Genomic DNA, 288,358 nt, shown 5'->3' with positions numbered 1-288,358 from the left:
AATTTAAAGGTGTCATGAAATTTAAAACTAAAAGTGCATTTCGATTGATATTGACAGTGTTTGCACAAAAGTATGAAAGCATCGCGAGAAATGTATGCTTGATCATAAATGCAGTTGCTAGCCAAGCATTCAGGTAGCGCTGTTGTGTTTGACGACGAATGGCACCTGTGCAATATGCTCAGTACGTTGCAAGTGCCAGTAGTGGACAGATCAGTGTTTTGTGTAGTTTTCAGTTTATTATATATTGGACCAAGTGACTTTGAACGTGGACGAACTGTTAGTGGTTGCATGGTGGGTGCTTCGCTAACTAAGGTAGCCCAAGTGTTTTTGGTGTTTGCAGAGGCAGCGTACCGAAGATTTATATCACATACAGCAAAAGCTGAAGAAACATCATCTGCTAAGTCAGAACGAGAACGCAGCTCTACTTAGTGATCGTGACAAACTGTCGTTGAGGAGGATCGTGAGGAAAAATAAGACGACTATAGCTGGAAAAGTCACTGGAGAACTGACCGTCGCACTAGCGAACCATGCCAGCCCCAAAACTACAAAAACGGACCTCCATAAGCTGGGGCTTGCAGGTCGAGGTGGGATTCCAAAATCACTCTCAGTGTTGCAAATGCTCATAACAGGAAACCGTTGTGCCGAAGCCGCAAGACGTGGATTGTGATGCAATGCAAGAAAGTCATCTGGTCTGATAAGTCTTGTTTCACGTTGTTTCCAACCTCTGGCAGTTTTCGTCTCATGAGTGAAACATGGCGGGGGTTCGGTGATGATCTGGGCAGCTGTATTGTGGTATTCCATGGGCTCCAGGGTTACTCTGCAAGATCACATTGCTGCCTAGGATGAAGTGGCTATTTTGGCCGATCCAACGGGGCAATGTTTGTTACCCAATGGTGAAGCTGTGATCGAAGACGACAAGGCTCCTCTTCGCATAGCTCACATTGTCTAGGACTGGTTTTGTGAGCATGATGTGAATTGTCGCATCACCCATGGCCACTACCATCACCAGATCTTGATATTTTTGAGCCTTTGTGGTCTACTTTGAAGAGATGGAGGCACTATTTTGCAGGAAGAATAGTATAAGATTCCTTCCGAAACCACAGAGGACCTTGACTTATCCTTGCGGAGACGACAGCTGGAGCCGTTTTGACTGGCAGCAGTTTTCCAAAATCTGTTAGGCATGACAATGTGCTGTGTTTCTGGTCATTCCATTTTTTTGTTCACCCTGTATATAACTGTCGCAGCCAGATAAAAAACTAAAAACTGATATTGATATTTAAGTTTATTTTCTTATGAAAGGATTTAAATAATTAACTTACCAATTAATAAGTAGTTAAAGAATGATTTGCTACTAATGTTATTTCTAGTGCTAAAAACTGAAATTTTTATTGAGCACTGTTGAAGATGGATACAAATACCCATTTCACCATACACAAAAAGTTTATGCTCTGCATATAATAAGGAACAGGTGAGATGGCCTCAGAACTTATTTGATAAGTGCGCCACGTACCTGGAAAGACCTAATGTTGAAACTGCAGCAGTTGAAAAAAATAGTAAGGAAGTCCTGTTATAAATACGTAATTTCATAAGATTATTTTTCAAATCGCCTGTCACACACTTGTTTTTCTCTCTTCTGAGTCACCAGTGGGCTTGTAAAAGTTGTGGAATCTTTTGAACCCTTGGTGACACACACACTTTATTTCATAATCCTAGAAGCATAGTTTGATATCTCTCTCAGACAGCGATATGGAGCTGTGAGTGTAAGTCTTTAGATGCCGGCTTCATTGGATGGCGTCGGCAAGCACTGTGTATGCGGTCAGCAAACAAAGGGGCCAGCTCTGCAGGTTACAGCCAGTGCTGAGTTTACCACGATTAGCATACATATTACGTGGACACTTTCATGTGGCAGCATTTATGGGGCGTTCGTTGGACTACGGTTGCGCAAGATAATGGTAAAGGTCAGGCCTGAACTAAATGGTTTAAGACACTGCCAAAATCAACATGCAATTGCGTGGTAGCCGTTACAAAATGTTTTATGTACTGTGCTCTGTTTTGTTTTGTGCATTGTAAGTTGTTTCCTTTCCCCATTTTGAAATGGGTAAAAAGACTAATCCTGAACTGTCAGGTGAACCTCGAGTATCAACTCTCACAGAACCAGAAGGGATCGAAGATCCCGATGACCATGCATCTCAGTTCTGCTTTTTAAAAAGTGCAGAACATGGTTGTAAGTTGGCGACCCTGAGAGCTGGAGGCGGGGCTTGTTCCCAAGTTCTCATTTGTTTACGCTCACGGCCGACTACCACGTTATACCAAGACCACCTACAATAAATCAGACCTTAAGGCATACATCGATAGTTGACAATATGGCGGCAATCGTGGGGGAAACAAACCAGCGTGCTTGTGTTTCCATAACGCGTGTGTGTAACACTGTATACGTGACGTTCAAGAGATGCGAAAGCATTTATTACTAGCTGTTATTTATGCTATATGCTGTGAATGTCGTCAAAAGTGCTACGCTAGTATTTATTTTCTATATTATGTACTAAGTTCGGCATAATTTAAAGTGTAAACTGTTCTTGCGATGGGTCGTAGTTGTTGTGTACCAGGATGTAAATCCAATTACGGCAAAACATACGATACCTCAACATTTAAGTTTCCCAAGGAAACAGCATTCAGGAACTAATGGATTAAACTAATTCATAGAGATAATTTTGAAGTGAACGATAAATCTGTGGTGTGCATTAAGCATTTTGAGCCTAAGTTTGTGGTTAGGGAAGACATTTTTCCTGTGGAAAATAGTGAACCAATACGTGTGCCACGAAAAATACCAAAACTAACAAATGATGCAATTCCAACCATCTTTCCTAATCAACCTTCTTATCACACAGTACCAGTTCCTAAGCAAAGGAAGAATCCTGAAGATCGTGTTCAACAGCTACTGGAACGTGATGAATGTAGTTTCAGTAAGTGGTGCGAAAATGACAATATACCTGACTTTCAGCATTTTAAAAGCGAAGTGCAGAAAAGGAATGTTTGTCCATTTACAATTTTAGTAAAGGATGACTACATATCTTTCATTAAATTAAAGGATGATTCAGTCAGTGATGTGCCATTAGTTTCAGTGTGCTTCAAGATATCAAGTTCCTTGGAAGTAAAAGTGTTTCACAAAAATGTGTGTTTGCCTACGGAAACCTTGAAATGGATACTACAGTCTGGGGAGGAAGAGAACTTGAAATGTGACAAGTGGACGAAATTTGATAATCTGGTGAGTCACCTAAATGGTTTCACAGATAACTCTACTGGCACCATTGACAAGATTATAATTTTAGTCAATGTTCTCAAACAAGCACTAAAAGCTGGTAGTGATTTTGACACTGAAATAGCACCTAAAATAGAATTTGTTTTGGAGTAATTGCAACTCGCAATGACAAAGCAAAGCAGATATTCTCCTGAGCTTTTGATATGGGCAGCAACCATTTGCTTTTCATTTCCTGGTGCCTACCATCACTTGAGAAAAACAAATGTATTAACATTACCCCATCCTGTCTATTTAAGGCAGTTTCTATGCAAAATGGGTCCAAATAAACCTTGTATTGGTCCATCACAGGTTGCTTTTTTGAGGGAAAAAAATAAATTTCTTCAGGGAAGTGACAAGGTAATTTCAGTGATGCTAGATGAAGTTTATGTTAATTCAAAATTCTCTTATAAGGCAGGAAAGATACTTGGTGTTGCTGAGAATACTTCAGATACTACAACAGCAGGTACAATGCAGGTTTTCATGGCATCATCTTTACATTCTGATTATAAAGAAGTGATAGCTCTCTTTCCTGTAAAAAATGTTAATTCTGATACTCTACTGAAAATGACAATTGATGTATTAAAGTTAATGCATGAGCTGCAGTATGATGTTATATGCCTGGTAACAGATAACCATAGCACTAATAGAAAAATGTATCAGCTTATGTGTGGTGGCACTTTCCAGCCGTGTATTACAAATCCAGTCGCTCCATCCAAATTTCTCTTTCTTCTGTTTGACAATGTGCACTTGCTTAAGTGTATCAGAAATAACTGGTTGAATGCAAAAAATGAATCCTTCATAATGCCAAATATTGAGGATACATTTGCTTTCATCAATACCTTTCTACACAGTGATGAAGGGAATGCTGCATGTGAATATACTGTCAGTGAAGCAAAGTTTTCAGATTTGAGGAACCTGTTTCATTCTGAGGAAAATAAACTGTTGAAACTTGCCCCAAAGCTAGTGAGAAAGGCAGTGTATCCAACTTCTATTGAGAGACAGAATGTTACACTTGCTCTCAGTGTTTTTGATTCTAAAAATGTGGCAGCACTAGAAATTTTGAAAAGTCAGGGGATTGAGATTTCTGATGGCACTATTCAGTTTTTGAAATTAATCATTAAATGGTGGACAGTTTCTAATGTACAGCATCCCATGAAAGGCAAATACACATCAGATGATAATTCTAGCCCAATCACTGGACCTACTGACTCCAAACTTGTGTTTCTTGAAAATTTGAAAACATTTCTTGATATCTGGCATGCATTGCCTACTCATGGAAAATTAACCAATGAAACACATACTGCTTTCTCTCACACACTTGCAGCAACAGTTCAGTTATGCAGATACATTTTTAACACTTAGAACTGGTCCTATATTCTTACAGCAAAATTACAAACTGATGCTTTGGAAGCAAGATTTGGAGCTTACAGAAGACTAAGTGGCTGCACATATAATGTTTCAGTTGAGCAAATCTTGGAATCTGAGAGGAAACTGAAAGTAATAAGTCTACTAAAGCTCAGATCTACTAAACATGGTGAATTTACATTAAATGATTTTGCAGCAAAAGTAAATTACAGCATAAAAAACCAAAAGTATGAAAATTTGGATAAATTAGAACCTGCTCTAGAGGAAATAGCAAACATTCCCATGATGGATGAAGACTTAAAAGTCTTGGTCTGTATTGCTAGCTACACCAGCAAAACAGTGCTTGAGAAGCTGCAAAAAAGGTGGAAAATGTTCAGGCTGTGAAGAAATGTTGCAGACACAGGATGAAATTTTGTTGCGGTGTGAAACCAAAGAACTCCTTTCCTATTTCAACCAACTGAATCGTGGGGGATTGAAGTGTCCTTCTTCTATAATGATTTCCTTGTGTTGTAATATATATAAACTTTTTCAAGTTCTGATTAGCAGCACATATGAACCAGAATTCCTAAAACTTGAAAATCAGAGAGATGCAGTACTTGCCTTAGGAACTGAATTGTGTGAAAATGCCATTAGTAACCTCAGTGATGTGTGCAAATGTGGCATCCCTTTAAAGACAATAATCAAGAAAAGTATTAAAGTGCTTTCAAATATTTTTATTAATAATTACACAAAACTGTTGAATGAAAAGTGTGTTTCAAAGGAAATTGCTCGAACACTAGTCAAACAAAAAAGAGGAACTCATGAAGACATTGCAGCAAAAATAACAAAACGCAAAGTGGCCAAGCTGAGCAGCAAATAAATCCAACAGGTACTCAAAATCAAACACTTCTAACATATTATGTAATGGCAGTGACTAGAAATAACTGCACATTGTTTAATACAATTTTGTGCTTTAGTTACACGATTCATTTATTATTGCTATGTAGCTTCTATTGTGCAAATTATTATTAGTGTCCAAATATGCCATTTACATGTGTTTTGTAGTAGTTTTTTGGATTTGATTTCGAGTTGCATCTCATAATTTTACTTCGTCATAGTTCTTATTACGTAATTTGTGGCTTTAGTGACAACTTTTTATTTAAGTTTGAAGATAGAAAAATACATAACAATACATTTCTTACGCAATTTAGAATCTACTTTCCATTTATGAAGTCTGTAAATCATTCGCATTAGGGTAGCGCTGAAATACTTGGCCTAAGACGGCCGCCATCTTGGTTTCTGTGTTGTGGTCTGATGTATTGTAGGTGGTCTTGGTTATACTGTCTTTAATGTAACCTCTCGCTAGCTGGTTTCTCGGACCTTCGTTATGAACTTGTTTTCTCTTCTTCTGCTCCTCAGCTGTTAACTTGTGATGCTGCAAATGGAACTTGTATTTGGAATAGTCTCGCTTGGAACATTCATATACCAGACTTCTTGTAGCCTACAAAGACGATGCTACTCTAGGGTGATTATACGAGTGTGGTTCAAAAAGTAAGGTAAAAAGGCCCCTGTGAGAAAATGTACAGTATTATCTCGGAATTCAGAGAGGTAAACAATGTTTTAAGGCACAGGGCCATGCTGAGGTCATACTGCGCCCCTGGCAGAACAGCTAAAACTGTGCCCCTCCCCACCCCCCACCACCACCACCACCTACCCCCATAAAGCTACCCATCTTAATTATTTTCTATAAGGATTTACCAATTTTATAATTTTGTACCACGCACTATGTGATCAAGAGTAACCGGACACCTGGCTGAAAATGACGACCCCATCGGTAATGCTGGAATTCAATATGGTGTTGGCCCACACTTAGCCTTGATGAAAGCTTCCAGTGTCACAGGCATACATTCAATCAGGTGCTGGAAGGTTTCTTGGGGCATGGCGTCCCATTCTTCACGGAATACTGAGGAGAGGTATCGTTGGTGGTCGGTGGGGCCTGGCACAAAGTCGGCGTTCCAAAACATCCCAAAGATTTCCTATAGGATTCAGGCCAGGACTCTGTGCAGGCCAGTCCATTACAGGGATGTTATTGTCGTGTAACCACTCCGCCACAGGCAGTGTATTATAAACAGGTGGTCGATCGTGTTGAAAGACGCAATCGTCATCCCCAAATTGCTCTTAAACAGTGGGAAGCGAGAAGGTGCTTAAAATATCAATGTAGGACTGTGTTGTGATAGTGCCACGCAAAACAACAAGCGGTGCAAGCCCCCTCCATGAAAAACACGACCACACCGTAACGCCACCGCCTCCGAATTTTACTGTTGGCACTACACCACTGGCAGATGACGTTCACCGGGCATTCGCCATACCCCCACCCTGCCATCGGAGGGCCATATTGTGTACTGTGATTCGTCACTTCACACAACGTTTTTCCACCGTTCAATCGTCCAATGTTTATGCTCCTTACACCAAGCGAGGCATCGTTTGGCATTTACCGGCGTGATATGTGGCTTATGAGCAGCCTCTCGACCGTAAAATCCACGTTTTCTCACCTTCCGCCTAACTGTCATAGTACTTGCAATGGATCCTGATGCAGTTTGGACTTCTTGTGTGATGGTCTGGATAGATGTCTGTCTATTACACATTACGACCCTCTTCAACTGTCGCCGGTCTCTGTCAGTCAACAGACGACGTTGGACTGTACGCTTTTGTGCTGTACGCGTCCCTTCACTTTTCCACTTCACTATCACATCGGAAACAGTGGGCCTAGGGATGTTTAGTAGTGTGGGAATCTCGCGTACAGACGTATGACACAAGTGACAGCCAATCACCTGACCATGTTCGAAGTCCGTGAGTTCCACTGAGTGCCCCAGTCTGTTCTCTCACGATGTCTAATGACTAGTGAGGTCGCTGAAATGGAGTACCTGACAGTAGGTGGCGGCACAGTGCACCTAATATGAAAAACGTATGTTTTTGGGGCTGTCTGGATACTTTTGATCACATAGTGTATGTAAGTTTAATAACATTGAAGTATTACTGAACAACTAGTAGTTATGTGGTGTCTTACCGAAGGACAAGATCAGGGAGACAGATAAAACGTCCCAATATGAGATAGTGCTCTCTTTATTACACAAATAACTCCGATAAAAGACAATGTCTGTAGAAGAGACAGTTATAGAACCAATTACAGCACACTCATGGTTCCATATATCGTCTGTGTAAGACCACAGTCGATAGTCAGCGAGGTTAAAATGTCCTGACATCCCAACAACCGCCCCCCCCCCCCCCCGATAATGTGGAGCACTGTGGAGGTGACCACCATGATCTGAGGATGCTGAAATAGTATGACACACTTGTAGGAGAAGAGGCTTGGTGAAGCCCGAGTCACTGCAGACGGCTGTCGAAGCAGTATTCATGCCAGATGGAATGTCCATTAGTGGGAGCAGTTCTCGTGTCATCATGTAGAGGTGATAGTCGTCAAAAGGCACTGGAGGTCGCCAAGGCCTGCCATAGTGGGACTGGTCATAGGTGTCACTTGTCATGGAGGAAACTAAAGGGTCAGCCTGTGTGATGGTAGCATCAGAATCCTCGGAAGAGGTGATGTGTGGATGTGAAGTTCTGGGTGCAGTGAAGATGCGGTGCCAGTAAGGTGATAGCCATGATGTAGTAACAGCTGAGTCCACATCATTCACAAGATTATAGGTATGCGTGAGGCGATGGGCAATGAAGCCATCCTCAGTGTGCCGTTCCGAGTGTTGTCGATTGGCGACCAGAAAATTGTCAACTAGTTTGATGCTAAGGTCATCTGGTCATCTGCCAGGGAGTTTTGGACATTGAGGTCTACCTCAAAATTGTTGGGAGTATCGGCGCATGCTGTCTGGCCATCCAGCTGAATGGCAGCAGATGGAGCTGATTGGTACAAGGGAAGCGGAGTGTGGTTGGCGGACAAGTCGTCATGCAGGGTCCAAATGGGCTTCAGGTGGTTTAATGTCACTGTTGTGGGCTTTCTGTTCAGATATATCTCGAAAGTTTGTACCCCTCATTTGAGCACTTTGTGCAGGGACCATGTGCAGCAACTGCAATGACAACTGAGTCACGTCATCTCAGAGGATAAAGAAATCACCATCAGCCAGTGCCGTGTGAACAAAGTTTTTTGGCACATTTTGAGACTGTGGAGGAGGGATGCTGAGGTGTGCTGTATGGCATTTGACATGTGCGATGAGGAAAAGAAGGTCCATGGCTGCGACCAGTGGTTGTTTAAACACGAAATAAGTTGGTAAGAAGAGTATTTTGCATTCAGGATCTCTGCCAGAGGGGCCCCTAAGCCATGTTTGTGTGCCAAGGGCACAGCTAACAGCATCTAGGGCAGGGCTTTGGTGAACCGGCCTCTATGATGGATGAGTGATGTTTGCAAGGTGCGGTGGCAATGTTTGATGAGTTCATTGTTCCGACGTCCAATGTCGATTATTGCTACAAAGATTGCATAGTTCACTGAGTAGGGTCGATTTGAATTACCGACCTTGATCAGTTGTTATAGGCGCGAGTCATCCAAACCTAGAAATCCACATATCAGCGAAATCCCTGGCTGCTGAATCTGCCATGATGCCTCTGAGAGATACGGCCTCTATCCACAGTGCTATGCGGTCCATGACTGAAAGAATATATCGATACCCGTCGAACTCGGGGCAGGCTCTACCAGATCAGGATGGACATGCTGGAAACATCCGTTTGAACATCGGATTGACCACTACGTAATTACATTGAAGAAACTGAGCTAATAGGACAACGTCCTTTCGAATTTATCGTTATTTCTTAGTCAGACACCGTAATGCGAAAGTGTCTACCATAATTCTGGATCATAAATTAAGATAATATTTACCGTCATTATTATGTAGAATAACTCTCCAACTGATCTCTCTCAGACGATCCTTCCACTATAGCATACAGACCTCGAATGACAATCTTCAGACCCTTGGAGTAGAGAGAATCGAAGAAGCAAGAGGGGAATACGATTTCCCACAATTTTTAAGTCATCCTGCAAGCCTCGATCATTAGGGACGGGGCGATGGGCAGGGATAATGACATCTACATCTACATCTACATCCATACTCCGCAAGCCACCTGACGGTGTGTGGCGGAGGGTACCTTGAGTACCTCTATCGGTTCACCCTTCTATTCCAGTCTCGTATTGTTCGTGGAAAGAAGGATTGTCGGTATGCTTCTGTGTGGGGTCTAATCTCTCTAATTTTATCCTCATGGTCTCTTCGCGAGATATACGTAGGAGGGAGCAATATACTGCTTGACTCTTCGGTGAAGCTATGTTCTCGAAACTTCAACAAAAGTCCGTACCGAGCTACTGAACGTCTCTCCTGCAGAGTCTTCCACTGGAGTTTATCTATCATCTCCGTAACGCTTTCGCGATTACTAAATGATCCTGTAACGAAGCGCGCTGCTCTCCGTTGGATCTTCTCTATCTCTTTTCTATCAACCCTATCTGGCACGGATCCCACACTGGTGAGCAGTATTCAAGCAGTGGGCGAACAAGCGTACTGTAACCTACTTCCTTTGTTTTCGGATTGCATTGCCTTAGGATTCTTCCAATGAATCTCAGTCTGGCATCTGCTTTACCAACGATTAACTTTATATGATCATTCCATTTTAAATCACTCCTAATGCGTACTCCCAGATAATTTATGGAATTAACTGCTTCCAGTTTCTGACCTGCTATATTGTAGCTAAATGATAAGGGATCTTTCTTTCTGTATTCGCAGCACTTTACACTTGTCTACATTGAGATTCAATTGCCATTCCCTGCACCATGCGTCAATTCGCTGCAGATCCTCCTGCATTTCAGTGCAATTTTCCATTGTTACAACCTCTCGATCTACCACAGCGTCATCCGCAAAAAGCCACAGTGAACTTCCGATGTTATCCACAAGGTCATTTATGTATATTGTGAATAGCAACTGCCCTACGACACTCCCCTGCGGCACACCTGAAATCACTCTTACTTCGGAAGACTTCTCTCCATTGAGAATGGCATGCTGCGTTCTGTTATCTAGGAACTCTTCAGTCCACTCACACAATTGGTCTGATAGTCCATATGCCCTTACTTTGTTCATTAAACGACTGTGGGGAACTGTATCGAACGCCTTGCGGAAGTCAAGAAACACAGCATCTACCTGGGAACCCGTGTCTATGGCCCTCTGAGTCTCGTGGACGAATAGCGCGAGCTGGGTTTCACACGACCGTCTTTTTCGAAACCCATGCTGATTCCTACAGAGTAGATTACTAGTCTCCAGAAAATTCATTATACTCGAACATAATACGTGTTCCAAAAGTCTACAACTGATCGACGCTAGAGATATAGGTCTATAGTTCTGCACATCTGTTCGACGTCCCTTCTTGAAAACGGGGATAACCTGTGCCCTTTTCCAATCCTTTGGAACGCTACGCTCTTCTAGAGACCTACGGTACACCGCCGCAAGAAGGGGCGCAAGTTCCTTCGCGTACTCTGTGTAAAATCGAACTGGTATCCCATCAGGTCCAGCGGCCTTTCCTCTTTTGAGCGATTTTAATTGTGTCTCTATCCCTCTGTCGTCTATTTCGACATCTACCATTTTGTCATCTGTGCGACAATCTAGAGAAGGAACTACAGTGCAGTCTTCCTCTGTGAAACAGATTTGGAAGAAGACATTTAGTATTTCGGCCTTTAGTCTGTCATCCTCTGTTTCAGTACCACGTTCATTTTCCCACCATTTTTAGTCACACCGTTGACCTACAGGTGTGGGTGACAGAAGAGGGTCTTATGTTAACTTGTGACGTGTATTGGGTTACATACTGACCTAGAATATAACACACCAAATTGCCCGAGCGGTGTTGGCAGTATATCTGATTATACTGTGATCCCGAAATCAGATCATTAGCTGTGCTAGAACTGGAACACCCACATTACTGTCCTACATTCCTAGCAGAATTTCCAAAGCTGCTCAGTCTCCTGATGAACCCAATAAAACTACTATTTTTTATGTAGGTTGAGAAAATTTTATAACATTGTGAGAAGGTTTAATAACAATGAAGGATTATTGACAAAACAGATGAATTATCGTAATGAAAAATATTGCACACAACAAGTTAAACATATCTATATAGAAAATGAATTACAAATAGTATTCTTATTGTTGGTGACAGCTTCTATAGATTGGATTTAGTATGATTTATAACATATAACAAAATTGTTTTGCACCTATAAATTATTAAAAGTGACTAAAATATTAATTAGAAATAAAAGAGTTAAGAAAATATCCCTCTACAAGAAATTAAGTTTTTATAATGAGTCTACTTCGTGTTTATTTGTTTTGAATTAAGAAAACTCAGTGATTATGACACTGAAGTGAAGTTATGCAGCTGTGCTACGTTCTGTCACCCTTCCTTGATCTTAATAGCTTTTTATCATAGCGAATTTGCTGAAACTGCGTTCATAAGATTCTGTAGTCACTGATCTTCTCATAAATATCTTCACAGCTATTTCGATGTGTGGATAAGCCTCTCTTAAAACACAATTTGAAAACATTAAACATTCACTATACCCACATGGGAAGCCACGTCAATGCCCTTCATCACCTCTTTCGCCTTGAACTTGAAAGCAGCTGCTTTGTTAATGAGCTGTGCTGTGTCAATATCTGTGCTGCACTCGAATTTGATCCCAAAATCAAGTTATTATTAGTCTAATAGGTGCTTTGGAGAACTATAACCACAACAATTTCTCAACATAAATCGAATGTGACTAGCATTTAACCATCTCAACAGCCACTCTCCTCACCTTCCTCAACATCTAGCAACAAGATTGCTTTGGATGAGTAAAGAATCATAAACATCTTTGGTTTTGGTTGTCTATTTCTTCACTCTTTCTGATATGTTTTAAATATTTTTTGCCAAACCACTGTATATACTGTAGCAAACATAATGTTACATCAAAGCTAGCACTCTTTCCTGCAATTACAGGCGAAAAGTAAAATCACCTTTTGGCTACTACAGAAATATAGATTATACGTAAAAAATTCTTTTTAATGGTGCTGCACAAGCAGAATTTCTAAGTACCGGAGAAATTTACAGGGAAGGTTAGTTTCACTTTCTATATTTTTCTAAATGAAAGAACTATGCGCCTCTGCTGTAATACGTTTACTACCTGCAAGTACGAGGACAACATATCCAGGGATTATCCATGTTAGATGAAGATGGTATTCCTCTTCTGGAGATAGAGTAGTTTCTCGACCATGCACTGCCGTCGACTCATTGTCCAGAGCTTGTCTCTTGCGTACTCCAGCATATGTTACAAGCTCTATGCTCTCTGATATAACAGTCCCACGACTCTCATCAAGGTCAGTAACTGTGCTCTCTGGTGGAGAACCATCAAGGCGAATAACTGATGATTCTTTTATGGTGTCAATTGCTACTGCATGCTGATTCAAGGCCAGTGCATTATTCTTTGGCAGTGTGTCTTGTAAAGCATGTGTTACAGGTGTTGTCTGATGTGGATATTCGTGTCTACACCAGGCGAGACGTAATAACCAAATCACTGCAAAAGAAGATGCGACATAATAGTTGCGCTTAGAGATATCTCGTAGATAAAATTGAAATGAGTGTAAATAAAGACAGAATATAGCTATTATTTACTTATTTGTTGCTAATTTACTAAATCCACAGTTTTTTTTTATCTAGGAAGGGCTACAATCTAAGCTATGTCTGAAAAAGGTATAAATAGATGTTGTACGGTACAAGCAACGTGCCGTGATTGAATTTCTCACTGCAGAGAAAGAAACAGTGGGGAGTATTCACAAACGCTTGTGCAAAGTCTATGGAATATCAGCTGTCGACAGAAGTACAGTTAGTCACCGGGCACGGAGGGTGAGGTCATCAGAAAGCGGTTCGGTGGAGCTCCACGATTTGCAGAGACCATCCACGGCTGTCACACTTGACACATCTGACCTAGCACTCTCGGACTTCCACTTGTTTGGGTCATTAAAGGATGCCATCCGTGGAAGACATTCTGAAGAGGATGAGGAGGTGATTCACACAGTGAAGCACTAGCTCCGCCACCAGGACAAGGATTGGCACCGACAGGGCAATAACGTCTTTGTTTCGCGCTGGAGGAAGGCCATTGAACGGGTTGGAGGTTGCATGGAAAAATAGGATGTGTAGATAAAACACATTCTATCGTGCGTGTGATACTCGTTATGTTCAAAAAAGTATTGTTGAAGAAAAAAAATGCGGTGCATTACTTTCTGGGCACTCCTCGTATACTGTTGGTACAAAGTTGTCTGCTGTCACTGATATATTCCACAAAATCAGTGGTATCCTCGAATCGTCTCTAAAGCAAATCTCGCTTATTATACACTAGTATTTTCAAAGCAAACGAATCGTCAGGGGTAGTCAAATGTAAACCGAACACCCGCCACAATAGGATCGTGGAATGGTTCCATTCAAAAGTAATCAGCACATGTGTTAAGGCATTTATTCCCTGGGAGACGACACGCTCAGTTCCTGTTTCGCATAACGCTCTCGGCTGCTGACGAATCTACAAACTCATCGATTCTTGCACTTCCTCGTCTGACTGAAACACACGTCCATGCATGTCTTATGGCAACTTGTGTGAAAAACTTCGGATTTCTTTGGTGGGGGAGACGTGGGATGTTTTCACTGTTTGCTTTGCTGTTGGTCCTCAGGTTCGAATAGTGGCACCATTCATGTTCATGATGATCCGTTTCTTCCCCTGTCCAGGTCCTCTGCTCAATGATTTCCTCAAGTGTGGAACCACAATCAGTGCACAGCGCTATGAGGACACTGGCAGAAACTGCCACGTGGCAAAAAGTCAAAATGCCCAGGAACGCTGTCGGATGGAATCATCCTGTTGCACGATAACGCCAACGCTGTTTGGCAGGAAAACATTGCGACATCCTCCGTACAGTCCGGAGCTTCACCGTGCGATTTTTTACATCTTTGGCGAAATGAAGTAAAACATGCGTGGTGATTATTTTTTTATTGGAATCATTCCGAGGCCCCCTTGCGGCGGGTGTTCAGTTTTTATTTGGCTTCCTCTTATACTACATTATACACTCCTGGAAATTGAAATAAGAACACCGTGAATTCATTGTCCCAGGAAGGGGAAACTTTATTGACAATTTCCTGGGGTCCGATACAACACATGATCACACTGACAGAACCACAGGCACATAGACACAGGCAACAGAGCATGCACAATGTCGGCACTAGGACAGTGTATATCCACCTTTCGCAGCAATGCAGGCTGCTATTCTCCCATGGAAACGATCGTAGAGATGCTGGATGTAGTCCTGTGGAACGGCTTGCCATGCCATTTCCACCTGGCACCTCAGTTGGACCAGCGTTCGTGCTGGACGTGCAGACCGCGTGAGACGACGCTTCATCCAGTCCAAAACATGCTCAATGGGGGACAGATCCGGAGATCTTGCTGGTCATGGTAGTTGACTTACACCTTCTAGAGCACGTTGGGTGGCACGGGATACATGCGGACGTGCATTGTCCTGTTGGAACAGCAAGTTCCCTTGCCGGTCTAGGAATGGTAGAACGATGGGTTCGATGACGGTTTGGATGTACCGTGCACTATTCAGTGTCCCCTCGACGATCACCAGTGGTGTACGGCCAGTGTAGGAGATCGCTCCCCACACCATGATGCCGGGTGTTGGCCCTGTGTGCCTCGGTCGTATGCAGTCCTGATTGTGGCGCTCACCTGCACGGCGCCAAACACGCATACGACCATCATTGGCACCAAGGCAGAAGCGACTCTCATCGCTGAAGACGACACGTCTCCATTCGTCCCTCCATTCACGCCTGTCGCGACACCACTGGAGGCGGGCTGCACGATGTTGGGGCGTGAGCGGAAGACGGCCTAACGGTGTGCGGGACCGTAGCCCAGCTTCATGGAGACGGTTGCGAATGGTCCTCGCCGATACCCCAGGAGCAACAGTGTCCCTAATTTGCTGGGAAGTGGCGGTGCGGTCCCCTACGGCACTGTGTAGGATCCTACGGTCTTGGCGTGCATCCGTGCGTCGCTGCGGTCCGGTCCCAGGTCGACGGGCACGTGCACCTTCCGCCGACCACTGGCGACAACATCGATGTACTGTGGAGACCTCACGCCCCACGTGTTGAGCAATTCGGCGGTACGTCCACCCGGCCTCCCGCATGCCCACTATACGCCCTCGCTCAAAGTCCGTCAACTGCACATACGGTTCACGTCCACGCTGTCGCGGCATGCTACCAGTGTTAAAGACTGCGATGGAGCTCCGTATGCCATGGCAAACTGGCTGACACTGACGGCGGCGGTGCACAAATGCTGCGCAGCTAGCGCCATTCGACGGCCAACACCGCGGTTCCTGGTGTGTCCGCTGTGCCGTGCGTGTGATCATTGCTTGTACAGCCCTCTCGCAGTGTCCGGAGCAAGTATGGTGGGTCTGACACACCGGTGTCAATGTGTTCTTTTTTCCATTTCCAGGAGTGTATATACTACTGCTTAACAGTTAGGTAAAATTTCTACAGCCGTTCGCTATATTGCATATGGCTGTTCACATGGACAGTGGCGCTGGAGATGGACACGATTATGTAACTGCACAGGACTGAGTACAAAGGAAGCAAAGGTATGGTATGGTATAAATGCATGTTGTTGTTGTTGTTGTTGTGGTCTTCAGTCTAGAAACTGGTTTGATGCAACTCTCCATGCTACTCTATCCTGTGCAAGCTACTTAATCTCCCAGTACCTACTGCAACCTACATCCTTCTGAATCTGCTTAGTGTATTCATCTCTTGGTCTCCCTCTACTATTTTTACTCTCCACGCTGCCCTCCAGTACTAAATTGGTGATCCCTTGATGCCTCAGAACATGTCCTACCAACCGATCCCTTTTTCTAGTCAAGTTGTGCCACAAACTCCTCTTCTCCCCAGTTCTGTTCAATACTTACTCATTAGTTATGTGATCTACTCATCTAATCTTCACCATTCGTCTGTAGCACCACATTTCGAAAGCTTCTATTCTCTTCTTGTCCAAACTATTTATCGTCCATGTTTCACTTCCATACATGGCTACGCTCTATACAAATACACTCCTGGAAATGGAAAAAAGAACACATTGACACCGGTGTGTCAGACCCACCATACTTGCTCCGGACACTGCGAGAGGGCTGTACAAGCAATGATCACACGCACGGCACAGCGGACACACCAGGAACCGCGGTGTTGGCCGTCGAATGGCGCTAGCTGCGCAGCATTTGTGCACCGCCGCCGTCAGTGTCAGCCAGTTTGCCGTGGCATACGGAGCTCCATCGCAGTCTTTAACACTGGTAGCATGCCGCGACAGCGTGGACGTGAACCGTATGTGCAGTTGACGGACTTTGAGCGAGGGCGTATAGTGGGCATGCGGGAGGCCGGGTGGACGTACCGCCGAATTGCTCAACACGTGGGGCGTGAGGTCTCCACAGTACATCGATGTTGTCGCCAGTGGTCGGCGGAAGGTGCACGTGCCCGTCGACCTGGGACCGGACCGCAGCGACGCACGGATGCACGCCAAGACCGTAGGATCCTACACAGTGCCGTAGGGGACCGCACCGCCACTTCCCAGCAAATTAGGGACACTGTTGCTCCTGGGGTATCGGCGAGGACCATTCGCAACCGTCTCCATGAAGCTGGGCTACGGTCCCGCACACCGTTAGGCCGTCTTCCGCTCACGCCCCAACATCGTGCAGCCCGCCTCCAGTGGTGTCGCGACAGGCGTGAATGGAGGGACGAATGGAGACGTGTCGTCTTCAGCGATGAGAGTCGCTTCTGCCTTGGTGCCAATGATGGTCGTATGCGTGTTTGGCGCCGTGCAGGTGAGCGCCACAATCAGGACTGCATACGACCGAGGCACACAGGGCCAACACCCGGCATCATGGTGTGGGGAGCGATCTCCTACACTGGCCGTACACCACTGGTGATCGTCGAGGGGACACTGAATAGTGCACGGTACATCCAAACCGTCATCGAACCCATCGTTCTACCATTCCTAGACCGGCAAGGGAACTTGCTGTTCCAACAGGACAATGCACGTCCGCATGTATCCCGTGCCACCCAACGTGCTCTAGAAGGTGTAAGTCAACTACCCTGGCCAGCAAGATCTCCGGATCTGTCCCCCATTGAGCATGTTTTGGACTGGATGAAGCTTCGTCTCACGCGGTCTGCACGTCCAGCACGAACGCTGGTCCAACTGAGGCGCCAGGTGGAAATGGCATGGCAAGCCGTTCCACAGGACTACATCCAGCATCTCTACGATCGTCTCCATGGGAGAATAGCAGCCTGCATTGCTGCGAAAGGTGGTTATACACTGTACTAGTGCCGACATTGTGCATGCTCTGTTGCCTGTGTCTATGTGCCTGTGGTTCTGTCAGTGTGATCATGTGATGTATCTGACCCCAGGAATGTGTCAATAAAGTTTCCCCTTCCTGGGACAATGAATTCACGGTGTTCTTATTTCAATTTCCAGGAGTGTACTTTCAGAAATGAGTTCCTGACACTTAAGTCTATACTCGATGTTAAGAAATTTCTCTTCTTCCTTGCCATTGCCATTCTACATTTTATATACTCTCTACTTCGACCATCATCATTTATCTTGTCACCAAATAGCAAAACACCTTTACTACTTTAAGTGTCTGATTTCCTAATCTAATTCCCTCAGCATCACCCGACTTAATTCGACTACATTCCATTATCCTTGTTTTGCTTATTTTGATGTTCATCTTATATCCTCCTTTCAAGACACTATCCATTCCGTTCAACTGCTCTTCCAAGTCCTCTGCTGTCTCTGACGGAATTACAATGTCATCGGCGAACCTCAAACTTTTTATTTCTTCTCCATGGGTTTTAATATCTACTAAGAATTTTTCTTTTGTTTCCTTCACTGCTTGCTCAATATACTGATTGAATAACATTGGGATAGGCTACAACCCTGTCTCACTCCCTTCCCAATCACTGTTTCCCTTTCATGCCCCACGACTATTATAACTGCCATCTGGTTTCTATACAAATTGTAAATAGCCTTTCGCTCCCTGTATTTACCCCTGCCACCTACAGAATTTGAAAGAGAGTATTCCAGTCAACATTGTCAAAAGCTTTCTCTATGTCTACAAATGCTACAAACGTAGGTTTGCCTTTCCTTAATTTATCTTTTAAGATAAGTTGTAGGGTCAGTATTGCCTCAAGTGTTCCATTATTTCTACGGAATCCAACCTGATCTTCCCCGAGATCGGCTTCTACCAGTTTTTCCATTCGTCTGTAAACAATTCGAGTTAGTATTTTGCAGCTGTGACTTATTAAACTGATAGTTCGGTAATTTTCACATCTGTCTACACCTGCTTTCTTTGGGATTGGAATTATTATATTCTTCTTGAACTCTGAGGGTATTTCGCCTGTCTCATACATCTTGCTCACCAGATGGTCGAGTTTTATCAGGACTGGTTCTACCAAGGCTGTAAGTAGTTCTAATGGAATGTTGTCTAACCCCGGGGCCTTGTTTCGACTTAAGTCTTTCAGTGCTTTGTCAAACTCTTCATGCAGTATCATATCTCCCATTTCATCTTCATCTACATCCTCTTGCATTTCCATATTATTGTCCTCAAGTACATCGCCCTTGTACAGACCCTCTATACACTCCTTCCATCTTTCTGCTTTCCCTAGTTTGCTTAGAACTGGGTTTCCATCTGAGCTCTTGATATTCATACAAGTGGTTCTCTTTTCTCCAATGATCTCTTTAATTTTCCTCTAGGCAGTATCTATCTTACCCCTACTGATATGCGCCTCTACATCCTTACATTTGTCCTATGGCCATCCTGCTTAGCCATTTTGCACTTCCTGTCGATCTCATAGTTGAGACGTTTATATTCCTTTTGCCTGCTTCATTTACTGCATTTTTATATGTTCTCCTTTCATCAATTAAATTCAATATTTCTTCTGTTACCCAAGGATTTCTACTAGCCCTCGTCTTTTTACCTACTTGATCCTCTGCTGCCTTCACTACTTCATCCCTCAAAGCTACCAATTTTACTTCTACTGTATTTCTTTCCCCCAATTCCTGTCAATTGTGCCCTTATAATCTCCCTGAAATGCTGTATAACCTCTGGTTTCGTCAGTTTATCCATGTCCCATCTCCTTAAATTCTTACCTTTTTGCAGTTTCTTCAATTTTAATCTATAGTTCATAACTAACAGATTTTGGCCAGAGTCCACATCTGTCCCTGGAAATGTCTTACTATTTAAAACCTGGTTCCTAAATCTCTGTCTTACCATTATATAATCTATCTGATACCTTGTAGTATCTCCAGGCTTCTTCCATGTATACAACCTTCTTTCATGATTCTTGAACCAAGTGTTACCTATGATTAAGTTATACTCTGTGCAATATTCTACCAGGTGGCTTCCTCTTTCATTTCTTACCCCCCCCCCCTCCATATTCACCTACTACATTTCCGTTTCTTCCTTTTCCTAGTATATAGTTCCAGTCACCCATGACTGTTTAATTTTCCCTCCCTTCACTATCTGAATAATTTATTTTATGTCATAATACATTTTTATCAATTTCTTCGTCAACTGCGGAGCTAGTTGGCAGATAACTTGTACTACTGTAGTAGGCGTGGGCTTTGTGCCTATCTTGGCCACAATAATGCGTTCACTATGCTGTTTGTAGTAGGTTACCCACATTCCTATTTTTTTATTCATTATTAAACCTACTACTGCATTAGCACTATTTGATTTTGTATTTATAACCCTGTATTTACCTGACCAAAAGTCTTGTTCCTCCTGCCACCGAACTTCACTAATTCCCACTATATCTAACCTTAACCTATCGATTTCCCTTTTTAAATTTTCTAACCTACCTGCCCGATTAAGGGATCTGACATTCCACGCTCCGATCCGTAGAACGCCAGTTTTCTTTCTCCTGATAATGACATCCTCTTGTAGTCCCCGCCCGGAGATCCGAATGGGGGACTATTTTACCTCTGGAATATTTTACCCAAGAGGACGCCATCATCATTTAATCATGCAGTAAAGCCGCATGCCCTCGGGAAAAATTACAGCTAGTTTCCTCTTGCTTTCAGCCGTTCGCAGCACCAGTGCAGCAAGGTCGTTTTGGTTAGTGTTACCAGGCCAGATTAGTTAATCATCCAGACTGTTGCCCCTGCAACTACTGAAAAGGCTGCTGCCCCTCTTCAGGAACCACACGTTTGTCAGGCCTCTCAACAGATTGCCCTCCATTGTTGTTGCACCTACGGTACAGCTATCTGTATCGCTGAGGCAGGCAAGCCTCCTCACCAACAGCAAGGTCCATGGTTCATGGGGGGGGGGGGTATAAATGCATTTAGATTGTAATTAAACGTCATTCATGTCATTATTTATGAGAGCTGTACTAGGCATTATTTTTACCATGACACTCACTGAACATATCTCGGGTTTTCATCTCAGTTAGTTCATCAAAAAGTGCTACCTTTCGTTACTAACAGCCTTTGGCTATAATTCACTCTCGTCATATTCTGGAAATAATGTAATGTTGTCGAAATGGCGTACCTTCTCGTCAAACTCGATCGACAGTAAATAGGACGGATACGTAAAACTGTATTTTTCCGCTAAAGTCAAGGTGATTGTATGAATTATTTAAAGGTATCGAAAAAGATGGACTTGATTTAATGAATTGATATTTCGTGAAACATAAATTGGAAATGAATAATGTAAAAACCGTTGGAAAGTAGAGGATTTAAAATTTTCATAACCGCCTGAGGGCTGATAGTTACTCGAATGATCACTAGAGCATGTCAACAGATGACATCCAGCAAGTGACTCCTGTGGCACTCGGTAAGAGAGGCAGTTTATATTCTGCTTTACCAACAATTACCGTCAATCTTCCAAACTGTTTCACATCTGCAGTGAACTCAGTAATATAAGCGATGATTCTTTGTGTGTGGGACTGGGTAAGCCACTGATTAGATGTTTGTCTTACACCAGGATGAGGCATAAGATAATAAACATTTATTACCTTTGTTTGTAAAACTTTCTATTTTCGTCTACATATGAATTACTGATATTGATTTTATATTACATCAAATGAAGACTAATTAAAGTGTGTCCTAATTTTGAATAACCTTAAAGTTGCCTTCACCATGAAAATGGTCGTCATCAGCTATTTGACATCCACTGACCGATAAATCTTTTCATGCATTACTGTCTTCAGCTTTACAAGCCCCTTACATCTTCTAATACAGTTACCTATCTCCCACTACATAATCTTCTTGTAGTTTTTCTCTCCATCTCCATTTTATTTTCATTATATTCATAGTTACATCTTCCACTTCAGTCCACTCACTGACCAATTTATTTGTAATCTTGTCTCCCCTAGTAATTGTCCTTAATGTTGTCAGACTATGAGATAGCGTCAGCAGCACCGTTACATTATCTGCTGCCGATGCTGTTCTCTACATGAAAGTATCGTTGTTGACGATCTTAAACAAACTTCTGAAAAATTATTAACTACTTTAGTTAATAAAAATATATATGTTGTTCATTATAGAAATATCAGATTATATTTATCATATAAATGAAGACAACAAGAGCATATGAAGTGTTAAAATTTAAACAATCTGATCAATTAAAAATGTATATAAAGTGAAGTACAAAAACGAGGTCTAATGCAAAAAATGATTATGAAAAAATTTCTCCAAATTCAGTATTTGGAAAACAAAGGAAGAGTCAATATCAAATTAGTGTCAGATCCAGGTAAATGTGATAAATTTATGGCTAAGCAAAGGTATAAAAACAGATCACTATTAAATGAAAGTTTAGTTGCTTTCCATATCAATAAATGGTAAATTTCCTTTAATAAAGCTAATTATTTTGAGATAACTATACATCATTTTCGGCGGCTGGCTGATTTGGTGAAGACAACCAGCATCGCACGCGGAGTGCAAGCTGAGCTTAATATCTGCAGCATAGTGCCCAGAGTCGATCGCGGTCCTCTTGTTTGGAGCCGTGTGGAGGGTCTAAACCAGAGGCTCAGACGACTCTGCGACTATAATGGTTGCAAATTCATCGACCTCCGTTATTGGGTGGAGAACTGTATGGCCCCCCTAGACAGGTCAGGCGTGCACTACACACCGGAAGCAGCTACTAGGGTAGCAGAGTACGTGTGGCGTGCACACGGGGGTTTTTTAGGTTAGGGGGACCCCCCCTTGGGCGAAACGATAAAATACCTGACGGCTTACCAGAGAGAACATTATCATCGTTGATAAAGAACGACCGTCCTCAGAGACCAAAAACAGGAAAAGTTAACGTAATATTGGTAAACTGCAGGAGTATCCAGGGCAAGGTTCCTGAATTAGTATCTCTTATTGAAGGAAATAGTGCGCATATAGTATTAGGAACGGAAAGTTGGTTAAAACCGGAAGTGAACAGTAACGAAATCCTAGACACAGAATGGAATATATACCGCAAGGATAGGATAAACGCCAATGGTGGAGGAGTATTTATAGCAGTAAAGAATTCAATAATATCCAGTGAAGTTATTAGCGAATGCGAATGTGAAATAATTTGGGTTAAGTTAAGTATCAAAGGTGGGTCAGATATGATAGTCGGATGCTTCTACAGACCACCGGCATCAGCAACCGTAGTAGTTGAGCGCCTCAGAGAGAACCTGCAGAACGTCGTGAAGAAGTTTCGTGATCATACTATTGTAATAGGGGGAGACTTCAATCTACCAGGTATAGAATGGGATAGTCACACAATCAGAACTGGAGCCAGGGACAGAGACTCTTGTGACATTATCCTGACTGCCTTGTCCGAGAATTACTTCGAGCAGATAGTTAGAGAGCCAACTCGTGAAGCTAACGTTTTAGACCTCATAGCAACAAATAGACCGGAACTTTTCGACTCCGTGAATGTAGAAGAGGGTATCAGTGATCATAAGTCAGTGGTTGCATCAATGACTACAAGTGTAATAAGAAATGCCAAGAAAGGAAGGAAAATATATTTGCTTAACAAGAGTGATAGGGCACAAATCGCAGAATATCTGAGTGACCACCATCAAACGTTCATTTCTGAGGAAGAGGATGTGGAACAAAAATGGAAAAATTTCAGAAACATCGTCCAGTACGCCTTAGATAAGTTCGTACCGACTAGGGTCCAAAGCGAGGGGAAAGATCCACCGTGGTATAACAATCATGTACGAAAGGTACTACGGAAACAAAGAAAGCTTCATCATAGGTTTAAGAGTAGTCGAATCATAGCTGATAAGGAAAAGCTGAACGAAGCGCAAAAGAGCGTAAAGAGAGCAATGAGAGAAGCATTCAACGAATTCGAACATAAAACATTGGCAAACAATCTAAACAAGAACCCTAAAAAGTTTTGGTCATATGTAAAATCGGTAAGCGGATCTAAATCCCCTATTCAGTCACTCGTTGACCACGATGGCACCGAAACAGAGGACGACCGAAGAAAGGCAGAAATACTGAATTCAGTGTTCCGAAACTGTTTCACTGCGGAAAATCGTAACACGGTCCCTGACTTCAGCCGTCGCACGGACGCCAAAATGGAAAATATTGAAATAAACGATATCGGAATTGAAAAACAACTGCTATCACTTAGTAGCGGAAAAGCATCCGGACCAGACGAGATACCCTTAAGATTCTACAGTGATTATGCTAAAGAACTTGCCCCCTTTCTATCAGCAATTTATCGTAGATCTCTGGAAGAACGTAAAGTACCTAGCGACTGGAAGAAAGCGCAGGTCGTTCCCATTTTCAAGAAGGGTCATAAATCAGATGCGAATAATTATAGGCCTATTTCGCTTACGTCAATCTGTTGTAGAATAATGGAACATGTTTTGTGTTCTCGTATTATGACGTTCTTAGATAATACAAATCTCCTTCATCATAACCAACATGGATTCCGCAAACAGAGATCATGTGAAACTCAGCTCGCCCTATTTGCCCAAGAAATTCACAGTGCCGTAGATACTGGCGAGCAGATTGATGCCGTATTCCTGGACTTCAGGAAGGCATTTGATACGGTTCCGCACTTACGTTTAGTGAAAAAAATACGAGCTTACGGAATATCGGACCAGGTTTGTGATTGGATTCAGGATTTCCTAGAAGAAAGAACACAACATGTCATTCTTAACGGTTCAAAATCTGCAGATGTAGAGGTAATTTCGGGAGTACCGCAAGGAAGCGTGATAGGACCTTTATTGTTTACAATATACATAAATGACTTAGTTGACAACATCGGTAGCTCCGTGAGGCTATTTGCAGATGACACGGTTGTCTACAAGAAAGTAGCAACATCAGAAGACTCGTATGTACTCCAGGAAGACCTGCAGAGGATTAATGAATGGTGCGACAGCTGGCAGCTTTCCCTAAACGTAGATAAATGTAATATAATGCGCATACATAGGGGCAGAAATCCATTCCAGTACGATTATGCCATAGGTGGTAAATCATTGGAAGCGGTAACGACCGTAAAATACTTAGGAGTTACTATCCGGAGCGATCTGAAGTGGAATGATCACATAAAACAAATAGTGGGAAAAGCAGGCGCCAGGTTGAGATTCATAGGAAGAATTCTAAGAAAATGTGACTCATCGACGAAAGAAGTAGCTTACAAAACGCTTGTTCGTCCGATTCTTGAGTATTGCTCATCAGTATGGGACCCTTACCAGGTTGGATTACTAGAAGAGATAGACATGATCCAGCGAAAAGCAGCGCGATTCGTCATGGGGACATTTAGTCAGCGCGAGAGCGTTACGGAGATGCTGAACAAGCTCCAGTGGCGGACACTTCAAGAAAGGCGTTACGCAATACGGAGAGGTTTATTATCGAAATTACGAGAGAGCACATTCCGGGAAGAGATGGGCAACATATTACTACCGCCCACATATATCTCGCGTAATGATCACAACGAAAAGATCCGAGAAATTAGAGCAAATACGGAGACTTACAAGCAGTCGTTCTTCCCACGCACAATTCGTGAATGGAACAGGGAAGGGGGGATCAGATAGTGGTACAATAAGTACCCTCCGCCACACACCGTAAGGTGGCTCGCGGAGTATAGATGTAGATGTAGATGTAGAAGTCATTAATGTATGATTCTCCACTATGATGTTATGAAACAAAAATGTGGAGGAAATATTATCTTCATTATAAAGAAATCGATAGTTATATCTATAATACAAAAACGAAGATTTTTATGAAGATATGAGGAATATGATACATAAAAGTAAAGCTAGTGATTATCCAGAATATAATATTTATAATGTACATATATTACGAAAATGAAAGATGAATGTATTGGGAAAATAAATGGGTTAACACTGAATATATGTTTATATAATTGGTAATAAGGAAGGAGAAAAATCAAAAGTACAGGAATGTGGTACTAAAAATAGTACAATTTTACAAGGTAATAAAGATTTCTTATTTACAATAAAGAACAGTACAGAATTATGAATTATATACCAAGTGAGAAACCAAAATGAAGTCAAAAAAGGTATTGAATGCATATAATAATGAGAGGCACATTTTAGAAAATGGAATAGATACATAACAGTATGACCATTATTTATAAAATCATTTTATATAAAAATGTAAACATTATTTTATTTAGAAATTTTAAATAATTTTTTTATACAGATGAATAATATTAATTATCATTCAGACAATCATATTTGGCTTCTAAAATGTAAAACATTTTGCTCATACACATTATCCAAACAGAATAACAACCAAAAATGGTAAACAAAGAATTTAACGTTTTTATTCAGTATGTGAAACTAAAAAAAGGACATTTGTTAAAAAAATTGTAGGTGCTGCAACACGGTCTAATAATAATAATCGAGAGAAAATAAGTAATGAATTACATAAACTGATTAGAAAAAATTTGACATTAGGAAATTTTATTCTTTTTGGTATAGATGTTTTGTGGCAAACCAATCTTGCAGAAATGCATCTAGGAATTTAAGGGCACTTGTATGTGAATAACTGCCAAAAAATCGAGTTTTTAATTTTTGCCTTTAAAATTCTCTGTAGTTTTCTGAGGAAGAAAAAGTTTAGTAGACCACAGGAAGTATTAATATTAGAGGAATTTAAAAGTGGCTGCACATATCATAATGTCACTATGGCATACAATCAACTCTGTTGAAATAAGGTTTTGCTCTAATTTGTTTCTTTTTTATGACTTTTTAGTCCATTAAGTTGGCTAATCTGCGAAAGCTTAACAGATGTTTATCTTTTGTTTATACAGAGAGTTTAGTCATTGTTATCTGATGTTTTTGTGCGAATATTTTGTTTACAATGAAGTATTTGCGTGTGTGAGTTATTTATTGTGTGTTAGTTTCTTATTCTACTTGAAAGCAATGAGAAGAATTAAAAAGTTCAGTGTTAAAAAAGTGGATTTTATGGAAATCCGTTCACCAAACGGATTAACTCTGCTAATACTAAAACGCAATGTGATACAACACTTGAATCAGCTTCAACTACTCCAAGTGCTCGAAGTTAAAATTGAAATATTTGGACAATTGACTTGACAGTATTAATGCTGATAACATTGAGATGCCAACTATTGATTCAGGTTGTGTTATTATTGAACCCTCTGCTCTGTCTAAACTAATAAATGTAAGGAATGTTTCAATAGTGGTGTGAAGGTAATTGAGGAGATAAGTGCTAGAAGAGGTATTGCTTCAAAATTAAGAATTGTATGTAATTTTTGTGACTTCAACAAATGTGGTTATACTTGTGGCATAGCTAAACAAAGAGTGCATAACGCAAATACTAACCTTGCTTGCAGTATGAGGTATATAGGCAAAGTGTACTGAAGTGCACAGATTTTCTGTGCTCTTATGGACTTACCTCCCTACAAGGTTTGACAGGTACAATAAAATTACTCTACAGACTTCAGATGAAGTAACAAATGATAGTATGAAAAATGCTGTTCAGAAAAGTCTAGTTATATGTCTGCAGCCCTGGATGCACCCTGGCAATGAAGATGGCATAGTTCCCTAAATGGTGTAGTAACAGCTACCTCCTTGGAAAATGGTAAAATCATTGATATGGGACCTATCATGGCTGTACTAGTGGAACTGAAAATCATAAATGTTTGATTAATTGTAGTGGTTATAGTGGAGGGATAAAATCTGAAAGTGTTGTGAAGATATTTGACAGGTCAGTGGTGAAATATGGTGTGATGTTTAATTCTTATCTTGAAGATAAAGACTCAAAAGGGTACCAAGACGTTTGTGAATCCATACCTTATGCTGACACAAAAATTGAGAAAATGGAATATGTTGGACATGTCCAAAAAAAGGTTAGGCACACGATTGAGGAATGTGACGAGGAATTTGAAGGGAAGGAAATTAGTTGATGGTAAGTGCATTAGTGGATGTAGTTAGCATACAATGAAGAAATAGACAGGTTGCAGTATTATTATGGACAAGCCATAAACAAAATAAAAATTAACTTGAGGGAGTGAAAAAGGTAGTATGGGCTACCTTCTATCATAAATCCTCTACAAATGACAACCCATCTCATGCACTCTGCACACCCAGCAGTGATTCATGGTGTAGCTATCAGGGGGCTGTTACCCAAGGTGAGACCTACAACCATAAACACCCTTTACCATTTGCTATAATGTAAGTTGTGGAACCTCTGTGTAGGGATCTCAGTGACACAATATTATTAGAGAAATGTTTATATGGTAGGACTCAAAATCCAAATGAAAGTTTTAGCAGTTGTATATGGGAATGGATACCAAAAACTGGTCTAGTAGGACTAAATACTTTGAAAGTAGGTGTGCTAGATGCTGTTCCATGTTTCAGTGATTGTGCAGTGTCGAGGCTTAATGCTATAAAATTGATGGGAGTGCCTGGTGGATTAAATATGCATAAAGCTCTAATTGCCATTGACCGAAGGGGATTCTTCAAAGCAGAAAAATCAGTGTTGGAAGCCACCAAAGAGGGATGAATAAGAAGAAGAAGTATGAAAAAGAGAAAGGAGGAAGAACAACATAGGAAACAAGATGAATATGGACCTGGTATGCATTAGTGCCACGCAAATTAAATACAAAAAGCAGGTTTTAACTTTCATTTGAATTTTTCAAAAGTAAAATTATTTAATGTTCTGTTACACTTTGGCTATAAACTATTAAAGATAGAAAGCTGAAATTTTTTATATTGTCTAAACATGATTAACTGAAGAGTAGACCACTGTTGTGACTTAATTTTGAAAATAAAATGATTTTTCGAAGGAAACCCCTGAATTCATTTCAAACATTTTTGATTATCATACTTAAAAATTATTTGTACCACAACGTATGACAGCACCATCTTTTCAAAATTCTGCATTACAGATAATAGTATAAGGAACTTACATGACTAAAATAAACCTTGTATGTTGTTTGTATTTTGAGTAATGTGTAATATGGTGTACATTAATAATTAGCATGGTTTATTTCACTTGCAACAAAAAAATTCAATTAAAAGAAGTGTGAGACCTGAAACTTTGGTTGATGCACAAAAATGTTCCCAAAAGATGCTAAATATTACATGGGCTTATAAATATTATTCTTTGAGTTACACTATTTAGGAAACTGAGAATTTTTTCTAGTTTTCCTCTGGTTTTCATGGGCCAGTTCCCTTAGAAGGACTTTCAAAATTACATAAAGGACATAAATATTTACTAAATATAATTGATGTTTTTTCAAAGTTTTCTTTGGATATTCCAGTTAAAGATAAAACTAGTAAAAATATTTTAGAAACTGTTACAAAAATTTTATGGTATAAAATATCAACGAAACTTACACATAGATAATGAAAGTAATTTTATAATAAATATTTTCAAGAACTTATTAAAAATTATAAAATTAATCCTTTTTCAACTTATATAGAAATAAAAACAATTCTTGCTGAACAATGTAACAGTACATTAAAAGACAATGTGTTTAAAAATTTGATCTATGATGTAATTATAAAAGGACCATATTTCTTTCCAAATTTATTGATGAATATAAAAACATAAAAAATTCAACAACAAAAATGAAACCAAAAGATGTAAATAAAGAAAATGACAACATTTTATTGCAAACCGTTTATGCAACAAATTGTGAAGATTCTAAACCCAAGTATAAAATAGGTGATAATGTATGCATACGAGATCTGACAAAAAATTCTGGAACTTTGTCCACAAAATTTTTCTTCACTTATCTTTTAGTTATTGTGCATGGCCTCCTTTGAAATACTCTACTCCAAAATTGATACACCTCTTCCAACGTCATTTCTACTTCCAGAAGCAGTCTTGATACTCCTCTCACTGGATGAGCCAAAGTGCTGTCTGCGAATTTTTTTATCTCGCCTATCATTGCAAATCTTCGTCCTTTCGACAGGATTTTCAACTATGGAAACAAAAAAGTATCCAAGGGGCAGATCTGGAGAGTATGGAGGATGAGGCAACACAAGCATTTCGTGTTTTGTGCAATAGTCATGTACCAGTGTGGATGAATGTGTGGATGCGTTATCATGACGTAAGAGCCATGAATTGTCTCGTCGCATCTCAGGCAACTTCGCTCTCACATTTTCTCGCAGATGATGCAACACGTCCAGTTAGTACAATTGATTAACAGTTTTCCCTGTGCCATGAATACATAATGAACTAACGCTTCAACATCAAAGAAAGCTATCAGCATAGCTTTGACATTTGATCTGAGCTGATGAGCTTTTTTCGGTCTTGGAGAACCTTTCCTGTCCCACTGTGAAGACTGAACGTTGGTCTCAAAATGATAACTGTAGACATACGTCTGATCACCAGTTATCATTCTCAGAAGGAACATCTCCTTCTCATTTTCGCCATCCAAAACTCTTTACTTATTGTGAAGCATTCTGGTCTTAAATAATGAGCTGTGGGATGAAGTTGGGCCCAACACGATACATTCCAAGATGCTGTGTCAGGATTTCATGATATGAGCCAACTGAAATGTTACATTCTTTTGCAATCTCCCAGTCAGTCTTTGACTGGCACACACAATTTCGTTGACATTCCTGATATGAGTGACGTGTAAAGACGTCTAAGGGCTTCTTTAAAAAAGGACATCTATGACTTCCGCCTGGCCATTTTTAAACTGTGTGAACCATTTGTAACACCTAGAATGACTTAAGCATTCATTGTTATAGGCTTCTTTCATTATTTGGTGTGTCTTTGTAAAGGTTTTCTTTACTTTCACGCAAAACTTAATGCAGACACATTGCTCCTCTAACTCTGCCATCTCGCAATCCGTAAACTGTGCAGCATTCTAATCAGTACAGCACTGAACAATACTAACAGACAGACAACAATGAAACTTCTGGCAGTTACACATTAAACACAGGTTTTTGCAGTAACGCCAACTGCATTTCACTCCAACACAGCATTGGTGCAAAATTAGGAATGTTTCGAAATTTTTTGAACAGACATCATAAGGAAATTAAAAGGAACTTTTGAAAAAGTTTATACAGCTAATTGGTCAACAGAAATTTTTCAAACTGAAGAGGTTATTCATTCCAATTGAATCACATATAAAGTAAAGGCATTGGCTGGAGAAAAAATAGAAGGAAATATTTATGAATATGAACTACAGAAGACAAAATATCTTGATGTATATATTATTGAAAAAGTTTTGACAAAGACAGGAAATCAAGTACATATTAAATGATTGTGATGTTAATTCACATTAATGCTGGGTACCAAAAACGATGTTATAATGTAAAATTTTTTCATAAATACTTACTAGAAATTTTTATGTTTTCTGTTTATTTTCTTTCTGTGTAAATGGAAGTCATTAAGCAACACATGAAGCAGTTAACGGACTCTGTCCAGTAAAAGTTAAAACTGTGAGGTCAAAAATCAATCGATAATTTTACTCCCAAAAATAGACAAAAGATCATTATAGAACAATGCATAGACTACGTGTAAATGAATTTCACAAAAATTTGTAATAAGAATAAAATTCTTTGTGTGAGTGGAAAGTATGTTTATAAGTATTATTACGAAAACATTTATAACGAATTCTGAATGATAAATATACGTATGTCTTGTCATCACTTAAAATAGATGAAAATATAGAAAACGATGAAGGATACATAAACTCGAAAAAAAGTATAAACTGTCAAGAAACTGAAGATTTAAATTATTTTTATAAAAATCCAAAAACTAAAGAAAACTATTCACATAAATGTAAATAATGTATTCTACAATGTATCAAAAATAACAACTTAATATTATATAAATTTGTGTTTTTAAAGTTTTGGAAGAATTAGAAAATTGTAATATAAAATATATTTTAAAAGGAATTTCAAAAGTGTTATCTGATAAATGCACAAAAATGCTAATTATCATTTACACATTATATATTGAGAATAATCATGAAAATATTTTTCAAATTGTATTGAATTTATGAGTTTAAAACAAGATTATGATGGCTGGCAATATAGCTTGGTAATCAAAGAACATATAACTGATTTTCTTTTAATGGAAAACATAAATATATTAAGTGTGTACTTTTTTAAAGTGCAAAACATAAAGAAAATATATTATATTTTTTAAAATGATAAAATGTATTAGATTTTTAAAACTGAAAAAATTTACAATTTTTTAAGAAATGAAAAATAAAAAATTTTTAGATTTTAGAAAATGAAAAAATAAAAAAATAATTATTTTGTGTAAGAGATTTTTAAATTTGTCACTCACTTTCACACTTGGTTAAAATTTATAAGTTTCCTGATTTTTTATTTCATGGCATTTAGTTGGATTTTAATTAATTATTTGAGCTGAATAGCCCAATTTTTTGTATCCATAAGGTATTCATAGTAATAGATGGAAACTGCTGACTGCCCCAAAATCTGGGGTTGTGTTGGCAATTTCTGTCTACTGTAGGAATTAAAGTTCTGGGAGAAGATGTAAAAATGATGAAATTTTGTGATGATATTGTAATTCTGTCAGAGACAGCAATGGACTTGGAAGAGAAGTTGAACAGAATGGACAGTACCTTGAGAGGAGGATATAACATGAATATCAACAATAGCAGAACGAAGATAATGGAATGTGGTCGATTTAAATCTGATGACACAGAGGGAATTAGATTAGGAAACAAGAGACTAAAAGTAGTAGAATAGTTCAGCTATTTGGGGAACAAGACAACTGATGGTGGCCAAAGTAGAGCAGATACAAAATGTAGACTGACAATTGCAAGAAAAGTGTTTCTGGAGAAGAGAAATTTGTTAACATCGAATATAAACGTAAGTGTTAGGAAGTCTTGTCTGATGGTATTTGTTTGTAGTTTTGCCATGTTTAGAAGTGAAATATGGATGATACACACTTTTGACAAGAAGAGAATAGATGCTCTTGAAATGTGATGTTGCAGAAGAATGCCAAAGGTTAGGTGAGTAAATCGTGTAACTAATGAAGAGGTGCTAACCAGAACTGGGGTAACAAGAACTATGTGGCACAATTTGTCCAAAAGAAAGGATTGGTTAATAGAACACGTTCTGAGACATCAAGTTATCTACAGTTTAGAACTGGACACAAACGTGAAACAATACTCATTTCCTTATGCATGTGTATTAGCACAGTTACGAGACACTCATCATCACATACGTGTAGTAATCAGAAATGATAACACATAATATGAAGTTCTTTGGTAACGAGCAGTGACAGTGCAGTGTTACAGTTACAATCATTCCATTCTGGAAACATCCCCCAGGCTGTGGCTAAGCCATGTCTCCGCAATATCCTTTCTTTCAGGAGTGCTAGTTCTGCAAGGTTCGCAGGAGAGCTTCTGTAAAGTTTGGAAGGTAGGAGACGAGATACTGGCAGAAGTAAAGCTGTGAGACCGGGCGTGAGTCGTGCTTCGGTAGCTCAGTTGGTAGAGCGCTTGCCCGCGAAAGGCAAAGGTCCCGAGTTCGAGTCTCGGTCGGGCACACAGTTTTAATCTGCCAGGAAGTTTCATATCAGCGCACACTCCGCTGCAGAGTGAAAATCTCATTCACGTCTCTTATACTATTTGCTGTCATCAGAAGATCAAAACAAATTCCAAAATAACTTGGACAAGATACATGTTTGGTGTGAAAAGTGGCAATTATCTTCAAACAATAAGAAGTATGAGGTCAGCAAATGAGTACTACAAGATATCTGTTATATTTTGGTTACACGATAAATCATTATGATATAAATCCTATAAATTCAACTAAATAACTAGGGACTATGTTACAAAAAACTTACAACTGGGACGATCACTTAGAAAATGTTGTGTGGAAAGTGAATGAAAGACAGCTCTTTATTGATAAAACAGTTAGCAAATGCAACAAATCTACTAAAGAGGCTGCCTACATTACACTTGTCCGTTCTCTTCTGGATTACTACTCCGCGCTATGGGATCGTTACCAAATAGGATTGACGGATGAGATCGAAAAGTTTCAAAGGAGACCGGTTCACCCTGTATTATCGCAAGAAAGGGAAGAGAGTGTCACAAACATGATACAAGAATTGCAGTGGCAATAATTGAAACAAGGACATTTCTAGTTACAGTGAGATCTTTTCATGAAATTTAGTCATCAACTTTCTCCTCCGAATGCGAATATATTTTGCTGACTCCCAGCGCATGTGAAGAAATTACCATCGTAAAAAGATAAAAGATATCAGACAACGCACTGAAACATTTATTGTTCGTTTTCCGGAAGTGGTATTCGAGAATGGAATGCTAGAGAAATGTCTGAAGGAGGTTGAATGAACTCTCCACCAAGCATTTAAGTGTGAATTGCAGAGTTATCACGTAGATGTGTGCTAATTATTGAACCTCAAATGATATAGGATGAAACTGATTCTGCGTGTTGGGAACATTTTTAAAAATATTCGTGTGTTAACAACTATCTCGAAACGAAAAGATGTGACTTTGCTGCTCTCGATTGGCGAGCACATAGTATTTATGGGCATTTAGGTGAATCTATATTATAGTTTGATCACTGTCTTGAAAGTACCAGTAATCACAGTAGTAGTACTTTCCTCACTTCACGTGCCACGAGCCTGAAGAAACGTATTATGCAGTTGGGATATCAATGTTACTTTTGTTTCTCCATGCGCTAAAACAATATTACGTTCTTTATGACGGCAATATATATATATATATATATATATATATATATATATATATATATATATATATATATATATAGTCCGAGTATTGTACAAGTCTTGAAGGTGTATGTGTCACGTCTTGTAACGAAAATATGTACCTTTTCTGCGGAAGACGTGATTTTGGCTAACATTTTAGAATCAAGAGGTGAAAGATCGAATTTTAATCCACCGAGAGAGTTAAAATAGTACAAAAATGTATGCAGCGAAAATATAGACGTGTTTGTATCATTGCCCACACCTCCTTTTTTATTTATATTCCAATGAATACTCTCGGCAACTCCTAGTAGTATATTATTAAAAGCTATCAACAAAAATCTCAAATGTTAAACAGACTCTACAGTGTGACAACATAAAACTAAACCCCAGGGAAATACAGAAGCGTCCGATCTTACCCGTCGGCTTTGACCCATGACGTCACAAATACCGCGGAAACGACCATAAACAACAATTCCAATATGGCGGATATAAAAACATCGAATACGTATTGTAAACACTGAAATACACAAGTTTCACAAAAAGCCTAATGACTGTAACGGGACAAGCGTGGGAAATTGGGGGTTTTTGGGTGGGGAGAAACTAAATATGTCGTTATGCGGTGGGGGGAGTCTGCAGTGCCCCCCCATCCCGCCACAGGGTTCATTAGTGTCAAATCAATATTTTCGAATCATAGGCGGCCGCTGCCGCTGCCGCATTCCAAAAAAAAAAACTCCCAACCTAACCTCAAGTGGGCTACGCTACAGATCAATATGTTCATCAAATTGCTTCATATTACGTATACATGTTCTTTAAACAAGAGTACATCAAACCATGTATTAGGTTTTCCGCGCCGTAATGACGTCACACACCACAACACGCTTACGTCACGGGTCAAAGCCGACGAGTAAGATCGGACCTTTCTGTTGACCCAACCCGAGTTATGAAAAGATAAGACTAACAGCATGCGTTTGGAAATTATGCGCTTTTGTACTTACAGTGACGGTTTGACGAGGAGGAACAACAGAGTTAGACAAGTGAAAAACATAATACAAATATTTCTGCTCGGGAAATAAAGCAGTAAAGAGTTGGACTTACGTATGAAATAAATCCGCGACAGAGGAGCCGAACTCATTTCACTGACTTTTATCAGGTGTTCATTATGCGTTGTCGTGAAATTACGCGCTGAAGTTCATTGACCCTCACAATCGAATTGATCATATGTAATAATGAACCATGCAATCGTAACACTAATTCAAAAATTGACACTCGATTATTTTAAGGAAAGATTCTATTCTGAGCAGGTGGTAACAGAGATGATACCACATTGAGGAGAGATTTCGTCTGTAGATTTTACGATTGCTTACTCTTTGCCGTTGGTAATAAGTAAAACTACTCGTCTTGGACTTGAAGCTTCACTCTTGCATTACAAAGGAATATATCGGAGCTAAATCACTTATACGATGTGGTGGAACCATTAGCTGAATAGTTTCAATATTATCCGATGATAGCATTGTCTAAAAATAAATACATTCACGACACTGTTTGATACGAAAGCTGTTATAGTTAGTCAGTTGGAACGACATTAGCGCTCCAAGCGATGAGAAAGCAGATAGTCGTATGCTTCGTGAGAATAATGTTTGTTTTTAATTATTTTCTACTTCACTAACGGGATAGTTGTTATATTTTTGCATTCCATGCGTTAGTAAGCTACCGAGAGACGTGAATTATCGTGAAATGGACGTAAAAACAGCCGAATCACACTGCTTCAATGACATAAGCTACAATTCATTCATGAAGAAATGCTTTCGAATATATCTATATTTACAGTTTATTCTGTTGAAAGCAAGAGAATATAAACACATTTCACGCATGTGAAGCATATTTTTCTGTTGTCTGTTGTCATACGCCCTTTCCTTGACGGTTAAAAAATTTTTACGGAACCAATGATTCGCCCTTTCTTAAATTTCACTCGACTTTTTAACACACGATTATGTTTGTAAATGTAATTACTTTTGCTTCAAAAGCGAATATATAGAAGATTCTTGCAGTTTGTGGCACAGATTTAACAACAGTTGTGGGAGTGGTTTCTCAAGTGTTAAAAAAAAAGTCTTATTGCTTTTGACGAGTTACGATCATGTCTGTGGTTTTCCCTTAAGCTACAGTCGCGGTGGCTTATTTAATATGTTGAATTGTGTAGGTATTACGTTCCATATAGGTTTCGTACGTTCCGCATTCACTGATTTGGCTGAAAGTGTAACGAATAAAACTCTGCTTTGCTGGATAGTTGCAAGACATCTTTCCGTAAAAGGTCAGATCTTCTGTTGCTTACTAGAAATTTTGTCTTATTAAAGGAAAACGATATTACTCTGTAAATGTCTGTACGTTACAAGAGAGTGGTAAATAAATTGTCCTGTAACGCACCGTTTCGCATCTCTGTGTTGTGAGGACACTACATAATCAATAATGTTGTGTAATTTTTTATTAATTGTCGATCTTTATGCACTACACACACTACCTAATACAATAATTATGTTACAAATTAATACAAACGTTACTATTCGCATTCATCCAATATCGTTTCCAGAAGTGTCGCTTGCTGGCCGCTTGGGGCGCTGCTATCACTGGGGCTAACAAAATCCAGACGGAGTATCGCAATTGTTGCGTTAGGCTATGATGATAGTTAAGGACTGTCCGTATTGCTTTGAGGAGCCGATCTGAAACACATCAACTCTGGCACTCCCGGGCTCATCTTACCGCGCTGCATGCTGTCGTCGTTGCAATGATGGACCTCGCCATGGACGTCGGGAGCAAAGTTGCGCATCATGCAGCCTATTGCGCACAGTTTGAGTCGTTACACGACGTCCTGTGGCTGCACGAAAAGCATTATTCAACGTGTTGGCGTTGCTTTCAGGGTTCCTCCGAGCCATAATCCATAGGTAGCGGTCATCCACTGTAGTAGTAGCCTTTGGGCGGCCTGAGCGAGACATGTCATCGACAGTTCCTTTCTCTCTGTATCTCCTCCATGTCCGAACAACATCGCTTTGGTTCACTCCGAGACGCCTGGACACTTCCCTTGCTGAGAGCCCTTCCTGGCACAAAGTAACAATGCGGACGCGATCGAACCGTGGTATTCACCGCCTGGGCACGGTTGAACTACAGACAACACGAGCCGTGTACACGAGCCGTGTATCCACAGTCAACGTCTATCTTCAGGAGGTCTGGGAACCAGGGTGATGCAAAACTTTTTTTGATATGTGTAGTTAAATATAAATTATCTATGATCTAGGTGTGCATTAGGCCTAACAGGCAGTAACTGTAACAAATTATGTGGCCTGTTGCTGATGGAATATTCTAGCAGACCACTGATGTGTCCCTGATACGCCTCCTCTATGACAACACAATTCAAAGTAGTTGTATGTACACTGAAGAGCAAAATAAACTGGTACACCTGCCTAATATCGTGTAGGACCCCCGTGTGCACGCAGAAGTGCCTCAACGCAATGTGCCATGGACTCGACTAGTGTCTGGAATAGTGCTGGAAGGAACTGACACCATGAAGCCTGCAGAACTGTCCCTGAATCTGTAAGAATACGACGGGATGGAGATCTCTTCTGAACAGCACGTTGCAAGGCATTCCAGATATCTTCAATAATGTTCATGTCTGGCGAGTTTGGTGGACTGCGAAGTGTTTAAACTCGGAAGACTGTTCCTGGAGTCACTCTGTAGCAATTCTGGACGTATGGGGTGTCGCATTGTCCTGCTGGAATTTCCCAAGTCCGTCGAATGCACAATGGACATGAATGTCTGCAGGTGATCAGACAGGATGCTTACGTACGTGTCACCTGTCAGAATCGTATCTAGACGTATCAAGGGTCCCATATCACTCCAGCTGTACACGCCCCACACCTTTACAGAGCCTCCACCAGCTTGAACAGTCCCCTGATGACATGCAGGGCCCATGGATCCATGAGGCTGTCTGCCTACCCGTACACATCCATCCGCTCGATACAATTTGAAACGAGACTCATCTGACCAAGCAACATGTTTCTAGTCATCAACAGTCCAATGTCGGTGTTGGCGGGCCCAGGTGAGGCGTAAAGCTTTGTGTCATACAGTCATCAAGGGTACACGAGTGGGCCTTCGGCTCCGAAAGCCCATATCGATGATGTTTCGTTGAATGTATCGCATGCTGACACTTGTTGATGGCCCAGCATTGAAATCTACAGCAATTTGCGGAAGGGTTGCACTTCTGTCACGTTGGACGAGTCTCTTCAGTCGTCGCTGGTCCCATTCTTGCAGGATCTTTTTCCGGCCGCAGTAATGTCGGATATTTGATGTTTTACAGGATTCCTGATATTCATGGTACATTAGTGAAATGTCGTACCGGAAAATCCCCATTTCACCGCTACCTCGGAGAGGCTGTGTCCCATCGCTCGTGCGCCGACTGTAACACCACGTTCAAACTCACTTAAATCTTGATAACCTGCCATTATAGCAGCAGTAACCGATTTAACAACTGCACCAGACACTCGTTGTTTTATATAGGCGTTGCCGACCTCAGCGCCGAATTCTACCTGTTTCCTTATCTCTGTATTTGAATACGCATGCCTATACCAGTTTCTTTGACACTTCAGTGTATAATGCAAATAGGCGCTAAATATTCGTCGTAACGGTGAAACTAATTGCCTGCTGTCTAACATAAGCGTGCAAAATTATAATTTTATCTGAGCAGTCATATACTGTACAACCTCTGATTACACAACGGATAAAAAGAAGGGAAATCAGAAACATGTGTCAGGCACGTCATGAAACGTCACTGCTGCTGTTATTTATACTGATCAGTTATTTCAGATATTGCACACAACAGAAAACAGAAGAGACGACGAGAGGTGTAGGTGCAAGAATTTTCTGACAGAGGCGCTAGCATTGTTCTGAAAGAGGGGTGTCGGCATTCCCACAGTACGCTTCTAAGTCTGCATAATGTGCTCAGCACGCCGCCGTACAGCACCTGGCGGGGGGCGGGGGGAATGGGGGTACATTCTACAAATATTAACCACTGCCTATTCCATTGTAGAAGTGTATGGCACAAAGAAAACGTGACTGTTATACGAATTCTGATCTGTCTCAAGCGGGCCATCCATTAGCAAGAAATATTGATAAGAAAATGTGAGAGAGATTGCGCGAGCTGCTGAAAACTTGAAAGGTCTTCAAAAGGCGGCTTAAGGCTTGTCACGACTCGTCATTACTGAGACCCTCTCTGGTCAGTTTTCCTCGAATCGCCCATTCAATTGCAGTGTGCAGTTACGGCGCGCGACAACCATTGTTTCCACATCAGCTGGCCACTCATTTGTTTCGACAGATACATTTATGCACGGGTTGTCTACCTCTTTTTGGGTTGGGTTAGGTTGTTTGGGGGAGGAGACCAAACAGTGAGGTCATCGGTCTCAACGGATTAGGGAAGGATGGGAAGCGAAGTCGGCCGTGCCCTTTCAGAGTAACCTGAAGCGATTTAGGGAAATCACGGGAAACCTAATTCAGGATGGCCGGACGCGGGATTAAACCGTCGTCCTCCCGAATGCGAGTCCAGTGTGCTAACCACTGCGCCACCCTCTTCTTGGTTTGGGCCCCACATCACAAATATTTAACAGAAAAAAATGTATCTGCTTTAATACTGTGACGTGGGGCGAACTGTGAAAGACGTAGAGGTAATCATTTTGAAAGGAATTATTGGGCTGAATTTTTCGGCAAATTATCTGTGACGACGAGGGATCATAGAAGAGTATGATGACCTTTTAAGCAATGAAGGCGATTGGTTGTCATATCTGTGGGCTGCCGTTGGATAGAGAAGTGGAAACTCCTCGTAGAGATCACTGTCATCCAACGGGGAAAGTTCCGCGACGTAGCTCACAGCGCATGCAACTTGAAACAAACTGCCACGACAGATACCCATCTCCTTTCACCATTTGAGCAGTTATGATGGTCATTTCTTTGGTGAGCATGTAGGCGATCTCGAATCGAAAGATGGTAAGGTCAGTGTCATTCCTGATACTTGTGAAAGGTACATTTCATTTTCTAAGTTAATCACGCCGAAAATAACGCTCCGTTTCCTGGACATGCAACTCTTCATGCATACGTCTCTTTAGAAACTTCCTGCGATGGAGCATCAGGAGGATGTGCATGCCACCAGAGTCGCATATCCCGATGATGCGAAGTTTCAGCTTGTGGTGAAGAAGGGTGGACTTCCCATATGAATACCTGGATTCGATGGAGGGACTCCATGAAATCAGTTAGATATAAGCACATCTTCCACTAAACTAACATGCACTGCTGAAACGGATGTGGAGTATGAACACGTGGTCAATGTTTGACAGGACTTTGGCGACTCTGATTTAGGGGAATACGCTAAATTATACATTAACGCTGATGTATACATGCTTTTTTTGAGAAATCCCGGAGTGTTTGATTGTGCACATACTCTCCAAATCTCGCGTTCTATTACACCATTCCAGGACTTTCCTGGAATGCAGTGTTTAAAAGGAACACGTGCCAGCTTCGAACTGTTGACCGATGTTGACATGCCGGTCTTCTTCGAATGCAGGATTCGCAGTGGACTTTGTCAGTGAGTGGCAGGTATGCCAAAGCGAATAAACCACGAACGAGAGAGGAGGAATACAGGCCAACTGATGACCTAAGTTACTATAAATTATTTTTAATAATACACCGACGGAAAAAAGTCGCAACAAAAGCTAATTAATACAGAGTAATGATATGTCGGGAATACATTTGTCTAGGTAACATATTTAAGTGATTAACATTGCAAGGCCACAGGTTAATGTAAGTCCGACACAAGCCTTTGCAAATGTGAAGTGCTACTACATTAATAACTGGCGAAACCGCCAGAATGTTGAATGCAAGCGTGCAAGCGCGCCTGAATTGTGTTATACAAGCGCCGGAGTCTCAGTTTGTGGGATGCGGTTCAGTGGCATTTGCACTTCATCACTCAGTACAGAGACAGTTATTGCTGGCAGTGGATGACGCTGGAGTTGTCATTCGATGATGTCCGATATGCGCTCGATTGGCGATTGGAGACAGATCTGGTGATCGAGCAGGCCACGGCAACATTGCTCTGTAAAACATGTTGTGTTACAACAGCGGTATGTAAGTGAGCGTTATCCTGTTGGAGAACACCTACTTGAATGACGTACATGAATGGCAGCACAGCAAGTCGAATCACCAGATTGACGTACGAACTTCCAGTCAGGGTTTGTGAGGTAACCACAAGAAGGCTCATGCTGTGAGATGAAATCGCACCCCAGACTATAACTCTATATGCCAAACACGACAGTCTTCCCTCCCGGTAGTATTTAAATGGTTCAAATGGCTCTAAGCACTATGGGACTTAACATCTGAGGTCATCAGTCCCATAGACTTAGAACTACTTAAAGCTAACTAACCTAGGGACATCACATACACCCATGCCCGGGGCAGGATTCGAACCTGCTACCATAGCAGCATCGCGGTTCCGGACTGAAACGCCTAGAACCACTCGTCCACAGCGGCCGGCATATATTTAAAGCAGAGCTAATTTGCATCCTCATAGTGGCACTACTGGCGCCATTTTTATGCAACTGACGCGAAATTTTAATAGACATCATCTTTCAGATGTAGAAACGCGCCTGCCAACTATTGTTTATGTCGAACAACTCCTTCTTGATAGTGCCATTTTTTTCCATCAGTGTGATTTGTTTATAAGAAACCTCGAATTATGATACTTATGTAGCTGAACTGATTATAAATCGTGATAATGGACAAGGGAAGCTCGAGTCATTGACCCACAATGAAGGGAAGAGGTTTCCCCATTTTAATGTGCTCCCATTAGTCGAGGGGTTCCGCTGCCAATTTTGAGACCATGTGATCGGTATCTAGTCGTTCGTGATCAAGGATATACCTTGTCCCACTGCTTAAGGATCGTGGGTAGGACACGTAAACTTCTGCGTGACCTTGAACAGTTACTTTGGGGGGAGGGCAGTGGGGAGGACTTTGAATATAACTAGTACAAATGTGTCACTTGACACTGGAAGTCTTTATCAGTTACCTTGAGATAACGTCCATTCTGTCTAGAATAGACACATTAATAACTACTTACAATGAATTATAATGATTTTAGCAAAGCATCCCACAATTCTGTGATGTCTAATAGACTGAAGCGTGCTGTAGAGATACGTAAACTCCGTTCACAGGCCATGGCGGGCCCATCGGGACCGACCGACCGCCATGTCGTCCTCTACCAACACCGTCATCGGTCATCGGATGCTGTATGGAGGTGTGTGGGGTCACCACACTACCCTCCCGGTCAGTGTCCGTTTTGCCGGCCAGGGTGGCCAAGCGGTTAAAGGCGCTACAGTCTGGAACCGCGCGACCACTATGGTCGCAGATTCGAATCCTGCCTCGGGCATGGGTGTGTGTGATGTCCTTAGGTTGATTAGGTTTAAGTAGTTCTAAGTTCTAGGGGACAAGTGACCTTAGAAGTTAAGTCCCATAGTGCTCAGAGCCATTTTTTAGTGTCCGTTTTCTTGACCTTGGCACCATTCATAATCATCCAAGTAACTCCTCAGTTGGCCTCGTGGGGCTGAGTGCACCCTGCTCAGAGAAGACCCATAGCAGTAACTGGAAATGAACACTAGACATCCACATAGCTGTGAAACATGCTGACCACTGAGCTACAGAAGTGAACATGAAATTAAACGTTATTTCAAAGTAAAACAGTCTGCACTGGACAATAACTTCCCTCCAGAAATTCATAATTTTGGTTAGTGTGAGTTGTGTACATCAGAGGCAAGCTTACATTCAGGGGCAAACCTGGTGTTATGCTAATTGATTTATGACCCCCTGGAGTTGATTTTTGACCCCCTGTAGTTGATTTGGGACCACCTGAGGATAATCCATCCTTCTGAGAAAATGCCCCAACCCTCCCTCCTCCCTCCTTCTCCCCACCCTTCTGGGAAATTCCCAACCCCTCTCCCCTTCCCCAAAACAATCATGCTCTTCATATCAAACTAATTGACTAATTCAATGGATCAAGTAATTATGCCCCACTGAGAAATCCCCCAGGCCTCACCTCCCCTCCACCACATCCCCCCTCCCCAACTGTAAACTGGCGGGAAATCGCTAAGTCTGTGCTGAGCTATTGGTGTGAAAGGACATAATCTTTCTTTTTAGCAATTATTGGTGTTATCCTGTTGGAAAATTTTCCCGAAATTGGCGGGAAGAAACTCTGTGTGTACTTGCCCTGATATGCAGAGACCAACTGAACTAGTGCACAATGCACCACCAGAGGTCGTCTCTCCCCCCACCCTTCGTCCCCTCACCTTCTCCCTCCCAACCCTTCCCAGAAAAAAATTGGCAGGAAAAGACGCTGAGCTGATGGAGTGGAAGGATCCCACAACTGGAAATTCAGTTACATTGAAGAGAGGATAATAATAAATGATAACGATATATTGTTTATTTATAATATGCAATTTTCAGGGTTGGATCTCTCTTTTATTTGGTAGGAAAAGTTCATCATTATCTTCTGCTTATTTAATTTTGGGAGGTGCTGGTCTTGTAAAATACATCGAAAAAGTTATTAAATACGCAAATAGCTCTCTTTTTCCAATTGCACAATGAATATCATCAACATAAAGCACTCGCCGCCCATATTTACGCTGATACAGATCGTGTTAAACATATCTGCCGAAAAAACAACGTCTAAATTGCATACACTTGCTTCTTCATGCATGTCATCCACAGACTCACATCTTGTTTTACTCGCAAACACTCACCTTCCATACCAGTGGAAACTGCAACTCTTATGTGCTCGCCCTACTGTGCAGATACTGACTGAGGTGGTTCACATACGACCGGCAGGAGACGTGGGCAGAAGCAAACTCCACACCCTTCCTCCCTTCAATATTCTCGCTTCCTTCCCATAAGCCCTCCATTTACTTCCTGATCGATAAAGCATCAGGTGTCAGCAACTCTTTGACATTGATACCTAAGAAATTTTTGTCAAAACACATGCTCTCTCTAACTCTCTCTCTCTCTCAAGTGGCAACTTGCTGCCCAGAGAGTGTCTGCTGTGTACCGAACAAACGCCTCTTTTGTCCTGAACAAAGTAGTGGATACCTGGTAAATCCCCAGCTGTGGATGTCTTGGAAATAGCCCATCGCGGGTGGGATAGTTTCTCCTTGCTTCCTATGGTTAATACTAGAGCTGGTATATGTCGCGGCAAATTCCGGGATTCGATCCCACAAGAGCTCAGTTTCCAAAACCCTAATGGATTTTCCTTGCGTACTGTTGACGTAGACTGGTACAGGTAGGTCTTTTAGCTGGAAATCTATTACACTGGAGGCAGCTGAAAATTTTAAATTTAAGCTCAACTGGATGCCTTGTCCTTAAACAATTTGCAGAAGACAGGACATGGGGATGGACTAGTGTGTGTGGTCACAATACCACTATCAGAAACCTTAAATTTATAAGTCGGGAAGTTGAAGTTACGATTGGGTTTTTAAAGTCCTATATAATCCCTAAGTTGGTTCTGTCAGCCACACCAGGACTAAGAACGAGGAGAAGGAGGAGGCAGGGTCAGCCACGTGATAGCATAGTAACAACAACCACTCCCACCTTTCTGCTGCAAGACAATGTTTACTGGGCTGTATTGAGAAGCAGTAAAAATCGCACACTTGAACCATGTTCCATTCCATTATAGTAGTAGTCACAGTTAGATGTCAGAGATTGGTGAAACACTTGTACATCCCGTGCACTCGTGTCTCATCGTCCACGCGTGCCGTGTTCCATCGTGATCGCGAGTCTCACCAATCGCGCCAGGTTGGCAGCCACACTCAGCGCACCGGAGAGGACCTCACCCCCCCCCCCCCCCCCCCAGTTGTGGAGGGTGTCCAGCATGGCCAAAGTGGCAGGAATTCGGGTGTTATCAATGTGTGCAGTGCCAACACTTGTCAGTGATCTATACTGAATCTTCTCAAATATCCAAATATCGATGTAAAAATCGGAGAATACTCACAATACACACAATCATGGACTCTGCCCAGCATATATTGAGTCTTAGTTTGTTATTCGCGTGCCCAGAGGGCGACACGGTGAGGTTAACTACATTCCTACAATCTGCCTAACCAGTGTAGGCGACTCAGCATTGGCTCGCACCTTGAACCAGGAATGTCCATTCGTTATGGCTACCGGCTATCTCCACCAAGCACACGCACATCATGTAGAGCCATCCTGGGAAGTCAGCCACATATTTATCAGTAAAATTATAATTAAATATAACGATCGTAGGGCCAATTTGCCGGCATTGGATAATGAGTGAATCATCGGAAATACCTCCTCCTGAAGAATGTGGCTCTGAAAATATAAATTTCCCTTGTAAATCTACAACCTTCTTATTTTCCACGTAAAATCTTTCAGCCCCATCTTACGGCTATCAATGCTTCGAAATCGCACTTTTCCTTGCCAAATCTATAGGGGAACTCGGGGCACAACGGGATGGCGGGGCACAATGGGAAATTGCTCTTTTCTAGACTGGACAGTGTTGCAACCTGTTGTATGGGCATGTAACTATTTCTCCGAATGGAAGGGAAGTGAGGGCAGCCATTCTGATTTAGTTTGAAGTGCGAGATCTAAGTGAATTGTTGTCCGTCATGTTACCGCTTGCGTTGTTCTAACGTTTGGTGAATTTGAACGCCAGGTAAGCTGTTAATTGTTAATTGTATACCCTAAAATGACACATTCCCTTAAAGTGCATGGCATTTGTTATACTTTAGTTATTTAATGCGTTTAAATATGTCAGTTATTACACCCCATAAAAGTTGTTAACATCAAAAGTGCTCTTGGGGCGGAACGGGAGGGGGCAGAATGGGATAGTGTCCCGTTCTGCCCCGTCATATTTTGATGCAAGTAGAAAGCAAACCCAGCCTGGATGTTCATGGATGCCAGACTCTCCCAACCAGCTATGTTCGCCGAACAACTCAGCTTTCCAGATATCGCCCGAGGCTGTCATTCCAGTCCCACTAATCTGTCAAAATACTCGGCGGACTACAAGACGAAAAGGAAAAACCGTCGTATTAACAGATTCTCCTTATAAGAAGGAGCTGCAGAATGCTGTCGCACATAAAGTAGGCCTACAGAAAGGAGGACGGTGCACAAATATAAACAATGTCAGGACAGAGACGTCAGGTGCAATGCAACTTAAGGCAAAAATATCAAACTGTGCACACCCCACGCCAAAAAAAAAAAAACAAAAACAAAAAAAAACCAGAGAACATCAGAGACATTAAGAAAAATAAAAGGAAGAAGATGATGGATAAGAGAGAATCAGAGAGAGGATGCTGAGTGTCTCTACTGTGGGGACTTCTACTCCGTTTCTAATGAGGGCTGGGTCGCATGCCAGAGTGGGCACACAATTCATGTACTGGCATAGTGAAGATGAAGGGGAAATACTGATTTGTGACTATTGTCGAAAGGGCTAGTAGTTAGTGGTTTGATGGTTATTAAGCATTGTACATTTTTCAGAATGACATTAAAATATTTACTTATTTTGAAGAATGATTTTCTAATTGTTTAAATTACACATTCCTTAGTCTGAATTGCCTGTTATACAACATTTTGTCATAGTTTAATACGATATTCATAATTCAAATTCAGTGGTTATGCAATAATTTAACAAAAAATACCCTTATCCCATTCTGCCCCATGGGTGGGGCGGAACAGGAAATATGCAAGACTTTGTTTGAAAAATTGTAAAAAATACAAAATGTATTGTTTTCAGTGATTTTAAAATAAGGTACATTACGTTACACTACAAGGTGTCTTTTTATCACTTTAAGAAGTGTTTCCTTGTGTTCCCTTATTTTATATAAATTGTTAAACATGAAGTATCCCGTTCCGCCCCGAGTTCCTCTACCTCCCTTTTTCTTTGCACATGCCAGAACACTGACCACAGTAACGTTACGTTCCAACAGCATAACATTCCTGACAAATAGCTTGATTGTCATTTATAGATGAACAGCGTCCAAAAAATTGTGGTATGTCCACACTCACACCAGATGGATGCAGTTTCACCGGCCTACCATAGCTTCCCAGTAGCAAAACATTCGCGACACATCGTCCTTATCGTATATTTGTCGAAGAATAAAGGGTGTAATTACAATTAAAAAGCTGTCGTGTATTTTATTTGTGTTATGTACGTTCCTGCGTGATCGCCGGAATTTGCTATAGCAGGAAGAAATGATACCCCCAGCCAGGTCACAGCTCCTTGCTAATTCTCTCAAAACCCCATCACGTTCTGACAACACTGTTCTATAGTTACAAGGCTGTCTAGTCCTCCCTCTGTCACTGCCTGGGTAGAGAGCTATCACAACGACAAAAATAACACACTAACGTACAGGAGGAAATTCACAACCATGCAGAGTATAAGTGGACTGCACAAAGAAATTCAGCAGATAACACCTGCAATTCATTGATATCAAATTACGGTCTATAAATATCACCCTCTACATGTCCTCGTTTCTTTTATCATATTCCTATGATTACTATGTTAGAAATACAACAGCGTAATGGCGAGTCTTCGTTGACAGCATAGTCTCTCTCTCCCTCCCTTGCTCTCTCTCTCCTCCTTGGTTGAAATGGCTCTGAGCACTATGGGACTCAACTGCTGTGGTCATCAGTCCCCTAGAACTTAGAACTACTTAAACCTAACTAACCTAAGAACATCACACACATCCATGCCCGAGGCAGGATTCGAACCTGCGACCGTAGCAGTCGCACGGTTCCGGACTGCGCGCCTAGAACCGCGAGACCACCGCGGCCGGCTCTCTCCTCCTTATTTTTATAACATATAAGAGAGTAAAACGACGCTAACGTCACCTGGAAGAGAACTCAAGAAGATATTGCAGCGTCTCTCTCTTCTGATATATCGAAAACAAATACCGTTCGCATATTGACATCGAGCATATGCGGTGATTCTACTTAATATACACGTGTGGTCCATTGAAGTAGGTAATCGAAGTTGCTTCCAAAAACCTATGTAAAGTTTTGTCGCCTGTACTTTAGGGGGACCATACCCCACAAACTATCAATCACAAAGAGGGTTCCTGTGTTTTTCTTGCATAAGCAGTTTGATACATTGTGTTTTGCTGTAGAACACCGAAGTAGTTTATGACTACAGCTGTGTACACATCTATTCAGTTTGTTTTTCTACAATGACTTTGGGATCTGTGTCAGCTATTAAAACAACATTAACACGTTTCTGTCCATTGACGCTCAGAAAATCTGCACATTGCATAGTGGAAGTTATGCTGCTCCTACAACACACAGGATGGTTCAAATAAAAAGGAGAGCCGGAATTTCTTATTGACAAAAATGTGAAAGACATCTCTATATATGGAAACTCGAAGATTGTGTGGCATTATGGAGCATTTCCAAAAGGCTATGCGAAGGTGATGACCTCTAAATTTATCTTGTCTTCCCCAGTCATGGAGTAGCAAATGCCTGGGTGTTCTGTTTCCAAAGAGATCCAGAGCACTGATTTCTCATATTGGTGGTGCATATTGCACCCAGATAAATGATTGCTGTTTCACTGTCCTACGTGGTAGTCATCCTGAACCCAAATATTTGAACCATGCATCTTTCATTTTTATGTCTTACAACGCATAACCACATGTGGAACATGGGGGCATTCTGCAGAACTTAAACCCACAGAGAATGGGCAGTATGCACCATCAGTTGTCAATACCACTGGTAGAGCAAAGGAATGATTTTCATGATCTAGATGAGAATGTAAGTACTCTTACCCCTCTAAATTTTTTGTAATTTTTCATAAATTTTACGTATTTTCCATCAGTTTTCGTAATTTGACCATATTTTCCGTAATTTCAATTCATTTTGCTCAATTACTCGAGGTCCAAGCCACAACTCTCAACGAGTTGTCACGTCAACAAAACCTCTCATGCATTGATCTCATGATGCTATCAGCCAATGACATTGCAGCATGGTTCTCAATTTCTGTATCATTGCTAAAGCACTGCCCACATTTCTTTGTGGGGGTCATATACATGGGGACATATTGAAAACTTTGTTACACTGCGCTACATCATATGACACAAATACTGTTTCTTAGTGTAGGAAATAGCCATCAGCTGAGAGGAGATGCAAAAATTATGTTCCATAGCCAGCACTTTTTATAAATTGGGTAACATTTTATTACAACTTACAACCTTCCCCTATGTGAATGGGAGCAACAAAGTATTCTCACATTCATAGCATAAAATCGGAGATTCACAGTTCTAGCGCTCTGGCATCTATTTCGAAACGAGCTACCCTTTCATAGAACCTATCGGATAAGGACCCAGAGCAAACCTCTAGATCACCTCTCTCTATGCATCTCGTAACTCTTCCTCGGTCTTTAGGCAACCCTCCCTGCAGCATCGTCTCCGATTTAATTTGGTGCTGACCAGAAGTAGGAGGGTACTATCCCCGCTACATTCAACGTCTTGTGAAGGAGCAGAACGAGCTGAGTTCCACATAATCAATACACTTCGATATTTTGCTTTAGCAAAGAGTATAACATATTTTCCAAACTTGTACTGAGCGACGCTAGTGATATAGACTGGTATTATCGTCCCAGTATTGTAACTGAATTCTGTGAAGACTGTTCTGCACCAGTTTTACTCACGTCACATGTCTAGTTACACGTGATCTCTTTATATGCTTGCATGCTGAGGAGTTCAGCACTCCTTTTTGGTGTATAATAGATACAACTTCCCCCATGAACCATGGACCTTGCCGTTGATGGGGAGGCTTGCGTGCCTCAGCGATACAGATTGCCGTACCATAGGTGCAACCACAACGGAGGGGTATCTGTTGAGAGGCCAGACAAACATGTGGTTCCTGAAGAGGGGCAGCAGCCTTTTCAGTAGTTGCAGGGGCAACAGTCTGGATAATTGACTGATCTGGCCTTGTAACATTAACCAAAGCGGCCTTGCTGTGCTGGTACTGCGAACAGCTGAAAGCAAGGGGAAACCACAGCCGTAATTTTTCCCGAGGGGATGCAGCTTTACTGTATGATTAAATGATGATGGCGTCCTCTTGGGTAAAATATTCCGGAGGTAAAATAGTCCCCCATTCGGATCTCCAGGCGGGGACTACTCAAGAGGACGTCGTTATCAGGAGAAAGAAAACAGGCATTCTACGGATCGGAGCGTGGAATGTCAGATCCCTTAATCGGGCAGGTAGGTTAGAAAATTTAAAAAGGGAAATGGATAGGTTAATGTTAGATATAGTGGGAATTAGTGAAGTTCGGTGACAGGAGGAACAAGACTTTTGGTCAGGTGATTAGAGGGTTATAAATACAAAATCAAATAGGGGTAATGCAGGAGTAGCTTTAATAATGAATAAAAAAATAGGAGTGCGGGTTAGCTACTACAAACAGCATAGCGAACGCATTATTGTGGCCAAGATAGACACAAAGCCCATGCCTACTACAGTAGTACAAGTTGATATGCCAACTAGCTCTGCAGATGATGAAGAAATAGATGAAATGTATGACGAGATAAAAGAAATTATTCAGGTAGTGAAGGGAGAAGAAAATTTAATAGTCATGGGTGACTGGAATTCGTCAGTAGGAAAAGGGAGAGAAGGAAACATAGTAGGTGAATATGGATTGGGGGGAAGAAATGAAAGAGGAAGCCGCCTTGTAGAATTTTGCTCAGAGCATAACTTAATCATAGCTAACACTTGGTTCAAGAATCATAAAAGAAGGTTGTATACCTGGAAGAATCCTGGAGATACTAAAAGGTATCAGATAGATTATATAATGGTAAGACAGAGATTTAGGAACCAGGTTTTAAATTGTAAGACATTTCCAGGGGCAGATGTGGATTCTGACCACAATCTATTGGTTATGAACTGCAGATTGAAACTAAAGAAACTGCAAAAAGGTGAGAATTTAAGGAGATGGGACCTGGATAAACTGAAAGAACCAGAGGTTGTAGATTGTTGGTTGGTTGGTTTGGGGAAGGAGACCAGACAGCGTGGTCATCGGTCTCATCGGATTAGGGAAGGATTGGGAAGGAAGTCGGCCGTGCCCTTTCAGAGGAACCATCCCGGCATTTGCCTGGAGTGATTTAGGGAAATCACGGAAAACCTAAATCAGGATGGCCGGACGCGGGATTGAACCGTCGTCCTCCCGAATGCGAGTCCAGTGTTTAACCACTGCGCCACCCCGCTCGGTCAGAGGTTGTAGAGAGTTTCAGGGAGAGCATAAGGGAACAATTGACAGGAATGGGGGAAAGAAATACAGTAGAAGAAGAATGGGTAGCTCTGAGGGATGAAGTAGTGAAGGCAGGAGAGGATCAAGTAGGTAAAAAGACGAGGGCTAATAGAAATCCTTGGGTAACAGAAGAAATATTGAATTTAATTGATGAAAGGAGAAAATATAAAAATGCAGTAAATGAAGCAGGCAAAAAGGAATACAAACGTCTCAAAAATGAGATCGACAGGAAGTGCAAAATGGCTAAGCAGGGATGGCTAGAGGACAAATGTAAGGATGTAGAGGCTTGTCTCGCTAGGGGTAAGATAGATACTGCCTACAGGAAAATTAAAGAGACCGTTGGACAGAAGAGAACCACTTGTATGAATATCAAGAGCTCAGATGGCAACCCAGTTCTAAGCAAAGAAGGGAAGGCAGAAAGGTGGAAGGAGTATATAGAGGGTTTATACAAGGGCGATGTACTTGAGGACAATATTATGGAAATGGAAGAGGATGTAGATGAAGATGAAATGGGAGATACGATACTGCGTGAAGAGTTTGACAGAGCACTGAAAGACCTGAGTCGAAACAAGGCCCCGGGAGTAGACAACATTCCATTAGAACTACTGATGGCCTTGGGAGAGCCAGTCATGACAAAACTCTACCATTTGGTGAGCAAGATGTATGAGGCAGGCGAAATACCCACAGACTTCAAGAAGAATATAATAATTCCAATCCCAAAGAAAGCAGGTGTTGACAGATGTGAAAATTACCGAACTATCAGTTTAATAAGTCACAGCTGCAAAATAGTACGGCGAATTCTTTACAGACGAATGGAAAAACTGGTAGAAGCGGACCTCGGGGAAGATCAGTTTGGATTCCGTAGAAATGTTGGAACACGTGAGGCAATACTAACCTTACGACTTATCTTAGAAGAAAGATTAAGAAAAGGCAAACCTACGTTTCTAGCATTTGTAGACTTAGAGAAAGCTTTTGACAACGTTAACTGGAATACTCTCTTTCAAATTCTGAAGGTGGCAGGGGTAAAATACAATGAGCGAAAGGCTATTTGCAATTTGTACAGAAAGCAGAGGGCAGTTATAAGAGTAGAGGGGCATTAAAGGGAAGCAGTGGTTGGGAAAGGAGTGAGACAGGGTTGTAGCCTCTCCCTGATGTTATTCAATCTGTATATTGAGCAAGCAGTAAAGGAAACAAAAGAAAAATTCGGAGTAGGTATTAAAATTCATGGAGAAGAAGTAAAAACTTTGAGGTTCGCCGATGACATTGTAATTCTGTCAGAGACAGCAAAGGACTTGGAAGAGCAGTTGAACGGAATGGACAGTGTCTTGAAAGGAAGATATAAGATGAACATCAACAAAAGCAAAACGAGGATAATGGAATGTAGTCAAATTAAATCTGGTGATGCTGAGGGGATTAGATTAGGAAATGAGACACTTAAAATAGTAAAGGAGTTTAGCTATTTAGGGAGTAAAATAACTGATGATGGTCGAAGTAGAGAGGATATAAAATGTAGACTGGCAATGGCAAGGAAATCGTTTCTGAAAAAGAGAAAATTGTTAACCTCGAGTATAGATTTAAGTCTCAGGAAGTCGTTTCTGAAAGTATTTGTATGGAGTGTAGCCATGTATGGAAGTGAAACATGGACGATAACTAGTATGGACAAGAAGAGAATATAAGCTTTCGAAATGTGGTGCTACAGAAGAATGCTGAAGATAAGGTGGGTAGATCATGTAACTAATGAGGAGGTATTGAATAGGATTGGGGAGAAGAGAAGTTTGTGGCACATCTTGACTAGAAGAAGGGATCGGTTGGTAGGACATGTTTTGAGGCATCAAGGGATCACAAATTTAGCATTGGAGGGCACCGTGGAGGGTAAAAATCGTAGAGGGAGACCAAGAGATGAATACATTAAGCAGATTCAGTAGGGTGTAGATTGCAGTAGGTACTGGGAGATGAAGAAGCTTGCACAGGATAGAGTAGCATGGAGAGCTGCATCAAACCAGTCTCAGGACTGAAGACCACAACAACAACAAGAAGTACTGATGACCATACAAATCCATAAATGATGCATGGTTTCACACAAGTACAAGACAACTAATTATGTTACGGGCACTGTCGCACATGAACACACAACAACGATAGGGAATGCGATAGTTTTCAGTCTGACGGGAAGTCGGGATGTAAACACTGTGTAAGTAGGCTGTTTAGGTTTTTTTTATTGGTAACACCACCTCTGTATGAAAATCACTGGCTGTGCTGTGTGCAGTCTGTGGCTGCTTTGCATTGTTGTAATACTCGCCATTGTAGTGTTAGGCAGCTGGCTGTGAACAGCGCGTAGCGTTGCGCAGTTGGAGGTGAGCCGCCAGCAGTGGTGGATGTGGGGAGAGAGATGGCGGAGTTTTGGAATTTGTCATGAACTGCTATATATACACTCCTGGAAATTGAAATAAGAACGCCGTGAAGTCATTGTCCCAGGAAGGGGGAACTTTATTGACACATTCCTGGGGTCAGATACATCACATGATCGCACTGATAGAACCACAGGCACATAGACACAGGCAACAGAGCATGCACAATGTCGGCACTAGTACAGTGTATATCCACCTTTCACAGCAATGCAGGCTGCTATTCTCCCATGGAGACGATCGTAGAGATGCTGGATGTAGTCCTGTGGAACGGCTTGCCATGCCATTTCCACCTGGCGCCTCAGTTGGACCAGCGTTCGTGCTGGACGTGCAGACCGCGTGAGACGACGCTTCATCCAGTCCCAAACATGCTCAATGGCGGACAGATCCGGAGATCTTGCTGGCCAGGGTAGTTGACTTACACCTTCTAGAGCACGTTGGGTGGCACGGGATACATGCGGACGTGCATTGTCCTGTTGGAACAGCAAGTTCCCTTGCCGGTCTAGGAATGGTAGAACGATGGGTTCGATGACGGTTTGGATGTACCGTACACTATTCAGTGTCCCCTCGACGATCACCAGTGGTGTACGGCCAGTGTAGGAGATCGCTCCCCACACCATGATGCCGGGTGTTGGCCCTGTGTGCCTCGGTCGTATGCAGTCCTGATTGTGGCGCTCACCTGCACAACGCCAAACACGCATACGACCATCATTGGCACCAAGGCAGAAGCGACTCTCATCGCTGAAGACGACACGTCTCCATTCGTCCCTCCATTCACGCCTGTCGCGACACCACAGGAGGCGGGCTGCACGATGTTGGGGCGTGAGCGGAAGACGGCCTAACGGTGTGCGGGACCGTAGCCCAGCTTCATGGAGACGGTTGCGAATGGTCCTCGCCGATACCCCAGGAGATACAGTGTCCCTAATTTGCTGGGAAGTGGCGGTGCGGTCCCCTACGGCACTGCGTAGGATCCTACGGTCTTGGCGTGCATCCGTGCGTCGCTGCGGTCCGGTCCCAGGTCGACGGGCACGTGCACCTTCCGCCGACCACTGGCGACAACATCGATGTACTGTGGAGACCTCACGCCCCACGTGTTGAGCAATTCGGCGGTACGTCCACCCGGCCTCCCGCATGCCCACTATACGCCCTCGCTCAAAGTCCGTCAACTGCACATACGGTTCACGTCCACGCTGTCGCGGCATGCTACCAGTGTTAAAGACTGCGATGGAGCTCCGTATGCCACGGCAAACTGGCTGACACTGACGGCGGCGGTGCACAAATGCTGCGCAGCTAGCGCCATTCGACGGCCAACACCGCGGTTCCTGGTGTGTCCGCTGTGCCGTGCGTGTGATCATTGCTTGTACAGCCCTCTCGCAGTGTCCGGTGCAAGTATGGTGGGTCTGACACACCGGTGTCAATGTGTTCTTTTTTCCATTTCCAGGAGTGTATTATGACTATTGAGGTAAATACATTGTTTGTTCTCTATCAAAATCTTTCATTTGCTAACTATGCCTATCAGTAGTTAGTGCCTTGAGTAGTTTGAATCTTTCATTTAGCTGGCAGTAGTGGCACTCGCTGTATTGCAGTAGCTTGAGTAGCGAAGATTTTTGTGAGGTAAGTGATTTGTGAAAGGTATAGGTTAATGTTAGTCAGGGCCATTCTTTTGTAGAGATTATTGAAAGTCAGATTGCGTTGCGCTAAAAATATTGTGTGTCAGTTTAAGGACAGTCGTGTATAAATTGTTCTAAGGGGACGTTCCATATGTCAACCCTTAGCCGAGGATACCTCACTGGAATCTTCTGATTTTTTCTTGTAGTTTGTGTAATGAGTGTAGCTTTTGTTTATTGCTAGCGCGTAATTGTAGAGAAAATCTCCATTGTAGTTTCAGTCTTTCATTGTTGTACAGTAAAACAGTTGTGGCATGCATGTAGATTTGCATCAAGTATTTTGCAGCTGCGCTTGCAATTAACTAGATATTACTTTCAGTGTTATGTTAATGTATTCTATTATTTTTGCTCTTCAAATTGTGCTTTTCTGTGTTATCGTGTGAAATATTGTGACAATAATGGCGTGCGAAAAACGTAATACTAGGCTCCAAAGTAAACTGAGAAATGACAGTGAAAACGAAAGCAGTGTGTTAGCGCCACCGAGTAATGAATTAACTGATGTTCAAAGTAGTAATTTGGTAATTGTGCATAGGGAAATGGAGCGGGCTGCAAACAATGGTGTAGACAGTGAAACAATTTGTGAACAGGGAAGCATTATCGATCGATCGGTCGGCAACAGCTCGCCTCAGGAACCGGGAATGACAGGACACAATTTTGCAAATATTGTAGACTCAGGTTTTGGGTTCTCACCGTTTTCTCAAATGAGTCAAGACACATTTTCCGCTTGTCAAAATGTGAATGTTGCCGGTGCAAATTCACTGCCGAAAAGCACTGAGGAACATGTTTCAGACACCAGTGCATTGTTATTACAATTAATGCAACAAATGGGACAAAAGCTTGAAAAATTAGACACAATGGAACAAAATCAGAGACAAACACAGCAACAGTTAGACACAATGGAACAAAATCAGAGACAAACACAGCAAAAGCTTCAAAAGTTAGACACAATGGAACAAAATCTTCAAAAGTTAGACACCACACTTGAACAAACACGTGAAGATTTAACTACTGAGTTACATAAAATCGAATCGAAATGTCAAAAAGTCTGTAATGACGTAAAAACACAAATTTGTGAGCATTTCCAACCTATTTTTTCGCGTCATGAAAATGCATTACAGAATCATGAAGCAGCCATAAAAGAACTGCAAACTATTGTTCATGAAAATCACGACACCCTGCAAGCTAAAATTGACTCAGTTGCATCTATCGATTCGGTTATGCAACTTGCAAAAACTCAGGAAAACTTAAAGGACACAGTAGATACGATTTCAACACAAATGGACACTCTGAAACTTGGTTCAGATAAACACACAGAGGAAATAATTTCACTAACGGATAAAGTAGCCGAACTTTCAGATCAGTTCACTAACTTATCTACAAAGGTAGATGATGATCTAAATGACACAAGACCTGTAGCCATCACTGACACAGAAGAGTATGAACAAATTAAGAAATTCAAACAAAATCAGAATCAAATTAATACGCAACACCAAAGAGAAATCCGGGCAGTACAAGATCAGCTGACACAGGTAGTACAAGAATTACGCATTTCAGAGGACACTCGCGCCCCAATACGGGAAGAGGGACATAGAAATACGGAACAGCCACAAAATAATAACACAGCGCATTTCGGAAATTATGAAAGAAATTGGCAAGGTGCACCGAATTTTGAAATGGAACCGCCGAAACGACGTAACAATGACCGATATGCGACTCGCCGACATGATGACTTTGACTATAAGCTGTTCATTACTACACGTAAATTCAAAACAGTTAAGAATTCTGGCAACGACATCCATCCACAAGCATGGCTCCATCAATTTTCTAATTGTTTTCCTCCCAACTGGTCATTAGAGCACAGATTAGAATTTATGTGTGGCTATTTAGAGAATGAACCAGCTGTAAGAATGCGATCGGTCATTCACGATTGCCACAGTGAAGGAGAATTTTATAATGCCTTCCTCTCAGCATATTGGTCTCAAGCTACACAAGACCGAGTAAAACATAACATCATGATGATGAAACGCTTTGAACAATCTGAATTTTCCAGTCTTGTCAAATATTTTGAAGACATGTTGCATAAGAATCAGTATCTGTCAAAACCATACAGCCCTACAGAACTCGTCCGCATTTGCTTACTCAAATTGCCCGAACATTTATGACATATTATTTTGGCAGGACGTTGCAAAGACGACATTGAAGCATTTCAGGGACTCTTACAAGAATTAGAAATTGACACTGACAATCGCGGAAAGCGGAAACAGGAACACAACAATTACAGGTCATATCCGTCGCAATTCCACGATGAAAGAAATAATAACTGGACGCGACAAGGCTATTCTTACAACGCAAATCGTGACCAAAACAGACACCACCCATATGACAACCACTGGCAGAGTAATAACAGTTACAGAGAAAGCTCGCATTTCCGTAGTAATGAATATGACAAGAGATAACCATAGAAACAGACAATATGGGTACCAAAACTATTATTATCAAGGGAGACAGAATAACTTCAGACGCAACGCTCCACCGCGCAGTTACGATTCCAGGAGAAATTCTCCACCACATGACAGAGAGAAAAGAAACTATGTAATCTACCGACATAACGACAGACCTGAATTTCATCAGAACTGGCGGGATTCTAACAGAGCTGGGCCCTCTCGGCAAGGTGAATTTGTAGAAGTTAGGTCTCCTAATCCCAATAACGACGCACGCCAACAAAGAGACAGACAATGACTCGCACCGCAGGCAGCCGCTTGCGCCGGCTGGCTCAGAGAAAAATAACATAGACGCTAACCTTGAGAAAAATTCCAGCATTCTTTACCGACGTATACCGCATGATAATTGCATTCAAGTTCAAACTCTGAGTACTATGAAGAGTAAAGGATTGCACCACACTTCACATGTAAAACCGTTTATTGAATGATAATCTGCTTTTTAACTTTGCCTTTGCCATAAAACTTTTCACTTCACATTTCTAGTATGCTTTGTCAGACTTAGAATCTGTTAACATGCAACAATGTTTGAAGTTAAATATCCAGTCAAGAACCAAGAGAACTTATTTAAACAGAAATTACGAATGTATTGTTATAGTGAACAGACGACACAGTGTTGTTATTTGTACATTCTTGCTTGTTAGTTACACGATTACGTAACAACTATCAGGCTTATATACTTAGGACACATACTGGTACTGCTAATGAGATTTTAATGCAACATTTTGGTTTACTTGAAAATACATTCTGGATTTAAAGTACTTTCTGTGAGATACCAGATGACACAGTGGTTAGTATATGTGACAGCTACACGATTTTATCACGACGCTACTAATGAGTGACAATTTACAATGTTGCTTTTGCGGTGTTTCTGTTTTATATCTGCACAGTTTTTCTGTATTATTCTGGAAAGTAAAACATGTTTTAGTAGTAACTTTTGTGGTATAGCAACAATGAGACAGCCTTTTTCGTGGCACAACAATACGTTACTGTACAGTACTTTCTTCATCACGCCAATAAGCATAATAACTACGATATCTATACGCAAAGCATTTTACTTTTGTTTATCATGAGGTAAGTACATTGACTTCTGCAGAACTTAGCTTTCGGAGGACAATAACTACGACACTTCCACAGAGGTTATGTTTCAACAAGACGCACAGTTTAGCGCTACAGTACACGTATTTGAGTGATTAATTTTATACTTAAAACATTTATTTTTAAAGATTTTTGAATTACAAAGAAAGTTTTCCGTGATACATTTCATTCCATTGCTGTAATCTGCAACACCTGAGGGTATAATTACATTAATCCTCAGGGGGGTACGCGACTACTTTGTGTACCATGTGTTTGGCAAGCACAAGGAGCCCTAGCTAATATGGTATTTGCTTATACAACTTTACACATCGGTACCATATTTCTCTAACACATAATTACACAGCTATCTGATCATTTAACTGAGAGAGCCAAACATTTTTTTTACCACGTCAGTGACAGATGTTTACGTAATTACACCGTTGGATAACTTCATGTTTACGCAATTTCACAGTTGGGTAACTTCACACTTATGAAATTGTATTTTGTCTGTACTTTGTGAACTGTTCATATTTTTTCGGAACCACTGTGATACTATGAGAGCTTTGAATGATGTATTTGGTATGGGATCATGATTTTTAAAGTACGTTTGAGGTAGATGACACTATTGAAGTGGCAGAGATTTTTTTTAGGTTCTGAAATTATTGGAGGAAGCTACGACGATTTTGAGATTTGGCTGAGTTTTTATGATGTTATTATTATGATGACGATGTGTATTATGCTGCTGAGGTATGTTTATGATCAATAAGCTGATGCTATATGAGGAATTTGATTATGTGTCGACAATATGTATATGTATAATAAGGCAAGGAATAATAAGTAGTGGTTAGGGACTCTGACTTGTGAAAAAGGATGTTGGAAACCAAGAATCGTACTTTAAGAGTTATGAAATGTGTGTATATGCGTGAATGTATCACAATGTCGGCGAAAATTTTTTGGACCCTGTTATATTTACAGGATTTTGTCTCTACAGATTTGTAACGCAACTTCTTGACCTGTGAAATTTTTTATATGAGACTGCCACTGTATCAGAAACTGCTGTCATAAATATTTCAGTAAGAAAGGTAAGTGACCTTGTCGTAATGCGTTGTGGCGCCCAGCTGGGCCTGCCGCCTGCAGAAAAAGCCATTAGGTGGAGGAAAAAAAAAAAGAAAAAAAGGGAAGACATTAGCCTCGCTATTGACATTCCTTTGTAGAAAGCATCGTAAATACGACACGCTCAAACTTGAAAACATGATTACACTGTAGAGTTCTTAATTTATGATATTTACTAAAATGCCTAATGAAACGATGAGAAACATTTCAAAGCTATTGTCTTGCTAGTTGAGAGAAATGCCATATGGCTTGCTTTATGTATTTATTTACTCATTTTGTTTAATATCTAGTTTCTAGCTGCACTGCAGCATTGGTTAAAATAAAATTTAATAGATGTACTAATATAAATATTTTATGCCTACAGATCCAGTAAATAATTTTACGATCTATTCAAAAAAACGAAGGAGCATAAAAAGGCATTTCCCTTCACAGGAATTGCATACGGAATTTTCTTTTCAACTACTTGATAATTTTTTGGTAGAATAACTTCTTGTGGTGCACCATTTTAGTTACATAGACATTAAGATGTGATTATACATTTCCTTTATCTGCATTGTTGTCTTTAGTGTAATATTTTTTCTGCTTGAACTTTGTCATGTTTAGGTATAAGTTATGTCATTTTATGCTGCTGCTTGCCAGGCATAGTGTTACTGAATTTGACTTTGTGTTATTCTGCTAAGCCAGTTTACTACTGATTTATTTTTCTTGTTTGCTGCTCATTGCCTTATATTAGTCGTAATATTGCAATTGTTTGCCAATGTCCATTTTTTGTCATTGCTGTTTGTGTTATTTGTTTTGTGCTGCTGCATTGCCTCGTCCCTTAGTTTAGCATCTGAGCTCAGTAGATTTAAGTTAGCTTAAGAGGGGGTAGCCTATAAGAGAATGAGTTGTGATGAATTTGAAGAAATGCACTGAGAGGTTATACGAGAAAAGTACAGAAAGCAGGTATAGAATTGACTTTTTGGAAATAATGAAGAACGAAGGGAGATCTCCGAGAAGTAAAGAAAGTTTTGTTTGCAAAATACTGCAGTACAACAAACCCTGTCCTTTCCTTGTGTTATCCCACTATGTGTTTGTGTACTCTTGTATATTTGTGTTTTTCCTGTCTTTATGTGTTTAGCTAATAAGAGTTATTTTGTAGAATTTTTCTCATAATATGTTATTTACTTTGTAAAGATGTTTAGACATTATTTATTCTGTTTTGTTTTAATGCTCATGTGTGAAGTTGATGTTTCGAAAGTTATTCTGATCTTTTATGTATTTACTCATGTCATAATTCCTGTAACACTGACGTATATGTTAGTTAAATTCTTTTGTAAAGCCCGTATTACCACAAATGTTATCTGTATTGTTATGTTCTTTAATGATGTATTTTGTACCTTTATTATTGTATTCTTATGTTATAAAATTGTAATTGAAAGTTACTTTTCACTGCACACGTTTCTGTTGGTCATAATACATGCACAGTATGTGAGCAGTGTGGACTGTTAGTGTTTGGACGTGTGTTAATAATTCAGCAAGGGACTGGTTAACAGCATTGCCGGTTCTAAGGACAATTAGAAAAAAACTTTGTGAGTGCACTAGTGGTGGTTTATGGACTTGCTATATTCTCTGCAAGACTCTTCGATGGTGATTGTGCACCTGCACAGTCGCAACGGATGGCTGCTAGCCGTCTCTACAAAGACTACATTGGGGCTTTATCTTTGATGGCCCACCAATACCATTATTTCTACAAGGACTACAGTGGGTCTGCACCTCTGGTGGCCCACCAATACCATACTCTCTACCAGGACTACAGTGGGTCTACTCTGTGATGACCTACCTACCAATATTCTTCAAAACTTCGACTGACTCTGCTGTGGGTTTGCTCTGTTGTGGACCAATACCTGCCTGCATGTCAAGAGTCAGCACTGTCTTTCCATTGGAAGGACAACACTACTTCTTCAAGATTGCATGGAAATCCACTACTTCCGTGTGCATTTTCTTTTACTGCTCAGACTTTGAGAAAAACACTGCAATGTTACTGTGATGGATGATCACGACTGTCTTTACGGACTGTGAGAAAATTTTAGCTTTTGACCAACATTGTATCAATAAGTGTGTGCATTTGATTTCATTGTTATTGTAATGGTGAAAAAAATTTTAACAAATATGTATTGGCCAGTGCCCAAAAAAAATTGTTAAATTTTTTGTGGGTAGCATGGGGGCTATGTAAGTAGGCTGTTTAGGTTTTTTTTATTGGTAACACCACCTCTGTATGAAAATCACTGGCTGTGGTGTGTGCAGTCTGTGGCTGCTTTGCATTGTTGTAATACTCGCCATTGTAGTGTTAGGCAGCTGGCTGTGAACAACGCGTAGCGTTGCGCAGTTGGAGGTGAGCCGCCAGCAGTGGTGGATGTGGGGAGAGAGATGGCGGAGTTTTGGAATTTGTCATGAACTGCTATATATATTATGACTATTGAGGTAAATACATTGTTTGTTCTCTATCAAAATCTTTCATTTGCTAACTATGCCTATCAGTAGTTAGTGCCTTCAGTAGTTTGAATCTTTCATTTAGCTGGCAGTAGTGGCACTCGCTGTATTGCAGTAGCTTGAGTAGTGGAGATTTTTGTGAGGTAAGTGATTTGTAAAAGGTATAGGTTAATGTTAGTCAGGGCCATTCTTTTGTAGAGATTATTGAAAGTCAGATTGCGTTGCGCTAAAAATATTGTGTGTCAGTTTAAGGACAGTCGTGTATAAATTGTTCTAAGGGGACGTTCCAACTGCATTAATAAACAATGAAACGGAAATACTGTTCAGAAGTTCGGCAACATAGCACACACGAGCATAGAGCGTATAGAAACGCAAAAGCAAATAAAGATGTGATATTAGGAGCTTTATGTAGATTTACTTGCATAAAAACATAACAGCTGTGAATCGTAACAACAGAGCTTGCATTTAAACTTTTATCTTGTTGATATGTGTCACCATTAGGCGAATTGCAGCAATCTACGCCCACCCTTATTAGGCCAAAACGACTAATTGGAAAGCAACGACAATTCATCTGGAAGTTGAGTATGGTTGTATCCTTAAACTGTGCAAAGAAAATTTTTCTCCTAATTGCGGATCGACTTCTACGACTCCTAAAATTTGACACTCGCCAAAAAATGTTCGGAAAAGCACGCTATCTCTTAAATATTACAGCGTATGCCGCCCCCTTTTCAACTAAATGTAACATTCATACAACAAAAAAAAAGTAGAGATTCCGGTAAAGTATAATACATCAATGTTCGTCATGCGATGTGACCAGAATATGAGCGCAAAGCCAGGGGTCAGTCGTTATGAAATGGATAAGTATGAGGTACCCTCCGCCACGCGCTGTAAGGTGGATTGCGGAGTATCTATGTAGATTTTGATGTAAAACAAGTGTTTCTAACATCATTGTGACGTAAAGTTCTGTTATGGAGAAAGAATTAAGTTTATCAGTGGTGGTATTTGTTCTATAAAGTCGACTAAACACTCCTAAAAACAAATGTAGTTGAAATGCATCATTATGGAGAAAGTATTAAGTTTATCAGTGGTAGAATTTGTTCCATATAGTCGATTAAAACTCGGAAAAACAAATGTAGTTGAAATGCATCATATTTGTTTTGGGACAATTTTCATGGGAACTGCAGGTTTTCCACAAACAAAGCGTTCATATCTAAATTAGCTGCTACTTCGAGAATGTGTATGCAATTTTGGGGCTTATCAAAAGCACTGTTGCTAGTTCCTATTACACTTGTAAATTGTATGAGACGAGTTAGATTACAAGAAATCGCAAACAATTTTCGTACCTCCAGAAAAAGTAAACTCTAAAAAATTAAAATCTCCACCTAATATTATTCTGTTGTGTTTGGAAGTTAAAAAGAATTATAGTGTGTCAATTTGTTCATGAATAACTCAAAATCCATTTTCCATTAATTTCTACCCCTATATTTCCAAAATGCTGATCACTGTAAGACATAAGAGTATCATTGTTTTAAATTTGTATCCCTTATTAATTTAAGTGACAAGGTCTAATTTGGCTTCACTTTTTAGAGTATTTCGTGCTACGTGAACAACTCTATAAATTCTAACGTAAATCTTAACTCCATGTAGCCACAGTGAAACAAACGAAGCGAATTTCCAAAACTACGTTTAACAACTAGACCAACTGGCCCCAACCTGAAATCAGTATTGCAAGATACGACCAGTTCATCGAACTAATTGGGAACTATGAGCCGTCAGTGATCGATCGCTTGCGACAGTCGCATGTCTTGTTCACGAGGACGTGACTTAAAAAAAAAAAATTTAAAACACAGAAAAGGATTCTCAGAGTGATAATGCAAGCTAAAAGCATGGACCAGATTCTAGGTTTGCAAATATTGCCGTGTCTGTATAAATGTTATAAAATACTAATCTTTACAAAAGGGAGCACCATAAAAGAAGAAAACATACTCAAACAGTTATGATCTTCACTCATGTGAAAAGAGGTAGAAGCTTAACGTACACGTAAATACAACAAGTAGAAATTTAGGCAAGCGAGAATATCACAGGGATTATTTTGTATAATCATTTGCCTTCTTACTTAAAACGCTTTCCAGCAGTAAATGCATTTAAAGTTGAAACAGTTGTTGCTTGACCACTGCTTCTATTCCGTCTCTGAGCATCTTAATAAGTAAATCAAGAAGACAAGTAGTGGCAGATGCCATCACAACGAAACCAGAAGCTCCGTGGTCCACACGTGGCCCAAACGAGTGAAAAAAATAAAAACAAATTACAAAATGTTGTTAATTCTATCATTATGTGTCACGTCACTTTACTGTTTGCTTAGTGTTGGACAAGTAATCACACTAAATATTATATATTATAATTATAAATTTACCGTGTTGCTCCTGACTTGTCAGCTGTATCATATGTACACGCACTGTACTAAAAATGATCTACTGGACCAAATAAATAAATAAATATTCCCTGTAAAATGTGAGGCGTTTGGGTTTTCAGGGCCCAGTTAATTTGGTATGTGTGACAGGGAGATCGAATAAAAGCACCTACACACAGTAACTGAGAATACATGCGGATATTCAGGTTCTCTTGGAACGTTAGGAAAATGTATATATAAAGCTACACCAGCCCAATAAATTTTCCTAACATTCTAAGAGAACCTCATCTACATACCTGATAAAATAAATAACACATCAAACCATTACCTGACTAAGGCCAAAAGATTTTGCTGCTTATCATGTTGCAAATTTCTCATCAGCCCTCTTCTGTATTTACAGGTCAACTGCAGTCTGAAGTGATGATCAACAACAACAGTGTATGTCCCAAATTAGTGTGGGCCACTAGTAACACCCTTCCACCCTGAGAAAAATGTTCATGTCCCGTGTGCAATTATTTGAAGCGCCATAACTGCAAAATTCAACCACCAACTTTGAACTGCACTCATCAGTGGTGATCACTGAGCTACTGGAATTGATCTTTAGTAGCACAGTAGTCAATTAAATCCCTTGACAAACCCAACACAAATTTGTTAAACATAGAGCATTCATTAAGTATTCTGGTTATTGAGAAGTCAAGTCCACACTTTTCACAGTTTCATGTGATAAAAGTTCTCAGAAGGCCAGTGATTTTTGTTCCTTATTTGACACCAGCATTCAAAGGCTGCCATGTTGTAGACGTCTTAAAAACCTAAGAAATGTGAATGTCAATGGCTTAACAGTTCCATACCTAGTGATACACCTGTCAGAAAACGTAAGTATAAAATTATTTTGTACATTAACTTTGAACATTGAATTTTGCGTTAGTATAAATATTGTCCTGCGTGATCTGAAGCCTGTGGGTTTAAATACACTGTATTTTTTCATTTCACGTTTGACAAGACTGCTGACTTTCTAATATCAGACTATTAAATACCAACACCTCATGTTAATATTTTGGTTCAAACCTGACTTTAGACTGGACCACATAACTGCCCACAACTCACATGAAAAACCTAATTTCCCAAGTCACTGTCTTAAAAATAAGACCTTAACGAAAGATGGACAGTTGACTCATCTATTCCACATGTCCTATTCTCAGATAGAAATTAGCTAACACAGTCGAGTTTAATTCTCATGTATCAGTCTCTTTAATCCAAAACTACTTTTACACAACCTGGAGCATAAGATTATTATCCAGTCTAAATGAATATTTTCATGTCAAGTAAATTCAGAAAAAATACTTACTAGTACAGGGATAAAAAGACTAGCTCTATGTCACATTTACAGCAACAACAGGGACGAATGTTTTGTAAACTGTAGGTAATGAGTTTTCAGGAAATAAGATGAAGTCACAGAAATGGTTATTTGTAATCAAACTCAACAAACTGACCCGTCAGTAAAATTATATTTTGACGGAGAACCCACAGAAAAAGAAGCGATGTTTTGCTATCAAGCATACCATTAATGCACATTTTTATGCTTCTCCTTAATGATGACTAGTCAATTTGTTGATTAAAATTCCTCTTATTCGTTTAGGAGTTCTTAAGTAAGTATCACACAACTTAAAAGACAAAACAAATTGTATTACTTAAAAAGTGGATGGACAAGCACCTTCCAATTAAAAAAAAAATAAGAACAACATTTACAACTTTAATGACGTCACAAACAAAATTTGAAATATGTCGTTTTTTTCATTTTGTGGATCTTAGTACTCTTCTCCTCCTTCGCCTTCTCCTTCAATAGAGTCCATACCGACTTCTTCGTAGTCCTTTTCAAGGGCAGCCAGATCTTCACGAGCTTCTGAGAACTCTCCTTCCTCCATACCCTCACCGACGTACCAGTGCACGAAAGCTCTCTTGGCATACATCAAATCAAACTTGTGGTCAAGGCGAGCCCAGGCCTCTGCAATTGCAGTTGTATTTGACAACATACAAACAGCACGCTGTACCTTCGCAAGATCACCACCAGGTACCACAGTAGGAGGCTGGTAGTTTATCCCCACCTGTAACAAGTATAGGGGAGTTTAGTAAACGAACTCAGTATCTCCATTATGTGCCTTACAATAGTGGATCAATTACTAAATATTTAATAGCAATATAGCAGTCACACAAACCTTGAAACCAGTTGGACACCAATCCACAAACTGAATGGTTCGCTTTGTCTTAATAGTTGCAATGGCAGCGTTTACATCCTTTGGCACTACATCTCCTCTGTATAACATACAGCATGCCATGTACTTTCCGTGCCTAGGATCACATTTCACCATCTGGTTGGCAGGTTCAAAACAGGCGTTTGTTATCTCTGCCACAGACAGTTGTTCATGGTAAGCCTTCTCTGCTGATATGACAGGGGCATAAGTAACAAGTGGGAAATGGATACGAGGGTAGGGCACCAAGTTGGTCTGGAATTCTGTCAGATCCACATTAAGAGCTCCATCAAAGCGAAGAGATGCCGTGATTGAGGATACAATTTGGGCAATTAGCCTGTTCAGATTGGTGTAAGTTGGGCGTTCAATGTCTAAGTTACGGCGGCAAATGTCGTAGATAGCTTCATTATCGCTCATGAAAGCACAGTCTGAATGTTCCAAGGTGGTGTGAGTGGTTAGGATGGAGTTGTACGGCTCTACAACTGCTGTTGATACCTGAAGAACGCAATTATGACTTAGTCACAGAAAACTACATATTTCGCGAAATCTCTTAATGACAAGCTTCAGTTTTGACAAAACGTTCTTACCTGAGGAGCTGGGTAAATTGCAAATTCCAGTTTGCTCTTTTTGCCATAATCCACAGACAGACGTTCCATCAAGAGTGAAGTAAAGCCTGAACCAGTGCCACCTCCAAAGCAGTGAAAGATCAAGAATCCTTGAAGCCCAGTACATTGGTCAGCAAGCTTGCGAATGCGGTCCAGTACAAGGTCCACTATCTCCTTTCCAATTGTGTAGTGACCACGGGCATAGTTGTTTGCAGCATCTTCCTTGCCTGTAATCAACTGCTCTGGGTGGAACAGCTGCCTGTAGGTGCCTGTACGCACCTCATCTTCAAAAGGAAAAACGTAAAACTTTAGATAATAACTGTAGTTTACCACTGGAATAATTTATAGGCGTACACCACGGATTAGAAATAGCGTATGCTGCCTAACTTACCAACAACAGTCGGTTCTAAGTCAACAAATACAGCACGGGGTACGTGCTTCCCAGCGCCTGTTTCGCTGAAAAATGTGTTAAAGCTGTCATCGCCGCCTCCTATAGTTTTGTCTGATGGCATCTGTCCATCGGGCTGGATACCATGCTCAAGACAGTACAGTTCCCAACATGCGTTACCAATCTGGCTTCCCGCTTGGCCAACGTGGATTGAGATACATTCACGCTGAAACAAAAAATATTAAATGACCATATCGTCAAACATTAAGATTAAAGATTTTGTAGCTTATTCAAAATACTAGAATTGTCTCCTAATCCTGTCCTGAAGAAATGTGTACCCGCGTGAAGTTTGTGAGTCAACACAAGAGCGTTCGTTGTTAAATGTAGCATCTCTGGATAAGCAAACAGCGATCGAAACCACAACGCTTAACTGTCCCAACAGAAGTGAATTTAACTAAGAAAAATGATAAAATGTCAGCCGGAACTTGCATCGAAATATCGAAGCTGGACGATGGATCATTTCAAATCATCAACTCTCAGCCATTAATGTCGTTCGATTTTTTTAAAATTTAGATCGGATGGGAATAATTAATTTCGACTGACCACAAACGTGAAATTTAATTCTGCTTAAGTTAAGCTCTTGTGGGAATTAAGACTTACGTACCAAAAATTGCGCGGTAAATGCATTTCATTTTGTGTACTGGGGCCGGCCAAATTTGTAATTGCAGATACAGAAAACAATACTGAAGCGCTTCGTGCTTCATTTGATCCAAAAGCTGTTCTCACAATTAATCGCAAAAAGTTTATATGATCATTCATGTCCTTCCCGTTAACAGTCTTTAACACCATAATATCAAACTACGAACATTTCGGTGTAAACTTTAACAAAATCAAGTCCCTCAACTTCGTTGTCTATTTCACAAAATTTGGCCCGAGTTAATGACATCAATGTTAAGGAGTAACTTACCATTTTGTTGTCGCTCTCTAGAATTCAGCAAAGTAAAAAACGAAATCGCCAACTTTTGCCGCGTCTGAAATGTATGAAGCTGTCCGGCGCCGAGGTTAAAGTCACGCCGTCACGGTTGAGTCAGATTTTAGATATGTAAACTCCGTAGTGAAGCATGCAATGGAACTTCTGATTGGTCGCTGCGCTAGCTGATTTCTAACACGCTCTGCTATTGGGTAAATTGTAAATCATTCTTGCAGACGATTTATAGCAGCAGCCCATGTCTTAAATTGGTAAATTTTTTTGTAATTTTGGAAGCTATCGCTGCCTGTTATTTCTTTGAAAGCGACAACCTGCAAACTTCATACTCATTTACACGTGTATAACGACAAATAACCTTAAGGTTCCCCAAAGGTAAATACGTGTGTTATTATGTAAACATTGTACCTTGCGATGGCACCGTCTGTGACCTGGCGTCGGAGGAATTTTAAACTGCGACTTTTTCGTTTAGAATGCGACCCATTATGACAATAGCACGAAGTGCTGAAAATAAAAGAAATGTTTAACTAAACAACTATACACGCAACACGTTAAAATCATTTTATCGAAGTGTTCGTCTGATTTGTTTTGGTAGAAAGATCTTCAACTAATAAGTACAGAGAGGTAAATCGACGACTTATGTACAACACAACTAATATCCGACTACCCGAACATTCGTTTAAGAGAACTGTAAACGATAAATCCGACAGCATCATTCATCCTTAATGAGTAAGCCTACATTACGAAGATTATTGCAGTTCAGCTTGTAAAAACAAAAGTGTTTACAAAAGAAGTCGTTCAAAAGTAATGTAAAACCGAATTTGTAAAAAGCGACACGTTTACTGAGGGTTAAATTCACTGTAACAAAAATATACAGTGTATTACTGAGGTCGTTTGTAGTAGTGTATCCAGAATACAAAGTTTGAGGTGGCGAACTTTAATATTATTGAAGGTAGATCCACTGCTCTTGTTCCCTTATGAGGAACCTCACTAATTCTGCATGTATGCTCAACTTCGTATGTGGAGGAAGCTCAGACAGATGTAACAAACTCATCTAAAATTCAGAAACATATCTTCGCTTTTTTTGAAAAAAGGAAAGCTTCTTCTTTTCAGTTACAAGAATTAGAACATGCTGAAAAGTAATGCCTCCTAGTTTTTTACACTGTTCTCAAAATCGGTTGAGGTATTAAATGACATGCATATTACTCGGTCGATTTCCCGAACCGCCGACGCAAGTTACAACCCTAGAGGACACCAAATTGCAGTGTGTAACATGACGGTGTGTTTACCAACTACGAGGTGCGTGGGAAACAGCGGCCTTAATCAAGTTTCCAACCGTTCACACATGGAGCGCCCTCTTCTTCAGCCAAACCACATACGAGTACCGCGACATCTGCTGTAATCATTGTCATCGATCATCCTCCGTACAGTCCTTACCTGGCACCATCCGATTTCCATCTGTTTCCAAAACTTAAAAAGTACACCTTCGACGCCTTGACTTTGATAGTGATGAATCGGTGCTACCAGAGGTGAGGTCATGGCTTAGTCAACAGAGTCAAACATTCTACAGTGACCATATCAACAAACAGGTCTCTCGTTGGGAGAAATGTGTTCATCGACAGGGTGACTATGTTGAGAAATAATTATGTAGTCATGAAGAATAATATGTATAATGTTACTAAAGTTTGTTTTATTTAAAAAGCTCGAAGAGTATTCACATGAAAAATTGGGAGCCTTACTTTTCACACGCTCTCGTAGTTTCTCATCATAATTTATTTTCTGACTCTTATTTCTGCACAGTCGCTTGAAACTTTTGTCTTGCGTTGTAGGCTTTGTTTGGGTTTCAGGTTGTGCTCCTTGTCTCTGGATACCATATAAATGATCTCCATTATTGGTAAACTGCTCTTCAGTATGACAGGATATGTTCGGGTCAGCCTCATTATCCCTTATATCTTCGTCATCGGTGGCATTACTATGCGTTTAATTATCATCGTTGCTTCGAGTGTTTTTTGGATTGATGGTATCCTTCAGGAAGATCAACTGAGGAAGAAAGGCCACCGTTTAGAAGTTCCCGCATTTTTCCAGATGTATTATTATTACATGTTTTTCATTTTCACATAACTTCGTCATCTTTTCTTCACTTAGCAACTGCAAAAAAATTATACTACCGTTGTGATACCTGGTACTTCGGTTATTGACAAAGCTGTGATTTTTTCACAAGTATCTCGCAACCGATTCGTCATTCAAAACTTAACGTTTTTCGTACCACCTTATTTTACTTGTCATTTTTGCCTTTATAAAATTCCTCGCGCGTTTTAGGTCTAAAAACAAATGGGATTTAACATAAACGTGTCAAATTATATCAGAAGTGGTCTAAAGTCCTTAAGTGGCGATGACGTTCCACCCACAAATTTGTCTTCATATTTAGCCTGTGACATAACCACGACGCATCTCCTGACTCAGTTAATTTTTACTTAGGTTATTTCACAGGAAAGTGGCAGAGAATTCGCCATACTACAGCTGTCCCTCAATACCAGTAATAATTGTTACTATAATAATTCTTTAAATATAATGCAGAACGCTTTTAGAAATTTGGGGCAAAGTAGGAGAAACCACATTTATAATACCGTCTTCATTGGTCACTGTGAGGCGTCTTTTGGTCCCACAGACATCTTTGTGCTTTGCCAGGTTCATTAGCTTCTCGTAGTCCATCACTGTGTCGCGCCAACTGACTCGGAAAATCCAAGGATTGGGGAGAAGAGAAGTTTGTGGCACAACTTGACTAGAAGAAGGGATCGGTTGGTAGGAAATGTTTTGAGGCATCAAGGGATCACAAATTTAGCATTGGAGGGCAGCGTGGAGGGTAAAAATCGTAGAGGGAGACCAAGAGATCAATACACTAAGCAGATTTAGTAGGATGTAGGTTGCAGTAGGTACTGGGAGATGAAGATGCTTGCACAGGATAGAGTAGCATGGAGAACTGCATCAAACCAGTCTCAGGACTGAAGACCACAACAACAACAACAATAGATACAAGCCTCATACATTTCAGAGTATTGTGATGATATAACAGACGATTAAGATCAAGAAGAAATGTATTATTTACGCATAATGGAGTTCCAGGCGGAATAAGTTTGAAACATTTTATGTAAATCACTTGTGCTATAAATTCTGTAAAATTCTTGTAGTGTTTGGATTCCATACCAAGAAGGTACTGGGAAGAGACAAATGATCATAGAACATAAACACTCTCCTAAGGCTACACGGTTTTGCACTTAAGCAGCCTGTAATGTTAAAGCAGTGTGGTTTCCATATTGGTCTTGTGGAATGAAACGCTGTTAATAGTCCACCACAGGAAATATATTTCCAACACATGACATGCATTCACCCTGAAAGTCTTCTATCCCATTCACTATGTTGCGAAACTTCCAGATAATAAAACTACTACTTCCAACACCAAAAGAAAGAGAAAACGTAGATATTTTGTGATTCATGCACTATATAATTTTCCAGAGGCATAAAGCGCCCACTGTTCACATCTGATTATTGTTCAGAAATTATGTTATGTTCACATCACTGCTATAAAATGATCATCAGCAACGGAAAATGCAAGAAACGACGACAAATTATGAGGAAATAGACAGTGGCATAGCAGCAGTGTTTGACATGTGAAATTACACACTGTGTTGCTCTAACTCCATGAGTACAACACAGTCTCTTCTATACACGAAATCTGTCGAGCAAATATATACATAGTTTGACTGGTTTGGTTATTTAGACCAGGAGACCAAACAGCGACATTATCAGTCCCATCGGATTAAGGAAGGATGGGGGAAGGAAGTCGACCGTGCCCTTTCAAAGGACCCATCCCGGCATTAGCCTCAAATGATTTAGGGAAATGACGGAAATCCTAAACCAGAAAGGCCAGATGCAGGTCTGAACCGTCGTCCTCCCGAATGTGAGTCCAGTGTGCTAAGCACTGTTCCCCCACGCTCGGTAATGTGTACATAGGGATTGCACTATCTCTCAAACCCATGTTGCTAACTTAGAATCACTGTAGTTATGAAAGTGAAGACTCAATTTGTGTCCAAGATGTGTTAGGGGAATGAGTTACTTTGCATACATCTTTGTTCTTCTAGAGGAGGGTGCCGAAATAGGTTTTCCATCAGCTTGGGAGACATGATTCATCACACATGTGTTGGAAGTCCTCTGCTGACTGCGTTACAGAGAGGATTGCTGTTAATGATCGCAGATAGATAGCGCTCTGTCACACACAGAAAATGCAGTTGTGTACGAGTCGAACACAGGTTATTCCATACAAATGATACGCTTTGAGAGAACAACGGAAAAAAATGCGAGATAAATGGCCTGCCACAACATCTCCCTTTGTCTAGAATGCATCATCAGTCTACTATTAAATAATACCTCGTTAGAATCTCTCTCAACCAATTACTCTGTCTACTTTCTGCCAGCCTTCAATGCAGATTCATGTCAGTTTAGAGGCAGATGGTCCTCTTTTCCAGGAAAGCATAAATGACTGCAGTCAGCTTGTATGTATCCCTGTTACCTCAACAGACATACAGCAAAATGTTGTTAAAAACCAAGCAGCGACTGTTTTGTAAAGTATTTTTTAGCTGACACTTCACGGATTTGATTGGTAGACAGTACAGGGAAGCACATTGTAAATACTGTTTCTTAGAGTTTAAAACACATAAACAGTTTTGCACAAGGTTAAACACGCGATCCATTCTGTAGTTGAATATTGCAGCTACCAAGCTCTTTAGCTAAGGACCCATTGTAAGAAACTATAAGGTGTTTAGCAATAACCTTGGGGTCACACCTGGGTTTGTGATCCAACATTTATAAATTTATTAATCAACATTTCATGGTCATCAACGTTAAACTATCTATTCCAGCCATGTTATTACTGCCCACAGTTCCCGCTGTTTCCATATCAGCTTTTTCTCATATTCCTCTGCTGTCACATACTCGTCCGCATGTGCAAGAATTTTCCTGCACCAAGCAGACATGTAAGTACTCGCTCGTTCTCGCTCAGTTTCTCCCTCAATTTATACATATTTTCTTTCAGTTTTCGTGATTTTACCGATTTTATGTCACTTCTTCTCATGTGATCATGACATCACATCAGGGATAAGGGTAGAGAGTGGATCCACCAAGCGTTACGTTTGGGATGGGGTTCGAAGGTGGATCTACCATGCATTATGACCAGGGACAGGGTTTAGTGGTGGATCCACCACGCATTATGGCAGGGACAGTGTTCGAAAGTGAATCGACTCCCTATATGTCTGGGACAGTCTCTGAAGATGAATTCACCAGTGTTAGGCTCAAAGTATACTATGTGGGCCGCTCAGCAGGGGTCTGTGACTTGGCTGGGGTATCAGTTCTTCCTACAATGCTGACTATTGTGCAAGAAAGTACATAACATAAACAGAAGACGGGAAGGACTTTTAATTGTAATTATGCCCTTTATTCCTCAACAAATATGTGATGACGACGATGTGGTGGGAGGTTTCTGCTACTGGGAAGCTATGGTAGGCTCTGTGAAACAACACCCAGCTGGTGTGAGTGTGGACATACCATAATTTGTTGGACACCAAAAATGATAACCACACTACCTCCAGCACAATGGATTTCCTGCTGACGACCTAGCTGTGCCAGTGTCCTCCAAAAGGATGCAAGAAAAGTCCAGAAGGGGGAAAGAATAAGATTTGGAAACCATGCAGTTGCAGGATCGAATCCCAGAATTTCCTGCCACATATACCAGTCCTAGTATCCACCAATGGGAAGCAAGGAAAAACTATCCCATACAGAGAGTATTTATTTAATTAATTAGTCAGTCAATTTGATAGAGTGAGTGGGGGTAGCGCGAATGGACTATTTTCAAGACATCCACAGCTGGAGATTTGCCAGGTACCCACTACTTTGTTCAGGACAAAAGAGGGGTTAATGTGATACACAACAGATACTTGCAGGACACGAAGCAGCCACATGAGAGAGAGAGAGAGAGAGAGAGAGAGATATGGACGGTGAAGGAGAGAGTATATATGTTTCAACAGGAATTTCTCAGGTATCAATATCAAAGAGTTGCTGCCAGCTGAAGCTTTGTTTGACAAGAAGTAACCAGAGGACGAGGGGGATGGGGGGAAAGGATTCGAGGGAGGAGGTGAGGTTGCTTCTCTCAGTGTCCTCTGCTGGTGGTATTGTGGACTAGTGCAGTCAGTATCCGCACAGTGGGGCGAGCATATAGAGCTGCTGCTTCCACTGACCTGATATGGAAGGTGTGTGTTTGGGAACAAAACAAGACATGAGTCTGGTATCAAAGGGGCACTGGCACCTGATACTTTGCTCAGTGTTTAAGTAGCAAGCAACCAGGGACTGCTACCGATGGTGGTCTGGCACTCCTGCAGTCACTGCCTGCTGTTAACATGTGTGCAGTCGCGACCCCATCATTGCCCGGCAGTCTGCAGACAGCAAGCATGAAGAAGCAAGTGTATGCAATTTGAATGCTGTTTTTTCGACAGATATGTTTAGTGAGATCTGTAATAGTGTAATTACATGTGGTGAGTATTGTGTGTTGACAGTATTCCTTGTGCAATTGGAAAAAAAGCGATCTATTTACCTATTTAATTCCTTTTTCTCGATATATTTTACGAGACCTACATCTTCTAAAATTAAATAAATGGCAGAGTATGACGATGTTTTCCCGCCAAATAAAAGAGAGACCCAAACCCAGCAAACTGAATTTTATGAATAAACAATGTATTTTTATTATTTGTTAGTATTCCTCTTCAATACATTTTAATTTCCTGTTGTGGGATCCTTCCATTCCACCAGCTCAGCGATTTTCCCCCTTTTTTCTGGAAAGGATTGGGAGGGAGGGGGAGGGGACAATATGGGGAGACGGACATTCTCTGGTGGTGACATTGTGCACTGGCTCAGTCAGTCCCTGCATATCAAGGCGAACACACAAAGAGCTTTCCCCATCAATTTCCACAAAGTGTTCCAACAGGATAGCACCCATAATTTCCAAAAGTAAATGTTATGTCCCTCTACACCAACAGCTCAGCACAGATCGAGGGATTTTATCACCAGTTTCCAGATGGGGAGGGGGTGGGGGGGGGGAAGGGAGGTGAGGGCTGGGGGATTTCTCAGAGGGGGTTATTAATTGATAAATTTAATAAGTCAGTTAATTGGATATGGAGAGTATGTTTATATCAGCAAAGGATAAAGGGGTTGGGGATTTGCCAGAGGGGTGGGGAGGAGGAAGTAGAGGGGAGAGATGGAGGGTTTTCACAAAAGGACCGATTGTCTCCAGTGGATCACAAATCAACCCCACGGGCTAATAAGTCAATTATCATAATAATAGGTTGCCCATGAATTTATGCTTGCCTATAATGTATGCAACCCGCTCTAACAAAATGTGGCAGAACGACTTTACCCTACTACTCTCATACATGTAAAAGACTATGGACCACTAATTTGCTGCTGCTGATGATGATGATGAATGTCAGCAAATAACAAACAAAAAATAATTATATTCACAAATGATGAAAGGATCAGTTCCATGAGGCAGGTTACAAACTACAACTGCATCCACACTCCATAGGCTACCTTTTAATGTTTGGTGAAGGGTGCTTGGGCATTAACTAACATCACTGATTATTTGAGCTCTAATTTCTCTGTCTTTCTCGTTATGCTCATGTCGCTAGTTACATGCAGGAGGAAGAAGTAAGACGCGTGTGAGAGAAGTAAGGCGACTGGCCACGCTGCGAGTGATCTGGCAACATTGTGTTGTACTACTTATTTAGACCGGTGTGTTCATCCCTTCCAGTTGTTCAGTCCGAGGTTTAGCTCTGTACAGCCATCACTTGATTTTTGAGAGCGCCATCAGTGAAGAGGTGTTTTTATTGTGTGTTACGAATGTGGAACAGTGGAATTTAGAGCTTTGTTATGCCATCAAGTTTTGTGTTAGACCTGGGGAATGCATGACTGTGACCTCTTAAAAGCTGAAACTGGCCTATGGGAACATTCCATACCCAGAGCAAAAGTTTTTTCTGGCACAGGTCATTTTTGGAAACTCGAGAACACGTTGAAGATGAACCTCACTCAGGGAGATCTTTAACTTTAAAAACCGATGAAAACGTCGAACGTGTGCATGCTCTTGTGAGATCAACGCAACGTTTAGCAATAAAGATGATGGATCACTTCTGAAACACTTTCACCTGACATCAAAGTTTGACTGATGTTCTGCACATGTGAAAGGTTTGTGCCGACATGGTGCTGAAAAACCTCATAACTTAGCCGCAGAACAATCAAAGAAACATCTATCGAGGATTGCCAATGATGACGAATGATTCCATTTGTTTGATCACAGGTGATGAATCCTGAGTTTTTGAGTACAATGCTGAGATGAAATGGCGAAGTGGCACACTAAGTCATCTCCTCGGCAGAAAAAATCTCTAATGAACAAATTAAAGATGAAAACAATGTTCATTCATTTTTTTTACAGCAGCGGTGTCGTGCATAAAGAATTTGTTCCTCCAGGACAAAATTTCAACCAAGTGTTTTTTACGAAGATGTCCTTGAAAAGCTAAGGAAAAGGGTGAATTGAATGAGACGGGACATTGCAGACAAGTGGATGCTCCATCATGTCAACACGCCACGTCACGTGGCCACTACCATCACGGAATTTTTTACCTCAAACAGCATTCTGTTGTTCCTTAGCCCCACTATTGACGTGATCTGAGTCCTTCTGACCTTATTCTTTTCCCGAATTGAAAAAAGCCCCAAAGGACCCCATTTTGGGATTCTGGAGAACATTCAAAAGAACGTGACCGACATGTTAAAGGTCCTAACAGTACAAGCCTTTCAGCGCTGCCACTCAGACTGGGAACGACTACAGCAATGTATTTCTGCTGAAGGGAACTACCCTGAAGGGGACGATATTGTTGTTTGAAAAAAAATAAAAAATAAAAACTTTGGTAGATAAAAAATCGGTCTCATTACTATTCTCACACACCTCGTACGTTGCTTGTTCCTTCTTGGAACATACGGTCTTGGAATTAAAGTGTTAATGCCCTCGGTGACTCTCGAGGCCCCTGTCTTGCTGCGTCTGACAAAGGAGATTAATGAGTATCACTGCAACGCGATAGCTCTCACTAAACAAAGCATTGACGAAGACTGCCGCTATCGCAACAGTGACACACCAAATACTCGAATGCTTCACAGGAAATATTTTAACCGTATATCATTCAAAAGCAAATCTGTTGCATTTTCAGGCAACACAGAACAAGCTGAAAGTCCTTTAAGCGGACGTTAATGGGCAGAAAATCAGTGAAACATTCCTATGCATCTGAATGGAATATCATTTAAGATGGAACGGGCATATTGATCATCCAATCAAGAAACGTAGCGCAGCATGTTTTGCACTATGAAGTGTTTCCCAGCAAGTTGTTGGGTAATGGTACAGCTGTCACTTATAGCACATCTCTACTCTCTTCTCTCCAACACTATAATATTCTAAGGGAATTCTGGAACAGTCGAAAATGTTCTTAAATTACACTGGTCAACAACGAAAAATTTTCAAAAATGGAAAAGGAGGCTTCATTTGTATTTTGACCCCCCAAGCACGAACATGTTATTTGTTATTTCGTAGCACCCTCAGTCTTAAAATACTTCATTACATAAGAATAGTTACAAAAAGCAAATAGGTAGATTTCTTTAAACATGCAATCTATTTAAGACCGCTCTCATGACGAAACTCCGATTAATCTTGTACAATATGGCAACAATAAGCGCGACTCGTTGTCTGTAGCTCCTGAACACCAGTCGTTTTGAAATGGCTACCTTTGTTTGCCAATGCATTCACGAGTGTGAGTAGTGCGATCTAAATGTAGCTTGTGCTGAGTGCTTCGTTTTGTTTTAGTGGACCATTTGTGTTAGTGTTTGTACTATGTCATGGAGTGTACGTTTGCTCCTCTCAAATAACTTTTGCTAACCTGTGGGGAGTACACTAATAAATCAGGCAGACGATATGCGACACCCGTAGTGATGAAATTGTATGTTCTTTATTTCGGCTGCAAGTTAGGTGATCAGGATCGAAAATGGGCACCATATGTTGTTTGTGTGAACTGTTCGTCTCGTCTTAATGGTCGGGTGAAGAGAAACGGTAAAGTTGCAATGCCTTTTGCTATTCCAGTGATATGGAGGGAACCGACCAATCACGTAGATGATTGCTATTTCTGCATGGTTAAAATAGCAGGGATTAAGGGCAACGGTAGAAAGACGATCAAGTATCCCTCCGTCAAATCAGCTATTCGACCCGTACTGCACAGTTATTCCGTATCTGTCCCCATTCCTCCAGACATTTGGTCATTGGAGGTTGAAACCTAAGTCGAATCTAGAACAGTCGCGGAGAATGCAAGCTCTGATTTCGATTGCAAACTTAAATGAAACGAAGAAATGTCACTAAGTCTCCTGACACAAAGTGATTCGAATGACCTTGTTAGGGTCCTGAATCTTTCTAAGGCACAAGCTGAACTTTTGGGTTCGTGTCTCAAAAAGTGTAATTTACTAGACAATAATTCTATGGTTTCATCCTCCGTATATCGTCAGGCTGCCCTCGTACCAGTTTTTGACATGGAAGACTCACTCCGTTGCAGCAGTTTTCATCTTCTGTTTAATGCTATGGGTATGAAACATATAGGGTGACAATTATTGAACTAAAAATGTAAATCAGTTACAAACTGCAGTGTGCACACACATTATTCAACATGTAAATGTCACTACAGATATTCGGATTTAGGGTATGACATGTTCGATATGCCTGCCATCAAATGGTGATGATGTGTCACAGACGAATAGCGAAATTCTCTACGACCCACTGAAGTGTCAGAATACCAATGCTGTCGATGACCTCTTGAATGGCTGTTTTCAGTTCAACAATGGTTTTGGGCTTATTGCTATACACCCCGTCTTTAATATAGCCCCGCAAAAAGGAGTCGCATGTGTTCAGATCCGGAGAATATGGTGGCCAATCGAGGCCCATGCAGTGGCCTCTGGGTACCCCAGAGCCAGAATGCAGTCTCCAAAGTGTTCCTCCAGGACATCAAACACTCTCCTGCTTCGATGGGGTTGAGCTTCGTCTTGAATGAACCACTTATTGTCGAAATCAGGATCACTTTGGATAATAGGGATGAAATCGTCTCCCAAAACCTTCACGTACCGTTCGGAATATCGCACCGATTATTCCGTGACTGGACATTGCACATCACACAGTCACCTGTCGAGGGTGAAGAGACTTCTCGATGGTGAAATACGGATTCTCAGTCCCCCAAATGCACCATTTTTGGTTATTGACGAGCCCATTCAAATGAAAGTGGGCTTCGTCGCTAAAACAAATCATCATGGGCATACTAATTCCCATCATGTCCCGCGGTCAACCGTGCAGTTTGAACGTTTGAACAGATGCAGAATCAACTCCAGCACCAGCCACCTCACACTACAGCACACCACACTGCCTCCCATCACGACTCACACTGCACCCCTATATATGATATCCAGGCAACGGCCAAGGATGAGGACCGACACCCTCGCTCCTCTACGACATCGACCTCACACCACGCCCTCCAGAGCTCCGCACGCTGGGAAAGGGGTGGACTTGAAGCAGCCACACGGAGGAGTATAATGCTTGTGCTTCAGACTGGCAGTTTATGCTGAGTTATGAGATGCAATGGACGATTTTGTATTGTGCAGTCTTTCATACATGTTTGTAGCCAAAATGTCTATCTTTGCGTATTACTAGTTACAGTACATTCGCTTCCACTACACGAAATAAACTACCTACTTGTCTAACCACTGTCTGATTTGTGATGTATGATATTCGAGTATTAACATGATTGAATTCCTTAACTGAGCCACTTATTGATGTATGAATGTCGAATCCGGTTCCAAGTCAAGACGTAGACTGCAGCCTCCATTCATTATTGTCCTGTCTCCTATTTTCTCTGATCCCATTCCTTGCCATCTTACACTACTGGCCATTAACCCTTTCACTGCTCCAGACGTAAATATACGCTAATCGTTTCACTGCTCCAGACGTATATATACTATTTGCTATAAAAAATGCTTACAGCGGTTCCCTGCTACAGTCGTATAGTAACGTATAACGCCGACAATCTGGCCAGCGAGTCGGAGGTAATTGTTGCGCAAGTATGCAGTTTAATTGCTGTAATACTAGGAAATTCCTGAATGACTATTGAACGCTGAATTCTCTTCCTGCTGAGTTCATTCGTCTTGCTACAGGGTGTTTCAAAAATGACCGGTATATTTGAAACGGCAATAAAAACTAAACGAGCAGCAATAGAAATACACCGTTTGTTGCAATATGCTTGGGACAACAGTACATTTTCAGGCGGACAAACTTTCGAAATTACAGTAGTTACAATTTTCAACAACAGATGGCGCTGCAAGTGATGTGAAAGATATAGAAGACAATGCAGTCTGTGGGTGTGCCATTCTGTACGTCGTCTTTCTGCTGTAAGCGTGTGCTGTTCACAACGTGAAAGTGTGCTGTAGACAACATGGTTTATTCCTTAGAACAGAGGATTTTTCTGGTGTTGGAATTCCACCGCCTAGAACACAGTGTTGTTGCAACAAGACGAAGTTTTCAACGGAGGTTTAATGTAACCAAAGGACCGAAAAGCGATACAATAAAGGATCTGTTTGAAAAATTTCAACGGACTGGGAACGTGACGGATGAACGTGCTGGAAAGGTAGGATCGACCGCGTACGGCAACCACAGAGGGCAACGCGCAGCTAGTGCAGCAGGTGATCCAACAGCGGCCTCGGGTTTCCGTTCGCCGTGTTGCAGCTGCGGTCCAAATGACGCCAACGTCCACGTATCGTCTCATGCGCCAGAGTTTACACCTCTATCCATACAAAATTCAAACGCGGCAACCCCTCAGCGCCGCTCCCATTGCTGCACGAGAGACATTCGCTAACGATATAGTGCACAGGATTGATGACGGCGATATGCATGTGGGCAGCATTTGGTTTACTGACGAAGCTTATTTTTACCTGGACGGCTTCGTCAATAAACAGAACTGGCGCATACGGGGAACCGAAAAGCCCCATGTTGCAGTCCCATCGTCCCTGCATCCTCAAAAAGTACTGGTCTGCGCCGCCATTTCTTCCAAAGGAATCATTGGCCCATTTTTCAGATCCGAAACGATTACTGCATCACGCTATCTGGACATTCTTCGTGAATTTGTGGCGGTACAAACTGCCTTAGACGACACTGCGAACACCTCGTGGTTTATGCAAGATGGTGCCCGGCCACATCGCACGGCCGACGTCTTTAATTTCCTGAATGAATATTTCGATGATCGTGTGATTGCTTTGGGCTATCCGAAACATACAGGAGGCGGCGTGGATTGGCCTCCCTATTCGCCAGACATGAACCCCTGTGACTTCCTTCTGTGGGGACACTTGAAAGACCAGGTGTACCGCCAGAATCCAGAAACAATTGAACAGCTGAAGCAGTACATCTCATCTGCATGTGAAGCCATTCCGCCAGACACGTTGTCAAAGGTTTCGGGTAATTTCATTCAGAGACTACGCCATATTATTGCTACGCATGGTAGATATGTGGAAAATATCGTACTATAGAGTTTCCCAGACCGCAGCGCCATCTGTTGTTGAAAATTGTAACTACTGTAATTTCGAAAGTTTGTCTGCCTGAAAATGTACTGTTGTCCCAAGCATATTGCAACAAACGGTGTATTTCTATCGCTGCTCGTTTAGTTTTTATTGCCGTTTCAAATATACCGGTCAATTTTGAAACACCCTGTATATTACCTAGTTTGTGTGTGGCCGTTTCCGCGTTAACGAATAAAATGACGCGACGTTACCGTCCGTTTACAGACGATGAGCTACAGTATTCTAAACCAAAGTGACGACGAGGACATCATCGTGCGCAAACCAGCCGATTATGGGTGGACAGATAATGACGACGACGAGCGGGCAGATAAATCTGTCACCACAAATATAAAAAAAATATTTGTGAACCAACAAACGTTGAACGAGTAAATGCAGATCCAGATTTTGATGTTATCGTCGATTCTTTCTCCGATTCCGAAGAAGAGTCTGAGCGTATGCCTGAAAATTCTCCTAAGAGACACAAAACAGTTGATTTTAGATGGAAAGGGTCTGATTTGGACCCTAAAGTGTATAATTTCAATAACAGTGGTTCCGGTTGCAAAATCGTCAATTTAGATGATTTATGTACTGTATACGACTGCTTCCAAGTTTTTTTTAGCCAAGAAATTGTGAGCTACATAGCTGAGCAATGTAATTTTATATTATGAACACCTTTGCAATGATGCCAGTGAAAAATCAAGACTGCGACGTTGGAAAAACACAAACAGTGACGAAGTTTACTGTTTCCTTGCTGTACATTTTCTGATGGTTCGAGTGAGAAAAAATGACCAATGATCAGTTAATGTCTACTCCAGTGTTTGCGCAAATCATGCCGAGATATAGATATCTTCTGTTACTTAGAATGTTACATTTTGCTGATAACAGTAAGGACCCTGGAGATAACAAAATCTGGAAATTACGTCGAATTGTGAATCACTTAAGAAAAGTATTTCCAGGTGCTTTCTATCCTTGTAAAAACTTTTGCATTGACGAAAGTTTAGTTCTCTTCAAAGGTCGTGTCTTCTTCAAGCATTACATTCCTTCCAAAAGCCGAAGATTTGGTGTAAAATTTTTTGTGTTATGTGAATGTGAAACTGGTTATATTCTTGACTTTATTATTTATGTGGGTGCAGCAACATACGTAAAAAAAGAAACTGCCTTTAGTGTAAATGTTGGAATACCTGGAAGCATTGTTCTCACTTTACTTGAACGTTACCTTGGTAAAGGTCACACATTATATGTTGACAATTGGCACACTAGCCCAACTTATTTTCTTATTTGCATGACAGAGTGACTAATGCCTGTGGAACTGCGAGAACAAACAGCAAAGGAATGCCTGCTTTATCAAAAAAACTTAGAAAAGGCGAGATCGAGTTGATGTCAACAGATAAACTTCTTGCTCTGAAGTGGCAGGACAAGCGGGAAGTAAGGATGCTTTCAACTATTCCTACAAACGAAATTACAGCGACTGACAAAATTGACAGAACCACGAATGAACCAAAAACAAAACCAGCTTGCATCGTAAGCTACACTGAAAATATGGGGGCCGTCGACAGGAGCGACATGATGCTAAGTTCAGTAGAATGTGTACGAAAAACTGTAAAATGAAATAAAAAAGTTTTTTTTTCGTTTGGTGGATATGTCTCTGCTCAATGCGAAGTGCATTATATAAATCTCAGTATCTGATTTTCAACAGAAACATATCAAGGAGATCCTAGAGATTCACCACCAACCGCAAACAAAAGGGACGTCGAGGAAGGAGATCGGCTGATGGTGACAATCCCTTACGCCTAACCGAGCGCCAATTTATCTCGCTAATCCCAGGAGCTTCAAAGAAGAAGGCCGCCCAGAGAAGGTGTATTGTGTATGCAAAACATGATAAACGAATTGACACAAGATACATTTGTGTAAAATGTAATGTGCCTTTATGTTTGAATTTTTGTTTCGAGAGATAGCATACTTTGAAGTATTACAAATGTAAGATGTTTTGTATATTTTTCTCCTAATAACAAAATAAGACTTTCTAAACAAAGATTTTAAAAAAAAGGAAACGATTTACACCGACAATACTGGCTTTCGCGTCTCATTTTTATCTCAGTAATAACGGTAGACTGCTACAGTCGTAAATATACGCACCGGGTGAAAATAACGCGTACAGGGCGGGAGCCGCTGAGAGTAAAGGCGCAGTGAAAGGGTTAACATTGCTACACCACGAAGATAACGTGCTACAGACGCGAAATTTAACCGACAGGAAGAAGATGCTGTGATATGCAAATGATTAGCTTTAAAGAGCATTCACACAAGGTTGGCGCCGGTGGCAACACCTTCAACGTCCTGACATAAGGAAAGTGTCCAACCGATTTCTCATATACAAACAGCAGTTGACCGGCGTTGCCTGGTGAAACGTTGTTGTGATGCCTCGTGTAAGGAGGAGAAATGCGTACCATCACGTTCCCGACTTTGATAAAGGTCGGATTGTAGCCTATCGCGATTGCATTTTATCGTATCGCGACATTGCTGCTCGCGTTGGTCGAGATCCAATGACTGTTAGCAGAATATGGAATCGGTGGGTTCAGGAGATTAATACGGAACGCCGTGCTGGATCCCAACGGCCTCGTATCACTAGCAGCCGAGATAACAGGCATCTTATCCGCATGGCTGTAACGGATCGTGCAGCCACGTATCAATCCCTGAGTCAACAGATGGGGACGTTTGCAAGACAACAACCATCTGCACGAACAGTTCGACGACGTTTGCAGCAGCATGGAGTATCAGCTCGGAGACCGTGGCTGCGGTTACCCTCGACGCTGCATCACAGGCAGGAGCGCATGCGATGGTATACTCAACGACGAACCTGGGTGCACGAATAGCAAAACGTCATTTTTTCGGATGAATCCAGGTTCTGTTCACAACATCATGATGATCGCATCCGTGTTTGGCGACATCGCGGTGAACTCACATTGGAAGCCTGTATTCGTCATCGCCATACTGGCGTATCACCCAGCGTGATGGTATGGGGTGCCACTGGTTACACGTCTCGGTCACCTCTTGTTCACATTGATGGCACTTTGAACTGTGGACGTAACATTTCAGATGTGTTACGACCCATGGCTCTACACTTTATTCGATCCCTGCAAAACCGTACATTTCAGCAGGATAATGCACAACCGCATGTTCCAGGTCCTGTACGGATTCAGAAAATGGTCGACTGCTGCCCTGGCCAGCAAATTCTCCAGATCTCTCACCAACTGAAAAAGGTCTGGTCAATGGTGGCCGAGCAACTGGCTCGTCACAATACACCAGTCACTGAACTGTGGTATCGTGTTGAAGCTGCATGGGCAGCTGTATCTGTACACACCATCCAAGCTCTGTTTGACTCAATGCCCAGGCGTATCAAGGCCGTTATTACGGCCAAAGGTGGTTGTTCTGGGTACTGATTTCTCAGGATGTATGCACCCAAATTGCGTGAAAATGTAATCACATTTCAGTTCTAGTATAATATATTTGTCGAATGAATATCCGTTTATCATCTGCATTTCTTCTTGATGTAGCAATTTTAATGGCCAGTAGTGTATTTTTTGGATACTTACCAGTTGTACCCTGTATTTTCTTAATTCTTTTTCTAATAGTTGGGTATTTCCAGGATGGAACAGGCTTCTGATATTCCAAGCACTAAAGGAGAAATCCTTGTAACTTTTCCAACTTTTGTTCCAGTAAATTCTGTCTTGTTTCTGAAGCAAGTGTTGAGTGTCCAAATCAGTCAGCATTTACGTGACTGGATTGGTAGCCTTGTGCACAACTGAAAGGTGGCTACACTGAGCCACAGCGCCAGAGATCGCGCTAGAGAGTATTGTTCCGCCGCCTCCACTGGCAGTGATTATTGAGAACTCGTAGTAGTCAGTGCTTGGGGAGAGCTCGTAGTAGTCAGTGCTTGTTAAGAACTCGTAGCAGAGAGTGTTTGTTGAGATGTGCTAGTAGGGAGTGCTTGCTGAGACGTGATACTGAAAAGTTCTTGTTGAGATGTGGTAATAGCGAGTCGGTGTGGAGATATATTGTAATGATTAGAGTGATTTTGGTCAATATATGAAGGTAACGAAACTTGATTTATTTTTCATTATTTAATGTCGTAAATAATGCTTCATTACAGGTTCAGTCAACAAAGCATCTGGCTTGTGTTCTTGTATTAGAGTGTAATCCTGGTTTTCTTGCGCAATTGTAGTATTTCTATTTTCTTTAATTACTTCAGTATAAATGTTATTTAAAATTTCTTGTGTTATTGAAGAAGAACCGTGCCAGATGCGTATGTTGAGTCATACTTCCACACACAGAACAGTTACACTTGTGCTTTGGTTTCGTAGGTTTTATAGTTGCTGGGGACTTAATTAATTAATTGTGTTAATGAAAATTTCCATTTCATTCTTTGTTATTGTTCTGTGCAGTCAGATAGCGTAATAATACTAGTCAGGGCCAACCGTTACGAGACTTTGTAACCGAACAGACAGCTACAAAAGCAAAAATTAAAATTATTTGCATTAAATATATTATAATTAAGCCCCCATGCACGTGGCGACCCTGCCAGGATCGTCCCTTGGAATTCTTCTGATTGTAAAAATAGTAGACAGTAGTATTGTTGTAGTAATTGTAGTTAGTAATTGTAGTCTATTTTGCATGTGTAGATTCTTCTAATGGTATTTTCCAAAATTTAAATTTGTTGTCTTGTCTATGGGTTTGACAATTTAGTGCAATTATTTCAATTGTTCGATTAATCGTGTTTGAGGGAGACATTACATGTAAATGGTATTGTTGAAGATAAGGAGTCATTGTGTATAATTTTCGTACAGTGACGAGTTTTGTATATTTTGTAAATGATTACGCGGTCAATGAAACAGGCAAAAATGATGAATAGTCAGAATAACGAAATTGTTAACATGGCGAACTCGCCAACACAGGAGAACAGTGCGATGAATAATGGAGTTGAAAACAATTTAATAAGTCGGGAAAATAGGCCGGAAACAGTTCAAAATTTTTCACAATCGAAAAATTTTCAGAATACGAGATTAACGACAAAAGATATGGAGCAGTTGATGAGTGCAATATTAAATTTGGCATCTGAATTTAAAAAACAGATGGAAATGATGGAGCAGTTACGATCTGAATTAAAGGCTCACAATAATAGCTTAATTCCAATAGAAATCAGACAAGAGGAACAGGACAGAGAACGGGAAGAAAAAGATCGCGTTATCATACAAAAATTTTCAGAATTAAATTTACAACGTGCACACGATAAGGAAAAAATAATTGAGAGAATTGAGGAATCCGTACCAAATGACAGAATAAATAACTTAACGCAACAGTGTGAACAGTTAACTACTAAATGTGACAATACTGAAACCCGAGTCGCGACACTTACGGAAGACGTAAATAAACAGAAAGAGCAATTAGGTGACTTATCGGAAAGAGTTGAGGAGATTTCAGATAAATTGACAAAACTTAGTTTACATGGGGACAGAGATTCAGATGATACAGCACCATTGCCATTTGCAGAAACCGAAGAGTATCAGAACATAAATAAGCATGTTGAAAATCAGGGAAAATTTAATGAACGCGTGAAAAGGGAATTTGAGGCATTAAAAAAGCAAGTCAAACAAATTGAAGGCGAAATCGTAGGAAAAGACGGCAAAAGAAATTTAGAATCACAGATACCAGAGGGGATTGAAGAAAATAATTTGTTTCATTTACGGGATGCAACAAGAGAGCGCCAGGCGCGCGAACTTGACAATAATCGACATTGGGACTGGGACAGACGCGGTAGGTCTTTGTCGCCACGAGGCGAAAACTTTGACTATAAACACTTTTTGACTGTTCGGAAATTTAAAATCTTCCGTAATTCTAAGAATGAGATACATCCATGTTCATGGTTAGATCAATTTACGTACGCACTTACGCCAAATTTGCCACAATGTCACAAACTGGAAATTATGTGCAGCTATTAACGTCCTCAGGGGATTCACTACTCTAAGTGAATATGTGCCGTAGCGAGCATAGGGCCCCGAGCTGTAGTGGTGCTATTTCCCTTTTAGTTTTCTGCACCGCTGCCTACTCTTATACTATTCTTTGCATCTATAAAAACAACTCTTCTACTATCCATCTATCTAGACAGTAGGTAAAGAATAACCGGATTTGACTGTTTTACCCAAAAGTGACTTTGGAAATTACCGTTTGGACTTACTGTATCTTCATCAGCATTCATTCGTAGTTTAAATGAAATTTTACCTGTTTATCTTCGTGACAATATTACTTCTTATGTTGACATTCTTATTGCTAAACGTTCTTGGAGTGAGCACAACAAAATTTTGGATTCATTATTACGTATTTTTGCACGAGTTGGCATGACAGTGAACTTGGAAAAATCAGAATTTGGTCGTTCTCAGGTGAAATTTCTCGGTCACATTATATCTACAGAAGGTTTTCCCCCTGATCCAGAGAAACTAGACGCTATTCGTAATTATGCTGTTCCTTCCACAAAACGTGATGTTCGTAGTTTCCTTGGTGTCTGTAGTTTTCTTAGACGCTTTGTTAGATTGGATGATTTGGCCACACCTCGTTTACACATTTCAGTTATGCGCACTTTGGTCCTAGAAAATGCTTTCATAAATTACGAGAAAATTGTTACTTCAGTAATATGGAAAAACGTATTCGATCTGTTCTTGCCAAATGCAAATTATGTCAAAAGGCTAAGCCGCCAACTGTTTCTCACAGAGCACCGTTGTTTCCTATCATTCCAGCGAAATTAAAGGACATGGCTGCAGTCGATTTGTTCGGTCCAGTGGTTCGTTCTACTAATGGTTTTGCGTACATTTTCGTAGCAGTGGAATTGACATCAAAATATGTGTGTTTTACACCTTTACGCAAAGCAACAGCTCGTTCAGTATCTAACGCTTTCATCAAACATTTTCTTAAAGAAGTTGGTCATGTTGATAAGGTTATATCAGATAATGGATCACAGTTTCGCTCTAAAATTTGGCTTCGTACTCTACGGCGTCGTAAGATTAAACCAATTTTCATTTCACTTTTTCACCCTCAATCTAATGCTTCAGAGAAATGGATGAAGGAAATCAATAAATTGTGTCGACTTTATTGTCATCAGAATCACAGAACATGGGATCAGTATCTTCATATTTTTCAAAACATTCTGAATGAACTTCCTAATGACTCAACTTCTTTACCGCCTCTATTGATATTAAAAAACAAAGCACCGTCAAATCGCATTTCTGAAATCGTTCCTTTTCCGCCTTCACGAAAACTGCGGCATTCTGAAGTTGTCAACCTGGCTTTACGAAATATTGCATCTGCGGCTGCTAGAAGAGAGAAATCAGCTAAACGTCCTGGTCGTTTATAAATCTTGTCAGTTGGTCAAAAGGTGTTAATTAAGTCTCATCGTTTGTCTCATAAAGGAAAAGGCTTGTGTCGCAAATTTTTTCTGCTTTATAACGGTCCATATAGGATTCGCAAAATTATTCATGATAACACTGTTGAAGTAGAAACTCTTAAATCTCGGCGCTCTAAGGGAATACATCATATATCTAACGTTAAAATTTTTGTGGAATGATATAATTTTGAAAAAATTTTGTGGAATGACATACTTGTGAGAAACTAACAGCTACATGTAAACACGAAGAGAGTACAAGGATACCGCGCTGTGTTTTGGCGGCGGCACATACTCAAAGCAACAGTCAGTCTGCGCGCCGCACAAGGCAGTCGTTGACCGCAAACAATTACTTCCTACGTCACGCGCCTACAGCTGATCGAGCGCTCAGTGCGGATGCACTGACAGACGTAAACAAATACACAGTCTAAGTTCTCCGACTAAATTCAGTATAAAGCTATGGTGACTTTATAAATTATGTTATTAACGTTCAGTATTTTTCAGGATACGGTTGTATAAAGTATTTAAGACCTTCAGGTAAATTCTGTGTGTGTCCAACGTTAAGAGGACTTGCTATGGAGAAAATTTCAGGAAGTATGTAATTTCAAAAAAAAAAAAAAAAAAAAAAGAAGTAAAAAACCAAAAAGGTAACGATTAATTGAGTTTATTTTTCAGGTAACATATTTCCACTTAGGTACGTACTTTAGACATAATTTGCTGCTTGCGATTACGTGACTCATACTTTGTGCTAAATCTCATGTTCTATGAATTTACTTGTGAAGCGACGTGCTTGTGTACATTTACTGAATTTGACAATTATTGATTAATGAACAGTGTTGTTACTTATGTATATTATGCATCGCTTGGCTGCTATGCTTCTTCACTGATGTTATATTTTTTTATTATGTGCCTGCTGTGCTTATTTATTTAAATTGTAATTGTCAACTGATTAATTGTGCTGACTGTGGTTATGTATGTAAGATATACTTTGTGATTTATCTGCTTGCGCCTTCATATTTACTTATTAAGGTTACATATGAACATTTATTTGCTTATGCTGATATGATGATAATGACCTGTTTATTATGTAAGATACATATTTGCTGCTTTGCGTATGGATTGCATATTAACACATTTCCTTTTTTTGTCATAAGTACTCTTTAATTTGGTATATAGAATACTGATATGCGGTGTACGAATATGGGGTTTAGGTCACACTATGGTATTAATTGTAGATTGTTCGCTTGGCAGAGCCTCGTTGTAAGGATTGTGCTGCATCCACTTGTTGACATTCTGTTCTCTACTGGTATATTTGCTCGCTACTGCATGTTTTGCTTACGCTCAGTGCCTTATATTTTTAAGATAAGAAAATGAACTGCTATAATTCGACGAACGACATTAGTACAAAAAACTTCATAGAAGTCACATGAGCTGGAGGTTTTATGGAAGCTGTATAAATTTATGCTAATAGGAAGGAAGCTAACGACATGACATACAAACACTAGGTTAGACCATTGACAGTTATTACACTGCATTTTTCGTGAGTTATTGAAATAGGAAGTGACACTTGACACAAGAAATACTCCACATGTTTACTTCTGTTTGCCATAATTCTTGAAGTGGTGTACACACTGTGAAGTATTATGATCATTAACACTTCGTAATCGTACTTACTTACTGAAAGTTATTCAAACTAAAGGCTGTTAGAGGTCATGTATGCATTTCTTTTATTTAATGATGGACAAGGAACCAAAATGTATCTTATAATTTATAATGAGTAGAAAATTTGTGTCAGATGGATTACACAGAAGTTGTGTGTGGACACTGTGTCTTCGGATTGTATGGGATGCTGAATTGAAGTTGCACTAGGATTTTGTCTGTACTTGTTCGAGGAGACTGACTAGAGGAAAGAGTTGTTATGGAAGTGAAATGATATTGGTGCTGAGGTTTATATGTATCGACGTATTATTGAGGTATTGAGATTATGTGAAGTTGATGATTATTGGAGTTTCGTGGACAAGAGGTAAGGTAAATGAGGTATTATTGAAGTATTGAGATTATGTAATGCTGATGATTATTGGAGTTTGGTGGATAAGAGGTGAAGTAAGTGAGGAGCATATTTTTTTTTGTTGGTCTATATGGAACAAGGAGGATGAAGATGGCAGACTAGAACACTCAAGTAGAAGGAAGATTGTCTACACACACACTTTGTTAAATCACTAAGCAGTATATACTTTTTTTTGGAGAGAGGAAGTAATTGCATATCTTGGCTCACTGACAGTTGTTCAGCAACTGTACATTTTGATCTGGCTTGGCAAACATTGGTCTTGACATGATGACTATGACGTTGACTAACTATTATTGACTGTTATACATTGCTGCCACTACCACTTGATACACATGATGAACATAAAATTTTGACAGAATTGCATTTACACAGTTAACACTATTCAACTACACAGTAGCACTAAATGTGGATGAAAGATGAGTGAGTGTGTTTTGTGTGTTTTCCTTTTATAATCCCAGAGAAGTGATCCCAACCTATCTCCTAAATATTATTTTACTTGTTTGTTGTGGCTTGCACTGACACCCATAAATATTATAGGTTTACTGGTATTTGTGTATTGTAATAGTTAATAGGACAATTATCTGATATCATTTGTGTGTTTGTTATGATTTGTATGTTTAGTGTAAAAGCATTGTATGTGTATTCAAACTATTGTTCATGCCTGAACTGTCTGATTAGTGATGGTGCTGCACTTTTCAACCTGGTGGATGCCACCTGGACACGTTTAATTTCTGCTGATGAACTGTGTGATTAGTGATAGGGAATATTATGGACTGTTATTTGCACTTTTTCTACATGATTGGTGCCACTAGAACATGTTTAATTTCTGCTGATAAACAGTGTGATTAGTGAAAGTGAATATTATGGACTGCGGTCTGCACCTGTTCAACATTGCTGGTGCCACTGATGGACTGCTTCTACTGAAAAGATGTCACCTGTTGATATCTGCACCTGTTCAACATTGCTGGTGCCACTAATGGAACTGCTTATACTGAAATGGTGTTACTTGTTGATGTCTGCACCTGCTCAACATTGCTGGGTGCCACTGATGGACTGTTTCTACCGAAATGATGTCACTTGTTGGTGTCGGCACCTGCTCAACATTGCTGGGTGCCACTGATGGACTGCTTCTACTGAAAAGATGTCACCTGTTGCTGTGTGCACCTGCTCAACATTGCTGGTGCCACTAATGGAACTGCTTATACTGAAATGGTGTTACTTGTTGGTGTCTGCACCTATTTAACATTGCTGGGTGCCACTGATGGACTGCTTCTACTGAAAAGATGTCACCTGTTGATATCTGCACCTGTTCAACATTGCTGGTGCCACTGATGCAACTGCTTATACTGAAATGGTGTTACTTGTTGGTGTCGGCACCTGCTCAACATTGCTGGTGCCACTAATGGAACTGCTTATACTGAAATGGTGTTACTTGTTGGTGTCTGCACCTATTCAACATTACTGGGTGCCACTGATGGACTGTTTCTACTGAAAAAATGTCACTTGTTGGTTTTTGCACCTGTTGACCATTGCTGGGTGCTACTGCTGGAACTGTCAACTGCTTATTCTTGAGCTATGGAAAGCGTTTATGTGAATATTTGTATAAACTGATTTTTTTGTGTATTATTGTTTGTGAAAAGTTATGAGACTCTTACCTGCACATATTCGTCATTGCTGACGCTATTGATTGAATTGTTTAACCACATAATACTTGTGTAAACTATTATGTAAAGTCACATGTATGAAAGAATTTGTATTACTTACTGTATTTTATATATTAGGTTATTGAAAGGTCAGTGTAAAGCCAAAATTTTATGTAGTTATATGATATTTACGCATTAATATTATCTTTTATTTTTTTCTGTATTTTTTTGACGAATTTGGTGGTATTTTCACCACCAATGCTGGCAAAAATACCATCAAATTCTAGCCCGTGGAGGAAGGGCATATGAAAGGTGGCTACATTGAGCCACAGCGCCAGAGATCGCGCTAGAGAGTATTGTTCCGCTGCCTCCACTGGCAGTGATTATTGAGAACTCGTAGTAGTCAGTGCTTGGGGAGAGCTCGTAGTAGTCAGTGCTTGTTAAGAACTCGTAGCAGAGAGTGTTTGTTGAGATGTGCTAGTAGGGAGTGCTTGCTGAGATGTGATACTGAAAAGTTCTTGTTGAGATGTGGTAATAGCGAGTCGGTGTGGAGATATATTGTAATGATTAGAGTGATTTTGGTCAATATATGAAGGTAACGAAACTTGATTTATTTTTCATTATTTAATGTCGTAAATAATGCTTCATTACAGGTTCAGTCAACAAAGCATCTGGCTTGTGTTCTTGTATTAGAGTGTAATCCTGGTTTTCTTGCGCAATTGTAGTATTTCTATTTTCTTTAATTACTTCAGTATAAATGTTATTTAAAATTTCTTGTGTTATTGAAGAAGAACCGTGCCAGATGCTTACGTTGAGTCATACTTCCACACACAGAACAGTTACACTTGTGCTTTGGTTTCGTAGGTTTTATAGTTGCTGGGGACTTAATTAATTAATTGTGTTAATGAAAATTTCCATTTCATTCTTTGTTATTGTTCTGTGCAGTCAGATAGCGTAATAATACTAGTCAGGGCCAACCGTTACGAGACTTTGTAACCGAACAGACAGCTACAAAAGCAAAAATTAAAATTATTTGCATTAAATATATTATAATTAAGCCCCCATGCACAACTCCCAATCTGGAAGGCCAGGAGTATCGATTTTGGTGTTCTCTAACCCTAAAGAAATAATGCTGGTAAAGCAGTTTGCGGAAAAAAAGACAAGAACTGCTTGGCGACAATAACGTGGGGCAATGTTAATGCTAAAACAGCATTACTGGTCAGTATTATTGACCAGAGAAAAATCAATGCATGGAAAATTTAGTGCATGAAATATTCGCACATTATCACCTAATTTACAGGAGTAAAACTGAACGACCAGTCGACAACAACGTCATTTCGACAACGTACAACTTCGGATTGGAGATCGTCGGGAAAGGCAGCAGGCCTTGTTCTTTTTGAAAGGAACCACTGCATTTCCCTTAAGAAATTTAGGGAAACTACAGAAAATGTAAATCTGGAATAATACGCGAACTCGAGTCCTCTCTTGAAAAATTGCGTCACATCAGTCAGTACACCTGCAGTATTCCAGTTTCTAGTCCCAGTACAGCACAGAGTTTTAATATACTAGTAAGTTTCAGAGCAGTGAGTACACCGCAACAGACTGAGAGCTTCATTCTGGAAAGATTCACATTTATTGTCTTCCTATGAAGACGAGTAGGAAGCTTGCCCAAACGTTGCTTCAAGGTTACGATTTTTACTCGGCTCGAAAAATGAGAGGATTTTATCAGTGAGCAAGACTACATTGTCATCTGACAGGAGATGGGAAGTAGAGAGTACTATCTGTGGCTTCGAGAGGATTAGGCGAGTCACTCATCAGTTAATTACGGACAATGGGCGGGGGAAAGGGGGGGGGTGTGGCACCAGAGTGTCGATGAGTCTCAAAGCGATGCGTTACTGTCGGAAAGATTATCAGTTGAGCAGTGTGATTCTTGAGTTTCTCCCGGCGTATTTGATAATCAAAATATCCACGGGTGTGCTGCCGGTCTATAGTGTCCAACGGGCACAATATTTGGGCGATCATACATGTCGCCATCATCAGGTGAACTGACGGACTGAGCTCCTGTGAACGTGCCGGCACGGAGATCCGTACGCTATGGCTGCTCAGAGGGAACTGGGTTCGGTCGCGGCGGCGGGGGGTATTTCCCCCTGAGCAGCCATAGTGTACGGATTTCCGTGCTGGCACGTTCACAGGAGCTCAGTCCGTCAGTTCACCTGATAATGGCGACATGTATGATCGCACAAATATTGTGCCCGTTGGACACTATAGACCGGCAGCACACCCGTGGATATTTTGATTATCAGTTGAGCAGTCGCTGTCCGATAAAAGATAGCGTGATGTCATCTTCAGCAGAATAGACATTTCAATAAGCATGATTCGCCAGTTGTCCCACAAACAGTGCAGACTGTCAGCTCGATGCAAATTAAACTCGGCGTCTTTCCCATAATTTTGATACTCATAAAAATTTTCTCACAAGCTTAGTTAATAGTAATAAAAAAAGTTGTAGGAGAAGATGACGTGAAGTGCCCAGGATGAGTGGGTTGCAGGGGGGGAGGGCGGTAGTGGCCATTGCACGTCTTTTTTTTCCTGAACAGTGCTGCTGGCTGCCGAGAAGTTGTCAAACTATATTCAACATACACCATCATTGGTGCCAGTGAGTTTGACAGAGGAAGCTTGTTTCGTTATTTTTTAGCAAAAAGTTTCCCTATTTTCAATTGTCCAGCGTAAGATAAATTATTTGTAGTATTCTTGTTACCTCACTTAGGCGAACAGTTGCATTTTGTTGCAATATGAACGTTAAAACAAAGTCTTTTGGCCTAGAAATGTAATTCTTTTTTGTTTCTTTCGGTTTGCTGGTTTCATCTGCAAACCACTAATGCTGACTTGGAGTCCAATCTGGAAAGGTGACCACACTATAGTCAGTAAAAATGACCATGATGTTTACCCCCAACTATAGTTTTTGCTTTCATATACACTCCTGGAAATTGAAATAAGAACACCGTGAATTCATTGTCCCAGGAAGGGGAAACTTTATTGACACATTCCTGGGGTCAGATACATCACATGATCACACTGACAGAACCACAGGCACATAGACACAGGCAACAGAGCATGCACAATGTCGGCACTAGTACAGTGTATATCCACCTTTCGCAGCAATGCAGGCTGCTATTCTCCCATGGAGACGATCGTAGAGATGCTGGATGTAGTCCTGTGGAACGGCTTGCCATGCCATTTCCACCTGGCGCCTCAGTTGGACCAGCGTTCGTGCTGGACGTGCAGACCGCGTGAGACGACGCTTCACTGAGTCCCAAACATGCTCAATGGGGGATAGATCCGGAGATCTTGCTGGCCAGGGTAGCTGACTTACACCTTCTAGAGCACGTTGGGTGGCACGGGATACATGCGGACGTGCATTGTCCTGTTGGAACAGCAAGTTCCCTTGCCGGTCTAGGAATGGTAGAACGATGGGTTCGATGACGGTTTGGATGTACCGTGCACTATTCAGTGTCCCCTCGACGATCACCAGTGGTGTACGGCCAGTGTAGGAGATCGCTCCCCACACCATGATGCCGGGTGTTGGCCCTGTGTGCCTCGGTCGTATGCAGTCCTGATTGTGGCGCTCACCTGCACGGCGCCAAACACGCATACGACCATCATTGGCACCAAGGCAGAAGCGACTCTCATCGCTGAAGACGACACGTCTCCATTCGTCCCTCCATTCACGCCCGTCGCGACACCACTGGAGGCGGGCTGCACGATGTTGGGGCGTGAGCGGAAGACGGCCTAACGGTGTGCGGGACCGTAGCCCAGCTTCATGGAGACGGTTGCGAATGGTCCTCGCCGATACCCCAGGAGCAACAGTGTCCCTAATTTGCTGGGAAGTGGCGGTGCGGTCCCCTACGCCACTGCGTAGGATCCTACGGTCTTGGCGTGCATCCGTGCGTCGCTGCGGTCCGGTCCCAGGTCGACGGGCACGTGCACCTTCCGCCGACCACTGGCGACAACATCGATGTACTGTGGAGACCTCACGCCCCACGTGTTGAGCAATTCGGCGGTACGTCCACCCGGCCTCCCGCATGCCCACTATACGCCCTCGCTCAAAGTCCGTCAACTGCACATACGGTTCACGTCCACGCTGTCGCGGCATGCTACCAGTGTTAAAGACTGCGATGGAGCTCCGTATGCCACGGCAAACTGGCTGACACTGACGGCGGCGGTGCACAAATGCTGCGCAGCTAGCGCCATTCGACGGCCAACACCGCGGTTCCTGGTGTGTCCGCTGTGCCGTGCGTGTGATCATTGCTTGTACAGCCCTCTCGCAGTGTCCGGAGCAAGTATGGTGGGTCTGACACACCGGTGTCAATGTGTTCTTTTTTTCATTTCCAGGAGTGTATCACGCATAATATTACCGATTGACTTCTGAAGCCATTTATATACGAAGCTGTCATCCGTCATCCCAGCACTTTGTGGCGATTTTAAATTAATTAATTAATATTATGTAGAACCATATGTCTTGTTATATTTGGTCAAATAATAATAATGTCGTATGACTAGGGCCTCCCGTCGGGTCCACCGTTCGCAGGGCGCAAGTCTTTTAATTTGACGCCACTTCGGCGACTTGCGCGTCGATGGGGATGAAATGATGATGATTAGGACAACACAACACCCAGTCTCTGAGCGGAGAAAATCTCCGACCCAGCCGGGAATCGAACCCGGGCCCTTAGGATTGACATTCTGTCGCGCTGACCACTTTTTTTTTAAAATCTCATTTTGTTCTAGATTGTTCGTTGAATTTGTTCGTGGCGGACGTCCGATGACGCCTGTTCAGGTTGATCGTTGATTGGTTCACTCAGTTTTTTTGTTACAGAGGGTAGCTAAACCTTCTGACCGAACACGCTGATCACTCAGCTACCGGAGGCGGACATTTGATCTAATACAAAAGTATGATGAAAACTGTCTGCTGCAGCAGCTTGTTGTTGTTCTAGATACTAGGGCATCAATGTCTAGAAAATACGTCCAGATATCAGAACAACCAACATGGAACCCTATTGCGATGGCACGGCCACTTTTTACCCCCTTAGGTAGGAAAAGGTGGTCACTATGTAAGCCTTAACAAAAATTGATATAGTTCCAGTAGTTTTTCCCTTTTCCACTTGTGATATCTTATAATATGTAGATTAAAAATGTGTCAACAGCGAACTTCTATGGCGGCAGCAGTGGAAATATATTCACTCATGGATCACCTCTAATGGAGGTGAACTTGTCCTGTTACTACAGTTTAAAAACGTAAAAAGCATAATTCATATATACAGACATTTTCGAACTTACAGGTCTAGTCTGATAAGAGTGAGAGGGGCACTCGGAACCATTCTAGCATTTACTTGAAATAATTTAGGGAAATCACAAGACTAACGTCCAATATCCTCACCATCCATTTGTTGTAGATTCTTAGAACATATTCTGAGCTCAAATTACATTCTGCAAGCCGAAGATCAAGGCGTCAAGTAGATACAGTATTTCTCGATTTCCGAAAAACACTTGCCCAACGCTTATTATCAAAAGTTCCATCGTACGCCGTATCAAGTGAAATTTATCATTGGATTGAGGATTCTTTTGGTAGGGAGGACGCAGCATATTATCTTGGGTGGAGAATCTTCGACAGATGTAGGAATAACTTAGGTTCTGCCCCAGGGCAGCATTTAGGGGCCCTTGCTGTTCATGGAGTGTATTAATAACTTTGCAGACAATTTTTTCTTTTTATTATTGAGTTGAGCCTGTATGGATTCCGTGGTAACAACCAATTTCATTATAGTGTCTACGCCTTGTTCTTGTTCCAGCTTTGACTTCCTGCCAGTATCTTCTGAGACCACCAAGAAGTACGTGTTTATGGTCTTATGCTCTTCGGACAAAGGTCTCTCCGTCTTTTGGACGTTGATGCCATTTTAAAACCTTGGTAGTTGTTCACCAATCTTCTAAATTTGTTCCTGTCAGGAATTTCTCTCTCTAAGATGCCAATCTGCCTAAGATCTTTTTCACATTCTTCGAACAATCTCGGCCTTGTTTTCTTAAATTGGATGAAAGTCCATCTCTTTTTGCTAGTCGGTCACCGCCCATCCTCATGAGATGACCGTAAAATAACAATCGTCTCTTCTTAATGGATACTGTGATAGGTTCTGTCTGGCTGTACAAGTCCTCATTTGCTCTCATTCGCCATTGTCCATCAACCCATCTATTACCTAGGAATTTCCTTAATATCCTACGCTCTCGCTTTTCCAGCCACTCGGCTTGACCTTGTCTATTCATGGTCAAAGTTTCGGACGCATATAAGCCCTTGGGTTTTGCAACTGTATTATAACGTCGGAACTTGGCCCCTATACTCATAGACTTTTTGTTGTAGGTATTCTTTGTCAGTTCGTATGCCTGGTCTAACTTCCTCATCCTGACATTAATTGCTTCTTCTTCTAATCCATTCTCCTGGATAACTTCACCGATACACCTGAAATTCTTAACTCGTCCGATTTTTCCCAGATTGGTGATCATCCATTCAGGTCCGGCACAGATATTCGTCATATATTTTGTCTTTTGAATAGAGATCTGGAGTCCAACTTTTTCAGAAATTTCTGACAGTCTATTGATCTTGTTGACTGGTGACTCTATGTTGTTAGCAAAAATGGCTAGATGATCCGCAAAGGCGAAGCAGTCAATGTACACTCCTTTGTTCTTAGGACCAAGTCTGAACCGCTCTTCATTTGTTTCTTCTTGGGCTAACAACTTTCTACACTCTCGAATGACCTTTTCCAAGACGCAGTTGAAAAGAAGTGGGGATAGTCCATCTCCTTGTCTTACGCCCGTTCTGCAGACAATATTAATAGTAACCTCAGACTTTCGCAGATGATGCGGTTATGTATAACGAACCAATGGAATCTGTATGTAATGGAACGATGAAATAGGCTTAGCTGTAGGTAAAGCAGGTAGCAGACATTGGTTTATTGGTCGAATACTAGGGAAATGGCTTACGAAAAACTCGGGCCAACCTAGAATTTTGCTTAAATGTATGAAATCTGTTGGCGGGGGATACGGAACGTATACAGAAAAGGGCAGCATGAGTGGTCGGTTTTCAATTGTATCATTTTTTCCAATGACAGTTTAACCTGACTGTTAATACCGCTGAAAATGATTGGTTTCTGAAATAACCGATTTCGGTTTTTTATTTCTATTATTTCCTGTGATAAACGTAGAACTGAACAAAGATAGAAAAATTTTTACTCTCCCAGTTTCAAGATACATAGACTCCAAATATTAAATTAAATAGGCAAATAAAAGAAACGTTACTCTGTCCACCGTTCGCTGGGTTTCCCTATAGGTCTCCTTTACAGGTGAACCACACCTACCCAAAATTCTCCCAAAAGCTGAAGTCGAGCCTTCCCTATTACCAACCTGACGTGCTCGTCCCATTTCATATCGCTTTGCAACGTTACGCCCAAATATTTAAACAACGTGAGTGTGTCAAGCAGGACACTAGTATCGCTGTATTCAAGCACTATGCGTTTGTTTTTCCTACTCATCAGTATTAAATTACATTTATCGCACCTACTAGAATATTTGTCTAATTGTAACTCATCTTGTATCCTCCTACAGTCACTCAACGACGACACTTTCCAGTACGCCACAACATCGTCAGCAAATAGCCTTAGATTGCTGCTCGCCCTGTCCGTTAGATCACTTACACAGATACAGCAGATGGTTTACACATTTGACATTACAGCAGATAGTTTACGCATTTGCCATTATGACCGTTTTAGCTGAATTTGGTCACGAATTGAACCTGAAACAACAAATGGACTTTTTAGTTTCACTACAAGCAATCTACAAATGAAATAAAATACACATAGTTTTAATGAACTAAAAAAGATGTAGGGCCTACTTATTATTTTGACGCAATGAACTGTCCCTCGCTTACACAGCATAAAAACAGTTATGTACTTTATTTCAGAAATTAGAGTTAACCAAGCATTTTAAAAGTTACAGTAGTTGTTTTGAACTCATTTACAATTTTATTGCCGACCTGAATAATTTATGCACACTACTATGCTCCTGTGTAAGCAACAAAGCAAATATAGAGTTTGAGAAACTGTCCAAGAAAGGCTTATTAATAAAGGAAAGGCCAAACTTGCTCTAGGAAATTGCTTCCCAGAATTACATCAACTCTATGTTCGTCGCTAGAAGTTTCTGTATAATAAAACTGTTTTCACTCAGTATCACAGTATTTTGAAAACTGAATTTGTAAATATACTGCAATTCTGTTACCAAGAAGCTCTCTCCGGGAAAATATGTATATACAAGTATTAGACAAAATGAGAGTGAAAAAGTGCCAAATTGCTTTAAGTGTACTGTATTCCATTGTGTTATATGTTCTAAACATATCCCACTTAGCAAGAAAATACATAAAATGCCCACGTAAAGAATTTTTCTCTGTTGTAAAATAGTACAAACATCATAAAAATTACCCTAGTAACTAATATTCGGTGTAACAATGTTTGAAATAAGGAAATTTTGTCCAACATCTTGGGTATAATATATGTACCTCAAAGATTTTAGGACGTATATCAATAATAAATAAATATCCCTCGGAGGTAGTGAGTGCCTTGAGCTATTCTGGAGATTTGTGGCGCAGTAGGGGCCTACCTCTGCAGGGGGAGCTCCGCATTTCATCGGATCATCTTAAGTGTTTCGTGTGGGCTTTACAGATGTATATCTCAGTTATAAGATACGAGAGCAAGTTGACAAGTACCACTATTTGTGATCAGCTACAGTGTTGCTGACCTCAAGATCACTAAACATGGCTGAAAACCGCGTTACGCCGAAGTACACCCAGGTAGACTGAGACATTTTCGTATGTATTTCTATTCTGAAGCCAAATTACGGTACAGTTTCATCCCTTCCCATTTCATCCATCGGTATTACGCATAAAGGAAAATGGTCCATATCCCGCGGAATGAGTGCGAATTTCTGTAATTTTAGTGACATGGTCAATATGATGTTCACTCGCTCGTCCTGAAAAGTTGGTTCTCGCAATTTTATGTGTATGGCTCTCCGAGATGCAAATCGACTATTTTTTTAAAGAAATTTCCGCCATCTGACTGTACATTACTGTTCATTTATTTCACACAATCATGATTTCGGCTTTATACCCATTCTCAAGTGCACGCTGAAATGTTGCAATATATCTGACCTGTCTACGAGACACGTCGTCATAGTAAAAACGTATTTCTGGACTTGTAAAGCAGTGGTCGTATAACAGGATATTGTACTGTGTTTGTATCTCTTTATTCATCCAGTAAATCGTGATTAAGTACATAGTTTGTACAAACAATAAAGAATAACTCAGGTTTGATATAGTACATACAAGTTTATACATACTACGATTTAAAAAACAACAGTCTATACATGCTGAACACTGGTAACTTAATTATAAAAACAATAAGGTGATTGAAAGAATAGTATGGACAAGAATAACGATGTAATCAATTGCACTATATTTTCTTGGCACCCCAAATCTTAGACGCAGAATAGAAGCAGTGGTTAAGCAAGTACTCTTTTAGTTTCACTTTAAATTTAGGTAAATTTTGTATCTGTCTTCAGAAAGGATGGCAGGCTGTTATATAACATAATGCCAGAATGATACACTCATCTCCTACAAATGTTTTTACTCACTGAATTGAGATGCAGATGATGCTTCTGCCTAGTATCATGAGAGTGGAAATCACAATTATGTCTGAAGATTATTTTCTTCTTTTAATATGCTTACTTTGATGATGATTAGTACTTTGTAGATATATAAACAAGGGAGGGGCAGTATAATGAGACTTTTAAATATTGGTCTACATGAGACTGTGTATTTAGCATGATTTATTAGTCTCATAATATATTTTGTAGCCTAAGTGTATCTCTGCTACATATGGAGTTCCCCAAAATGATAATTCCATACATCAGTGCTGAATGGGTATTGCTGTAGTACATTGTGAACACTGATGCACAACTTGTATTTTGTGAGAGGATTCTTACAACTGTAATTGTATTTAAATTTTTATTTACATTTCAGGTGTATCTCATATGTCAGGTTATCTTGGATATATATACCTAAAAATTTTGTAACATTCACAGATCAGACAGTTTATCCATCAATGTTAAAAATTGATGTTGCTGGGTGGAGTTTCTGTGAAATGTGGAAATTGACTGACACAGTTCTTCAGAATTTATTATTAGCTTATTTTTTCTGAACCATTGTTTTATGTCTTGTATTATGTCTGCATTTGTTTTTTGGAGGCTGTCTTCATCACATGACTTAAGTAGGGTATTTGTGTCATCTGCAAAAAGTACTGTTGTCTCTTTAGTTAATAGTTCAGATAGATCATTAACATAAAAAATAAAAAGATTGGGGGCAAGGACTAATCCATGAGGCTCTCCATAACTGATTTTTTGTGGATTACTATAAAAATTAGAAATTTTGTGCATTTTTATATCTTAATATTTTGTTTGAGTGATCTATTGACAATCACACAAGTAAGAGTGGATCCACCTGTTCGGTATGCCTCGTATTCCATAATTTCTTAGTTTATGCAACAGGATGTCAAGATCAATTACACTGAAAGCTTTACTAAGGTCAAAGAATATGCCAGAAACGTGTTGCTTATATACTGCATTTAGAATTTCATCTAGGAAGGCAAAAATAGCTGACTATGTTGAACTGCCACTTCTGAATCCATGTTGTGAATCATTGGTTATCATTTCTGTACTTAGGAAGGGTACCAGTCTCCCATGAAACAATTATTTAAGAATTTTACCAAAGCCTCATAATACTGATACAGACCTATAGTCTGCAACCTCACATTTGTCTCTTTTCTCGTACTTTTGTCAGTTTCAGATTTTGCACTAATATACCACTCATGAAGGATGAGTTGAAAATATCTCCTCCAAGGGACCGAGAAGACAAAAAGGCAGCCATCATCGCGCAAGCGCGAGCGAAGGGCCTGCATTTCTCCGACACTGAAGCGGCGCAGATCACTGAACATACGGAGCTGCCCGAAGCTGCACTGCAGAAGTCCTGCGCCGTGTAGTAGAGGAGGACGCTGAACGGTAGCCGATCGCCGCCTTTCTGCACCAGCCTGATGAAGCTGCACCAAGTCACTGACGCAGCAGAGGGCCTAACAGCAACGCATGCCGAACTCTTATGTTACAGGGAGGAAGCCACTGCGGCCGGCCCAGGAGACTACAAGCGAGCCCAGCCGCAGCACCCGGACTGACCCAGCTAACGAACACGCAGCACATAGGTAACGATGCACGATACCTCACGCTAACCTTACCTCATCTTGCATGCTCTGTCGCAGCTAGCAAGCCGCTACTGCCCTTACTACCCGTCCTACTGTCGCAGAGGTTTTTTCCCTTGGCGCTGGCCTTGGCACTTTTTTTCCTCTGCCCTTACAACCGCTACGCTTCAATCGTTTTCGACCACTTCTATCTCCTGATGGACCATGTTAATGAGTAATCTTACCCTGACGCATGGATAACATCACAGCCCGCATCCTGTGACGCCTGATTCAAAAACTAACATGTTTACGGAGGTGACAGTAGAACTTTTGGTTTGGTCACCGCGTTGGTGTGGGCGTGGAGGGGCCCCATCCTTTATAAAAAAAAAGCGCCATTGTTGTCAACGCGAGCCACAACTTGCAGACGACTGCACTCTGCAGTCTCGATAGCCAGACAATGCCGCCTCAACATGTCGGCTGAGGTCCCCGAGCAGACATACAGAGTGCACATTGGTTTTCTTTGCAGCCCTCAACGCTATCTGTCCACGGGGGTCCATAACATGCCTAACCTTGGAGCTCCCGATAACTGATAAACCCCTCCCCGCGTGTGCCTGCTCGGACCCTGCTGAAGGAACGGCCATCCGTTCACTCACAGGGTGAATGGGCGAGGCCAGGGGTCCAGTCTCCACATTGGTCCTCTTCCTCGAGTGAGGCGAATCTGTTACCACCCGCCATCCACCCCTGTGGTGAGGACGGATCCACCGTGTCTGGAACACTAGCTGAAATTGGTTGGTAAATCGCTCTTGTGTGCAGAGTCGGCGAAAGCAACCTATTTTGGGAGATACTGTGATATTGTTCGTACAAGATTGGTCTGATCCGTGAGGTACCAAATATCCCACACTCTACTCTTGATTTCCAGGGGATTTCTTGGTGTAAACTGTCTTCAAGTACAAAAGATGAGAAGAAATGTATTACTGCTTTGAAATTATAATTTGGTCTTGATTTCCGGTAGCTACACTGTTATACTTATGTTAAAATACCTAATAATAATAAGAATTAACGTAATTTGAAGTACCGGGTGATCAAAAAGTCAGTATAAATTTGAAAACTTAATAAACCACGGAATAATGTAAATATAGAGGTAGAAATTGACACACATGCTTGAAATGACATGGGGTTTTATTAGAACAAAAAAAAAAACAAAGTTCACAAAATGTCCGACAGATGAAGCTGGACAGCAAAACGTCAGTGACTGCGCATGACAATCGTGTATAAAAGGAACTGTAATGAGAGAGAGAATCAGATGCGCCAGCAGTCGCAGCATGTTGACGTTACCTGAAAAGGCGCTTTTAGCGAAGCTGTATTATCAGAATGGGGAATGTGCTAGTTCAGCGTTACGATCCTATCGCCATAGGAAGGGGATTCGAACGGGTAAAGGACCGTTGACAAATGCAGCTGTGGCGAGAATGATTTCGAAGTTCGAAGCCACGGGTTATTTAGACGATAGACCCCGTAGTGGCCGACCGAGCACAAGGCGTAATGCTGCTGAGACAGTTCAGGAAGAAATGGAGACTATAGCTGGTTCGTCTATGCACGGGGAAGTCAGCGCTCGTGCAGTCGCACGTCGCACCGGTATTCCATACACTACTGTTTGGTTGACACTTAGGCGTACCCTCAGATGCTATCCGTACAAAATCCATCGGCATCATGAACTGTTACCTGGCGATTTAGTGAAGCGGAGGGCATTTGCGGTGTGGGTGTTTCAAAAGATGACGATTGATTGAGTAACGTGTTGTAGACCGACGAAGCTCATTTCACGCTCCGAGGGTCTGTCAACGCCCACAACTGCAGAATTTGGGCTACCGAAACTTCTAGAACTGTCGTGGAAACTCCATTGCACGACGAGAAAGTCACGGTATGGGTTGGATTTACCACATCTACCGTTATCGGGCCTTTTTTGTTCGAGGAAATGCGTGATTCTGGTTTTGTAACTGCTACCGTGACGGGTGAGAGGTACGCCGATATGTTCCAGAATCGCATCATCCCCAGCCTGGCTGATAAACACCTCCTGGAACGCACGATGTTTATGCAGGATGGCGCTCCACCCCATATTGCTAGACGCGTGAAAGATCTCTTGCGCGCGTCGTTTGGTGATGATCGTGTGCTCAGCCGCCACTTTCGTCATGCTTGGCCTCCCAGGTCCCCAGATCTCAGTCCGTGCGATTATTGGCTTTGGGTTTACCTGAAGTCGCAAGTGTATCGTGCTCGACCGACATCTCTAGGGATGCTGAAAGACAACATCCGACGCCAATGCCTCACCATAACTCCGGACATGCTTTACAGTGCTGTTCACAACATTATTCCTCGACTACGGCTATTGTTGAGGAATTATGGTGGACATATTGAGCCATTCCTGTATAGAACATCATCTTTGCTTTGTCTTACTTTGTTATGCTAATTATTGCTATTCAGATCAGATGAAGCGCCATCTGTCGGACATTTTTTGAACTTTTGTATTTTTCTGGTTCTAATTAAACCCCATGTCGTTCCAAGCATGCGTGTCAATTTGTACCTATCTATCTACATTATTCAGCGATTTATTCATTTTTTTCAAATTTACCTGGTATGTAATAATAAGAAATAACTATTAATACATATTTTAATGTAAGTGCCACAATTCTCTACTGGATGATATTGTCGCTATAAATAAATGTTTTAAAGCGGACATACAGTATTTCTTATTCTTTTAATTCAAGCATATCTTTACTGTCACAGACTACATCAAAGACCCTCATGGAGATGAGCGTGAAATGTAAATATTTAGTCTAAATACAAGCTGATAAGTGGTTCTGTGAACAGCAAATTATGTGTTTGATATTATACAGTAACTTGCAGTTTTACTGTGTAGGAAACAGCTACTAAAGTATTGTACAGGGTGATTCAAAAAGAATACCACAACTTTAGGAATTTAAAACTCTGCAACGACAAAAGGCAGAGATAAGCACTATCTGTCGGCGAATTAAGGGAGCTATAAAGTTTCATTTAGTTGTACATTTGTTCGCTTGAGGCGCTGTTGACTAGGCGTCAGCGTCAGTTGATGCTAAGATGGCGACCGCTCAACAGAAAGCTTTTTGTGTTATTGAGTACGGCAGAAGTGAATCGACGACAGTTGTTCAGCGTGCATTTCGAACGAAGTATGGTGTTAAACCTCCTGATAGGTGGTGCATTAAACGTTGGTATAAACAGTTTACAGAGAATGGGTGTTTGTGCAAAGGGAAAAGTTCTGGACGGCCGAGAACGAGTGATGAAAATGTAGCACGCATCCAGCAAGCATTTGTTCGCAGCCCAGCAAAATCGACTCGCAGAGCTAGCAGAGAGCTGCAAATTCCACAATCAACTGTATGGAGAGTCCTACGAAAAAGGTTAGTTATGAAACCGTATCGTCTGAAATTGGTTCAAGCACTGTCTGCAGCTGAGAAGATTAAAAGAATCGATTTCTGTGATTTTATCCTTGCTCAAATGGAAACAGATGAATCTTTCGTTTCAAAGATTGTGTTTAGTGATGAAGCAACTTTCCACACTAACGGGAAAGTCAACCGTCACAATGTCTGTATATGGGGCACTGAGAATCCGCGGGAAACAACTCAGTATGAACGTGACTCGCCTAAGGTGAACGTTTTCTGTGCCATTTCAGCCAATAAAGTTTTTGGTCCCTTTTTCTTCGAAGGTGCTACTGTAACTGGACTACAGTATCTGGGGATGTTAGAGAATTGGCTGTTCCCTCAGCTCGAACAAGAAGCACAACAATTGATATTTCAGCAGGATGGAGCGCCACCACATTGGCACTTATCTGTCCGTAACTACCTGAACGTCAACTACCCGAGGCGATGGATCGGCCGCCAGGCAGCCCGTGACAGAGCACTTCATCACTGGCCTCCAAGAAGCCCTGATCTTACCCCCTGAGATTTTTTCTTATGGGGGTATGTTAAGGATATGGTGTTTCGGCCACCTCTCCCAGCCACCATTGATGATTTGAAACGAGAAATAACAGCAGCTATCCAAACTGTTACGCCTGATATGCTACAGAGAGTGTGGAACGAGTTGGAGTATCGGGTTGATATTGCTCGAGTGTCTGGAGGGGGCCATATTGAATATCTCTGAACTTGTTTTTGAGTGAAAAAAACCTTTTTAAATACTCTTTGTAATGATGTATAACAGAAGGTTATATTATGTTTCTTTCATTAAATACACATTTTTAAAGTTGTGGTATTCTTTTTGAATCACCCTGTATTATCTCTGTCCTGGATGTAAGCACTGCTAGCTCAAACTCTGCGTGACAGAGCAGCCTCAGGGACCATTTCACACAATTAGTGTTTCACTGTATTAGACATTCGACGACGATTTCCACACCTGATTCAAATGTTTCCTTCTTTAAAGAAAGTAATGTTGATTTGAAGGAAGTTAAGTTTTGCTCTCGTGGTCGTCTAGCAAAAGAAAGTTATGAATGAGATTTAGTTCAGTTCATTGTGCAATGAACAATTTGTTGTTAAAAATCTACTATTTTATTACTTGCCGATTAATGCGAAGTGAGAGCACTTATTGCCGGTAATGTTCATAAATTTTGTCAAGCAAATGTGCGAATGACATTACCGGATCAGACAGACCTTAGGTGAATTTATGAGTCATTTTAATTACTGTAAAAGTTGCAAAAGTGACTTAGCAATGTTGCATTCATGATCATTTGGGGGCAATACTTGTGCGGAACTATCTAATACTGAAGGATCTTAGGACAGACTGTCACACATGAGACGTTATCCGTGCAGCATAAGACCGCATTTGATTTCACTCACGACGAGCAGGCTTTGCCTATTTGGCAACTGTTTATAAGCAGTGCATATCTACATCTATTTCCATACTCCGCAAGCCACCTGACGGTGGCGGAGGGCACCTTGCGTACCTCTATCGGTTCTCCCTTCTATTCCAGTCTCGTATTGTTCGTGGAAAGATGGATTGTCGGTATGCCTCTGTGTGGGCTCTAATCTCTCTGATTTTATCATCATCGTCTCTTCGCGAGATATACGTAGGAGGGAGCAATTTGACTCCTCGGTGAAGGTATGTTCTCGAAACTTTAACAAAAGCCCGTACCGAGCTACTGAACGTCTCTCCTGCAGAGTCTTCCACGGGAGTTTATCTATCATCTCCGTAACGCTTTCACGATTACTAAATGATCCTGTAACGATGCGCGCTGCTCTCCGTTGGATCTTCTCTATCTCTTCTATCAACCCTATCTGGTACGGATCCCACACTGGTGAGCAGTACTCAAGCAGTGGGCGAACAAGTGTACTGTAAACTACTTCCTTTGTTTTCGGATTGAATTTCCTTAGGAATCTTCCAATGAATCTCAGTCTGGCATCTGCTTTACCGACGATCAACTTTATATGATCATTCCATTTAAATCACTCCTAATGCGTACTCCCAGATAATTTATGGAATTAACTGCTTCCAGTTGCTGACCTGCTATATTGTAGCTAAATGATAAGGGATCTTTCTTTCTGTGTATTCGCAGCACATTACACTTGCCTACATTGAGATTTAATTGCCATTCCCTGCACCATGCGTCAATCCGCTGCAGATCCTCCTGCATTTCAGTATAATTATCCATTGTTAAAACCTCTCGACACACTACAGCATCATCCGCAAAAAGCCTCAGTGAACTTGCGATGTCATCCACAAGGTCATTTATGTACACTGTGAATAGCAACGGTCCTACGACACTCCCCTGCGGCACACATGAAATCACTCTTACTTGGGAAGACTTCTCTCCATTAAGAATGACATGCTGCGTTCTGTTATCTACGAACTCTTCAATCCAATCACACAATTGGTCTGATAGTCCATATGCTCTTACTTTGTTCATTAAACGACTGTGGGGAACTGTATCGAACGCCTTGCGGAAGTCAAGAAACACGGCATCTACCTGGGAACCCGAGTCTATGGCCCTCTGAGTCTCGTGGACGAATAGCGCGAGCTGGGTTTCACACGACCGTCTTTTTCGAAACCCATGCTGATTCCTACAGAGTAGATTTCTAGTCTCCAGGAAAGTCATTATACTCGAACATAATACGTGTTCCAAAATTCTGCAACTGATCGACGTTAGAGATACAGGTGTACAGTTCTGCACATCTGTTCGACGTCCCTTCTTGAAAACGGGGATGACCTGTGCCCTTTTCCAATCCTTTGGAGCGTTACGCTCTTCTAGAGACCTACGGTACACCGCTGCAAGTAGGGGGGCAAGTTCCTTCGCGTACTCTGTGTAAAATCGAACTGGTATCCCATCAGGTCCAGCGGCCTTTCCTCTTTTGAGCGATTTTAATTGTTTCTCTCTCCCTCTGTCGTCTATTTAGATATCTACCATTTTGTCATCTGTGCTACAATCTAGAGAAGGAACTACAGTGCAGTCTTCCTCTGTGAAACAGCTTTGGAAAAAGACATTCAGTATTTCAGCCTTTAGTCTGTTATCCTCTGTTTCAGTACCACTTTGGTTACAGAGTGTCTGGACATTTTGTTGATGTTACTTCTGTATTTTGTTGGCTGTTTGTGGTTTCCATGAAAGAGAACTGCGGTTGTCAAAGTCACCGCATCGTGACAAACACAGTTCTGTCACTTAATTCAGCAGCACGTCCTGCGTCGTTATGCGGATTGCATGCTTAATTACATCTCAGAGAGTAACAGGACTGGTTAGCCATTGCCAAAAAATGAGACGTGGTAACTGACAAATTCAGTTTATGACTGGATAAAAATATTTCATTAAAAAAAAATCCAAGAAAACCCTGGCATTGTCTAGTACTATAGGCTAAACAGAAACATTTATCACACAAAGGACAAATGAATCGATTATAGAGTAAAGATCCCTATACACGCACTGATTTATCACTTACGTCTGTAGTTTCTGACATGAAACTGAGGCTGCATGGAACCCGATCTCTCACGGGGAGAGCTGAAGCTCTACGGGACATGAGCGAAAAACATGCGTTGTTCAGTGGCTTGATGCATGACGACTTGTAGTGTAAGTGGTCTTTTTTTGGCTTCCGTTCCTGAATCGGTAGAAACGGAATCATTATGTGTATCACGTTGCTGTCCGTCCGTCTATCTGTCCGACTGTTAAGAGACCTTTTTCTCAGGAATTTATGTCAAATACCAAGATCTAGTGTCTCTTAGCGGTGTAAAAAATTTAAGCTTGTAAGTTAATACAATTAAAAGACACGGCAGTATCTGTCACATATTTTGACACTCGCAAACACACTCATCAAAAGCTATACGGTACTTCCCGTTGACCTAGAATCATGAAATTTGGAAAAAAAGCAAGGCTTTACGGTACAAGTAAAGGAACGAATCCGAAAACTGTGAATTCGTAATTTTATCACACGGTAAAACACGGGTTTTTCCCCCAAGTTATCCGATTGTCAGCGTGTCTGTTAAGACCCCTTTTTTCTCAGGAACAGATAGAAGAATCAAGTTGAAGTACATGCCACGTACTGAAGTGTACGGTTCTTTGGCGGTATAAAAAATTTAAGCTTTTACGTCAATGCAATCAAAAGATACGGCCGTTTAAGCCATGTATATTTGATATATTGCCAGTATCGATATCGATAACAATGAAATATCGTGAAATTCTCGACTCCCAGAATGGACGAACTGTCTACAGGGTGACAAATAAAGTAGACTAATTACACACTACGGCGTGCATACACTTTATTCAGCATGTAAACGTTACTACAGATACACTCCTGGAAATTGAAATAAGAACACCGTGAATTCATTGTCCCAGGAAGGGGAAACTTTATTGACACATTCCTGGGGTCAGATACATCACATGATCACACTGACAGAACCACAGGCTCATAGACACAGGCAACAGAGCATGCACAATGTCGGCACTAGTACAGTGTATATCCACCTTTCGCAGCAATGCAGGCTGCTATTCTCCCATGGAGACGATCGTAGAGATGCTGGATGTAGTCCTGTGGAACGGCTTGCCATGCCATTTCCACCTGGCGCCTCAGTTAGACCAGCGTTCGTGCTGGACGTGCAGACCGCGTGAGACGACGCTTCATCCAGTCCCAAACATGCTCAATGGGGGACAGATCCGGAGATCTTGCTGGCCAGGGTAGTTGACTTACACCTTCTAGAGCACGTTGGGTGGCACGGAATACATGCGGACGTGCATTGTCCTGTTGGAACAGGAAGTTCCCTTGCCGGTCTAGGAATGGTAGAACGATGGGTTCGATGACGGTTTGGATGTACCGTGCACTATTCAGTGTCCCCTCGACGATCACCAGTGGTGTACGGCCAGTGTAGGAGATCGCTCCCCACACCATGATGCCGGGTGTTGGCCCTGTGTGCCTCGGTCGTATGCAGTCCTGATTGTGGCGCTCACCTGCACGGCGCCAAACACGCATACGACCATCATTGGCACCAAGGCAGAAGCGACTCTCATCGCTGAAGACGACACGTCTCCATTCGTCCCTCCATTCGCGCCTGTCGCGACACCACTGGAGGCGGGCTGCACGATGTTGGGGCGTGAGCGGAAGACGGCCTAACGGTGTGCGGGACCGTAGCCCAGCTTCATGGAGACGGTTGCGAATGGTCCTCGCCGATACCCCAGGAGCAACAGTGTCCCTAATTTGCTGGGAAGTGGCGGTGCGGTCCCCTACGGCACTGCGTAGGATCCTACGGTCTTGGCGTGCATCCGTGCGTCGCTGCGGTCTGGTCCCAGGTCGACGGGCACGTGCACCTTCCGCCGACCACTGGCGACAACATCGATGTACTGTGGAGACCTCACGCCCCACGTGTTGAGCAATTCGGCGGTACGTCCACCCGGCCTCCCGCATGCCCACTATACGCCCTCGCTCAAAGTCCGTCAACTGCACGTACGGTTCACGTCCACGCTGTCGCGGCATGCTACCAGTGTTAAAGACTGCGATGGAGCTCCGTATGCCACGGCAAACTGGCTGACACTGACGGCGGCGGTGCACAAATGCTGCGCAGCTAGCGCCATTCGACGGCCAACACCGCGGTTCCTGGTGTGTCCGCTGTGCCGTGCGTGTGATCATTGCTTGTACAGCCCTCTCGCAGTGTCCGGAGCAAGTATGGTGGGTCTGACACACCGGTGTCAATGTGTTCTTTTTTCCATTTCCAGGAGTGTATTTGGATTTACGTCATGTCATCTTCGATATGGCTGGCATCGTTGGCGATGATGTGGCACAGACGAATAGAGGAATTCTGCATGACTCGCTGAAGTGTCGGAACATCGATGCTGTCGATGACTTCTTGAATGGCTATTTTCAGCTCAGCAATTGTTTTAGCGTTATTGTTGTACACCTTGTTTTTAATATAGGCCCACAAGAAAGAGTCACATGTGTTCAGACACAGAGAATTTGGCGACCAATCGAGGCCCATTCCAGTGGCCTCTGAGTGCCCCAGAGCCAGAATGTGGTCCCCAGAGTGTTCCTCCAGGACATAAAACACTCTCCTTCAACGGGGTCGAGCTCCGTCTTTCATTAGTCACATATTGTCGAAATCGGGGTCACTTTGGAAAATAGGGAGGAAATCATCTTCCAAAACCTTCACGTACCATTGGGTACTTACCGTGCCATCAAGGAATATCGCACCGATTATTCTGTGACTGGAAATTCCACACCACACAGTCACCTATTGAGGATGAAGAGACTTCTCGATCGCGAAATGCGGATTCTCACTTCCCCAAATGCTCCAGTTCTGCTTATTGACGAACCCATCCAAATGAAAGCGGGCTTCGTCGCTAAGCCACTAATTCCCATCATGCTCTGCGGCCAATCATGCAGTCTGAACGTCCTAACGCAAAACGTTCAGAAGCTATGACGATTTTATTTCATATAGATCAATGTATAAACCTGTGATTCTTCAGTTTCTCCCGGCGTATTTGTTGATCAAACAGGCCACAGGTGTATTGCCGGTTCTTCATAGTGCCAAACGGGCTCAATGTTTCGGCGATCAGACATGTCGCCATCGCAGGTGCGCTGACGAACTGAGCTCCTGAGCAGCCGATACCACACACATGAAGGCCACAGAACGCTAAATATCAAAATTATCAAATCTCTCTGACAAACCATCACTGGAGGCCCCGTACGAGATGGTCATCAATCTGACTAACATGGAGTTGAGTGTAGATGCGGTTTCAGTTGTGGAGAAGGGACTTAACTTTGCTCCCACTCCTAAGTCTGCACTGACTGCGGGCACCGTTGGCGCAGTTGAACAGGTTGCGCTGCGACCATCGCCTGAAATAGCTGCTACACGGGTAGCAGGGGTTGTGTGGCGTGGACTGGGCGGTTTTTTAGGTTAGATGGCCTCGGGCAAGTACAGAAAGGGCAACAGCCTCAAAGGGTGCGGGGCAAAGTCAGGACATGCGGGGATCAAGCAGCAATCGGTATTGTAATTGTAAACTGTCGAAGCTGCATTGGTAAAGTACCGGAACTTCAAGCGCTGATAGAAAGCACCGAAGCTGAAATCGTTATAGGTACAGAAAGCTGGCTGAAGCCAGAGATAAATTCTGCCGAAATTTTTACAAAGGCACAGACGGTGTTTAGAAAGGATAGACTGCATGCAACCGGTGGTGGCGTGTTTGTCGCTGTTAGTAATAGTTTATCCTGTAGTGAAGTAGAAGTGGATAGTTCCTGTGAATTATTATGGATGGAGGCTATACTCAACAACCGAGCTAGGTTAATAGTTGGCTCCTTTTACCGACCTCCCGACTCAGCAGCTTTAGTGGCAGAACAACTGAGAGGAAATTTGGAATGCATTTCACATAAATTTTCTCAGCATGTTATAGTCTTAGGTGGAGATTTCAATTTAACACATATAGACTGGGACACTCCATCAACAAAGGAGGTGGCTTACAAAACACTCGTTCGACCTATACTTGAGTAGTGCTCATCAGTGTGGGATCCGTACCAGATCGGGTTGACGGAGGAGATAGAGAAGATCCAAAGAAGAGCGGCGCGTTTCGTGACAGGGTTATTTGGAAAGCGTGAGAGTACGGAGATGTTTAGCAAACTCAAATGGCAGACTCTGCAAGAGAGGCGCTCTGCATCGCGGTGTAGCTTGCTGTCCAGGTTTCGAGAGGGCGCGTTTCTGGATGAGGTATCGAATATATTGCTTCCCCCTACTTATACCTCCCGAGGAGTTCACGAATGTAAAATTAGAGAGATTCGAGCGCGCACGGCGGCTTTCCGGCAGTCGTTCTTCGCGCGAACCATACGCGACTGGAACAGGAAAGGGAGGTAATGACGGTGGCACGTAAAGTGCCCTCCGCCACACACCGTTGGGTGGCTTGCGGAGTATAAATGTAGATGTAGATGTAGAATTGCATCGTGATACCTGCTGTGGTCTGGCGAGAACTAAGCCTTTTAAGCCGAACATTACCAGCAGAGAGAGAAGGTGGCTACTTGGGACCTGAGAGAGTGCCTTGAGACAACGCCGCTGTTGTTCTTTCTCCAAAGGGCTACATTGAGAAGCTCCAGAGCCTGCTAGACGACGACTCCTACAGGAAGATCAACTCTGACCATGCAAAGATGGTGGAGAACAAGGCTACGGCTGTAACTTCCTGGCAGATTAAAACTGTGTGCCGGACCGAGACTCGAACTCGGGACCTTTGCCTTTCGCGGGCAAGTGCTCTACCAACTGAGCTACCCAAGCACGACTCACACCCCGTCCTCACACCTTTACTTCTGCCAGTATCTCGTCTCCTACCTTCCGAGCTTTACAGAAGCTCTCCTGCGAACCTTGCAGAACTAGCACTCCTGAAAGAAAGGATATTGCGGAGACATGGCTTAGCCACATCCTGGGGGATGTTTCCAGAATGAGAAGTTTGGAAGGTAGGAGACGAGAGACTGGCAGAAGTAAAGATGTGACGACGGGTCGTGAGTCGTGCTTGGGAAGCTCAGATGGTAGAGCACTTGCCCGCGAAAGGCAAAGGTCCAGAGTTCGAGTCTCGGTCCGGCACACAGTTTTAATCATCCAGGAAGTTTCATATTAGCGTACACTCCGCTGCAGAGTGAAAATCTCATTCAAGGCTAGGACTCCTCTCAAGGATCCGGATTTACCAGAGGGGGTCGCCAAGAATGTGTTACCTCAAGGACCTGTACTGCGGAGTCTTTATGGACTCCCTAAAGAGATCGGGTGCCATTGCGCCTCATTGTCAGCAACATTAGGGCACCTACTTTTTTGCTGGCAGAATACCTGATGGAAATACTAAGCCCTAATGTTAGTAAATGCCTTCATCATATCACAATTCTGTGAATTTTGTAAAACGCCTCAATAACCCCATGATGAAAGACCCAGATATCCTGATGAGTTTTGACGTTGTGTTGTTATTCATCTGGACGTCTGTATGAGAGCAGCTGGAGCTTATTTCGAGAAATTGGACGAGAAGACAGTGAACTTCTCAGGCATGTTCTGACCTCCAAGTATTTTCTGTTTAATGGATAACACTGTGAACAAACGAAAGGAATCACAATGGGCAGCCCACTCTCGTCTGTGATCGCAAATTTATAAGTGCAGTTCTCCAAGGAGGAAGCCCTGGCATCATCCACATGAAAACCCATGTGTTTTTTTCCGTTATATGGATGACATGTGGTGGTACAGAAGAATGCTGAAGATTAGATGAGTAGAACACATAACTAATGAGGAGGTACTGAATAGGATTGGGGAGAAGAGGAGTTTGTGGCACAACTTGACTAGAAGAAAGGGTTGGTTGGTAGGACATGTTCTGAGGCATAAAGGGATCACCAATTTAGTATTGGAGGACAGCGTGGAGGGTAAAAATCGTAGAGGGAGACCAAGAGATGAATACACTAAGCAGATTCAGAAGGGTGTAGGATGCAGTACGTACTGGTAGATGAAGAAGCTTGCACAGAATAGAGTAGCATCGAGAGCTGCATCAAACCAGTCTCAGGACTGAAGATCACAACAACAACAACATGTAGATGACACGTTCGTCATCTGGCCCCATGGAAGGGACAAACTCCTTGACTTTCTTCCACACTTCACACTTGAACTCCATACGTTCCAATAACAAATTTACTACGGTGACCGAAACAGAAGGGAGAATAATCATTCCTGGATGTCGTAACCAAGAGAAGAGCTGATAGCATTCTGGGCCACTGTGTGTATTGGAAGAAAAGACACACTGACCTGTATGTGAATGCAGACAGCACCCACCAGCCTTCGCAGGGTAATGGATACTAAAAGCACTGGTACACAGGGTGCACAACGTCTCAGATGCAGAGAGACTGCTCCAGGATCTGGAACACCTCACAACTGCATTCCGAAAAAAACGGATATCCTGAGTAGCGGATCGGGCGCACTGTCCACCCCACCACAACAGTACAGGCTGTGGAGACGGAAGAAGTCACGGAGGAACAGGAAGCCACTGCCTTTCGGGAAAAATTGGATGCGTATTGTGGCGTGTACCAGATTCCGTGTGTAATACGACTTAGTGAAGAGACACTTTATGAACCGTTCCATGCCGCCTAAGATACCTATTCGGTGTACCAACCGTTCCACATCAAACAGTACACAGTATGTAATGAAACGTCTTTTGGTTCATTATTTATGATCAGATGCTAATGTATAGATTATGTACACGATGTAGTATAGCTACTAAGTATCTTACCAGCCTGCAAGGTAAAAGTACAGCCAGGCTCTGTAATTACCAATCATGCATTATTTCGGAATCAGCAATTTTATAACGGTTGTGAGAAAACTTGTTAAGTTACTTTTGAAAACAATAAGTGAAGATGCCATGATAATGTTAGCATCAAATTCCAGCTTGTTGTAACTATTTAGCAAATTAATCACTAACATTCGCTTATTTCAGGTGAAGCCAAATTAACAATTTGAAGTTTTTCACGACATCAGCTGCAATTAAAGTCGCATACTTTGTTAGGGAAGAATGTTATTAAAGATGCCAAACTCAGAGTGCTTTCCATTAAATTTGTAATTAACACCTTCTAGAAATGTCAGGTATAAAAAATGACCTTTCTAAAATTTTGACAAAACAAAGTTTTTGTATAAAATGTGAAGCTTGTAATCTTGTTCCACTGTTTGTAAAGCTCTCCAGTTCATGTTAGCACGAAAGGTTATTCAGTAATTAATAAGAAATCTGTAATTTTGTGTCAAGTATTGTTAACCGTATTTCATCACTTTATTTTCTCTCAAAACCTAAAAACCAACACTTGAAACAATATTCGTTACAAACGAACCTTTGTTTACTTCAAAATTGTGTTGACAGAATATTTTGTAATGAAACTTTCCAATTGTAATTCGATAAATCTAATTTGTATACAATAAGACCAAAAGAGCGTGTATTATCACGAAAGTATATAAGCAGTGCTGCATGTTAAATAAGAAGAACACGTTCAGGTTGTGTTAGTGTTCTGTGACAGAAGGTCTGTGTAACTACACTCCTGACCATTAAAATTGCCGCACCAAGAAGAAATGCAGATGATAAACGGGTATTCACTGGACAAATATATTATACTAGAACTGACATGTGATTACATTTACACGCAATTTGGTAGCATAGATCCTGAGAAATTAGTACCCAGAACAACCACCTCTGACCTAATAACGACCTAGATACGCCTGGGCATTGAGTCAAACAGAGCTTGGACCGTGTGTACAGATACAGCTGCCCATGCAGCTTCAACACAATACCATAGTTAATCAAGAGTAGTGACTGTCGTATTGTGACGAGCCAGTTGCTCGGCCACCATTGACGAGACGTTTTCAATTGGTGAGAGATCTGAAGAATGTGCTGGCCAGGGCAGCAGTCGAACATTTTCTGTATCCGCAAAGGCCCGTACAGGACCTGCATCATGCGGTCATACATTATCCTGCTGAAATATAGGGTTTCACAGGGATCGAATGAAGGGTAGAGCCACGGGTCGTAACACATCTGAAATGTAACGTCCACTCTTTAATGTGCCGTCAATGCGAACAAGAGGTGACCGAGACGTGTAACCAATGGCACCCCATACCATCACGCCGGGTGATACGCCAGTATGGCGATGACGAATACACGCTTCCAATGTGCGTTCAGCGTGAAGTCACCAAACATGGATGCTACCATCATGATGCTGTAAACAGAACCTCGATTCATCCGAAAAAATGACGTTTTGCCATTCGTGCACCCAGGTTCGTCGTTGAGCACACCATCGCAGGCGCACCTGTCTGTGATGCAGCGTCAAGGGTAACCGCAGCCATGGTCTCCGAGCTGATAGTCCATGCTGCTGCAAACGTCGTCGAACTGTTCGTGCAAATGGTTGTTGTCTTGTAAACCTCCCCATGTGTTGACTCAGGGGTCGAGACGTGTCTGCACGATCCGTTACAGCCATGCGGATAAGATGCCTGTCATCTCGACTGCTACTGATACGAGACCGTTGGGATCCAGCACGGCGTTCCGTATTACCCTCCTGAACCCACCGATTCCATATTCTGCTAACAGTCATTGGATCTCGGCCAACGCGAGCAGCAAAGTCGCGATACGATAAACCGCAATCGCAATAGGCTACAATCCGACCTGTATCAAAGTTGGAAACGTGATGGTACGCATTTCTCCTCCTTACACGAGGCATCACAACAACGTTTCACCAAGCAACGCTGGTCAACTGCTGTTTGTGTATGAGAAATCGGTTGGAAACTTTCCACGTTGTAGGTGTCGCAACCGGCGCCAACCTTGTGTGAATGCTCTGAAAGGCTAATCATTCGCATATAATAGCATCTTCTTCCTGTCGGTTAAATTTCGCGTCTGTAGCACGTCATCTTCGTAGTGTAGCAATTTTAATGGCCAGTAGTGTATGTTGTTTGAGAAAATATACAACTGTGAAAAAGAAGATTTTCAGTACTTGACTTTTATTTAAAGCATCAGATCTTCACATGTTGAGTTCTCAGAACTATCTGGAGGTAGATTAAGTAGCCCAGTTTCTGCTATGTGGTAGAGATTTCCGTTGTAAAAGCTAAGTAGTCAGCTGTCTAAGATTTATGAAATTGACAGTAACTTTTATTCAGTTAGTCAATTTCCTTAGGTTTTGTGAACTTTAATTAATTACTCAGAAGGTGGGTATGTAGGATATGTCGATGTGGGTAGACATATATTGTACAAACAGTGTGCACTGTAGAAGATGGTTGCCTAGAACATCAGGGGTACGCTTGACTGACGTATCCCAACAAGTCAGCAGTCGCAGAGTACCGTTTGTTCGAGAATCACGCGCAGGAGTACTAACGTACCAAGATCTTGGCACAGACTTCCACAAACTGGGACTGTATCGTTAGAGAGGGCTCAGAAATTCGCACCAGGGACGATCTCATCAACCGAGATTGCGGCTATAATGTCGGCTACGCTTGGGAACCAGCAGTGATTTTAATAAAGCAGACCCTCAGCAAACAAAACGATCTGGCGACCTGGGTGTACACAGCACCTACACCAGTGCTATCACAGGCCCCGACGCTAGCGTCTCCAGGACCGCCGACGCGCAGCCGCAGCCGCTGGCGCGGACCACAGACGGAGCGGCTCCAGGGCGGTGTGCGGACATTTGGCACGCCGGACATTTGCCACGATTTTACCTGCTCTGAATGGTTGGTTGGGTCCCTTGTCCCCCCCCCCCCCTCCTCCTCCTCCTCCTCCTCCTCACTCGCCGCCCGACCCGCAGTAAAGGTACTGAGCCTTTCCGCCGGTTTACTTAACATATGACCAGAATCTCTATGGATTTCTCGCCACATTTCTAGAGAGAGTTTCGTTGTGGAAACTATTGAATGCATCTCGCATTGAAATCCGCACCAATTTCGAGCCACAGCAAAACTTGGAGATTTTGCGCCCGTCTAAATTATACGTGCCTTTTTCGGTGCTCCTGCAGCATCTTTCTGTCGTGTTTTGTGTATCATGGGATATCAATTGCGTCTGATATTAATTTATTTGGTATGAATCTCTCGAGTGCTGTTGATACTATTTCTTTGAACTTAAGCCACATATGGTCTTCATTTACATAGTTTGGAAGGATTGGAGACTGTCTCTTAGAAAGACGTCAACCGAATTTTTAGTTGCTTTTAAAAATATATATATTTCGCGTTTAGTTTTGGTGAATTTCTTTGTTACGGAATTGAGACTCGCTACGACTGTGTGTTCAGTAATCCCTGTATCCGACGTGATGCTGAGGATTATTTGTCGCTAAGAGGACAAGTGTGTTTTCGTAACCATTTACAATTTGAATGGCCTCGTGAACTAATTGTTCAAAATAATTTTATATAAAGCATTTAGAACAATTATGGAAGTTGTTTCCTATCTACAGTCTGGTCTGAAAATGTATTTTTGTCAACATACGGAAGGTAGATTGAAGTCACTGCCAATTGTAATTATATGAGTAGGGCACCTATTTGCGATGAGACTAGAGTTTTTTTTGAAATGTGCAGCAACTGTTTCATCTGAGACTGAGGGTCGGTAAAAGGAGCCAGTTATTAATTTATTCCGGTTGTCGAATATAACCTCTGTCCATACTAAGTCACAGGAACTACCTGCTTCATTGTCGCTTGTGAGCTGGAACACACATTACATTATTTTTCCTGAAGTTGTGCTTCTTGTTTCTGTTATAGTGAAGATCATTCGAATTACGGCTTTTCCCTCCAAAACTTAGGATGCTTTCTCTGTGACCCTGTAAATACCAGAGCTAAACAATTTAGAACAACAACGTACGGTACAATACGGTATTACTTCATTTCCTTATTTCTAACATTTTAAAATTGTACGTCGACTTTAGATGACATGTCAAACATAGATGATCTTATCTCTGTTCATGAACGTACTTTCAGTTATGTTGTAGGGAAGCAGCCTACTCACGCTGTATAAAATTCTCATCAGTCTTTCCATTGTGTGCCAGCCTAGTCCGCTGTAACTAGCTCTGACGTCATAAATGTTGCGCAATACTTTAAAAATCAAGTAAATAACCTGAAACGTTTCTAGCATGTCAGGAGTAATACTAAATCAACATGTGTTGAATGTCAGTTCAATAACTTTAACCATTTTCGAAATTTGGACGTTTTTCTGTAAAAATCATTGACGCAACAGAAAAGAGCTAGAAACTTAAAAATTTATAATTAGATTCCTTTTTCATAATAATTTAATAGAAACAGTACTTTGTATCTCACAAATTAAGATTTTAGTTGAAATTCATGATTTTCTGGTTTTTGTCTTAAAAATTAAGGAAGCTAGATAGATTAAGTAGGCTAATAAATAAGGCTAGGATGTTTATATTTAAGTAGAATGGAGATCCGCTATAACCATAAAGATGTGAGAAGTTTCATTTGAATAACTATAAAACTATAACGATAGCGTATCTCCAAAGGGCAAGTTCAGAGATCGTCTACTGCGTGCAGTGTAATTAAATTAATTCTCTCGCCCAAAATATTTTACTTAGCCACGTCAGACTTTTATTATGATTACTTACCTGTGTGTTGAATGCACATTAATGATCTATCTTCAGTTTGCATATGTCGTAGTTTCACGTGCCGTCGCGGGACAAACATTCTACCATTATTTAGCGTGGCGTTTGATGAACATTATCATCAAATTATGATGAGCATTCACTTAATTATTTAATTTGGTCAGTTATAGTTGCATCAGCGCATTAGACTCTGAACTGCTCTGTTAGTCAGATTGTGTGGAATTCTTTTTTTTTATCTGTGACTTTCAGAATATAGCGAACGTTTTTTCACGATCGTTTTTGATTATGAATCCCAGACAATCTCCTAATTCCTCAGAGCTATAAGCTGTAGCTATAAGTGTATTTCTCAGATGAAGTGGGCACTAGGAATTCTAATTACAGGCTTCACGTTTTGCTAATCACTTTCTGGTTGCCAAAATTGTAGTTAGAGAGCCAGTGTTGAGAACGGCAAAAGACAGCATAATTAATAGGAACATTTATATAACAATTAATTCCACCCGCCGCCCCACATATGGTTAAACGGCAGGGAAATGCATTCTTTTCTACATTACATTTCTACATTATATATAAACAACATCAAAATTTCCACTCGCCGCCCCACAATTGGTGCATCGGCCGGGAAATGTTTCTACCTTACAAACCAAACATTATACAACAGCAACTAATTCCACCAGCCGCCCCACAATGTTTTGAACATTGTCCAGCTACACTTTATTAACTAATGTTTCGCCGCGAGGGATATCGGATGTTGAGTAAATTAATATGGAGTATGTCGTCCTTCTTTTCAAACATTCACATACCCATTTCTTCTTTCCTTATTGTCTTTTGGGCATGCAGTTGTAGTAATTAAAGTAGGCACAAATGCAGCGATCAAAAAGAAATGATTAGCGTACATTCTCATTCTGTTTACAGCGTTCCTTTCTTGTTGCTCCCATGGCGATGGACTGTTTCTACCACGTACTGGTTGTATCGAGTAAGATGTGGAGACGGCGGTTTGAAAGCGGACAGAAGAAGTACATCTACATCCATACTCCGCAAGCCACCTGACGATGTGTGGTGGAGGGTACCCTGAGTACTTCTATCGGTTCTGCCTTCTATTCCAGTCTCGTATTGTTCGTGGAAAGAAGGAAGTACGAGGAAGGGCGTCCCTTACCTGAGGGGAAAGTGTGGCAAATTTCCGGCGTGGCAAATGTCCGGCATTCTCCAGGGCTAGGAGGGGGGGGGGGGGGACGCGAACTCAGAAGCTCAGCAGATTCTGAACTGAGTTGCAATACTGAGAGAACCACTGTGAAGGTGCGGAGCTGGTGGCAGATCCCTGTCCGGCATAGCTCACTCTGTCGGCGGCTCCATGAGGTTCCCCAAGGACAACAAACCAGTAGATGTCTACGGACAACAAGACGGAGAGTGATAAGGGCCAGCACAGTCGTTATGCGACCTCAACCCTGACTGAGGCAGCTAGTGGCCTAGCCAATAGCTGTTCGGCGGGGCTTGCCCTGTCGGCTTCGTCATCGCGCCAGCCACCTAACACTGACCAGTCCAAGAACACGAGCGCTACGCAGAAGAGCAGGCGCGCACTTTCAGTGGACAGCTGTAGCCAAAGTACTCAGACAGCCCACTGGCCTCCTGAGTCTCAACCACGCGCAGCGCGGGCGTAGCTTCGGCTTCGCGCGCCAGACTCGGCCGATCGACAGCTGCGAGACGAAACGGAACCGCCGGCTGCCGCATCTGGTGACTCCACTACGCAGGGCACACCACCTGCAACAGACGCGATACAGATGCCGGAAGCAGAAAGGCAGCTCACCCTCCTGATGGGATTAATCTCAGGGGCGAAACCGGCGGCCGAAACGATGCAGGTGGAGAAGCATTCGCGCAAGCACCAAGTTGACGCGATTGCACAACCAACTCCAAGAGGTCCAGACATATTTCGACCAGCAGCACACAAACACTATGCACACAGCAGAAGGCGTCGTGGAAGACATCCGGGACCCTTCCACCGACCATAGGTGACGAGGGCTTATACAGCCCAACCTCAAGCACGCAGCCAGGACTGTAGTACTTTCACAACAAGTGGCTGTGAATACGAGCAACCGGTCCTCTAACCTCAATGACCATGCAAGTGAGGCCATGGAGGACCAACAGCAGAAGAGGTCGCCCCTGCCCCATCCTGTGGTCATCAAGTTGACAGGCGGTTTCAGGAAATTCAGAGAGAAGATCAGAGCTGTGGTCAAGTGCAACATTCAATTCGTAGAGCAGGGCGCGACTTCCATCATATTGTCACGAAGACCGCAGGAGATTACCGTACGGACAACTCAGACATGCCACTATTCATGGCTGTTCTCGATGACACCATCGAGAACCGCAAGGTCTTCCACTTGATCCACATGGCGGACGTCAGTCACCGAGGAGAAACTTTGCAATAGAAGAAGGCTGGCACAATGGTACACCTGCCAGGGACTGGACCATGTGGTGAAGTTTTGCAAGATTCCTTATAGCTGCGGAAAATGCGCCGGAGACCATCACAGTTCGGACAACTGGATCCAAGAGATGGACACACCAAAATGCTGCAGATGCAACGACAAGCATGTGGCATGTTACCGATCCTACATCACCTTCCAGCATGTGGCCACAAAGCTACGAGTACAGCCAACCCATTCTGTGTTGGCCCGACCTGGAAAGAGCTTCGCTTCCACTGCTGTCTGTGTAACACCTGCCAAATGAAACAAGCAGCGCCTTGGCGCGCGAGCGGACCGCCAACGGAGCGCCCAGCACCAGCCACGGCAGGCGGAGCGTCGCTTCAGCTTCGGGATGCCTTCAAATCGTGTAACTGCCTCGTGCTGAAATGTCGGGGCAGATGCAGTACCAGCCGGACGGAATTTTTCTGCGCTGTTTGCAGTGTTTTACGTTTATATGTCACTAAATAAAAAGAATGATATGAGAGAAAGAGCACAGATTAACGAGATCAACACTAGCGATAACCTCTTTGCGTTGTTCTATGAGCCACAATATGTAAGCAGGCTGACATTCATTCCTGACAATCTTCGTTCTCACTGTTGTGAATAGTGCTTAGGGTGAAATTCTAAACAAAGTATCGCAGAGACTGTATTTACATCGATGGAACCCAATGGTTCTGGTTTTGAATTAATTATTATTCTTGTGCTTGACGTGAGGCAAGATTAGGCATCTGCTTCCCCTGTTTCATACAGATCCGTCAAGAGGTGGCTATTTTATTTTGTTTTATTTTTATGAAATAAGGACTGAAGTAAGTAAAATGCGGCGCTAGATTAAAATGAATCATTTTACAATGCTTGGCTTTCACCGACGGATGAATCAGTGGGAAAACTGTTGTGTTTGTGGCACAGTAATAAGGTGTAGGAAAAAAAAGTATGTACAAAAACGAAATCGCAGGAAAGAGAAGCCGAAGTGTGTAAGACAGTGAAAAGTGTGACTCAAGAGGAAGAAATTTTTTCTTTTGAGGAATTTGAATTTATGATTTGTTCAGCGTGGCACAGTAGTTTGTTTTTCTTTTCGTTCTTTAAAATTTGTATTTTCTGCTACTATCATAATTAAAACAGTAAAAGAATGATTTTAAGTTTCTTGAATGCCAGTGATACGCCAGAAGAAAGACTTTGTGGAGAACGAATTTGGAATCAGCTCTTGTCACCAGCAAAGAACATTGTAATAAAAGATGTCCCTTTTGGAAATGCAATCAGTTTCAACGTGTTTATATGTTCCTTCGACGATGACGCAGTATACTTGTAAGCTATACAGATTCTACTGAATTCATTTTGCATGCCACGAAAAAATCAAAGAAATTCATATTTTCCACCTACGGTCAACTCACTTCTTGTAGCTGCACATCAAGGGCTAGACACGAGTGATGTATCACCCGATCACCAACTGACCAACTGATCAACCAACTGATACAATCTACATCTACATTTATACTCCGCAAGCCACCCAACGGTGTGTGGCGGAGGGATCTTTACGTGCCACTGTCATTTCCTCCCTTTCCTGTTCCAGTCGCGTATGGTTCGTGGGAAGAACGACTGCCGGGAAGCCTCCGTGCGTGCTCGAATCTCTCTAATTTCACATTCGTGATCTCCTCGGGAGGTATAAGTAGGGGGAAGCAATATATTCGATACCTCATCCAGAAACGCACCCTCTCGAAACCTGGACAGCAACCTATACCGCGATGCAGAGCGCCTCTCTTGAAGAGTCTGCCACTTGAGTTTGCTAAATATCTCCGTAACGCTATCATGCTTACCAAATAACCCTGTGACGAAACGCGCCGCTCTTCTTTGGATGTGGCAGTCTCTCGGCCAACAGCACACAGCTTCATATTGCTGGCTGCTTATTGTTTATGGTTCAAATGGCTCTGAGCACTATGTGACTTAACATCTGTGGTCATCAGTCCCCTAGAACTTAGAACTACTTAAACCTAACTAACCTAAGGACATCACACACATCCATGCCCGAGGCAGGATTCGAACCTCCGACCGTAGCAGTCGCGCGGTTCCGGACTGAGCGCCTAGAACCGCTAGACCACCGCGGCCGGCCTATTGTTTATGTTAGGATAGTTGAAGTTACGCTGCTAGAGATGCTGCTTAATATAGCAAAGACGCAAATATTTGGTTTTGCCTTGACCATTATGGAACTGACAAGGATTGGAAAGATGAGAGAAAGCTATAGGAAAAGAAATGGCTTCCTCAAAGGAATTCACTCAAGCCTCGTTTATGAAGGAACTAGTATACAATGATTTCCGAAATTAAAAATGTGTAGTATTTTCCAGAGATCGGAGTGCATCCAGCAGTGGCCTTGCATGGAGGTAAATATAGAGCCAAGCGTGGAAGTGCTCTGTCCCAGTCCGTGACCTCAGCTGAAACGGTCAACAACATCAAGGTGGACTAGAGAGTTATTCAAGTCTCAGATGGACATGTATAGTTGTAAATATTGAACATTGTACTTCAAGAGTGTTTTCGTTTGTGCGTATCGAGGGATGTTTTAATAGTCAATGACATTTGATAATACTCTATGCAGTCCTGTGACAAAGGATTGTATCAAGTTAAGTAAAATTTTTATTATTCGTGTAATATAGTGAACTAATGCTTCATATGTTGTTCAGTTGAGACACCTCCCAGACTGATCAAAGAACCCACAGTTATAGTCTAACGTCGATCAATTGTAGAATTTTGGAACACACATTATGTTCGAGTATAATGAATTATCTGGAGACTAGAAATCTATTCTGTAGGAATCAGCATGGGTTTCGAAAAAGACGACCGTGTGAAACCCAGCTCGCGCTATTCGTCCATGAGACTCAGAGGGCCATAGACACGGGTTCCCAGGTAGATGTCGTGTTTCTGGACTTCCGCTAGGCGTTTGATACAGTTCCCCACAGTCGTTTAATGAACAAAGTAAGAGCATATGGACTATCAGACCAATAGTGTGATTGGATTGAAGAGTTCCTTGATAACAGAACGCAGCATGTCATTCTCAATGGCGAGAAGTCTTCCGAAGTAAGAGTGATTTCAGGTGTGCCGCAGGGGAGTGTCGTAGGACCTTTGATATTCACAATATATGTAAATGACCTTGTTGCTAACATCGGAAGTTCACCGAGGCTTTTTGCGGATGATGCTGTAGTGTATTGAGAGGTTATGACAATGGAAAATTGTACTGAAATGCAGGAGGATCTGCAACGAAATTGACGCATGGTGCGTGGAATGGCAATTGAATCTCAATGTAGACAAGTGTAATGTGCTACGAATACATAGAAAGAAAGATCCTTTATCATTTAGCTACAATATAGCAGGTCAGCAACTGGAAGCAGTTAATTCCATAAATTATCTGGGAGTAGGCATCAGAAGTGATTTAAAATGGAATGACCATATAAAATTAATTGTCTGTAAAGCAGATGCCAGACTGAGATTCATTCGAAAAATCCTAAGGAAATGCGGTCCGAAAACAAAGGAAGTAGGTTACAGTACCCCTGTTCGCCCACTGATTGAATACTGCTCACCAGCGTAGGATCCGTGCCAGATAGGGTTGATAGAAGAGATAGAGAAGATCCAACGGAGAGCAGCGCGCTTCGTTACAGGATCATCTGGTAATCGCGAAAGCGTTACGGAGATGATATATACACTCCAGTGGAAGACTCTGCAAGAGAGACGCTCAGTAGCTCGGTATGGACTTTTGTTGAAGTTTCGAGAACACACCTTCACCGAGGAGTCAAGCAGTATATTGCTTCCTCCTACGTATGTCTTGCGAAGAGACGATGAGGATAAAATCAGAGAGATTAGACCCCACACAGAGGCATACCGAAAATCTTTCTTTCCACGAACAATACGAAACTGGAATAGAAGGGAGAACCGACAGAGGTACTCAAGGTAACCTCCGCCACACACCGTCAGGTGGCTTGCGGAGTATGAATGTAGATGTAGATGTAGACATTTGTAGCTTCGTCTGGACGTAACAAAAGGCGACGAGAGGTGGGGCTTAACCAACTCATCTTTCACGCTAGCTGCCTGCCCTGTGTGCGAGTTGCTGTCCTGCTATGCTCCACCTTGTCTGACCTGTCACAGGAAACGTTTCTGACCGATTTTGGACAGTTTCAGGCACAACAAATTGAACGACTGCTGCTCACTGTCAGCCAATGACGTCATTATTACAAAAACAAGCAGCAACGCCGCCGGTAGCTGCTCCAAAATTTCCCCCATCCCACAGGCAAGACGAGGCATGGTCGGACTGAAGGAAGCAATTAGAGGCACACTTTGCCGCCTACAAAATAACTGTTACGGAGCGCAGTGCTTACCTTTTGTCCACCGTTGTTCCTAACGTGTATCGCCTCTGTCTAAAAATATATGCTGAAACTGCTCCTAAGAGAGTCACATATGACGATCTGCTGAAATTGATTGATGAACAAAGAGCTTCCAGTAGAAGTGATGTGTCTCAGTACTGAAGATGAACAAGTGCTCATAGTTCTTTACCACTTCTGAAAGTTGCCTACAACAGTACTGGTTATGTATTCTACTGTCAAAGGTATCAGAATGATTTTCGCTTATAGTTTTCTACTCAGTCGTTTCCAGATCCGGGACCCTTACTTCATATTGATACATTTACGCTTCTCTATCATTTCTGAAAGTTTCTAGCACCATCATCACGGAATTACCCTGTATCAATACACCTATCGTAAGGAATTCCTCTAAGTCTTTTCTTAACAAAAGGACTGCAATACAAATTCTCCCTAGGCCAATTCCCACATCTCGTCTCGCCATGTGCCCAGTCCATGTTCCTTTCCGTTCCGTAACAAATACCATCTTTCCTGAAATTCACTGTTTTTGTTTTGTTGCGCTGCTCCTTCATGCTAAGCCAAACACGCATCTTTCAATTTCTGGAGGAGAAACTCTCAATTTGTGAGTAATTTGTGCCTGTAATGTCTATCTTTCACATCCTGGGGTAATAGACATTCCGTTGAAGGTGCACTGGGAATGTACTTCTTTGTTTCCCAAGTGAACTCTAAATCAGTTTATGATCCTGTTTACTTCTTCAGTTGGTTGTTGTTTTCAGCTGCCCTAAATGTAAAAAAATTGTCATCTGTACCATTTTCCTGTCGGCGTGCTCACCATGCATTTCCATGTCTTACTACAGTTAATCTTCGGGCCTGAAGTCATACTTGCTGTCTTCAGTCCTGCCACCGTTTGATGGAGTTCTTTTGGATCAGAAGCAAACTAAAGAATGTTATCAGCGAATCGAATGTGGTTCAAGAGAGATCCGTTTAAGTGTATTCCTTTTTCATCCCAGGTTAGTGATCTGATGACTTCTTACAAGTCTTTCCGAATATTATCTCTGTGGAATGAAGTCACCTTGCCTAACTCCTTAATTTTACCTCTCTTATGACCCACAAAGGTTACTGTTCTAGTTCCAGTTAGTTAACTAATTGTGTAATGTGTCACAGGTTAAGTTCGACAAGTTGCTGAAACTGAGACATACAATTCAGTACATCAAATTCGGTACATAAAATTCCCGCGCTTTGCATGCATCTTTATTAGTGGTTGGTGTAAATAAGAACACTGAAACTGTGTATGAGAGTAGTTCATGTGGAGCGCCTCGCTCAAGGAAAGGAAGCACAACGGGGAGTACTGAGTGCAGGTGAGGCGCCGTTCCCTCCGTTGCAAACTTCTGCAGGAGTCCTTAGCAGCAGTGACAGATGCGTCCGCACATGGCCCTTATCGGCCGGCACAGGCAACAGAACACCACACAAGCACCAATCACTGTAACACGAGATTACACAGTATTTGTCTTACGGGAAGACAGTTGCAGAAATCATGATAAAAAAATCACAAACTTTTTTTATTTGCTTGTTTGAAAAGTAAATATAATTGAGAGTATTATTCCAAATTTTTTCTTTGGAATTCCAACAACAAACTGTATAAAAAAATTAAAACCATAAGCAGTATAATGCACTATGCCTACTTTTCAAAGAACCCAGCGGGGGAAAAATTGTCTTGCTCAATTTGGCTGTGAACCCAGAAAATACAGATCTAGAAGGCTGTGATTTTTGTATAGAACACAGTTGTGTTGTATAGATGACTGTGGAGCCATTTTGTGGGCCAAGAAATATGGTATAGAATGCTATGGAGCTTTGTAAACACGTTTTGTGCTGTTTAGTGGAAATGGAGTGAAGTTGGATTGATAGTGCCAGTCTTTCTCCAAGGTTCGATATATTGATCGGTTTTTACAATGCCTAGACTTGGTAAAGTATTTTAAAAAATATAGTAAGTCCCATATTTCCAACATAAAGCACGAAACTGATGCTGATGTTAGGGTCGGGCCTGCAGATGCAAACATTAGCTTGTCTCCAAGTGCATCCCAACTTGGAAAAGGTATCAGAAGCAACAAATCATGTCAGAAATACAGGTTTCGGGGTTGTGGATCTGGAACTGGTGGCAGAGGCACTTAGAAAATCCTATAACTGTTCTTTTTGTGGAGGAAATGTGAATTTGGTGAATGAGGAAAGAGAGCATTTTTGGTTTGCACATTGCACATTTTATGTCAAAACTGTGATGCTGACACACCACTCAAGGCATTGAAGGCCAGTAATATTTTTATTTATTTATTTATTCAACCTGATCAGATTAGGGCCATCAGGATCTCTCTTACATCAGACCAGTGTTCCACACGTGCAGCATTTCACACATCAGAATTACATCATGACAATAGTTTAAATAAGTAAATTAGATTACTCTAGTGACAATATGAATAAAGAGTAATGACTAAGACCTAATAAAGTAAATGCTGGTAGCATTTTTACAACAGGTGCTATAAATACAAATTATGATAAAAGCAGTAATAATAACAGTAAAAAAATCAAATAATAATGATAAACATGAGAAAAATTGGCAATAGTAATGAAGATTTGTGCAGATGTAGATTAATATCTTGGTGTGTAAAGTAGATGTTTACTAGTATAGCGAGTTTTGGGGAAGGGAGATTTAAGGAGGGGGAAAGAGGGAAGTAATGAGGTGAAGTGCATTCATGTACAGAGGAAGGCATTACTGTTGCTTAAGTAGATACATCATTAACTGTTTTTTGAAGCCGTACATGTTTTTAAGTTCTCTTTCATAACGAGGGAGGTTATTCCAGAGTCGTGTTCCCGCTACTGTAAAGGACTTGGAGAAGGTGACTGAGCGATGCAGTGGAACAGAGAGGATTTTATTATGATGGGAGCGTGTGTTTCTGTCATGTTGTTCCGACATAAGCGTTAAGGACGAGGAGAGGTATGAGGGACAGTGTACATTTATAAGGCAGTATATGAGACAGAGTGTATGGAAATCTCTGCGATTGTCTGCACGCAGCCAGGACAATGTTGCATATGCTGGTGAAATGTGATCAAAAAGTCGAACGTCACAAATATATCGGACGCAGGCATTCATGACCAGTTCCAGACGTCGCGAATTTTCTTGAGAGAGGCCTTGTAGGATAATATCGCTGTAGTCAATGATTGAAAATATAAGCGTTTGTACTAATTTCTTTTTCAGATCGAAAGGGAAGAGTTTTTTATATTTTTGTAGGACATGAAGGGATGCTGATGCATTTTTGCACACTGCAGTTACGTGCTCTGTCCAATTTAGATTTTCATCTATTTTTACTCCCAAACTCTTTCCTGAGGGAGAGAAGTTAATATTTGTTCCATTTAGGATAAGAGATGTTTTGGGCATGAGCTTAGAATGACCAACAAGTACCGCTTGGGTTTTAGATGGGTTTAGTTTTAGTCCTATATCCTGTGCCCATTTTGATAGTGCATTGAGGTCAGTATTGAAATTTTGAATAGCTTTCTTAAGATTGCTTGGTTTCGCACTTAGATCCAACTGAAGATCATCAGCATACATATGATATTTGCAATAGGTCAGAACCGATGATCACAGCAGAGAGAAGAGTATAGGAGGTAATACTGAGCCTTGGGGAACGCCTGACACTATCTGCCGCCATTGTGATTTTATATTCCCGGACAGGACGCATTGCTGACGAGACGTCATGTATGAACGAAACCATTGCACTGCACTTGGTGAGAAATTTAGTCCGCTAAGTTTGGCTAGTAAGATGTCGAAGTCGACAGTATCAAATGCTTTGCTGAAATCTAAGAAGCAAATCATAGTCGCTTCTTGTCTGTCCATGGCAAGTTTCAGGTCATCTGTCACCTTTATCAGTGCAGATGTTGTGCTTCGATGTTTACGGAAACCTGATTAGTATTCGTCTAGTAGGTTGTTAGCAGTTAGGTAGTTGGTGAGCTGGTTATGGTTAAGGCCTTTGATAGTGCAGGAAGAAGGCAGATGGGGCGGTAGTCAGAGGGTGCTGTGGCGATGTCGTTTTTAGGCAGTGGTTTAATTTGTCCCAGTTTCCAGCCTCAGGGAAAACACTTGTGATTAATGAATCGTTGAAAATGTCTATTATAGAGGGCAGCCGTTGATCAATAATAAGTTTCACCATCTGGATAGAATGTATGAAGCCAATACGAAATTTCCTTACGGACTAAGATGCATAGGGATAGGAAGAGATGGTGGAAACCTTTTATGTGGTATTATGAACATGCCTAGTTCTCCCCTAAAATTTACTGCAACGAGCATTACTCTTCTCATTGGTGTTGCAGAAGTAAGTGAAGAGAGCATGAAAATGGCTGTCCAGGGAGAAATTCAAGAAAATTGTGATGCAACTAATATCAAAGATATAGCAGCTTCCTGTGACAGTTCCTAGATGAAGAGTGGGCATACTTCACTGCTTCAAGTATCAACAGTAATTAGTGTTGGAAAAGTGGTAAACTTACAGGTGATGTCCAAATATTTTTCTGCATGTTCCTTGCACAATAAATATAATGATGCAGGTAAAGAAACAGAATGGTAAGAAGTTCACAAAGCTGTTTGTAGCAGGAATTATGTAGGCTCCAGTGATGGGATGGAAGCTGCTGGTATGAAACTCATTTTCCATAGGTCTCTGCAAAAGTACAGAGTAAGATACACAGAGTATGTAGGAGATGGGGACTCTAGTCCTTTCAAGACTTTAGTTGAAAGTCAGCCCTATGGAAAAGACTACAGTTCTGAAAAACTGGAGTGCTTAGGCCATATTCAGAAGATGATGGGTGGATGACTCATAAAACTTGTTACAGACAAAAAATGGTTCAAATGGCTCTGAGCACTATGGGTCTTAACTTCTGAGGTCATCAGTCCCCTAGAACTTAGAACTACTTAAATTTAACTAACCTAAGGACATCACACACATCCATGCCCGATGCAGGATTCGAATCTGCGACCATAGCGGTCGCGCGGTTCCAGACTGTAGCGCCTAGAACTGCTCTGTTACAGACAATAAAGGCAAGCTACTAGGGAAGGCACTGGGAGGATAAAACAGACTAACAAAGAAGAGAATTGACACCCTGAAAGTCTATCATGGCGCTGAAATTAGAAATAACCTCACAGATTTGGATAGTACAAGGAAGGTAGTATGGGCGATTTGGTTCCCTTAATTATCGACAGACACTACATCTCACCATGGCCTATGTTCTAATGAATGGTGCAAATTTCTGAAAATCAGGGAAAGTGGAGAAGCTTACAGCCATGAAAATAACCTTCCTTATGAGGCTGCAATGGCCATTAAAGAAACTTTTCGAGCACTGGCTTCACCAGAACTGCTAGCAACATCTCTACATGGCAAAACGCAGGACCTAAAGAAAGTTTCAGTGCTCTTATTTGGAAGAGACGTCCAAAGACTGTGTTTGTTTCCAATTTGGTAGTGACGATTCCTGGTTTGGAAGCTGCAGCAGTGTTTAATGGTGGGAATGTGGCAACACTTCACATGCTCAGCAAACTGGGCTCTACACCTGTAATCTTCACAGAGCAGAGGGCCGGGTGGGGTAGTCGCGCGGTCTAGGGTGCCTTACCATAGTTCACGCGACTCCCCCCCCCCCCGCCCCCATCCCCCGTCCCCCTATCACAGGTTTGAGTCTGCCCTCGGGCATGGGTGTGTGGTTTGTCGTTAGTGTAACTTAGTTTAAGGTAGATTAAGTAGTCTGTAAACACCTAGGGACCGATAACCTCAGCAGTTTGGTCCTATAGTTTCACTGAGCAGATACTGCGGATCATCAATGAGCAACGAATCACGAAGGCGGAGACTTCAATACAGAATACAAAAACAATTGCTAGGCAAAGGAGCAGAGGAGCTAAAAGAGCTGCAGAGGATGATGATGAAGAACTGAAATATGGATATGGGCAGTTTTAGCTATGGTATGATTAAAACATTTTTAAAACATTTCATCCAAACTTTAAATCAATTTTTATGCAACTTAACGTTTTCCCCTTTCAGGAACACATGTCTGAAGCTATTGGAAGAATTTCGATGAAATTTGGCACACCTATTCTTTTCAGAAAGCAATACTTAAGCGGAAAAAAATCTTAATCTAGACATAGAAACACTTTTATGGTTGATAATATATAGAAAATTTGTCCGTAAAAATTGCTCAAGCACAAAATTTCGCAGAAAATAATAGAAATAATTTACCAAAAAGTTACTGTTCTACATTTATTAGTGTAGATTATTTTACCATAGGAAAAATTTGCCTGGAAATAATGAGAAAGTGTACCTTAAAATAAAAAAATTTAAATTTCTCTCACAGCATTAATATTGTATTAAAAATTCTTTAAAATTGTTTGAAGTATACAGGGTGTAAACGGTATAAGGCGCCAAAATTATACAGATGGTACATCTCGGTGTGCTTGACAAAGAAGTCTAATGACATTTTCTTGTATCATGTACTTTATTTTGTATTATTAAAACCTAATTTTCGTAGGATAGATAGTATACGCATTTCTGTTTACTAGTCAACCGACAGTACACGGCGTACCGAGCTTATTGCCTACAATGACGGGGCGGCCAGAGAAAGGCAACGAGCCGACCAGAGGATTGAAATCATTAGACGTGTACAACGACGTGGTGTGGTAATCAGGTGGTACCGAAAAAAGGAATGTAAACGGTTTTTGGGTTGTCAAGGATGTGTAATTCACTTTACGTGAATTGAATACAACCAGTCTGTTTCTCAAGTCGATAACGAAGGTCGTAGTAATAATGACAAGCTAATATCAAACACAATGTATTTCCATTAGTACAAATTCAATCAATCAATCAATCAATCACCAATAGTTGTGCATTAATTACAATCAACTGTTTCACCTTCTTACGGCAATGCCATAACGAATACTAAATTCACATTACTTTACTTCTGTACAACAACATCGTAACGGAAAGAAAACCCATTACTTCGTTTCCTCTTACACCAATACTACAATAAATGTTCGAAATGACCTCCATTCTCTTCTACACGTGCTTCATTACGGCGAACCCAGTTTCGTCGCTCTCGTTCACACACATGCACATTGGCCTTCATGGTATTGGCAGCATCTAAAATCTTCTGCGTCAATTCGTCCACATTATTTACTGGTTCAGCATAAACAAGTTCCTCCATATGTGCCCCAAAAGTAAAAATTCAGTTGATTTAAATCAGGGTTGCGTGCTGGCCATCGACGTGGACCCGAACGCCCGATCCATCGTCCTGGAAATCGACTATCCAAAAATCTGCATACTCTGTGACCAATGTGGGGTGGAGCACCATCGTGGAGGAACCACATGCTATGACGTATGCCTAACGGAATGTCTTCTAACAACGTTGGTAACAATGTTTCCTCTAGAAACGTTCGGTAATAGTTACCAGTCAAACGTGCAGGTAAAACATAGGGCCCAATAATGTAATTATCGAGCATACCCGCCCACACATTTACGGAAAATCGTCGCGAAAAATGTGTTGCCACTACGTGACGAGGATTGTGTACACTCCACGTGTGCATGTTATGGAAATTAGTTATTCCGTCGCGAGTGAAACACGCTTCATCTGTGACGAGTATTTTGTTGAAAAAGTCATGCTGCGCACTGTGTAACAAAACCACTCTGAGAATTCACGTCGTGGAGGGAAATCTTGTTCGACCAATGCTTGTACGCGTTGAATGTGGTAAGGCCGCAGACGCTCCTCTTGCAAAGTGCGATGAACGACAGTGTGCGATATACCCACGTGGCGGGCGATGCTTCTAGTACTCTGAGAAGGATCCTTCTGGATGCGGTCCAGAATTCTTTCCTCAGCTTCCAACGTACGATCGGCGCGTTGTGGGCCTCTGCCTTCTGCGCGGGGCAGTAAAGAGCCAGTATCTCTCAATCTAAGGAAATTAAATACGTACTCGTCACTCCGCTGCAGAGTGTAAATCTCATTCTGGACGTACTCGTCAGTTGTGTTCCGTCATGATGTAACAAAAACGGAAAGCATATCAGAACAGAAGATACGTTTCGCATACGGACGAAAATTTACAAAGGTGCAGATAACTACTGTATTTTATTAAGATGTAAATGCGTAATAATCGCATACAAGTAGTGAATTCAAATGGTTCAGATGGCTCTGAGCACTATGGGACTCAACATCTTAGGTCATAAGTCCCCTAGAACTTAGAACTACTTAAACCTAACTAACCTAAGGACATCACACACACCCATGCCCGAGGCAGGATTCGAACCTGCGACCGTAGCAGTCCCGCGGCTCCGGACTGCGCGCCTAGAACCGCGAGACCACCGCGGCCGGCAAGTAGTGAATTACGAGGGCCGTTCAGAAAGTAACCTCCGGTTGATTTAAAAAAATACACCAAGTTAAATAAAAATATTTTAATATATACATCTTACAACTACATCTTTGCACTATTTTTCTACATAGTCTCCATAGCGATTGAGGCACTTATCGTATCTCTTCACAAGCTTTGAAATTCCTTCTGCATAAAAATCACCCGCTTGTGCCTGGAGCCAGCCTGTGACCGCATCTTTGAGCTCTTCGTCGTCATCAAACCGCTGTGACCCGAGCCATTTCTTCAAATGCATGAAGAGGTGATAATCACTTGGCGCCAGGTCTGGGCTGTAAGGTGGATGGTTGATAACGTCCCACTTGAAGGACTCAAGAAGGGCCGTTGTTCTGCGAGCAGAGTGAGGACGGGCGTTATCGTGCAAAAAAACGATACCGGAAGTCAGCATACCACGGCGTTTGTTCTGTATAGCCCGTCGTAACTTTTTTATTGTTTCACAGTACACGTCTTGATTAATGGTCGTACCACGTTCCATGAATTCAACCAACAACACCCCTTTGGCATCCCAAAACACCGTTGCCATCAGTTTTCTGGCAGAAAAATCTTGCGAGGCTTTTCTTGGTTTGGTAGGCGAATTTGAATGTGCCCACATCTTTGATTGTTCTTTTGTCTCAGGGTTCACGTACTTAATCCAGGTTTCGTCACCGGTCACGATTCTGTTTAACAATGGTTCTCCTTCGTCCTCATAACGTGACAGAAATTCTAATGCAGAGGCCATTCTTTGAGTTTTGTGGTGGTCGGTAAGAATTTTGGGCACCCATCGTGCACAGAACTTACGGTAACCCAATCTTGCTGTCACTATCTCGTACAAGAGAGTCTTAGAAATCTGTGGAAAACCAGTAGACAACTCCGACATTGAGAAACGTCGATTTTCACGAACTTTTGCATCAACGGTCTGAACGAGTTCGTCAGTCACCAATGATGGTCTACCACTCCTCTCTTCATCATGAACGTTTTCTCGTCCACTTTTAAATAAACGTACCCATTCACGGGCAACTCCTTCACTCATAACTCTTGGTCCGTACACGGCACAAAGCTCACGATGAATAGCTGCTGCAGAATATCCTTTGGCTGTAAAAAACCTTATGACAGCACGCACTTCACATTTGGCGGGGTTTTCTATTGCAGCACACATTTCAAACTGCCACAAAAACTAAACTAACGCAGGTACGACGTTCACTCGACCACGGCTTGATGCCGACTGACCTGTTGAGTGCGTGAACGCACAGATGGCGTCGCTACTCCCCCCACAACCCGCACTGTGACCAATCGGAGGTTACTTTCTGAACCGCCCTCGTACAATGACACAAACCTTTGGTGCACAGCATCAAATGCCTTTCGTGCAGGAAGTCGTCGCTGTGGGAAGCGTTCTCGATAAATTCGTACAGCTGCCCTCGCAACACCTTTTGCCTCGCCATAAATTAAATGCATATCGCATAGTTCAGCTGTAGTAAACCTCCTTTCCATCCTAACAGTTAACAGAGGTGCAATAACATCTGCACAGGTTACTCCCCTACTGTCGTCGCTCGGTGTATTACAATGACGCAGCCACTCAGGCCGCAGTTGCCTATGTGTTTACGATTTACGCTCGCGATGTCAATACGCGCAGCGGGCAATAACAGGAACCGATCGCTTACGTACGCGCACGGCCAAGTATCTACTTTTCCAAAACCATTATCCTGAGACTAACTGTTTTTTTCTGGGACAACCGTAGGAAATACGCAAACATGTTACTAGACTTTTTTGTCAAGCATTGCGAGAGGTGCCATCTGTATAATTTTGGCGCCTTATACCGTTTACACCCTGTGTACACAAGTGTGAAAACTTTCAGTGAGATTGAACAAAAAATGACAGAGCTGTGAATTTACAAGGATATCAGTGCAAGATTGCCACCATCTGCCCTTTAGGAGCACCGGAGGCAACGTTACCGGACATCACCGCCTTTAACAATGACGACAATAATTTAAATAAAAATCTGAGAATTTGTACACGATTGTAATAAAATAACAGCTCGTCTACACTGCAAAGTTAACGGGAGAGTTCTTCTACAAAATCGTCAACAAAACATTTATGACGTGCAACCATTAGCAGAAATTACCATATCATCTGTGTTAATTTTTACAAACTTAAATGTGTCATGAAATTTAAAACTAAAAGTGCATTTCAATTGATATTGATAGTGTTTGGACAAACATTTGGAAGCATCGCGAGAAATGCGTGCTTGATCATAGATGCAGATGCCAGCCAAGCATGCAGGTGGCGCTCTTGTGTTTGACGACGAACGGCACCTGTGCAATGGTGCTCAGTACGTTGCAAGTGCCAGTAGTGGACAGAACAGTGTTTTGTGTAGTTTTGAGTTTATTACACTACTGGCCATTAAAATTGCTACACCAAGAAGAAACGCAGATGATAAACAGGTATTCATTGGACAAATATATTATACTAGAACTGACATGTGATTACATTTTCATGCAATTTGGGTGCATAGATCCTGAGAAATCGGTACCCAGAACAACCACGTCTGGCCGTAATAACGGCCTTGATACGCCTGGGCATTGAGTCAAACAGAGCTTGGATGGCGTGTACAGGTACAGCTGCCCATGCAGCTTCAACACGATACCACAGTTCATCAAGAGTAGTGACTGTCGTATTGTGACGAGCCAGTAGCTCGGCCACCATTGACCAGACGTTTTCAATTGCTGAGAGGTCTGGAGAATGTGCTGGCCAGAGCAGCAGTCGAACATTTTCTGTATCCAGAAAAGCCCGTAATGGACCTGCAACATACGGTCGTGCATTATCCTGCTGAAATGTAGGGTTTCGCAGGGATCGAATGAAGGGTAGAGCCACGGGTCGTAACACATCTGAAATGTAACGTCCACTGTTCAAAGTGCCGTCAATGTCAACGAGAGGTGACCGAGACGTGTAACCAATGGCACCCCATACCATCACTCTGGGTGATACGCCAGTATGGCGATGACCAATACACGCTTCCAATATGCGTTCACCTCGATGTCGCCAAACGCGGATGCGACCATCACGATGCTGTAAACAGAACCTGGATTCATCCGAAAAAATGACGTTTTGTGTTCGTGAAGATGGTTGTTGTCTTTCTCACGTCCCCATCTGTTGACTCAGGGATCTAGACGTGACTGCACGATCCGTTACAGCTATGCGGATGAGATGCCTGGCATCTCGACTGCTAGTGATATGAGGCCGTTGGGATCCAGAACTGCGTCCCGTATTACCCTCCTGAGCCCACCGATTCGATCTTCTGCTAACAGTCATTGGATCTCGACCAACGCGAGCAGCAATGTCGCCATACGATAAACCGCAATCGCGATAGGCTACAATCCGACCTTTATCAAAGTCGCAAACGTGATGGTACGCATTTCTCCTTCTTACACGAGGCATCACAACAACGTTTCACCAGGCAACGCCGGTCAACTGCTGTTTGTGTATGAGAAATCGGTCGGAAACATTTCTCATATCAGCATGTTGTAGGTGTCGCCTCCGGCGCCAGCCTTGTGTGAATGCTCTGAAAAGCTAATCATTAGCATATCACAGCATCTTCTTCCTGTCGGTTAAATTTCGCGCCTGTAGCACGTCATCTTCGTGGTGTAGCAATTTTAATGGCCAGTAGTGTATATATTGAACCAAGTCACTTTGAACGTGGATGGATTGTTGGTGGTTGTATGGTGGGTGCTTCGCTAAACAAGGTAGCCCAAGTGTTTTTGGTGTTTGAAGAGGCAGCGTACCAAAGATTTATACCACATACAGCAAAAGCTGAAGAAACATCATCCGCTAAGTCAGAACGAGAACGCAACTCTACTTAGTGATCGTGATAAACTGTCGTTGAGGAGGATCGTCAGGAAAAATAAGACGATTGTAGCTGTAAAAGTCACTGGAGAACTGAACGTCGCACTAGCGAACCATGTCAGCCCCAAAACTACAAAAACGGACCTCCATAAGCTGGGGCTTGCAGGTCGAGGTGGGATTCCAAAATCAATCAAATGCCCATAACAGGAAACCGTTGTGCCGAAGCCACAAGACGTGGATTCTGATGCAATGCAAGAAAGTCATCTGGTGTGATAAGTCTTGTTTCACGTTGTTTCCAACCTCTGGCAGTTTTCGTATCATGAGTGAAACATGGCAGGGGTTCGGTGATGATCTGGGTAGCTGTATTGTGGTATTCCATGGGCTCCATGGTTACTCTGCAAGATCACATTGCTGCCTAGGATGAAGTGGCTATTTTGACCGATCCAATGGGGCAATGTTTGTTACCCAGAGGTGATACTGTGATCGAAGACGACAAGGCTCCTCTTCGCATAGCTCACATTGTCTAGGACTGGTTTTGTGAGCATGAGGTGAACTGTCGCATCACCCATGGCCACTACCATCACCAGATCTCGATATTTTTGAGCCTTTGTGGTGTACTTTGAAGAGATGGAGGCACTATTTTGCAGTAAGAATAGTATAAGATTCCTTTGATAACCACAGAGGACCTTGACTTATCCTTTCGGAGACGACAGCTGGAGCCGTTTTGACTGGCAGCAGTTTTCCAAAATCTGTTAGGCATGACAATGTGTTGTGTTTCTGGTCGTTCCATTTTTTTTGTCCACCCTTGTATATAACAGTCGCGGCCAGATACAAAACTAAAAACTCATATTGATATTTAAGCTTATTTCCTTAAGAAAGGAGTTATATTGTTAACTTACCAATTAATAAGTAGTTAAAGAAAGATTTGTTACTAATGTTATTTCTAGTGCTAAAAAACCTGAAATTTTTATTGAGCACTGTTGAAGATGGATACAAATACCCACTTCACCATACACAAAAATTTTATGTTCTGCATATAGTAATGAGCAAGTGAGATGGCCTCAGAATACATTTGATAAATGCGCTATGTTCCTGGAAAGACCTAATGTTGAAACTGCAGCAGTTGAAAAAAATAGTAAGGAAGTCCTGTTATAAATACTTCATTTCGTAAGATTGTTTTCCAAATCGTCTGTCACACACTTGTTTTTCTTTTGTACGGTAGCACATTTGCAATCCTTCTGTCACCAGTGGGCTTGTAATGGTTGTGGAATCTTTTGAACCCTTGGTGACACACACACTTTATTTCGTAATCCTAGAAGCATATTTTGATATCTCTTTCAGACAGCGGTGTGGAGCTGTCAGTCTAAGTCTTTAGGACGCACTGTGTATGTGGTCAGCAAACAAAGGGGCCAGCTCTGCAGATTACAGCCAGTGCTGGGTTTACCACGAATAGAATACCTATTACGCGGCCACTTTCATGTGGCAGCATTGATGGGGCATTTGTTGGACTACGATTGTGTAAGATAATGGTTAAGGTCAGGCCTGAACTAACTTGTTTAAGACACTGCCAAACTCAGCATGCAATTGCGTGGTAGCCGTTACAAAATGTTTTATGTACTGTGCTCTGTTTTGTTTTGTGCATTGTTAGTTGTTTCCTGTCCCCAGTTTGAAATGAGTAAAAAGACTAATCCTGAGCTATCAGGTGAACCTCGAGTATCAACTCTCACAGAACCAGAAGGGATCGACGATCCCGGTGACTATGCGTCTCAGTTCTGCTTTTGAAGAAGCACAGAACGCGGGTGTAAATTGGCGACCTTGAGAGCTGCAGGCGAGGCTTGTTTCCAAGTTGTCATTTGTTACCGCTCACGGGCGACTACCACGTTATACTGTCTTTAATGTAACCTGTCGCTAGCTGGTTTATTGGACATTCGTTATGAATTTGTTTTCTCTTCTTCTGGTCCTCAGCTGTTACCTTGTGATGCTGTTAATGGAACTTGTGGTTGTAATAGTCTGTCTTGGAACATTCATATACCAGACTTCTTGTAGCCTCCAAAGACGATGCTACTCTAGGGTGATTATACGAGGGCGGTTCAAAAAGTAAGGTAAAAAATCCTCTGTGAGAAAATGTATTATCCTGGAATTCAGAGAGGTACACATGTTTTAAAGCACAGGGCCATGCTGAGGTAATCCTGCCCTCCTAGTAGAACAGCAAAAACTGTCCCCCCCCCCCCGAACCCCATAAAACTACCTGTCTTAATTCTTTTCTTTATGGATTTACCAATTTTATAATTTTGTACCATACTACACTATGCGATCAAAAGTATCCGGACATCTGGCTGAAAATGACGCCCTCCATCGGTAATGCTGGAATTCAATATGGTGTTGGCACACACTTAGCCTTGATGATTAGCTTCCACTCTCGCAGCATACATTCAGTCAGGTTCTGGAAGGTTTTTTGGGGAATGGCAGCCCATTATTCACGGAATACTGACGAGAGGTATCGATGGTGGTCGGTGGGGCCTCGCACAAAGTCGGCGTTCCAAAACATCCCAAAGATTTCCTATAGCATTCAGGTCAGGACTCTGTGCAGGCCAGTCCATTACAGGGATGTTACTGTCGTGTAACCACTCCGCCACAGGCAGTGTATTATAAACAGGTGGTCGATCGTGTTGAAAGATGCAATCGTCATCCCCAAATTGCTCTTAAACAGTGGGATGCGAGAAGGTGCTTAAAGTATCAATGTAGGACTGTGTTGTGATAGTGCCACGCAAAACAACAAGGGGTGCAAGCCCCCTCCATGAAAAACACGACTACACCATAACACCACCGCCTCCGAATTTTACTGTTGGCACTACACACACTGGCAGATGACGTTCACCGGACATTCGCCATACCCACACCCTGCCATCGGAGGGCCATATTGTGTACTGTGATTCGTCACTTCATACAACAACTTTTTTCCACCGTTCAATCGTCCAATGTTTATGCACCTTACACCAAGCGAGGCATCGTTTGGCATTTACCGGCGTGATATGTGGCTTATGAGCAGCCTCTCGACCGTAAAATCCACGTTTTCTCAACTTCTGCCTTACTGTCATAGTACTTGCAGTGGATCCTGATGCAGTTTGGACTTCTTGTGTGATGGTCTGGATAGATGTCTGTCTATTACACATTACGACCCTCTTCAACTGTCGCCGGTCTCTGTCAGTCAACAGACGACGTTGGACTGTACGCTTTTGTGCTGTACACGTCCCTTCACTTTTCCACTTCACTATCACATCGGAAACAGTGGGCCTAGGGATGTTTAGCAGTGTGGGAATCTCGCGTACAGACGTATGACACAAGTGACAGCCAATCACCTGACCATGTTCGAAGTCCGTGAGTTCCACTGAGTGCCCCAGTCTGTTCTCTCACGATGTCTAATGACTAGTGAGGTCGCTGAAATGGAGTACCTGACAGTAGGTGGCGGCACAGTGCACCTAATATGAAAAACGTATGTTTTTGGGGCTGTCTGGATACTTTTGATCACATAGTGTATGTAAGTTTAATAACATTGAAGCATTACTGAACAACTAGTAGTTATGTGGTGTCTTACCGAAGGACAAGATCAGGGAGACAGATAAAACGTCCCAATATGAGATAGTGCTCCCTTTATTACACAAATAACTCCGATAAAAGACAATGTCTGTAGAAGAGACAGTTATAGAACCAATTACAGCACACTCATGGTTCCATATATCGTCTGTGTAAGAGGAGGAGGAGGAGGAGATTACTGTTTAACGTCCCGTCGACAACGAGGTCATTAGAGACGGAGCACAAGCTCGGATTAGGGAAGGATGGGGAAGGAAATCGGCCGTGCCCTTTCTAAGGAACCATCCCGGCATTTGCCCGAAGCGATTTAGGGAAATCACGGAAAACCTAAATCAGGATGGCCGGACGCGGGATTGAACCGTCGTCCTCCCGAATGCGAGTCCAGTCTGTGTAAGACCACAGTCGATAGTCAGCGAGGTTAAAATGTCCTGACATCCCAACAACCGCCCCTCCCCCCACCTACGATAATGTGGAGCACTGTGGAGGTGACCACCACGATCTGAGGATGCTGAAATAGTATGACACACTTGTAGGAAAGAGGCTTGGTGAAGCCCGAGTCACTGCAGACGGCTGTCGAAGCAGTATTCATGCCAGATGGAATGTCCATTAGTGGGAGCAGTTCTCATGTCATCATGTAGAGGTGATAGTCGTCAAAAGGCACTGGAGGTCGCCAAGGCCTGGCATAGTGGGACTGGTCGTAGGTGTCACTTGTCATGGAGGAAACTAAAGGGTCAGCCTGTGTGATGGTAGCATCAGAATCCTCGGAAGAGGTGATGTGTGGATGTGAAGTTCTGGGTGCAGTGAAGATGTGGTGCCAGTAAGGTGATAGCCATGATGTAATAACAGCTGAGTCCACATCATTCACAAGATTATAGGTATGCGTGAGGCGATGGGCAATGAAGCCATCCTCAGTGTGCCGTTCCGAGTGTTGTCGATTGGCGACCAGAAAATTGTCAACTAGTTTGATGCTAAGGTCATCTGGTCATCTGCCAGGGAGTTTTGGACATTGAGGTCTACCTCAAAATTGTTGGGAATATCGGCGCATGCTGTCTGGCCATCCAGCTGAATGGCAGCAGATGGAGCTGATTGGTACAAGGGAAGCGGAGTGTGGTTGGTGGACAAGTCGTCATGCAGGGTCCAAATGGGCTTCAGGTGGTTTAATGTCACTGTTGTGGGCTTTCTGTTCAGATATATCTCGAAAGTTTGTACCCCTCATTTGAGCACTTTGTGCAGGGACCATGTGCAGCAACTGCAATGACAACTGAGTCACGTCATCTCAGAGGATAAAGAAATCACTATCAGCCAGTGCCATGTGAACAAAGTTTTTTGGCACATTTTGAGACTGTGGAGGAGGGATGCGGAGGTGTGCTGTATGGCATTTGACATGTGCGATGAGGAAAAGAAGGTCCATGGCTGCGACCAGTGGTTGTTTAAACACGAAATAAGTTGGTAAGAAGAGTATTTTGCATTCAGGATCTCTGCCAGAGGGGCCCCTAAGCCATGTTTGTGTGCCAAGGGCACAGCTAACAGCATCTAGGGCAGGGCTTTGGTGAACCGGCCTCTATGATTCATGAGTGCTGTTTGCAAGGTGCGGTGGCAATGTTTGATGAGTTCATTGTTCCGACGTCCAATGTCGATGATTGCTACAAAGATTGCATAGTTCACTGAGTAGAGTCGATTTGAATTACCGACCTAGATCAGTTGTTATAGGCGCGAGTCATCCAAACCTAGAAATCCATATATCAGCGAAATCCCTGGCTGTTGAATCTGCCATGATGCCTCTGAGAGATACGGCCTCTATCCACAGTGCTTTGCGGTCCATGACTGAAAGAATATATCGATACCCGTCGAACTCGGGGCAGGCTCTACCAGATCAGGATGGACATGCTGGAAACATCCGTTTGAACTTCGGAGTGACCACGACGTAATTACATTTAAGAAACTGAGCCAATAAGACAACGTCCTTTCGAATTTCTCGTTATTTCTTAGTCAGACACCGTAATGCGAAAGTGTCTAACATAATTCTGGATCTAAATTAAGATAATATTTACCGCCATTTTTATGTAGAATAGCTCTCCAATTGATCTCTCTCAGACGATCCTTCCACTATAGCGTACAGACCTCGAATGACAATATTCAGACCCTTGGAGTAGAGAGAAACGAAGAAGCAAGAGGGGAATATGATTTCCCACAATTTTTAAGTCATCCTGCAAGCCTCGATCATTAGGGGAGGGGGGGGGATGGGTAGGGACAATGACCATCATTTTCCCATTTAGTCACACAGTTGACCTACAGGTGTGGGTGACAGAAGGGGGTCTTATGTTAACTTGTGACAGGTATCGGGTTACATACTGACCTAGAATATAACACACAAAATTGCCCGAGCGGTGTTGGTAGGATATCTGGTTATACTGTGATCCCGAAATCAGATCATTAGCTGTGCTAGAACTGGAACACCCACATTACTGTCCTACATTCCTAACAGTTTCCAAAGCTGCTCAGTCTCCTAATGAACCCAATAAAACTACTATTTTTATGTAGGTTGAGAAAATTTTATAACATTGTAAGAAGGTTTAATAAAAATGAAGGATTATTGACAAAACAGATGAACTATCTCAATGAAAAATATTGCACACAACAAGTTAAACACATCTATACAGAAAATGAATTACAAATAGTGTAAAATTCCTAAAAAAATGGAACATAAAATAAAACTGATATCTTATTGTTGGTGACAGCTCCTATAGATTGGATTTAGTATGATTTATAACAAATAACAAAATTGTTTTGCACCTATAAATTATTAACAGCGACTAAAATATTAATTAGAAATAAAAGAGTTAAGAAAATATCCCTCTACAAGAAATTAAGTTTTTATTATGAGTCTACTTCGCATTTATTTGTTTTGAATGAAGAAAACTCGGTGATAATGACACTGAAGTGAAGTTGTGCAGCTGTGCTACGTTCTGTCACCCTTGCTTGACCTAAAGCTTTTTATCATAGCGAATTTGCTGAAACTGCGTTCATAAGATTCTGTAGTCACTGATATTCCCATAAATATCATCACAGCTATTTCGATGTTTGGATAAGCATCTCTTAAAACGCAATTTGAGAACACAAAACATTCACTATACCCACATGGGAAGCCATGTCAATGCCCTTCATCACCTCTTTCGCCTTGAACTTGAAAGCAGCTGCTTTGTTAACGAGCTGTGCTGTGTCAATATCTGTGCTGTACTCGAATTTGGTCCCAAAATCAAGTTATTATTCGTCTAATAGATGATTTGGAGAACTATAACGACAACAATTTCTCAACATAAATCGAATGTGTCTAGCATTTAACCATATCAACAGCCACTCTCCTCACCTTCCTCAACATCTAGCAACAAGATTGCTTTGGATGAGTAAAGAATCATAAACATCTTTGGTTTTGGTTGTCTATTTCTCACTCTTTCCGATATGTTTTAAATATTTTTTGCCAAACTACTGTATATACTGTAGCAAACATAATGTTACATCAAAGCTAGCACTCTTTCCTGCAATTACAGGCGAAAAGTAAAACCACCCTTTGGCTACTACAGAAAGATAGATTATACGTAAAAAATTCTTTTTAATGGTGCTGCACAAGCAGAATTTCTATGTACCGGAGAAATTTACAGGGAGGGTTAGTTTCACTTTCTCTATTTTTCTAAATGAAAGAACTATGCGTCTCTGCTGTAGTACGTTTACTACCTGCAAGTACGAGGACAACATATCCAGCGATTATCCAAGCTAGACGACGATCGTTTTCCTCTTCTGGAGATAGAGTAGTTTCTCGACCATGCACTGCCGTCGACTCATTGTCCAGAGCTTGTCTCTTGTGTACTCCAGCATATGTTTCAAGCTCTATGCTCTGCGATATAACAGTCCCACGACTCTCATCAAGATCAGTAACTGTGCTCTCTGGTGGAGAACCATCAAGGCGAATAACTGATGACTCTTTGATGGTGTCAACTGCTACTTCATGCTCATTCAAGGCCAGTGCATTATTCTTTGGCAGTACGTCTTGTAAAGCATGTATTACAGGTGTTGCCCGATGAGGATATTCGTGTCTACACGAGGCGAGACGTAATAACCAAATCACTGCAAAAGAAGATGCGACACAATAGTTGCGCTTAGAGATATCTCGTAGATAAAATTGAAATGAGTGTAAATAAAGACAGAATATAGCTATTATTTACTTATTTGTTGCTAATTTACTAAATCCACTGATTTTTTTTATCTAGGAAGGGCTACAATCTAAGCTATGTCTGAAAAAGGTATAAATATATGTTGTACGGTACAAGCAACGTGCCGTGATTGAATTTCTCACTGCAGAGAAAGAAACAGTGGGGAGTATTCACAAACGCTTGTGCAAAGTGTATGGAATATCAGCTGTCGACAGAAGTATAGTTAGTCACTGGGCACGGAGGGTAAGGTCATAAGAGAGCGGTTCGGTGGAGCTCCACGATTTGCAGCGGTCGGCGAGACCATCCACGGCTGTCACACTTGACACATCTGACCTAGCACTCTCGGACTTCCACTTGTTTGGGCCGTTAAAGGATGTCATTCGTGGAAGACATTCTGAGGACGATAAGGAGGTTATTCACGCAGTGAAGCACTGGCTCCGCCACCAGGACAAGGACTGGCACCGACAGGGCATATACGCCTTTGTTTCGCGCTGGAGGAAGGCCATAGAACGGGTTGGAGGTTGCATGGAAAAATAGGATGTGTAGATAAAACACATTCTTTCGTGTGTGTGATACTCGTTATGTTCAAAAAAGTATTGTTGAAGAAAAAAAATGCGGTGCATTACTTTCTGGGCACCCCTCGTACTCTGTTGGTACAAAGTTGTCTGCTGCCACTGATATATTCCACAAAATCAGTGGTATCCTCGAATCGTCTCTAAAGCAAATCTCGCTTATTATACACTAGTATTTTCAAAGCAAACGAATCGTCAGGGGTAGTCAAATGTAAATCGAACACCCGCCACAGTATGATCGTGGAATGGTTCCATTCAAAAGTAATCAGCACACGCATTAAGGCATTTATTCCCTGGGAGACGACACGCTCAGTTCCTATTTCGTATAACGCTCTCGGCTGCTGACGAATCTACAAACGCATCGATTCTTGCACTTCCCCGTCTGACTGAAATTGATGTCCATGCATGTCTTATGGCAACTTGTGTGAAAAACTTCGGATTTCTTTGGCAGGGGAGACGTGGGATGTTTTCAGTATTTGCTTTCCTGTTGGCCCTCAGGTTCGAATAGTGGCACCATTCATGTTCATGATGATACGCTCATTCCCCTGTACAGGTCCTCTGCTCAATGAGTTCCTCAAGTGTGGAACCACAATCAGTGCACAGTGCTATGAGGACACTGGCAGAAACTGCCACGTGGCAAAAAGTCAAAATGCCCAGGAACGCTGTCGGATGGAATCATCCTGTTGCACGATAACGCTGTTTAGCAGGAAAACATTGCGACATCCTCCGTACAGTCCGGAGCTTCACCGTGCGATTTTTTAAATCTTTGGCGACCTGAAGAAAAACATGCGTGGTGATTATTTTTTTATTGGAATCATTCCGAGGCCCCCTTGCGGCGGGTGTTCAGTTTTTATTTGGCTTCCCCTTACACTACATTGTATATACTAATGCTTAACAATCAGGTAAAATTTCTACAGCCGTTCGCTATATTGCATGTGGCTGTTCACATGGACAGTGGCGCTGGAGATGGACACGATTATGTAACTGCACAGGACTGAGTACAAAGGAAGCAAAGCGTAAGGTATGGTATAAATGCATGTTGTTGTTGTTGTTGTGGTCTTCAGTCTAGAAACTGGTTTGATGCAACTCTCCATGCTACCCTATCCTGTGCAAGCTACTTCATCTCCCAGTACCTACTGCAACCTACATCCTTCTGAATCTGCTTAGTGTATTCATCTCTCGGCCTCCCTCTACTATTTTTACCCTCCACGTTGCCCTCCAGTACTAAATTGTTGATCCTTTGATGCCTCAGAACATGTCCTACCAACTGATCCCTTTTTCTAGTCAAGTTGTGCCACAAACTCCTCTTCTCCCCAGTTCTACTCAATACTTCCTCATTACTTATGTGATCTACTCATCTAATCTTCAGCATTCGTCTGTAGCACCACATTTCGAAAGCTTCTGTTCTCTTCTTGTCCAAACTATTTATCGTCCATGTTTCACTTCCATACATGACTACTCTCTATACAAATACTTTCAGAAATGAGTTCCTGACACTTAAATCTATACTCGATGTTAACAAATTTCTCTTCTTCAGAAACGCTTTCCCTGCCATTGCCAGTCTACATTTTATATCCTCTCTACTTCGACCATCATCATTTATCTTGTGCCGGCCGCGGTGGTCTAGCGGTTCTGGCGCTGCAGTCCGGAACCGCGGGACTGCTACGGTCGCAGGTTCGAATCCTGCCTCGGGCATGGGTGTGTGTGATGTCCTTAGGTTAGTTAGGTTTAAGTAGTTCTAAGTTCTAGGGGACTTATGACCTAAGATGTTGAGTCCCATAGTGCTCAGAGCCATTTGAACCATTTATCTTGTCCCCAAATAGCAAAACAGCTTTACTACTTTAAGTGTCTGATTTCCTAACCTAAGTCCCTCAACATCACCTGACTTAATTCGACTACATTCCATCATCCTCGTTTTTATTTTTTTTATTTTCATATTATATCCTCCTTTCAAGACACTGTCAATTCCGTTCAACTGATCTTCCAAGTCCTCTGCTGTCTCTGACAGAATCACAATGTCATCGGCGAACCTCAAAGTTTTTATTTCTTCTCCATGGATTTTCATATCTACTCCGAATTTTTCTTTTGTTTCCTTCACTGCTTGCTCAATATACAGATTGAATAACGTCGGGGAGAGGCTACAACCCTGTCTCACTCCCTTCCCAATCACTGCTTCCCTTCCATGCCCCTCGACTCTTATAACTGCCATCTGGTTTCTGTACAAATTGTAAACAGCCTTTCGCTCCCTGTATTTACCCCTGCCATCTTCAGAATATGAAAGAGAGTATTCCAGTCAAAATTGTCAAAAGCTTTCTCTAAGTCTACAAATGCTACAAACGTAGGTTTGCCATTCCTTAACCTACCTTCTAAGGTAAGTTGTAGGGTCAGTATTGCCTCACATGTTCCAATATTTCTACGGAATCCAACCTGATCTACCCCGAGGTCGGCTTCTACCAGTTTTTCTATTCGTCTGTAAACAATTCGAGTTAGTGTTTTGCAGCTGTGACTTATTAAACTGATATATCGGTAATTTTCACATCTGTCAACACCTGCTTTCTTTGGGATTGGAATTATTATATTCTTCTTGAAGTCTGAGGGTATTTCGCCTGTCTCATACATCTTGCTCACCATATGGTCGAGTTTTATCAGGACTGGTTCTCCCAAGGCCGTCAGTAGTTTTAATGGAATTTTGTCTACCCCCGGGGCCTTGTTTCGACTTAAGTCTTTCAGTGCTCTGTCAAACTCTTCACGCAGTATCATATTTCCCATTTCATCTTCATCTACATCCTCTCCCATTTCCATAATATTGTCCTCAAGTGCATCGCCCTTGTATAGACTCTCTATATACTCCTTCCACCTTTCTGCTTTCTCTTCTTTGCTTAGAACTGTGCTTCCATCTGAGCTCTTGATATTCATACAAGTGGTTCTCTTTTCTCCAATGATCTCTTTAATTTTCCTCCAGGCAGTATCTATCTTACCCCTAGTGATATGCGCCTCTACATCCATACATTTGTCCTCTGGCCACCCTGCTTAGCCATTTTGCACTTCCTGTCGATCTCAATGTTGAGACGTTTATATTCATTTTTGCCTGCTTCATTTACTGCATTTTTATATTTTCTCCTTTCATCAATTAAATTCAATATTTCTTCTGTTACCCAAGGATTTCTACTAGACCTCGTCTTTTTACCTACTTGATCCTCTGCTGCCTTCACTACTTCATCCCTCAAAGCTACCAATTTTACTTCTACTGTATTTCTTTCCCTCGATTCCTGTCAATTTTCCCCTTATACTCTCCCTGAAACTCTCTATAACCTCTGGTTTAGTCAGTTTATCCATGTCGCATCTCCTTAAATTCCCAACTTTTTGCAGTTTCTTCAATTTTAATCTATAGTTCATAACCAATAGATTGTGCTCAGAGTCCACATCTGTCCCTGGAATTGTCTTACAATTTAAAACCTGGTTCCTAAATCTCTGTCTTACCATTATGTAATCTATCTGATACCTTTTAGTATCTCCAGGCTTCTTCCATGTATACCACCTTCTTTCATGATTCTTGAACCAAGTGTTAGCAATGATTAAGTTATACTCTGTACAAAATTCTGCCAGGCAGCTTCCTCTTTCATTTCTTACGCCCCCCCCCCCTCCATATTCACCTACTACGTTCCCTTCTCTTTCTTTTCCCACTATCGAATTCCATTCACCCATGACTATTTAATTTTCGTCTCCCTTCACTATCTGAATAATTTCTTTTATCTCATAATACATTTTTATCAATTTCTTCGTCAACTGCGGAGCTAGTTGGCATATAACTTATACTACTGTAGTAGGCGTGGGCTTCATGTCTATCTTGGCCACAATAATGCGTTTGTAGTAGCTTACCCACATTCCTATTTTTTTATTCATTATTAAACCTACTACTGCATTACCACTATTTGATTTTGTATTTATAACCCTGTATTTACCTGACCAAAAGTCTTGTTCCTCCTGCCACCGAACTTCACTAATTCCCACTATATCTAACATTAACCTACCCAATTCCCTTCTTAAATTTTCTAACCTACCTGCCGGATTAAGGGATCTGACATTCCAGGCTCCATTCTGTAGAACACCAGTTTTCTTTCTCCTGATAACGACGTCCTCTTGAGAAGTCCCCACTGGGAGATCTGAATGGGGGACTATTTTGCCTCCGGAATATTTTAGCCAAGAGGACGCCATCATCATTTAACCATACAGTAAAGCTGCATGCCCTCGGGAAAAATTACAGCTAGTTTCCTCTTGCTTTCAGCCATTCGCAGCACCAGTGCAGCAAGGCCGTTTTGGTTAGTGTTACCAGGCCAGATTAGTCAATCATCCAGACTGTTACCCCTGCAACTACTGAAAATCTGCTGCCCCTCTTCAGGAACCACACGTTTGTCAGGGCTCTCAACAGATAGCCCTCCATTGGTGTTGCACCTATGGTACAGCTATCTGTATCGCTGAGGCACGCAAGCCTCCCAACCAACGGCAAGGTCCAAGGTTCATGGGGGGGGGGGGGTATAAATGCATTTAAATTGTAATTAAACGTCATTCATGTCATTATTTATGAAAGCTGTACTAGGCATTATTTCTACCATGACACTCACTGAATATATCTCGGGTTTTCATCTCAGTTAGTTCATCAAAAAGCGCTACCTTTCGTTACTAACAACCTTTGGCTATAATTCACTCTCGTCATATTCTGGAAATAATGTAATGTTGTCGAAATGGCGTACCTTCTTGTCGAACTCGGTCGACGGTAAATAGGACGGGTACGTGAAACTGGATTTTTCCACTAAAGTGAAGGGGATTATATGAATTATTTAAAGGTATACAAAAAGATGGATTTGATTTAATGAATTAATATTTCGTGAAACACAAATTGGAAATGAATAATGTAAAAACCGTTGGAAAGTAGAGGATTTAAAATTTTCATTACCGTCTGAGGGCTGATAGTTACTCGAACGACCACTAGAGCATGTCAACAGATGACATCCAGCAAGTGACTCCTGTGGCACTCAGTAAGAGAGGCAGTTTATATTCTGCTTTACCAACAATTACGGTCGATCTTCCAAACTGTTTCATACCTGCAGTGAACTCAGTAATACAAGCGATGATTCTTTGTGTGTGGGACTGGGTCAGCCACTAATTAGATGTTTGTCATACACCAGGATGAGGCATATGATAATAAACATTTATTACCTTTATTTGTAAAACTTTCTATTTTCGTCTACATATGGATTACTGATATTGATTTTATATTACATCAAATGAACACTAATTAAAGTGTGTCCTAATTTTTGAATAACCTTAAGTTGCCTTCGCCATGAAAATGGTCGTCATCAGCTATTTGACATCCACTGACCGATAAATCTTTTCATGCATTACTGTCTTCAGCTTTACAAGCCCCTTACATCTTCTAATACAGTTACCTACCTCCCACTACATAACCTTCTCGTAGTTTTTCTCTCCATCTCCATTTTATTTTCATTACATTCATCATTACATCTTCCACTTCAGTCCATTCACTGACCAATTTGTTTGTAATCTTGTCTCCCCTAGTAATTGCCTTAATGTTGTCAGACTATGAGATAGTGTCAGCAGCACCGTTAGATTTTCTGCTGCTGATGCTGTTCTCTACATGGAAGTATGGTTGTTGACGATCTTAAACAAACTTCTGAAAAATTATTAACTACTTTAGTTAATAAAAATATATATCTTGTTCATTAGAGAAATCTCAGATTATATTTATCATATGAATGAAGACAACAAGAGCATATGAATTGTTAAAATTTAAACAATCTGATCTATTAAAAATGTATATAAAGTGAAGTACAAAAACGAGGTCTAACGCAAAAAATGATTATGAAAAAAATTTTCCAAATTCAGTATCTGGAAAACAAAGAAAGAGTCAATATCAATTTAGTGCCAGATCCAGGTAAATGTGATAAATTTATGGCTAAGCGAAGGTTTAAAAACAGATCATTATTAAATGAAAATTTAGTTGCTTTCCATATCAATAAATGGTAAATTTCCTTTCATAAAGCTAATTATTTTGAGATAACTATACATGATTTTCGAAGTCATTAATGTTTGATTTTCCACTATAATGTTATGAAACAAAAATGTGGAGGAAATATTATCTTCATTATAAAGAAATCGACAGTTATATCTATAATACTAAAACGAAGATTTTTATGAAGATATAAGGAATATGAAACATAAAAGTAATGCTAGTGATTATCCAGAATATAATATTTATAATGTACATCAAATGTATAGCAATGTATTACAAAAATGAAAGATGAATGTATTGGGAAAATAAATGGGTTAACACTGAAAGTATATGTTTATATAATTGGTAATAAGGAAGGAGAAAAATCAAAAGCACAGGAATGTGGTACTAAAAATAGTACAATTTTACAAGGTAATAAAGATTGCTTATTTACAATAAAGAATAGTACAGAATTATGAATTATATACCAAGTGATAAAACAATATGAAGTCAAAAAAGGTACTGAGTCCATATAATAATGAGAGGTATATTTTAGAAAATGAAATAGGTACATAACAGTATGACCATTATTTATAAAAATCATTTTATATAAAAAATGTAAACATTATTTTATTTAGAAAGTTTAAATAATTTTTTATATATAAACGAATATTATTAATCATAATTCAGACAATCATATTTGTCTTCTAAAACGTAAAAAATTTTGCTCATACACATTATCCAAACAGAATAACAACCAAAAATGGAAAACAAAGAATTTAACGTTTTTATTCAGTATGTGTAACTAAAAAAAGGACATTTGTTAAAAAAATTGTAGGTGCTGGAACACCGTCTAATAATAATAATCGAGAGAAAATAAGTAATGAATTACATAAACTGATTAGAAAATATTTGACATTAGGAAATGTTATTCTTTTTGGTAAATATGTTTTATGGCAAACCAATCTTGCAGAAATGGATCTAGGAATTTAAGGGCACTTGTATGTGAATAACTGCCAAAAAATCGAGTTTTAAATTTTTGTCTTAAAAAATTCTCTGTAGTTTTCTGAAGAAGAAAAAGTTTAGTAGACCACAGGAAGTATTAATATTAGAGGAATTTAAAAGTAGCTGCACATATCATAATGTCACCATGGCATACAATCAACTCTGTTGAAATAAGGTTTTGCTCTCATTTGTTTCGTTTTTATGACTTTTTAGTCCATTAAGTTGGCTAACCTGCGAAAGCTGAACAGATGCTTATCTTTTGTTTATACAGAGAGTTTAGCTATTGTTATCTGATGTTTTGTGCGAATATTTTGTATACAATGAGGTATTTGCGAGTATGAGCTATTTAATGTGTGTTAGTTTCTTATTCTACTTGAAAGCAATGAGAAGAATTAAGAAATTCAGTGTTAATAAAGTGGATTTTATGGAAATCGGTTCACCAAACGGATTAACTCTGCTAATACTACAACGCAATGTGATACAACACTTGAATCAGCTTCAACTACTCCAAGTGCTCGAAGTTAAAATTGAAGTATTTGGACAATGGGCTTGACAGTATTCATGCTGATAACATTGAGATGCCAACTATTGATTCAGGTTGTGTTATTATTGAACTCTCTGCTCTGTCTGAACTAATAAATGTAAGGAATGTTTCAATACTGGTGTGCAGGTAATTGAGGAGATAAGTGCTAGAAGAGGTATTTCTTCAAAATTAAGAATTGTATGTAATTTTTGCGACTTCAACAAATGTGGTTATACTTGTGGCATAGCTAAACAAAGAGTGCATAACACAGATACTAACCTTTCTTGCAGTATGAGGTGTATGGGCAAAGTGTACAGAAGTGGCAGATTTTCTGTGCTCTTATGGACTTACCTCCCCCTACAACGTTTGACAGGTACAATAAAATTACTCTACAGACTTTACAAGAAGTAGCAAATAATAGCATGAAAAATGCTGTTCAGAAAAGTCTAGACATATGTCTGTAGCCCTGGATGCACCCTGGCAATGAAGAGGCCATAGTTCCCTAAATGGTGTAGTAACAGCTACCTCCTTCGAAAACGGTAAAATCATTTATATGGGACCTATCATACCTGTACTAGTGCAACTGAAAATCATAAATGTTTGATTAATTTTTGTGGTCGTAGTGGGGGGATAAAATCTGAAGGTGTTGTGAAGATATTTCACAGGTCAGTGGTGAAATATGGTGTGATGTATAATTCTTATCTTGAAGATGAAGACTCAAAAGGGTACCAAGAAGTTTGTGAACCCATACCTTACGCTGACACAAAAATTGAGAAAATGGAATGTGTTGGACATGTCCAAAAAGGTTAGGCACACGATTGAGGAACGTGACGAGGAATTTGAAGGGAAGGAAATTAGTTGATGGTAAGTGCATTAGCGGATGTGGTCAGCATACAATGAAGAAATAGACAGGTTGCAGTATTATTATGGACAAGCCATAAACAAAATAAAAATTAACTTGAGGGAGTGAAAAAGGTAGTATGGGCTACCTTCTATCATAAATCCTCTACAAATGACAACCCATCTCATGCACTCTGCGCACCTGTCAGTGATTCATGGTGTGGCTATCAGGGGGCTGTTACTCAAGGTGAGACCTACAACCATAAACACCCTTTACCATTTGCTATAATGGAAGATATGAAACCTCTGTGTAGGGATATCAGTGACACAATATTATTAGAGAAATGTTTATATGGTAGGACTCAAAATCCAAATGAAAGTTTCAGCAATTGCATATGGGAATGGATACCAAAAACTGGTCTAGTAGGACTAAATACTTTGAAAGTAGGTGTGCTATAATTTTAGATGCTGTTCCATGTTTCAGTGATTGTGCAGTGTCGAGGCTTAATGCTATAAAATTGATGGGAGTGCCTGGTGGATTAAATATGCATGTAGCTCTAATTGCCATTGACCGAAGGGGATTCTTCAAAGCAGAAAAATCAGTGTTGGAAGCCACCAAAGAGGGATGAATAAGAAGAAGAAGTATGAAAAAGAGAAAGGAGGAAGAACAACACAGGAAACGAGATGGATATGGACCTGGTATGCATTAGTGCCACGCAAATTAAATACAAAAAGCAGGTTTCAACTTTCATTTCAATCTCCCAAAAGTTAAATTATTTAATGTTCTGTTACACTTTGGCTATGAACTATTAAAGATAGAAAGCTGAAATTTTTTATATTGTCTAAACATGATTAACTGAAGAGTAGACCACTGTTGTGACTTAATTTTGAAAATAAAATGCTTTTTCGAAGAATACCCCTGAATTCATTTCAAACATTTTTGATGATCATATGTAAAATTTTTTTGTACCACAACTTATGACAGCACCATCTCTTCAAAATTCTGCATTACAGATAATAGTATAAGGAACTTAAATGACTAAAGTAAACCTTCTACTTTGTTTGTATTTTGAGTAATGTGTACTATGGTGTACATAAATAATAACCATGGTTTATTTCACTTGCAACAAAAAAAACAATTAAAAGAAGTGTGAGAGCTGAAGCTTTGGTTGATGCACAAAAATGTTCCCAAAAGATGCTAAATGTTATATGGGCTTACAAATATTATTCTTTGAGTTACACTATTTAGGAAACTGAGAATTTTTTCTAGTTTTCCTCTGGTTTTCATGGGCCAGTTCCCTTAGAAGGACTTTCAAAAATATATAAAGGACATAAATATTTACTAATATAATTGATGTTTTTTTTCAAAGTTTTCTTTGGATATTCCAGTTAAAGATAAATCTAGTAAAAACATTTTAGAAACTGTTACAAAAATTTTACAGTGAAAATATCAATGAAACTTACACACAGATAATGAAAGTAATTTTATAATAAATATTTTCAAGAACTTATTAAAAATTATAAAATTAATCCTTTTACAACTTATACAGAAATAAAAACATTTCTTGCTGAACAATGTAACAGTAAATTAAAAGACAGAGTGTTTAAAAATTTGCTCTATGATGTAATTATAAAAGGACTGATTTTCTTTCCAAATTTATTGATGAATATAAAAACATAAAAAATTCAACAACAAAAATGAAACCAAAAGATCTAAATAAAGAAAATGACAACATTTTATTGCAAACCGTTTATGCAACAAATTGTGAAGATACTAAACACAAGTATAGAATAGTTGATAAAGTATGCATATGAGGTCTGACAAAAAATTCTGGAACTTTGTCCACAAAATTTTTCTTCACTTATCTTTTAGTTATTGTGCATGGCCTCCTTTGAAATACTCTACTCCAAAATTGATACACCTCTTCCAACGTCATTTCTACTTCCAGAAGCAGTCTTGATATGCCTCTCCCTCGATGAGCCAAAGTGTCGTCTGCGAATTTTTTTATCTCGTCTATCATTGCAAATCTTCGTCCTTTCGATAGGATTTTCAACCATGGAAACAAAAAAGTCTCCAAGGGGCAGATCTGGAGAGTATGGAGGATGAGGCAGCACAGGCATTTCGTGTTTTGTGCAATAGTCATGTACCAGTGGGGATGAATGTGTGGATGCGTTATCATGATGCAAGAGCCATGAATTGTCTCGTCGCATCTCAGGCCACTTCGCTCTCACATTTTCTCGCAGGTGATGCAACACGTCCAGTTAGTACAATTGATTAACAGTTTGCCCTGTGCCATGAATACATAATGAACTAATGCTTCAACATCAAAGAAAGCTATCAGCATAGCTTTGACATTTGATCTGACCTGACGAGCTGTTTTCGGTCTTGGAGAACCTTTCCTGTCCCACTGTGAAGACTGAACGTTGGTCTCAAAATGATAACTGTAGACACACGTCTGATCACCAGTTATCATTCTCAGAAGGAACATCTCCTTCTCATTTTCGCCATCCAAAACTCTTTACTTATTGTGAAGCATTTTGGTATTAAATAATGAGCTGTGGGATGAAGTTGGGCCCAACACGATGCATTCCAAGATGCTTTGTCAGAATTTCATGATATGAGGCAACTGAAATGTTACATTCTTTTGCAATCTCCCAGTCAGTCTTTGATTGGCACACACAATTTCGTTGACATTCCTGATATGAGTGTCGTGGGAAGACGTCGAAGAGCATCTTTAAAAAGGGACATCTATGACTTCCGCCTGGCCATTTTTAAACTGTGTGAACCATTTGTAACACCTAGTATAGCTTAAGCATTCATTATTATAGGCTTCCTTCATTATTTGGTGTGTCGTTGTAGAGGTTTTCTTTACTTTCATGCAAAACTTAATGCAGACACATTGCTCCTCTAACTCTGCCATCTCGCAACCCGTAAACTGTGTGACGCAGCATTCTAATCAGTACAGCACTGAACAATACTAACAGACAGATAACAATGAAACTTCTGGCAGTTACACGTTAAACACAGGTTTTTGCAGTAACGCCAACTGCATTTCACTCCAACACAGCATTGGTGCAAAATTAGGAATGTTTCGAAATTTTTTGAACAGACATCATAAGGATATTAAAAGGAACTTTTGAAAAAGTTTATACAGCTAATTGGTCAACAGAATTTTTTCAAACTTGTAACGTGTCAGGCAAATCCAACACCTTCCATGAAAACCCTGACATGATAAGCAAATCCAGTAGTATGTCACAGAGCTCCGAATAAATCGTGACATTAAATTAACCAAAGTAATACGAGTAACGAGTGAGCACATAGAATACCACAGACTAACACAAGAATGCCTAAATGCATGTCATACCTTCCCACCGTGAGACAGACGCAGTTTCGAGGGGAGAAACGAGAAGCCGAGAGCAGAACCGTGTTAAGCGAAAAGGTCCTACGATAAGGGACGGACACCCACGTCGCCAGCTAATCTCTATGACCACACCACCCGCAAGTTTTTAGCGTGAGATTTTTTCGCGTCTCTGTTACGTTAGGACCACCCCCCAGCCCATGTTAAAAGCTAGAGTCCTCCAGAAGAACAGTATAGATCTCACGATAACGCTAAAAGGACCACACCAGCTGCAAGTTTTAGCGTGAGACTTTTTCGCGTCTCTGTTACGTTGCAAACTTTAAAAACATTGCCCCACCAAGAAATGTATAACGTTTCTCATTGGATAGACAGAATTTTTGTAGGCGGAGCTTAAGGTTAACATTGAGACCATGATTGGTCAGATGAAAACACAGCCAGATAGTTTTTTTTTTAAACCAACTTCGGTAAATTGTAGTAAGGAGAAGTTAGGACAGAGTTGCTTCGGAGACGGCGAGGTGAGCGGAGCTGTGCTGTCCGCCGCCCCCTGACGAACACCGACAAGGTAATGAACGCACGCGATGCCGCATTTTGAGTGCATAAGGCTTCACTCAGAACTGCAGAAGTCTCATCTGTTACATCCCCTTTTTGTGTAATACCAGTGTCGATCGTCAATTAAAGCTCATGGTGTTCACATTTGCCACTTGAAGTAAAAATCTGAAAAGCGATGATTTTTCTGTTATATAGTTATTGAGAAGCCACATCAGCCACTGTAATTTATGACAAGTTAGATAAGTAATTAAAGATGATTGAGGGTCACTGTAGACCATTTTGATAATTTGCTTGTTTGTGAAACTTAATTTAAACCTAGATTATAGATGTGATATGGCATACGTCATCCTTCGATCCATTGTAGAACTTGGAAACCCATTCAGGGAATATTCGTTCACATTCTTGTTGAACGCAGTTGGTTTTTACCATCCTGTATTAAAACATTTCCTTTTATCAATAGTGCAATTTATAAAAAATGTTTTGCGAGTAGAACAAAATTTCCAATGGTAAACTTAACTGTTTTTTCGATGTTATTTTACCAGCTAACTAAAAATAGGAAAGCCTTGAACCCCTTCCACTAAATTTAGTTAGTATTAAGATTCTTTTACGGGGACTGCAGTGGAGCTGACGCTGAAATCATTAAGTATTTGTCTATATCATCGCTAGTCTCGCTGAACTCTTCTGAATTATACATTTCATGTGAGGTCAGGCGTCTCCTTACCAGCAACAGGTTATTCATTCCAATTGAATCACATATAAAGTAAAGGCATTGGCTGGAGAAAAAATAGAAGGAAATATTTATGAATATGAAGTACAGAAGACAAAATATCTTGATGTATGCATTATTGAAAAAGTTTTGAGAAAGACAGGAAATCAAGTACATATTAAATGATTGTGATGTTAATTCACATTAAAGCTGGGTACCAAAAACGATGTTATAATGTAAAATTAAAAAAAAATTTTCATCAATACTTACTAGAAATTTTTATTTTGTCTGTTAATTTTCTTTCTGTGTAAATGGAAGTCATTAAGCAACACATGAAGCAGTTAACGGACTCTGTCCAGTAAAAGTTAAAACTGTGAGGTCAAAAATCAATCGATAATTTTACTCCCGAAAAATATACAAAAGATCATTATAGAACAATGCATAGACTGTGTGTAAATGAATTTCATAAAAATATGTAATAAGAATAAAATGCTTTGTGTGAGTGGAAAGTATGTTTATAATTATTATTACGAACACATTTATAACGAATTCTTAATGATAAACATGCGTATGTTTTATCATCACTTAAAATAGATGAAAATATAAAAAACGATGAAGGGTACATAAACTCGAAAAAATGTATAAACTGTCAAGAAACTGAAGATTTAAATTGTTTTTATAAAAATCCAAAAACTAAAGAAAACTATTCACATAAATGTAAATAATGTATTCTAGAATGCATCAAAAATATAAACTTAATATTATATAAATTTGTGTTTTTAAAGTTTTGGAAGAGTTAGAAAATTGTAACATAAAATATATTTTAAAAGGAATTTCAAAAGTGTTATCTGATAAATGCACAAAAATGCTAATTATCATTTATGCATTATACACTCCTGGAAATGGAAAAAAGAACACATTGACACCGGTGTGTCAGACCCACCATACTTGCTCCGGACACTGCGAGAGGGCTGTACAAGCAATGATCACACGCACGGCACAGCGGACACACCAGGACCCGCGGTGTTGGCCGTCGAATGGCGCTAGCTGCGCAGCATTTGTGCACCGCCGCCGTCAGTGTCAGCCAGTTTGCCGTGGCATACGGAGCTCCATCGCAGTCTTTAACACTGGTAGCATGCCGCGACAGCGTGGACGTGAACCGTATGTGCAGATGACGGACTTTGAGCGAGGGCGTATAGTGGGCATGCGGGAGGCCGGGTGGACGTACCGCCGAATTGCTCAACACGTGGGGCGTGAGGTCTCCACAGTACATCGATGTTGTCGCCAGTGGTCGGCGGAAGGTGCACGTGCCCGTCGACCTGGGACCGGACCGCAGCGACGCACGGATGCACGCCAAGACCGTAGGATCCTACGCAGTGCCGTAGGGGACCCCACCGCCACTTCCCAGCAAATTAGGGACACTGTTGCTCCTGCGGTATCGGCGAGGACCATTCGCAACCGTCTCCATGAAGCTGGGCTACGGTCCCGCACACCGTTAGGCCGTCTTCCGCTCACGCCCCAACATCGTGCAGCCCGCCTCCAGTGGTGTCGCGACAGGCGTGAATGGAGGGACGAATGGAGACGTGTCGTCTTCAGCAATGAGAGTCGCTTCTGCCTTGGTGCCAATGATGGTCGTATGCGTGTTTGGCGCCGTGCAGGTGAGCGCCACAATCAGGACTGCATACGACCAAGGCACACAGGGCCAACACCCAGCATCATGGTGTGGGGAGCGATCTCCTACACTGGCCGTACACCACTGGTGATCATCGAGGGGACACTGAATAGTGCACGGTACATCCAAACCGTCATCGAACCCATCGTTCTACCATTCCTAGACCGGCAAGGGAACTTGCTGTTCCAACAGGACAATGCACGTCCGCATGTATCCCGTGCCACCCAACGTGCTCTAGAAGGTGTAAGTCAACTACCATGGCCAGCAAGATCTCCGGATCTGTCCCCCATTGAGCATGTTTGGGACTGGATGAAGCGTCGTCTCACGCGGTCTGCACGTCCAGCACGAACGCTGGTCCAACTGAGGCGCCAGGTGGAAATGGCATGGCAAGCCGTTCCACATGACTACATCCAGCATCTCTACGATCGTCTCCATGGGAGAATAGCAGCCTGCATTGCTGCGAAAGGTGGATATACACTGTACTAGTGCCGACATTGTGCATGCTCTGTTGCCTGTGTCTATGTGCCTGTGGTTCTGTCTGTGTGATCATGTGATGTATCTGACCCCAGGAATGCGTCAATAAAGTTTCCCCTTCCTGGGACAATGAATTCATGGTGTTCTTATTTCAATTTCCAGGAGTGTATATTGAGAATTATGATAAAAATGTTTTTCAAATTGTATTGAATTTATGAGTTTAAAACAAGATTATGATAGCTGGCAATATAGCTTGGTAATCAAAGAACATATAACTGATTTTCTTTTAATGGAAAACATAAATATCTTAAATGTGTATTTTTTTAAAGTGCGAAACATAAAGAAAATATATTATGTTTTTTAAAGTGATAAAATTTATTAGATTTTTTAAAACTGAAAAAATTTACAATTTTTTAAGAAATGAAAAATAAAAAAATTTAGATTTTAGAAAATCAAAAAATAAAAAAATAATTATTTAGTGTAAGAGATTTTTAAATTTGTCACTCATTTTCACACTTGGTTAAAATTTATAAGTTTCCTGATTTTTTTATTTCATGACATTTAGTTAGATTTTAATTAATTATTTGAGCTGAATAGCCCAATTATTTTTATCCAAAAGGTATTAATAGTAATAGATGGAAACTGCTGACAGCCCCAAAATCTGGGGTTGTGTTGGCAATTTCTGTCTACTGTAGGAGTTAAAGTTCTGGGAGAGGATGTAAAAACGTTGAGATTTTGTGATGACATTGTAATTCTGTCAGAGACAGCAAAGGACTTGAAAGAGAAGTTGAACAGAATGGACAGCACCTTGAGAGGAGGATATAACATGAATATCAACAATAGCAGAATGAAGATAATGGAATGTGGCCGATTTAAATCTGATGACGCAGAGGGAATTAGATTAGGAAACAAGAGACTAAAAGTAGTAGAATAGTTCTGCTATTTGGAGAGTAAGACAACTGATGGTGGCAAAGTAGAGCAGATACAAAATGTAGACTGACAATTGCAAGAAAAGTGTTTCTGGAGAAGAGAAATTTGTTAACATCGAATATAAACCTAAGTGTTAGGAAGTCTTTTCTGACGGTATTTGTCTGTAGTTTTGCCATGTTTGGAAGTGAAATATGGATGATACACACTTTTGACAAAAAGAGAATAGATGCTATTGAAATGTGATGTTGCAGAAGAATGCCAAAGGTTCGGTGAGTAAATCGTGTAACTAATGAAGAGGTGCTAACCAGAACTGGGGTAACAAGAACTATGTGGCACAATTTGTCCAAAAGAAAGAATCGGTTGATAGAACACATTCTGAGACATCAAGTTATCTCCAGTTTAGTACTGGACACAAACGTGAAACAATACTCATTTCCTTATGCATGTGTATTAGCACAGCTACAAGACACTCATCATCACATATGTGTAATAATCAGAAATGATAACACATAATATGAAGTTCTTTGGTAACGAGCAGTGACAGTGCAGTGTTACAGTTACAATCAACACCACTAAACGGGTACCCCAGTTCATAGTTCTCGGCCCCAACAGCAGGCGTCCTGTACATTGGCTTCCAGGGACGACAAAAAATTTATTTTGTGTCTTTGATACAATTATTGACCTAATTTAAAATGCTGTCATTAGTTACTCTGTAAGAGATATAATCTTATGTTAAAGTTTTAACACTGTAAGATAGGTATTGAAATCAGAATGTATGTACATGTCTTGAGGCAGTGCAGCTCACAGCGCGCAAATTACCCAGACTATATTCATCCAGTATTGAGAATGAAAACACTTATGTGACATCCAACAGACACATCACACAATTTCAGACCTTAAAGATATTTTTTTCTCGCTGACTCTCCCAACAAATAAATGAAAGGAAAATAGTTTGTGGCTTCTTACACTTCACCAATTACAAGATAAACAAAAACGTTAATTTATGTCTGTGGTTGTTACGTTACAACTTCACAGACTGTGTGGGATCCTTCATAACAGAATAATGGCCGCTCACCCATCAGCTGCAGGCGAATTTTACCCACACGTGCCATGGTTTCCTTTATATAATTTTACTCCTGCCCTAAGTAGCACCGCCACTATTCATATCTCTTTCTAACCCCTCTTTTTCGTGATATAATATCTGCATATACAACCACTCGCTCGAAGAAAGATCCCTACCTAAGGAATGGAAAGTTGCAGAGGTCTCACCAATACACAAGAAAGGAAATAGGACTAATCTTCTGGATTACAGATACATATCAGCGACGCAGATTTGCGGTAGAAGATACTGACGCATTTACGATTTATTGGCGCATTGCACGGATTCAGAAAATGTCTTTATTATGAAATACAACTAGCTGTTTATTCAGACGAAGTAATGATTGCTATCGGCAAAGGGTTTGCAAGTGATTTGAAGACCACAGTTTATAGTAGCTGAAGGAAAGTCAATGAGTAAACCAAAAGTGATATCTGGCATTCCCCAAGGAAGCGTGATGGGTTCCTTGCTGTTTCTAAGGTACAAAAACGATTTAAAAGACAATACGAGCACGTCTCTTATACTGTTTGCTGTCATCAGAAGATCAAAACCAATTCCAAAATAACTTGGACAAGATACATGTTTGGTGTGAAAAGTGGCAATTACCTCCAAACAATAAGTATGAGGTCAACCACATGAGTGCTACAAGAAATCTGTTATATTTTGGTTACACGATAAATCATAAAGATATAAATGCTATCAATTCAACTAAATAACTAGAGACTATGTTACAAAAAACTTACAACTCAGAAAATGTTGTGGGGAAAGTGAATGAAAGACGGCGCTTTATTGATAAAACAGTTAGCATATGCAACAAACGCTTATCCGTTCTCATCTGGATTATTACTCCGCGCTATGGGATCGTTACCAGATAGGATTGACGGAGGTCATCGAAAAATTTCAAAGGAGACCGGTTCACTCTGTATTATCTCAAGAAAGGGAAGAGAGCGTCTCAAACATGATACAAGAATTGCAGTGGCAATAATTGAAAGGAGGACATTTCTAGATACTTTGATTTCTTTTCATGAAATGTAATCATCAATTTTCTCCTCCGAATGAGAATACATTTTTCTGAGTCCCAGTGCATGTGTAGAAATTACCATCGTAATAAGATAAAAGATATCAGACAACGAACTGAAACATTTATTATTCGTTTTTCCGACGTGGTATTCGAGAATGGAACGCTAGAGAAATGGTCTGAAGGAGGTTCAATGAACTCTCCGCCAAGCATTTAAGTGTGAATTGCAGAGTAATCACATAGATGTGTGCTAATTATTAAACCTCAACTGGTATAGGATGAAACTGATTCTGCGTGTTGACAACTATCTCGAAACGAAAGATGTGTCTTTGCTGCTCTCTGCTGCAACTAGTAGTTACGGGCATTTAGGTAAATCTATATTATAGTTTGATCACTGTCAGATCTTGAAAGTACCAGTAATCACAGTAGTAGTAGCTTCCTCACTTTACGTGCCACGAGCCTGAAGGAACGTATTATGCAGTTGGGAGATCAATTTTATTTTTGTTTCATCATGCGCTAAAACAATATTATGTTCTTTATTACGGCAATAGATATATAGTACGCCTATGGTACAAATCTTGAAGGTGTATGTGTCAAGACCTGTAACGAAAGTATGTACCTTTTCTGCGGAAGACGTGATTTAGGTTAACATTTTAGAACCAAGAGGTGAAAGATCGAATTTTAATCCACCGAGAGAGTTAAAATAGTGCAAAAATGTATGCAGCGGAAACGTAGACGTGTTTGTATTATTGCCCATACGTCCCTTTTTATTTATATTCCAATGAACTATTTATTTTCCAATGAATACTCTCGGTGAATCCTAGTAGTATATTATTAAAAGCTATTAAACAAAAATCTCTAATGTTTAAGCAGACTCTACAGTGTGACAACATAGACCTAAATCCCAGTATGAAAAGATAAAAGTAACAGCTTGTTTCTGGAAATTATGCGCTTTTGTACTTACAGTAACGGTATGACAAGGAGGAACAACAGCGTTAGACAAGTGAAAAACATAATACAAATATTTCTGCTCGGGAAATAAAGCAATAAAGAGTTAGACTTACGTATGAAATAAATCCGCGACAGAGGAGCCGAACTCATTTCACTGACTTTTAACAGGTGTTCATTATGCGTTGTGCAATTACGCGCTGAAGCTCATTGATCCTCAAAATCGAATTGATCACATGTGATAATGAACCATGCAATCCTAACACTGATTCAAAAACTGAAACTCGATTATTTTAAGGGAAAGATTCTATTCTGAGCAGGTGGTAACAGAGATGATACCGCATTGAGGAGAGATTTCTCCTGTAGATTTTACGATTGCTTACTCTTTGACGTTGGTGATAATTAAAACTACTCGTTCTGGACTTAAACTGAAGCTTCACTCTTGCATTACAAAGGAATATATAGGAGCTAAAATACTTAAAGGATGTGGTGGAACCATTAGGTAAATAGTTTCAATAGTATCCGATGACAGCACTGTCTAAAAATGAATACATTCACGACACTGTTTGATGCGAAAGCTGTTATGTTTGTCAGTTGGAACGACAGTAGCGCTCCAAGCGATGAGAAAGCAGATAGTCGTATGCTTCGTGAGGATAATGTTTGTTTTTAATTATTTTCTACTTCACTAACGGGATAACTGTTATATTTTTGCGTTCCATGCGTTAGTAAGTTACCAAGAGATGTGAATTATCGTGAAATAGACGTAAAAACAGCCGAATCACACAGATTCAATGACAAGCTACAATTCATTCATGAAGAAATGCTTTCGAATATATATAAATTTACAGTTAATTCCGTTGAAAGCAAGAGAATATAAACACATTTCACGCATATGAAGCATATTTTTCTGTTGTCAAACGCCCTTTCCTTGATGGTTAAAAAATTTTTATGCAGTCCAGTGATTCGCCCTTTCTTACATTTCACTTGAGTTTTAACACACGATTATGCTTGTAAATGTAATTACTTTTGCTTCAAAAGTGAATATTATGAAGATTCTTGCAGTTTGTGGCACAGATTTAGCAACAGTTGTGGGACTGGTTTCTCAAGTGTTGAGAAAAAGTTTTATTGCTTTTGACGAATTACGATCACGTCTGTGTGGTTTCCCCTTAAGCTGCAGTCGCGGTGGCTTATTTGATACGTTAATTGTGTAGGTATTACGTTCCATATAGGTTTCCGCATTCACTGATTCGGCTGAAAGTGTAATGAATAAAACTGTGCTTTGCTGGATAGTTGCAAGACGTCTTTCCATAAAGATCAGATCTTCTGTTGTTTACTAGCAATTTTTTGTTATTAAAGGAAAACGACGTTACTCTGTAAACATCTGTACGTTACAAGAGAATGGTAAATAAATTGTCCTGTAACGCACCGTTTCGCATCTCTGTGTTCTTAGAACACTACATAATCACTAATGTTGTGTAATTTTTTAGTTATTGTCGCTCTTTATGCACTACATACACTACCTAATACAATAATTATGTTACAAATGAATACAGACGTTAATATTCACACTCATCCGATATCGTATCCAGAAGTGTCGCTTGCTGGCCGCTTGGGGCGCTGCTATCACTGTTAGACTATGATGATAGTTAAGGACGTTCCGTATTGATTTGAGGAGCCAATTTGAGACACATCAACTCCACCATGTAAAAATCAGGAAAGAGAAAGACTTATTTGAGGATCTTAGGAAACAGAGTCGCACTACCCACTTCAGATTCTGTTTCATACCGTAGAAACAGTTATACCATTAACCAGATTTGCCTCAGGCAAGCATTATTTTATAAATTAATGACTGATCTGACGCTATTAAAGTGTCAATCCATGTGAAAGTGAATGTAAAGAAACTCCACTGATTACCATAGCCAATGTAACACATTTCGATACATCTCTTTATTCTTGTGCTTAGTAAGCGCATTGCATTCAACCATTGTTGTAATTTATGTTTAGTGTACAAAACTTTGGTGTAAAGTCTGATTCAGAGAAGGCAATAAATACACACATCAAAAAAAGTATCCGATGACAGCACTGTCTAAAAATGAATACATTCATTTTCACCTCGGTTCCGATAGTTCCTAAACCTGTACAGAAAATTGGAATAGAGATCAACATAAACATCATTTCCGCCCTTTTTATTGCTCATGAAAACCATACATCGCATGTTGTGCAACCATACAGAGAGACATCAGAGGTGGTGGTCCAGATTGCTGTACACACCAGTACCTCAAACGCCCAGTACCTCAAATGCCCCCTTGCGTTGATGCGTGCCTGTATTCGTCATGGCATACTATCTACAAGTTCATCAAGGCAGTGTTGGTCCAGATTGTCCCACTCGTCAACGGCGATTCGACGTGTATCCCTCAGAGTGTTTGGTGGGTCACGTCGTCCATAAACAGCCCTTTGCAATCTCTGCAAGGCATGTTCGAGAGGGTTCATGTCTGCAGAACATGCTGGCCACTCTAGTCGAGCGATGTCGTTATCCTGAAGGAAGTCACTCACAAGATGCGCACGATGGGGGTGCGAATTGTCGTCAATGAAGACGAATGCCTCGTCAATATGCTGTTAATATGGTTGCACTAACGGTCGGAGGTTGGAATTTACTTATCGTACAGCCGTTACGGCGCCTTCCATGACCACCAGCGACGTACGTCGGCCCCACATTATGCCACCCCAAAACAGCAGGGAACCTCCACCTTGCTGCACTCGCTGGACAGTGTGTCTATGGCGTTCGGTCTGACCGGGTTGCCTCCAAACACATCTCCGACGATTGTCTGGCTGTAGGCATAGCCACACCCATCGGTGAAGAAAACGTGATGCCAATCCTGAGCGATCCATTCGGCATGTTGTTGGGCGCATCTGTATCGCGCTGCATGGTGTCGTGGTTTCAAAGATGGACCTCGCCAAGGATGTTGGGAGTGAAGTTGCGCATCATGGAGCCTATTGCGCACAGTTTGAGTCGTAAGACGACGACCTGCGGCTGCACGAAAAGCATTATTCAACATGGTGGCGTTGCTTTCAGGGTTCCTCCGAGCCGTAATCCGTAGGTAGCGGTCATCCACTGCAGCAGTAACCTTTGGGCAGCCTGAGCGAGGCATGTCATCGACAGTTCCTTTCTCTCTGTCTCTCCTCCATGTCCGAACAACATCGCCTTGGTTCACTCCGAGACGCCTGGACACTACGCTTGTTGAGAGCCCTTCCTGGCACAAAGTAATAATGCGGACGCGATCGAACCGCAGTATTGACCGTCTAGGCATGGTTGAACTACAGACAACACGAGCCGTGTATCCACAGTCAACCTCTATCTTCAGGAGTTCTGGGAACCAGGGTGATGCAAAACTTTTTTTGGTGTGTGTAGTTAAATATAAATTATCTATGATCTAGGTGTGCACTAGGCCTAGCAGGCAGTAACTGTAACACGTTATGTGGACTGCTACCGATGGAATATTCTAGCCGACCATTGATGTGTCCCTGATACTCCTCCTATATGACAACACAATTCAAAGTAGTGGCATGTACACTGAAGAGCAAAATAAATTGGTACAGCTGTCCAATATCGTGTAGGGCCCCCACGAGCACGCAGAAGTGCCTCAACGCAATGTGGCATGGACTCGACTAATGTCAGAAGTAGTACAGGAAGGAACTGACACCATGAATTCTGCAGAGCTGTCCATGAATCTGTAAGAATACGAGGGTGTGGATATCTCTTCTGAAGAGCACGTTGCAAGGCATCCCGGATATGTTCAATAATGTTCATGTCTGGGGAGTTTGGTGGCCAGCGAAGTGTTTATACTCGGAAGACTGTACCTGGAGTCACTCTGTAGCAATTCTGGACGTATGCAGTGTTGCATTGTCCTGCTGGAATTGCCCGAGTCCGTCGGAATGCACAATGGACATGAATGTCTGCAGGTGATCAGAAAGGATGCTTACATACGTGTCACCTGTCAGAATCGTATCTAGACGTGTCAAGGGTCCCATATCACTTCAGCTGTACACACCCCACACCATTACAGAGCCTCCACCAGCCTGAACAGCCCCGTGCAGACATGCAGGGCCAATGGTTTCATGAAGTTGTCTCCATACCCGTACACGTCCATCCGCTCAATACAATTTGAAACGAAACTCGTCCAACCAGACAACATGTTTCCAGTCATCAAGAGTCCAATGTCGATGTTGACGGGCCCAGGCGAGGCATGAACCTTTGTGTCAGGCAGTCATCAAGGGTACACGAGTGGTCCTTCAGCTCCGAAAGCACATATCGGTGATGTTTCGTTGTATGGATCGCACGCTGACACTTGTTGATGACCCAGCATTGAAATCTGCAGCAATTTGCGGAAGGGTTGCACATCTGTCACGTTGAACGATTCTCTTGGGTCGCCGTTGGTCCCGTTCTTGCAGGATCTTTTTCCAGCCGCTGCGGTGTCGGAGATTCGATGTTTTACCGGATACCTGATATTCTCGGTACACTCGTGAAATAGTCGTACGGGAAAATCCCCACTTCACCACTACCTCGCAGATGCTGTGTCCCATCGCTCGTACGCCGACTATAACACCATGTTGAAACTCACTTGAATCTTGATAACGTGCCATTGTAGCAGCAGTAACAGATCCAACAACTGCGCCATATACTTGTTGTCTTGCTATATATCGGCGTTGCCGACCGCAGCGCCGTATTCTGCCTGTATTTGAATACACATGCCTATACCAGTTCCTTTGGCGCTTCAGTGTATAACGCAAATAGGGGCTAAATATTCGTCGTAACGGTGAAACTAATTATACGCTGTCTAACATTAGCGTGTAAAATTATAGTTTTATCTGAGCATTCATATATTGTACAACATCTGAGCACACGGCGGAGAAAGAGAAATCAGAAAGAGGTGTTAGGCAAGTCATGGAATGTCACCAATCCTAACTATTATTTATACTAATCAGTTTTTTCAGATGTTGCACACAACACACGACAGGAAATAAAAGAGACGGCGAGCGGTGCGGGCGCAAGTATTTTGTGGCAGAGGTGCTAGCAGTGTTCTGAAAGAGGGATGCAGGCATTTCCACCGTCCGCTTCTAAGTCTGCGTAATGTGCTCAGCACGCCTCCGTACAGCACCTGGCGGCGAAGGGTAAATTATACAAATACTAACAAGGGAACCTCCCCAGCGCACCCTCCTCAGATTTAGTTATAAGTTGTTACAGTGGATAGGCCTTGAAAAACTGAACACTGATCAGTCGAGAAAACAGGAAGAAGTTGTGTGGAACTATGAAAAAAATAAGCAAAATATACAAACTGAGTAGTCCATGCGCAAGATAAGCAATATCAAGGCCGTGGTCCCGTGGTTAGCGTGAGCAGCTGCAGAACGAGAGGTCATCGGTTCAAGTCTTCCCTCGAGTGAAAAGTTTACTTCCTTTATTTTCGCAAAGTTATGATCTGTCCGTTCGTCCTTCGACGTCTCTGTTCACTGTAACAAGTTTAGTGTCTGTGTTTTGCGACCGCACCGCAAACCCGTGCGATTAGTAGACGAAAGGACTTGTCTCTCCAATGGGAACCGAAAACATTTGATCGCAAGGTCATAGGTCAACGGTATTTCTCCACAGGAAAACACGTCTGATATATTCTATACGACACTGGTGACGGCATGTGCGTCACATGACAGGAATATGTTGTCGACACACCTAACTTGTACACTTGGCGAATGGGTAAAAAGATTCTTCTACCTTACCCGATTTAGGTTTTCTTGTGGATGTGATAATCACTCCCAAAAAAGTGATGAAAACATAATAGTTTTTCACATAAACTGCAACAAACGAATGCAACAGTTCTACAGTCGCACAGTTTTCCCTGTGCTCTGTCAAAACATATGTTTTTAACGTTTTCGAATTTTTCCGTGTGTAGACCGTCAAATTCTGCATATGTCCAAGCAAATCTGAACATGTCCTGGAATTTTGGAGAGCGAAATAGATTATGTGTGAGTGCCTGAACTTTGATAATTGTCTGAAAATAAAAAATTAAACTTCTCACTCGAGGGAAGACTTGAACCAAAGACCTCTCGTTCCGCAGCTGCTCTCGCTAACCACGGGACCACGGAGCTCCTGAACTCGCATTCTCCTTGATGTTGCCTATCTTAGGCATGGACTACTCAGTTTGTATAGTTTGCTTTTTTTTCATAGTTCCACACAACTTCTTCCTGTTTTCTCGATTGATCTGTGTTCAGTTTTTCAAGGCCTATCCACTGTGCCAGCTTATAACTAAATCTGAGGGAAGTGCGATGGGGAGGTTCCCTTGTAAGCACTGTCTATTCTATTGTATAAGGTATGGAAAAAAGGAAACATGAATGCCTATACGAATCCTAATCTGCCTCAAGCGGGCCATACATTAGCAAGAAATATTGATAAGGAAATGTGAGGAGGATTGCGCGAGCTGTTGGAAACTTGAAAGGTCTTCAAAAGGCGGCTTAAGGCTTGTCACGACTCGTCATTACAGATACCCTCTCTAGTCAGTTTTCCTCGAATCGCCCATTCAATTGCAGTGTGCAGCTACAGCGCGCGACAACCATTGTTTCCACATCAGCTGACCACTCATTTGTTTCCACAGCTACATTTATGCGTGGGCTGTCTACCTCTTCTTGGTTTGGGCCCCACATCACAAATATTTAACATAAAAATTGTTTTTGTTTTAATATTGTGGTGTGGGGCGAAATGTAAAAGACGTAGATGTAATCATTTTGAACGGAATTATTCGGCTGAATTTTTCGGCAATTAGCTGTGACAACGAGGGATCATAGAAGAGTATGATGACCTTTTAAGCAATCAAGGCGATTGGTTGTCATATCTGTGGGCTGCCGTTGGACAGAGAAGGGGAAACTCCTCGCAGAGATGACTTCCATCTAACGGCGGAAGATCCGCGACACACCTCACAGAGACAGAGCATGCAACTTGAAACAAACTGCCACGACAAATACCCATCTTCTTTCACCATTTGAGCGGTTATGATGCTCATTTCCTTGGTGAGCATGTAGGCGTTTTCGAGTTGAAAGATGGTAAGGTTAGTGTCATTCCTGATACTAGTGAAAAGTACATTTCATTTTATAAGTTAATCACGCCAAAAATAACGCTCCGTTTCCTGGATTTGCTACTCTTCGTGCATACGTCTCTTTAGAAACTTGCTGAGATGGAGCATCAGTAGAATTTGCAATGCCAACAGAGTTGCATATCCCGATGATGCGAAGTTTCAGCTTGTGGTGAAGAAGGGGGGGACTTTTCATATGAATACCTGGATTCGATGGAGGGACTCCACGAAGCCAGTTAGACATAAGCACATCCTCCACTAAATTAACATGCACTGCTCAAACGGGTGTGGAGTATGAACACGCGGTCAATGTTTGACAGGACTTTGGCGTCTCTGATTTAGGCGAATACACTAAATTATGCATTAACGCTGATGTATACATGCTTTTTTTGGGAAATCCAGGAGTGTTTGATTGTGCACATACTCTCCAAATCCTGCGTTCTATTACACCATTCCAGGACTTTCGTGGAATGCAGTGTTTAAAAGGAGCACGTGCCAGCATCGAACTGTTGACCGATGTTGACATGCCGGTCTTCTTCGAATGCAGGATTCGCAGTGGACTTTGTCAGTGAGTGACAGATATGCCAAAGCGAATAAACCACGAACGAGAGAGGAGGAATACAGGCCAACTGACGACTTAAGTTACTATAAATTATTTTTAATAATACACTGACGGAAAAAGTCGCAACAAAAGGTAATTAATACAGAGTAATGAAATGTCGGGAATAAATTTGTCTAGGTAACATATTTAAGTGATTAACATAGCAAGATCACAGGTTAATGTAAGTGCGACACAAGCATTTGCAAATGTGAAATGCTAGTACATCAATAACCTCCCACAACATCTACATCGGATCAACGTTTACAGTTCACCAGCATGTGAGTGTGATCCTGAGTCGGAAGCTGATGTCAACCACATCTTATTTACGTGGCCCAAATTTGACCGTGAACGGTTGGTCTTTTTGAAGATATTGCTGAGTATGGGCTACCATCTTCCTCAATCAGCTTCTTCTCTTTTGTGCACTAAAGACGTTCGTCTATATAAAGTGATCGTTAACTTCATCAAGAGTACTGGTCACAATCTGTAGGTTTTAATGGTGTACGTCAATTATAAATATGTCTTGCTGATGAAGATATTTCAGAATTGGTGTGAATTGTAAGCCAAGACACTTTTAATTATTTTCCAATTCAATTCAATTCAATTTTTAAAACAATATGTACAAAACTGTAATAGTTAAGCTTTTTATTCTTGTAAATATGCATTTCTGTATTTGTTTATTCAATTATGTGTACATTGTCACTATGTGCTGCCGATGGCTTAATTGAGTACACACTCAAAGGCCAAATAAACAAACAAACAAAAAAAAGAAAAAGTGTTGAATGCAAGCGTGCAAACGCGCCTGAATTGTGTTACACAAGCGCCGGATGTCTGTTTGTGGGATGGAGTTCAATGCCAGTTGCACTTCCGTCATTTAATCCAGTGACAGTTATTGCTGGCTATGGATGACGCTGGAGCTGTCATCCGATGATGTCCGATATGCGCTCGATTGGAGACAGATCTGTTGATCCAGCAGGCCATGGCAACATTGCTCTGTAAAGTATGTTGGATTACAACAGCTGTATGTAAGCGAGCATTATCCTGATGGAGAACACCTACTTGAATGATCATGAATGGCAGCACAGTAAGTCGAATCAGCAGACTGACGTACAGATTTCCAGTCAGGGTTCGTGGGGTAACCACGAGAATGCCGCTGCTGTGAGATGAAATCGCACCCCGGACTTTAACTCCATCTGCCGAACACGACTGTGTTCCCTCCCTGTAGTGACAAGTGGCCGTCTGGAGTCCAGTCTTTCTCTTGACTACCGCTGGCAGCAGTCGTGTGCAGTGGCTACATTCCTGCCAATTGTTTCTGCAGTATCGCAGAAGGAACATCCGGCTTCTTGTAGCCCTGTTACACGTCTTGTTCAAACTCAGTGAAATATTGATAATGACATCTTTGTCGCCTTAAGGGCATTCTCGACTAACATCAACTCATCACGTCCATCCTAAAAGGTAAATACAGCATGTATTTAAATGGTTCAAATGGCTCTAAGCACTATGGGACTTAACATCTGAGGTCGTCAGTCCCCTAGACTTAGAGCTACTTAAACCTAACTAACCTAAGGGCATCACATACATCTATGCCCGAAGCAGAGTTCGAACCTGCGACCGTAGCAGCAGCGCGGTTCCGGACTGAAGCGCCTAGAACCACTCGGCCACAGCGGCCGGCATATATTTAAAGCAGGGCTAATTTGCATCCCCATAGTGGCACTACTGGCGCCATTTTTATCCGACTGGCGCGAAATTTGAATAGACATCATCTTTCAGATGTAGAAACGCGCCTGCCAACTATCGTTTATGTCGGACAACTCCTTCTTGATGGTGCCATTTTTTTCCGTCAGTGTGATTTGTTTATAAGAAACCTCGAATGATGATACCTATGTAAATGAACTGGTTATAAATCGTCGTAATGGACAAGGGAAGCTCGAGTCATTGACCCACACTGAAGGGAAGAGGTTTCCCCATTTCAATATGCTCCCATTAGCCGAGGGTTTCCGCTGCCAATTTTGAGACCATGTGATCGGTATTTAGTTGTTCAAGATCAAGGATATACCTCTTCCCACTGCTTAAGGTTCGTGGGCAGGACACGTGAACCTCTGCGTGACCCTGAACAGTTGCCTTGGGGAGAGGGTAGTGGGGTATCACAGCTATGTGGATGTCTAGTGTTCATTTCCAGTTACTGCTATGGGTTTTCTCTGAACAGGGTGCACTCAGCCCCACGAGACCAACTGAGGAGTTACTTGGATGATTATGAATGGTGCCAAGGTCAAGAAAACGGACACTTGACCGGGAGGGTAGTGTGACCCCACACACCTCCATACAGCATCCGATGACGGTGTTGGTAGAGGACGACATGTCCAGTAGTGCCACTATGGGGATGCAAATTAGCCCTGCTTTAAATATATGCCGGCCGCTGTGGCCGAGTGGTTCTAGGCGCTTCAGTCCGGAACCGCGCTGCTGCTACGGTCGCAGGTTCGAATATAACTAGTACAAATGAGTCATTTGACACTGGAAGTCTTTATCAGTTACCTTGAGATAACGTCCATTCTGTCTAGAATAGGCACGTTGATAACTACTTAAGATGAATTATAACGATTTTAGCAAAGCATACCACAATTCTGTGATGTAATAGACTGAAACGTGCTGTATAGATACGTAAACTCTGTTCACATGCCCTGGCGGGCCCATCGTTACCGACCGACCGACATGTCGTCCTCTACCAACACCATCATCGGATGCTGTATGGAGGTGTGTGGGGTCACCACACTACCCTCCCGGTCAAGTGTCCGTTTTCTTGACCTTGGCACCATTCATAATCATCCAAGTAACTCCTCAGTTGGTCTCGTGGGGCTGAGTGCACCCTGTTCAGAGAAAACCCATAGCAGTAACTGGAAATGAACACTAGACATCCACATAGCTGTGAAACATGCTGACCACTGAGCTACAGAAGTGAACATGAAATTAAACGTTATTTCAAAGTAAAACAGCCTGCACTGGACAATAACTTCCCTCCAGAAACTCATAATTTTGGTTAGTGTCGGTTGCGTACATCAGAGGCAAGCATACATTCAGGGGCAAACCTGGTGTTATGCTAATTGATTTATGACCCCCTGGAGTTGATTTTTGACCCCCTGTAGTTGATTTAGGGCCACCTGAGGATAATCCATCCTTCTGAGAAAATGCCCCAACCCTCCCTCCTCCCTCCTTCTCCCCATCCTTCTGGGAAATTCCCAACCCCTCTACCCTTCCCCAATAAAATCATGCTCTTCATATCAAACTAATTGACTAATTCAATGGATCAACTAATTATGCCCCACTGAGAAATCCCCCAGGCCTCACCTCCCCCTCCCCCACATCCCCCCTCCCCACCTGGAAACTGGCGGGAAAATCGCTAAGTCTGTGCTGAGCTATTGGTGTGAAAGGACATAATCTTTCTTTTTGGCAATTATTGGTGTTATCCTGTTGGAAAATTTTCCCGAAATTGGCGGGAAGAAACTCTGTGTGTACTTGCCCTGATATGCAGAGACCAACTGAACTAGTGCACAATGCACCACCAGAGGTCGTCTCTCCCCTCACCCTTCGTCCCCTCACCTTCTCCCTCCAAACCCTTCCCAGAAAAAAATTGGCAGGAAAAGACGCTGAGCCGATGGAGTGGAAGGATCCCACAACTGGAAATTCAGTTACATTGAAGAGGGCATAATAATAAATGATAACGATATATTGTTTATTTATAATTTGCAATTTTCAGGGTTGGATCTCTCTTTTATTTGGTAGGAAAAGTTCATAATTATCTTCTGTTTATTTAATTTTGGGAGATGCTGGTCTTGTAAAATACATCGAAAAAGTTATTAAATACGCAAATAGCTCACTTTTTCCAATTGCACAACGAATATCATCAACATAAAGCACTCGCCGCCCATATTTGCACTGCTACAGATCGTGTTAAACATATCTGCCGAAAAAACAACTTCTAAATTGCATACACTTGCTTCTTCATGCATGTCATCCAGAGACTCACTTCTTGTTTTACTCGGAAACACTCACCTTCCATATCAGTGGAAACTGCAACTCTTATGTGCTCGCCCTACTGTGCAGATACTGACTGAGGTAGTTCACATACGACCGGCAGGAGACGTGGGTACAAGCAAACTCCACACCCTTCCTCCCTTCAATATTCTCGCTTCCTCCCCATAAGCCCTCCATTTACTTCCTGATCGACAAGGCATCAGGTGTCAGCAACTCTTTGATATTGATACCTAAGAAATTCTTGTCAAAACACATGCTCTCTCTGTCTCTCTCTCTCTCTCTCTCTCAAGTGGCAACTTCCTGCCCAGTGAGTGTCTGCTGTGTACCGAATAAACGCCTCTTTTGTCCTGAACAAAGTAGTGGATGGATACTTGGTAAATCGCCAGCTGTGGATGTCTTGCAAATAGCCCATCGCGGGTGGGATAGTTTCTCCTTGCTTCCTATGGTTAATAATAGAGCTGGTATATGTCGCGGCAAATTCCGGTATTCGATCCCACAAGAGCTCAGTTTCCAAAACCCTAACGGATTTTCCTTGCGTACTGTTGATGTAGACTGGTACAGGTAGGTCTTTTAGCAGGAAATCTATTACACCGGAGGCAGATGAAAATTTCAAATTTAAGCTCAATTGGATGCCTTGTCCTTAAACAATTTGCGGAAGACAGGACATGGGGATGGACTGGTGTGTGTGGTCACAATACGACTTTAAATTTATAAGTCGGGAATTTGACGTTAAGATTGGGTTTTTAAAGGCCTATATAATCCCTAAGTTGGTTCTGTCAGCCACACCAGGACTAAGAACGAGGAGAAGGAGGAGGAAGGGTGAGCCACGTGATAGGATAGTAACAACAACCACTACCACCTTTCTGCTGCAAGACAAAGTCTACTGGGCAGTACTGAGAAGCAGTAAACATCGCACACTTAAAACCATGTTCCATTCCATAGTAGTAGTAGTCACAGTTAGATGTGGAAGATTGGTGAAACACTTGCACGTCCCGCGCACTCATGTCTCATCGTCCACACGTAGCACCCCAGACCAGAGGTCGTGCAGTGTTAGTTGCCATCGTGATTGCGAGTCTCACCAATCGCGACAGATTGGCAGTCAGAGTCAGCTCACTGGATACGGCCCCTCCCCTCCCCCCTCTCCACCCCCATCCCCTGCTGTGCACGGTGTCCAGCATGGCCAAAGTGGTAGGAATTCGGATGTTATCAATATGTGTAGTGCCAACACTTGCCAGTGATTTGTACTGAATCTTCTCAAATATCGATGTAAAAATCGGAGAATACTCACAATACACACAATCGTGGACGCTGCCCAGCACATATTGAGTCTTAGTTTGCTATTCGCGTGCCCAGAGGACTACACGGTTAGGTTAACTACATTCCTACAATCTGCATAACCAGTGCGGGAGACTCAGCATTGGCTCGCACTTCGAACCAGAAATGTCCATTCGTTAAGGCTACCGGCTATCTCCACCATGTACACGCACATTGTGTAGAGCCATCCTGGTAAACCAGCCACATATTTATCAGTAAAATTATAATTAAATATTACGATCATGGGACCAATTTGCCGGCGTCGGAAATACCTCCTCCAGAAGAATGTGGCTCTGAAAATATCAATTTCAACGTAAATCTACAACCTTCTTATTTTCCACGTAAAATCTTTCACCCCCCCCCCCCCTCCCCCGGCCCCTCTTATGGCTATCGATGCTTCGAAATCGCACTTTTCCTTGCCAAATCTATACCTCCCTTTTTCTTTGCACCTGCCAGAACACTGATCACAGTAACGTTACGTTCCAACAGCATAACATTCCTGACAAATAGCGTGATTATCATTTATAGGTGAACAGCGTCCAAAAAATTATGGTATGTCCACACTCACACCAGATGGGTGCAGTTTCACCGGCCTACCATAGCTTCCCAGTAGCAAAACATTCGCGACACATCGTCCTTATCATATATTTGTCGAAGAATAAAGGGTGTAATTACAATTAAAAAGCTGTCGTGTATTTTATTTGTGTTATGTATGTTCCTGCGTGATCGCCGGAATTTGCTATAGCAGGAAGAAATGATACCCCCAGCCAGGTCACAGCTCCTTGCTAATTCTCTCAAAACCCCATTACGTTCTGACAACGCTGTTCTATAGTTACAAGGCTGTCTAGTCCTCCCTCTGTCACTGCCTGGGTAGAGAGCTGTCACAATGACAAAAATAACACACTAACGTACAGGAGGAAATTCACAACCATACAGAGTATAAGTGGACTGCGCAAAAAAATTCAGCAGATAACACCTGCAATTCATTGATATCAAATTACGGTATATAAATATCACCCTCTACATGTCCTCATTTCTTTTATCATATTCCTATGATTACTATGTTAGAAATACAACAGTGTAATGGCGAGTCTTCGTTGACAGCACAGTCTCTCTCTCCCTCCCTTGCTCTCTCTCTCCTCTTTATTTTTATAACATATAAGAGAGTAAAACTACGCTAACGTCACCTGGAAGAGAACTCAAGAAGATATTGCAGCGTCTCTCTCTTCTGATATATCGAAAACACATACCGTTCGCATATTGACATCGAGCATATGCGATGATTCTACTAAATATACACGTGTGGTCCATTGAAGTAGGTGATCGAAGTTGCTTCCAAAAACCTATGTAAAGTTTTGTCGCCTGTACTTTAGGGGGACCATACCCCACAAACTATCAATCACAAAGAGGGTTCCTGTGTTTTTCTTGCATAAGCAGTTTGATACATTGTGTTTTGCTGTAGAACACCGAAGTAGTTTATGACTACAGCTGGGTGCACATCTATTCAGTTTGTTTTTCTACAATGACTTTGGGATCTGTGTCAGCTATTAAAACAACATTAACACGTTTCCGTCCATTGACGCTCAGAAAATCTGCACATTGCATAGTGGAAGTTATGCTGCTCCTACAACACACAGGATGGTTCAAATAAAAAGGAGAGCCGGAATTACTTATTGACAAAAATGTGAAAGACATCTCTATATATGTAAACTCGAAGAGTGTGTGGCATTATGGAGCATTTCCAAAAGGCTATGCGAAGGTAATGACCTCTAAATTTATCTTGTCTTCCCCAATCATGGAGTAGCAAATGCCTGGGTGTTCTGTTTCCAAAGAGATCCAGAGCACTGATTTCTCATATTGGTGGTGCATATTGCACCCAGATAAATGATTGCTGTTTCACTGTCCTACGTGATAGTCATCCTGAACCCAAATATTTGAACCATGCATCTTTCGTTTTTATGCCTTACAACGCATAACCACATATGGAACATGGGGGCATTCTGCAGAACTTAAACCCACAGAGAATGAGCAGTATGCACCATCAGTTGTCAATACCACTGGTAGAGCAAAGGAATGATTTTTCATGAATCTAGATGAGAATGTAAGTACTCTTACCCCTCCACATTTTTTGTAATTTTTCATAAATTTTACGTATTTTCCATTAGTTTTCATAATTTGACCATATTTTCCGTAATTTCAACTCATTTTGCTCAATTACTCGAGGTCCAAGCCACAACTCTCAACGAGTTGTCACGTCAACAAAACCTCTCATGCATTGATCTCATGATGCTATCAGCCAATGACATTGCAGCATGGTTCTCAATTTCTGTATCATTGCTAAAGCACTGCCCACGTTACTTTGTGGGGGTCATATACATGGGGACATATTGCAAACTTTGTTACGCTGCGCTACATCACATGACACAAATACTGTTTCTTATTGTAGGAAATAGCCATCAGCAGAGAGGAGATGTAAAAATTATGTTCCATAGCCAGAACTTTTTATAAATTGGGTAACATTTTATTACAACTTACAACCTTCCCCTATGTGAATAGGAGAAACAAAGTATTCTCACATTCATAGCATAAAATCGGAGATTCACAGTTCTAGCGCTCTGGCATCTATTTCGAAACGAGCTACCCTTTCATAGAACCTATCGGATAAGGACCCAGAGCAAACCTCTAGATCACCTCTCTCTATGCATCTCGTAACTCTTCCTCGGTCTTTAGGCAACCCTCCCTGCAGCATCGTCTCCGATTTAATTTGGTGCTGACCAGAAGTAGGAGGGTACTATCCCCGCTACATTCAACGTCTTGTGAAGGAGCAGAACGAGCTGAGTTCCACATAATCAATACACTTCGATATTTTGCTTTAGCAAAGAGTATAACATGTTTTCCAAACTTGTACTGAGCGACGCTAGTGATATAGACTGGTATTATCGTCCCAGTATTGTAACTGAATTCTGTGAAGACTGTTCTGCACCAGTTTTACTCACGTCACATGTCTAGTTACACGTGATCTCTTTATATGCTTGCATGCTGAGGAGTTCAGCACTCCTTTTTGGTGTATAATAGATACAACTTCCCCCATGAACCATGGACCTTGCCGTTGGTGGGGAGGCTTGCGTGCCTCAGCGATACAGATTGCCGTACCGTAGGTGCAACCACAACGGAGGGGTATCTGTTGAGAGGCCAGACAAACATGTGGTTCCTGAAGAGGGGCAGCAGCCTTTTAAGTAGTTGCAGGGGCAACAGTCTGGATGATTGACTGATATGGCCTTGTAACATTAACCAAAGCGGCCTTGCTGTGCTGGTACTGCGAACGGCTGAAAGCAAGGGGAAACCACAGCCGTAATTTTTCCCGACGGGATGCAGCTTTACTGTATGATTAAATGATGATGGCGTCCTCTTGGGTAAAATATTCCGGAGGTAAAATAGTCCCCCATTCGGATCTCCAGGCGGGGACTACTCAAGAGGACGTCGTTATCAGGAGAAAGAAAACAGGCATTCTACGGATCGGAGAGTGGAATGTCAGATCCCTTAATCGGGCAGGTAGGTTAGAAAATTTAAAAAGGGAAATGGATAGGTTAAAGTTAGATATAGTGGGAATTAGTGAAGTTCGGTGACAGGAGGAACAAGACTTTTGGTCAGGTGATTACAGGGTTATAAATACAAAATCAAATAGGGGTAATGCAGGAGTAGCTTTAATAATGAATAAAAAAATAGGAGTGCGGGTTAGCTACTACAAACAGCATAGCGAACGCATTATTGTGGCCAAGATAGACACAAAGCCCATGCCTACTACAGTAGTACAAGTTTATATGCCAACTAGCTCTGCAGATGATGAAGAAATAGATGAAATGTATGACGAGATAAAAGAAATTATTCAGGTAGTGAAGGGAGACGAAAATTTAATAGTCATGGGTGACTGGAATTCGTCAGTAGGAAAAGGGAGAGAAGGAAACATAGTAGGTGAATATGGATTGGGGGGAAGAAATGAAAGAGGAAGCCGCCTTGTAGAATTTTGCACAGAGCATAACTTAATCATAGCTAACACTTGGTTCAAGAATCATAAAAGAAGGTTGTATACCTGGAAGAATCCTGGAGATACTAAAAGGTATCAGATAGATTATATAATGGTAAGAGAGAGATTTAGGAACCAGGTTTTAAATTGTAAGACATTTCCAGGGGCAGATGTGGATTCTGACCACAATCTATTGGTTATGAACTGCAGATTGAAACTGAAGAAACTCCAAAAAGGTGGGAATTTAAGGAGATGGGACCTGGATAAACTGAAAGAACCAGGGGTTGTACAGAGTTTCAGGGAGAGCATAAGGGAACAATTGACAGGAAAGGGGGAAAGAAATACAGTAGAAGAAGAATGGGTAGCTCTGAGTGATGAAGTAGTGAAGGCAGGAGAGGATCAAGTAGGTAAAAAGACGAGGGCTAATAGAAATCCTTGGGTAACAGAAGAAATATTGAATTTAATTGATGAAAGGAGAAAATATAAAAATGCAGTAAATGAAGCACGCAAAAAGGAATACAAACGTCTCAAAAATGAGATCGACAGGAAGTGCAAAATGGCTAAGCAGGGATGGCTAGAGGACAAATGTAACGATGTAGAGGCTTGTCTCGCTAGGGGTAAGAGAGATACTGCCTACAGGAAAATTAAAGAGACCTTTGGAGAGAAGAGAACCACTTGTATGAATATCAAGAGCTCAGATGGCAACCCAGTTCTAAGCAAAGAAGGGAAGGCAGAAAGGTGGAAGGAGTATATAGAGGGTTTATACAAGGGCGATGTACTTGAGGACAATATTATGGAAATGGAAGAGGATGTAGATGAAGATGAAATGGGAGATAAGATACTGCGTGAAGAGTTTGACAGAGCACTGAAAGACCTGAGTCGAAACAAGGCCCCGGGAGTAGACAACATTCCATTAGAACTACTGATGGCCTTGGGAGAGCCAGTCATGACAAAACTCTACCATCTGGTGAGCAAGATGTATGAGGCAGGCGAAATACCCACAGACTTAAAGAAGAATATAATAATTCCAATCCCAAAGAAAGCAGGTGTTGACAGATGTGAAAATTACCGAACTATCAGTTTAATAAGTCACAGCTGCAAAATACTACCGCGAATTCTTTACAGACGAATGGAAAAACTGGTAGAAGCGGACCTCGGGGAAGATCAGTTTGGATTCCGTAGAAATGTTGGAACACGTGAGGCAAAACTAACCTTACGACTTATCTTAGAAGAAAGATTAAGAAAAGGCAAACCTACGTTTCTAGCATTTGTAGACTTAGAGAAAGCTTTTGACAACGTTAACTGGAATACTCTCTTTCAAATTCTGAAGGTGGCAGGGGTAAAATACAATGAGCGAAAGGCTATTTACAATTTGTACAGAAAGCAGAGGGCAGTTATAAGAGTCGAGGGGCATGAAAGGGAAGCAGTGGTTGGGAAAGGAGTGAGACAGGGTTGTAGCCTCTCCCTGATGTTATTCAATCTGTATATTGAGCAAGCAGTAAAGGAAACACAAGAAAAATTCGGAGTAGGTATTAAAATTCATGGAGAAGAAGTAAAAACTTTGAGGTTCGCCGATGACATTGTAGTTCTGTCAGAGACAGCAAAGGACTTGGAAGAGCAGTTGAACGGAATGGACAGTGTCTTGAAAGGAAGATATAAGATGAACATCAACAAAAGCAAAACGGGGATAATGGAATGTAGTCAAATTAAATCTGGTGATGCTGAGGGGATTAGATTAGGAAATGAGACACTTAAAGTAGTAAAGGAGTTTAGCTATTTAGGGAGTAAAATAACTGATGATGGTCGAAGTAGAGAGGATATAAAATGTAGACTGGCTATGGCAAGGAAATCGTTTCTGAAGAAGAGAAATTTGTTAACATCGAGTATAGATTTAAGTGTCAGGAAGTCGTTTCTGAAAGTATTTGTATGGAGTGTAGCCATGTATGGAAGTGAAACATGGACGATAACTAGTATGCACAAGAAGAGAATAGAAGCTTTCGAAATGTGGTGCTACAGAAGAATGCTGAAGATAAGGTGGGTAGATCATGTAACTAATGAGGAGGTATTGAATAGGATTGGGGAGAAGAGAAGTTTGTGGCACAACTTGACTAGAAGAAGGGATCGGTTGGTAGGACATGTTTTGAGGCATCAAGTGATCACAAATTTAGCATTGGAGGGCACCGTGGAGGGTAAAAATCGTAGAGGAAGACCAAGAGATGAATACACTAAGCAGATTCAGAAGGGTGTAGATTGCAGTAGGTACTGGGAGATGAAGAAGCTTCCACAGGATACAGTAGCATGGAGAGCTGCATCAAACCAGTCTCAGGACTGAAGACCACAACAACAACAAGAAGTACTGATGACCATACAAATCCATAAATGATGCATGGTTTCACACAAGTACAAGACAACTAATTATGTTACGGGCACTGTCGCACATGAACACACAACAACGATAGGGAATGCGATAGTTTTCAGTCTGACGGGAAGTCGGGATGTAAACACTGCATTAATAAACAATGAAACGGAAATACTGTTCAGAAGTTCGGCAACATAGCACACACGAGCATAGAGCGTATAGAAACGCAAAAGCAAATAAAGATGTGATATTAGGAGCTTTATGTAGATTTACTTGCATAAAAACATAACAGCTGTGAAACGTAACAACAGAGCTTGCATTTAAACTTTTATCTTGTTGATATGTGTCACCATTAGGCGAATTGCAGCAATCTACGCCCACCATTATTAGGCCAAAACGACTAATTGGAAAGCAACGACAATTCATCTGGAAGTTGAGTATGGTTGTATCCTTAAACTGTGCAAAGAAAATTTTTCTCCTAATTGTGGATCGACTTCTACGACTCCTGAAATTTGACACTCGCCAAAAAATGTTCGGAAAAGCACGCTATCTCTTAAATATTACAGCGTATGCCGCCCCCTTTCCAACTAAATGTAACATTCATACAACAACAAAAAAAGTAGAGATTCCGGTAAAGTATAATACATCAATGTTCGTCATGCGATGTGACCAGAATATGAGCGCAAAGCCAGGGGTCAGTCGTTATGAAATGGATAAGTATGAGGTACCCTCCGCCACGCGCTGTAAGGTGGATTGCGGAGTATCTATGTAGATTTTGATGTAAAACAAGTGTTTCTAACATCATTGTGACGTAAAGTTCTGTTATGGAGAAAGATTTAAGTTTATCAGTGGTGGTATTTGTTCTATAAAGTCGACTAAACACTCCTAAAAACAAATGTAGTTGAAATGCATCATTATGGAGAAAGTATTAAGTTTATCAGTGGTAGGATTTGTTCCATATAGTCGATTAAAACTCGGAAAAACAAATGTAGTTGAAATGCATCATATTTGTTTTGGAACAATTTTCTTGGGAACTGCAGGTTTTCCACAAACAAAGCGTTCACATCTAAATTAGCTGCTACTTCGAGAATGTGTATGCAATTTTGGGGCTTATCAAAAGCACTGTTGCTAGTTCCTATAACACTTGTAAATTGTATGAGACGAGTTAGATTACAAGAAATTGCAAACAATTTTCGTACCTCCAGAAAAAGTAAACTCTAAAAAATTAAAATCTCCACCTAATATTATTCTGTTGTGTTTGGAAGTTAAAAAGAATTATAGTGTGTCAATTTGTTCATGAATAACTCAAAATCCATTTTCCATTAATTTCTACCCCTATATTTCCAAAATGCTGATCACTGTAAGACATAAGAGTATCATTGTTTTAAATTTGTATCCCTTATTAATTTAAGTGACAAGGCCTACTTTGGCTTCACTTTTTAGAGTATTTCGTGCTACGTGAACAACTCTATAAATTCTAACGTAAATCTTAACTCCATGTAGCCACAGTGAAACAAACGAAGCGAATTTCCAAAACTACGTTTAACAACTAGACAAACTGGCCCCAACCTGAAATCAGTATTGCAAGATACGACCAGTTCATCGAACTAATTGGGAACTATGAGCCGTCAGTGATCAATCGCTTGCGACAGTCGCATGTCTTGTTCACGAGGACGTGACTTAAAAAAAAAAAAAATTTAAAACACAGAAAAGCATTCTCAGAGTGATAATGCAAGCTAAAAGCATGGACCAGATTCTAGGTTTGCAAATATTGCCGTGTCTGTATAAATGTTATAAAATACTAATCTTTACAAAAGGGAGCACCATAAAAGAAGAAAACATACTCAAACAGTTATGATCTTCACTCATGTGAAAAGAGGTAGAAGCTTAACGTACACGTAAATACAACAAGTAGAAATTTAGGCAAGCGAGAATATCACAGGGATTATTTTGTATAATCATTTGCCTTCTTACTTAAAACGCTTTCCAGCAGTAAATGCATTTAAAGTTGAAACAGTTGTTGCTTGACCACTGCTTCTATTCCGTCTCTGAGCATCTTAATAAGTAAATCAAGAACACAAGTAGTGGCAGACGCCATCACAACGAAACCAGAAGCTCCGTGGTCCACACGTGGCCCAAACGAGTGAAAAAAATAAAAACAAATTACAAAATGTTGTTAATTCTATCATTATGTGTCACGTCACTTTACTGTTTGCTTAGTGTTGGACAAGTAATCACACTAAATATTATATATTATAATTATAAATTTACCGTGTTGCTCCTGACTTGTCAGCTGTATCATATGTACACGCACTGTACTAAAAATGATCTACTGGACCAAATAAATAAATAAATATTTCCTGTAAAATGTGAGGCGTTTGGGTTTTCAGGGCCCAGTTAATTTGGTATGTGTGACAGGGAGATCGAATAAAAGCACCTACACACAGTAACTGAGAATACATGCGGATATTCAGGTTCTCTTGGAACGTTAGGAAAATGTATATATAAAGGTACACCAACCCAATAAATTTTCCTAACGTTCTAAGAGAACCTCAACTACATACCTGATAAAATAAATAACACATCAAACCATTAACTGACTAAGGCCAAAAGATTTTGCTGCTTATCATGTTGCAAATTTCTCATCAGCACTCTTCTGTATTTACAGGTCAACTGCAGTCTGAAGTGATGATCAACAACAACAGTGTATGTCCCAAATTAGTATGGGCCACTAGTAACACCCTTCCACCCTGAGAAAAATGTTCATGTCCGTGTGCAATTATATGAAGCGCCATAACTGCAAAATTCAACCACCAACTTTGAACTGCACTCATCAGTGGTGATCACTGAGCTACTGGAATTGATCTTTAGTAGCACAGTAGTCAATTAAATCCCTTGACAAACCCAACACAAATTTGTTAAACATAGAGCATTCATTAAGTATTCTGGTTATTGAGAAGTCAACTCGACACTTTTCACAGTTTCATGTGATAAAAGTTCTCAGAAGGCCAGTGATTTTAGTTCCTTATTTGACACCAGCATTCAAAGGCTGCCAGGTTGTAGACGTCTTACAAACCTAAGAAATGTGAATGTCAATGGCTTAACAGTTCCATACCTAGTGATACACCTGTCAGAAAACGTAAGTATAAAATTATTTTGTACATCAACTTTGAACAGTGAATTTTGCGTTAGTATAAATATTGTCCTGCGTGATCTGAAGCCTGTGGGTTTAAATACACTGTATTTTTTCATTTCACGTTTGACAAGACTGCTGACTTTCTAATATCAGACTATTAAATACCAACACCTCATGTTAATATTTTGGTTCAAACCTGACTCTAGACTGGACCACATAACTGCCCACAACTCACATGAAAAACCTAATTTCCCAAGTCACTGTCTTAAAAATAAGACCTTAACGAAAGATGGACAGTTGACTCATCTATTCCACATGTCCTATTCTCAGATAGAAATTAGCTAACACAGTCGAGTTTAATTCTCATGTATCAGTCTCTTTAATCCAAAACTACTTTTACACAACCTGGAGCATAAGATTATTATCCAGTCTAAATGAAATTTTCATGTCAAGTAAATTCAGAAAAAAATACTTACTAGTACAGGGATAAAAAGACTAGCTCTATGTCACATTTACAGCAACAACAGGGACGAATGTTTTGTAAACTGTAGGTAATGAGTTTTCAGGAAATAAGATGAAGTCACAGAAATGGTTACTTGTAATCAAACTCAACAAACTGACCCGTCAGTAAAATTATATTTTGACGGAGAACCCACAGCAAAAGAAGCGATGTTTTGCTATCAAGCATACCATTAATGCACATTTTTATGCTTCTCCTTAATGATGACTAGTCAATTTGTTGATTAAAATTCCTCTTATTCGTTTAGGAGTTCTTAAGTAAGTATCACACAACTTAAAAGACAAAACAAATTTTATTACATAAAAAGTGGATGGACAAGCACCTTCCAATTAAAAAAAAAATAAGAACAACACTTAAAACTTTAATGACGTCACAAACAAAATTTGAAATATGTCGTTTTTTTCATTTTGTGGATCTTAGTACTCTTCTCCTCCTTCGCCTTCTCCTTCAATAGAGTCCATACCGACTTCTTCGTAGTCCTTTTCAAGGGCAGCCAGATCTTCACGAGCTTCTGAGAACTCTCCTTCCTCCATACCCTCACCGACGTACCAGTGCACGAAAGCTCTCTTGGCATACATCAAATCAAACTTGTGGTCAAGGCGAGCCCAGGCCTCTGCAATTGCAGTAGTATTTGACAACATACAAACAGCACGCTGTACCTTCGCAAGATCACCACCAGGTACCACAGTAGGAGGCTGGTAGTTTATCCCCACCTGTAACAAGTAAAGGCGAGTTTAGTAAACGAACTCAGTATCTCCATTATGTGCCTTACAATAGTGGATCAATTACTAAATATTTAATAGCAATATAGCAGTCACACAAACCTTGAAACCAGTTGGACACCAATCCACAAACTGAATGGTTCGCTTTGTCTTAATAGTTGCAATGGCAGCGTTTACATCCTTCGGCACTACATCTCCTCTGTATAGCATACAGCATGCCATGTACTTTCCGTGCCTAGGATCACATTTCACCATCTGGTTGGCAGGTTCAAAACAGGCGTTTGTTATTTCTGCCACAGACAGCTGTTCATGGTAAGCCTTCTCTGCTGAGATGACAGGGGCATAGGTAACAAGTGGGAAATGGATGCGAGGATAAGGTACCAAGTTGGTCTGGAATTCTGTCAAATCCACATTAAGAGCTCCATCAAAGCGAAGAGATGCCGTGATTGAGGATACAATTTGGGCAATTAGCCTGTTCAGATTGGTGTAAGTTGGGCGTTCAATGTCTAAGTTACGGCGGCAAATGTCGTAGATAGCTTCATTATCGCTCATGAAAGCACAGTCTGAATGTTCCAAGGTGGTGTGAGTGGTTAGGATGGAGTTGTACGGCTCTACAACTGCTGTTGATACCTGAAGAACGCAATTATGACTTAGTCACAGAAAACTACATATTTCGCGAAATCTCTTAATGACAAGCTTCAGTTTTGACAAATCGTTCTTACCTGAGGAGCTGGGTAAATTGCAAATTCCAGTTTGCTCTTTTTGCCATAATCCACAGACAGACGTTCCATCAAGAGTGAAGTAAAGCCTGAACCAGTGCCACCTCCAAAGCAGTGAAAGATCAAGAATCCTTGAAGCCCAGTACATTGGTCAGCAAGCTTGCGAATGCGGTCCAGTACAAGGTCCACTATTTCCTTTCCAATTGTGTAATGACCACGGGCATAGTTGTTTGCAGCATCTTCCTTGCCTGTAATCAACTGCTCTGGGTGGAACAGCTGCCTGTAGGTGCCTGTACGCACCTCATCTTCAAAAGGAAAAACGTAAAACTTTAGATAATAACTGTAGTTTACCACTGGAATAATTTATAGGCGTACACCACGGATTAGAAATAGCGTATGCTGCCTAACTTACCAACAACAGTCGGTTCTAAGTCAACAAATACAGCACGGGGTACGTGCTTCCCAGCGCCTGTTTCGCTGAAAAATGTGTTAAAGCTGTCATCGCCGCCTCCTATAGTTTTGTCTGATGGCATCTGTCCATCGGGCTGGATACCATGCTCAAGACAGTACAGTTCCCAACATGCGTTACCAATCTGGGTTCCCGCTTGGCCAACGTGGATTGAGATACATTCACGCTGAAAAAAAAAAATTAAATGACCATATCGTCAAACATTAAGATTAAAGATTTTGTAGCTTATTCAAAATACTAGAATTGTCTCCTAATCCTGTCCTGAAGAAATGTGTACCCGCGTGAAGTTTGTGAGTCAATACAAGAGCGTTCGTTGTTAAATGTAGCATCTCTGGATAAGCAAACAGCGATCGAAACCACAACGCTTAACTGTCCCAACAGAAGTGAATTTAACTATGAAAAATGATAAAATGTCAGCCGGAACTTGCATCGAAATATCGAAGCTGGGCGATGGATCATTTCAAATCATCAACTCTCAGCCATTAATGTCGTTCGATTTTTTTAAAATTTAGATCGGATGGGAATAATTAATTTCGACTGACCACAAACGTGAAATTTAATTCTGCTTAAGTTAAGCTCTTGTGGGAATTAAGACTTACGTACCAAAAATTGCGCGGTAAATGCATTTCATTTTGTGTACTGGGGCCGGCCAAATTTGTAATTGCAGATACAGAAAACAATACTGAAGCGCTTCGTGCTTCATTTGATCCAAAAGCTGTTCTCACAATTAATCGCAAAAAGTTTATATGATCATTCATGTCCTTCCCGTTAACAGTCTTTAACACCATAATATCAAACTACGAACATTTCGGTGTAAACTTTAACAAAATCAAGTCCCTCAACTTCGTTGTCTGTTTCACAAAATTTGGCCCGAGTTAATGACATCAATGTTAAGAAGTAACTTACCATTTTGTTGTCGCTCTCTAGAATTCAGCAAAGTAAAAAACGAAATCGCCAACTTTTGCCGCGTCTGAAATGTATGAAGCTGTCCGGCGCCGAGGTTAAAGTCACGCCGTCACGGTTGCGTCAGATTTTAGATATGTAAACTCCGTAGTGAAGCATGCAATGGAACTTCTGATTGGTCGCTGCGCTAGCTGATTTCTAACACGCTCTGCTGTTGGGTAAATTGTAAATCATTCTTGCAGACGATTTATAGCAGCAGCCCATGTCTTAAATTGGTAAATGTTTTTGTAATTTTGGAAGCTATCGCTGCCTGTTATTTCTTTGAAAGTGACAACCCGCCAACTTCATACTCATTTACACGTGTATAACGACAAATAACCTTAAGGTTCCCCAAAGGTAAATACGTGTGTTATTATGTAAACATTGTACCTTGCGATGGCACCGTCTGTGACCTGACGTCGGAGGAATTTTAAACTGCGACTTTTTCTTTTAGAATGCGCCCAATTATGACAATAGCACGAAGTGCTGAACATATTAGAAATGTTTAACTAAACAACTATACACGCAACACGTTAAAATCATTTTATCGAAGTGTTTGTCTGATTTGTTTTGGTAGAAAGATCTTCAACTAATAAGTACAGAGAGGTAAATAGACGACTTATGTACGACACAACTAATATCCGACTACCCGAACATTCGTTTAAGAGATCTGTAAACGATAAATCCGACAGCATCATTCATCCTTAACGAGTAAGCCTACATTACGAAGATTATTGCAGTTCATTTTGTAAAAACAAAAGTGTTTACAAAAGAAGTCGTTCAAAAGTAATGTAAAACCGAATTTGTAAAAAGCGACACGTTTACTGAGGGTTAAATTCACTGTAACAAAAATATACAGTGTATTACTGAGGTCGTTTGTAGTGGTGTATCCAGAATACAAAGTTTGAGGTGGCGAAGTAACCAGAGGACGAGGGGGATGGGGGGAAAGGATTCGAGGGAGGAGGTGAGGTTGCTTCTCTCAGTGTCCTCTGCTGGTGGTATTGTGGACTAGTGCAGTCAGTATCCGCACAGTGGGGCGAGCATATAGAGCTGCTGCTTCCACTGACCTGATATGGAAGGTGTGTGTTTGGGAACAAAACAAGACATGAGTCTGGTATCAAAGGGGCACTGGCACCTGATACTTTGCTCAGTGTTTAAGTAGCAAGCAACCAGGGACTGCTACCGATGGTGGTCTGGCACTCCTGCAGTCACTGCCTGCTGTTAACATGTGTGCAGTCGCGACCCCATCATTGCTCGGCAGTTTGCAGACAGCAAGCATGAAGAAGCAAGTGTATGCAATTTGAATGCTGTTTTTTCGACAGATATGTTTAGTGAGATCTGTAATAGAGTAATTACATGTGGTGAGTATTGTGTGTTGACAGTATTCCTTGTGAAATTGGAAAAAAGCGATCTATTTACCTATTTAATTCTTTTTTCTCGATATATTTTACGAGACCTACATCTTCTAAAATTAAATAAGTGGCAGAGAATGACGATGTTTTCCCGCCAAATAAAAGAGAGACCCAAACCCAGCAAACTGAATTTTATGAATAAACAATGTATTTTTATTATTTGTTAGTATTCCTCTTCAATACATTTTAATTTCCTGTTGTGGGATCCTTCCATTCCACCAGCTCAGCGATTTTTCCCCCTTTTTTCTGGAAAGGATTGGGAGGGAGGGGGAGGGGACAAGATGGGGGGAGGGACATTCTCTGGTGGTGACATTGTGCACTGGCTCAGTCAGTCCCTGCATATCAAGGCAAACACACAAAGAGCTTTCCCCGTCAATTTCCACAAAGTGTTCCAACAGGATAGCACCCATAATTTCCAAAAGTAAATGTTATGTCCCTCTACTCCAGCAGCTCAGCACAGATCGAGGGATTTTATCGCCAGTTTCCAGATGGGGAGGGGGGAGTGGGGGAAGGGAGGTGAGGGCTGGGGGATTTCTCAGAGGGGGTTATTAATTTATAGATCTAATAAGTCAGTTAATTGGATATGGAGAGTATGTTTATATCAGCAAAGGATAAAGGGGTTGGGGATTTGCCAGAGGGGTGGGGAGGAGGAAGTAGAGGAGAGAGATGGAGGGTTTTCTCAAAAGGACCGATTGTCTCCAGGGGATCACAAATCAACCCCACGGGCTAATAAGTCAATTAGCGTAACAATAGGTTGCCCATGAATTTATGCTTGCCTATAATGTATGCAACCTGCACTAACAAAATGTGGCAGAACGACTTTACCCTACTACTCTCATACATGTAAAAGACTATGGACCACTAATTTGCTGCTGCTGATGATGATGATGAATGTCAGCAAATAACAAACAAAAAATAATTATATTCACAAATGATGAAAGGATCAGTTCCATGAGGCAGGTTACAAACTACAACTGCATCCACACTCCATAGGCTACATTTTAATGTTTGGTGGAGGGTGCTTGGGCATTAACTAACATCACTGATTATTTGAGCTCTAATTTCTCTGTCTTTCTCGTTATGCTCATGTCGCTAGTCACATGCAGGAGGAAGAAGTAAGACGTGTGTGAGAGAAGTAAGGAGACTGGCCACACTGCGAGTGATCTGGCAAAATTGTGTTGTTCTACTTATTTAGACCGGTGTGTTCATCCCTTCCAGTTGTTCAGTCCGAGTTTTAGCTCTGTACAGCCATCACTTGATTTTTGAGAGCGCCATCAGTGAAGAGGTGTTTTTATTGTGTGTTACGAATGTGGAACAGTGGAATTTAGAGCTATGTTATGGCATCAAGTTTTGTGTTAGACCTGGAGAATGCATGACTGTGACCTCTTAAAAGCTGAAACTGGCCTATGGGAACATTCCATACCCAGAGCAAAAGTTTTTTCTGGCGCAGGTCATTTTTGGAAGCTCGAGAACACGTTGAAGATGAACCTCACTCAGGCAGATCTTTAACTTTAAAAACCGACGAAAACGTCGAACGTGTGCATGCTCTTGTGAGATCAACGCAACGTTTAGCAATAAAGATGATGGATCACTTCTGAAACACTTTCACCTGACATCAAAGTTTGACTGATGTTCTGCACATGTGAAAGGTTTGTGCCGACATGGTGCTGAAAAACCTCATAACTTAGCCGCAAAACAATCAATGAAACATCTATCGAGGATTGCCAGTGATGACGAATGGTTCCATTTGTTTGATCACAGGTGATGAATCCTGAGTTTTTGAGTACAATGCTGAGACGAAATGGCGAAGTGGCACACTAAGTCATCTCCTCGGCAGAAAAAATCTCTAATGAACAAATTAAAGATGAAAACAATGTTCATTCGTTTTTTTACAGCAGCGGTGTCGTGCATAAAGAATTTGTTCCTCCAGGACAAAATTTCAACCAAGTGCTTTTTACGAGGATGTCCTTGAAAAGCTAAGGAAAAGGGTGAATTGAATGAGACGGGACATTGCAGACAAGTGGATGCTCCATCATGTCAACACGCCACGTCACGTGGCCACTTCTATCACGGAATTTTTTACCTCAAACAGCATTCTGTTGTTCCATAGCCCCACTATTGACGTGATCTGAGTCCTTCTGACCTTATTCTTTTCCCGAATTGAAAAAAGCCCCAAAGGACCCCATTTTGGGATTCTGGAGAACATTCAAAAGAACGTGACCGACATGTTAAAGGTCCTACCAGTACAAGCCTTTCAGCGCTGCCACTCAGACTGGGAACGACTACAGCAATGTATTTCTGTTGAAGGGAACTACCCTGAAGGGGACGATATTGTTTGAAAAAAAAAAAAAATAAAAATAAAAACTTTGGTAGATAAAAAATCGGTCTCATTACTTTTCTCACACACTTCGTACGTTGCTTGTTTCTTCTTGGAACATACGGTCTTGGAATTCAAGTGTTAATGTCCTCGGTGACTCTCGAGGCCCCTGTCTTGCTGCGTCTGACAAAGGAGATTAATGAGTATCGCTGCAACGCGATAGCTCTCACTAAACAAAGCATTGACGAAGACTGCCGCTATCGCAACAGTGACACACCAAATACTCGAATGCCTCACAGGAAATATTTTAACCGTATATCATTCAAAAGCAAATCTGATGCATTTTCCGGCAACACAGAACAAACTGAAAGTCCTTTAAGTGGACGTTAATGGGCAGAAAATCAGTGAAACATTCCTATGCATCTGAATGGAATATCATTTAAGATGGAACGGGCATATTGATCATCCAATCAAGAAACGTAGCGCAGCATGTTTTGCACTATGAAGTGTTTCCCAGCAGGTTGTTGGGTCATGGTACAGCTGTCACTCATAGCACATCTCTACTCTCTTCTCTCCAACAGTATAACATTCTGAGGGAATTCTGGAACAGTCGAAAATGTTCTTAAATTACACTGGTCAACAATGAAAAATTTTCAAAAATGGAAAAGGAGGCTTCATTTGTATTTTGACCCCCCAAGCACGAATATGTTATTTGTTATTTCGTAGCACCCTCAGTCTTAAAATACTTCATTACATAAGAATAGTTACAAAAAGCAAATAGGTAGATTTCTTTAAACATGCAATCTATTCAAGACCGCTCTCATGACAGAACTCCGATTAATCTTGTACAATATGGCAACAATGAGCGCGACTCGTTGTCTGTAGCTCCTGAACACCAGTCGTGATGAAATGGCTACCTTTGTTTGCCAATGCATTCACGAGTGTGAGTAGTGCGATCTAAATGTAGCTTGTGCTGAGTGCTTCGTTTTGTTTTAGTGGACCATTTGTGTTAGTGTTTGTACTATGTCATGGAGTGTACGTTTGCACCCCCCAAATAACTTTTGCTAACCTGTGGGGAGTACACTAATAAATCAGGCAGACGATATGCGACACCCGTAGTGAAGAAATTGTATGTTCTTTATTTCGGGTGCAAGTTAGGTGATCAGGATCGACAATGGGCACCATATGCTGTTTGTGTGAACTGTTCGTCTCGTCTTAATGGTCGGGCGAAGAGAAACGGTAAAGTTGCAATGCGTTTTGCTATTCCAGTCATATGGAGGGAACCGACCAATCACGTAGATGATTGCTGTTCCTGCATGGTTAAAATAGCAGCGATGAAGGGCAACGATAGAAAGACGATCAAGTATCCCTCCATCAAATCAGCTATTCGACCCGTACTGCACAGTTATTCCGCATCTGTCCCCATTCCTCCAGACATTTGGTCATTGGAGGTTGAAACCTAAGTCGAATCTAGAACAGTCGCGGAGAATGCAAGCTCTGATTTCGATTGCGAACTTAAATGAAACGAAGAAATGTCACTAAGTCTCCTGACACAAAGTGATTCGAATGACCTTGTTAGGGTCCTGAATCTTTCTAAGGCACAAGCTGAACTTTTGGGTTCGCGTCTCAAAAAGTGTAATTTACTAGACAATAATTCTATGGTTTCATCCTCCGTATATCGTCAGGCTGCCCTCGTACCAGTTTTTGACATGGAAGACTCACTCCGTTGCAGCAGTTTTCATCTTCTGTTTAATGCTATGGGTATGAAACATACAGGGTGACAATTATTGAACTAAAAATGTAAATCAGTTACAAACTGCAGTGTGCACACACATTATTCAACATGTAAATGTCACTACAGATATTCGGATTTAGGTTATGACATGTTCGATATGCCTGCCATCAAATGGTGATGATGTGTCACAGACGAATAGCGAAATTCTCTATGACCCACTGAAGTGTCAGAATACCAATGCTGTCGATGACCTCTTGAATGGCTGTTTCAGTTCAACAATGGTTTTGGGCTTATTGCTATATATAGCCCCGCAAAAAGGAGTCGCATGTGTTCAGATCCGGAGAATATGGTGGCCAATCGAGGCCCATGCAGTGGCCTCTGGGTACCCCAGAGCCAGAATGCAGTCTCCAAAGTGTTCCTCCAGGACATCAAACACTCTCCTGCTTCGATGGGGTTGAGCTTCGTCTTGAATGAACCACTTATTGTCGAAATCAGGATCACTTTGGATAATAGGGATGAAATCGTCTCCCAAAACCTTCACGTACCGTTCGGAATATCGCACCGATTATTCCGTGACTGGACATTGCACATCACACAGTCACCCGTCGAGGGTGAAGAGACTTCTCGATGGTGAAATACGGATTCTCAGTCCCCCAAATGCACCAGTTTTGGTTATTGACGAGCCCATTCAAATGAAAGTGGGCTTCGTCGCTAAAACAAATCATCATGGGCATACTAATTCCCATCATGTCCCGCGGTCAACCGTGCAGTTTGAACGTTTGAACAGATGCAGAATCAACTCCAGCACCAGCCACCTCACACTACAGCACAGCACACTGCCTCCCATCACGACTCACACTGCACACCTGTATTTGATATCCAGGCAACGGCCAAGGATGAGGACCGACACCCTCGGTCCTCTACGATGTCGACCTCACACCACGCCCTCCAGAGCTCCGCACGCTGGGTAAGGGGTGGACTTGAAGCAGCCACACGGAGGAGTATAATGCTTGTGCTTCAGACTGGCAGTTTATGCTGAGTTATGAGATGCAATGGACGATTTTATATTGCGCAGTCTTTCATACATGTTTGTAGCCAAAATGTCTATCTTTGCGTATTACTAGTTACAGTACACTCGCTTCCACTACACGAAATAAACTACCTACATGTCTAACCACTGTCTGATTTGTGATGTATGATATTCGATTATTAACATGTTCGAATTCCTTAACTGAGCCACTTATTGATGTATGAATGTCGAATCCGGTTCCAAGTCAAGACGTAGACTGCAGCCTCCATTCATTATTGTCCTGTCTCCTATTTTCTCTGATCCCATTCCTTGCCATCTTACACTACTGGCCATTAACCCTTTCACTGCTCCAGACGTAAATATACGCTAATCGTTTCACTGCTCCAGACGTATATATACTATTTGCTATAAAAAATGCTTACAGCGGTTCCCTGCTACAGTCGTATAGTTACGTATAACGCCGACAATCTGGCCAGCGAGTCGGAGGTAATTGTTGCGCAAGTATGCAGTTTAATTGTTGTAATACTAGGAAATTCCTGAATGACTATTGAACGCTGAATTCTCTTCCTGCTGAGTTCATTCGTCTCGCTATATTACCTAGTTTGTGTGTGGCCGTTTCCGCGTTAACGAATAAAATTACGCGACGTTACCGTCCGTTTACAAACGATGAGCTACTGAGTATTCTAAACCAAAGTGACGACGAGGACATCATCATGCGCAAACCAGCTGATTATGGGTGGACAGATAATGAGGACGACGAGCTGGCAGATAAATCTGTCACCACAAATATAAAAAAATATTTGTGAACCAAGAAACGTTGAACCAGTAAATGCAGATCCAGATTTTGATGTTACGTCGATTCTTTCTCCGATTCCGAAGAAGAGTCTGAGCGTATGCCTGAAAATTCTCCTAAGAGACACAAAACAGTTGATTTTAGATGGAAAGGGTCTGATTTGGAACCTAAAGTGTATAATTTCAATAACAGTGGTTCCGGTTGCAAAATCGTCAATTTAGATGATTTATGTACTGTATACGACTGCTTCCAAGTTTTTTTAGCCAAGAAATTGTGTGCTACATAGCTGAGCAATGTAATTTATATTATGAACACCTTTGCAATGATGCCAGTGAAAAATCAAGACTGCGACGTTGGAAAAACACAAACAGTGACGAAGTTTACTGTTTCCTTGCTGTACATTTTCTGATGGTTCGAGTGAGAAAAAATGACCAATGATCAGTTAATGTCTACTCCAGTGTTTGCGCAAATCATGCCGAGAGATAGATATCTTCTGTTACTTAGAATGTTACATTTTGCTGATAACCGTAAGGACCCTGAAGATAACAAAATCTGGAAATTACGTCGAATTGTGGATCACTTAAGAAAAGTATTTCCAGGTGCTTTCTATCCTTGTAAAAACTTTTGCATTGACGAAAGTTTAGTTCTCTTCAAAGGTCGTGTCTTCTTCAAGCAGTACATTCCTTCCAAAAGCCGAAGATTTGGTGTAAAATTTTTTGTGTTATGTGAATGTGAAACTGGTTATATTCTTGACTTTATTATTTATGCGGGTGCAGCAACATACGTAAAAAAAGAAACTTCCTTTAGTGTAAATGTTGGAATACCTGGAAGCATTGTTCTCACTTTACTTGAACGTTACCTTGGTAAAGGTCACACATTATATGTTGACAATTGGCACACTAGCCCAACGTTATTTTCTTATTTGCATGACAGAGTCACTAATGCCTGTGGAACTGTGAGAACAAACAGCAAAGGCATGCCTGCTTTATCAAAAAAACTTAGTAAAGGCGAGATCGAGTTTCTGTCAACAGATAAACTTCTTGCTCTGAAATGGCAGGACAAGCGGGAAGTGAGGATGCTTTCAACTATTCATACAAACGAAATTACAGCGACTGACAAAATTGACAGAACCACGAATGAACCAAAAACAAAACCAGCTTGCATCGTAAGCTTCACTGAAAATATGGAGGCCGTCGACAGGAGCGACATGCTGCTAAGTTCAGTAGAATGTGTACGACAAACTGTAAAATGAAAAAAAGTTTTTTTTCGTTTGGTGGATATGTCTCTGCTCAATGCGAAGTGCATTATATAAAACTCAGTATCTGATTTTCAACAGAAACATATCAAGGAGAACCTAGAGATTCACCACCAACCACAAACAAAAGGGACGTCGAGGAAGGAGATCGGCTGATGGTGACAATCCCTTACGCCTAACCGAGCGCCAATTTATCTCGCTAATCCCAGGAGCTTCAAAGAAGAAGGCCGCCCAGAGAAGGTGTATTGTGTATGCAAAACATGATAAACGAATTGACACAAGATACATTTGTGTAAAATGTAATGTGCCTTTATGTTTGAATTTTTGTTTCGAGAGATAGCACACTTTGAAGTATTACAAATGTAATATGTTTTGTATATTTTTCTCCTAATAACAAAATAAGACTGTCTAAACAAAGATTTAAAAAAAAGGAAACGATTAACATCGACAATACTGGCTTTCGTGTCTCATTTTTATCTCAGAAATAACGGTAGACTGCTACAGTCGTAAATATACGCACCGGGTGAAAATAACGCGCACAGGGCGGGAGCCGCTGAGAGTAAAGGCGCAGTGAAAGGGTTAACATTGCTACACCACGAAGATAACGTGCTACAGACGCGAAATTTAACCGACAGGAAGAAGATGCTGTGATATGCAAATGATTAGCTTTAAAGAGCATTCACACTAGGTTGGCGCCGGTGGCAACACCTTCAACGTCCTGACATAAGGAAAGTGTCCAACCGATTTCTCATATACAAACAGCAGTTGACCGGCATTGCCTGGTGAAACGTTGTTGTGATGCCTCGTGTAAGGAGGAGAAATGCGTACCATCACGTTCCCGACTTTGATAAAGGTCGGATTGTAGCCAATCGCGATTGCAATTTATCGTATCGCGACATTGCTGCTCGCGTTGGTCGAGATCCAATGACTGTTAGCAGAATATGGAATCGGTGGGTTCAGGAGATTAATACGGAACGCCGTGCTGGATCCCAACGGCCTCGTATCACTAGCAGCCGAGATAACAGGCATCTTATCCGCATGGCTGTAACGGATCGTGCAGCCACGTCTCGATCCCTGAGTCAACAGATGGAGACGTTTGCAAGAAAACAACCATCTGCACGAACAGTTCGACGACGTTTGAAGCAGCATGGACTATCAGCTCGGAGACCGTGGCTGCGGTTACCCTTGACGCTGCATCACAGACAGGAGCGCCTGCGATGGTGTACTCGACGACGAACCTGGGTGCACGAATCGCAAAACGTCATTTTTTCGGATGAATCCAGGTTCTGTTTACAGCATCATGATGGTCGCATCCGTGTTTGGCGACATCGCGGTGAACGCACATTGGAAGCGTATATTCGCCATCGCCATACTGGCGTATCACCCGGCGTGACGGTATGGGGGGCCACTGGTTACACGTCTCGGTCACCTCTTGTTCGCATTGATGGCACTCTGAACAGTGGACGTAACATTTCAGATGTGTTACGACCCGTGGCTCTACCCTTCATTCGATCCCTGCAAAACCCTACATTTCAGCAGGATAATGCACGACCGCATGTTGCAGATCCTGTACGCATACAGAAAATGTTCTACTGCTGCCCTGACCAGTACATTCTCCAGATCTCTCACCAATTGAAAACGTCTGGTCAATGGTGGCCGAGCAACTGGCTCGTCACAATACGCCAGTCACTACTCTTGATGAACTGTGGTATCGTGTTGAAGCTGCATGGGCAGCTGTACCTGTACACGCCATCCAAGCTCTGACTCAATGCCGAGGCGTATCAAGGCCGTTATTACGGCCAGACGTGGTTGTTCTGGGTACTGATTTCTCAGGATATATGAACCCAAATTGCGTGAAAACGTAATCACATGTCAGTTCTAGTATAATATATTTGTCGAATGAATACCCGTTTATCATCTGCATTTCTTCTTGGTGTAGCAATTTTAATGGCCAGTAGTGTATTTTTTGGATACTTACCAGTTGTACCCTGTATTTTCTTAATTCCTTTTCTAGTATTTGCGTATTTCCAGGATGGAATAGGCTTCTGATATTCCAAGCACTAAAGGAGAAATCCTTGTAACTTTTCCAACTTTTGTTCCAGCAAATTCTGTTTTGTTTCTGAAGCAAGTGTTGAGTATCCCAATCAGTCAGCATTTACGTGACTGGATTGGTAGCCTTCTGCACAACCCCCAATCTGGAAGGCCAGGAGTATCGATTTTGGTGTTCTCTAACCCTAAAGAAATAAGCTCTATTGCTGGTAAAGCAGTTTGTGGAAAAACAGACAAGAACTGCTTGGTGACAATAACGTGGGGCAATGTCAATGCTAAAACAGCATTACTGGTCAGTATTATTGACCAGAGAAAAATCAATGCATGGAAAATTTAGTGCATCAAATATTCGCACATTATCACCTAACTTACAGGAGTAAGACTGAACGACCAGTCGACAACAACGTCATTTCGACGACGTACAACTTCGGATTGGAGATCGTCGGGGAAGGCAGCAGGCCTTGTTCTTTTTGAAAGGAACCACTGCATTTCCCTTAAGAAATTTGGGGAAACTACAGAAAATGTAAATCTGGAATAATACGCGAACTCGAGTCCTCTCTTGAAAAATTGCGTCACATCAGTCAGTACACCTGCAGTATTCCAGTTTCTAGTCCCAGTACAGCACAGTGTTTTAATATACTAGTAAGTTTCAGAGCAGTATGTACACCGCAACAGACTGAGAGCTTCATTCTGGAAAGTTTCACATTTATTGTCTTCCTATGAAGACGAGTAGGAAGCTTGCCCAAACGTTGCTTCAAGGCTACGATTTTTACTCGGCTCGAAAAATGAGAGGATTTTATCAGTGAGCAAGACTACATTGTCATCTGACAGGGGGTGGGAAGTAGAGAGTACTATCTGTGGCTTCGAGAGGATTAGGCGAGTCACTCATTAGTTAATTACGGACAAAGGGCTAGGGAAGGGGGGGGGGTGTGGCACCAGAGTGTCGGTGACTGTCAAAGCGTTGCGTTACTGCCGGAAAGATTATCAGTTGAGCAGTCGCTGTCCGATAAAAGATAGCGTGATACCGTCTTCAGCAGAATAGACATTTCAATAAGCATGATTCGCCAGTTGTCCCACAAACAGTGCAGACTGTCAGCTCGATGCAAATTAAACTCGGCGTCTTTCCCATAATTTTGATACTCATAAAAATTTTCTCACAAGCTTAGTTAATAGTAATAAAAAAAGTTGTAGGAGAAGATGACGTAAAGCGCCCAGGGTTGCAGGGGGGAGGGCGGTAGTGGCCATTGCACGTCTTTTTTCTCCTGAACAGTGCTGCTGCCTGCCGAGAAGTTGTCAAACTATATTCAACATACACCATCATTGGTGTCAGTGAGTTTGACAGAGGAAGCTTGTTTCGTTATTTTTTAGCAAAAAGTTTCCTTATTTTCAGTTGTCCAGCGTAAGATAAATAATTTGTAGTATTTTTGTTACCTCACTTAGGCGAACAGTTGCATTTTGTTGCAATATGAACGTTTAAACAAAGTCTTTTGGCCTAGAAATGTAATTCTTTTTTGTTTCTTTCGGTTTGCTGGTTTCATCTGCAAACCACTAATGCTGACACGGAGTCCAATCTGGAAAGGTGACCACACTATAGTCAGTAAAAATGACCATGATGTTTACCCCCAACTAGTTTTTGCTTTCATATATCACGCATAATATTACCGATTGACTTCTGAAGCCATTTATATACGAAGCTGTCATCCGTCATCCCACCACTTTGTGGCGATTTTAAATTAATTAATTAATATTATGTAGAACCATATGTCTTGTTATATTTGGTCAAATAATAATAATGTCGTATGACTAGGGCCTCCCGTCGGGTCCACCGTTCGCCGGGTGCAAGTCTTTTAATTTGACACCACTTCGGCGACTTGCGCGTCGATGGGGATGAAATGATGATGATTAGGACAACACAACACCCAGTCTCTGAGCGGAGAAAATCTCCGACCCAGCCGGGAATCGAACCCGGGCCCTTAGGATTGACATTCTGTCGCGCTGATCACTTTTTTTTTTTTTTTTTTTTTTGTTGATCTCATTTTGTTCTAGATTGTTCGTTGAATTTGTTCGTGGCGGACGTCCGATGATGCCTGTTCAGGTTGATCGTTGATTGGTTCACTCAGTTTTTTTGTTATGATGAAAACTGTCTGCTGCAGCAGTTTGTTGTTGTTTTAGATACTAGGGCATCAATGTCTAGAAAATACGTCCAGATATCAGAACAACCAACATGGAACCCTATTGCGATGGCACGGCCACTTTTTACCCCCTTAGGTAGGAAAAGGTGGTCACTATGTAAGCCTTAACAAAAATTGATATAGTTCCAGTAGTTTTTCCCTTTTCCACTTGTGATATCTTATAATATGTGGATTGAAAGTGTGTGAACAGCGAACTTCTATGGCGGCAGCAGTGGAAATATATTCACTCATGGATCACCTCTAATGGAGGTGAACTTGTCCTGTTACTACAGTTTAAAAACGTAAAAAGCATAATTCATATATACAGACATTTTCGAACTTACAGGTCTAGTCTGATAAGAGTGAGAGGGGCACTCGGAACCATTCTAGCATTTACCTGAAATAATTTAGGGAAATCACAAGACTAACGTCCAATATCCTCACCATCCATTTGTTGTAGATTCTTAGAACATATTCTGAGCTCAAATTACATTCTGCAAGCCGAAGATCAAGGCGTCAAGTAGATACAGTATTTCTCGATTTCCGAAAAACACTTGCCCAACGCTTATTATCAAAAGTTCCATCGTACGCCGTATCAAGTGAAATTTCTCATTGGATTGAGGATTCTTTTGGTAGGGAGGACGCAGCATATTATCTTGGGTGGAGAATCTTCGACAGATGTAGGAATAACTTAACTTCTGCCCCAGGGCAGCATTTAGGGGCCCTTGCTGTTCATGGAGTGTATTAATAACTTTGCAGACAATTTTTTCTTTTTATTATTGAGTTGAGCCTGTATCGACTCCGTGGTAACAACCAATTTCATTATAGTGTCTACGCCTTGTTCTTGTTCCAGCTTTGACTTCCTGCCAGTATCTTCTGAGACCACCAAGAAGTACGTGTTTATGGTCTTATGCTCTTCGGACAAAGGTCTCTCCGTCTTTTGGACGTTGATGCCATTTTAAAACTTTTGGTAGTTGTTCACCAATCTTCTAAATTTGTTCCTGTCAGGAATTTCTCTCTCTAAGATGCCAATCTGCCTAAGATCTTTTTCACATTCTTCGAACAATCTCGGCCTTGTTTTCTTAAATTGGATGAAAGTCCATCTCTTTTTGCTAGTCGGTCACCGCCCATCCTCATGAGATGACCGTAAAATAACAATCGTCTCTTCTTAATGGATACTGTGATAGGTTCTGTCTGGCTGTACAAGTCCTCATTTGCTCTCATTCGCCATTGTCCATCAACCCATCTATTACCTAGGAATTTCCTTAATATCCTACGCTCTCGCTTTTCCAGCCACTCGGCTTGACCTTGTCTATTCATGGTCAAAGTTTCGGACGCATATAAGCCCTTGGGTTTTGCAACTGTATTATAACGTCGGAACTTGGCCCCTATACTCATAGACTTTTTGTTGTAGGTATTCTTTGTCAGTTCGTATGCCTGGTCTAACTTCCTCATCCTGACATTAATTGCTTCTTCTTCTAATCCATTCTCCTGGATAACTTCACCGATACACCTGAAATTCTTAACTCGTCCGATTTTTCCCAGATTGGTGATCATCCATTCAGGTCCGGCACAGATATTCGTCATATATTTTGTCTTTTGAATAGAGATCTGGAGTCCAACTTTTTCAGAAATTTCTGACAGCCTATTGATCTTGTTGACTGGTGACTCTATGTTGTTAGCAAAAATGGCTAGGTCATCCGCAAAGGCGAAGCAGTCCTTTGTTCTTAGGACCGCTCTTCATTTGTTTCTTCTTGGGCTAACAACTTTCTACACTCTCGAATGACCTTTTCCAAGACGCAGTTGAAAAGAAGTGGGGATAGTCCATCTCCTTGTCTTACGCCCGTTCTGCAGAAAATATTAATAGAAACCTCAGACTTTCGCAAATGATGCGGTTATGTATAACTAACCAATGGAATCTGTATGTAATGGAACGATGAAATAGGCTTAGCTGTAGGTAAAGCAGGTAGCAGACATAGGTTTATTGGTCGAATACTAGGGAAATGGCTTACGAAAAACTCGGGCCAACCTAGAATTTTTCTTAAATGTATGAAATCTGTTGGCAGGGGATACGGAACGTATACAGAAAAGGGCAGGACGAGTGGTCGGTTTTCAATTGTATCATTTTTTCCAATGACAGTTTAACCTGACTGTTAATACCGCTGAAAATGATTGGTTTCTGAAATAACCGATTTCGGTTTTTTATTTCTATTATTTCCTGTGATAAACGTAGAACTGAACAGAGATAGAAAAATGTTTACTCTCCCAGTTTCAAGATACATAGACTCCAAATATTAAATTAAATAGGCAAATAAAAGGAACGTTACTCTGTCCACCGTTCGCTGGTTTTCCCGATAGGTCTCCTTTACAGGTGAACCACACCTACCCAAAATTCTCCCAAAAGCTGAAGTCGAGCCTTCCCTATTACCAACCTGACGTGCTCGTCCCATTTCATATCGCTTTGCAACGTTACGCCCAAACATTTAAACAACGTGAGTGTGTCAAGCAGGACACTACTATCGCTGTATTCAAGCACTATGCGTTTGTTTTTCCTACTCATCAGTATTAAATTACATTTTTCTACATTTATCGCACCTACTAGAACATTTGTCTAATTGTAACCCATCTTGTATCCTCCTACAGTCATTCAACGACGACACTTTCCAGTACGCCACAACATCGTCAGCAAATAGCCTTAGATTGCTGCTCGCCCTGTCCGTTAGATCATTTACACAGATACAGCAGATGGTTTACACATTTGACATTACAGCAGATAGTTTACGCATTTGCCATTATGACCGGTTTAGCTGAATTTGGTCACGAATTGAACCTGAAACAACAAATGGACTTTTCAGTTTCACTACAAGCAATCTACAAATGAAATAAAATACACATAGTTTTAATGAACTAAAAAAGATGTAGGGCCTACTTATTATTTTGACGCAATGAACTGTCCCTCGCTTACACAGCATAAAAACAGTTATGAACTTTATTTCAGAAATTAGAGTCAACCAAGCATTTTAATAGTTACAGTAGTTGTTTTGAACTCATTTACAATTTTATTGCCGACCTGAATAATTTATGCACACTACTATGTTCCTGTGTAAGCAACAAAGCAAATATAGAGCTTGAGAAACTGTCCAAGAAAGGCTTATTAATAAAGGAAAGGCCAAACTTGCTCTAGGAAATTGCTTCCCAGAATTACATCAACTCTATGTTCGTCGCTAGAAGTTTCTGTATAATAAAACTGTTTTCACTCAGTATCAAAGTATTTTGAAAACTGAATTTGTAAATATACTGCAATTATGTTACCAAGAAGCTCTCTCCAGGAAAATATGTATACACAAGTATTAGACAAAATGAGAGTGAAAAAGTGCCAAATTGCTTTACGTGTACTGTATTCCATTGTGTTATATGTTACAAACATATCCCACTTAGCAAGAAAATACATAAAATGCCCATTTAAAGAATTTTTCTCTGTTGTAAAATAGTACAAACATCATAAAAATTACCCTAGTAAATAATATTCGGTGTAACAATGTTTGAATTAAGGAAATTTTGTCCAACATCTTGGGTATAATATATGTACCTCAAAGATTTTAGGACGTATATCAATAATAAATATATATCCCTCGGAGGTAGTGAGTGCCTTGAGCTATTCTGGAGATTTGTGGCGCAGTAGGGGCCTACCTCTGCAGGGGGAGCTCCGCATTTCATCGGTTCTAAATTTTTTGGCATGAGGAATTCTTCCGTTAGCTGACCTGTGAATATAAAATTTCCAGCCATCTGAGCCACCAACCCATTGCTACAGTATACGTATCATAGACACAATAAACCTGTAATGAACATTCCAAGTGTTGGATGGTCAGACAGGAAGATATCTCGTTGAATAAGAACTGATTTTTGTTGCTGTTTCATTGCTCTATCAGTCCGATATTTGTTATTCTACTTCATATCTTATCTTAAGTGTTTCGTGTGGGCTTTACAGATGTATATCTCAGTTATAAGATACGAGAGCAAGTTGACAAGTACCACTATTTGTGATCAGCTACAGTGTTGCTGACCTCAAGATCACTAAACATGGCTGAAAACCGCGTTACGCCGAAGTACACCCAGGTAGACTGAGACATTTTCGTATGTATTTCTATTCTGAAGCCAAATTACGGTACAGTTTCATCCCTTCCCATTTCATCCATCGGTATTACGCATAAAGGAAAATGGTCCATATCCCACGGAATGAGTGCGAATTTCTGTAATTTTAGTGACATGGTCAATATGATGTTCACTCGCTCGTCCTGAAAAGTTGGTTCTCGCAATTTTATGTGTATGGCTCTCCGAGATGCAAATCGACTATTTTTTTAAAGAAATTTCCGTCATCTGACTGTACATTACTGTTCATTTATTTCACACAATCATGATTTCGGCTTTATACCCATCCTCAAGTGCACGCTGAAATGTTGCAATATATCTGACCTGTCTACAAGACACGTCGTCATAGAAAAAACGTATTTCTGGACTTGTAAAGCAGTGGTCGTATAACAGGATATTGTACTGTGTTTGTATCTCTTTATTCATCCAGTAAATCGTGATTAAGTACATAGTTTGTACAAACAATAAAGAATAACTCAGGTTTGATATAGTACATACAAGTTTATACATATTATGATTTAGAAAACAACAGTCGATACATGCTGAACACTGGTAACGTAATTATAAAAACAATAAGGTGATTGAAAGAATAGTATGGACAAGAATAACGATGTAATCAATTGCACTATATTTTGTTGGCGCCCCAAATCTCAGAAGCAGAACAGAAGCAGTGGTCAAGCAAGTACTCTTTTAGTTTCACTTTAAATTTAGGTAAATTTTGTATCTGTCTTCAGAAAGGATGGCAGGCTGTTATATAACATAATGCCAGAATGATACACTCATCTCCTACAAATGTTTTTACTCACTGAACTGAGATGCAGATGATGCTTCTGCCTAGTATCATGAGAGTGGAAACCACAGTTATGTCGGAAGATTATTTTCGTCTTTTAATATGCTTACTTTGATGATGATTAGCACTTTGTAGATATATAAACAAGGGAGGGGCAGTATAATGAGATTTTTAAATATTGGTCTACATGAGTCTGTGTATTTAGCATGTTTTATTAGTCTCATAATATATTTTGTAGCCTAAGTGTATCTCTGCTACATATGGAGTTCCCCCAAATGATAATTCCATACATCAGTGCTGAATGGGTACTGCTGTAGTACATTGTGAACACTGATGCACAACTTGTATTTTGTGAGAGGATTCTCACAACTGTAATTGTATTTAAATTTTTATTTACATTTCAGGTGTATCTCACATGTCAGGTTATCTTGGATACCTAAAATTTTTGTAACATTCACAGATCAGACAGTTTATCCATCAATGTTAAAAATTGATGTTGCTGGGTGGAGTTTCTGTGAAATGTGGAAATTGACTGACACAGTTTTTCAGAATTTATTATTAGCTTATTTTTTCTGAACCATTGTGTTATGTCTTGTATTATGTCTGCATTTGTTTTTTGGAGGCTGTCTTCATCACATGACTTAAGTAGTGCATTTGTGTCATCTGCAAAAAGTACTGTTGTCTCTTTAGTTAATAGTTCAGATAGATCATTAACATAAAAAATAAAAAGATTGGGGGCAAGGACTAATCCATGAGGCTCTCCATAACTGATTTTTTGTGGATTACTATAAAAATTAGAAATTTTGTGCATTTTTATATCTTAATATTTTGTTTGAGTGATCACACAATCACACAAGTAAGAGTGGATCCACCTGTTCGGTATGCCTCGTATTCCATAATTTCTTAGTTTATGCAACATGATGTCATGATCAATTACACTGAAAGCTTTACTAAGGTCAAAGAATATGCCAGAAACGTGTTGCTTATATACTGCAGTTAGAATTTCATCTAGGAAGGCAAAAATAGCTGACTATGTTGAACTGCCACTTCTGAATCCATGTTGTGAATCATTGGTTATCGTTTCTGAACTTAGGAAGGGTACCAGTCCCCCATGAATCAATTATTTAAGAATTTTACCAAAGCCTGATAATACTGATACAGGCCTATAGTCTGCAACCTCACATTTGTCTCTTTTCTCGTACTTTTGTCAGTTTCAGATTTTGCACTAATATACCACTCATGAAGGATGAGTTGAAAATATCTTTTAATGGTTCTATGATAAATATGGCACTTGCTTTGGTGATAATATCTGGTATTTAATCAACACCTGCTGATGTATATTGAGTAATCTTTTTATAATCACAAATAATTCCTCTGACATTATAGGAGACATTAATAGACTTCTTGTATAAATATCTGAATATGAATGTAGTGGATTGCTGCCTGTTTGTGAGCTGTAATGTTTAGTAATCAGGTGTTGTGTTGTATTTGAAAAGTAGTTGTTAAATTTACTAGCGACTTCCGTGGGGTCAGTTGCTGTTGTTGTTGTGGTCTTCAGTCCTGAGACTGGTTTGACGCAGCTCTCCAAGCGACTCTATCCTGTGCAAGCTTCTTCATCTCCCAGTACTTACAGCAACCTACATCCTTCTGAATCTGCTTAGTTTATTCATCACTTCGTCTCCCTCTAGGACGTTTACCCTCCACACTGCCCTCCAATGGTAAATTTGTGATACCCTGATGCCTCAGAACATGTCCTACCAACAGGTCCCTTCTTCTAGTCAAGTTGTGCCACAAACTCCTCTCCAATTCTATTCAATACCTCCTCATTAGTTATGTGATCTACCCATCTAATCTTCAGCATTCTTCTGTAGCACCACATTTCGAAAGCTTCTATTCTCTTCTTGTCCAAACTATTTATTTTCCATGTTTCACTTCCATACATGGCTACACTCCATACAAATACTTTCAGAACGACTTCCTGACACTTAAATCCATACTCGATGTTAACAAATTTTTCTTCTTCAGAAACGCTTTCCTTGCCATTGCCAGTCTGCATTTTATATCCTCTCTACTTCTACCATCATCAGTTATTTTGCTCCCCAAATAGCAAAACTCCTATACTACTTTTAAGTGTCTCATTTCCTAATCTAATTCCCTCAGCATCACCCGACTTAATTTGACTACATTCCAGTATCCTCATTTTGCTTTTGTTGATGTTCATCTTATATCCTCCTTTCAAGACACTGTCCATTCCGTTCAACTGCTCTTCCAAGTGCTTTGCTGTCTCTGATAGAATTACAATGTCATCGGCGAACCTCAAAGTTTTTATTTCTTCTCCATGGATTTTAATACCTACTCCGAATATTTCTTTTGTTTTCTTTACTGCTTGCCTCAATATACAGACTGAATAACATCGGGGAGAGGCTACAACCCTGTCTCACTACCTTCCCAACCACTGCTTCACTTTCGTGCCCCTGGACTCTTATAACTGCCATCTGGCTTATGTACAAATTGTAAATAGCCTTTCGCTCATTGTATTTTACCCCTGCCACCTTTAGACTTTGAAAGAGAGTATTCCAATCAACATTGTCAAAAGCTTTCTGTAAGTCTACAAATGCTTCTAAGATAAGTCGTAAGGTCAGTATTGCCTCACGTGTTCCAACATTTCTATGGAATCCAAACTGACCTTCCCCGTGGTCAGCTTCTACCAGTTTTTCCATTCGTCTGTAAAGAATTCGCGTTAGTATTTTGCAGCTGTGACTTATTAAACCGATAGTTCGGTAATTTTCACATCTGTCAACACCTGCTTTCTTTGGGATTGGAATTATTATATTCTTCTTGAAGTCTGAGAGAAATTCGCCTGTCTCATACATCTTGCTCACCATATGGTAGAGTTTTGTCAGGACTGGGTCTCCCAAGGCTGTCAGCAGTTCTAATGGAATGTTGTCTACTCCTGGTGCCTTGTTTCAACTCAGGTCTTTCAGTGCTCTGTCAAACTCTTCACGCAGTATCATATCTCCCATTTCATCTTCATCTACATTCTTCCACTTCCATAATATTGTCCTCAAGAACATCGACCCTGTATAGACCCTCTATATACTCCTTCCACTTTTCTGTTTTCCCTTCTTTGCTTAGAACTGGGTTTCCACATGAGCTCTTGATATTCATGCTAGTGGCTCTCTTTCCTCCAAAGGTCTCTTAAAATTTTCCTGTAGGCAGTATCTATCGTACCCTAGTGAGATAAGCCTCTACATCCTTACATTTGTCCTCTAGCCATCCCTGCTTAGCCATTTTGCACTTCCTGTCGATCTCATTTTTGAGACATTTGTATTCCTTTTTGCCTGCTTCATTTACTGCATTTTTATATTTTCTCCTTTCATCAATTAAATTAAATATTTTTTCTGTTACCCAAGGGTTTCTACCAGACTTCGTCTTTTTACCTACTTAATACTCTGCTGCCTTCACTACTTCATCCCTCAGAGCTACCCATTCTTCTTCTGCTGTATTTCTTTCCCCCATTCCTGTCAACTGTTCCCTCATGCTCTCCCTGAAACTCTGTGCAACCTCTGGTTTAGTCAATTTATCCAGTTCCCATCTCCTTAAATTCTCACCTTTTTGCAGTTTCTTCAGTTTTAATCTACAATTCGTAACCAATAGATTGTGGTCAGAGTTCACATCTGCCCCTGGAAATGTATTACAACTTAAAACCTGGTTTCTAAATCTCTGTCTTACCATTATATAATCTATCTGATACTTTCTAGTATCTCCAGGATTCTTCCATGTATACAACCTTCTTTCATGATTCTTGAACCAAGTGTTAACTGTGATTAAGTTATGCTCTGTGCAAAATTCTTCCAGACGGCATCCTCTTGCATTTCTTACCCCAATTCATATTCACCTACTATGTTCCCTTCTCTCCCTTTTCCTACTCTCGAATTCCAGCCACCCGTGACTATTAAATTTTCGTCTCCCTTCACTACCTGAATAATTTCAGTTATTCTGTTGTTATTTTCAGGAAGTCATGTTGTTGTGGGCTAATGATGTAGTACCTGTTACTTTTTTGATTTTTTTGATGATATTCCTAGTTATTTTAATCTTCTTTCTTAAATTTTCTATATGTTTGTCATTTTCCATCTTTTTTGCTTTTCGTGCAACTTGTCTAAGAATTCGCTTATATTGTTTAAAATGGTTAATAGAAACAGGATTTGTGGTTTGCTTTGAGTATTCATACAATTTTCTTTTATTCTGTCATGATATTTTTTTTCCTGCTATGATCCATTTATTTGGACTGTTCATGCAATTTATTACTGATGTAATGCTATTTCAAAAAAGTGTTTGTATGCGTCCATAAATGTATCAAATTTGTTAACTGTGTTTGAGCTGTAAGCATCATTCCAGTTTACTCTTCTCAAGAGAGAACGAAACTAATCTAGAATTTCATCATTGAACTTCCTGACATAAGCTCTAATTTTGGGGGGGGTTTATGTCTCCTGGAATAGCTATTGTTAATATTTAGACATGTCGATGACTAAAACCAGTGTTTGCTGTTTGTGCGTTGCAGGTATATTTGTAAGTAATTACAAAAACCTGATCAGTAGTTGTTGCAGAAGTACTAGTTATATGAGTTGGGTTAGTTACAGTTGGTTTTAAGTTAAAGGACTTAAGTAGATCCTTGATTGCATCTTTAATTTATTGGGTTTGTAGAATTCAACACTGAAGTTTCCACGTATGAAACTATTTTTCTTCAGGGTGTTGAAATTCTCTAATTGCGCTTCCATACTACTATAAAAAAAATTTGTGTCACCATCAGGTGACCTGTATATGCAGATGATTACTGTATTTTCATTTAACAGTTCTACTATTGACAGTTCTATGTCTCTTTCTCTGGATAAGCTATCAAATTTTGTCATATTACTGAATTCTTTATTTTCTCAGATCTATATGCAGCTACAAGATATGCCTGCTAATTTGAACTGAGATAGATGTGTCATATTTCTGTATTCAACCAGTGCTCAACAAAACATAAAACAGTAATACAGTCTGGTGAAACAATTTAGAGTTTGAACTAGGGATTTTACTGCACCTAGCTTGACCATTACTTCTCTTTTTTGATCTAGCATTGTTAGCTGTAAAAAATCCTCCTCATTTTGCAAGATGTCAGCATGATCCATGGAATCTGGGTCCTGCCTTTCTTGTGATGTAGTTTTTCTAATTATAATCCATTTGTCGAGAAGCATTTGTTTCATTTTTGTCACTTGTATCTCATTGGCTTTCAAACTGTATTTATTTTGTTGAAACTCTGATGTCTTCAAGCAGACTTGTTGTTTCAAAGACGAATGCACCCGTGTTACACAACTGCTAATTTTAATTACTGAAGAAAGCCTATTGCATACTTGCTGCTTCCCCTGTCTGGTCAAATGAAAACTGTGATGCTTTTGAATTTATCACGTGAGTCTTTCCATTTCAAGGTTCACGGGCATTCTGCTTTTGTTGCACGATTTCGAACAGTACACTGTTTGCACTAAATGATGATTAACCCAGATAATTTTGATATGAATACGTATCGAAAATACATAATATGACTGACATTGTTCACAGTTGATAACCGTTAATATACAGTGTTGCGTATGTATACTCTGTTCATCATACGAATAAATCTGATATAAACAAACACAAATGCGATGGTTGGTGAGACGACGTAGCACACGTACACTGGTGGTGTTACACCCTTGGAAGTAGGTCCTACTTATGTAGTAGATATCTTCTTACTTAATTACGTTAAATGAAACTTTAAGTTATTCTAGAGTATTAACAGCCACCAACGTTTGACTTAATTACGCTTTAGCCATATAGTTTTTATTGCAAAAATCGTGTGCAGTCACTGTCTCTGTACTGTTGTGCACTGATCGTCGCGCTGTTAATACGCAGTATGAAAGTGGCTGAGGGTGCTTCCTGCTCCATAGTGAAACACGTGTGTGGAACACGGCTAAAAATGCCGAGAAATTGTTGTTTTTAACGTTTTTCAGAAATTTACAGAAAAAATCGACTTTGAAGTTCTTCTTGGGATTGTATTTGATACAGTTGAGACACACAAGCGTAGTGGGTATTTAGCGGAATCGGTAGTATATTAATAATCTGGTGAAGTTCATGGATTGCTGTTTCAAGCCTCGGCTAGGTCAATGTTTTTTCGTGCTATTTGTAATACCAACATCTCGTAGTTGTAAAATTCACCACAATTTTTTTGAATAATGCACGTCTTCTTATTTCTAATTACATATTGGATGTGAAATTTCTGTTTCATTTCAAATATGAATTCTTAGTTATTGAGCTTTTATGAAACATTGTTAATAAAGGTTTCTTAAGGGGAGTTGGAACGCACTATCCACACATTGTTAAAATTAGTGACTTGGCTCCCCTGTACTTCAGGAACCACTGTAGCCATTAATATGAAACTTTTACAGGACATTAAACTGTGTGTTCTGAGTCTACTGAAATACAATAATTGCACTTCAGCCATTGCTTTCGGAAATACAAATTTTTCATTACACAGTTAAAATTTTGTGTACCTTTTTGTACATTATCCTAATTAATTTTAATTATACATAACATTGTGTTCTTCTTTTAGTTCAGTAGACTCAGGATATGTATGTTAATACTCCCTGAATATTTAAATACTCTACTCAAAGTGGTTTCCGAGATTTAGGGAAAAATGCAACAGAAATTGTAAATTTTCAGGAACAGCTTCTAAATTTTCAGAAGACTGTAACTCACTTAATATAGGCTTAATTTTTTATCACTCAGAAGCACCCTGCAGCATACTCTTTATTATACTCTCGATCTTCTTCCAAGTTTTTTTTTTCTTCTTTCTGGACTCCTTAGTGGTCAACTGTGCTGCATACTCTGCTTTATCAATGTGCACCTTGTCTATCTGTTCAAGTTCTCTGATGCAGTTTGCTCCAGGATTTATTCCTATATGCTGTAGCACTTTCACCCTACCAACTTTGCCATCACTAAAAGAAATAACAGCATCGCTGAACCCCCCCCCCCCCTCTTTAGTGTCTTCATTCCAACAAATACATTTTTTGGTAAGTGAGTCCTTATAAGATTATTGAACGGCACATTGGGATCATGAGTCTGACCATGCAGACACTTCTTCGGTAATTCAGGATTTGCCAGGTCTCTGTAAATAGATTTTATGATATCCATGACTGCTGCTAGGATGGAATGTTTGTGGTTGAATGAACTGTTTAAGTAATGGGCATTGCAATAATTGCACCATGAATCAAGTCCAGGAGGGCAAAAGTGGAGTACTGGCTTTTCATTAGTTGACGTTCTGTGGATGAAGGTAACCCATACTGCCTGCTTCATTTTCAACAAATTCTCAGTATTAATTCTAACGGCCATCCCAGAATACTGCTGTAGTTCATCAATCATTTTGTCCATCAGCCTGCCTCTTATGGTTTTATCGTCACTTCGACAAACAACGCATGTTTATACTATGAAACTATACAATACTGTTGTTGACAGTGCTACCAATACAAACACGTAATTTAACCTTTATAACACCGCAATCCATAGCCTTCTATATAAAAAATTAGCGATTTTATTAGATCTTGACGTAATGTACGTAAAAATTTTAACATTTTCAACCGGTGTAGATTATATTTAAGAAATAAAATAAAATACTTCCCAAGTGAGTTGATTCGGAAAATTGCAAATTTTATAATGAGATAAAAATCCGAAATGTGAAAAAAATTTCCGTTCGAAGTCCCCATAAAATAAAATAAAACATAACAGTTAATTTTTTAGGACAAAAATGAAAAACCAAATACTCTTTATTTGGACTATGTCCATTGTTTATACTACAAATGTAGGCCACACGAACCAATGTGCTAGGTGTCGTAGAAACACGAAAAACTATCTTTTCACAGCATCTTGCACATCATAAAAGTAAAAGCTTCTGTAGAAAAACCAGTAAACCTCCACATGTTTAAAAGAGTCTACTCAGACGCAGCAATACAAAAATTTTGCTTACAATTAAGACATGAAAGATGGGAAGAAGTATATTCAGAAAATAATGTGAATCAGAAATTCTCCAAATTCATGTCGGAGTTTAAGATAATATTCGAAGAAGCCTTCCCCAAAGCACTAAGTTCTACTGGAACATCCACCAAAAATAAGTGGATTACCACAGGAATTAGAAAATCTGCCAAAACTTTTAAATACCTAAACTCTATAAAAAACAACAATAGTGATCCAGATTTTCTTCATTACTACAGAAACTACAAAAAAATCTATAGGAAGGTGCTCAATGTTACAAAAAAAAAAGGCCAATGATAGACTAATAAATCTAGCTAAAAATAAAAGTAAAGCTACATGGACTATAGTGAAACAAGAGACAGGAACAGCAACACATAGGCAAATAAACACCCAAATCAGGAACAAAGAAAACCTAACAAGTACCCCAAAAGAACTAGCAAACTTTGTTAATTCTTACTTTAGTAGTATAGCTACAAAGTTACAGGAAAATTTTTCAAAATCTCATAATCCACGAACACGGGAATATACATCAAATTCAATGGTATTGCTACCCACTACTGAGGAAGAAGTATGTAATGTGGTAAGGAAATTAAAGAGCAAAAATTCAGCAGGTTTAGATGAAATTCCAATGTCTGTGCTGAAAAAATGCATAAATAGTATCAAAGCCCCCCTAACCAATATCATAAATGAATCTTTCAAAGCCGGTTGTTTCCCTGATTATCTGAAACATGCAAAAATTTTACCTTTACACAGAAAAGATGATGTAGAAAACATTGAGAACTACAGGCCAATTGCCCTACTGTCATCATTTTCCAAAATAATAGAGTCCATAATGAAGAACAGACTTATGAGCTATCTAAACAAATACAACCTTCTTTCAAATGACCAATTTGGTTTCAGACCAGGCAGAGATACAGAAATGGCAATAGCACATTTCACTAAAGTGGTTCTAGAAGCACTGGATGAAGGCAACTATGTATCTGGCATATTCCTTGACCTGTCAAAGGCCTTTGATACAGTTGACCACCAGAATCTATTACTTAAGTTAGAAGCACTAGGAGTAAGAGGGGTAATCAACAAATGGTTCCATTCATACCTAAAAAATAGAGTACAGTGGGTAGAGATCTCGCATGTCTCCAGTAGATCAAAGTTCATAGAAAAACACCTGTCAGATCCACAACATATTAATATTGGGGTCCCTCAGGGAAGTGTGCTGGGTCCGGTGTTGTTCTTGATTTATATAAATGACTTTCCACAATATATCCGGCATGGAGAGAAGATATTGTTTGCCGATGACAGCAATATTATAATCACCAGTGAGACATCAGCACAAATGTTGGAAAATTGTAATGAATCACTGAAAGATGTCTACAAATGGTCTACAGAGAATAAAGTGACCTTAAATATTAAGAAAACAAATAGCATACACTTTAGAATAAACAGAAAAAACAGTCCCCTAAAGTTAAAGCTACATAACACCTCTGTAGACGAAGTGCCCACCACAAAATTCCTAGGGTTGCATATTGACAGCCAGCTTAGGTGGAGTGAACATGTTAAAAAACTCACAAAAAAGATATCTACAACGTGTTACGCACTTAGAGTTCTCTCCTCAGTATGCAGCGATGAATGTCTAAGAACTGTATATTTTAGCTATGTACATTCAGTCATAAGCTATGGGATAATTTTCTGGGGAAATAATGTACTCAACTTACAAACAGTTTTTAAAGTGCAGAAGAGAGCAGTGAGAATTATAACTAAAAGCAGTAAGTGGGCTCACTGCAGAGAACTATTCAAAATACTTGGTATTCTAACTGTTCCCTGTTTATTTATGTTCCACACTATAGTATATATAAAGAAAAATATAGTGAATTATAGTACAAACAGCATTTTACACAGCTATAGCACAAGAACAAGCCACTGCCTTCATCTAGATAGGAGAAACAAGCATAAGACCCAAAAAAGTTTCTTGTATCAGGGTGTAAAATTGTATAACAAGCTGCCACAGGAAATCAAAGAAATTAACAGCATGTACTGTTTCAGAAAAACTCTTAAACTGTATTTTCAGGAACACTGTTTTTACACAGTAAGTGAATATCTAAATGTTTGAATGTAATTTAAGTGACATAATGACATTGTATTGTATATTCTGTAAATGTATAACAAGCTGCACAGGACATCAAAGAAATTAACAACATGTACTGTTACAGAAAACCCTTAAACTATATTTTCAGGAACACTGTTTCTAAACAATAAGTGAATATTTAATTGTTTGAATGTAATTTAAGTGATAATATTCGTATACTCTGTAAATGCATATAAAAGTGTCAATGTATCTGCAAAAATCACTGTATCCAAACTGACAACATCCATACATTGCAAAATGTCTACGGATGGCTAATCAAATAAATAAATAAATAAATAAATAAATCATACAAGCTGGCCAGTGTGGCAGAGCGGTTCTAGGCGCTTCAATCTGGAACTGCGCGACCGGTATGGACGCATGTTCGAATCCTGCCCTGGGTATGGATGTGTGTGATGTCCTTAGGTTAGTTAGGTTCTAAGTTCTAGGGGACTGATGATCTCAGATGTTAAGTCCCATAATGCTCAGAGCCATTTTTGAACGCCACACAAATGCTGCACTTTTACATTTTCCACTGTACCATTATAATATGAACCCAACAAAAGTATCTGGGCCAAGGAAAGGGATTTGTTGCGAGAAATAACAAGAGTGTTAAACTGCTAGAACTAAAGCCTAGTTTAAACGACGACACTAGGTTCCAGGCAACTGTGCTACCGGCCACTGCGCATGCGCGCCGCGCGTTTGCGCAATTCGTTGGTAAAACTAAACACTTTCGGCGTGTTCCAACCTTGGCGACACTAGTTGCATTAGTTTTGAGGTTATGTGTGTTAGTAGAGTGTAGACAAACTGAAATATGAAGTGGGGAACAGAGAATAACGTTCGCTTTTTGGATATCTATACTTTGCATAGGTGTTTGTGGGATTTCAGTGATGCTGATTACAAAAATAAGCAACATATTGCTGCCGCTAAGACCATCATCTGCGATTGTAATACAAATGTTTCGACAATATCTGAGCTGCAAAGCAAAATTTATTGAGTTAGGTGCACATATACAACTGATTTAATAAAAATACAAGCAAGTGTAATTCTAGGCAATGGCCTTGCTGCGGTGGATACACCGGTTCCCATGAGATCACCGAAGTTATGCGCTGTCGGGTGTGGCTGGCACTTGGATGGGTGACCATCCAGGCCTCCATGCACTGTTGCCATTTTTCGGGGTGCACTCAGCCTCGTGATGCCAATTGAGGAGCTACTGGACCGAATAGTAGCGGTTCCAGTCAAAGAAAACCATCATAGCGACCGGGAGAGCGGTATGCTGACCACTTGCCCCTCCTATCCGCATCCTCAACTGAGGATGACGCGGCGGTCGGATGGTCCCGATGGGCCACTTGTGGCCTGAAGACGGAGTGCAAGTGTAATTCTAGCTGTGGCAATGCTCTCGTCTACGAGACTAAAATCCCATTGTTGGAGTTGACCAACTCTTCCTTAAGGAATATTGTTGACAGGGGGGAAGGCTATACAGATTCAAGAATCAGCCTTCTTTATTCAATATTCATCTTTTTAAAACGTCGCTGCAGTGTTCCCCATTCACATATGTTAGAGTTTTGAAATATTGCCACTGTAAAGATCTCTCTTCAAGAGAGTTTGCAAACCATTCTCTTCTTAATGCGGCCTGCTCCGAGTAATTATTGTTGCTAATGTTAATAATTATTACTGTTAATGTTAATAATTATTGGTGAAAAAGCGTCATCACCAACTAAAATCGCATCTTATAGCATGCCGAGTGCACTTGACTGTATTGCATACAATGTGATATGTAATTTCTGTTCTGGCGTCAGTGCTTCATGCAATACAATATCTTTATTCCTTATCGCATAATTAACTCTATTTAGAAGAAACGTTAACAGTTCTGGTGACATTCTACGATATTTAAAAGAACTTCTTGGGTGTTCCATTACAAATTATTTCAGCAAGGATCCTGAGCAACCGAACTGACGTCTTTTCTTCATCCAGTCACGAATCGAAACACGTTTCTTATGCAGCGATTCCACGCAACAAGCTTTAACTCACAACTCGTGCGACGTGCAGCTGCCAAAACTTTCATTTCAGACACGACTCAGGAACTCACAAAACGACGAAACTGAAGTATATGCTGGTTCCGCCGTGTCTACAGTCAAATATGAGACCATTTGAGTGCAACTCATTCCAAGCAACGAGTGGCGCAACCCAATGTCATCCTGTAAACTAGGCTTAAGGCACGTTGCTTTTTCACATGTCACCGCCGAACGCTGGCGTGATATAGAACGACACGTCATACAAGAAGAGGAGAAAATGCGGCGCCTGGGTGGCTTCGTGGATTCTGTTGTTCACATACTCGTTATCAACGTAGCAGATGACAGTTCCAGAACGGAAATGCATTCTCGGATTCGGATAAGGAAAGAGCTAAGAGATTACCAGACTCTGACGCAATTAATACATTCAGGATTCAACAATACGGTGAAATCCCTGCAGTAAGCATTTACATCACACGTCGCTCAATCAGAAGAATTGTCCCGTCTTGTTAGCAATTTTCATCACTCTTGTTTGTAATTAGAATACTATGTTAGGTGAGACTGAGAGTATTTTATCCTTATGCTTTCCGTCTGGTCACCTAAGAAGCGCGCGGCAGTTTTGCCGAAAGTTATTTCATTCTCTCTAAAAATTAAATGACATTCGTAGCTGCATTGTTTCTCTGCCTGTCTCTTTTTACTGCTCTGAACTGCAAAGCTCACATCATTGCAAGTTAGTTGGACCAACTGGATTGTCAGTGCTGTCCAAGTTAAATGCGTCGCTAAAGCTGTTGTCCCGCATCATCGCTCAGTCTATGTCCGTGTAATACAGGATAAAACGTATCCTTATGACCGTACTTGACTGTACTGGACACGGCTTGGCTTTCGCTCCACGTGAAACGAAATCCAACGACATTCTAGCAAACGAGGAAGAATATGTGGTGTAATGTTTACATCAGGTTTATTCTTATGATGAACAGAGTATAGGAACCAATGCACCGCAGTGGCCTGCGTTTAACAGATCCATCCATCAACTGACGATAACATTTGTCAAGACAGATATACGGAATTGTAACATTTTAATATGCACTTGAGAATGGCTATAAAACAGAAATCACGGCTGTTTGAAACAAATGAAGAGTAATTTACAGTCAAGTGGTGAAAATTTCTTTAGAAAAGTTCTGCTTGACTATGGTTGTACACGAAGGGAAAAAAATGGTTCAAATGGCTCTAAGCACTATGGGACTTTAACATCTGTGGTCATCAGTCCCCTAGACTTAGAATTACTTAAACCTAACTAACCTAAGGACATCACACACATCCATGCCCCAGGCAGGATTCGAACCTGCGACCGTAGCAGCAGCGCGGTTCCGCACTGAAGTTCCTAGAACCGCTCGGCCACGGCGATAGGCCACGAAGGGAAAATAATCGTTTATTTTGCAGTGCATCCAGTTACAGTTCGTTGGGCATTCCTGCGCATATCACGCTGACCAAATGAACCCCCTGACGAATCGCGCACTTCTTCCTTGAATCGTTTCTATCTTGTCGTTAATCCAACTTGGGAAGGGTCCTCTACAGATGAACATTACTCACGAATTGTGTATTGCAGTATCATTTATTACCAGTTCTGCATCATTCACCAAACTTGGCTGGATACACTGCATCAGATTTACAATATTACTAAATTACAGCCTCGCGGTTTGAGGCGTTGTGTCACGGACTGCGCGGCCCCTCCCGCCGGAGGTTCGAGTCCTCCCTGGGTCATGGGTGTGTGTGTGTTGTTCTTAGCATAAGTTAAATATCTCACGAAATAAGCGTCAAACGAAAAAACTACAAAGAACGAAACTTATCTAGCTTGAAGGGGGAAACCAGATGGCGCTATGATTGGCCCGCTAGATGACGCTGCCATAGGTCAAACGGTAATCAACTGCGTTTCTTTAAATAGGAACCCCCATTTTCATTACATATTCGTGTAGTACGTAAGGAAATATGAATGTTTTAGTTGGACTTCTTCGCTTTGTGATAGATGGCGCTGTAATAGTCACAAACATATGGTTCACAATTTTAAACGAACAGTTGGTAACAGGTAGGTTTTTTAAATTAAAATACAGAACGTAGGTACGTTTGAACATTTTATTTCGGTTGTTCCAATGTGATACATGTACCTTTGTGACTTATCATTTCTGAGAACACATGCTGTTACAGCGTGATTACCTGTAATTACCACATTAATTCAATAAATGCTCAAAATGATGTCCGTCAACCTCAATGCATCTGGCAATAAGTGTAACGACATTCCTTTCAACAGCGAGTAGTTCGCCTTCCGTAATGTTTGCACATGCATAGACAATGCGCTGACGCACGTTGTCAGGAGTTGTCGGTAGATCACAATAGCAAATATCTTTCAACTTTCCCCACAGAAAGAAATTCGGGGACGTCAAATACGGTGAACGTGCGGGCCATGGTATGGTGCTTCGACGACCAATCCACCTGTCATGAAATGTGCTATTCAATACCGCTTCAACCGCACGCGAGCTATGTGTCGGACATCCATCATGTTGGAAGTACATCGCCATTCTGTCTTACAGTGAAACGTCTTGTAGGAACATCGGTAAAACATTACGTAGTAAATCAGCATACATTGCACCATTTAGATTGCCATCGATAAAATGGGGACCAATTATCCTTCCTCCCATAATGCCGCACCATACATTAACCCGCCAAGGTCGCTGGTGTTCCACTTTGTCGCAGTCATCGTGGATTTTCCGATGCCCAATAGTGCATATTATGCCGGTTTACGTTACCGCTGTTGGTGAATGACGCTTCGTCGCTAAATAGAACGTGTGCAAACAATCTGTCATCGTCCCGTAATTTCTCTTGTGCCCAGAGGCAGAACTGTACACGACGTTCACAGTCGTCGCCATGCAATTCCTGGTGCATAGAAATATGGTATGGGTGCAATCGATGTTGATGTAGCATTCTCAACATCGACGTTTTTGAGATTCCCAATTCTCACGCAATTTGTCTGCTACTGATGTGCGGATTAGCCGTGACAGCAGCTAAAACACCTGCTTGGGCATCATCATTTGTTGCAGGTCGCGGTTGACGTTCCACATGTGGCTGAACACTTCCTGTTTCCTTAAATAACGTAACTACCCAGCGAACGGTCCGGACACTTGGATGATATCGTCCAGGATACCGAGCAGCATACATAGCACACGCCCGTTGGGCATTTTGATCACAATAGCCCTACATCAACACGATATCGACCTTTTCCGTAATTGGTAAACGGTCCATTTTAACACGGGTAATGTATCACGAAGCAAATACCATCCGCACTGGCGGAATGTTACATGATACCACGTACTTATATGCTTTTTACTATTACAGCGCCATCTATCACAAAGCGAAAAAAGAGGTCCAGCTAAAACATTCCTATTTCTTTACGTACTACACGAATATGTTAAAAAATGGGGGTTCCTATTAAAAAAAAACACGCAGTTGATATCCGTTTGACATGGCAGCGACATCTAGCGGGCCAACCAAAGCGCCATCTGGTTTCCCCCTTCAAGCTATACGAGTTTCGGACTTTGTAGTTTTTTCGTTTGATGCTTATTTCGTGAGATATTTGGCCCGGTCACTATCAATGGACCACCCAGTATATAACAATTGATTTAAACAAATCAAACATTTTACTGTAGAATAAATTTTTGATCAACATATTGTTCATCATAAATCTACGAAGTTTGGAGAAAGTTCAGTAGATCCATTCACTGCTATCAGAGTAACATAGCATTGAGCATAGCAGATGCAGTTTTAGGTCGCATGTAGATATTTTTTCATAAACTTCTCTAGTGGTACAATTTGCACTTCCAAGGGGAATGATTCTAACCAATGGCACCTTTGTCAGGATATGCGCATGCAAACAATGGTAGGCGCCTAATCGTAAATCACTGCCAGTGGCGGTATCAAGTGCAGTGTTCACGCCAGGAAAATAATTATTTAGTGACGATTTGTACAAATCCCAGTATGATGTGGATAACTCCGACTTGTTGCGTTAAACCTTTAACGTAAGATTATACCTCTTAATGAGTAGATTATGCCAGCATTTTAAATTCTTCCAGTAATTATATTAAACACTGAAAAATAAATTCTAGTTGCCTCTGGAAGCTGTTAGACAGACAACCTGCAACTACGAACCAGGTGATTAGTAATAAACACACGTAATTTGCCAGGCCGTTTATATACACTGCAGCATGCAGGGGAACCGCGATCTGCGCCAGCAAAATTTAGAAGGTTCGTCAAAAATATTTTCTGAGCATTATGGTACAAGACAAGTGTGGTCCTCAGCGGCTCGTTACAGAAAAATAGAGTATCGTTTGATTGCTTACCCCCCATTTATCTTTGTATCCACGCTTGACGCTACACTGAAAACATCTGCACTGCAGTGCAAATGTCGAAGGTATGCACTGTAGATCTTGTTCCACTCACTCACGATACCTGCGGTTGACTGCAACGGTTCACTTCACTTACTGTATACGTCGCAAGCCACCTTGCGGTGCGTGGCGGAGGGTACTTTGTGTACCAATGCCGCGTCCCCCTATTCTTGTTCCAGTCGCGAATGGTTCGCGGGAAGATTGATTGCTGCTAAATCTCTGTGTGGGATCGACTCTCTCTAATTTTATCTTCATGTTCATTTCGCGAGATGTATGTACGTGGAATTTTAACTGTAGACCTGATGCAGAAAGCCTCTTATGCAGCGTCTGCTACTGGTTTTCGCTGAGAACCTCCGTGAACCTGTCGCGCTTACTAAATGAAACTGTAACGAAATGTGCTGCTCTTCTTTGGATCTTTTCTGTTTCCTCTGTTAATCCTTCTCTGTTTCCCTGTGGAGTGCAGTGTGTTGACAGTTGTAGTACTGCCCGCATCTCGTGGTCGTGCGGTAGCGTTCTCGCTTCCCACGCCCGGGTTCGATTCCCGGCGGGGTCAGGGATTTTCTCTGCCTCGTGATGGCTGGGTGTTGTGTGCTGTCCTTAGGTTAGTTAGGTTTAAGTAGTTCTAAGTTCTAGGGGACTGATGACCATAGATGTTAAGTCCCATAGTGCTCAGAGCCATTCGAACCATTTGAAGTTGTAGTACTAGTGGTTATAGGAATTGCAAAACAATGAATTGCAGTGAAAATTAGAACTTCCTATTTAATACAAAAAATAATTTTAGCATTTCCAGCCATATTAACGACGATATTCAGTTAAATGCAGATAGTTAAGTCGTTTGGAGTATCCCAGTGTACTGCAGTTCCCCTTAGACTTGGTATCAGAGTTGAGCATCCTACAGCGAAACCTGTGCACATATCCTACGTCTGGGGCATTAGACAGAATTCTTTTGAGAGTAAATAACTTGGCAACAGAGTTTAAACCATTATGTGACCTCCTTCAGCAGGTGTTCAATTCAATTCAATCTCTTTATTCATCCGTTAACAATATACATTGTATGGATGTAGTCGACAAGAAATGATCCATTCTACATACAACATTTACAAATGAACTTTTTAGAAGCATACAGACATGCATACTTTGATACAACCCTCCTCTCCCCAAAGTGCTTTGTTCACACTCGATACACATAAAAGGATCAAATTACTACAGAGTAATGCAGTGCAAAGTAAGCTGACTGTGACTGAAATACGAAAACCAATCGACAAAGCCTAACAGACTCAAATATGCAATTGTTAAGCGTTTGTTCAAGAATGGTGGTACTGTGAGGTTTTCAACTCCCGGCCAATTCCATTGCTAACAAGTCTTTCTAAAATCCTAGAGAAACCAATGTTCAAGACAATCATGTATTATCTTAATAAACATAACATCCTTAATAAAAATCAGTTTGGATTCCAGAAGAATATTTCAGCTGAACACGAATTTTCTCATTTGTAAACCGACTCCTCGAATCTGTAAACAATAAAATGTCACCAGTTGGAATATTTTGTAAGCTGTCTAATGTTCGACTGTGTAAATCACAAAATTCTGCTTATGAAGGCTGAGAGCTATGGCTTATACTGTAAAGTAGGAAGTGGCTCAAATCAAATCTCGATTAGAGAAGGCAGAAGGTAGTACTGAACAATTCTGAAATGGCACATGCCTCCTCTGATGGTCAAAGTGAAATGTGGAGCATCACAGGGCTCGGTGCTTAATCTAGAGAACTGTGTGACTACTGTACTCAAAGAAATTCTAGATTGGTTCACTTGTAATGGTCTGTCCCTCAATCACAACAAGACTGAATTCATGCAGTTTCAAACAGCAAACAAAAATCTGAAAAACACTGAAAGAAAATGTCGTGATGATGGAATATTGAGAGCTGAGTCTTCCAGATCTTGGGATTACACATTAAGAACACCCTAACCTAGTCAATTCACATCACTAGCCTATGGAAAAGACTATATTCAGGAGCATTTGCCACTCACTCAATTTCATCTGTTTGTGACTTGGAAACAATCAAAACTGCATACTTTGGATATTTCCATTCACTTACGACATTTGTCATCGTGTTTTGGGGAATCCAGTCACGAGCAAATAAAGTCTTTATTGCACAGAAGAGAGTCATCAGAGTTATGCAGAGATATAAATTAGAATGTAAGCCTTGTGGCTATGGGGACCACACAGCCCAAGAAATTAGTATAAGATTAGGAAAGCCGTTTAGTTCAACTGAATGTCTAATTACTACATCTAGGAAGTATAATGACCAGAATATACAACATTTCCTTAAATATCTGTGTAAAGAAACTTGGGAAGACATCTATGAATGTAAAAATACAAATGATAAGTTCAACAAATTCCTAAATAGTTTTAGCTATTATTTCGAACTTTGCTTTCTACTCCATAAAAAGACAGTCACAAAAAAGGATCTGAAAATAAAATGGGTCATAACAGGGATACAAATATCTGTGAAGAAAAAGAGATTACTTCATGAAATATCTAGACAGCACACCACATCCCCAGAATTTGATTCCTATTTTAAGAATTACAAAAAGATTTTAACTAAAGTCATAAAAGAAGCAAAAAGAATGGCAAATAGTTCCTTCATAGCAAATGAAAGCCATATGGGACATTGTAAGGCATGAAACGGGAGTAAAATGGACAGTATACCATAATCTCAAACTGAATGATAACACTTCTGTAATATCTGATCCCTAGCAGATAGCAAATAATTTTAACTCATATTTCTCTGAGGCAGCTGAGATTCTGGTGAAGCAAAACTTTCAATATGCTGTCACTGCAAATCAGATTAAAACTATCCCTAGTAACAAGTCTCTCTTCCTATACCCAACAGATGAACAGGATATGCTAAAAACAATAGGGGAGCTAAAAGCAAAATTTTCCTCTGGTACTGAAAACATACCACACCATATCATTAAAAAATGTGCACCCTTAGTAGTTAGGCCCATGGTAGACATATGCAATAGTTCATTTTCTCAGGGAATCTTCCCAGAAAGGTTAAAAATCGCTAAAGTGAAGCCATTGTACACAAAGGGTGAAAAAACAGATATAACAAATTATAGGCCAGCCTCTCTACTATCTGTTTTTTCTAACATAATTGAAAAAATCTTTTATAAAAGACTCATAGATTTCATTGAAAAAAAATAAACTTTTCTCAGCTACACAGCATGGTTTCCGAAAATGTAAATCTGCTGAGACAGCTATTATCGATTTCTTAAATGAAGCTTTAAATGCATTAGATAAAAAAGAACACATGGCAGCAATATTCCTAGATCTTTCAAAAGCATTTGACATCATTAACCATGGTCTATTGCTTAGAAATTAGAAAATGTTGGTGTCAGAGGCCCAGCCTATGAGCGGGTAAAGTCATATCTACAAAACAGACACCAAATAGTTGAAGTCTTGTACAAAGAAGGAAAAAATTTAACTTCCTATCAATCAGAAAACCAGTGTGTTAAATACGGTGTGCTGTAGGGTTCCGTATTGGGACCAATCTTGTTCTTGCTGTTTGTAAAGGACCTGGAACCATCCAGCCCAAACTATAAGTACATTAAATATGCCAGTGATACAAATATACTTATCAAAGGAATGACTCCAGAAGAGCTTCAAAATGAAATAAAAAAGAGCACTTCACATGTATCAGAATGGTTCGCAATGAACAGCTTAATAATAAACACACATAAAACAAACACTATGCATCTACACACAGTGCAGAATAAACAGCCTTTAACTGCAACCATAGAACTGTTAGGCAAAAGACTTGAAATTGTAAATAACACCAAATTTTTGGGAGTTTGGATAAGATTGACCTATGTAGTAAATTAAATACCATTTGTTATAGTATAAAAATTCTTGCTGGATGCACATCAATGCAAGCCATAAAAATGTGTACTATCCCCAAGCAGAATCACTACTAAGATATGGTTTAATTTGCTGGGGAAATTCACCACCCAGCAAAAGCTGTTTTATTGCACAAAAAAGAATTAAAAGAGCCATGGAAGGCTCAGCACCTCAATCTTCATGCAAACCCTCATTTAAAAAGCTTCATATTCTTCCATTACCATGCCTATATATCCTAGAAACAATAATGTTTATAAGGAAAATCGTAGATGAAAATAACAAGATTGCTCCAAAAAACCAGAATATCCATTCATACAACACAAGGAATAATCAAGATTCACACATGCAGTTTTCACGTACAACACTAAAACAAAAATGACCCTTGCAAGCAGGAAAAAAACTGTATAACAAACTACATAAAAAAATTAAGGCAATAACTGGCATGCATGAATTCAAAACTGCAGTGAGTGACTACTTGTTACAGAATTGCTACTATAGTGTTGATGAATTTTTATCTACAATGTAAATATGTGAAAAATTTAAATATTTTATACAATTAAGACCAAAATAATAAATGTGTACATGTAGATTTATCTGTGTATTATATGTGGTCTATTACATATATGTGTGTGTCTGTATAATCAAGGCCGAAAGTATGAAATGTGTGTGTGTAAAATTTATTTGTGTATTTGTGAAATGTTATTCCCATATGTTAGAGTTATATTGCTATATACTGAAAACCATACAACAGTTTTTCTGTTAAACTTTATTGCAAATTATTTGACTTGTCCTATATCATTATGTACCCCTGTACAGTGTATGGTTCACAGGACCAATAAATATACAATACAATACATATCTGGTAAGGATCCCAGACTGATGAGCAGTATCAAAACAGTGGTCACATTAGCGTTTTGTAAGTTATCTCCTTTTTTAATGGAGTACATTTCCTGAGGATTCCCTGATGAATCTGTCTGGCACTTGCCTTACCTGTGATTAATTTTGTGTGGTTTTTCCACTTTAAATTGTTCCATGTGCGTATCCCATATTTTAAGTAAGTAAGTCTATGTACTGTATATGTGGTGCATTACATTTATGTTGAGGGTCAGTTACTACTCCCTGCAGCAAGTGTTGATACTCTGCTGGTCTTCTTTTCAAGGTTCAAGGGCATACAGCCTGCAAATGTCCAGAGTAGGTTGAGTTAAACCTATCTGGCCAACCTGTCTATAGTGAAGGCACTTAGAATTTGATCAGCTGCATGATGCGGAACATTTGCAAACTTGGATCCCAAAAAGTGAGCAAAGCCAACACAAAAACATCTGTTCTGAGTCATGGATAGAATGTCCATCCCCATTGACTGAGTGTGTGTGTGTGTGTGTGTGTGTGTGTGTGTGTGTGTGTGTGTGTGTGTGTGTGTGTGTTGTGAACAGATGGTGTCTGGAATTCCCGGTAACCGCTGCATCATGTTGTTTACTCATGGGGTCTCTGTCTTGTATCTCTGTGAGTGCTCAGTGTCATTCAGCAACTTGTTGCTGTGACAAACAAGTTAAGAACTGCTACCAGTGTAAGCTTTGGCTGCCACCATAACAATGTTGCCAATGGTGTGCAAATGAAAAAAATCTATCTGCAATTTGTAATCTGCCTTCCCACATAACATATTCATGCAAAATCATTGCAGCCTGTTTAGGTGGGGGCAGCTTATTTAATCACAAAGTCCAAAGTGTATCATATCATGTGTATGTTGGATTTATTAGTTCATGTAAATGTCTCCAAAACTGTGATGGTGTTCTACTGCCCAGATTTTCTACGTACACCACTTACTGTATTTACTGTTTTCTTGTTTTAGGTTAGGTGTTTGAGCAAGGTGGCTTTTGTTGTATCAAATTTGTTGGTGGTAGGAGGTGATTGTATCTCATTGCTTATGAGATTAGAGAGTGTGGAAAACATCGAAGTGTCATCCATTAAGTCACAGCTGGAAAGGAAGTTGTTCAGATGGAGAACACCTTCTCACAGGAATTTAATGGAAAATATATCCATCAGGCTCTAGTTCCGTCAATCTGAGGGCTTTGGTGGATGATTTTACATGGCATAGAAGGAACGCCGAAATCTTCTCATGTAACCCAACTGTGTTCCACATGGATTCGACCAGATTGCTTCCAGCATGGAAGGGCAAAAATTAATGATGTGGGGGGCTGCTGTGCAGTTGTGAATTAGCTAGGAATATAGACCCAAACACATGCACAATGTTCTGTACTTGGAGAACTTGATCAGAATCATTTGTAAAGTCAGTTACGGGGAATGGACTATGTTGCAATTTTTATAGTTATTCCATATGACCATGATTATGTGCTGGTGGTGAAAGTTTGTCACTTCCTGATTTCATTGTAAACACTGTCTGTTCAGCATTGCTCAAAAAATGTTGAAGGCCACTAAGAAAGCCACCACACTGGTAAAATGGTCCAACTAGTTTGGATAACAGTTGTTCATTGGAACAAGCCATTATCTCTGTAAAATACACTGTAGCATATCTCAGATGTCATCAAAAATGATTTGCTTACTTGTCACATGTCACCCCTGTAGAAACTGTAAGTAGATTGATACTCAGAATAACACTCATGTGGGTGTAGAGGGATGTTACAGTATTTGACTGAGTAGATCACTGAACACATGAACAAAGTGTTAACACAAGTAGGATGCAAAGAACTAACTGTACTCATGCTACTCTATGAAGATAAAACACACTTCAAAGAATTGGTCACTCAGAGATAGTTGCACGCAATCTATTGCTCTTTGGGTGTGTAGTCCCCACTTCCACATTACTAAATGGCTAAAGCAGTACCTGGTGCTCGGTCCCAGGTACAGGTTGTGTGTGTGATGGCTTCCAGGGCCAGCAACAATTTGATTTCAAATATTTCATATAATTATTGACCAGATTTAAAAATTTAAAATTCTGTCATAATATATTCATTTCCCTCAACATTATTTTCAATAATTAAAATCAGCTTTAATTGAATTGTGATTTACGTAATCACAGTAAAAGGTAGAAAAATTATGCCCATACAGACTCAAGCTCCTCATGTAGGATTCAGAGTGGGTTTTACATTGTATTGTGACAGTATTACACAAACTTCTATCTGGCGTAGAGGAAGGAGTTGAGAATTCCTGTAGATTCAAAAGAAATAGACCTAATTAGTTACCTCTTTTATAAACTATCTTATTACTTAGTTTTGATGGCTGAAGCCTTCTGTTATGTGCATGACAAGAAGCTGTATTCATTCCACCAGGCCTTTGTTCTTATGGTACATAGTTAACTGTTGTTCTATGATAAATATCAAAGTAATTCTTTATTATCGATATATAAAATATATTACATGAATGAATGAACTGAAAGAACACTGCTGGGGCAAATATATTTTGGAAAATTGGAATACTCAATAGGAAAAACATAAACCACTTACAATCCACTGTTCCTTCTTGTCAATATGTTGTGTAACAGAGTGGTTTTCTCCTACCATCATATATTCTGATGTTGTGCTAATTGTTAAGATTATTTGAGTTGAGAAAATAGCGGCTGTTGACAACAATAAATTTATGAAGCAGTCTTCACAAAATTTTATTAACAAAAAGTCAAAGGCAAGTGTTATAGTTTAATGAGGGATACTTTGTAGTCATTATCCCAAAATTATTGAAACCATTCTAATATGTGTTGTAGCCATCGCTGAGACCATGAATGCTATTTACAAAAGAAACATTCAAAGGTGCCTCATGTAAATTATGAACTATGCTGTTATTGCGAGTATGGTAAAATTCAGAAAACTGATGCTTTATCTCATTTCATTTCAGCTATTCATCAATAATGAATTTGTTGACTCAGCATCTGGAAAGAAGTTCCCCGTCATAAACCCTTCTACAGGTGAAAAGATTGCTGATGTTGCAGAAGGTGACAAGGTAAGCATTTTAAAAAAGATATTTCTTAAGGTTCACATGTTAATGTGAGTACTATGCAGTGCAACACTGCACACTGTGAGGCTATAAAGATTAGAGACGTTTGTAAGTTGCTAATATCTTTTTGGTGTGACCAAATTTTAGTACTAGTCCTGGACAAAGTCAGAACAATTAGGGGAATTAACTGTACTTAGCTTTATGATGTTGAAGTTTTGATGATAACCTCCCAGGCTTCTCCTTCTTCTTCCTGTGCAGGCTTGTAAAAATAGATTCTGGCAGCAGGTTTATGTTTGGCCTTTTTCCTTTAAATAAATAGTCTTGGCCATGATGTCATTTTTTTTACTATACGGTTTAATTCCAGATTCTGATACACTTTCACAGTTGGTTAGTATATTCACATATATTAGTGATAACAATTGTTTACAGAGCGATCCATAACACACATCAGCTTCCTAGAATTCCTGACAACCAAGTGAGTTATCTGCATTGATATGTCAAAGACCTCATAAAACCTTCACGTTCAGTCTGGAGTTGTTATTCCAGTTTTAGTTTAACCATTTTTAAGACAGTTTAATACCATTATAAAGCCAAAAAAATATTAAAACACAGGTTGAGAATACCACTTACAGTCATTTTGGTAATTATTTATGAAAATATGCTGTTCTGTATCGTGTTGACAATGGTATATTTAATTTGATCTGGGCATATTTTTCATTCTGATTGTCAAACAGATGTTTCACAGTTTTTATTTTTTCTGCAAATAGGTTACATCTGTCTTAAGTTCTGTATCAGGACCTACAAATAATGAAAGTAATTTTGGTGTGAACAGTTTTGTGAATTGACTATGCTTTTGAATTCAAAATTATGATGTAAATTTCATATTTCAAATTTGGCTATTTTCTATCTTGGGTAGAACTGACAAAAACTGGGAAGTGTTTCCGTGTCTCTGTCTCCAAAGTTTTTGGATGAGACACAAAGTTCCAAAAAGTAATTTAATTAATTATTTAACATATTTGCACAATTTGTAAATATTGTCTTTTGGTTTGTTATTAAAATTAAAATAGCTATTTCTATGATGTTAAAGGCCAGGAGTTTGTTTACAAGCAATATGCATTTTGTCTGTTTCAAAATCTAAGTTCTCTCAATAACTGAGTAGTTGCAAATTTCGTTTTAAGACTGCCCTGAAGATAATTTTCGATTAGCTGCAAAATCCATATCACTTTTCTTGTATACAGATATTATAGGGTGCCTACAGGTATTATCTGTTGAAGTATTGTATGAACAGTTTGAACACATTAAGTGGTAAGGCCTGCATCTCCTGAACTTCAAAAGATGAACTAGACAGCTTTAATGAATCTACTGATACCATATCCATAATGTTAATGTTCCTCCCACATTGGTAGGATAGCTCTTTTCCTTTAACTCAATCCACTCAAGAGGAGGGGAGTATTTTAAAGGAAAAATATAACTGAAGATGACCTGTACGGTCCAAAATGCAATGTACTAAAGTAAAACGTGAGTGCCTGTGACTAAAAATGGTGTTCATGGCACTCTCTGTGTAAGGTAACTGGTGATTTTAACTATAAAGTAATATTTTCAAAACACCATTCATATTGGCACTTAAACTTAAAGCTGATCTTATGACTTGATGGTTGATTTGAACACCATGGCGAGTTAACAGACATGGTCTCAGTGAATTTGGTATGCCTATGTCTTCGTCTGATCTTTGAACTGACTTACCCAGGCAGTTATGGGGGGGACTATGGATCTCTTAAGTCAGGTGCAGATCAAGAGGGTGATGGGAAGGAGAAGGCATCAAGACATTTCACTACAAGCACTCATATTTTTACATGTATCAATTTAGAAATTTTTTGTATAATTTTGTGAGAATGTAGTAGCAAGAAAACTAATGAGTTTCAAAAATGGCAACGAATTCTGGAAAACTAAATGCTCTGATTAACACTAATACTTTCCACTTGATTTGTAATAGACTTCCTTCTAGTCTTACAGCTTTTTATCCTGATAGATATTCAGGCATCAGCTTTCTCTTATGTCTACAGGCACAATTCATAAACAAGAGTCAGAGAAAGGCTCAAATAAACTGGTATATTAAATAAAAATTCCAGATTGAGACACAAGGTCATATTTTCTTCTTCATAAAGCGCAAGTTTGCAACAAGTTTCAAGTTGCAAGTATTCAAAGAATCAGCAAAAAATCAGTTCAATGATAAAATTAAGTCCCTACATTCAGATGACAGTGAGGAGTAGTATTATGGCCATCCCTTAGAAACTAGATATACAACAATGTGTGTTACTCACACAAAGTAGGAAAACGTTGTCATACAATTAAAGAACCATACCTTCTTGCTGTGGTCCATTGAATGTTTCTTGAGGTACGGAGAGAAATACCACCATTTTAAGCTGAAGCCGTCAACATGCCAAACTATTTCCAGAGTCATGCTGAACCTCATATTTTACACACAATAATCAACATTTGGATGAATACCGTTGTGTAAATGTACACCAGTGTTTACCATATTCAGTGCCAAAGAGCCAGTGGCTGATAATCTCACAGTGTTATTCGTAAAGAGTTGTCTTAAGTAACCATGACGCAGTTTTCTATTTCTCAAGAAGGCGACTAATTTAAAACTCCAAATTAAATTTATGGTTTATGGCAAATATTTATGAAAGCTGTTAAGAGATTATCAGAATCCCTTAAAACTGATATAATAAAGAGGGTTTAAGGTATGTGTTTCTCACACTAATCTTTTCATTCTAGTTCCATGTCACAGTCCATCACAACTCAGACAGCGCATATTCAAACTGCCTGGTCAACCACAGTATGATGCATAACATATATGTTGACTCATATTTACTTGTCACTCTATTGTTGCTTAAGTGGATAAAATAACACAGAAAATAACTGCTACTAATTGTTCATATATATATATATATATATATATATATATATATATATATATATATATATATATATATATATATATAACAGAGGGAAACATTCCACGTGGAAAAAATATATCTAAAAAGAAAGATGATGAGACTTACCAAACAAAAGCGCTGGCAGGTCGATAGGCACACAAACAAACACAAATATACACACAAAATTCAAGCTTTCGCAACAAACTGTTGCCTCATCAGGAAAGAGGGAAGGAGAGGGAAAGACGAAAGGATGTGGGTTTTAAGGGAGAGGGTAAGGAGTCATTCCAATCCCGGGAGCGGAAAGACTTACCTTAGGGGGAAAAAAGGACAGGTATACACTCGCACACACACACATATCCATCCACACATACAGACACAAGCAGTTGTGTCTGTATGTGTGGATGGATATGTGTGTGTGTGCGAGTGTATACCTGTCCTTTTTTCCCCCTAAGGTAAGTCTTTCCGCTCCCGGGATTGGAATGACTCCTTACCCTCTCCCTTAAAACCCACATCCTTTCGTCTTTCCCTCTCCTTCCCTCTTTCCTGATGAGGCAACAGTTTGTTGCGAAAGCTTGAATTTTGTGTGTATATTTGTGTTTGTTTGTGTGCCTATCGACCTGCCAGCGCTTTTGTTTGGTAAGTCTCATCATCTTTCTTTTTATATATATATATATATATATATATATATATATATATATATATATATATATATATATATATATATATATATCAGGATTGTTTAAATCAGCTTGTAAGAAGAAATTTTTTTGCAGATTGATATAGACAGAGCAGTTGCTGCAGCAAAAGCTGCTTTTAACAGAAAATCTGAATGGAGAGAAATGGATGCCTCAGCACGAGCAAAGCTCATGAATAAGGTAACTATACACAAGACATTTTTGGTTTTCATGGACTTCTATTGCCTGTAGTATAATACAACTACAAAATATATCTGTCCACTTTGATTCAAAGGATAAAATGCTACTCACCTTACAGAGGAGACGCTGAGTCAAAGAGAGGTACAATGAACAGACTGCTATACATTGTGGCTTTCAGCTAAAGGGCCTTCTTCTGAAATAAAACACACACACACAGACATATGCACAACTCACTTAGGACTACTGGTCCCTGGTCACTGAGTCTGGCCACAGTGGCCAAAGTGCCTGTCTGTGACTCAACATCTCTATATGGTCAGTAGCTATCTATCCTTTTTATATAATGTTGAAATTCCATTCTGGATTTTCATGCACAAGCTGCAACATGCTCACACATAGAATAGTGAGCCAAAAAATATAGAATAAACATCTTTCATTCAAGAGCTGCAACATGCTCACACATAGAATAGTGAGCCAGAAAATGTAGAATAAATGTCTTTTATTTCTGTCTATGATGACAAAATTGATAGGTCCTTAGACTACAGGTTTCAGTCAGTGATGATCAACTTCAAATCTACAGCAAAACATGGGAAAAAACAGATACAACTAGTGGACTGTGTACATAGTAAAACAATAAAATTGGCCATAATGAAAAGTATTATTGAAGTACATGTGGAAAACACGCACTTCAAATGTAACAGGGACTGCCTGTTTTAAAATGTACAACAAAGGAAATTGATAAACTGTTAATTTATAGTAAATATTGTAGTGTTGTATTTATTGGCATTATTCTTAAAAAAGTGTAAAAAGAATTTCTGTAAACCACTATACATTATATTTTTGCAATATTAGCTATAGACTTTTATTGTTCAAGTGTCAGACTGTCTTCCACGAATGCTGCAGTGGTGTAGTAACATTTCTCTATTAAAATATTTTGGAGTAAACTTTTCAGCAAACCAAGTTCCATTGTTAATATGTTTCTTCCTTTTAATTTGTTATGTATTTTTAGCCCCATGTACAGTGGTGTCTGAGCATAAAGCTTTAAGTGATGCGAAGGAAATTTGAAGTTTTCCTTGTGACTATGCTTAAAACGGAACTTTTCAAGATTATGTTGATTATTATATACAAAACTCAAAATTTCAAAAATGTAGAATGAAGTAATTGTTAGTATTTTTAATTTCTTGAACGATGGGCAACATGACTCATTTTTGTGGGCAGCACATGTTTCTACTGATTTTCCTCTGAAGAATTAGTAGCCTTGTACTACTTCTAGAGTTTCCCCAGAAAATTATCCCATATCGAATAACAGATTCAAAATAACTGTGGTAGACTGTCTTTCTTGTGTCCATGTGAGTAGGACCACATAAAATAAACATTGCAAAAGCTAGGGAATTTAATTTATTTGCCAGGAAGTCTATATGTCTTCCAGATTAAACTTTTATCAAGGTTTAGGCCCAAGAATTTCACATGACTCACTTCTGTCATCATTTGATTATAATGGGCTATTTGTACAGGACATATTACTGACAATTTAGAGGCAAATTGAATTATCTGGGTCTTAGCTTTAGTCTTGAGCTTTAGTCCATTTTTATGGATCCAGGATTCCAGTTTCCACAGAACGTTTTCTATACTATCTGGAATCTTTCCTGTTGTATCATTTTCTATCAGGACTGATTTATCATCTGCGTACAAGACTGAATAAGCATCAATACTTAATGATAAATCATTTGTATACAACAAGAACAGGTACGGACCCAGTATTGAACCCTGTGGAACTCCTTGGGAAATTGTTTTCCATTCGGAGTGGTAGTTAACTGAATTTGATGTTAAAATAACTCTTTGTTTCCTTTCTGTCAGATAAGAGTTGAACCAATGTAATGCAGTATCTTCGATCCCATAGCTCTTCAGTTTGTGAAGTAATAATGAGTGGTTCACCGAGTCAAAGGCTTTTGTTAGGATATTCCTGAGACTTTTGTACCCTGGTCTAGTGATGTGCTTATTTTTTCTGTAAATTCTCTGATGGCATTTATGGTGCCTTTTCCTCTTTGAAAATCAAACTGATTTTTACATAATAATATCATTTACTGTAAGGAAATTTTCTAGTTATTTTGTCACAAGTTTTTAAAAATATTTTAGAAAAAACAGGAAGGAGAGAGATAAGCTACTAGTTTCCCATATCATCTGGTGATCCCTTTTTAAAAATGGCTTACTCTCTGCATATTTTAGGACATCTGGGAAAGACACATGTTCAAAGGACTGGTTTACAATAATAGTCAGTGGGTATGAAATAATACGGCATGCTGCGTTGATTACCATGGAAAGTATTCCATCCCATCCAGCTGATTTTTCTTTTTGTACTGATAATATTGTGTCTTCCACATCTTTCTGAGTGATTTTTCTGAATATTTTAAAACAAATGTTCTGTATATCATCTCTGTGCCTGGAAATTATATTGTCCTGATGGGCTGTCTTGTCTACATCAGATTTTACTACATTGACAAAGAAATCACTGAAGCAGTTTGACATTTGAACATGATTTACAATGATATCAGCCTGAAACCTAATTTGAGTAATTTATTGGCTCTCATCTCTGATTTCTCAACAGGCTATACTGCCTTTGTTTTATTTCTTTGTTTGTTTATGAATATAATGTTTGCCAATTTTTTGCTGCCAGTATCACTTTTTTGAATATAGTCTTATAGCACTTAATGTAATTTACAAAATTAGGGATTCTATTTCATTTGAGCTCATTGTGCAGCTATCTTTTTCTGGCCTGGTGTAATCCAATTTCATTTATTCCTGACTCTCTTTTGATAAGATTTTGAGGGGGAAATGTTTCATTGAATATATCCACAAAACAATTTAGAGATTTATCAACATTTTTGTTGCTTGAATCACAGTGGTCTAAAGGCCAGCTTATAGCACTTAACGTATCACAAAACAACTCCAAATTTTCTTTGCTAAAATTCCTTCTTATATAAGATTCAGATTTTAGTTTCTCTGTTTTGGGTGGGCTCTATAAACAAAGCTGAGTTATTAGATATCCCTAGATCTAGGCAAAAATTCCTTGTATCATCAAACTCATAATTTGTAATAATATTATCTATGCAGGTTGCTGAGTGGAAGTTTTCTCTAGTGCACATAATAAAGTATAAGTTGAAACTAGATTTTTGGATTAAATTGCGAAATTTTTCAATGTCACTTCTTTCAATTAATGTATTTAAGTTGTTTATTACACATAAAAGAAAATCAACATAAATGTACCCCAAGAAAATCAATTCACCTACATGACACATGAGTGGCTGCAACTAGGCTTTAGAAGAAATTAACAGCTACCAATATTTAGGAGTTAAATTTTTCAGTTCACAGTCTTCACAGGCATATGGCAGTCCAGTATCTGCTATTAAAAATGTTGCAGAGTAGTGGCTAAATGATGAAGCTTTTTATACACTAGAGAAATTTCATACAAACTGTAAAGATGATCTTATTTACTGACTCTCTTCTCTGTGAGAATATTAAAGTCCTATAGTTCTGATTTTCAAATTTTTTAACCAACATATTGTAGTTGATATTCTTTGTATAAAGTGTCCATGTATTTTCTACGTAAAAATTGTTTAAAGATGGAATAAAATGATTTAATTTGATTTGACTAGATAACAGCATTGTAAACAATACTGTAATCTTACTCATATTTGTCAATTATGTAATTATGCAAAATGCAATAAAAAGAAGAATATGGAAGGTAAAGTCTACAGTGGGCTAACCAAATGTATAAATTATTGAAGTGATAAAATGCAATACATTAAAAACATCACTAAAGTAAAATTTAGATTGTTAAAAAGGAAATGCTTAAGTGACAATATGTAGTTCTGAGATGTTCTTGTGGTGATTTTACATAAAAATAATGACATATATAAGAACAAGCTTATCGAGTTAACAGATTAATATACTTTTGTGTGTATCTTTTGATGCTGCCACTATGGTTTCATTATGATACAACACATTTTAAAACAGGTAACCCTCATCATATTTTAAGAACGTTTTCTACATGTATGTCAGTAATACTTTTCATTATGGCCAATCTTATTGTTTTAAGATGTGGACAGCACACTAGTTCTATTCATATAAAATATAAAGTATTCAATAAAATAAAGTAACTATTTCCCATGTTTTATTGCAGATCACGAGATGGTCATTGCTGCCTAAAACCAGTAGTTTATGGACTGAAAAATTTTGTGATCAGAAATGGAAACAAAAGAAGTTTATTCTAAAGAGATCATTGTGGGTGGTATTAAAAGGGAACAAACCTGTCTTCTTATAGTTGTTGTCAGTAGCGATTATGCACACACACAAAAGTATGGAACTGCACAGATAGGTTTAAAACAATTTTAAAATTTTTTATTACAGATTAATCATACAAAGCATGTAAACTTGTAAATAACAAGGAAATGAGAAACATATAACATAAAATTACTGACTTACTAATTTAGCCAAAAGAAAATATACTTAAAAATTATAAAATTACAAAGACACGGAATGGCTAGCGAGATGTTACCTCGAATATGAAATTCCAACGTTATTGGTACTGTGCTAACATTTAAAAGTGAAAGGAATAATTCTAGGTTTTTGAATTATTAGGTTCTTCCTTATGGAGGAAAGCGGGATTAGTTGCCTAAGCTTAGGAAGGAATGGTAGGTCATTCAGAGTCCAAGATGTGTGGGGCCCATTTGCTGCAAGGTCGAGGGGAAAAACAAAGATGAAGATAGTTGGGGTTCAGAGCAAGTAGGAGAGCAGATTAATGGAACTCACACAAACTTCATTGTTTCATGTGGAGATATGTGTACAACAAGATAATTTGGAAAATATTTCGAGTAGATTTCCCCACCATGTTATAGTTCTGGGTGGAGATTTTAATTAGTCGGATATAGACTGGGGGACTAAAACGTTCATAACGGGTGGCAGGGATAAAGAATCCAGTGAAATTTTTTTAAGTGCTTTATCTGAAAACTACCTTGAGCAGTTAAACAGAGAACCGACTCGTGGCGATAACATATTAGACCTTCTGGTGACAAACAGACCCGAACTATTTGAAACATTTAACGCAGAACAGGGAATCAGCGATCATAAAGCCAAAGCCTTGCAGACAAACAAAAATTACGCGAAGCGAAATGTAGTGTGAGGAGGGCTATGCGGCTATGGGAGAGGCGTTCAATGAATTCGAAAGTAAAGTTCTATGTACTGACTTGGCAGAAAATCCTAAGAAATTTTGGTCTTATGTCAAAGCGGTAGGTGGATCAAAACAAAATGTCCAGAAATTCTGTGACCAAAATGGTACTGAAACAGAGGATGACAGACTAAAGGCCGAAATACTAAATGTCTTTTTCCAAAGCTGTTTCACAGAGGAAGACTGCACTGTAGTTCCTTCTCTAGACTGTCCCACAGATGACAAAATGGTAGACATCAAAATAGACGACAGAGGGATAGAAAAACAATTAAAATCGCTCAAAAGAGGAAAGGCTGCTGGACCTGATGGGATACCAGTTCAATTTTACACAGAGTACATGAAGGAACTTGCCCCCTTCTTGCAGCAGTGTACCGTAGGTCTCTAGAAGAGCGTAGCGTTCCAAAGGATTGGAAAAGGGCACAGGTCATCCCCGTTTTCAAGAAGAGACGTCGAACAGATGTGCAGAACGTCGATCAGTTGTAGAATTTTGGAACACGTATTATGTTCGAGTATAATGACTTTTCTGGAGATTAGAAATCTACTCTGTAGGAATCAGCATGGGTTTCGAAAAAGACATTCGTGTGAAACCCAGCTCGCGCTATTCGTCCACGAGACTCAGAGGGCCACAGACACGTGTTCACAGGTAGATGCCGTGTTTCTTGACTTCCGCAAGGCGTTCGATACAGTTCCCCACAGTCGTTTAATGAACAAAGTAAGGGCATATGGACTATCAGACCAATTGTGTGATTGGATTGAAGAGTTCGCAGATAACAGAACACAGCATGTCATTCTCAATGGAGAGAAGTCTTCCCAAGTAAGAGTGATTTCATGTGTGCCGCAGGGGAGTGTCGTAGGACCGTTGCTATTCACAGTATACATAAATGACCTTGTGGATGACATCGCAAGTTCACTGAGGCTTTTTGCAGATGATGCTGTGGTGTATCGAGAGGTTGTAACAATGGAAAATTGTACTGAAATGCAGGAGGATCCGCAGCGAATTGACGCATGGTGCAGGGAATGGCAATTCAATCTCAATGTAGACAAGTGTAAAGTGCTGCGAATACATAGAAAGATAGATCCATTATCATTTAGTTACAAAATAGCAGGTCAGCAACTGGAAGCAGTTAATTCCATAAATTATCTGGGAGTACGCATTAGGAGTGATTTAAAATAGAATGATCATATAAAGTTGATCGTCGGTAAAGCAGATGCCAGACTGAGATTCATTGGAAGAATCCTAAGGAAATGTAATCTGAAAACAAAGGAAGTAGGTTACAGTATGCTTGTTCGCCCACTGCTTGAATAATGCTCAGCAGTGTGGGATCCGTACCAGATAGGGTTGATAGAAGAGATAGAGAAGATCCAACGGAGAGCAGCGCGCTTTGTTACAGGATCATTTAGCAATCACGAAAGTGTTACGGAGATGATAGATAAACTCCAGTGGAAGACTCTGCAGGAGAGACATTCGGTAGCTCGGTACGGGCTTTTGTTAATGTTTCGAGAACATACCTTCACCGAAGAGTCAAGCAGTATATTGCTCCCTCCTACGTATATCTCGCGAAGAGACCATGAGGATAAAATCAGAGAGATTAGAGCCCACACAGAAGCATACCAACAATCCTTCTTTCCACGAACAATACGAGACTGGAATAGAAGGGAGAACCGATAGAGGTACTCAGGGTACCCTCCGCCACACACCGTCAGGTGGCTTGCGGAGTATGGATGTAGATGTAGATAGAGGAGATATGTGTACATGATGCAACAGCATACAGCAAACTGCTAATGTCAAAGGTACTCTCACCACAGGAGGGTCAACCTCTGGCAAAGAATCTTATTATCTTGCACTTGCATCATCAATGGTGATGTCCCCACTGGAGCTCCATCTCCACACCTCCAGGAGAGCGGGACACTCAGGAGGATGTTGTTGGAAGTCGCAGCTGCTTGCATCACCTTTGTGAAGGTGCTAATGACCAACAGCGCTGAGGCTGACTGTTATGCAGAGCACGATTGTGTTGTTTCTTGGCAAGAGAGACGAGAAAGACTGTGATGCTCCGATCTTCACTCCATCTCTATGCAAGTGATATTGGCAGAGGTAGGGGTGGCTGTATTGAGATTGTTGGCCTGTGTCAGGATTGCAAAGCTTTGGCAGTGGAATGCTGGACTGTGGACGTGACAGGGTAGTGGATGCAAAGACATCAGGCTCTCCTTACATGCTTAGAGGCAGTTGTTGTGTCTTAGGAGCTGTCATGATGAGGAACCCATCGGTCAATGATCCTAATGTAATCATGGCTAGTTCAGTGTCAATGGGATAGCTTTTACGCACAGTTTCATGTCAAATACCTCTGTCTTTAACTGGCTCACACAAATCATGAGGGGCAGGGGCAGTCACACACATGGAGGAAGCATGTGCACTGCCAGAAAAGTTCATCATACTGATTCGTGTCTGAGGTGGAACAGGCAGTGTATACTGTTTTGGCAATATATGTATGCCCGTTGCCGACACTGCTGTCTCATTCATGTGGGTCAAGCAGCAAGATGTGCATGGACTACTGTTCAGCCAATGCAGCTGTATGTAAAGTGGTAAACTCTGCAACTACTTTGCATATGGATTGCTGATGCCAAATCTGGAGAGAGAGATGAGAGTGACAGAAAAATTAGAACCAAGTATCAGTGACCTGAAAGGGCCATGGAAATTTTTCATACTGGCCAAGGTCTATGATGCATGTGACAGTTCTGCAAACTCAAATAGGAGATTCACTTGTGATGCATAGCTGTAGGCCAGGTAGTAAGCTCAGCAGGAGGGTACTCCTCGGAGCTGACGCTCGCTTCGGAGCTGTTGTCAGTCAGAAAGAATTGACTTGTTGAGTTATTCAGCAGCACATAGAATCTACTATTGTCTTACTGTCACTTATAGCTAGGGAAAAACTAGTTTGGTCCACATGCGCCTGAACTGCGGCTGCATTTTTGTGTGCTGCAATATGGATTGCATGTTGCATTCGGGTGGTTGCATGGTGTGGAACAGATTTGTGTCTGGTCGCCAGAGCGAGAATGGAATTGTTACAGTCACAATCACTCTGGTCCACTTGTGTCCAGGATATTATTGTTTGCTGTGGGTGCAATTGTCATGGCTTGCCAAAGGTCAGCAGCCTCATGGTGTGAGTTAGTGGCATCACTCTCATGAGTGTATGGAACTTCTCTGATCATGTCAACTGCTAGTGGCTGTTAGCAGAATATTGCACTAGGAATATACTGGTGGTGGTCACTGTTGTCTGGAACGTTTAGTGGCAGCTGCTGCCTAAGAGCACAATAGCATTTGAACATCCTAACTTCCAACACCTTGTGGATTTCTTGGTTATTTTTCTTTGAATGCTGTTAAAGGTAACATAGCAACATAGGTGCTGTAATCTGAAACATATGGCACTCAAATCTGATGCACTACTGCTCCTCTATACTCTGAAATTTGTCCTCAGGGTCACAAGCACACCTTCGTTGCGCACTTTTTAAGTAGCTTTTGCGCATGCACAACTCATGTGATGTAGTTGCCTTACAGGCCAAATACATACAAATTTGATAAATAACATGCACAGGTCATGATGTGCACAGCTAGCACTTACCACTCAACTAGAAATTTAGGTCAGTGCCACCAGGTGGTAGCACACTGTGGCAGACTTTTATTCCCGTTCGCTTGGCATAAATCCTGCTGGATGATAGTACACTCCTCAGATATTCTAATTCACTCACTATATACTGTATTAAAATTAGATAAGACATCAGTATATCTCAGAGTTGTACTGACAGTAAAACTATTGTGGGTTTCTGAATGAGTCGTAATATGTTAAGTTACGAATTTTATCATACAGTAATCCAATTGAGGCGCTGAGAATCGTAACGGCTTAAAGCACATCACCATTGTGAGATTGTAGCATGTATTCATGCTTCTGAAATCTGTTGATCTTAAGGTGAGTCAAGTTTATCTGTACTGCAGGCCCACATTGTATATAAGAAAATTCATGAAAAGCTGTATCACTGGTTTCTCTGATGTTCACTTAAATTTGGGATTGACTGTAGTGTGCTTTAAACCCTTAATGTTCCCAGCACCTCATTTGTATTCTAGTCAAATGACCATGTTCGTTGACATTACTACTTGAGTTTAATCATTTCCACAAATGGCACGTAGTATTTGGAGTTGGTTGTTTATTATGCGAGAATCAGCTTTCATGTGCAGTGTAACATGAACTTGTTGAATCTATTTTATATGCTAACAGAAAAATAAAACTGTGAGGATGGGTTGTGAGGCATGCTTGGGTAGCTCAGTCAGTAGAGCACTTTCCCATGAAAGGCAAAGGTCCCCAGTTCGAGTCTCAGTCCGGCACACAGCTTTAATATCCCAAGAAGTTTCATATCAGCACACACTCCGCTGCGTTCGAGTCCCGGTCCGGCACACAGCTTTAATCTCCCAAGAAGTTTCATATCAGCACACACTCCACTGCAGAGTAAAAATCTCATTCTGGGATAAGAAAAATAAATTACCAGGAAAAGTTAGCCACAAAGAAAGTAGAGCCTCCAAGAACAGATCCTTTGACTGAGAGAGTGACAAATTAAAATAAGTGTGACAACAAGCAAACATTTAAAAAGGGAAGTGTACAGGCGGCACAAGTTGAGTGGGTGCAGCATAAGAATATCTGATTTTCTGCCTGGAGTAAATTTGTTAGGGATCTTGTACATTTGTCCAAAACAAAAATGGAAAAGCACAAAAACACCCACTTGTACAAAAATGCAAAATGGAGAGTTGTGAAAGCTTACACGTTATTTCATTATTGCCCTAAACTGTACTTGATTACATGCCTCTTGAAAATATTTGGGTACAGACTCAGAATGAATATCCCAATTTAGTAAGGAGGGTGGCGGACATGTTATTAGGCTTCAATCAACTTATTTGTGTGGTCAGTATTTCCCACAAAGCCATTAGTCAAGATGAAACATTAGTCTCAACTGCAGTAGGAAGAGGATCTGTGAGTTGCTGTTTAAAATACCCTATCAAGACTGGAAAACATGACACTAAATTTGAAAATGTCAGAAAACTTAGAATTTTGAACCATGTGCATTCTTACTCTTGTTTATTTCCTTTATGGAGGACTAGTTCGATTAAAACATTTTTAAATTGGCATTTAAATGTTGACTGTTGTCCTGTTGTCATTTGTATGTTATGATATTTCAAATATTAAAATGTTCTAAATGAATCAAAAGCAATATAGATGGAAACAGTGAAGCTTTAACTAACTAATTTGAAAAAAAAAAAAAAAAAAAAAAAAAAAAGAAGAAGAAGAAGAAGAAGTGAAATACACATATTTACTCAGTTCCATTAAGTGCACATACAACCTTGGTTATTTACAAACAAGTTGTAATTGTTAATGTTCACCACCTTTGAATAATACAAGAGTGTATGATATTTTTTTAAAAGAATGTATAACTCTGATGTGCTCGAAGGACACACTCAAATTATTGCTATTATTATTATTGTTATTTTCAATGGTAATTACACAGAAGTAAATAGGTATCATGGGCCATTTTTTTTGCCATGCATGAGAAGTGTTGAGAAAGGGAAGAAAAATAGGACAGGTGGTGGCAAAATAATTTATGTTTCAGAATAGGGCATGACAGAAAAAGTTTGAGAACGCCCGAACTACAGAACAGTGTGACTGAGAAGTTGTTCTAGAAACTTCTTAAGATTATTTGGTGCAAAAAAATTTTAGAGTTGTGTATATGTATATAATGAGGAATGTTTTATCATCATTATGTACCTATCGTAGTTACCTCCGTGAAAGAGAGCATGAAAATAATATTTATTCCTAATATAAAACTACAGCTAAATGTAAATTATTGTATTACATATTTTTGTATGTCTGCACTGTAGTCACTTAGTTTAAGGAGTATTTAAGTAATTTTAAGACCTAAATGAAAATATAGAGGTAAATGTATGGATGAAATTACTTATTACATTAAATATTTGCAAGTTTTTTGTTTGGACTTTACACTTACAACCATACTCTGCAAATCAGTGTGAAGTGTAGGCAGAGTGTGCTTCCCAATGTAACAGGTTTTAGGGCTTCTTTCTGTTTTATTCACATATGGAGTGTGGGAGATAGACTGCTTAACCACATTTGTGTGCCCTGTAATTAATCTTCTCTTGTTTTCCAATATGGCAGCATAATTATTTTAAAATATTACCTGAAGCTGACTCATCCTACATTACAATAAACACTCTTTGTATATAATGTAATCAAATGGGATGAAATAAAAATTAATCAATTGTGCAGTATGGAATAGTGATGTTCACAACTGTAAGAACTTCATCACTGTTTGTATTCTGTTGCAGTTAGCTGACCTAATAGAAAGAGATGCACAGCAGCTTGGGAATTTACTAACAGCAGAGGGAGGTAAGCTTTATTATGGCGCCTGCTATGAGGCTGTTCATACTGCGAACACACTGCGCTACTTCTCTGGATGGTGTGACAAAATCACTGGGAAAACAATTCCTGCTGGTAAGTTTGTCATATTAATTTAAATAATGCTTTATCAAATAATGGAGAATCAAGGATGAAATGTAGCAAGCCAGTGCAATCTGGAATCTTCACACCAACACCAGGTTTTCTGAATTGTGCAGGTGGGAACTCTCCCTGCAATATATCCTACATTCCCGTAATCCTACTGCGTCAACCTTTGTTAAGTCATTGTCCTTACCCATCTAGCCTCTTCCCTCTCCCCATTCCAGCATTACACAGCTCTCTATTCCACCAATGCATCCCACAGACTTTTTACTTCTCTCCTATTGTGCTACATCCCCCCCCCCATTCCTCCGACACTGCACCTAACCTCCTGATTGATTGCACCTAGCTGCAAAACGTGTCTCCACCTCTCCCCCTCTATTCTTCCGCAAGCAGCTCTTTATACCATCCCCCACCCACTACACTGCTATCCCTCCCCATCCAAGCCTGCTCCTTACCCCTATCCAGTTGCTTCTCCCACCATGCACCACTACTTGCAATCTGGCCTCAACAGCCAGAGACCATGGTCATGCATGTGTGAGCTGTGTTTGCATGAATGTGTGTGTGTGTGTGTGTGCTGTCTACTTCCGACAAAAGTCTTGTTGACCAAAAGCTCACTTTCCAAGAGTCTTTTTATTGTGCCTATCGGCAGTTCAGCATCCCTGCTAAATGGTAAATAATGCTTTAAGAATAAAGAGTGAAATTGTGATTTACCCCAAAGTGGAAATAGTAGCTACATGATGCTCCTCACAATTATAGGTAGTCATTTTAATGAAAACAGAAGAGAAAGACAGAGCCTATCTGGGAAACATATTGACACAATATATCCAATAATTTGGAACATAAATTAACTATCAAAAATAGTTCTTACTGTAACATAACAAAAGAAATGAAAGTTCTGAGTGATCACTCTTAATCTAATGTTACATCATAGTGAGTGGAACAAAAGAAGATAATTGTGAGTTACTGCAGCTGTACATCTGTTTTAACAATGCTGTGATGGATTATGGATTTATTCCAGAATAAGATTTTCACTCTGCAGTGGAGTGTGCGCTGATATGAAACTTCCTGGCAGATTAAAACTGTGTGTCGGACCGAGACTCAAACTCGGGACATTTGCCTTTCGCGGGCAAGTGCTCTACCAACTGAGCTACCCAAGCACAACTTATGCCCCATCCTCACAGCTTTACCTCTGCCAGAACCTCGTCTCCTACCTTCCAAACTTTACAGAAGCCCTCCTGCGAATCTTGCAGAACTAGCACTCCTGAAAGAAACGATATTGTGGAGACATGGATTAGCCACAGCCTAGGGGATGTTTCCAGAATGAGATTTTCACTCTGCAGTGGAGTGTGCGCTGATATGAAACTTCCTGGCAGATTAAAACTGTATGCCGGACCGAGACTCAAACTCGGGACCTTTGCCTTTCGTGGGCAAGTGCTCTACGGATTTATTACTTAAAATATATTATGAAGGGTGTGTTGAAAATCCAAGTATATAAAAAAAGAGATACCTCCCTTAAATACTGAGGAGTGTACTATGATACTGCCCTGGAATCAGATTAAACAGCAAATACTCACCCAGTTGTCACAGTGTCTGTGGAGGTATCTTGTGGAATACCAAGATAAGTGTGCTTTTGTAACTGGGGCAAGTATGACATGACCCAAAAATCTTGTGTATTATGAATGAGTTTGAGTTGTTTGTATTTTACTTTCAAGCCATACATTGGCTAAGTGGTTGTTAGCTGCCGAAGAAAAATTAAATAAATAAAAGCAGCATACACATGGTATGATTCAGGAGCACAAATGATTAAGGAGATAGTGACTGGCAAAAATTAGAACAGTAGCACACGTAATGTAAGTGCTTTATGTAAGTTAAAAAGTAAGCATATTTATTTGTGTATGTGAATGTTATTTCCATATTTTGTTTACATGTTTCAAGATGGTGCTGTCTTGAAAGTCTTAAGTTATGACTTATATCTGTAAGTTTATGGTTGATTGCAGATGGTCCATTCTTTACATATACACGAAAGGAACCAATTGGTGTAGTGGGGCAAATTGTCCCATGGAACTTTCCACTGACACTGACAGCACTGAAATGGGGCCCTGCACTTGCCACTGGATGTACAATTGTATTAAAGCCTGCAGAGCAGACTCCTCTCTGCATACTGTATTTGGCTGCTCTTACAAAAGAGGTAATTCATTTATTATATGGGTCACACTACAACTAAAGTTTACTGTAAAATTATGCTTTCAATAAATGATGTGTTTCTAGGCTGGATTTCCTAATGGTGTTATTAATGTCGTACCTGGTTATGGACCCACTGCTGGAGCAGCTGTTTCTTCTCATCCAGACATCGCTAAAGTTGCTTTCACAGGTTCTACACAGGTAAGAACATCAATAAATTCAGATCCACAATGACTTTGAGTGTTTAAATGCATTAATACACTGAGGTGGCAAATCATGGGATGGCAACATGCACATATACAGATGGCCGTAGTATCACATATGCAAGGTATAAAAGGGCAGTGCATTGGTAGACCTGTCATTTGTACTCAGCTGCTTCATGTGAAAAGGTGTCCTTTGTGATTATGGCTGCACAACTGGAATTAACAGATTTGCTTGCAGAATAGTAGTTGCAGCTAGACACATGGGTCAGCCCATTTCGGAAATCATTAGGAAATTCAATTTTCTGAGATTAGCAGTGTCAAAAGCATGCCAAGAATATCAACTTTCTGGCATTTACCTCTCACCACAGACAATGCTGTGGCCGATGGCCTTCACTTAACAACAGAGAGCAGCGGCATTTGCATAGAGTTGTCAGTGCTAAAAGATAAGTAACATCATGTAAAATAACTGCAGAAGTCAATGTGAAATATATGATGAACATGTCCATTGGGACAGTGCAGTGAAATTTGGCATTAATGGGCTACAGCAGCAGGTGACTGATGTGAGTGCCTTTGCTAACAGCATGACATGGCCTGAAGCGCCTCGAGCTCTTAACTGAATCGATTGGACTCTAGATGAATGGAAAACCGTGGCCTGGTCAGATGAGTCCTCATTTCAGTTGATAAGAGCTGATGGCAGGGTTTGAGTGTGGCACAGACCCGATGAAGCCATGAACTCATGTTGTCAACAAGGTACTGGTCAAGCTGTTGGTAGCTCTATAATGAAGTGGGCTATGTTTAAATGGAATGGACTGGGTCCTCTGGTCCAACTGAATCGATCATTGACTGGAAATAGTTATGTTTGCCTACTTAGAGAATAATTGGCAGCCATTCATGGACTTCATGTTCTCAAACAATGATGAAATTTTTATGAAAGTCAGTGTGCCGTATCACCAGGCCACAACTGTTCACGAAAGGTTTAAAGAACTTTCTGGACAATTCAAGCAAATCATTTGACAACCCAGATTGCCTGACATGGGGAAGTTGGTGTGCAAAATCCTGCACCAGCAAAACTGCTGCACTGCGTCAGGCAAAAGGACCTCAGAAAAGATCAGGGAGGCTACTCAAACTTGAAAAAGAGATTCCCTGAGAATTTCAGCTGGGGAACACAGTGTTATCACAAGGATTTCATGAGAAATTAACAATGAACGAAGAAGGGGGGGGGGGGAGGAGCATCTTGCAATAACTTTTTAACTGTTCTTTTCTCTCAGCTGAGATATGCTAGCTGTAAGCAGTAGTTTGACCACAGTTATTAAGCACTGATAATTCATATGGAATAATTTTCATATAAATAACACTCCAAAACATCAAGTATTTTAAACTTTTTGATTTATAAAACTCAATAAAATTAAATTACAATACTTTGTTAAAAACAATTCCCAGAGATTTTATGACATTCCTAAAATTCCCTGAGATTACCCTAATTTTTCCAGGTAAACTTTAATTCCCTGAGAATTCTAGGTTTTCCATGTTTTCCAGAAGAATATCTGAAGATATTAGAAGGTATCCTATTACTTTTGTCACCTCGTGGTAAATTTAGTTTGACAGTGGACACTACTGTGAATAACACAAAAACTGATATAAGAAAGGCCACCAATCAGGTATACAGGGAAAACGATGAGTAGTAGTTAGGCACATTTGGAGCTGAACATATTTGCTAACCCTTTCAATCATGTGTTCTTGAGAACAAAGGATTTCAGGAATTGTAACAGTCAAAAAATGAGAGAGGACAGTCAACTACTCAACTAAAAGAGGAGTGAGGAATTGGCACACTCAAAAAGATTACTAAATTACACAAACTCTAGAACTGGTTGCCTAGAAATTCCACAGACAGAGTTTATTGCAGTGTGTGCAAACTGAACTGGACCTATGGTAACTGTACCTGATTTTCATTGGTGGATAATTTCATAAGGAGTTTCTCAAAGGATTAAGACTTGACTTAAGCTATTTGCTGCAAATAATTTTGTAAGCCTGTTTCACAATTTTCCTAACTTCGTCTTGTATTTGACCACTTTATTAGTAGACTTTATCATCAACAAACATCATAGTTTTGAAGAGTCCTACATTGATCTTTGTATAAATCATTTATGTACGTTAAGTCCATGAGTGGGTCAACTAGTGAACCTTATGGTACCCAACATTTAGTGTTTCCTCATCCCAAATTTTGTTTTGGCCAAGGGGCATTATTTGTTAACTTGATCCTCACTTTTGTATTATTGAAAGAAGACTCCACATAGGGAAAGAAGATGCCATTAAAACCATATTTATTTATTTATTTGAACCGAGCAAGGTGGCGCAGTGGTTAGCACACTGGACTCGCATTTGGGAGGACGACGGTTCAATCCCGTCTCCAGCCATCCTGATTTAGGTTTTCCGTGATTTCCCTAAATTGTTTCAGGCAAATGCCGGGATGGTTCCTTTGAAAGGGCACGGCCGATTTCCTTCCCCACCCTTCCCTAACCCGAGCTTGCGCTCCGTCTCTAATGACCTCGTTGTCGACAGGACGTTAAACAACACTAACCTAACCTATTTATTTATTTGTAGTAGAATTTTATGATCTACATAGAAAATGCTAAAAGAGTTACTTTCATTGTTTGTTGTAAAAAAATTGAAATTTTGGCGTCATATTGTAACTGTTTTCCCTTTAGAGAATAATTTGTGGAATTCAAATTGTACAACTGTTGAAAGGTTATTGTCAGATAAGTGGTTCAGTACTCTGGTTTAAGCTTAATTTGAGAGGAGGGAGATGGGTCTATAATTACAGGTCATTTGCTTAGCTCAACTTCAATAAATTAGTTGCTTCTGCATACTTCAGTCTCTTAGGAAATTCATCTAAACACACTGAACAATTACAAAACTAATTCAAGGGAGGAAGGGAATGGATACACTATCAAGGGTTAGAAATACAAAATCAAATAGGAGTAACGCAGGAGCAGGTTTAATAATGAATAAGAAAGTAGGAAAATAACCTACTATTAACAGAATAGTGAAAGCATTATTGTACCCAAGATAGACACAAAGCCCACACCCTCCACAGTAACCCTTTGCCTCTCCTTCCTTATAGTCTACAGTCGCTGTGCGCAATGGTTCCTGATGGAATCAAAGCTGATTCATGTACTACCTCCCATTGACTGCATTCTTCATTGGGACAAACAGATGGAAGTCAGAAGGTGCGAGACCGAGGCTGTGAGCTGGAGTACTCCAACTGGTGGATGAGTGTGTCAGCACTACCAACAGAGATGCCCAGTCATGCAGCAAGGTGTTTGACTGTAATCCACTGACCGTCTCAAATGAGAGTGTCTGCACAGTCCTACATTGCAGGAGTCACAGCTGTGGGCAGCCGGCTGGCATGCAAGAGATCAAACATATTTGCAGATCAAACATATATGTGTGATCTTGTTGCGATGATGACACATGCTTCTCCCAATGATTCACCATGCATTTGTTCACTGCCACATCTCCAAAGAAATTCTGCAAGCACCTATGAATATCTGCAGTACTCTGGTTTTCCACCAAAAGAAACTCAATGGCAGCTCTCTGCTTGGAATGCACTAACATTGCAGATACCAGTTTGAAGGCTACATACAGCACTGTCATAAACAGAAACTTCATGAAACTATAGGGGCTGAAACAGAAATATTCCACAATGTCTCACAACAAATTCCACATTTTTTAACTGAAATTGGCTGAGGAAAAAAAATATGTTGTATCACCTATTGAAAGCCCCTTCTATTATGCCTACACTACTATAGTGCTTCCTTGTATCCTTTGTGTGTATCTACTTACTTTCTGTGACTTCCAGATGAAGATGTTTTATGCACAACATATTCATAAAAGTGTAACTCACTCATGATGTAGATTCCTTACAATACTCTGTTTGTATTAATTATTGAGTTATATTCAGCAGTCTAGGACCTTAAACAAGTTGAGCTGAAGAAGAGATAGAGAAATTTTAATGAAAAACAGCACACTTAGTTGTGGGTTTGTTTTGTCAGCACAAACAAATTGCAGAAATCTTCAACAACTGCAATGGGAGAAGCCATCAGAAGAGACTTCCTCTAAAAAATTCAAGGTATCAGAATCAATGAGGAGGAGGGGGGGGGGGGTCAGTAGATCTATAAAGAAGATAAATCTTTTGTTGTGAAAACATTACAACATACTGGTCATTTCATAATCATATTTATAATCTTAATCATTTGGTTATAAAACTTTTATTATCTGCCATCACCTGTTAATTCACAGGCGGATGATCAAATATTTTTATAGCTGCATACCTTGCTCCTTTCTGTGCTAGGGTAAGGTTAAATTGTGGATCATAGGGGCTATTTTTGTTCCTAGTGTTTTAATTATTAATGCCACTATTAGTTTCAAATTGTGCCTGATTCTCCACAGCAAAAGTTATAAAAGAAGAAATGTATTGTGATGTTGTTGTTAGTATGCCGAACTTCTTAAACAGTTGCCACACTTCTTAAACAGTTGGCTACACGAAGTTTAAGGATAGAAAACAAATATTATTCTCAGTGCACATTTCTATGGAAACAATACTTTGTGTCTAAGTGTGAAATTGCCACAGAAAATTATTCTGCATGACATAATATTTTATTAAATCTTTCATTAAACAAAAATGTAATATTTTTGCATTGTAGATTGGGAAAATAATTATGGAAACTGCCGCAAAATCTAATTTGAAAAAAGTCTCGCTTGAGCTTGGAGGGAAGAGCCCACTTATTGTTCTTGATGACGCTGATAGTAAGTAAAAAATCTTGGTACTTATTTGACATTATAATGTAATTGGATAGTTAAAGAATATACTCACCAAGCATGAGGACACACATATAAAAAGAAGGTTGCAAGCTTTTGGAGACAGTGGCTTCTTCTTCTGGCAGAAGGGTTGAAGGGGAAGAAAGAGGACTGAAGAAAATGGACTGGAGAGGTTTAGGAAAAGGGGCAGATTTCAGAAAAGTCACCCAGAAACCCGGGTCAGGGGAGACTTACCAGGCCGAATGAGAAGGAAACACTGATTGGTGGGCTCTGCACTGGGTAAGATTTGAAAACCTGAGAGCTTAAAGGTGGAAGATGGGATAATATGCAAGACAAGGATTACTGCTAAAGCATCATGCACAAGTAACAGAGTTGTGAGGGGGACGGTGAAAAATAGACAGTTCAGTCACACAGCCTTGGGATTCAAGGCAAACGTATTTGTTTGGATACAGAATCTTTACAGCAATACACCACACACTGCTGTGCAGGACATTTGACTCAGCTACAGTGATTTTCTCTGAATCAAGTAACCCGTCATGCACTCATGTCACACTGAAAGTCCAGTGCCTACATGACCTTGGAAAAGGATTGTCTCATGTTTTGGACATTCAACTTCTAATGATTGTCAGATGCTCTGGTATCACAGTTCTCTTTCATATTGCACTGTCATGCTGACAGCCAGCAGTTCTAGTGTTATCCCATGTATGTGACTTGCTGAACTGGTACATTTGCTGTGATGACAGCACTCTCTCTTCAACCAATATACAGGGTACCCACGGAGGAATGTTCAGTATTCAGGGACATGACATGAATGATCATTTGAAGCAAAAAATTCCAGTAAACATGAGCTCTAAAATATATACCTTAAGGCTTATGAGCACTTGTTCAGTAGAAGAGATGTTTTTTTACAGTGGCAAAGATGACCAAGTGCTCATAGCTCTTGAGGTATACACTTCATAGCCCATGTTTGATAGACTCTTTTTCTTGTTTTGGTCCATATTACCACCTCTCAAAATACGGAAAGCAAAGATCTTACAGTAGAAGACATTTGTTTCATAGTATCAGAAATGAAGTGCTCATATAATTCTTCAGGCATGCATTTTAGAGGCCTTATTTACTAGACTTCTTTTATTTGAATGATCATTTCTGTCATATCCCAGAATATTGACTATTCCTCACCCATTTATCTCAGATTAAATTGCTCATGGCTTAATGTTCCATGCACATTAATGAGCCAAAACATGACTGCTGCACACCACAAAACTGAATGTGTCTTACCACAGAAAGTGGAGATTGGAAGTTGCCTGCTCTGTAAAACAGGATAAGTGGTGATCTGTGGCAAATCTGATAACGGAATAAAAAAATGGCTCTGAACACTATGTGACTTAACTTCGGAGGTCATCAGTCGCCTAGAACTTAGAACTAATTAAACCTAACTAACCTAAGGACATCACACACATCCATGCCCGAGGCAGGATTCGAACCCGCGACCGTAGCGGTCGCTCGGCTCCAGACTGTTGCGCCCTGAACCGCACGGCCACTCCGGCCGGCGATAACAGAATACAGTGCCCGAACAGGCACATGTGTTTCAGAGCACACTGATCATTGCACACTATTGAACATCACACTGAGTCAACGACATCGTCAGTTATAATTGCACTGGCCACAGGATCACTGAGATTGAACAGTGGATCAATGGAAAAGTTTCAGTTGGTCAGGTGAATCACATTTCTTGTCACATCAGGTCGATTGTCTTTTCTGGGAACATCGTCATCCAGTTGAATAGATGTTCAAAACATGTGTCACGCTATGGAGGGCAGTATTATGCCTTGGGAACATTCACCTGGGCTTCCATAGGACCTGTGTAAGTAATTAAAGGCACCATGGAAGCTGTGGATTGCATGAATATTATTGCAGACCACCTGCATCCCATCATGCTTGATGTCTTCTACAATGGCAATGGGATCTTCCCACAGGATAATCGTCTGTGTCACAAGACCGGAATCACGCTACATTGTTTTGAGGAGCTCGATAATGAACTCAAGTTGATATCTTGGTCACCAGTGTTGCCTGATCTGAACCCAATAGAACACATCTGGGACACATCAGGTGACAGCACTGTGCCCCCAAACCTTCAGCCCTTAGAATGATATTTTCATTTGGTAGCGGAGTGTGCACTGATATGAAATTTTCTGGCAGATTAAATCTGTGTTCCGGACTGAGACTCGAACTTGGGACCTTTGCTTTACATGAGTAAGTGCCCTACTGGCTGAGCTAGCCAAGCATGACTCAAGACCTGTCCTCACAGCAGGTACTGGTGGAAGTGAAGTTGTGAGTATGGGTCACAAGACATGCTTGGGTAGCTCCGTCAGCAGAGCACTTACCTATGTAAGGCAAAGGTCCTGAGCTGAAGCCTCTGTCTGGCACACAGTTTTATTCTGGCAGTTTCAGTTCAGCCCTTAATATACAGGAACTTGTGCCACATACCTCTGGAAAACTACCATCTATTTGTCAAATCCATGCCATGCAGAATTGCTGCTTATTGCATTCTGAAGCTGGACCGACACACTATCAAGGAGCGGGTTAGAAAATTTTGACTGACTGTTGTGTTAAAATAATAAGTAACAAGAGACATGAAAAATCTCAGACAACTACATTATTCTTTATTAATTAGTAGTCACAGTTCCACCTTCTTTTAAATTTAAAACAAAGTCCTGTAGCTTCCAATGACCTCAATGACACCCTAGGAACTTCTGTTTCTGAAATTACTTCTTTCACAAGAAAAATGTTTTGGAAAATGTAGTTAATATACATCAAATTTTGTTACAGTTGATGAAGCTGTGCAGATAGCTCATGATGGAATATTCATGCATCAAGGGCAGATTTGCTGTGCTGGTTCAAGAACTTACGTTCATGAAAAGTTGTATGATGAATTTGTACAAAAATCAAAAATTAAAGCAGAGGCTAGAAAAATTGGTAATCCATTTGATAATAGTGTGCAGCATGGACCACAGGTAAACTATAATATTATAATAAAATATCAATTAAGCATTTGTAATTTGTCATAGATACAGTAAAACATCCAGCTGTTTCAGTGTGGTGATTTAAATCATACAGCTAATCCCTTCCTATATACAGGGTGTCTCAAAACTTCAGGGGCAAAACTATAGCAGTGATTGAGGATTGTAAACTGAGTATTACATGAGAAGTAATGACTGGAAACAAATGTTTAGCTTTTATTGACATAAACAGCGTACACCTTATGACAACAACTTAAACTCACAGCAGCTAGCCAGGCTGATGACTGCCAGTCTGAATGCAAGACACGCAAAATTTGTCCCTTTCTCTCAAATGACTCTGCTGTCCATTGTCCAATAAACCAGGTAGCTAGGACAACAACAACCACTGTCAATACATTTTCTAAAGGGGTTTCATTCACAAACGATTTCATATATCAGGATAGGGGGAAAAAATTATAGGAGTGATCTTGCTGGCTATGGAACACAACTTCCCCTTTCAAGTCAATAATGACAGTATTATAATAATATGTTCCAACTTGTTGATACTACGTCCTTCCATAAAAAACAAGACATACTGTCTTCAAAAACTTTGCAAGAATACACCAGATAATCACTGATCTGTGGGTTGTTTTGGGATCTTTCCAAAGCATTTGATCTTATAAATCATAATCAACTGCTGTTAAAATTGTATAATTATGGTGTCCGTGGTATTTCCTACAAGTGGTTCAAGTCATATTTAACTGATAGGAAACAAAGAGTACAAATTTCTCAGGATGGAAATGTGTACCATTATGAATATAAAAAAGTTAATTATGGCGTGCCCCAGCGCTCAGTATTGGGACCATTGTTATTCTTGATTTTTATTAATAACCTACCTCAACAGTTATCAAAAGCTGATACCACATTATTTGCTGATGATACCAGCTTCTTTATAAAAGGGAAGAATGATTATGAGATGCTCCAAAAAATCAACAAAACAGCAGAAGTGGCAGAAAAATGGTTTAAAGGTAACTGTCTAGTTGTCAATGACAAGAAAACTGTATGGATGAGCTTCAACCATTGTTGTTGTTGTTGTGGTCTTCAGTCCTGAGACTGGTTTGATGCAGCTCTCCATGCTACTCTATCCTGTGCAAGCTTCTTCATCTCCCAGTACCTACTGCAACCTACATCCTTCTGAATCTGCTTAGTGTATTCATCTCTTGGTCTCCCTCTATGATTTTTTACCCTCCACGCTGCCCTCCAATGCTAAATTTGTGATCCCTTGAGGCCTCAAAACATGTCCTACCAACCGATCCCTTCTTCTAGTCAAGTTGTGCCACAAACTTCTCTTCTCCCCAATCCTATTCAATACCTCCTCATTAGTTATGTGATCTACCCACCTTATCTTCAGCATTCTTCTGTAGCACCACATTTCGAAAGCTTCTATTCTCTTCTTGTCCAAACTGGTTATCGTCCATGTTTCACTTCCATACATGGCTACACTCCATACAAATACTTTCAGAAACGACTTCCTGACACTTAAATCTATACTCGACGTTAACAAATTTCTCTTCTTCAGAAACGATTTCCTTGCCATTGCCAGTCTACATTTTATATCCTCTCTACTTCGACCATCATCAGTTATTTTACTCCCTAAATAGCAAAACTCCTTTACTACTTTAAGTGTCTCATTTCCTAATTTAATTCCCTCAGCATCACCCGATTTAATCTGACTACATTCCATTATCCTCGTTTTGCTTTAGTTGATGTTCATCTTATATCCTCCTTTCAAGACACTGTCCATTCCGTTCAACTGCTCTTCCAAGTCCTTTGCTGTCTCTGACAGAATTACAATGTCATCAGCGAACCTCAAAGTTTTTACTTCTTCTCCATGAATTTTAATACCTACTCCAAATTTTTCTTTTGTTTCCTTTACTGCTTGCTCAATATACAGATTGAATAACATCAGGGAGAGGCTACAACCCTGTCTCACTCCTTTCCCAACCACTGCTTCCCTTTCATGCCCCTCGACTCTTATAACTGCCACCTGGTTTCTGTACAAATTGTAAATAGCCTTTCGCTCCCTGTATTTTACCCCTTCCACCTTCAGAATTTGAAAGAGAGTATTCCAGTTAATGTTGTCAAAAGCTTTCTCTAAGTCTACAAATGCTAGAAACGTAGGTTTGCCTTTTCTTTATCTTTCTTCTAAGATATAAGGAACAAAACTAGGACTAATGTAAAATTCAAATTATTGAATAGCCAAATTCAGCAAAAGAATCATAAAAAATTTTTAGGATTATGGGTGGATGAGCATCGAAGATGGGAAAAACATGTAGAAATTCTTAACAAAAAATTAAGCAAGTACTGTTACATATTAAGAGTGTTTAAAGATTGCTGCAAAACCAAAACAGTGTTAAGTGCTTATTACGCACACGTGCATAGTCTACTGAAGTATGAAATAGTGTTCTGGGGAAATACCTCTTTTGCAAAGCATTCTCTTAAGCTCCAAAAGAAAGCTTTAAGATAAACAAGTCATGTTGCTTACAGAGCACCAGGTATCTTTAAGGAATTAAAAATCATGACTTTACTATCTATATTTATATTTGAAGGCATTTGCTTCATTAAAAACCATCAAGTTTCAGCTTTGAATAGTGAGATCCACAATTATCAAATAAGGAACAGGGATGACTATCATGGGGATGTGCACAGAAAATCAATATATCAGGACAGTGCTGTTTACAAACCAAAAATTCTGTACAGTGCATTGCCAGATATCATAAAAAAAATACCAAACAGTAACACATTTAAAAAAGAACTAAAAAATCCACCAATAAACAACAGCTTCTACAGCATTAACGAATACCTGGAATTTTGCTCAAATCTGTAGTCTACTTCACAACTCTCTGAACAAAAATTCATAATTATTAACCATACCTAGATAAAACCAAACTTATTTCATCCATGTATGTATGTAATTATGCACCTAACTTTTGTGCTGTATGTTACTATGCCTAGTTAACTAAAGTACTGGTATTTAATAGTTTTAGTAAATTCAACCAAGGGGTTTCACAAGTTTTTGTTCTATCTGTATGTACCTAAGCAGAATAATTTTTTGTTATAAAGATGTGTTGATACCAATGATAAGATTTTGTACATGATGTAAATATGTAATATTTTATCCAGTTCTGTACTTTGACAACTGCAATATTATGAATGTGATAATACAGGTGATAAATAAATAAATAAATAGCTATACTCTATCCAAAGATGGTGGCAGCAAATAAGATGATATCACCTGATCTTATACAGTTCCAGACCACAGTATGATAGCAAAGTATCTCTGCCAATATTTGCATTGTGTCCTTTGGTGTTATAATGCTTGCAGTTTGATGTTCTAGACAAAAGGATTCCAGTTAAGCCCCACTTAGATATCATGAGGCTTCCCTACGGCCACAGTTGTTGTAGAGGTGCATATTTCAAGTGTCATGCCTCGCTCTGGAAGGTGGGTCCCGTTTAAAGACTGACTGACTGACGGCTGAGGGGCACCACTGAGTTCTGAGAACCTAATACGCTTGAGCAGGAGGCCTATAAACCATACCTTTACAAACAAACAAACCTTTTGTTAATTTGCAACCTTCTTAGTGGCTCAGAAATACAGGAGGCAATCTCAGTAGTTTTCTCCAAGAAAATCCAGCTTCTAAACCATTAGGGAACCAGCTGCAAACAGTGGTGGGGCTGCAACAGGAGATGGCAAGAGAACATCACTTGAATTCCCTTGTTGTATGTCAGCTACTGTCCAGGGACTTTTCAGGAAGTTTGGTATCCTGTAAGAAAGACTAGTTGGTGCAGCGGCCCAGTATCAATTGTTCATTGCATGACACTGCAAACTAAGCCATCCATGACACAATGATATAACAGGGAAGTGAAAACCCTGAAGGGCCGAGCAGGTATAAGAAGAAGAAAGCTGGCAAGCAGAAGCATTATAAGTGATTGTGAGTTCATATTCAAAGCTGTTTTAACAATTCAGAAGACATATGCATATCATTCAGAGAGCATTCTGAGGTCTTTGGGAGTTCATTTTGAGGTGATTGGGGAGACAATGTCAATCTTTTCATGAGATTTTCACACATCATGCTAAGTGATTTGCATCTCTTGCACAGAGCATTCTGACTTTGCCCTCTGGAGGCATGTAATTTATTTATTTATTTATTTAGTCCTTCAAATCCTACATGTATAGAATATATACAAGGATATTCGACATGGTTAGGTATTTACGAGATAAGATACAGTTTGTATTGCAGTCCTAAGGACTAGGTATTGAAGTAATTTAGCAAAGAATCATACATACATGCTATTTTCTACTCAGTTTTCTGACACTGGCTCTGATCACTGCATTCATTCTGATTTCTATTATCACTTTGTGATATCCTTGTTTTACCAGTTCATGTCAGATTGTCCTTCTTGTGGTTCAATGCTTGAATCTTTAAGCGTATAACTGTGTTCCCTTCATATGACCTTATCTAATGTGGACACTGCTCTGTAGTCTACTTACTACACCCTAAAGCCATGGTACATGAAGAAAAGAACTACTGGCTGTCAAATTCAAATTATTTGTTCATCCAGAAAATTTTTTCAGATTGTAGGATGTCATCATTTGTGCATGTCCCCCCCACCCCATTCCACACATACAAGTTACATCTAACATCAAAATACACTGTAGTAGTTCAATAAATTAATTGTATCAGATCTAGCAGTTTTTGCACATTTTTGTTTCAAATCTGCTGTACTTCTTCACATGATCTAAAAATTCTGCAACTGAATAGATGCAGTGATCTACTAATAAGAATGACCTTAAGGATTTATAAAACAGTGAAAATGAGGAAATAACTTTTATGTTATATGGCAAACCATGGCCCATTTCTATAGCACTATTTTTAGCGGGGGTTTTACACACACACACACACACACACACACACACACACACACACACACACACACACAGCTGCTATCTTCGGCTGTGGTGCCCTGGGATAGCAGCTTGAGAAATCAGCCATATGTATGTGAGCTGTGCTTGTGTAAATGTTTGAGTGTGCTTTCTATTTTTAAAGTGAGCCTTTTGGCTAAAAGCTTAAATGTTTAATAGTTTTTTTTATTGTGCGTCTCTGTGGCTCAGTACCTCGTGTATGTGGTGAGTAGAAGTGTATCCTTTTCATAATACTGTTGTTATTCCATACCGGGCCTTCCAAAGTTTTTATTTATCTCTTTCAAATTTTTTCTCACAATATTTACATGTTCCTAGGATAAAATGCAGGAGAACAGGAGGCTAAAAGACCTCTGAAAGAGGGTTCTGCAGGTCTCTTTTTGGCATGCATGGTCCATTGCTCTAATAGCTCTTTTTTGGGTCAAGAGGATGACTGAGCTAGCAGTTGCACTACCCTCGAGTGTTACAATCTGAACAGTTTAGAAGCTTGCTTTGTGTGCAAGTAAATGTAGGCTCTAGCACATTTTCTTCAATGTCACATTTGTTTTTGTTAACGTGTGTCTGGCATTTAAAATAATGTTGAAGCCATCAACCTAAAATGTTTGTTTCCATTGAGGGTGTAATTCTATTTGTTCTTATTGTCACAAAGGTGTTGAAGGCTTCACACTTTAAACAGAAGTTTAGAAAAGTTGTTTTTGATGTATTTATTATTAGCATATTTCCATCAAACCAGTCATTTAGCTGATCTGTAGCTTTATTTATGTTTGTTTGTTGTTGTATTGTGGTTTCCCCTATATGAAGGATGCCAGTGTTATCTACAAACAAGATATTTATTTGTTATTCAATGCTTAGACCTAGGTCGATTATGTACAGTAGTAAAAGTATACGCTCAAGAGAGGATCCTTGAGGGACTCCACTTTTTATTTTTCTTGCATCTGAAAAATATGTTATAATTCTAACATTTAGTTAATGTTTTATCAATCATTTCTGTTTCCCATTTGTTAAGAATGAGGAGGAGAACCATTTCAATGCAGTGCCTCTAATGCCATACTTTTGGGGCTGTTCCAACAGGATTTTGTCTTCGAGATGTCAAAAGCTTTGTTTGGAGCTAAGAAAATACTAACAATATTTTGTCCATTGATTCTAAAGCATTTTGTAAAATACTGTAGATGGAATTTGTAGTAGATTTATTTTTGTGGAAACCATGTTCCACGATTCCTTCAGGGGCCTGAAGACCCAGTAATAAAGAGACAGGTCTATATATTTCTAAATTTGCTTCGCCATTTTTTATGAGCAGTTACCATTTTTGCAACTTTAATACAATTAGGAAAGGTTCTCATTGAAAAGAATGAGTTGATTTATGATGAAGTCTGGAATACCACCAATTTCCGAGGTGAATGATTCATTTGGAGTTGTTTCATAAAGATAGATTGTGTGGAGGCAAGAATTTACTTTGTTCCAGTGGATATTTGAAGAGATAATTGATTTTTTTTTGCACTGTCTGCACAGTACTGCCTGAAGAGATTTGCAATCCATTGAGAGTCAGTAATACCCTTTTTGTCACAGTTCAGGATGATAATTCTTTTTACTATTTATTTCTTGCTTTATTACTTTCCAGACTGCTTTGCTTTTATTTTCTGACTCTGATATAAACTTACCATTAGCCTTTTTTTTTTGTCTGATTTGTGACTTTTCTCTATATCTGAATTATCTTGTAATATAACTGTTCAAGGGAGGCAATATGTTATGGCTTTTTCTGTAGTTGCACAATTCTCTTTTTGTGTTGCTTGAGATTTTTATGCCTCTCTATCCATGTCTTTGAGACTTGTGTTCCTTGTCACCCATGTTTTGAGAGGAAACACCATTTTAAAAGAATAATTGAAAATGTCAAGAGAACTTTTTAAACGTTTTGTGATACTTGTTCCCATCTTTCTGTTGTTAATAAGTGATTCAATGTTTCTATGCTCGGTGTGTTGAATATTCTTGCAGCACTAAAATTTGTATTTATGCATTCTGCAGTATAGGTTCTGTTTACAAATATTTCGTCCACAGTAGTAGCAGTAGTTTTTGTAATTCTTGTTTGAACTGTTAGCATTTATTTCATATTGAAAGTATCTGTTAGGCTGAGCAATAGTTGTTTTCTCCCACTTGTTTCAAGAATGTCAGTGTTGAAATTCCCACACACTGATGTTGATTTTTTGCCTACATGTATCCCATTTAGTAATATTTCATGTTTATTGAGAGATGACTCGAAGTTCCCATTTGTAGAGTGACAGATACACATGACAACTGTATCTGCACTGCTAATTTCAATGATTGTAGCTTCAAAGGCTCTTTCTGCATTGAGGTACTGAAAAACTGTCAACAGTTTCGTATTTCAATCCAGTTTTAGTTAAAATAGCAGCGCCTCCATTTTTGTGATTTCTTCTACAGAAGTAATTTGCCAGTGTATAGCCTGCCATCAAAAATGAAGCAATCTAATCTGCCTTAACCAGTGTTCTGAGAGACACTGAACACTGACAAAATGAAGTGCAGTATTTAGCAAAACTTCAATGTCTAAATACACTCCTGGAAATCGAAATAAGAACACCGTGAATTCATTGTCCCAGGAAGGGGAAACTTTATTGACACATTCCTGGGGTCAGATACATCACATGATCACACTGACAGAACCACAGGCACATAGACACAGGCAACAGAGCATGCACAATGTCAGCACTAGTACAGTGTATATCCACCTTTCGCAGCAATGCAGGCTGCTATTCTCCCATGGAGATGATCGTAGAGATGCTGGATGTAGTCCTGTGGAACGGCTTGCCATGCCATTTCCACCTGGCACCTCAGTTGGACCAGCGTTCGTGCTGGACGTGCAGACCGCGTGAGACGACGCTTCATCCAGTCCCAAACATGCTCAATGGGGGACAGATCCGGAGATCTTGCTGGCCAGGGTAGTTGACTTACACCTTCTAGAGCACGTTGGGTGGCACGGGATACATGCGGACGTGCATTGTCCTGTTGGAACAGCAAGTTCCCTTGCCGGTCTAGGAATGGTAGAACGATGGGTTCGATGACGGTTTGGATGTACCGTGGACTATTCAGTGTCCCCTCGACGATCACCAGTGGTGTACGGCCAGTGTAGGAGATCGCTCCCCACACCATGATGCCGGGTGTTGGCCCTGTGTGCCTCGGTCGTATGCAGTCCTGATTGTGGCGCTCACCTGCACGGCGCCAAACACGCATACGACCATCATTGGCACCAAGGCAGAAGCGACTCTCATCGCTGAAGACGACACGTCTCCATTCGTCCATCCATTCACGCCTGTCGCAACACCACTGGAGGCGGGCTGCACGATGTTGGGGCGTGAGCGGAAGACGGCCTAACGGTGTGCGGGACCGTAGCCCAGCTTCATGGAGACGGTTGCGAATGGTCCTCACCGATACCCCAGGAGCAACAGTGTCCCTAATTTGCTGGGAAGTGGCGGTGCGGTCCCCTACGGCACTGCATAGGATCCTACGGTCTTGGCGTGCATCCGTGCGTCGCTGCGGTCCGGTCCCAGGTCGACGGGCACGTGCAGCTTCCGCCGACCACTGGCGACAACATCGATGTACTGTGGAGACCTCACGCCCCACGTGTTGAGCAATTCGGCGGTACGTCCACCCGGCCTCCCGCATGCCCACTATACGCCCTCGCTCAAAGTCCGTCAACTGAACATACGGTTCACGTCCACGCTGTCGCGGCATGCTACCAGTGTTAAAGACTGCGATGGAGCTCCGTATGCCACGGCAAACTGGCTGACACTGACGGCGGCGGTGCACAAATGCTGCGCAGCTAGCGCCATTCGACGGCCAACACCGCGGGTCCTGGTGTGTCCGCTGTGCCGTGCGTGTGATCATTGCTTGTACAGCCTTCTCGCAGTGTCCGGAGCAAGTATGGTGGGTCTGACACACCGGTGTCAATGTGTTCTTTTTTCCATTTCCAGGAGTGTAATAATAATAATAATAATAGCTTTATTCAACATTGAATGGTACACTGCACATGGACAAAGAAACAGTAATGATTAAAGTTATTTGCGCAATACACAAGACACATTCTTCTGAATACGTCATTAATTTACAACAAAATTACAATAAGATGTTTACTGATTTCTATTCACATAATTTCACAAAGCATTTGTTATTCTTCATATAAGTTTAGTACTCTTGTAATGTGTAGAAAGGTTGTTTTACTAAAAATTTCTTAAGCTGATGTTTCAGTTTAACTGTAGGAAGAGCCACAACTGCACTAGACAGTGCATTAGCTAATTTTATACCTGTGTACTGAGGCCCCTTTTCGTAAAGTGCTGTTTTGTGGTTGCCAATGTAAAATCTTTCTTTATTTCTAGTATTGTACTGGTGGAAATCTGAATAAGTGTTTGGGTGCAGTCTTTTCACAAGCAATATGGCTTTTAGAACGTATGTGTTTATAACAGCTAACACCTCTGTTTTCGAAACAAGTTGCGATAAGACTCCCTATATTTTGCTCCACAGATTATTCTCACACCCCTTTTTTGAAGAATGAGTAGCTTATCCAGATTAGCTTTGGTTGTTGCCCCCCAAATTTCAATACTGTAGTTCAAGTGAGAGGAGAAAAGAGCATGGTATGCAGTCTTTAGGACTACAGTGTCTTTACAGAACTTGCTAATAGTACTGATTGCAAATATATTTTTTTGACAACTTAGTTGCTAGGGAGTTAATATGTGTGTACCATTTCAGGTTGCTTTGGATTGTTACGCCAAGGAATTTTATACTAGACTCTTTCTTTACCAATTCGTTGCCAATGTATAATTTAATTTCATTATTCAAACTACTTTTGTTAAACTCCATCAAACATGTTTTACTGGTGCTTACATTTAAGTGGCTTTCATTAAAAAACTGAACAATTTCTTTTGTCACATTATTACACTCAGCCTCTAGCTCTTTAAATGATTCCTTTTTACACACAATGGACGTGTCATCGGCATACAGAACAATTCTGTAATTCATAGTACAGTATTTAATATCATTTACATAGATCAAGAACAGAAGGGCGCCCAACACCGAGCCCTGGGGCACGCCATATTTTATGCAAGTGATCTATGATTTGTAGATACCACTTTCAATTTTAAGCAGAACAAACTGTTTTCTATTGCTCATATAACACTTTATTAGGTCATAAGCAGTGCCTCTAATGCCCATGTTCCATAGCTTGACTAATAGGATGTCAACATTCACACAATCAAAGGCTTTTTCCAGGTCTAGGTTTACACCTGCCACATTTTCCTTGCTTTCGATACCCCCTAACACCTCTTCAATTAGTTGAGCAGCTGCAGTGCTAGTTGATTTACCTTTTAGGAATCCATTTTGATTTTCAAACATCAAGTTGTGTTTGTTAAGAAAGTTTATAATCCTGTTGTGTATAACTTTCTCAACTATTTTGGAAAAGACAGGAAGGATTGAGACTGGTCTGTATTTTTCTATTTTGTTGTTGTCACCTTTCTTAAAATGGGTGTTACCTGTGCTGTCCGGAAAGGTGCCTGATTCTATTATATTGTTGACTGCTACAGACAGAGGTACAGAGACATTTTGGCTACAGGCTTTTAAAACATTAATATTTAGGCCATCATGCCCAGCGGAATTAGAGGGTTTTAGAGAACTAATGATGCCCATTATTTCTGCACAGTTTGTGGGGGCTAGATATATACTATGGTCACATGTATTACCCTTAAAACTGTAGTGCATGTTTTTATGTTTGTCATTTATGGCTTCCCCTATGGAAGAAAAATATTCATTAAAAATATTTACAATTTCCAGTTGGTCTTTTATGAGCATGCCATTGTAGTTAATAGTAAAGTCCATACTAGAATTGTCATTGCCGGTTCTAAAACTGTTTATGACTGCCCAGATTTCAGCAGTTACGTTGTGTGAGTTTTGAAGCTTATTTGCAACATAGTTGCTCCTGGTCTGTGTTAGTCCTTATAGTGTCCTTGATATATTTTGATGGCTTCCTTTAGCTCAGGAATCTCTCTATTATTCAGCATTGCACTGTGGAGTAGTTTTAATTTTTCCCTAGCTTCAGTGACATTACTATTTACCCAAATATTTTTGTTTAGGTATATTTTTTGTTTGTTCCTTTTTTGTGATTACAACTGGGCATGTGGTATCAAAGCAGTAATTGAAGCCAGCAGCAAAGCTATTATATGAAAAGCTATTATTTTCAAACCATTTTATATGTGCTAGCAGGCAGTTTAGTCTATTTATGTTGTCATTTACATTATTCTTTTAGTTACAAACTGTTTTTTGTGACTGACTGGACAATCTTTTGGCATATGGAGAGACACATGTCACTGTAATTTATTTGTCTACTCAATTTTAAGTTAACATGCAAATTTCCTAAGGGCATTTTTATTACATTACTTATCTCAGTTTTGTTTGGATAGCCATACAACACCGTAAGAGACTTGCTGGGAGATCAACAGGTTGCAACATCATCATGTCAGCTGCCCACACTTGAACTTGTCAACAATTCTATCATGTGGTAGGATTAAGTGGTTGATCTTCCACCTATATGCACAATTACCAAGTCATGTCTATGCCCAGTCAAATCAGTCCCGTGACTGTAGTACTGATGATTTGTGCATAATAATAATAATAAATGTTAATTTTTTGCTGCTTTATTAATTAGAATTTATTCCATATTTGCATATCTTTTCATTTACATGTTACAACACTGTGTACATTTTACAGGTTAGCTGAAAAGTGCTTAGTATTGATAAATCTTCTCCCATACAATTTTCTCTCATTCTACTGTGTAATCAATTTTTTTTTCAATAACTTTAGGCAGCCCTCTATTTTTAACAAGCCAGTTTCTCATAAGTTTCTACCTACTGTGATGAAATCCTTCCAATTAATATTATATCTGTCATGGAACATTTCTCAGTACATCGGTTTAGCTTTCTGAGCACTGTATTTATTTATTTAATTATTTATTTATCCTACAGCACCATACAGTACCTCAATGTCTGCAAGTTCTTTCAGTAAATAATGCTCCATCTTTGGCAACTGATCATGGTCTGTAAACAATGTTAAGCAATATCACCAATACGTCACAGATGAGTGTATTAGTTTTCAAGGTAGCACCACCAGTATGATGTGGCAGAAAGTTTTTTGTTATGAAATATACACAGTTTAAAAATATATGCGTCACACATATTGCTCAACAAGATCTTATTCCATTTGAAATTTCATTTTTGACTGTTAGTACCTCAACCCTCCACCACCTACATAATTTTGGACCTACAGGTTTGAGACAACCTGTAGAATATATATTAAAACTGAAATATATTAAAATACAACACGTTTTATTTCTTTTCAGATTGATGAGGACAGTTTCAAAAAAGTTATGGATTATATAAAATCTGGGAAGGAGCAAGGAGCTCACCTTGAGTGTGGTGGTGATCGTTTTGGTGACAAGGGCTACTTTGTAAAACCTACTGTTTTTTCAAATGTTACTGATGATATGAAAATTGCACGTGAAGAGGTGATTAATATGCATTCATTACTTTAATTTAACGGGATTTTGCCAATTTTTTAATTTATTTGTTTGTTGGAAATTTATTCGACAGTCATACAGCAATTCACAGCTTATCGCACTTATGTTAAGTATGTAAACTATTCCCATATTAATAATCTGGAATTCATTTTTGCTATTTATGTCTGAAAATGTGCATGCTGGTTGACTAAGAGAGAACATGTCATGTCTTTGGAAATGATAGTACTGACAATGCTAGCTATGTTTGTTATATGAACAACCATTCTACTCCTCATAGCTACAACATACACAGTTGACAACACAGAAAGGACTCTATGTATTGTGGGGAAGGCATTCCACAATGGCAACTCCATATGGATGAGGTGCACATACCGTTAGTACCCATGTGATCATGACAACAATGCAGAAGGCAACAAAAAATAGAAACAAAATTTGCAGACACAAATGTGGTAGTCTATGGCAGTGAGGCAATAAGTGGCACACTCTCATTGATATTGTTACTAAGAATTCCGTGATGCAGTAGTAGCCTATTGATCCCATGAAACTGTTGGTGGCAGTGTGAAAACATCAATATCAAATTAGTTTGTACGAAAAAAAAATGTAATGCCCTGCCACTAGCAGTCACTAAGGTTTTGCAGATGCCAGCAATCATTGTTCATCGAATCATGTGGAACAGACTCACTGGTGTCAGTCATCTTCTCTGCACAAGTACGTGTCCAGAATACTGTTACTGCACCTCGTGGCAAGAGTTCTATTCAAGTGGCACAGCACAATCAACACTCACAATAAAACATTATCTCATTGGGCGACCAGGTCAGTTGTTCGGTGTCAGTGCAGGCAGCAACAGTCAGGGAGCTCTTTCCATCATATGCTTCTCTCTGGAAAAACCCCACAGCTGCAGAGAGGCAGTGCATGGTGGAGAGAGGTTCCACTACTTAGGTCTATATTTATTATATATTTTGGCACAAACAATTTCATTTTCCAGCAAGAAAGAAGAGAATGCCATCAGAAATCAGGATATCAAGAGATTATCCGGGACCCTAGATCAAGAATGATACAGCATGTCAGGAAGAGAGCCAAATCACCAGATCAAATCTGAAAATACAAATGTGCCACCTACAGGGAGCACACAATGGAAGAATTGAAAGTTACTATGGCTGAGAGGAAGCAGATACCAAGCTTTCTCTAGAGACTGAAGATAATTCTTGAAACATTAAGTGCAATTTGCAATTGATATGGCTACAAAACAGACAACTTTTGTTATAAACTTAGATAAAAACTGTTTCCTGTAATTAAATGTCAGGAGCCACATGCATGATCAAAAGCAGAGGTTAATACGAGACCTAGCTTTTGGAATAAAAGAATCAACCATCTAACAAATGAGCAGAATGGGTCAGAGTAAATGAGACTCTCCATAAGATAAATAGAGGCAAGATAAATAGGGATTGCCCAGATCTTCAAATCAGGAAGGATATAGCAAAACAGGAAAAGAGAACCCCACAAGAAAATTCTAGCATCAGACTAAATTTGGTGTTTGAAGTTACTGTCTGTAGAATTTGCAGAGAAGATGGAGAACAGCGGATTATAAATGGGATCACAGATGAGCAGATATAATGCAAATTAGAGGAGAAGAAAATTGAACTGGTGCAGAAGAAACTGTCATTGAGAGAAAGAGTCAAGTCCACTAAACTGATGAAGAAAGCACAAAGCTCGGTACTACACAATATGTACTTTGCAACAGGGTATTGTGTGTTTCCCGCATAAAAACTACCCAGTACCACTCAAACATTTTCACTGATGCCATTAATACAGTTTTATTTTTCCTTGGACAATAAGACACCAAAGTGCAGTTGTGTTGAAATCCAAAAATAAAGCTTTTCTCTTTCGTTATTTTCTTTGGTAAAAATTCAGGAGATATCCTCTGCTTTTTTTCTTCAAGGAACCTACTATAGTCATGTCTGCGTAGGTTGTGAAAGCAATAGCAGTCTATAGCACTCCAGCAAAACTAAGGCCTTGCTACAGAGATGTTTACCAAACTGTGTAATGCAATTGGTTGCAGTAGGCATACGAAGCTACTGTGCTCAGCCTACTACATCTGTCAGGGATCTACTTACAATGACCCGACTGTAGGTGTCACCTTTCTCCTTTTTCAAGGTTCCCATCAGTGTAAAACTTGTAAACCAGTTACTGGTTGTGATATTCTGGTTAGTGCCTTCAACTGGCTTGACTAGTCAGAGAGCAATATCTTGGGCAATTTTCTTGAAATTATATGGTGCCTTCGGGTTGTTTTCCTACATATTGTTCAAGATTGTATGTATACGCAGTCTTTGCATCAACCAACGTGATTATTTTTAGTCCATACTTGTTTGGCTTATTGAGGATACATTGTCTGAATGAACAGGATCCTCTAAGTGCTAAAAAGCTGTTCACCGATTGTAGGATATTTACTCACAGTAAAGTTATTTTGAAAATTTGTCAGAAATAACTCAAAATTTTTCCTTAATGGTGCAAGCTTATCAGTTTCCTTCCTTGCAGTATGTTCGGTTACATCATCAGATCTTAGACGTCTTAGTAAAAAGCAAAACCTCTTTCCACTCTTTGAAAGACAAAAAGCCTTAATACTATTGCCTTTTGAGTTACCCCAAAGCTGTATAATTTTTTTCAATTTCAGAAGGAGAAGTTGGTGTTACATCCATATGACTGAATTTTATTAGTGTTTTAGCATTTCTTTTTTCAACATACTACTTAGATTTTTCTCTTGAAACACCAGTCCCTTAGGGACTATTTCATCAAGTTTAATTTACTGACTGTGCACTCACTGTATGTTCATAAGAAAAATATGTCTGTAAAAAAGAATTGTGAAATAAGTGTAATGAAAGGTGACATTCATAACTGCAAAGCACGAATCAGATGTAGTTATCATATGACACTGAGTCTACCTGAGCTGAAAGACAATTCTATAATGCATTTCCAAATAATATACAGCATCTCTGTGGGAATCTGTTTAAGAGAAAGTTGAATTAATTGTTAACTAAAAATGTTTATACTCACTTAATGATTTCTGAACTCCACTATCAGCAGTAATACTTTTGTATATTGTAGTATATTAATGGTGGAAAATATTCATGTACTAGTATCTAACGTGCTATTTGTTATAGATATTTATTATATGTGTGGTATGATATCACTTCTGCAAATGTACAAACATGACAATGTCCATGACTGTTAAGTTTTAATGGGCAAATTAAGATTATTATTATATGAGAATGCAGGCTTTCTCGGCGAATCTTGATGATAAAATCCTCTCGGGTTGACAGTCGAGTCAATGCGTTGTTCTCTGGCAATGTTTCAGCAAGTTTCTTACTTGCCATCTTCAGGCGAAGTGTCGGGTTCATGCCTCGTCCGGATCTTTATAGCTGCTACACCACAGGCTTCTCTGAATCCTCGGCGCCAGTCGATCCAATCAGGCATGATTGGAATTTGCATGGCTCTACACAATCTCTTGGTTTCTTCAAATTTAAATGTGTGTTCTTCATTGAAGCTGTGCTGTGCTACCGCAGATTATTCCTTTTGTCCGAGGCGAATGTTTCTCACATATTCAGAGATGCATTGTGTGATGCAACGCTGTGTCTGTCCAATATATTGTTTCCCACACTCACAGGAAATGCTGTAGACACCCGGTGTTCTTAAACCCATGTTGTCCATCATTGAACCCAGCATATTCCTTATATTTTTTATGGAGGACAGAAGATGGTTTTTATCTTGTTCTTCTCCAGTATCCTAGCAATCTTGGCCATAGGTGGACCTGTGTGCGGGAGGAACACCAGACCTTTGTTGTTCTCTGCTTCATTAAGGTCCTCCTTCTTCTTCTTGCTCATCTTGAGAGTGCATCCAATCTGTGTTCCAGTGTAGCCATTCTTCTGGAAGGTATTCTTCAGGTGCTGAATTTCAGTAGATAAACTGTCCTTTTCGCATATGTCATGAGCTCTGTGGACAAGGGTAATGAGCCCGAATTTCCATTGTGCTGGAAGATGGCAGCTGGTGGCATTGAGGCACAGGTCTGTGTGTGTTTTCTTTCAGTAGACCGAGTGTACCAGTGTGCCGTCCGTTTTCTTCTTTATTAGGATATCGAGGAAGGGTAGGCACCCATTTTCTTCCAATTCCATTGTGAACTTGATGTTCTCCTGTATGCTCTTCAGATGGTTGAGAAATTCCATTAGTGTCCTTGCCATACGGCCAGACTGCGAAAGTATCATCCGCGTATTGATAAAAGACCATGGGCTTAAGGCGTGCTGTTTCCAAGGCGATATCCTCAAAGTGACTCCATCCACCTGCTGGTAAAACTTGCCCCCACACTGGAAATATGTGGTCGTGAGTGCATGGTGGAATAATTTCACTGTGTCTTCGTCAAAATGATTCCCAGTAGTTTCGAGGAGTCCTCTAGTGGTACCCTCATGAAGAGGGATGTAACGTCAAAGCTGACGATAATGTCATTTTTGGCAAGACTCCCCTCCTTGAGTGTCTTAACAAACTCCGTGGAATTTTTGATGTGGTGGGGACATTTACCCACAAGAGGCTGAAGCAGTTGTCCCCGGTGTTTGGCTATACCACAGGTAGGAGAATTGATCATGTCTACTATCGGGCGTAGTGGTATCTCCCTCTTGTGTATCTTAGGGAGGCCGTATAACCGTGGTGGAACCGGAGCTCTGGAGTACAGCCTTTTTAACAGGTCCTGGTCCAGACCTGAGTTGTTGAGAAGACTGATGGTCTTTCTAGTCACAGCTGTTGTAGGGTCCTTCTCCACTTGTTTGTAGCCCTGGTCCTGCAGCAGCAAATTAATTGCCAGTGCCGAGGAGCAGAGAAGCCTGTGGTCCAGCAGCTATAAAGATATGGATAAGACGTGAACTAGACACTTCGCCTGAAGATGGCAAATAAGAAATTTGCTGAAGCGTTGTCAGAGAACAACACATTGACTTGGCTGTCAACCCAAGAAGATTTTATGATCATGATCATTATTGTTATCATTATTATTATTATTATTATTATTATTATCAATGTCTTTGAAGTGCATTATGTTTGGTGTGTGGCAAGCAGAAAAAAATATTCTTTTCTATCAATATGACTGATAATGTTACAGATATTTGGGCCTGTACAAAGTATAATAAAGTTCAAAACTATAGAGGAGGTCATCGAGAGAGCCAATGATACACTTTATGGTCTTGCTGCTGGAGTTATCACAAAGGATATTAACAAGGCTCTTACAATTGCCAATGCACTTGAAGCAGGTTCTGTGTGGTAATTATCAATGTTGTTTGAGAAAAATGATAAGAGGAATTTTTTCACTGAATATATTCAAAGCAGTTGCAACTGATAAGCAAAACTCTTTTTAATTAAAAAATAGTTCCAAGTTTTGAAATTACTGGTTCCATTTTTCAGAGAAGAAGGGAAGAATAGCTACTCACTTCTTAAAGGCACAGTGTGATCTGCCATTTTTATGTCAGTTGAGTTAGCATCACAGTTTATATTGTTTGGTAGATGATGTAGTTTTCATTCTACATACAGTGTGAACCTTCATTACTTCACTTTACAAGGCGCAATCACATTAATGTGACCACTTCTCAAAAGTCTGAATAACCACATTTTGCAGCATTTCCAAGCAGAAAGAGAGTCCATGAAGTTGTGGAAGGTACCAATAGTGATGTAGAGCCTTGCTGACTCCAGTTCTGTGGCCAGCTAAACTAGGATCCATCACGCAAACAGCTCATTGAGGTGGTCCCACAGATTCTTGACTGGGTTTAAATCTGTGTGTTTCATGTCGAAGGGAGTACAGTAAATGCATGCTGGTGCTCTTTGAATCGGGCGCATCCATTGCAATCTATATGATGCATTGCATTATCCTGCTGGTACATGCCATTATGCAGAGGAAAACCAAACTGCTTGTAGGAGTGGACATGGTCCCCAAGGATAGATGTATACTTTTGCTGATCCACTGTGCCGTGATCATCCAGGGAATGCCACAAAAACATTCCTCAGACGATAACGCTCCCTCCTCTGGCCTGGACACTTCCAAAAATTCCCGCAGGGCCGTACACATCAACAGCCGTCATTCCAATGGAGGATAACACATGATTCATCTGCCATCTGTCCTCACTCAGTGGATGTGCAAGTGTGGTATTGGCATGCAAATTCCAGCCTTTGTCACTGATGAACAGCAGTCAGCATAGGTGTATGAACCATGCACCTGCTGCAGAGGCCCATACGCTGCAACATTCACTGAATGGCCATTGAGGAGACATTGTTAGTAGCCACTTGGTTCTGGTCTTGATTCTTGGCCTTGGCAGTCAGTTGTTCAACAGTTGCACATCTATTTTCCTGTACACATTTCTGCAGCTGATATTCACCCTTGTGGTGCACCACAATCGCCTTGGTGCTGGTTTTGGATAGTGCCATTTTGCCATGCATGTTGTATTTTAACTATGCCAGTATGTGAAAAGCTTACAGACAGTTATTTTGGAAATGCTTCCACATCAGGGCCAAAAGCGAATGATTCAGCCCTTTTGGACACCAGATAAATCGCTCTATTTCCACATTACGACAGTGACTGCACTGTTTTCAGCATCTGCCCTCCCAACCCCCCCCCCCCCCACTCCTCCACACACACACGCAACACACACTTTCACGCTTTATATACCCTTCCCTCTTAGTGCTGCCATCTGCGAGTGGTTACTGCACATTGACCTCAAGCATAGATGGTGGTCACAATAATGTGACTGGACTGTGCTTTTATTGTGGCCAGCTCATACTGATGTATATATCCATTTTGGGTGTTGATAGAAGGAACTGAGTACAAGCACTGTGCTTCACCATCATACATGATAGCATTCTGTAATGTTATCCTCATTTACTGTACCTCTTACTGATGAACAGTTTCCTCGTTCCCTTCATTCTTCAAAAACATTATCGTTTAGCCTGGAAGGTCGTAATTAACAGTGTTTTTCATAATTTATCTGTCACTGTTTTTACAGTCCTCTCACAGACAAGATATATTCAGATTGTAAAAATGAAATCAACTTTAACATTGCATTAATTTTGCAACAGATAAATTAAAGAAAAAATAGATTACAGACTTTATAAAAATTGAGAAATCATAGCAGTTGTATTTAACCTCCTGTAGCGAATTTTACCTATTTAAATGTTTTCACCATTGTGGTTCTGATTTTATATGTTGTCATCCACAATGAAACTCTCTTCTAGTACATAAATTTAATGTATTAATCATGAACATGAACTTAAAAAGAAAATTTTTTCAAGGGTGAACTGCTTCTTTGCACTTGGACCTCAGTCCCCATTTGGTGGATACAAGCTCTCAGGACTAGGAAGGGAATGGTAAGTGGGGAAGTCATTAAGCATTTAAGCTATGATTACAAATCTTCACGAAGTCTCATAATAAAACTCTGTTACTTTATCATTTGCAGTGGAGAAGAGTCATTGGATGAATACCTGGAAGTTAAAACAGTTGCAGTAAAGTTGCCTGTGAAATTATGAAGTGTTAAAAGCTGCTGTCTTCTGTTTTATTCTTTGTTATTCTAAAATACAATGCTACATCCATGTACAATGTCAAATGTTATCTACATATATAGTGTTAACTGCATCCAGAAAACATCTAATTAGTGTTACACCATATTTCAGACCACAGTTCAGCTGATCAGATGACAGAACAAATGGCAGTTTGTTCGTATGCTATTGACATTTACAACTAAAATAAAATTATTTCTTAAATCTTTCGCCATATCAGTTAAAATTATAAGTTTTAGAGGCATTTCTGAATAAGCAGCTGCTTGAAATATCTTTTACAAGTTTCTCCAGTCGGCATTTCCAGTTTATTTGGTAGTTAATTATGATGCTTAATATTTGCCAAAGTGTCATTTGCTGTCAGGGTTAGACTTCTGCTGATTATGTGAAACCATACATTATTAGACTATTAAAGTTAATAAATAGATTTTTACATTGCATGTCTGATTTCATCTTGTTATAACCCTAATGCCTCTCTTCTGTAATATAAGAACCATTCATTAGTTTGAAAGGTGCTGCCCCACATTACTACTCTTTATGATAAAATAGGATAATCAAAACTAACAACCCTTAGGACTTGACTATCTTTTCTATATATGTATAGAACAAATGGTTCTGAGCATCATATAGACTATTTATTATCACAACAGTTTCACATTCTACTGATGAACTACACAAAATAACAATCAGACATCTTGTCACAGGCAAAAGACACCTCACAAAAGTTCTTGGTGAGCATCATGGATGAATGATCAAAAACTGCCAGCGTCCAAAATTTATAATAATAATAATAATTTTATTGTGATTCATCCATTACAGCAATAGGCAACATCAGGCACATAATACAATATAACTGTTAATTCAAAGAAAATAATAGGCATGTCAATAATACTACAAAATTATATTACATTTGAAATAATCATTTATGTCATAGAATGGATCAGCAAGTAGCCATTCATACAGCTTTTGTTTGAATGCTTGTTCCGGTAGTTCTTGTACATATTGTGGAAGCTTATTAAGTACTTTGTGCCCCATCAGTTCATAGCTGTTAAGTGACTTTGACAGTCTGTATTAAGGAGTATAAATGCATTTGCTCCTTATCATGTTGTAGAAATGTATATTCTCTCTACGTTTTGCTTCTGGTAACTTCTTTTTTGTGTGGGGTGAAACATAGTAAATATACAGGTTTATTACAGACATTAGTTTTTGTTCACAGAACAATGGTTTGCACAACTAGGATCATCTGATGGAGACTTGTCTTTTAGACTAAAAACCATCTGCTGCATTTTGTTATCATTCAATAGGAAACCATTTACTTAAAAAAAAAAAAAAATTGGTTCAAATGGCTCTGAGCACTATGGGACTTAACAGCTGAGGTCATCAGTCCCCTAGAACTTAGAACTACTTAAACCTAACTAACCTAAGGACATTACACACATCCATGCCCGAGGCAGGACTCGAACCTGCGACGGTAGCGGTCACGCGGTTCCCAACTGAAGCGCCTAGAGCCGCACGACCACACCGGCCGGCGCTTTAAACCAATAGGATGCTTGAGTCATTGTCTGTGCAACACAAGCTTTGAGGCTACTGAAATCATTACTACAATGACGGAAAGTTGTATCATCTGTATATAGTACTGTCATGGACTGGATGAATTATGGCAGATCATTAATCATTATGAGGAACATAAAAGGCCCCAGTACAGATCCCTGTGGTACACCTATTTTAACTAATTCAATATTGGACTTTTCTTTACCTACACAAACAGCTTGCTTGCGATCCTGTAGGTATGATTTTAAAAGTTTAAGGCTGTTACGTCCAATGCCATAGTACTCCATTTTTTCTAGCAATATTTTATGCTCTACATAGTCAAAAGCCTTACTTAGATCACAGAAGGCGATTTGAGCAAATCCTTTATCCTCAAACACTTGACATATGTGTTTGACTACTGAGTCTATAGTATCAACAGTTGACAAATTTTTCCTAAAACCGTATTGTGAGTCACTAATTATTTCTGCATTTTCAAAGTACACAGATAACTGTTGGTATGTTACACAGTCAAACATTTTAGAGAGGGCTGGGATTATCGAAATTTGTCTGTAACTTGAAGGTGAGTCAATATCTCCTTTTTTATGTATTGGGACTACCCTAGGCACTTTTAGCTCATCAGGAGAACATCCCTCAGATATACACTTATTTATGCAGTATGTTAAAGGGTACACAATACAATCCATTACTTTTTTTAGAATGTTACAAGAAATGTCATATATGTCTACACTCTCAGATGATTTCAGATGTTTAACTATTTTTAGGATGAGACTAGGCGAGACCTCAGAGAAGGTAAACATACTTGTCTTTACTAGTGGTTTACAGGCATTTTTTGAAAGCATCTCAGATGAGCTAATGACAGATTTGGTGATAGCATTTCCTTCTTCTTGTACTGATTTAAAAAAGAAATCATTGAATTTCTGAGGTCATATACTGATTTTTTTTCTTTATTTCACCTTTAGTAACACTATTTATTAGTTTCCAAGCAGCTGTGCATTTATTCATGGAATTCTCAATACTGCTGAAGTTTTGTGCTCCTTTGGCTTCCGTAATGGTTTTTTTGTACTTATTCCTACATCAAACATAGGCTGATCTGGCAAGGTCGGTCTTCAGATTTTTATGTAAGCTGTGCAACAACATAACTTGGTTTTTCAGATTTGTTAGTTGTGCAGTATGCCATGGGTTTCGTTTGTTTATACCATTGCCTTTGGAGACTTTGTCCATTATTTTGTATTTCTTTATCAGAATGCAGCCATTAAATTGTGTCAAAATGCTTCGAAAAACCTTTCAAATATTTGTTTTGCTGACAGATCTTTACATAGCGTATAATTTGTATCACCAGACCATTGGCCACACCAGTCTCTGTTAGTATGGGACTTACAAAACCTGTCAATTTTATCATTTGCGATCGATCTAGTGATTACCATTTTTTGGACAGACCAGGGCAATTACCATTGTTTTGGACAAGCAAGATTATGTTCAACAGATGCCATGTTTACTGTCTGATTTAGTGTATCACAGGATCAGTGCT

At 40.5% G+C, this 288,358-nt stretch overlaps 3 protein-coding genes across 4 annotated transcripts; 1 reads left to right on the top strand and 2 right to left on the bottom strand.

Annotated features, from left to right (window-relative positions):
* Window positions 1-67,620: 67,620 nt before the first annotated feature.
* LOC126243183 (tubulin alpha-1 chain-like) lies at window positions 67,621-69,257 on the bottom strand. Its single transcript, XM_049948144.1, has 4 exons — window positions 69,076-69,257; window positions 68,667-68,968; window positions 68,047-68,574; window positions 67,621-67,935 (listed from the first exon to the last, which is right to left on the bottom strand). Exons 1-4 carry the CDS (start codon window positions 69,194-69,196, stop codon window positions 67,639-67,641), a joined length of 1,248 nt encoding a protein of 415 aa, XP_049804101.1. The 5' UTR covers window positions 69,197-69,257; the 3' UTR covers window positions 67,621-67,638.
* A 34,429-nt stretch (window positions 69,258-103,686) lies between these two features.
* On the top strand, window positions 103,687-285,654 carry LOC126243140 (aldehyde dehydrogenase 1A1-like). Of its 2 annotated transcripts, none has more exons than XM_049948142.1 (12): window positions 103,687-103,791; window positions 239,274-239,378; window positions 243,088-243,189; window positions 254,787-254,952; window positions 256,956-257,146; window positions 257,227-257,340; window positions 262,046-262,148; window positions 264,990-265,174; window positions 277,531-277,695; window positions 282,845-283,002; window positions 285,019-285,093; window positions 285,183-285,654. In XM_049948142.1, the coding sequence occupies exons 1-12, from the start codon at window positions 103,756-103,758 to the stop codon at window positions 285,250-285,252; spliced, it is 1,470 nt and encodes a 489-aa protein (XP_049804099.1). In that variant the 5' UTR covers window positions 103,687-103,755; the 3' UTR covers window positions 285,253-285,654. The 2 variants fall into 2 exon arrangements, with proteins under 2 accessions (XP_049804099.1, XP_049804098.1); XM_049948141.1 differs by lacking the exon at window positions 103,687-103,791 and adding an exon at window positions 214,005-214,109.
* LOC126243167 (tubulin alpha-1 chain-like) lies at window positions 194,778-197,275 on the bottom strand. The gene is made up of 5 exons (XM_049948143.1): window positions 197,196-197,275; window positions 196,233-196,455; window positions 195,824-196,125; window positions 195,204-195,731; window positions 194,778-195,092 (listed from the first exon to the last, which is right to left on the bottom strand). Exons 1-5 carry the CDS (start codon window positions 197,196-197,198, stop codon window positions 194,796-194,798), a joined length of 1,353 nt encoding a protein of 450 aa, XP_049804100.1. The 5' UTR covers window positions 197,199-197,275; the 3' UTR covers window positions 194,778-194,795.
* Window positions 285,655-288,358: the final 2,704 nt, after the last annotated feature.

The sequence above is a fragment of the Schistocerca nitens genome, chromosome 1, assembly GCF_023898315.1.
Source record: "Schistocerca nitens isolate TAMUIC-IGC-003100 chromosome 1, iqSchNite1.1, whole genome shotgun sequence".
Classification (NCBI taxonomy): Eukaryota; Metazoa; Arthropoda; class Insecta; order Orthoptera; family Acrididae; genus Schistocerca; species Schistocerca nitens.
This window is presented reverse-complemented; position numbering and strand designations above follow the sequence as displayed.

Bases quoted from the DNA above. Each gene is read 5' to 3' on its own strand.
- LOC126243183 (XM_049948144.1), bottom strand. From the start codon at position 69,196: ATGCCATCAGACAAAACTATAGGAGGCGGCGATGACAGCTTTAACACA. The intron at 68,969-69,075 runs GTAAGTTAGGCA...TTCCTTTTGAAG, and splicing joins CTTAGAACCGACTGTTGTTG to ATGAGGTGCGTACAGGCACC. The intron at 67,936-68,046 runs GTTTGTGTGACT...TACTTGTTACAG, and splicing joins GGTGTCCAACTGGTTTCAAG to GTGGGGATAAACTACCAGCC.
- LOC126243140 (XM_049948142.1), top strand. From the start codon at position 103,756: ATGGCTGAAAACCGCGTTACGCCGAAGTACACCCAG. The intron at 257,341-262,045 runs GTAAGAACATCA...TTTGCATTGTAG, and splicing joins CTTTCACAGGTTCTACACAG to ATTGGGAAAATAATTATGGA. The intron at 277,696-282,844 runs GTGATTAATATG...ATAATGTTACAG, and splicing joins TGAAAATTGCACGTGAAGAG to ATATTTGGGCCTGTACAAAG.
- LOC126243167 (XM_049948143.1), bottom strand. The intron at 196,126-196,232 runs GTAAGTTAGGCA...TTCCTTTTGAAG, and splicing joins CTTAGAACCGACTGTTGTTG to ATGAGGTGCGTACAGGCACC. The intron at 195,093-195,203 runs GTTTGTGTGACT...TACTTGTTACAG, and splicing joins GGTGTCCAACTGGTTTCAAG to GTGGGGATAAACTACCAGCC.